This window comes from Falco rusticolus, chromosome 9 (assembly GCF_015220075.1).
Source record: "Falco rusticolus isolate bFalRus1 chromosome 9, bFalRus1.pri, whole genome shotgun sequence".
Classification (NCBI taxonomy): Eukaryota; Metazoa; Chordata; class Aves; order Falconiformes; family Falconidae; genus Falco; species Falco rusticolus.
The window spans coordinates 29,460,055-29,719,638 of NC_051195.1; the positions used below are offsets into that span (position 1 = coordinate 29,460,055).

At 47.2% G+C, this 259,584-nt stretch overlaps 3 protein-coding genes and 1 long non-coding RNA gene across 8 annotated transcripts; 2 read left to right on the forward strand and 2 right to left on the reverse strand.

Annotated features, from left to right (window-relative positions):
• Positions 1–6,460: 6,460 nt before the first annotated feature.
• On the forward strand, positions 6,461–10,924 carry LOC119153826. The gene is made up of 3 exons (XR_005106235.1): positions 6,461–6,635; positions 8,337–8,523; positions 10,699–10,924. It is a non-coding gene; the product is annotated as an uncharacterized LOC119153826 (long non-coding RNA).
• Positions 10,925–17,898: 6,974 nt separating this feature from the next.
• Positions 17,899–25,943, reverse strand: LOC119154166 (solute carrier family 2, facilitated glucose transporter member 9-like). Its single transcript, XM_037401429.1, is given in 13 exon segments — positions 17,899–18,556; positions 18,793–18,920; positions 20,447–20,522; positions 21,091–21,192; positions 22,397–22,507; positions 22,632–22,819; positions 23,183–23,315; positions 23,396–23,541; positions 23,807–23,931; positions 24,016–24,176; positions 24,642–24,740; positions 25,718–25,897; positions 25,899–25,943. Coding segments are annotated over 13 exon segments (1,734 nt in total). The 3' UTR covers positions 17,899–18,316.
• Positions 25,944–30,281: 4,338 nt separating this feature from the next.
• Positions 30,282–154,300, reverse strand: BTRC (beta-transducin repeat containing E3 ubiquitin protein ligase). 5 transcript variants are annotated; one of them, XM_037399554.1, is made up of 17 exons: positions 154,140–154,300; positions 137,841–137,909; positions 126,470–126,577; positions 105,878–105,955; positions 93,297–93,386; positions 61,596–61,827; positions 56,781–56,967; positions 52,270–52,366; positions 51,273–51,410; positions 50,677–50,795; positions 48,069–48,318; positions 47,271–47,389; positions 42,981–43,091; positions 42,304–42,382; positions 38,752–38,945; positions 31,652–37,742; positions 30,282–30,469 (listed from the first exon to the last, which is right to left on the reverse strand). In XM_037399554.1, the coding sequence occupies exons 1-15, from the start codon at positions 154,185–154,187 to the stop codon at positions 38,784–38,786; spliced, it is 1,887 nt and encodes a 628-aa protein (XP_037255451.1). In that variant the 5' UTR covers positions 154,188–154,300; the 3' UTR covers positions 30,282–30,469; positions 31,652–37,742; positions 38,752–38,783. The 5 variants fall into 5 exon arrangements, with proteins under 5 accessions (XP_037255451.1, XP_037255452.1, XP_037255453.1 ...); XM_037399555.1 differs by lacking the exon at positions 137,841–137,909; XM_037399556.1 differs by lacking the exon at positions 126,470–126,577.
• A 98,800-nt stretch (positions 154,301–253,100) lies between these two features.
• LBX1 (ladybird homeobox 1) lies at positions 253,101–254,238 on the forward strand. The gene is made up of 2 exons (XM_037401412.1): positions 253,101–253,425; positions 253,739–254,238. The coding sequence occupies exons 1-2, from the start codon at positions 253,101–253,103 to the stop codon at positions 254,236–254,238; spliced, it is 825 nt and encodes a 274-aa protein (XP_037257309.1).
• Positions 254,239–259,584: the final 5,346 nt, after the last annotated feature.

Below are 259,584 nucleotides of genomic sequence, written 5' to 3' on the forward strand. Positions count from 1 at the left end.
CTCTGTCTCTGACAGGTATTGCAGTGGTTCCTCCTGGCGGAGGTGATGCTCTGCAGCATCGGCTGCCAGGGAACGCCGTGGTGGGTGTTTCTGTGCCAGGGCCCTGGGGCTCGCTCTGGCCATTCTCTGGGCCTGGCCTGGCCTCCCACTCACTTGTCTTGTGGGGGACCAGGCCGCCTCCATTCTGCACTCTGCCGTGTCTTTGTCACTTGCAGTGACAAGATGCGTGTTTGCTGCTGGGGCAGGCACAGGGGCATTAAACCCGGCGGGTTTGCGTAGCTCCCTGCTGCACTGTCAGGCGTGGCTGCTGGGCACCGGCAGTGGGGCTGGGGTGTTTGCTGGGGAGGCCTTGGCTTGCGGAAGTGTCGTTTGTCAGCCCAGCCTTTCTGCTGAACACCTGATGGAAATTTATGTCTTCTGGCATGTCTCAGTGCTTCAAAATGTGAAGTATAATAAATTCCTTCTCTCTTTCTCCTTGGCATCTCTGTCATTTTGCTCTGCCCTGCAACTGTTGGGACTTTTCCCTCTGGCTGACGAGGAGCTCCTCCTGTGTCAGCCCATTTCCCTGTTTTCAGCACAGGCAGGAAGGCGGCTGTGGAGACCTTCCCGCTGTTGGATCACCACTTCTGGTTCTCAGGGCAGGGAGCTGCTGGCCACCATCCTCCCATGGCAGAGCAGGACCTGGCTCTGTCCTGGCATCCAGCTGGCCCTGGGGCTGAGCTGGGGCTGGCCGTGCCCAGAGGAAGGAGCAATTCCCGTGCTCTGAGCCTTGGGCTGAGCTCTTGCTTCAGGTGTGGAGTCAGGGAGGGATTGCTGTCAGCTTTACCATATTCATCAAACAGTAGGGGGTATGGGAGTTGGCTGCTGCTGTCTCCTGTTCTGTGCTGGGACCGCAGCTCAGCGTCCTGAGCATGGAAGTACTTTGGTTGTCTGAGGGGATCTGAACAGCCTGGAGGCCAGGGGAGCACATGGAGATGAGCAGCGAGAACGATTGGCTCAAAAGGGAGATGGAGAAGCCGGAGAAGGACAGAGGTTGCTGGGGCAGAGCCAGTGAGGACTGGGCTGGGTTATCGAGGAGCGAGTGGGAGTGCCAGCCTCAGACCAAGGTCTGGGAGGTCTGGCACGCTCTTGCCAGGAGGGCTGTGCGGCCCAGGGGCCAGCCCCAGAGAGAAGGGGGGTCCTCATCTTTGGGTTGGGTGTGCAGGGCCACAACAGGCCTTGTCCAGGGCTGGGGATAGTTTAGCCCCAGAGGGAGGCTGGGTGGGGGCTCCTTCCTGCAGTGCTGCTAGGATGATCCTGGAGGATTTGTCCTAGCAGAACAGGGCACAGGCCTATTTCTGCCTGGGCTGGGGCAGGGAGTGGAGTGTTGAGCTGCTCACCTTGGCCCCTTGGTGAACACAGGTTTGCCTCCACCTCTAGATGCCGGGCTGAGCTGTTCCTGGAGGGCTGGGCCTGCCTCTGTCACCAGGGCCACGTGCTGGGGACATCGCTGGAGATGTGGGAGATGTGGCACTGCTGGCCCTCAGCTCCTTCTCCTTTGTCACCAGCCCCCCCGCACCCTCCCAGGGTCGCAATTCACACTCTGGCGCCAAACAGGTGCTGCAGCAGCACGTCAAAGCCCTGGCCCTGCTCTTTGTGCTGCTTTTCCCCAAGGCAGAGGCCAGACGTGGGGATGTGTGGGAAATGGCAGGAGGGTGGCCCTAGTGCTTGTCTGCCACGTGGAGGCTGCTGGCTGAGAAGTCCTGCCGGCCCCTTGCTCTGGGGGGGCAGGGGCCTGACGTCTGTCCCCTCTCACCCCGCAGACCCTGCCCAGGAGCTCTGGAGGGGGCAGAGGCCCCTCCTGTGGCCAGCTGCAGCCAAGTGGGCCAAGGATGGATGGGGACCATCCGCCCTGGGTGCAGCTTGCTAAGGTGCGGGAGGTGAAGGAGCACAGTAAGGAGCTCGTCCAGAGCAGCTTGGGGTGACGTTTCTGGGTCCTTAAGGCTCCTGCTTCTCCCTGGTCCTGGCGCAAGGGAGGAAGCATAAAGGGCTAGACCCTGCGGCCTGCCGAGTCAGCCCTGGGCTAGCCCCTGCGTGGGGGGATGGAGCTGCCCCACACGAGTCTCCTCTTCGTGCCCCTAATCCTGCCCTCCATTCTCCCAGTCACTTGCAGACCCCAGCCCAGGGGCTAACCTCCAGCCTGGCATCCCCTGAGGCCACGTGCTCCTCTGAGACCCCTCTTGTGCCCTTGCAGCAAGGCAGGACCTGGCCCCCCCCTTACCCCAGCACACCTTCTGCCTCTTCTAAATCCTGGGGTGCCACACTTGTGAAGGAGGACAAGGGATGGGGCTCCTGGTGGTGCCTGGGAGGAGGGGTGGGTGCTGAGCCCCCAGGATGGGTGCATGCAGGGTGAGCAAAGATGGTTTTAGCCTTCTCTGATGAGGTGTCACCTGGTTCCTGCTTCCCAGGAAGGGGCTTCAGCTATTCCTCCCCCCTAGTGCACCCCCTTCCCGCCCTCCCTGGCTGTGAGTCTGATCATCCTGAAAATTAAAAATAAACCCAAATGCAGCAGCACTTACAGACTGAATGGAAAGTCGGGGAGCCAGGACAGATGCTCAGCTCTTGCCACAGAGCCCTTGGCTCCCACCCCACAATGTCTGCACCCCCAAGATGGGTCCAGATGGGGTCAGGCAGTTTCTGTCCCCCCATCAAGCCTCTCTGGCCCCCAGGGTAAAAGGAAGAAAAAGCCTGGGCCAAGTCACCGCAGCTTTGAGCGTTATGGCAGCTCTTCCCACCCTGCTCCCTACCTTGCAGGGAGAACGCCCATCCTGAGTCACTGTCCTTGTCCTCGTGCAGGGGTAGGAGGGTGCCAGAGCTAGGGAAAAAGGGGTGCAGAGGGGGTGATTTGGCTCCTAACACTGGCGCTTCGTATTCGTGAGTAAATATTTGCTAATGGCAGCACAGCCGGGCGAATGTAAGGGAGCTGCTCCCCCCGCCGGAGCAGGCAGGGAAATGAATATGAATTTATCATGATTAGGTGAACCCAGCAGGGAGAGCAGGAGGGAGAGGGCTAGGCAGGGAGGGGGCGGGTGAAGATGGATCTGTGCAATAAAATTAAATAAGGACACTGAATAGAGTCACTTCTCACGTGCCCGCCCGCCTGCGTGCAGGGCCTCTCCTGCCTCCCGCACTCTTCTGGCTTTGCTGATTTCTCTCTTTCCTCAAATTTATGAGGCCAATTATGAAGATGAGGTTGGAAGTTCTCAGAAGTTCGCTAAATGCAAAGTGCAGTCCCTGCTGGTCTCATCAAATTAATTAACCAAGCACTATTGATGGCCAGGGCGACGTCAGTGCGGCATGGAGTGCAAGTGAAGGGGGTGCTGGGGTGCAGCCGAGGGGGGGCCTGGCTGGGGGCAAGCACCTTGCGGGGCATCCTTAGGGCCAGTGGATACAGAGCGAGAGCCCTGCCTGGCAGTCGGTGGGCAGCAGGAGTGAGGGATGCAGCAGGGGATGCACCAGGTCCCAGCACCGATGCTCTGTATCGTGTCCCTGTTTCCAGCACGGGTGGTCTCTGGCTGGGGGAAGGTCCACCCAGGTGATGGCAGGACTGCCCTGATGGGAACGTGGCATGCATATGTCACAGGGTGCTGTGCCATGTCCTCTAGTGGAGCATGAGCCTGTCTCTGGAGGAGCAAAGCCTGGAGACGGTGCCCTCTCGGGCAACCCAGGATCATCCCCCCGGCTGAGTGGGGCGATGCTGACCCCAATCCCATGGAGGTGGTCTGTGCAGGGGCTTCGTGCTTGGTAGACAAGTGACTTTCCCTCTGCTCTAGCAGTGAGGGTGCAGCCAGGACAGGCCCACTGTCACCTTCCCCTGCTCCCCGAGTCCCAGCAGCCCTTCCCGCCTCAGTTTCCCTACCTGTGCTATAGGAAACAACCTGCCTGCGACTTGCAAGTAAGATCTCATGAGCAGAGTGCCCTGATTCAACACAGTCCCTTGGCCACCCCTAAGCTTTGCAGGGCACAGGGAGAGAGGGTGGGCAACTTCATGGTGGGGGCAGCAACCGCGTGCCTAAAGCACACCAGCTCTGATGGGGCAGCTTCTGTGCCTGGAGTAGCTGTGTGGTATGCCCCCCTCCCAGGGAGAGGCTTTTGGGAGGCGGGGGGTCCAACATGACCCCCATTCTGCCCTGTCCCGTGGTGCTGTGGTGCCTCCTCCATGCTCACTGTGTGTGCAAGCAGCTGGGCTGCTGCTGCGGTGTGTGTGTGGGGGGGGCAAGTCCCGGGCTGCTCAGGTTCATGGCAGACACTGGGCAAATGACCCCTCCTTCACCTGTCTCTGGGCGAAAATTCACTCCAAGCAGTTTGTACGTTGCTCAGGTAAGTCTCACAACACTGGCTGTGCTACAGCGAGGTCTTGAGGCTGTAAAAGTCCAGTACTGAGGCCCTGGCTCAAACCCAGGATGTGCCCACTCGCTACACTGCTGCTCTGTGCCTCAGTTTCCCTCCTTCTTGCGTTTCCAGAGGCTGTTTGCTCCTTGGGCAGGGTCTGGTTTTCACTGGGTGCAAAGAGCACCCCAGCTCTCAAGAAGCCTGGGTAGCATTTAGTAGCTGTGAGATGTGGCCAAATAAAGGCACAGTCCTCGCCCCCAAAGCAGTCTTGTTTCACATGGAATATACGTGCCATGAGGCTCTCTGCTGGTGCCCCCCGGCACAGGGACCTTCCCCTGCGGTGCCGTGGGGTCCTGACTTAAACCCTTTTGCGATCGCTGTCTGAGTCCAAGCAAAGCAGCTTGTCTGAGGGGTGAAAGATGCAGGCTGTGCCCTCGGACCAGGGATCGTCAGAGGGGAAAGGACACAGAGGTGTCCCAGGGAAGGCCAGATCTAAGCATCCCTGCACGTCCCCAGTGCCTGGCATGGCTCCGGCCATGTGCCTCCACCTTTTTGACTCCTGCTTCTCTTCACTGGCTTTACTCCTGTCCCAGTGATCAATGGGCTCTGATCAGGCTGGAAAACAGCACAAACAGAGGCATTTACAAACCTGCTGTCTCTCCAACAGGGCCGTAACTCAGGCTCCCTGTCACCGTGGGCAATGGGAGGCAGGCACTCCTGCTCCGGCGGCGGCAGCAGCGCCGACGTTTCTCCTCTTGTGGTAAATGTGTTACTTGGGGATAATTTACCTGCTTATGTCAACTTTTAAAAAGAAATAGACTGGCTGCTCTGCAGCTCCTGATACTCGCAGGGTGCGTGCACGGACACCTGTGTCTACCCAGAGGAAAAAAAATCACCTCAGCAGAAAGGAGTGGTTTACAAACGCCTGGCCTTCAGAACCGTCCCTGCGTGGAGTCCCCAGTGTCTAGTATGGAGGCTGCACTCTCGCCATGGTCTGGCCCTTCTTGGGGTCTCCAGGCTCTGCAGCCACCCACTTGGCCCTCGCAGGGCTGACCAGCTGCCCGGGGGCTGCCCAGGGCTGGGGTCCCCCATGCCTCCAGCAGCTCCCCCGCCCGCACTCCCTCTCCAGGGCGGTGGACCGGGGGGGTGGGGGTGGGGTGGGGCTGCGGGTGCGGTCGCCCTGTCGCCCGTGGGTGCGCACCTTACCGGGGTCCCTGGGCGGCTGGGGAGCTGCTCCCGGCCGGCCCGGCCCCGACGCGGTGGGCTCGGGCGGCCGCCGCCCTCGCAGGCAGCAGAGGGAGCTGGAGGACCGGGGATGGGCCGCGCTGGGCTGCCAGCCAGCCCCGTGGCGGGGGGACCCCCGTCCACCCAGGTGCCCCCCCGCAGGGCAGCGGGAGGTGGCCCCAGGTTGCCCCCTCAGCCCTCCGACCCGCTGCCCACACGGCCCCCGGTGGCCCCCGGTCCTGCTGCAGGCACCTCGCGGGCGGGTCCCCCAGCCCCTCGCTGGGCTGTGGGGGGCTCAGCCCCGCTGCTTCGTTTTGGGGGGACACGCAACTTCTCTCTGGCTGGACCCCACCGTGTCCCTCGTCCCCCGGGGCGGGTGGCTCGGTGCTTCCATCGCCCCGAGGATCTGCTGAGGGGACAGCAGGGTCCCCTGGGGATGCCGGCTGGATGAGAAGAGGGGGTGAGGCCTCCATGCCTGGGCAGCATCCCAGGGCTGAGGGGGCCTCCTGCAACGCGTGGTGGGCACCTGTCGCTGCCATGCCCCAGCCTCCTCGCCCATAGGGAGCTGATTTATGTTCGGGCCAGCCTGCGCTGACCTCCTGCTTTGGCTCAGGCATTATAACTAATGGCAGGTCAGCAGAGCTACAGCGAAAGTGAAGTGGCTGGTATGGGGCCAAGGAGGGGGGACACAGGGCAGGGGGGCTGCCGAGGCTCCCGGTTGCAATGGCTCAGCTACCCAGAGCCAGGGATAGCAGAGCTGGGGCAGGCATAGCTCCCAGCGTGTCCCCCTCCACCCTGTCCCTGTCCCCCACTCCTGAGGGCTCTTCCTGACCATGCTCTCTTCCCACTTTCACCACAGAGGGTCCTGGGTCAGCAGCAGCAAGCCTGGAGGGGTGGCTTCTTGTTGGAGGTGAATCTGAGGCACCCACGCGCTGATGGCTTCATGAACACTGACAGCAGAGCCAGGGAGGGCACAGGGGTCTGAGCCCAGCCCCCGCCTAGGACTCGCTGGGATGAGGGACCACGAGGACCTGGCACAGGTACAGCAAAATGTGATGCCACAGTGTGGCCTGAAGCATGATCCCCATTGGTGTGTTGCTCCCACCTCCTACTTGATCCATCAGCCCTGGGGTGCAGAAGTCTCCGGGGGGGGTTACACTCCTCCTGCTCCCCCTTTGGGACACATATCTCTCTAGGTCTCTGACCTGCTCCCACTCCAGTGCGTATGGGCCCTGTGTCACTCGGCCCCATTGCAGCGTACTCTCCATGCGTTTCGGCAATAAGCCCTGTTTGTTTTCCCAGCTGGACTGGATAACCAGCCCAGCAACACGGCCAGACTATGGCAGTTGAGCTTTGGGGACAGCCGTATCAGCTGCCGTATCCCTGCCTGCAGCAACTACTGAGGTGGGACCTCAGCATGGCTGTAAACCTTGATATTCCCATACCCACCAAGCAGCTGCTCCCCGTCCTGGGATGATGCCAGCCTGACCAGTCTAGGTGGTCTGAGTGGGTTGAGGGGAGTCCTTGGGGACACTATAAAAAACACCTGCCCTGCTCCTGACCACACACTGAGAGCTCCCCACTGTCCAGCAATAAGGCAGAACATTTTAAAAAGTGATGAGAGCACAAGAAGAACAAGGTTTCTGACTCCTGAAGCTCCACAGGAGCGGTTACGCAGCACAGTGATTCCCTTGCTGTCTTGTGCTTGGGCAGGACCCAGGTGTCCCCCAGGGGCGGCACTACCATGGCTAATGTCATCCGTGTGCCCCGGGCTGGGGTTTCCCTGCTCTGGCAGGAGCACAGCTTTGCCCAGGCAGCGGAGGGGAAACTGGCAACAAACACAGCCACGGTCCTGTTGCTTGGAGGGCTCCCACCCCTCGGCTGCACTGCAGGAGCTCCCTGCTTGCCCAGTCTCCCGATGCTCCTGATTTGGCTTTGTTTTGCCAGGAGCAGCTCTCTCTACAGTGTAGTTTACACACAGAGTGTGCTGGCTCGGCCAAGGACTTACCGACAGGGTGGCACATGTGATCCCAGGGGCAGAGCAGGGTCCTGAGGCTGAGACAGTCCCTGGGGTGAAAACTGCATCCCCCCGAAGTGTCTGCACAAATCTCTCCCTTAAGACCATCTTTGAGACAGGACCAGGGCTGGGTTTTTGGCAATTGTTTGTGCTGCCCTTGGCTGGAGTTACATGGCCCTGGTCTGGCCTAAATTTCAGGTTGATGCTGCATATGTAGCACAGCCTTGCTGACACCCTGCCTGTGCTCTCTGCTGCGGAAGGATGAGAAGGTAGCAAACCGTAGCCATGTAAGACACCAGGACTTTCCCAGAGATAAGCAGTATCTGCCTGCCCGTGGTGGGATGGGCTCTGTCTCGGTGGGCTGTACTGCCAAGGGTTGGGGTGTGCTGGCTGCCACCCCCTCAGCCGGACACGCAGGGCTGCATGGCTCTCCTGGCACTGCCTGGCCGTCCCACAGATGCAATGGGTCTGTTGTGGTCCCACCAGGCTTCCTGCTCCTGTGTGCAAACGGAGGCATCCGCTGGTGTCCAGACTGACACTTCCAACTGACAACACACATTTTTCCTCCCTGTTTCTCAAACAAGGAGCATTAACTTTGCAAGGCTGCGGTGAAAGCTCACACCCTCACAAGCAACTCCTCCCCAACAAGTTTATCGAGTCATTCGTGTGACCCCATTGCAGGTCATTTTGCAACATTATGGTGGTGACCTTTTTTTTTTTTTAGGGCCCTTCTTAGGCTAAGCTGGATTCAGGCAACAGCAGCTTGTGGTTTGCACCATCCTTGAGCATTGACCACTGACAGGTCCAAGTGCAGCATCCAAAGCTCAGCCCAGCTGAAGAAGCACATCCTCTGGTCTGAATCCACAGCAGAAGCGGGAGCTCGATGCATTCCCAGCTGGATCTCAGCAAAGGTGATTTGTTTAAAATAATTTCTATGGCTTCCCCACTTATTTTGGCTGCTGGCTTTGGGAAAGCAGGTTAAATCTATGCTGCTAGACAGCACCGGAGGCTGAGCTTATTTCAGAAGAAGCTGTTGGAGGACGTTGCTCAGCTCTCACTCTGAACAGGCCTAAAATTAGATCTGGGATGTAAAAGTTGATGAGTACAGATAGGTGAGTCTGGCTCCAGATCAGCAGCTTTTACTACAGAGCTGGGATGCTACCACTGAAAACGGTTGCCATTTGGGACCAGTTTTGCTCCAGCAATATTTCAAGTTTATCAAACCCCCTTTGAAGGCCTGAGCAGGTGGAAGGGGCATAGGGAGCAGTAAATAAGTGGGAGCTTAAAAAAAGCTCCCTGAAATGACCAGTTCCCCAGGACATGACAGGAATCACTCACAGATCCCTCCTGAAGAAACCCAGCTCTTCACTAAAAAGAAAAACTACTTTCTAAAGCACAGTCAGAGCAGCGCAACGCAATGCCCAGGCAGGGAGCAGGCTGCATCCAAGCCTCCTTCTCCGTTGCCCAAGGTTGGTGACATCCCCCGGCAGGCCCCTGTGCCATCTGCTCCCCATGCCTTGCTGTGCCCTGCCTAGAGTTGTGGGGATGCACACCACAGAGCAAAAGAACTGGAGTGTCTTAGCCTGCAAACTGCCTGGCCTAAGGTAAATAACACACCTGGGTCTAGCCGTACCCCGCAGCAGGAGATGGCTGCTCCACGCTCTCCTGCAGGGTGCAGAGTGCGTGCAGGGGCTGGCTGCATCCCCTTAGCATCACCCACATCAGGTGTGGCGAGGGCGGGGGCTGCCCAGCCCTTCTGCACATGCAGAGAAGATGGAAAAAGCCCACCAGTGTGGCCTCTCAGCCTGCCTGCAAGGCGCTGACGGGGCCGAAGCGAGCCATGCAGAGGGACCCCAATGACAGCGCAACCGGTCCTCTCTCAGGACCTGGACTGAAGGCGCTGGTGGGGCTATCTATAGCCCACGGAGACACCCTGCCAGTCTGACCACATCTGTGGATGCTCTTCAGGTGTCTGGGGAGAGGATGGGGAATGACCATCACTTGCACATCTTTCCCCCGCACCCCAGTGAAAACACCCAAAGGGGCCGAGGATGTGGGGAGGAAGACTGGACCCACCCCCTTGCTGAAGTGCTGGGAGGGGGCAGGGGGTGTGCAGGCAGTCGGGTGTATGGGGGGACACCCAGCTACAGCAGGTGGGGGGCAGCGGGGAGGTGCAGGCTCTGTCAGGAGAGGTGCCTGCATGCACAGCCTAGGCACTCCATCCCGGGGCTGTGGGGTGTGCATCCTCACTGAGTGCACCGTGGCAGGGGGCTCACAGCTCCCTTCCCCCAGTGGGCGCTGGATGTGGCCCTCTCCCATCCTCCCTGGCAGCTGTGGCTGTCTCCTTGCCACCAAGGGCACTGCACAGTGGGTACCAACAGCCGCATCTCCCAGGGAGGGGTTTGACACCACCCCCCTACCCAACCCCCCCCCCAATCTGCCTTCTCCCACTCCTGTCCCAAAGCAAGATGATGCTTCCCACAAGCGTCCCAGGGACCCCTTACTGTTCAGCCCCTCGGTGGCCACCCCCTGTCTGTGCCCACAGGGCCTGGTGGCCCTGCTCTGCAGCAGCTGAGCCTCTTCCCTGGGTGACGCTGTCCCGGCCCCTCTCCACCACGCAGCGCAACCTCCCCCACTTCACATGCTGCAGCAGATGGTGGAGGTGACATTTGTCTGCAAGTGACGTACTTGACAGTGGCCGTGTCCCCCCTCCTCCCTTCGCCCTGGATGGAGGAGCCTTGAGACCACCCAGCAGAGGCGGGATGGGCAGACACAGTCTGGGGGGTCCCCCCCAGCCCCCACCTCTACCACAAGCCCCCCAGCAGACATCTGCACCTCTTGTCCATCAGCATCCCTCCCAAAACCCCTCTCCCAAGGGGCTGAGGCACGGGGATGGCTGGAGGGGCATCATCCCTGAGGGCGAGCGCCCATCACCACAGGGTGTCTGAGGGGGGAGCTGGGTGGGGGCACAGGGGACTCCTGTTCGTTCTCTGTTTTCTGCCTTAATTAGAACCCGGAGAGACCAGGCAAAATCGCATTAGCGTGGGGCCCCGGTGCGCTGAGCCATCCATCTTTTTTTATTACAGCGTAATGGGGCTGCTCGCGAGGCGCCGTGCGATTTGTCACAGGCCTCGTTCCCTGATAACGGGCATTTGTCATCACTTTCTTCCTGTGTTAATGTCATCATCGGCGAGCTGACAGGCAGACCCGTTGAGGGAGCACTGGCGACAGACCACATCCGTCAACCTAATATTTCCATGGCTGTGGGGATCAGCCAGGCTGCGAACACACATTAAAGTGCTTATGAGGGGAGGAAGAAAAAAAAAAAAGAAGCCGTTGTCATTAATTAAAATGTTAGTGTGAGCCTGTGCGCGGGTGGCGCTGCACGGGGACGGGGGGACAGGGGGCTGCAGCACAGGAGGACGTGGGACAGTGCGGGTGCGATGCAGTGGCCTTTTAACGGAGCGCGCATCAGCTCCTGAAACCCATTTAAAAGATATTTGGGACTGGGGAATCGGCGGCAAGTGCGGTGGAAAGGTCATTGTTAATAAGGGAGAGCGTGCAGGAGCACGCAGGCATGGCCAGCGGAGGATGGCACCCACGGTCACCCCCCTGGAGGGGGGTGGTGTTTGTCCTGCAGGGTGTATTTGAGCCACTCATGTCATGACATGAGTGGCCTCAGACCTACGTGGCAGCAGGACAGGCTGGGGGGGAGGTGACCCCTCAGTGGGTCACCTTTGTGGCTGGGCAAAGGCAGGAGTGGGGCGTGGGGTGAGCTGCAGACAAGGCAGAGGGGGCTGAGCACCCCACAAGTGGTGCTTCAGGATGGGGCTCTGCGGCTGCATGCCAAGCACGTGGGCAGAAGTCCAGAGGGCCAAACCTGGGACCCTCCCCACCACAAGCAGCCAGCGAGGAGACCTGCCCCAGGCCCTGGGGCTGTCTCAGGGCAAGGGGGCTCAGGTCCTCATCCCATAATATTTGGCTGTTGCCGTGGAAACAGGTGATGGGAAGGAGAGTGAGCAGCAGAGGGTGCATGGCACCCTGGTTTTTCATAGTGGGGAGTCTGTTTTCTGTGCTTTCTGGGATTCCTGTGATCATACAGAACAGGAGGCTTTGGGTGGCTTTTTTTACTTATTTTTAAATTAGATTTTGGGGTGTTTGGGAGTTTTTTATGGTGAGTGTCTCAGCCAGCTCTACTCACTGCCCTCCCAGATCCCACAATGTCCTGGAGAAACCCTGGTTTGCACTGCAAAATGTGACTCCAGGAGCCCTGATGTAGCCCAGGGGGGTCCAGAAATGTTTCTTCCTCTGCCCAAATCCAACCCGCAGGTCCCCAGCCTGTGACTGGACACGATGCCGTAATTTCGGGCAATGGGCAGGGAGCCGGCAGCTATGGGCAGCGCTCAGGCAGGCGTGGGCAGTGCTTAAACCCTGCTTGGTGCAGAGGGGAGGCGCGAGGTTTGAAAATGTCGCTGTGCGCAGCACCTTCACCCCCACACCCCCATCCCAGGGGATGGGCAGAGGCAGGCTGTGAAGAAGGCCACATGTGGCCCATGTCCCCGGGAGGCTCCCAGGACTTTCCTTCATTGCTCTTCCTCTCTGTCCTTCCCTGTTCCAGACACAAGCTCCGTGCATGGCAGAGTCAGGTTTGGGGGGACCCGCATGGATATTTTTAAAGACCTGAACCCCCACACAGCCCAAAGTCACTTCTGTTAATGCACCCGAAAGTTTGGGTCCCCGGCCAGCACCTGGGGCTGTCACCCAGGCTGGGGGTTTCTGGCGTGGGGAGAACTGGGACGGGGTTAATTATTTCCAGGTGCTGATGGGGAAAGGGGCGCAGAGCAGGGGCTGACGGTCCTCATCCACGCCGTGGTTGTGGGTCAGCCCACCACCAACAGCACCTGACAAGCCTGCAGACGTTAGGGAAAAGGTGTCCTGGAAATTTTCTCAGGGCTGGCCAGTGGTGGCGGGGCTCCCAGCCCCGTGACATCCCCAACTGGGTCCCCAGTCCCCTGGCTGCAAACCCTGCCACCAAACCCTCCCTGCGCCCCGGCTCTCTGCCATAAATCACTGCCCTCCATTGGCCAAGGACCTTTTAAAAAGGATTTATTAGGGGGGATTTAAGCACAGGCAGCAATACGGTTTCATAAATCGGAAGGCAATAGTGCTCATCATTACCGGTTCATTCGGGGGGTGGGATCCCCACTCCCCTCATCCCCGTGGCCGTGCTAACAGCCTCCTCCCCAGCGCCGCTGCCTCTGCCGCTCCCCTTTGCCTCCCAGTCTGTGGAGACCGCGAGCGTGGAAAATCCCCAGACAGGGAGTGTAAATGCTTGTTCTTTGTAAATGAAGAACATAATTAACATTAAATTAAGGTAATACAAATGAAGACAACACAGAGCCTGACAGGATGAGTGTTTGGGGAGGCAGTAGAGAGAAGTGATTCATATTTTTAATTTACTGTACAAATAGACTAGCAGGGCTGGGGGGAAAAGGGCCATCCAAGTGGAGTGGGGATTTTTTTTTTTTTTTCCCACTGTTGTTTTGCTGTGCTTTAAGCACACAATGACTATTAAAGTCAACTGCCCATATAATAGGACATCTCCTACATGACTGCTCTCCGAGAGGCAGCTTGCTGTAGCAATAAATTCTGGGAGTGCCATCTGCTGGTGCGCACCCTTCTCCGGGCACCCTTGCCTCGGCCACCCCAACACTGGGCACCCTTGCCTCAGCCACCCCGACACCGGGCTCCCGCACCCAGACCAGCCCCAGCACCCAGTGCCTGCTGCAGACACCTGCTCCTGTAGAGCGCTGCCCATGGACCTGCAGGCATTGATAGAGAATTATCTTTTCTATAGGGTAACAAACACTTTTTTTCCCTCCTCAAATATGCCCTTAAATTGTTCTTTTTTTTTTTTTTTTTAAGAGGCTGAGAGGGTCCAGTCAATGCTGAGGAAATATTTTAGGCTTTCAAAAGAAACAAATCACTGTTGTCCACCCCTCCAAACTGCTGGGTTTCAGCTGAGCGCCCTTTTCCCAGAACACCGTAAAAAATCACCTATTTTAGGTTTTTCCCCTGCAAAAAGACTCCTGATCAGAGCCCGTGTGAAACTGCAGGCTTGCCTGGAGCTGGCTTTGCACTTTAAGGAGATGAGAGCTGTGGTCTCAGCCCGGGGAGACCCCACTGCAGGATGACGTTCAGCCAGGAGCAAGCCAGGTTTGTCGTAGCATAAGGGTGTGCACAGGGCTGTGATGCCTGGAACAGGCACGCCCTCAACACTGCGTCCCTGTCCCCACGTCCTTGTCCCCTTCCCTGGTGGACTCCTACCACCACTGTGCAAAACAAAACTAAAAGAAGGTGCCAAGAGGACCCGTTCATGGCTGAAGTCACCCTTCCCAGGCAGAAGATGCCCTGGGATTGTGCTGAGAGCCTCCCACTCTATGCTAAAACCAGAGGGGGTGTTTCGCCATCTGGGGTGATTTCCTAATTTTGGGGGTGCAGCCTTTGCCCTCTGGGTCACTTGTGTCCTGGCAGTTATTACCACGAGTGGTGCTCGGGGGTCCAGGGCTGGCCGGGCTGGCAGTGGGGAGGGGCTGGTCCTAGCTCCTTGTTCCATCATTTGCCATGTCCTGCTCCTTTGCTGCCCTTTCCCCTCCCCTTCCATGCCCATTCCCCAGGGTGCTGGGGAGGGCAGAGGGGCTGTTGCAGGACAAACCCTGTATCTGAAGGGAAGGGGTCCCCGCCACTTTTGCCTTCTCCATGCTTTTACTGAAGGCACGTTTGCACACAAGGCTCTGACTGGGCTTATGTGGAGTGCCCCAGTATGGGCACTGGGAGATGGTGGGGCGGTGGCGGGGGATGGGGGGGGTAGGGGTGGGGAGTGGGGGTCCTGCCCCCACCCCGCAGTCTCAGATCCTCTGTGAGTACTGATGTTGAGCTCTGCCTGTCAGCCTGGGCTGCTCCCCACGGTGTGCTGTGCCAGATGCACCACGTCCTTGCCACCATGCAGCCCTGCAGCCACGTCCCCCCTGCTCCAGAACAGAAACCAGAAAGGGCCAGTGACGAGCCCCACACCACACCAGCTCCTCTGCCAGCTTTGCCCTGCTTTGAACAGCCCTGAGCAGCTGGGGCCTGCGGGGGAGTAAATCATCCCCCAGACGCATCCTGGGTCCAGGCTGCAGACACAGGGGCTGTTTGCAAACCGACCTCCCCTGGGCAATGCCTCCCATGTCCAGCATCATCCTCCCATGGCTGCTGCACTGGAAACACGGACGAGGAAAGCATGCACGAACCTACCTGGGCTGAAGGGGACAACAGTGCCAGCCTGGCCCTGGAGGGGTTGTGCCTGGGGCTCAGCCTTGCACCAAGCTGCTTTGGGGTCACCAGTGCTGGGGCAGGACGCTGCGGTGCAGTCTCGGGTACCATCAAGCTGCAGGCAGCCTTACGGGACTGCTTGGTTCTGGAGCTTCTCCTCTGCTGGTGAGACAAAAGGCAGGGACCAATCCTGCACCCATCTCCGTGGGGCAGTGGAGTGCTGCTCCAGCTCCCTGTTCTCCACATTGGAGGAAGCAGGAGCAGCATTTTCACCCTGCTCAGAGCACGCAGGAACCACACCCCACTCAAAACTGGTCCCTGATGGAGCCTGACGATGATGACTGCAGTCAGGTGAGCTTTTGGGAGAGCCAGGGCACACCCCTGCTGAAGTGACAGGGGCAGTTCACTGTTAGTACACTTAGTGAAGCTAGTACAAGAAAGTTTTAGCCTCAGAGGCTTAGTGGGTCCCCATCATTAGCAGAATCCATCCCCAGGAGCCCACCCCTGCTGGAGCCACAGGGACCATGAGCACTGGCAGGCAGCATTCTGACAAGGAGCATTCACACTGAATGCTCCTGGGCTTGTCCGGCCACAGCCCAGAGATGCTTGCTGCCTCACTGGCCACCAGTACTGGCACAGGGACACCAGGGTGTGTCCAGGAAGCTTTCATCAGCTTCCCAGTAAGGATGTGACCATTCACCTTGAGCCAAGCACCCTCCAGGCAGCTTCCCTGCAGAATCTGGAGATAACAAGTGATGGAACATGATCATTTCCTTGAGGAACCCATTTCAAAGTATCTGGAGAGTGCAAACTGGGGCCTTCTTTCCCATACCAGTTTGGCTGGGGTAAGCTCCAGCTCTCCAAGTGTATACCTTAATGCTTAAACTTACCCACCCTTTAGCATTGCATACAGCATGGGAAGGCACTTGCCCATTTGGAGACAGTCATCCTCATTTCTGCAAACCTTAAAGAGGATCAGGAGCACTTCCAGGCATCAAAGTAATTTCTTGGGTTCTTCTTTGTACCTTCTCCAATCTTTCAGGGTCTGTTTGGACACTATAGAGGATACAGCCTTACCTTCATCAAGCAGAACCAGTGCTTTTGGAGGCCTGAATCCAGAGAACTGCTTTGGATATGGGGAAGCAGCTTTGGACGTGGGGAAGCACTCAGAGCTCACTCAGTCATATCCTTCCTGAGAAGCCCGCAGTGGAGTGGCTGCGAATGCCTCCCCGGGCAGGGCAAGCTCAGGTCCTGCTTTTGCAAGGACTGACAGCCCCAAACAGAGATCCTGCCCCAATATCCTAAAGAAAAAGCTAATGAGAAACTAATGTCCCATGAGCATGGGGCTTCCTTGCTTCTACCCTTCCAGGTCTGGATGGAAGGAGGATGGCTTTAAAAGGGTCCACAGGAGCAAACACACCCAAAAGACACCACAGGATTTTGCCAGTGACTTCCAGTCCTTGGAAAGAGGGGACTTCTGGCTCTGGTGGTGTCTGAAGCCCTAGCAGAAATGGGTCCCAGTCCCATGTTTCCTAGGTCTGCCCCATCTCACCAGCCGGCACAGAGCAGTCCTGGGCCATAAGGCAACACCCTGGCTCCTTGGCTGTGCCAGGACCCTGGGATGGGGGCCTGCTCCCAGGGGGGGCATTGCCTCCCACATGGAGGGCAGGGGGCATCTTCCAAGCCACCCCACATGCTGGGCAGGAGGGATAAATAAATACCAGAATAAATAAATACAAGTGGCAAAGAGGCCTGAAATGATGCTGTCGTTTGCTGGGAATGAGAGACACAAGTGTAATTTAGGTTTTGATATTATGAAGGTCTCGCTGCTCTAAAACAGCAGGGCACTCAGTGCCTCATTAATAAAGGATAAACTTGGAGTCTATTTACAATGCACTTTTTGGGGTTATTTACACTCCATTATACATATGTAATGCTGCACATATTTACCGCTCTGTTCTGCTGCCGAGAGCAGCCGAGTTGGGAGGGAGACGGAGTGGGAAGCAGCTGATGCTGTGGAGCCGTGACCCCTGCTTTGACTCGTGTCCTTTAAATGGCTCAAGATGCAGGAGAGCCCCATGTCAGCTGCTGAGGATGGAGGGGCTGGAACCAGGCACTGGGAACCCAGTATGGCCCAGTCCCTGTCCCCATGGGCCCAGCACCCGCCCACCCCCAGAGGTACCCCGAGGCTTTGCTAAGTGAAGCAGAAAGGGTGAGCTCCTCACCAAGTGACCACGAGCACCAAACGTACAAGCTGTGGGCCCATCGCAGAGCGGGCAACCTGATAAAAGAGGGCTAAATTATTTGCAACTAAATAAATCATGCTTGCATTGGCACTAGGGGGGTTTCACCATGCAGCCCTTCCCACCATCTGGATTTTACCTCTTACCAGAGCAAAATATTGTAGTTCTCCTGCAAACCACAGCTCCCCGAAGGTCTGTCAGCCCGGGAGCCCCCCACCCCACGGTGTTTGTGGGAGCTGCTGCGAGAGTCCTGGCTGATGCAACTGCCATGCCCACGGCAGTCCCAGGAAAGAGGGCAGCCCCCAACACAGCCCCCAGGATTCAGGGCAGAGATGTGGGAGAGGTGGTGACAGAGAGAGGAGAGGCACCTCGGGGTCACAGCAGTTCACGGGGTGCAGCAAAGGGCTGTGGGTGCAGCCAGGACCCCTTTGTCTTCAGCAGAGTTTGGGAGGTGCAGGGGTCCCATGGGAGCACTCTGTGGGGCTAGCACACGAGGCCAGGCAGCAAGAGGCCACTGGCACGCTGGGGGGGGGCATGTTGGCTGGATAGTCACCCCCAGCTCTGAGCTCCATGTCCCTGCTGCAGCACCCTCTGGTTTGCCTGACCAAGCCAGGGTGAGACACAAGAGCCTGGGAGCCACCCTGGCCACCCTTCCTAGGAAATGTTAGGCGATCTTGACCTTTCCAGCCAGGCACAGCAGGGAGGATGACAAGCCCCCCACACCATCCTGCTCCTCACTGGCACTGGGGGAAGCACCCACCCGTGCCAACACACTCCAGCTTGCTGCCATCCCAGACTGGGCTTGCCATACAATGGTTCTGGAGGCAATGTTCTTTATTAAACACCTTGCGCAGGCAGCTCTTGGCAACTCCACACACAGAGGAACAATGTGAAAGAGGAGCGATGTGAATCCCCAGTCCCTAGGAGCTCCCCTCGCTCTGGGAGGTCATTTCCTCCAGTACGGGAGCAATGCACAGTGGTTGATGCAACCCTGGTGCATCATCAGGGCTCATCCCGGCGACAGGCTGCAACATGGTGAGATATCCCGGGAGACCCAGAGCTGATTGAGTCTGAGCAAATTAGCCTCCACTTCCCTCTCCAGCCCGGTGCCTCCTCCACCATCCCCGTCCCCCTCAGCCCACCCAGATCAGGGCAGGCGGGAGCCCGAGTCCTCCAGGGAGCTGCTCTCCAAGGCCCCATAGCCGTCCAGCTTTTTCATCCCGATGAGGTGGGCTGGGATGGAGAGGAAGGAGCGGCGGGTGGCAAAGATGTGGCTGATCTCCATGAAGGTTTTGTTCTTGGTCTCAGGAACAACAAGGTAAACATACAGGGCCACCAGCAGGCAGATGCCACAGAAAACCAGATAGCAAAAGGCGCCAGCTGACATCTGGGGACAATGAGAGAGCAGGGATGGGGCAGAGAGCCAGACACCCCCAACCTGGGCATGGCATGAGGCAGCACCCCCTCCCATCATCTCTCCCTGAGCTGGCTCCAGCCAGCACTGAGCTAAGCCAGGAGCATGGGCATCCCTTGGGTTCAGCCTGGCTTGGCACCCCATCCTGGGGGGGAGCAGCAGGGCTGCATCCATCCCCTCCTCCTCCCACAGCCCCTCCAGACCAGTACCTGCAAGAAGGGGAAGATTAAGCCAATGGTGAAGTTGCAGAGCCAGTTGAGGGATCCCCCCACGATGTAGGCAGCTGGGCGGTGTGACTGGGTGAAGAGCTCTGCTGTCATCAGGAAGGGGACGCCGGCTGCAGAGGGAGGGGACAGATCGAGTGTGAGGAGCAGGCTGCAGGCACCCCGGGGTTGGTAGGTCCTGCCCGTCTCAGTCCTGCAGCCAAAGGGCTGGAGCCCAGTAAGACCCATGGGTCAACATGGTGGTGCTGGGAGGGCTGGAGGAGGTGGGGAGCGTGGGGATGGGTGGACCAGCATCCTGCCCTTGGTCTCCCTTTGGGATCTGTCTTGGCAGGTGGATGGATGTCCCCCAGACATGCTGCAGTTGTGCCTTGCTGGGTGCTAACTCACAAGTTACTTGATAGGAAAGTTTCATACCGAGTCAAAATCAAAGCGAAACATTTCATCTGGATCCTCATTTTGCAATGATTTGCCTAAATGCAGATATATTAAATCTCATATGGAACTCACAGGCATAGAAAGAGAAACATGTTCCTGGCACCCTCCGTAATGCCCTTCCCAGCTTCCCTTGATCAAAATGATTTAGAAAATTTCCTTCTATTGATTAGTTTCTATCGACACCGTGGCTGATTTAGGCAGGAAAGAAGCAACCATATTTCCAAGCACCAGGATTTCCCACAGGACACAGAAACGCCATTTTCCAACCAGCTTTTCCCACCTATGGTGAAAACACCTAGAATGACCAGAAAGGATTTCCCAAGCCAACCTGGCCACTGAAAACTGGATACAGGTTGTGGCTGCTTCTCCTGGAGGGACTCAGCCCCTCCTGCCACGTGTCACTGAGCTGGCAGCCCTAGGTCCCAGGACTATTCCTTTGATGGAGGGCAGGATCTGAGGTCCAGCATACATCCCAGGGCACGTGGGGACCTGGCAGGGGACCGCATTTGACATGGTGACATGCCTGGCATCCCACTGCCTGGGACCAGGTTGACTGGGACTTTTTTATAAAAGATGCTCTAAGGGAGAAGTTGAACCGAAAAAAAAGTGCTAAGAAGTGAGGGAGGAGCGGAGCCCCTGATGAACTCTTACTCACAGCCTGCCCAGAATAGAGATATATATTTTTTTGTTTTAAAACTCCTATTCATCATTGTTTGTGAACAATGAGCCATTAAAATCCTAATTAAAGATGTAATTACAGTGAATGAAGTCTGGGCTGAGGATGAATTATAGATCTGTTAACAGCTCTGCTAATACATCAACTGGGTAAACCAGTCCAGGTTTCACTCCTCGCTGCTCGAGCCCGCGCTCAGTCAGGGGCAGGACGATGCTCACCAGCACTGTGACAGGAGAGGGTAGCACCTCCAGAGAGGCCTGGGGAAGGCTGCCAGGGCTTTCTCCCTGCTTGGCCCAGGAGCACGGATGAGGAGGAGGAGGTGGAGCGTGCCCTGGGGACTTACTGGTCTAGAGGGGCTCGTGGTGGGGTCCTGCTCACATGGCACAGCATGACAAACCAGGACCTGGCCATGGGGGAGGGACCAAGGCACCGGTCCTTCTGCTTGCCTGCAAATACCACTGCTCCCTGCTTTCCTGGGGCCCCCATTCCCACCCCATTGCCTCCTGCTCCTGCCAGCCCCAGACCCACCTGGTCCCATGCAGAAGCCAGCGATGATGCCAACCACACAGGCGACGCTGACATAGCGCATCCAGGGCAGGGTGGTCTGCAAGGGGACACTGGGCTGGAGAATGCTGCGGTATCCCCAGGATGGGGCTCCATACCTGCCCCTCTGCTCAGTGGTGGCCCTTGGGGATGGTGGCCGTGCAGGATGCATGGGGTAGATGCAGCCAAGAAATAGGTAGTCGGGGGCAAAGCTGGTGAGGGTCAACCTTGGCAAAGCTCAGCAAATGGTGATGTTGAGGCAGCCCCAGAGCTGCAGGAGCATCCGCCAGGAGCAGGCAGCAGAGGTAGGACCCTGCAAACCCCTCCACCTCCCATGGCGTTTCATAGATGCCTCCCTGGGGACAAATATTTCTGCAGAAAAGCCACCAGAAGCGGCAGGATTTTTCTCATGTGGATTTGGGTTTTCTTTTTTGTTGTTCTTTGCTTTGAATTTTCCTTCCCTTTAACTTTGATGGGAAAACATTGCTTGGAAGAGCCAGCTCACCTCTTATCCCTCCTCTGGGGTGATACCCCTCTCTTCATCACCCAGCCCTTGTTAATGCACCCAGGGCTCCAGCCCTGGTCAGTGGCCCGGGGCGGGGGTGGTGGTGTTGGTGGCCAGATCGTACCTGCAGCAGCAGGGAGACAGTGATGCCAGCTGAGCAGATGCCCATGGTGCAGAAGCCGGTGATGATGAGGGGCCGCCGGCCCACCTTCTCAATGGTGAAGCACTGCCGAGGGAGAGCAGAGACTGGTGGGGTGGTGGGGAGCTCCCCACCAGGATGGGGGCAACCCCCTGAACCCCAGATCCAGCTGAAGGTGGGAGGATTCTCCCAGTGGCATCTGGGGATCAGGGGTGGCCCCAGCTCAGAGCTCCAGGGTTGGGGCCAGGGCATGGGAAGCGCCAGGACTCTGGGGTCTCAGAGTCAGCATACACTGGGCAGCAGGGGGGTCCCGCAGAGCAGGGTCAGGGCTAGCTGGGGTGGCCCTACGGCTGCATTCACACCGGTGCCAAGCAGAGGTGCTGGGCTGGGCACGGGTTGTTTGTGGGGCAGCGGGCAGAGGAGGCAGGGTGCGGGCAGGCAGCGTGGCAGCGGCTGGAGCAGGCAGGGTATTGACAGCAGAACAAATGCCTGTAATTTTATAACCAATCTCGTCACGTCCATTGGGGGCCATTTGCAGGGCTGCTCCTGAGCAATCTGGCTGCACGCTGGGTGGCTGCCGGGGGGCTGGGGCAGCCCCATGGCCAGGGCAGGGGAGAAGGGGGTACCCTTCAGAAGGGCAGGGGGGTGACCAGAGGGGCCCAGTCTGCCATGGGTTGAGCTGTGGGGAGAGGGGAGCAGCCCCAGCTCAGCCCTGGTTTTCTGGGAGCAGCCACCCCCCATCCATCTCTCTAATTGTCAGGGAGTGGATTTAGTGCCGGGTGGCTTGGGCTGGCCCCGGGTGACGCTCACAGATGGGACAAGGGCCATAAATCTGCCTGGCCCAGTGCTAACTCTCCAGCTAAATGAGCCCTGGCTGGGGGGGCCAGGGCTGCTAGCCTGCGGCCAGGCCAGTGCTTGGCTGGGGGGGCAGATGGGGACATGTGGCTCTGCTAACAGAGTGACATTGAAATCAGGAGCCGGAAGGAACCACTTAGCCCCCTCCATCATCTCCAGCCTGCTCCTTGCCCAGCATCTCCCCCAGCCTCCCTGCTACCCATTACCTCAAAATTCTCCCACCCCCTTTTAGATGTGACCCCTCAAATTGAGCCCCTCTCATCCCACCCCCTCACCCCATTTCCCTGCCAAACTCTCTGTCCCCCAGCAAAAGCACTGTGCTGTGGCACGGGTGGCATTTGGGGTCCGTCCAGCCTCCTCCATTTGATGGTGCTAGGAGCTGACAGCTAGGCTCTGGCACTGAGGAACGGCAACCATCTGTTCGTCCATCACTCACCCCGATCAGCCCTGCAACAACTTCAATGGCACCAGTGCCCACGGTGGTGTAGGGGATCTGGGCTGCAGGGATCCTGGCGTTCTTGAAGATGGTGTTGGTGTAAAACCAGATCTGCCAAGGAGGGGACCTAGAGTGAGCTGGGGGGACGGAGCCATGGGGCACTCGAAGTGAGTTGAAGGTCTCAGCTCAGCCTCCGCAGAGCCAGGTCCAAGGGCAAGGACGCCACAGGGCTTACAGCATCGATCCCTGAGAGCTGCATGCCGGCGTTCACCACCACCACTGAGAGGGTCTGCCAGCGGACAGAGTGGTCCTGCAGCAGCTGCCGTATGGAGACCATCTCCACAGAGGAGAGCGACCGTTGCTCCTCCTTCATCTCCTCGATCACTTCCTGCACGTCAGATGTCCCCAGGAACCGGCACAGCGCTGTGGGGAGAGTGGGGGTCACAGCCACGCATCTCCCCATCACAGGGCGGATGCTCACAGGTATGGCACAGGGCAGGGGCAGGGGCTTGGCTCTGCCCTGGCTCAGCCTCCCCAGGGGACCTCCCTGATCCATGGGGCTGAACATCCATAGGAACTGAGGAGATGCCTCACGCCGTGGTGATGGGCACCATGGAAATGCTACGGCACAACTGGGTGAGACACAAGGGCTGAACAGTAAGGACTATGGTGGGGTGTCAGGTCCGGGTGTGGAAGGATGCTATGAGGATGCACCTTGGCCTCAGGAAACCTTGGACCAGCACCCAGCACCTCCCAGACCCAGTCTTCCCCGGGATGCCCCCTCACCCTTGGTGGCCCGGCAGACATCGTTCCTCTCTATCAGCAGGTACCGTGGGCTCTCAGGGAAGCAGTGCAGCAGCAGGAGCTGTAGGGAGGCGGGAACAACCACCACCGACAGGTAAAGGGGCCAGAACCTGTCCTGAGAGGGGTTGAAACGGGGCATGTCACGAGGAGGGCAGAGCAGGGTCCAGCACACACGGCTGGGTGTATTGTGCTCACCTCACCCAGCAGCTCTGGGAGGCCCAGGACCTGTGCAAAGAAAACGCCCAGGCAGATGAAGATGCTGGGCATGAGACCCAGGAAACCTCGCAGGTTCTTGGGGGCGATTTCACCCAGGTAGAGGGGCACCACGCTGAGACAGATACCTGTGGGGGACAGGAGGGACCGGGATGGGAGAGGCAGTGGGGAGAAGGGTGCCCAGCCAGACACTCAGTGCATCTCCTCCCATGTCCAGCACCATCCACAGTGGGGACCCTGTGGCCAGGGAGGTGGCCCTGCCTGCCCCACGGGGACATCAACCACAGAGCCTGTGGCCATGGGGAATATGAAGCCTTCTCTAGCCCCATGGGAATGGGCTGTAGGGGACCGAGCCATGAAGAAGGGACCGGGCACAGCCCAAGTAGCACCTACCAGAGTGGAGCCCTGTGATGGAGCGGCCGACAATCACCATCTCCGGGGACCCCAGCTCCCGGCTGAAGCCCATGAAGCCGCTGGCCAGGAGGACAAGGAGAGCACTGCGGCTCAGCGCACCGTTCCTAGCAGGGCACAAGCAGCAAGGCAGCCCCTCTGACCTCATCCCATCCCTCAGCCACCCTGTCCCATGCCACCCACCCCCTTACCTGCCATACTGCTCCACCAGCACCCCCACCAGCAAGGAGCCCACCAGCCCACCCAGGGCAAAGATGGAGACAGTCAGAGAGTAGAGGAGGGTCAGGGGGCCGGGGGCCAGCCCGTGCCCATACCGCCGGGACCACGTGGCATTGTAGAAAGCCTTTATGTGCTGTGGGGCAGAGAGAGACACCTGGGTACAAATGCGTTGGGAGAAAGGGGAAAACAAGGGAATACAGGCTCTGCAGGGAAAACGCCGTGGGTTTAACAGCACTGCAGGAGGTGCAGGGCAGGATGTGACTGGGGACTACTGCGATGTGCTGGGCTGGTTGCTCAGCCAGCCTCGAAACTGGAGGGGTTTAAGGACAACCTCAGAGATGCCACTGGCAGAGCTGGAGTTGGAGCAAGGAGGTTGTGGGCAGCTTTCCCCAGCCCCTGCCTTCCAGGGGACCAGTTTGGGGGGCGTGCATGAACATAGGCTCCCACGTCCCTCCCATGCCATTCCTCCCCCTGGACTGCTCTCCATGGGTGACTGCCAGCATTTTGATGTGGGGCTGCTGTGTAGCAGTCCCTCCACCCTCCCAGGGAGGGACACGGAGCCCTTCCCCTGCTCCCGGAGAGGCTGCCCATCCCTTACCGCTGCCGGTGAGTTCACCACGGCCAGGTTGTAGCCATAGAGCATGGAGGAGCCAAAGGACACCAGGAGGGTGACCGACAGCAGGGGGAAAGTGAGGTGCTGGGAGAGAGGAGGAGGGATCAGCAGGGCCCCGGCCCACAGAGCTGGGGGACAAGGTCACACATGGCATTGGGTCACTGCCCCTTTGCTATAGGGATGTCCCCAGCCCAGAGCAAAGATCCCAGCACAACGGAGCCGTGTGCTGAGCGCCGCTTCGTGCCACCACCCAGCACCCAGCCCGGCTGGCTTCCCCGCGGCTGGGCTCCAGGCTGTGGCCGGAGGCTTCACCCTGGCGGTGACCCAGCTCAGGCTGCTTGTCCCTGCCGCCTGTCCCTGTCCCCCCTGGCCCGGGGCTGGGAGGGGGCAGCGAGCAGAAGGGGCAGATGGAGCAGGGACAGACACCCATCCCCTCCTGTGGATGGGGGCACCCAAACGGCACTGCTGCAGCTGCCCCACGCACACCTCCCTGCCTGGGGCGCCCAGCGCCACCGAAGGGTGCAGCTCCCTGCGGCAGGTCCCAGTCCTCCCAAAATGCCACGTGCACCCACCCCGCCACCCGCACCAGCACCTCTGTCACCAGCTCCGGCGGCCGGGGCGACCTCGCTGTGGGGAGCCGATGGCTGCGGGGGGCCACCCTGCAGCCCTGACCCAGCCCGGGGGGGGCGCAGACCAGCCCACCGCGGGCTCGGGGTGCCCCGCAGCACCCAGGAGGCGCTCAGGGCACCCCGCAGCCACAGGGGCACCCCTGGGTGCTGCAGCCGGCTGTCTCCCCTGGAGCGCTGAGCATCCCGCGGCGACAGGGCTGTGGCGGGGTGGCCTGCGTCCCCCGGGAGCAGCCCCGCACCCGGAGCCCGGCCCTCCCCGCAGCCCCCCCGCACGGTAGCCGGATCCGTAGCACCCAGCAGCTCCCGGCTCACGCACAGCAAATCCCCGCTAATCCCATCAGGAATCCCCAGCCGCGAAAGAGGGGTGGGGGGAGCACCGTGGGGCACATGGGGAGGGGGATGGAACAGCCCCCCCCTCCGCAGGGAGCTCACCCCGGTGATGTCCCCGCCGGGCTGCGGGGTCCCTTTCCCGGCCGTCGGGGCGAGGCTGCAGCCGGAGCGGGGGCCGGGAGGAGGAGGCGGGGGGGAGGAAGGCAGCCCCGGTCCTGCGGCCTGGCTCGGCTCTCCCATTTTTAGACGGAAGGAGGAGGAGGAGAGGGAAGGCAGGCAGGCAGGCAGGCAGGGCAGCGCAGGCAGCCTGCGTGCCCCCGGGGCTCATTGGAGGCGCCTGAGCGGCCGGAGGAGGAGTCGCCCCCCCCCCCCCCCCCCCTCGTCGGAGGCAGGGGCAGGCCGACACCCCCGAGGGGCCACGGCCAGGCCTGGGGACAGCGGGACCACTGGTGTGCTCCTCTGCCACCGTCGAGAGCCCCCGTATGTCCCCTCCAAGCGAGGGTGGCGACAGGGCCTGTACTAAGGGCAGCATCCCTGCATCACCCCCGAGGCTGGGGGCGAAGGGGCAGCCCCACATCACCCATCGCCCCCGACCCCTCTCCCACTCGGTCAGCCTCTGAGGCAGACGTGCCCCATCCTTGCGGCTCAGGTAGGAGGGCTGGTACCGCAAGGCCATGGCTCAGGGCAGCTCTCTTCCCCAGACACAGAGGGGCACAGCCCCCAGCCCCAGAGAGGAGAGAGTCGGTTCACGGCAGCTCAGAGGATTCCAATTTTGCTGCGGCCAGGAGCTGCCTCCCCTGCTGCTAATGAAGTGCCTTTAATTAGCAGCCTAATAGCAAGCTCTTAATTTGCCGAGGAGCCAGCTGAAAGGATAGGGACCCCACTAAGCCACGACTGGCAACAGCTCCAGGGGCTTAAAAGGGACAGGCCCCGCTGGCTGGCCCCACCTCGGCAGGGGTCCCGGGCAGGGCTGGGAGACCCCCTCGGGCACCAGCACCTGTGGGCCTGCCGTGCCCAAACACAGCCCGGCTGTCCGGGTCGCATCCTCCCACACAAGGATGCTTCAGCTCCCGTCTCCTCCCTCCACGTGAGCCTCCAGCTCTCCCCACAAGCGCCACCGTGCTCTCTCCCCCAGCCACGAGCCCTTTCCAGCCCACTGCTGTTCAGCTTTTCCCAGGACAGGTACCTGCTCAAGAGCTCCTTACATCTTGCTCAGACTTGGTTTCTCCATGTCTCGATTGGGGCACCACCTTTACCGTGGTGGGCAGCTACAGAGACCTTGGTGACAGGGCCACAGTGGGGGGGGACCCGCAGGGAGGGGATGTCCCATTTTGTTCCCAGAGCAGCAGGATGAAGATCTGTTTATCGGACGGACATGCCCATGGGTGCGATGGCCCAGCAGGAGGAGGACATACAGCCTGAGGGTACCAGCCATGTCCAAAGCACTTGCAGTGCTACAGGGCAGTCCTAAATACCCCCAGGACTCACCTCAAACCCCGTGCTAAAACAGGGCAAAGCAGCAAACCTGGGACCCAATGATGAGCTGGTCCGTGCTCCCACTCCGGTCACCCAGATACATGGCTCATCTCTGGGACCAGCACCTGGAGAGTTAAATGTGCCCTGTCCAGTGGTCCCCACCACAAGGAGAGGAAGAAACAGCAGCAGCCACCTCTCCCCCATCCTGAGCCACCTCAGCAAACACCCACCTAAGAACCCTCCTGGAGCTTCCCAGGCCCTCTGCAGTGAAGCCCTTACCTGTCCCCAAGCCCAGTGCCCAGCCCCACAGCCACAGCCCCCCTCCTGCCACACCGCCTGGTGCTGCAGACCAAGCAGGGACATCCTCAGGATGCTGCTTCAAGCCAGGGGGGCAGCCACTGCCTCGATTTAGGGTGTAAATTTGGGTTACTGCCACTGGTTCCCAGCAGTGGCTGGGATGCTGGGAGCAGAGGTTTAGCAGCAGATGTAAAGGTGAGAAACATGTTCTTGGGAGGAAGGGAGAGGAGGAGAAAAGCCCAGGGTGTCAGTTAAGGGTCACCAGGGAGCTGTGTTAATTGGAGACACTCCTGTGACCCAACCCGGTGATGGTGGCACAAGGTAAGATGGAGGCAAGTGCTGACAAGAAACACCCACTGCTCTGTGCTGCAAGGGAGCTCGTCTCTGCAATTTACAGGTGTCCCTGTTCCTCCCCTGTCCCCACGCAAGGAGTCCCTGGCTAAAACACCCCCCTTGGCTGAGAAAGTGGCTGTGAGCCCAGAAACTACCCTCATCCCCTCCCAGTGTCACTCCTGGGAACTCCCGTCCCACTCTCGCCTTGCTGCTGCCCTGGTCCCCAGACACAGCACTGGGGCTGCTCCCGTTTTAGGCCTAATGGGATGCTCGGGTGCCTCCTCTCCTCCAGGCACCGAACACAGTGCCTGGGGCATGCAAAGAAACCCGGGGAGGACCGGGAGAGGCAGAGCAGCAAGAAGAGCCAGTCGCCTCGGCATGCATCCTACACAGAGTGATGACACTTGCCAAGGCCAGGAGGACAGAGATGCCACTGGGAGCACCATGCTCTCCCGAGTGCTTCCCTGAGATGATGGTGTGGTGCTGTACAGGGTCCCAGCAGAGCCCCGCTGCCCAGTGTGGGCAGAGGCAGGATCCATCCTGCCATGCTGTGGAGAGGAAGGACAGAGCCAGCCCCACTGCAATGGCAGAGCACCTGGTGCCTCCTGCCTCCCTGCCCAGCTCCCCAGGGCCAGGCACTGGCAGCCATGAGCCAGCCATGTGGGACCCCACACTGAAGAATAAAACATTTGAAAAAAAAAAAAAATTATATGAGGATTTCTGCAGGACTGGGGAGCGCAGCAGTGGGGAAGACCCACTAGGAGAGTTCCTCCCCTTTTCCAATATGAGATGGAAATCCCTCGGAGAAGACACAGCCTTCAGTGCTGCCTTTAGTGTCTGCCCAGCACCATCTAGTCCAATCTAGAACAAAGTCCACAAGGAAGTAACAAGCAGCTCAAATAAATGTAGGCAAAAAGATGCATTGCTTAGCAGCCACTGACCCCTTTCCCTGTGCTGGAAGAGAGGGAACTCAGCAGCATGGATGCAGCAGGCAGAGCCACTCACAGACATCCCTGCAGTTTAAAAGGTCAGAGCAGTTTGCTGGCACTGCCCTTTTGGAGTTGACACTGCAGAAACGGAGATGGTCCAGCAGCTTCCCTGCCTCGCTGACCCCTGGGAGGAGACTGCTTCCTTGACTTTGTAAACACCAGCACGGTGCTTTGGGCATGGGATGGGGAGTTTTGGACTCATCAGCTGTGTGATGTTTAACCAAGGGCTTGAGTTTCTGCAAACCACATTGGCCTCCAGAAGAAACTCGGCGGTGTCCCTAGTGAAAGCACTGCTCAAGCTGGCTCTTATTGCACTGGAAAGCTCATCTGACTGTTCTCCAACTGCGGGAAGGCTATTTACCTGTACAGGTGAAACCTTTTCCAGCCCAGGTTTTCCTGGTCATATTCCTTATCCAGCTTCAGTGGTCTGTGGCAGATGAACCCCACACAGCTCAGCCACCTCCCTGCTGGTTTGGAGACTTCAGCTGCTCCTACCACCCAGGTGCATGTCAGCAAAGCACTTTGGAAAAAAAAACTCAGGGTGGGAAGGTTAACGCTGATGAGAAACAAGAGAGTATCCCTTGGGGATATAATGCATGTCTGAGATCTCTTAGGGCAAAGCAAAGTGGCTGGTAGTCACACACACGCACTACTGGAGCCTGCTAGAAAGGCATCACATCCCTGTCTGTCAGATGTCCTCAGCCATACTGGCCAAGGAAGGACCAGCCAGCAAAGGGGACAAGCTGAGACCTCAGATGGCTGCACCCCATTACGTTAGATTTGCATGGGATAGTTCGCACAAGCAGGATCTTATTTTCCTCTCAGTCTTCTCCAGCAGCACAGGTGCTTTCCTGCTGGGACAGGGCGCGTCCCAACACACAGGGCAGTGTGGGTGTTGGCTGTGAAGCAACTTGAGCACTTGCAAGTCTTCTGCAGGCACAGTTACATAGACAAAGCACCGGGCTCTCAAGCCCAGGAGTGGCATCCTATTCCCACCAAACGTTGCATCATTCCCACAACCTCCTGGATGGAGGTGCCATTGCATGGGCTGGGGGAAGCTCTGCCGCACACGGCCTTGGAACAAATGGGCCAGGACGCCACCGAGCCAGGCGCAGCCCATACCCCAGGGGCTGCCAGGACCAGGGGACAGCTTGCCCGCAGAAATCGATGGCAGCGCTAGAGCATGTCTGTCTGCTCAGGGCTTTTGTTTCCCTGGCCATGCTGCCTCCTCTGCTGACAGCTCGCCATCCTAACCCTCTCCAAACCGGTTCAGCACCACCCAACTGCTGAATTCATCCTAAACACTGGTTGTAAGAAATACATTTATTCTCGCCTAGCAGGTCTAAATTGGCCAACTTCCCCTTGCAAAAAACTAGCTTACTATACTCTTGTAAGCATGTATATAATATAATAATAATTTGAAAAAAAACCAAACCCAAACCAACAAAACCAAGATACTTCATTTTAAAGCTGTAGGCTGATCAAATGCTGTTAATTTGAAGCTATGGTAAACATTACTTTCTTCCTTCATTTAAAGTGGAAATAAGGCACACATTTTTAAACAGAAAGGGTAATTAACCACTGAATCTATTTAAGATAAGCTGTCTGGTGTTCATTCTTTTCCAGTGGAAATTTACAATTGAGATTGCTTTTCTTTCTCAAAGACTCTCTTTAGTACTCTAGTTTTCAGATGCCAGAATTCCAGGGAGAAGTTTTCCAGCCCATGCCCTGCAGCACAGCACTGTCCGGTCCTCGAAACCTGGAAAAAAAAGACTCTGATCCTCATCTTTAAATATCAAGGAGAAGAGGGGGAAGGAAGCCAAGGAAGAGCTAGAAACAATCCATGAGGAGAACCTGTTTCTTGTAGGACTGGGTAGTATGTGTGTCGTTTGAGTACTGGGGCTGTGAGTACACAAGGTAAGGGGTCTCATTTGTGTGTGCAGGCAGCCACGTGTGTAAGTCAAGCTGCATCCTGTGTTACAGACCAATCTGAAACGATGGATGAAGCCTGTCACTGCAATTCCTCTTCCGAATCTATTATCGGATGGGAGGAAAGAGCAGGGAGGGAACAGAAAAGGTTAGCAGTGTAAATACATATATATACACACATAAAACCCCCAAACCCTTGCCAAACAAAGCACGCGGCTGCCGGGAACCCTGTCACAGGAGAGATGGGGATTGAAAGTGACAGGAATCCTGCTCTTAGCGCTTCAGAAAAGCGGGAGCCTTTGCAATCTCCAGTCCCCCGCTGGCTCCCAAGAATGGAGCCAGCAGGGAGAGAGATGACGGGAGTGTGGGGGTTTGTTTGTTTTCTGACCACCCCAGGAGCCAGGATCTTAAAACTGCAGCAGCCTTTGTTTTAAAAGGGGCTCTTAAGTAAAATTGCAAGATCCAAGGCTGCTATCCAAGGAGTGTTTTTAAGAGAAAGGTATTCTGAGGGCAAGGGTGCTTGTGTTAAAATTCAGGCGAGCCCTAAGCATGACAGCATCCCCAGCCATGGAGTTGCATGGCGGTGCTGCGATATGTCAATTACTCACTCATTATTGAACAGCAGGATTCTGATTAGCTTATAAAACAAATTTGTGCTTCTCCTACCAGGATCTTGCAACAGTACCCAGAAAAACAAAGTCTTTATAGCCTCTCTCCCCCCACTTTTTTAATGGGCAGGATGGCTCCAGCTCTTCTGTGTCAGTCACATCCGTTCTCTGGCTTACAGCGTGGACCCATTTGCCCCAGCCAGAGGCCATCAGCTATGAATGGAGAGTTTGTTAATTAAAAAGTATGCTGTGGTTTTAGGAATAAGTGTTTTTCCCAACTGCCTGAGCAGTCTTTTATGCTGCACTCATCAATGAGTGGCAGCTCTGAGGTGGGACTGGCTACGGCAGACTCCACGTGTCCTGTGAAGCTGCATCAACCCAGGCCTCGGGGCAAAGCCACCCACCTTACAGCCACAGCACTTCCAGGTGTTCACACCGCAAGTATCATGCACAGTGCACACGCAGCAGAAGCGTGACTCACGTACACGGGGCTCAAGGAAGATACGGGCTTAGGCTTGCTGTTTTGATGGTGTCCTTCACCCCAAAAGGAAAACAGGAGAGATTCACAGCTTAATCTTTGTATTTGTATTTAAGTTATTTTCTGAACAGTTAAAAAAAAAAAAACAAAAACAAACCACACTGTTACCATGATCCTAGCTCAAGTGAACATTAGTACATTAACTACACATCACCGTAACATAATCACGAAATTCAAAGCACTCATTACTTAAGAATCCAGATAACAAATATAGCAGAGTAACAAACAGAAAACTCTGGAGAAACCATGTTCTTTCTCACCTCTCCCACTCCCACACCCACCTCAGCCTGAGCAGGCAGGAGTGATGCAGCATAGGCTGGCCTGGCAGGCATGCAGCTCTCCTAAAGGTAGTGATGTAAAATGACTGGGAGAAATGGGATCTGCTACACTTTGCCGAGGTCCACATTATTTTTCTGCCATGCTAAAACTGTGCCTAGGCTGAGCCCCGCAACGCCTCGCACAAAAAACCAGAAGTAGCCAAAAGCAAAGTTTTATGCTCAAAAGCAGCTCCAGATTTTCACATTGAGTTGCCCAAAAATTCTCACAGCTAGTTCCTTACGAAAGCCACTGCAAACAACCCAGGACAGGCTGTCCTGTCTTCCTCCTGCACATGGAGCTTTGCTTAGATGAAAAGCATGAGTGCCAGCAGATTAAAACACTTTGCCTGTAAAGGCAACTAATTGTTACTCGTCATACAGGTACCAGCAGAGTTGCTCTGTGATGAAGACTTTGTTTTGTGCTGGATTTCTGGCCACAGCTGCACTTGCCTTATGCTTGAGCAGAAATCAGGATATAGTTTACAGTGATAGGGTATTAAAAAAAGGGACCTATTTAGGAATTGGCTATAATATCTAAAGGGCTGATTGTACATCCATTTACATCAGGGTCCCTCCAATTTTGAGAGTATCAGCTTAATATCACTAAGGATTAACCAGTGTTGCCAACTCCCATGGGATATCCGCTGGATAACAAATGTGGAAGCCCACTGGTCTTTGGGAACAAGCACAAAGTGGTGGGAAGAGTTTTCTGACACGACAAAGGACAATTTATTCTGGCAGTGTTCCAAGGTTCACCCTGGGAGAGATGCTTCAGGAATTTGCCAGTAATTTGGCTACATCTCATTTAAAAAAAAAAAAAATAATGGGGTGAGGGGGAAAGGAGGGGAAGCCAAATGCTCAGCAGGCAGCCATTCCTCTCAATCCACTGCTGAGGCTGTGGGGAAGCAACAGGAACTGCTGCTTCTGTGAATCTCTGAATTAGAAGTGGAGACAGAAAGACTGTGCCTCCCTCATGCCAATCACTCCAGTAGCGATTTGCCAGCAGGAGGATGGAGAGATTTCATATGGAGACCTCCTTTGGGGACAGCTGGGGTCGCTTGCTCTTCCCCCCTCCTTCTGGGAAGCTGCTGCTTATTGCTTTGGGGAGAACAGTAGGGCAAGGCTCAGCATGTCAGATGCATCATACATGCCACTTGGAGACCCTGGCAAGGTTCATTCTTCTCTTGGCAAGTGTAGTTTAGACCGTCCCTTTCTCCTCATGCCCCCAGTACAACCGTAAAGGGGCATCAACTGACAAGTTCAACAGTTGGAGGCCTTACTTCATTACCTCCTAATGACTTTTGATGTACTCACAGAAAACCTCTGTTCTTCTGAGTCAACTACACAGCTAAGAGATCTATTTTCAGCATAGTCCCCACTTCTGTAGAGATCCATCTCCATCTCTGCACCTCCTACTAGCTTTCAACCACTTGGGTTGTCTCCTCCTTTTCCTCCCACACTTAAGAGCAAGCCTGCAGTAGGAAGGCTGGCTGCTCCTTCTTGTCTGCTTCTCTAGCTAGGCTCTGTGATTTATCATATATAAATATCCCCACACCAAGCGAATTTAGGCATCATCAGCCACAAAAGGCAGATCTAAAATGGTGTTTAAGGAAACTAACAAAGTTAGGCAAAAAGCCCAACCTGGAGATGTGCTTCCCATTGGAGCTGGGATACCAAAAAACTCAGAACCAAGCCTGGAGCTCTGCTCAGACTGAGAAAGGAACATGTGGCAGGGGCAGGAAACACATACCTGGGAGCGGAGAAATGTGCACAATACTCTCCAGCTTTTTCAGCATTCAAAAAAAATAAGAAAAAGAAAAAAAGGATCCTTTGGAGCAGGAGCAGGTGGCGGGTAGGTAAAGCATGGTCGTCCAAGTCAGCTTCCAGTTTAGAAACAAGTGTAAAGCATTTCAATGTTTCCGATGATCACAGACTTCGCAACTTGTCACCTGAATCCTTCCGTTCCAACAGCGGATGTGTCTGTCCCTGAAAGTTAATGGGGAGCAGAGGGAGCTGCTCCAGAGGAGACAGCCGCAGAAGTTTTCTCGCCGCAAATTCCTTCATGCTATTTCTGTTTGCATATTTTAAAGCAAGCTGTATTCCTCTGAGGATGAGAAATATTTGCAGCAAAACTGCACCCTATTGCAAAGGAGTCACAAGCAGGAGATGGTGTGGCCATAACGGATTGTCCTGCTCTGAATATCCCACACCTCCAGTACTTTCCATCCCGTAGTCCAAGGGGGAAGGCTAGTGTGAGCTTCCTACTTGTGGGAGAAGTGCCAATCTCTATGCAGCAGAGGTATTTAATTTCATTTCAAAGCGATGTGCAACACTTAAAAGCCCATAGACACTTCCAGCCCTTTTTTATCTCCTTTCAGCAGGCAAATTCTAGTTCTTTTCATTATAAACTCTGCAATTACTCCAACCCAGCGGAGGGATTATCCATCCAGTTCATGCTGAAACCTCTCTCACATGCACTCTTGCACACTCACACTCAGACACACACACACACATATCCTAAGGGGGCGGGGGGAAGTTTGAAAAAGCCACTTTCTTCTGACATTGGGAGATCTACTTACCAGATTGTTCCTCCCTGGGTGCACAATAAACACCACCAAACGTCAGGCTGTGGCAGTTTCAAGTTCAAGTTAGATCAGTTAACTTCACTTTCCTTCTTAGCTATCAGAAAATTTGTACAGCTCAGGGAGTGGGGTAGAAATCCTCACCCTTCTGCAGTTCTGTATGAAGTACCCAGACACAGTCCCTCTTGGGGGTAAGATACCGTTCCTACCATGTGCCGAAAATGGATTTCAGCTGTTGCTCACTAAGTGTACCTTAAGCAGCTCTATACAGCAGAGTTCAAACTATGGTACCACTAGAAGACCCAACAGAGCTTAGAAGTTACAGGATAGCAGCACGGAGCAGCAGGGCTATGACAACCAAGGACAATCTGCAGTGGTGTTGTCTCTGTGTTTGGCCAGCCAGTCTTCCGTTTCTCCCAGATTCTCTCAGCTAGCAAAATAAAATGCATCCTCGTAGGTGTTGGCCACAAAGATGCAATTAAAATATTAGGAAGTTCTGCAGCCTTCAGAGGCTGAAGTAACAGATCATTGTTTTCCACAATAACCTAAATGTAAAAGACAGAGGATGACCAAACTGAAGAAATAACTCTTAAATCTGCAGCCAAAGTCTCATAAAACCCTGCTGACACACAACCATGCTGCAGACCTTGTAATAACTGAACTTAGAGGAACAGTGTTCAAATAACAGCAAGATTCAGAACGTCAACTCAGCTAAGTTTGGGATGTAAACTTTGATTCTCTCTGCTCCCTTGCCACTTTGGCTCTGGGACTGCAGTATGCCTGGTATGTAGAGCTGCCTGAAAATCCAAAACAGCCTTCCTAGATTTAAAAGTAGTGCCAAAGTCAGCTGTGGATGAACTTATCATTGTGACTCAGAACTTTTATGACTCTGCAGAGGTAAGTCACACTGTCAGTGTTACCTGAACAGAGCCCAGTTGTTAACCTATTTGACTCTTTTGCAGTCATAGCTCAAACAGAAAATAGGAGTGTCACCACAGGCTCCAAGATGCTCTTTAGAACTCATGTAGTCTCTAGGCTCAATGAAACTACAGGGAGCTGAGCGCTCAACACTGCTGCCCATGTGCTTCAGGCCCCGCACTAGGTACTCCCCAAGCACCAGCCTTCCCTTCCTCCGTAACTCCATCACCTTGTCTGTCTTAGCTGTCACCAAAATGATTTAAGCCTTCTGGAGTAATCTTTGGGGACTCTGGGCCCAGCTCCTTGCAAAATTTCATTGGTGGAAAAAGCACATCTGAAGCAATTAGGAACAACGCAACTGCTTCCCCAGCAAAGTGAAGTTGATGAGTATAGCTTAAAAAAAATTCCCATCTGTCAAGTTCCCAGTTTAGAGGGTGTTAACAGAGCCTCCTCCAGCCCCAGTTAAATCCCTCCAGCCCCGAGATGAAGGACGCCATGTTCCTACTGTGGGACTGGAGTAACTCCCCATTAAGGCAGTGGGGGTTATTCAAGACCTACAGTGGAAGATCTGGGCCCAAACCTGGAATAGCCAGGGACTGATTTACACAGTCTTTCCTGATCGAAATGCAGGCCTGCTGCAATTCCTTCCAGCTCTGTAAAAAGAGCTGTTTTCCCCCAGACCTCTCTGTCTAGTTGAGAGACAGGCAGAATTGTTTCTCATGTCCCTCCTCTAGGGCTATTTTTATCTTCTGAACAATGACAACTTGCAAAAGCTGCTAGAAAGCAAAGATCCAGCTCAGCTACCAGGAAAGGGACTAATCAGCCTGTGTCCCTAAAACACAATACAGCATGCACATAGGTTAGAGGAGCACACTAAAGGCTCTCCTGAAGGCTTTCTAGCAAGGCCAGCCCCAGGAATACTGCAGAACTGGCCTGGAGCCACTGCTAACTGTACTGGCTATACTCATGGCCATACTCGTTTTACCCATCTGCCATCAGCACGGGACTGTGCATTTGCTCATTCGTGTGAGCAAAGTCTTATTGTCATAGCCAGAGTGTTTGTGTAGTGTCTCCACACTAGGGTGGCTTAATCTTGAGAGCTCCCCGAGGTTTTTAGCAGCTCCCTCTTCCAGCACCCAACTACAGCCTCTCTGAGGGGAGAAGGATTGGAAAGATGAGAGCATTCCTCCTCATACCAGCCTCAAACTTCCTCCAGTTTACAGAACGTCTGATAAGCAACACACTGTCCTCAGGGAGAACAGCGGGAGGAAGATGGTATATGACAATCTCTCTGCTAGTGAAATACTGCCCTGGGCCAACGTTTCACCCAGGGCAGGGGTGGACGGGATCTCAACCCCAGCCCATCACGCTTGGAACTTTGGCAGAAGAAAGTTTTAACTTTTCATCGACTAGCATTCCTCAGCCAAGCAGATGTTAAGGGAGACTACAATACACATCCAGCTTCCAAAGAGTTAGCATAGCAGGCAGGAGAGGAAAGAGATGGATTTGGCTCATAATAGTCAAATTTCAAGGGTCCTCTCTCCACAAAAAATAGGTCTGCAGTCAGAACAGCCGAAAGCCACAGGGAAGTTGTGGGAGGGGGGCTGGTGTGGCTGTTAGTGTTTCTTCTGCTCTTCAGAGCTGAATGCTTTCACAAAGGCCTAGCAATGGATACTGATTTCAGTCTGAGTAGCAGCCTCCTCCCCACTCACCCTCCCACCCACCCTGAAGTGACTCTCTCAGCAGGATGCACTGTGGCTATAAGTCTTCTGCTTAACAGCAAAGCAACACATTCCGGCAACATCTTAAATATATTCATAGAACATCTGTGACTGGGTTTGGAGGGGAACCAAACAGGGTAAAGGGAAGAGGAGTGGAACAGGAAGAGGGGGACAAGGGAGGAAGGGGATGGCAAGGTTTAAAAATGTTAACTGTTCATGAAAGATAAAAGTCATCTTCTGATATAGCAGCACTTTAGCAGTCAGCCGCGCTGAGTAGACCCTGTCTGAGATCAACCGCATTCCAACTTTGTTCCAGAAACAAGTCTGAGAGCCTCTCTCTTCAGCAAGTATTGGTTACGTGGATAGTTCTTTTGTCCTGGCATTGGCAGATAATTTAAATACTGCAGCTTAAATGAGTCCTGGGAACAAAAAAACAGAACAAACCAAACAAACCCTGTTTGTACTAAACTTTTTAATGATTTAAAAGAACATCTGATTGACTGGAGTGTTTGAGAAAATCAAGATGGCTGATCTGACAGCTCTGGAGCATCACTGTACATTTGCCAATTAAACAGACAGGATACAAGATGTGCCCTGTGACAGCATTTTCATGGGGAAATGTCACTGTGGACACCCCTTGCAGAAGCCTGTCAGCTCTTCTGCCATTTTTCTCAAGCTATTAACAGTAACTGCACGTACCCACCAAAGTGGGCAATCATGCTATCCCATTCCACTCACGTACATATCAAATTCACTCTACAACTGACCCAAACGTATGAAACATTATGTAATCCCCACACTGCACTGGCCAAGACAAATCAGCCAGGCTCTGATGTGAAGAACTTAACACCTGTCCTACACTAGAGAGAACAAGGGTTAGGCCCTATGAGTAAATGATTTTGCACATTGATGCGTCTCGATTAAATTCACCTGGGCTTGTGCCTCAGTGTCTCCTCCCCCAGCCAAACTGTTCTCTTGAATCAGCTTGCTGCAGAGAGAGAAGAACGGTCACCACTTCAGAGGGAGGGAATAAAGCTGACACTTCTTGGCAAAAGCCTCCTGCCTGGTGACAACTGCCCAGGGTCAGGCCATCTGCATCCCCTTGTTAGGCAGCAGCTGCTCTACTCGCTCTGCAGAAACCCTTCTTCCTTCTGGACAGCAGTGATAGCTGATTTAATTATTGATGATGATGGACAGAGGAGGAGGAGTTCTTCAGGGGAAATCACAGGCGCCACATGCCACAAATCCTAAAATAAAGTCCCTATTCTAAGGTATCAAAAGATTTCTGTCCTTTTACAGGACACTGTAATTACTGTCCAGCCGAGATGAGAAATATTGATAGACGCAGCTAGTTATTCAAGCGGCAGGCTTGCATTAGCACTACATCCAGTGTCACCTCTAAGCCTCATTATATTAATTTCTTTTTACCTGTGCGAGTGTGAGGTACAGTGTAGTGTTATTTATCTTGAGATGTAGGTGTATGTTCTGGACGGGGAACGAGTGGATTCTGCTTGGGCAGCTGGGTCATTCAGAAAATCCCAGATGAGGATGGTGTCATCGTGTGAGCTGCTGACAATCTGGAACTCATCAAACTGGAGTCGAAAGACCCTTCCAGAATGTTCCTAAATGCAAGTGGGAGACACAGCAGTTACTTCACAAACTTGCTGGCACCTGGGATGGAGCAGGGAAGATGATCTTGGCCTTGGATTCTAATGTTACATCCATTTCTCAGTAAACCTCACATACACACTGTGCATCACCATCATACAGCTTAAATTAAAGGCTCTTTCCGTAAAAAGGGTTTGCCATATGCGAGTACTTGGCTGGCAGGAAGTTTACATTACTTTACCCGCTACTCCTTAAAACCCAGTATTAGACATACACTGTGCAGAACAGACCAAACTCCCTCCCACCACACAATTCAGTCTGGTGAGGCCAATAGGAACACTGTCTTCGTTGCTCCATGGCAAAACTCTTTTCTGAAATCACAGCATTCCCAGATGCAGTAGGTTACATGGGGAGAGATGAGAACTCTGCATTCAAGCCTTGGCACCATTGCCACTGCTAAAGAGGAAAGAGCTTAATACTGGAGGACACTAAGAAGCCTGTTGTAAAGTCCAGTGACACAGTAATAATTCCTCTTAAGCAGTTCTAAAAATATGAACTAGAAAGGGCATTCTTTATCGGCAGTTTGCATTCTGCTCTGAGGCTGAGTGGAAATGGCATGACAATTTGGCAAGAGTTCAGACTGTAATTAACAGGAGGTAACGGCAAGATCCTGGATATCGCAGAGCAAATCCGCTATGCTTTCCCTTTCGTGTTGCCTACTTTTTCTTGGTGCTTATGCTGCTGCAGGAGCAGTGGCCTCTTCAGTCAGAAGGGAAGAGAAACCATGCAGCTAGGGTGAGCCCTGTCTCTTCCATTAATACATATTTCTCTTCAGTGCTCACACATTGTGAGGGGCTCAGGGGAAAAAAAACATGTCTTAAAATACTGTAATACTGAAAATACAGGTTTCTCAAACATTTGTACAAAAGAGAATTGTTACCTACTAAATGGGAACCCTCTGCCTTACGGCACAGGACTACAAATATACAGCTCAGTTTGCAAGTGCAACAACTGTTTTGAAGTGAATCTCTGAATCTTTAAATTAAAATTAACTGAAAATACACACACACAAAGCCAGATTCCACTTTTAAAATAAAGTTTTAAAAAGGTCTAATCATTGGAACTTTCCTGATATTCTACCTATAACTTGAATTTGTCTCAAAAACACTTTACTGGTTTCTGCTTTCCACCTATTCTAAAAAGAACTGTTTTTCCAGAGTTTGTGTTGAGGTAGCAAAGTAAAAAATTTCTTTCTAAAAATACCACTACAACAATCAGATCCACTGAGGGATTTCTCACAGAGACACTGACAGAGAGAGGCACTTCCAACAACTGTTTCCAAACCTCCCTTTTTTTCTCCCAGTCACTTTGCTAAATAAGGTTGCCCTAGAAGTTCCACACAGCACCTACCCTTTGCTGTTGCAGTGGCAATAAGCAGAATGCACACCCTAAGCTGAGGCCACAAGGACCTGGACTCTTTAGCTCGTAAGGAAAGCTGAACTGCATGTTTATTCTGTGCCTGGGAAGCTTCTGTCAAATTCATGTGGCTGCTGTTCCAGCTAACGGAAGACAAAACTGGAAGGGACCTGGCATGCAGCGAGCATTTGTTATCTGTGCACTTTCCTCCTACTGTTTGAAAATTGAACACGAGCAGCAGGAGACTCACGATGTTCATTGTGCAGCCAGGTTTAATTTTGGAGGCCGAGGGAAGAATAAGAAAAAAACCCAAACCATGGGTAAGTGGGTATAAGGACACCCTGTTGTCATAAACATGAAAAGTCCTAAAAGTGCCACAACAGCTTCCTCTGTGCCCCCTGCCCCCCTCCCCCCTTTTTGGCCCCCTCCATTGCTATCAAACAGGAATTTATGAGTATCCATGTGTTGAGATTCCTACAGTGTTTCCATCCCACCGCTTCTGATTTATAATATAATTAGCTGGGGCACTTTGGCTGTCCACTGCTGGAAAATGCAGAGGAAATCACACCAGTTAAATTAAGTCTACAGGTTACTAGGCACACATTTGTCTCAGGCTGGAGCAGGAACACTACTAATACCAAGCTGAAGTCTTAGACTCTCAGGAATGTGCTCCTGGGCACAGAGTTGTTCCATAGTTTGGAACTGGGTGGCCAATAACAAAGGGTTTTTCTGGATTTCAGCCATGAAACTATTTGCAGTTCTATTTGGCTAACAAGAAGGTTTTTCAACATAGTACCTGCAGGCATCCAAGGCTCTCTCAGACTCTTACTCCACAGCTTATGGTCCAAATATATGATTGGAAAAGAGTTAGCACAGCTTAATGATTTACTGCCTGTCAGCTTAGTCACAGTAACCCTCACAGTCTGCACCAAATGCAAAGTAAAATCCTTGAGCAAAATCTACACCCATTGCTGTAGCATTTCAGGTGGTCAATGAGTGGGCAGAAGCTCAGCTAGCACAGCTCAGCTGCTGTGAGGTAACCACACATCTATAGAATCAGACCGCCTCTGTATGATCTTGGTTTAAAGCACAGTCTACAGTCACATGCCACAGCAGGAAAAGGTCTAATGTATACCAACCCACACACTGCCCAAACACTTCTTAGCTAAAAATTAAATACATTTAGTATTTCTTTTTCAATGAGAATTTGGTACTGGACTTAAATCTTCCTTTATCCCCAGCAACAGTACAAGGTCTTTGGGGTGAACATGCTGGAGGAATGTACTGGCATTTTTCTCTCAACTTTCCCGCAGTATTGTAAGACCAGCGCAGAGCCACTGTTAAGCATGACTGTGAATGCTGTTAACAGTCACACTATGACATTTTAACCACACCATCATCAAACCTGCACTAAATACCGATGGACAGAATGGATGTAGTAGTTGCTGTTTAAGGATGAGGCAATTTCACTGTTCCAGTCCTTACCTGCTTTTTCCTTAAACACCCAAAAGCCAGTTAAAAGCAATCCCAATGGTGTTTTTGTTCTTGTTCCTCAAATCTGGAATGTGCTACATTTCTTTAAGAAATTTCATATCAACAGTTTAGACAACTTACTACTACATCATCAGGTACACACAGGTTAAAGTAAACCCACTGGCACATGGATTCCAAGAAGGACAAGTATCCAAAACGGATTTAGTTACTAACTTCAAATCACAGAACAAAACTTAAAAAGTGAGTGAAAACCCCACAAGTTCTGACTTGTAATGCTTTATAGTTTGCAACATTAAAAAAAAAAAGAAAAAAAAAAGTCACACACCCAACAAAGCCAAACCCCTAGCAATGATTTCTAGATCCTGTGGACTGGGGCTAAGCTGAATTGAGTTTTCATGGCTCAAGACAGTCCTGATGAAGCACTTTTCTGTCCCCTCCAACATCCCTACCAAAAGCTCTTACCACAAGGGTTCGCAAGCAGAGGGTCCCTGCTGGAGCACGGGGGTCCAAAGCAGCCACAAGATCCCATACTTTAATTTTCCTAGTACCAAAAAAATAGACAAACACCATGGCTCTGTTAAAGAGAAAAGAGCAAGTGCCCACAGAAAAAAATCAACCTGTTAGTACAGCTTAGCTAATACATCAGTTCAAGGAAAATTACAGCAATCTTTCTGCTCTTGAGACCTGGTTCTTGCATTTCCCCTTTGTAAAGCTTACAGAGCTTAATGGGAGGAAAAAATATGCTGTCACAAAGTAAAACACATAAAAAGCATGTGGTAATAACTAACAGAAACACATGGGAGTGTAGACACCTGGTCTGTAATGGCAAATGGTCCAGAAGACATAGCCACAGATGGGAAAGATTGTTCTTACCAGTGGTTCAGCTAGAACACGTTTCAGGTTGAGTCAGATACTCTTACAAACTAAAGAACTGGACCACACAGATCAAATCACACTGACTGATTTCAAAGAAGAAAGGTATACTTTGTAGCACGGTCCTCATCTACAGGCCATGAAAAGGTCTTCTTGGTATGACAGACAAGGAGTCTAATATTTATAAGGAAGATACAGCAAAGTGGGATGTGGGACACTGAGACAGACAGGAAGAAGCAAGGTATTAACTGCACTGACAGCCTCACCCATCATATGCCCCACTGACTATCCTCTTGTTATCAAAGCGTATGCATCTCACCAACTCTTCATGGCCTTCCAGTACTCGTAAACATGCCCCACACTCGATATCCCACAGTCTGTAAGAGAGTACAAAGAAACCCTAAGAATGTCTGAGTATCTGATCATTGCAATGAAACATTTGGTCTTTGCTGGTAGTTAATGGAAACCTGGAAATAAAAGAGTATGCTGAAACAACAAAGACAAAACAAACTACATTCATCACTCCTTTTCCTGCTGTTAAGCTGATGCTTGCTTTTCAGCATGACCGTTATGTTACGGTATCACATGGGAAGTGAGTCAGAGATCCAAAAATTTTAAGACCAGTTGTGTCTAGCATCTACTGCTCTAGTAATAAGAGGATATCGCCCAGTTATCTCCACAGTGAGCCTCATAACTTTATTTTACTGAAGTTGACTTTTTCATAAAGGTAACCTGCCTTGATTTTAAGATGTTAAGAGAGGGAGACTTACCAGCCCCCTTGGCAGCTTGTTCCAATGGGTAAGATCACACTCACAGGGCACGCGCCCCTTTCTGTACCCCTACATGCCTATTTCTGATTTCAAGGCTACCACGAGACAAATTTAAGACAGCAATACAGTGGTGAAAGTGGTGAATTAACAAGCCTTTTTTATTTGTCATTTTTCCCACTGAAGTTATGTTTACTCTATAATCTAGGCACCTTATGCATAAGCTAAAATGGGCACTCTATGTTTATTATTTTGTAATGCATTTTCTTCTTGCTTTCAAATAATTTCTGTGGCTCCCTGCTGTTTCTAATAACCCAATGTTTTAAAAAAGTTCTGACACCATAACAAGTACACAGTATCCCAGTAAGAGACCCAGCAATGCGTTATTCTCTCATGTAAACATCCCAGAGTTTTGGGCTCCATGAATAACATTTAGCACGGAGAATAAATAAAAATACATTATTTTTCAGACTTACACACTACCTTGAAAAATACTTAAGAAACACTTGAAAAAGTTCTCAAGTAAGTCTATTTGCTTTCCAGATTTTTGTCAGCTCTTTGACATAACTCCCAATTACCACAGATAAAGAAAGATTATTTGTCTACAAGAACGGAAATTCTTTGACATGTGTTGTCTAGAGCTGTTCTTTCTCTGGTTGAGACATACTCTGCTCATACAGGAATCTTTTAATAGCAGTATCTTCTGCAGTTCCCTCACATACAGATGAAAGCAAGCAGTCACAAATGTCCATAAATGTTCGTTCAATTAGTGTTCAGACTGACATGAACTTTACAAAAGTGAAAAATATGGGTCGTTCACAGAACTTCTCTGGGTGACACATCTTGAAGCAGCACAGCAGCTGAGGGGTCAGGTCACTTTTCCTTGAGAGAGAGACAAAGAAAGAGATAAACTGTCCCCACACATTTTACTCCTGAGGTCCCCCAGGGAATAATCCAGATCCAGCGGATGTGTGCCCAAGGTTGGTGGATAATGATTGCAGCTGTCCTGCCACAACAAGCTGCTCTCATTTTGGACAAGAGGAATGAATGAACAGAACTCTTTCATCACTGTAAACTGGGAAAGGATTTGTCTGTGCACACATTTGAGGCCAACGAGGAGCACAAGGTGATTCTTCGATTTGTGAAGTTGATCTTTCAGGGATCTGTGATTCACATGAGTACCACCACACCAGTCAAGGTCAGAGTAAGCAACTCCACGGCAAAGCTCAGCCAAAGGCACTCTGGCTGGTCAGATTTTTCGCATGGTCAGTCAAATTAAGCCTCTCAAGGACTGTAAACAGGATGGACAATGCCAGAAATGAACTAGTGCAGAAAGGTTTGAAGAGCAATCTTATGCCAGGAACTTTTATGCCACGTGTTTCCATTCCTTGCCATCAATACTGAGATTGCCAGCAGCTCTGGGAGGCTGCATCACACTAATTCAGGCCTGTAGTTTCAGGTGCCAGTTTGAGGTTTTACCTGAATCTGAATGGAATTAAAAGAGAAGATCATGTCCCTAGCCATGCGGGGAATGGGCCTTCATGCACAAAAGGGATAACTGAATTGGTGCCAAGGGTATCTCCCAGATTTGATAACGTCTCAAATCTCTACCTCTTTAAATAGTCAAAGAACCAAATAGCAAGAGGACTACTCTTAAGGCTTGAGAACTAACTAAAAAAATTAACTATGAAGTGTATGCAGTCAAGAACACTACCACTCTTTCTTCCTATAGATTTGGGAGAAGTTCTGGAAGTAGAGGAGGTCTGCAATTATCTCAGCCTTTAATTCACTTGAAGTCCTGGCAGAGTTGGAAGATGTACAGAAGGCAGGTGAGCCTGAATGCCCATCTCCTAGAGAGAATGCTACTGTCTAAACAGTCCAGTATCAGATTCCCATGTGTGCACACACATGAAAATTAACCACTCATTTAAAAACTAACCCAAGATGATGTAGTCTGATTCTATTTTCTTGCTCCAAATTATTATTTCTTTTCTTCTATACCATGCTTGTCTGTAGCAATTACAAACTTTGATCCTAGAGGCAAAGATACTGAAGTGACTGGATTAAACTTGATGTATCAGTTTCTACCAGATGGAAACTGGCACAATGATAGTGATGCCTATATAGCTGATCCTCTTACACCAGTGAAATTTCTGGCCTAAACCAAAACCTAAATAATTTTTATACATGGAGTCTCTCTAGAAGAAAGATACTGATTTTTCAGCTTGCAAAACTAGAAACCACAGAAGGATTTTTTGGAAAAAGTTTCCCTGCAACTGAGGAAAGACAAACTTCAAATTCTGTATCAAGAGGCAGCCTCTACTAAAGGCCAACTCACAACATCTGGCATTTTACAGTGGATTAAAATCAAACATACCCACAAACATGACTTAGTAACCTGCCCTTTCTCAATCACCCTTCCACTGACTTGCGCCCCCTGCTAATGGTTGACAGAAAACAACGTGACCAGGTGAGTCCTGTGCCTTGCCCACACAGCTGCCACACTTGACTTCCATTAAGATTCACTGCCAACATTCCTGAAATTCTAGCACAATTCATCTGTCAACTAGGGATTTTGTCCAGTGTAAGCATAAAAGCAACTGTATTCCTCTTTAGCGTTATCACTATCCTGACATTTATTTTTATTAGCACTGCAAGTCATATTTTAGATACTTCCCTAATTGCTGTGCTATTTAACCATTTCTTATTCTAATTCTGAGACCAAGTTTCATAGTACAATTGCAGAGCGTTATTTTTTTCCTATTTGCAGTGCAGGAGTTCTCACCATGTATAAGTGGTGCTGCTTTTACATAATGCCTGTAATACTCTTTCCCCTGATGAAGAGACAGAAGTTCCAGCTCTCTCGGTCATGCTCTCAGACAGCCCTATACCAAAATCTGGCACAATGACCTGGCGGTATCAACCAAAGGACCACCATTTTCCCACAGAATGTAAAGCAGGGAGAGGCAGCATGTTGCAATCAAAGCCTGCAGGCAAACAGTAGCATGACCGTTCTCACTGAAGAGGAATTATTACTGACAGGCAAAGCAAAGGGTTTCTGCTTACACTGTCCAGCTTTCAAGTTTTATCAGAACACAGGCATCTAAAGCAATGACAAAGATAAAAGGGAGGTTGCTCTTATTCCTGTTGGCATGGCAGAGCATTTCCCTACATAAACTAATATTCAAGCTTGCTCTGTACACCCCGAGACTAGTGGGACATCCCTCTGCCAGCAGCTGTAGGATGTAGGGAGAAATCCTGGCTCACGATACCAGAAGGAGTTAAATCTCAGATCGCAACTAGGGCAGCTGGAGAAGTGCAAAAGGCAGCAAACTGAACTTCATGCTCTAAACCAGCTGTTCCAAACTTAACCAGGTGCCAAGTACCACAAGAAGAGTTTGGCGAGAGCCCAGGAGGATTTCTGCAGAGGATTAAATGCCTCTTACTGCAAATCTGACCCCTTTAACTAGACACATAGCCCAATTAAAATATCACAAGAGGACATCATAGAAAGTGGTACTTGCCAGCTCCTTCATACACCAGAGTTGTCAGAGCAATGCAACTTGTTGATTAGTATGGGACTCTTGAGATACAGAGAATGAAAGACAACACAGTAAAACAGGCTTCTAATATCTCTTTCCAGTAGTTCCCAATGTTCTATACCAAAGAAAGCATATTTCATAGATGACAAGGGTACACGGCACTTCAGTTGCCTAACCTCTGCGCATCCCAGGGAATCAGAGACAACGTGCTTGTACAGAACTCTGCATTGGGGAGTGTGTCTCTTACCTGATAGTATTATCTGAAGAGCCGCTCACTACTAGCCTGTCTCTGTACTGCAGACATGCAATGCCTCGTTTGTGGCCATTTAAGGTGCGCACAAATTCACAGGTACTAGTGTTCCATACCTGTGATGGGAAGGGGGGAGGGAACCACACAGAGACAAAATTATTAAGAAGAGACTAACAAAAACTGGTATCTGCATGATACATGGCTGCATCCAGAATACTCTTAATTGAAGATGCTATCATTAAGACTGGGAAAATTACCCCTCCAATGACTTGTGATTATAGTCCGCAAGTGTTACCATCTTGGGTCACTGTACACAGAAGATTTTTGCCATACCGTATGAGAATTAGCTTCCAAAATCAGGCTTTAGCACTCTTGGGCTATGATTTAGGATCTTGATTTTCCTCAGTTTTAATGCTGCAGATTGGGATCATAGCAGTAACACTTAAGTGACTCCTATCCACTCACCTTCCCTTTTGCCCCATGCTGCCCTCTGACAGCTGTTCGAATGACCGATGCTGAAACAGATTATGGAAGTGGTCAAGTTGAAAAAGAACACAGAAGAAAAAGTCCTTTTTCAACTGCTTCTCTACCTGGATCTGATTTGCCACATAGCTCTGTAAACAAGTTGTGCAAGCTCAACAGAGGAGGTACGAGTGGAAACGAGCAGCGGGAAGAACACTGCTGCTAAAGGAAGAGCTGTGTAATAACTGCCAAGGACTATCACCATCCCTGTCTGGTCACTGTTCCCAGTTATTAAATACACATGGCTGAAATAAAAAGCCTCAAACACCTCACCTTTATAGTTCTGTCACCTGATGCTGATACAATGTACTTGTCATCAAAGTCCACTACGTTGACAGCAGCTCGGTGCCCTACTAGCACCCTCCTCAGGGTGATGTCTGTTGGTGAAGCCATGTCCCACACAGCAATGGAACGGTCTTTGGAACACGTCACCATCATGCCGTTATTGAAGCGGAGGTGCAATACTGCTTCACAGTGATGAATCAGTGTATTCAGCATCTCGCCTGCATTTACGTCCCACACCCTGCAGTTTCAAATTTCAAACCAGAGAGAAAAGAGTTAAAAAAATGTACAGTGGATTTTCTGCAGAGAGAGGGAGGGATGGGGAGAGGTAATTGACTCTCTAGCAATATTAGAGAAGCAAACACCGCAAGTTATATCTACATTATTAAATAGTTCATTACAAGATGTATTATAAAAACCTGTTGATTATGCATACATCGAGACAGTCCAGCAGCCAAAAATCCTGCAATGCAGTTAACACCATAAAAATAACCCAGCCAGGAAAAACGTGTTCTTTAATTAAGGGAAATTAGTGCTGAGGAAAGGTGTGAGATCGATGGCCTTAAAGACTGATGCTTCCTGGTTGTGTCAGCCTACCACACACTCCATTTCTAGCCAACGAGTCCCTAATCATGACCCGTGGAGAAGCAAGTTCAGTGACAGGTTTAATCTTTGACCTCTCTCACAGGACTATCAACTCGAAGGATAATTTATACAGAAGCAGAAGGCAAGATAATGCTTTTCAAACAAATGTAAGTAATTGCCACAAGATGCACCACGAATTGCATTTACCCTGCAGTGCATCTGGTACACAGCTACATTCCAGGCATGTGCTGAATACCCAAATTAAGACAGAGCATTTATGTCAATTTAATGTTATTGGAACCAACTGCTTCAGCTGAAAGATAATATAAGATGAAAGCTGGACAAAGGCTTCATACAAGACTTCTAGGATTTGAAATGTTTTAAGCCTTAAAAATGTTTCTTTTGGGCTGTTTGTTGGCAAACTTGTTTTACCCTCCATAAAGAGATTTTTTTTGGCACTATCACACCTGTATCCCAGATACACTATGTGAGAGCACAGAGTGGCTGTATCATCAGGCACATCAGACATTACAGAAGTTAAAACTTTCCTCTTCCAATAAGGCGAGCAGTAAGAAAAGGCAAGATGTGAGAAAGCCTTCTAATATCTTATTTTCTAACTTATGGAGGCTGAAGTGCCTCAACTTCTGGACTACAAATGAGAAAGAAAATGACAATCCAATTACAAAATGCAAAGGAGAAAACCCCACAGACTAAAGACCTGAGCCATTAACATACAAGCAGTTTGCAGACAGGGTTGCCAAACTGAGCAGGAGCTGGAGACCTACTGACTTCTTTGGACAAGTGCATCCCTGAGATCTCAGAAGCATTAAGAGCCCATCTGTACCGTCTATTGGATGAAGCCCCTCTTCCTGAGGAGACCCAAGGAAAAAAAGTGATGCATCCTATGTGCCTCTGGGGTCTGCACAAACATTTATAGATACAGTGGGAAACAAAGTATTTCTGGGCAAGTAGCCAGTCTACAATTTGGCCTGCCTGGCCTGATATGGAAGATGATAGTGCTTGTTACAGAAATCAGCCTCTCCTTTTGCAATCTGTTTAGCACAGTGCAGTTCCCACACTGCCTCCAGGCAGGTGGTATTGCCGAATTCTGGATTTCTGCTAATGATAGGACCCCAAAATCTAGCAGCACCACAAGACTGCATGCATCACATGTCAGGAACTAAATTTAATGGTTATTAGCTTAACAGTGGTCATTTACGCACAAGCACGGTGATAACTATGAAGACCTTGCAGCCATAGAAAAACATGCTAATAGCTTCAGAAAAGGCTACTGACACAGCTTTTGGTTGTCTGTAACTTCACCGCATAAGCATTGCTTGTACTCTGACAAGAACAGAATGTGTAACAACATGGAGAAGACAGACTTGCTCTTTCACATCCAAGTTCATATTGCTATTCACTAACGCATACGTGCCTGTGTTTACACTACAGGTCTTAGACATTCTGGGGTTCTGTAAAATGTCTAGTGGACTTCACATCTGCACAACATGCACCGCAAGTGTTGACTTGAGGTGTCCAGCCTTTTTCTGGAGACTGGAAAGAAGCAAGGTTAGAAAGACTGAAAATAAACATGCTGAAATTTTAATAAGTCACAGGAGATGTAGTCATACATCTTTTGTTAAAATTAAGCCACAATGGATGACTAAACCTTCGAACTTGCTTTGAAAGCTTCAGCCAACTTAAAAAGTTATTCTCAGGGAGAATTTAAAACATTCTCAGGGAGTGTCAAAACATGCAAAACCTTGGTGAAATGCCAGATGGCCTTCCTAAGTCATCTTGACCTTGACTGGCCTTTGTTTAGGTTCTCATTTCTCCTTGACCGTCATTTGCATGGACATCTGATAAACAAGGACAGTAGACCACTGAACAAATATGCTGAACTACTTCATGGAAATGACTGAACAGCACACGTTTTAAGAAAAAATTGTTTCTGCAGCTTGCAAGGCTAAAATCTTAAGAGGCAAACCAAAAGCTCCAAATCATGAGCACACACCTGACTGTTGAATCTGAAGATCCTGTAATGATCACCCGTTCATCGTACTGGAGGCACAGGACAGAACCCGTGTGTCCGGTGAGAATTCGCTTGCATTCCAATGTATTCTTATCCCAGATCTAAGACAGCAAACATTCAAAACCAGACAGCTCAGCAAGGTTTTCATCTTTTAGCACTTACTGGTTTAACTGGTCTGGTTTTTATTATAGTACATGATCCATGGTGCAGTTAGAACACCTTTAATAGTATCTGCAGAGTTTTCTACAGGCTCTTTGGTGCAATACATTAACAGCTTTGATATTACTGGCTTTACTATGAATATTGGTTTTATGCTTCTCATCAGGGTACAGGGCACAGTAATTACATAGCCTATAATTACTGATGGACGAAAACTCCGCTAGTGGAATCTGTTTGTAAGAAAGCAGGGTCTCTTTTGCCAGATAAAAGAGGCATACATGCTGTGCAGGTGTGAGGTGGGGGAAGGAGAAGGCTAGGTTATGAACAAGAGATTGGGTAGGTGTCACTGAAATTAGGACACTATTATTTATGGCATAGGTACTACATGCCTTTAGTATGCCATTCTGGAGCATTCTCACCTTGATAGTATTGTCCCGTAGGCCACTTACGATCTTCTGATCATCATACTGTAAACAGTAAACCCCTTTGCTTGTCTCGCTTCGGCAGTGGATCCTCTGTAAACTGTGCCTCCCACACCGCCAGTTTGACTCTATTGTCTTGAGGAGAGCCAGAAGACAAAACAGGAGTAAAAACAAAGCACAGAACTATCTCCCCTTTTCTTGTTTGTTTGAGAAGACAGTTTTCTTCACACTTTTCCTGCAATCAGGCCCGTACAATGATGTAACTGTTTTCCAGAAGAAGTAACACATGTCCAATTAATTGGACAAAAGCCTGGAAACATACCGCAGCTAAACTTGACTGTTATGTGGAATGGTGAGGGAGAAATGACCTGAAAGCTTTTTTCTGCCTTCAACCTTTAACACCCTGTGACTCAACGACTAAACAACTGAGGAGAAAATCTCAGTTGAGCTCTAGCTAAGCGCTTGTACAAACTTGTCACAACAGTGCCTGAGCACCACTTTTGCCATTAGGAAGCTACCAAAACATGACATTTTGTTCACACTAGATACAAGGCAGCCATGCTCAGCTGCTTTCTGTTGCCCTGGCTCCTGGGATTGTAGTCTTTAGCAATGCACTTTCTCCCTGGCTCAGTTCCTGATGTCTCCTTTATTGGGTCTCATTTGCACTGTGTGGAGCAAAGTACCACGGAACAGAGAAAATCAAGACGGTACAGTGCTGCTGTGACATCTGATGTGCAAGCTGTACAGACTCCATCTGCAAACAGCTCACTGAACAATCCAGCTTCTTCTGTGTCTAAAGGAGCAGTGAAGCATGGGACCTTATAAAACTATCCCAGATCTACAAACTTGGTACAAGCACAGACACATCAGATTTAATGAAATATTTCATTAGAACAAAATATTCTCAGAATTTCAGCATCATGAATAAATCAGGGAGATTTAAAAAAAAACAACCACCCACCAAGCACCACCACATCTGGAAGCTGTTTCTTACCTCTATGTCCTGTATAATTTTGGGGTAAAGTGCTCTGTAGAAGGAGTTGGGTGGTGCAGTCCCATCAGGAGGTTTATTTTTAAATAGATATTGTCCCCTGGAAGACATTGAACACAAATCATGCTTCAGCATTTTACAGAAAGGTCTTCCTGGCATTTTACAAATGGGTAACCACTGTTGAAAAGCACAGACAGATTCATATTCAAACTTAATTTAATCAGGAAGATGGGGTGGTTCCTGTTTGTTTCCTGTGCAAATATGTCAGTGTTGCATTTTGACACTGAAACACTCATGAAAGACCTGCGTCTAGTCACTCAGGGAAGGGAAATCTGTTCTCTGTTATGGACATGAGCCCATTCAACTCAATAAGAGGTGAGAATGGCTCATGCCCGCAATACACATACCCATATCAAAGGTCACCTTTAAAATGAAGTGTACAAAAAAAATAATGAAAGAAGCTAAGGAACCCTCAAACTCACTATACATTCACGGCTAGCTTTCATCTGCATTACCATGAACAGTAACAGTTTTGGTACATTGACATTTTACTGCTACTACTATATTTTGATAAGCAACACTTCATCTGTGGTGCCTCCCTCATTTCAACACTGATTTGGAATACTCGTATCCCAAGCTAGATTTTTGCTACAAAAAAAATCCGTAAACGGCAATCACTACCTGCTGTGTAAAAAACTTTAATTCCTCATCCTGAAGTTAAGAAGCCACCAAACACGGTGTGGAAGCTAGTAAAGCCCACCATGGGCGTACTAACTGCTGTTCTGCCTGGCAACATGCCTCACAAAATGGAGAGAGGCACAAATGTCTCCGAGTGTAATCCTGGCATCAGAGGCACAGAGTTTACACTGGGCCAGCTCTTCATTTCTCCCTCTCTTGCTCCATTATAGCAAAATTAATTGTTCAATACTTCCTTGAGCATTTCTTTCTTGTCCTTTCCATGCAGTATACCTTGAAATTCATTTGAGAAACTGTACCTCAGCTGCCCTGATGTACTTCAACTAGGGAAATCACAATGAACCAAAATTTTTAGGTTATGAGGCAGTAGCAAAATACAGGACTGAATAAACAAAATAACAAATGCTCACAAAAAGAACTTTTGAAAATTCTTTAAATAAAGGACTTTAAGTATGATGCGAAAGAAAGGTGCTTTCCACCTTGGATAAAGCAATCATCCGAGTCTTCAAACACCATGACGAGCAGCCACTTATACGCGGACAAACACACACAAAGAAAGGACTCACGGATGCAGGCAAACAATTAACTAGATGGTTGCCTACTTAATGTGATCCAGTCTGGAAATGCATACAAGAAAATTAAAACTATTGGGCCAGGGAAATGAAAAATGCTTTGGAGATACACAGAATACCTAGGACACGTTCTGGAAGACTTGCAGTTGGTCTACGATGATCTGTATACAAGCCTATGTGCCTGAAAACCTGTCTACTGTTTCTAGATTTACTAGCTGAACTAATACAAGATTTTGTTGCTACCTATAGGCCCTGCCTTGCTGCACGTAGGGTCAGTTGTTTACAGCTCAGCTAAAGGATTGCTTGGAATTTTCCGCAGCATCCCAGTGGCCTTGTGCTGTGGTTCTGGGATAAAAGGAACTATTGTTTGTGGGTTTTGATGACTGGCCAATTCAATCAAGTATTCAGATAGACACAATTGTGCCCAGATTTTGGGCTTCTGTTTTATATTACTCTAAATCTGTGTAACCCTTACTGCTCCCAACAAGCTGTCAGTGAAGGTTACCGTGCTGCGGAATTGTTTCTGTTGCAAACCACAAGCTGCAAATGCTGAAATCAGGCAGCCCATGTGCAAAGTGAGGAGCTGTAAGCAAATAACGCCAGTCATTTACCATTCTGAACTGTCCAGCTAGTCGCCTCCTTGTGCCACGCACAGCTTTACCATTGATTACAAGCTATAAAGCTCTATATGGCAGAGATGCAACTACACTGGATATTTCTTGTCTGCCTCTCTTAACTACCCCGCCATGACTGCAGTTGTATCTTCCAGAGCTAATCAAAGGGCAACCTGAAAGACAGGGCACAACTTGCTCCTGTTGTGTCAAAGCAACCTCCAGGACACAGTGTAAGCCCGAGAAAGAGGTGCAGTAACAGGGTGTGACTGTCCTTTGAGATCAGAAGTAGGATTTTACAACTGCTGTTTAGAAATGTCATGTGTTTGTATGACTAGAAATTGGTGTTAATGTTACTTCAAGATCTGGAAGGGAGCAGCTTGAGAACTATCTGCAACAATCCCTGACAAGATGTAAAGAATAGGTAAAGTTCCACAGAACAGGAAAGAGACAAATGTAGCTCTTGCATTTAAAAGAAGGGAAGAAAGTCTGCCAAGGAAATGGTGGACCATCCAACTCAACTTTGACAGCTCAGCAGTTCTAGAGCACGCAGTCAATCAGATGAGTGCCTAGAAGATGACAAGGTGACAACAACAGACAACACTGGTCAATCCAGTCAAACTAACCTCACTTCTCAAGGGCTATTCTCATGACTTAGCAAGAGAAGTATGATCTTGGAAGAGCTCACAGGTGGACACACATGGCTGGAAAACACATTTACTGATGGTGCACTCTCTAACAGGATGGCAATTGGGATCTTGCCTGGAGTCTGTCCTAGATGTATCATTACTGAGCATTTTCATTAATGACAAAGAATGGAACAGGGAGTGCTTTTATTACCTGGCTGGTGATACTAAAGCTTAGAGAAGCTGCAAGAACTTTGGAGGACAGGATTAAACTCATAACACTCCTGACAAAATGGAGAAATACCAAACAATAAATAGAATCTAATTCAGTAAGGACAAGTGCCAAGTTCATCACTGAGTAACAACACAAGCATGCAAGATGAGGAATAACGGCAAAGTAGAACTTCCACAGAAAGGGTAATTAATTTTATAACAGTATTACATACCACTGCTAACGAAAAGAGCACATGTTCTCTGGAAAGCATAAAATGGAATGCCCTCCATACAGCATGCAAAGCAACACTTCCCACACCACCAAACTCTATTAATGCCTCGACAGAAGCAAGACACCCAGCTGATCACATCAGCCTCCAAGAATGGAGTAGAGTAATTGAGGAGGGTCTAAACAGAGAAACCAAGAATAACAAGAGGACAAGACAACACAGGATTCTGGTTGGTTACATTACAAAACGTAGGAAACATAATCATCTTCCAACATGGAAAAGATCACTGCAAAAAGGAGAATGAGAAACTGTCCTGTGTGTCTGTGTAGGCTAAATATAACAGGCTGAACTACAGTTAGGAAGACAGCCTAGATTTTAGGAAAATCTTTCTAACACTGAAGTTTGTGAAACAGTGGAATTCCTTGTGCAGGCAAGGCCTGGGGAATCTCCATCAGTGAAAAAGTTAGACAAACGTCTGAAATGACTGAAGAGAAACCTGGCTCTGCCTCTGGGAAACAGGAGGGACTAAATAACCTCTCAAGGTCCCCTTCAGACTGTGACCTCAACAATACAGAGCAAAAATACAAGTCCTGGAGAGAACAAGGCACTAAAAGGAATACAAAAGTTACCAATGCCACGCTTGTGTTTATTTTATACTCTTTCTAAACATTACACTATTGGAAGCAGATCAAAACAGTATCTATTTTTAAAGGATGTTTCATAATCCTGATATACAGTTTGTCTCCGGAAGTAAAGGCAAGTAAAACAAAATTAACCATAAAACAGGAGTCTTTGTTTGCAACTCTGTATCTTTTTCTTTTTAATAGCAACCAAAATGCCTGAGCTGTCACTTTTATCTTGTTTATGAAATATTCATACCCAGCTTCCTTTCTGCCAACATCCTAGGGACACCCATGGAAAAGAAAATTATGTATTAAAGGACGTACCCCTGAGAGGGAAAGTTCTAATGAAATGTTAACAGAGCAGCTTCAAACTTGAGTGAGACCCACATTGTAGTAAGGCTATTCCAGATGATTATTAACTAATCTATCTGCATTTCCAAAGTCCCCTATTCTCCATGGTACCTACCCTCAGCTTCCAGTTTGAAAATTAAACAGATATCTAATAGTGAAAATCTGCTGAGGAAAACAAACAGACCTATCAGGAAACAACTAATTCATAGCACATGCTGCCCCACTGCCACCCCTAAAAAAGCTCTTCTGTTCTGAACTGCTGACCAGTTTAGTGTTCCCCTGGGGTGTACATAGCTTCTTAATTTGAACCGAATGACAGCTGGGCATAAAAATCTCAGTCTGTATATCTCACTTGTCACAGTGGGAAAAGAACATGATCAAATGAAGAAGGTGAGGAAAAAGCCCCCACATTGCCTGCACAGCCAGATGATGCCCTAACTCCCCAACACCCAAATTTTGATTTAAGCAACTGTCAGGCTAGGAACCAACATGATGTTTCAGGCAGCTAAATAACCCACATTTGATGGTTTGAAACACTCAGCACCTACTGTCCTGAATGGGGTCAAAAGAGGTGAAGATGCAGTTTCCTCACCATCCTCTCCTCTCTGACAACCCCCTCCACAGGGAGTCTGTCCTGACCATTCTCTCGATGAGCTTCTTCCACAGCATACCATCCGACGTCACCCGGTACCACTCCTTGCACACCAGCTCAGCAGCACACAACGATTTGGCATCCAGGTATGACAGAATGTTCTCAGCAATGTGATCCAATCCCCGAGCTGGGGGAGAAGAAAAAAAGAAAGATTTTTTTTTTGGGGGGGAGACACAGAGTTTAAAACAACTCCCCTTGCTAGTACAAAGATACCCTATCTTTCTATCTCTTCTGCATGCAGAGCTGGACCAAATGCACAGAAGAGCATTTGCAGCTAAGTTCAGGAGTGAACAGTGTTCTCCAACTTCCTTTGGATATAACACAACAAGTCATTAAAAATAATAAAGAATCCAAGAAGTCATTCCAATCTATTTCGATGGGTTTTAGCACTAGGGGGATATTCTATGGATGGCATTTCCAACTCAGCAACGCAGCCCCCAAAATCTCTCTATATTAGGACCATTTCTCATCTCACTGCTACAGCTGTTCTCATGTTCCAACGGCTCAAAAGCTGTTTTTGCTAAAGCAGTAGCTTTTAAACGTAATGAAGAAAAAAATATATATTCCCAATGTGTGCCCTGAAGGGTAGTGGTACCTTTAGACATGGGGGAGGGAAAGATATGCAGATGCACAAGGAAGTCGAGAGGGAAGGAGAGGCTGTGTAAGGAGAAAGCGAAGCAGGTTTGCTAGTTTCATTTATTTTAGTGGGTGGAGGGAAAATATGCACCAAAATGCCATAATTTGCAAATATCTTTCAGTGTGAATACCAGAACTGGCTATTTCAACATGGCTGGAGCAAAATGTAACGCAACTGCCTGGTTAGCACCAAGCAGCCTGATCTAACATCTGTGTAGCTGGGGGCCGGGGAAGGTTACACTATGTTAACTGGATGGATGTATTCAGTAAAAATGCACCCTTACCCACTCAAATCACCAGCAAGACTTCAGAAAAATAAGATGCCTTTTAAATAAGATGTTTCATAAATACAACTTCTCTTGGAGGCTGTTTAATTCACGAGTGAGGTGCACCATCAAGAGATTATCTCACTTCACAGGTCACATTTCACAGGCTTTGTGAGAGTTGTGGTTTAGACCCCATCATCCCTCAAGCATAACATTCAGACCAACCAAAAAGGAAGCATGGCAGATTGGCATTACATGCATTTTCCCTCTGGTTCACATCTGGGACAGAGTTAAATACGTCTTTTCTTGCTTTTAAAACAGCAGCCTCAAAGACCAGGCCTGGCTTGTGACAGCGAAAGAAAAAGCAGCCAGTGCATTTTTATAGTCACATGTCTGAACTTCTGCAAACCCAAACTGGGTGCAGTCAGCTGATTCTGATTAGCGTTCATGAGACATTAAAGGTCCAACCTTTGTTTTCGTTAACCAAAAGATGTCAAAATTATCTCCCAATGCATAAAAATGAGAAAATTCAGCATGCCTCTTCTCAGTCCTTTCAAACATCCTAAATGTATAATACACTTTAGGTGAGACATTCTGCCCAGCGTTTTATGCTTCCATTCATACACGAAAAAAGCATGTGAATGATACCATGCACAACCAGAGAGTGCAGAAAGAGGTCTGACATTTCTTATCTTTATAGATGCAAAATTACATGTCAACCTGCAAAATAAAAGCATCAACAGCCTTTATTATGTATTTAATCTGAAAAGATATATACAGCCACTATATAAACTTCTTTAAAAAAAAAAGTGTTTGTAAATTTAGATTGACTATACAGCAATTCATGGAAAAGGAGATACAATGTTTTAGTGAATGTGAGCTGGAATTTGCAGGAATTCCACGATTTGGTAGGGCAGAAATGGCCATCATATCCCCCCTGTTTCCCCACCCTGACACCTGCAGCCCTAAGCTCTCTCTACTGGGTGGAAATAGCATATTTGCTTTCTTTATCTGTGTCACTTCCAATGAGCCCACAGACATCTGCAGACCCCCCAGGACATTTACAAATGCCTGCCTGTGTATTACCCATACTGGTGGCTTTATGTCAGCAGCATCACAGCAATAAATTATTTTATACAGGGAACAATCACTGGCTTTCAGAAGCAGGGGTACACTGCATAAACTGGGCACAGTAATCTTCACCCACAAGTCTGCCTCTGACCCACCTGCCCTTTGTGATTCATCAGTAGTTGCACTTTAGATCTTGCTGCAATGAGGTGTTGTAACTACTTCCATGACTGTAAGTTATCCTTTGATATTGATCCTAGACCCTTCGCAAAGAAGGAATACTAATGTTTTGGCCTCTTGTCCTCACACTTACAATAAGTGGATGGGTAGAGCTATTCTGGCCTGGCTGCAAACTCAACTTTATTATTTTGTTTCTTAGGAACACCACAACTTATACCTAACTTGTACTTACACCTAACAAAGCATCACTTCCTTGAAGAAGAGAAATCTCTGCTCACAAAAGTTTTTGCTAAATCCGTGTGAAACATGATTAGCCCTTCAGTCCTCCATACCAACAAGCATGCTGCAGTTATTTCACACATGAAACCCTTACAAAAATGACTTTCCTCATAAAAAATGTTAAACAGCTTGGAAATGCTAAGCAGAGACCTTATTTTTCAGAAACAGAACAAAGTTCATTAAGTACACAGTTAAGCTGTATTTTTCAAACAACCTCAATTCTGTTCAAAGTACTGGGAAAATAATCTGAGCCAATTTTAGTCTACATTAGTAAAACATGCCCATAATTTAAAACTACCTTTAATTCTGGCCATTCTTGGGGACAGTGCTAGGAGGACAGAGATAAGATGCCTCATGATTTTGAAGTAGCTTTATTGTTTTATTCACTCAAGGGGGAAGAGCATGAAAGAATGAAAGAATAAAAGTGAAATCAGAATACTGAACACTTGAGAATTTCAGAAAGCTAAAAAAACACTCAACGAGTTTAGGGGTTTTTATTTATGTGACAATTTAAAATTTTAGGTTGATCACTCTTTCCTAGGCAGTTCCTTACCTTCCCGTTTCCCATTCCCCTCATTAGAAACCTACCTATACTCAGGACATCCTGCACAGACTGCAGAGTCTGCACCAGTCTAATTCCTTGCCATTAATTTTCTCCTCTAGAGCTATATTCACTAGGACATTAACACTTTGCAAATATGCAAATTGATGCAGATACATTATTTAAGCACACAGTTCCCACAACTATTCAAATACTCACGTATTAGCTGCCCGATTTCTATCTGTTCTGCATTCTGAGACAGTAAAATTAGCTGCTTCCTTGCTAAGTGTGAAAAGACCACTAACAAATAAGGTATGGCTAGGAAACTTTGAATGGCTCTGCAAATATTATAACATTTGCCCAAAAATTTCAGAAAAAGGCTTGTAGGATGAAATTAAGGAAGTGCAGACAAGATGGGCTTGCTTGCTTTGATGGAATTTTGTGGAGAAAGACCTGGAAAAATTGTGTATGCAACTATACGCATACTACCACTTTAAAAGTGGGGGAACCAGTGCACTTTCAAAATACCCTCTCTGTTTTTCTGAAACAGAACAGCTCCACAAGTTATAATGCTGCTCTAAGTACACAAGATTATTGTCATTGGACTACTAAAAACTAACATAAAGCAGGTACTTAGCATAACTAAGATTTTTTTTTAATGCCACAACAGCCATTTGATTATGACCTTAAAAATCCAGTAAGTCTATGTATTTAACTTCATAGCAAAACTCCTGCAGTGCCTTTATGCTTCGCAAAATTCACTATTAAACATGCTTTTTACTGTCTTTTAATCCTAGAAACTTAAATTTCATGTTGAGAAATCCTTTCTGAAGAATGATCAAATGACTGATTGAACAAATTCAGCAGTTCTCCGAAGGTACTCACAGAATATGCCTTTGGCAAGAAAGTCCTCTCTTCAACTAGCTGTTTGAATACCACACCTGTAGTACTTCTTGCTCAGGTCCATCTCAAACTAAGGACCTATGCCATGGGAATGCTAATCTATTAGTTATTTGTCTATCTATCTACAGTGGTATAATCTAATAGTTTGAAAAAAAGACCAAAGAGCCAGGAACTTCTGTCTGGTTCTGAAACTCTACTACTGTATATATGTTATCTCCCACTGTCTCAGTCTTCTCATCTATAAGACAGGGCCAATATAAAACTGCACGTACACTATGTGTGCATTCGGTGAGATACACCCAGTGCCACAACTGAGAACAGCTGGGATAATATTTTCAATGGAAAGCGCTACAGAGGTGCAAAAAAAAGCAATTTCCATCCTTTTTCCATCCTTTCATCTTATGTCCTCCATTCTCTCATATTAGCAATAAACACATAATCAAAGCAATGACTTCAGGAAGGTATTTTACTAGGAAAGACAGACACCAAAAAAAAAAAAAAAAAAAAAAAAAAGCAAAACCTCAGCTGAGCAACCAGAAAGAGCAGTAATTTTAATTTTAAAAACTTTTGTTATTTATGAGTCATTATGGGTACAACTACCTGCCCTGTGGCTTGCAATGACTAGACTTACAATACGTATAGGAGCTATCACTTACTCCTAGCCAAACCATGATGGTAGTAGATCATGCCTTGAGAGACGGTAGGAATACAAAGTAAAACATTGCCACGTTTCACACCAGTATAGAGCATTCCATTCAAAAGCTATTAGCTGTTTTTGCAAACTGACCCTAAGAAGAGACCTCTCCAGCAGGGTAGGCCAGAGTGGAATAGTTTTCTGAAAGACAAGATGGAGAAGCAAGCTCCTTCTGCCTGCAGAAATACCTGGCAGTGCAGTGATGAAGTCCCGCTGTAACATAGGTTTGAGGTATGAGTTTATATGTCCGTGCTGGTAGTGACACATCTGGGAGATGAGGTGCTCCACAAACTCCACCTGGTCAGACTCAGACCACTGTTCAAAATACTTGACGCAGAGTTCCTTCTCCTTCTCATAGCTTGCAGACAGTTTCCTTTGCTTGGGCACAATCATACTGGAAGTGCCATTGGCAAGTTTTGTCTGTAAACAGGAAGGAGAAAAACATCCCAGATCACATATGTGAAAAGAAGCTGAAGTGGTTGTACAATTTTTTTAGGGGGAAGAAAATAGAAGGAAAAAAGCACTCTGATACGTAAAGTTGGCTGAGACCACATATCGCATTTGGTGCTGTCAATTGGAGCACTGGCACCGCGAGCTGTAACCCCTGCAGGACAATGCACTGGCTCATGCCAAAGCTGTACACAAAGGACTCTGGTTCAATGGGAAACCCTGAGTGGCAATTTAACAAACACAATTTTATTTACATTGTGCACACAGTAAAATTCATTTGTATTCCTAGTCTACAGTTACCAGTTACTTCCATGCACCGATAGAAAACAGCATTTGTATTCTGGTTTTATTGCTAAAGAATGGACTGCTGTTAAAATTCATAGGGAATGCATGAAATGGATGAGAAAAAAATTGATAGTACTTTTTCTGAGTATAAAATCATACCTTGAGAGCAAAGCCAGCTAAAACACACCCTGATATTTGGTACATACTTCTTTCACAGAAAAGATTTTCAACTTTCTGAGCACTGTTAATATCTTGTCAGAAAGACTCAGCTCAAAGAAAAGTTTCAAGGAAAAGCAAAACATTGACATTTCAATTTACTACTTGATAGCAAGATAAAATTTCTGTTTTCTAAATGATTTAACAGGAAGAAAAGTGCACATTTTGCATTGCAAGGATATCTTTAGTCCAAGTAAAATTAACTCTGTGGGAAATTATTTTTTCCTATACTGGTCAAACAGTTTCTATTAAATGCTGAAAACACGTGACTATCTCTCTTTCATTCCAATGGTTTAACACCAGACAATAGCATAATAACATTCAATAATTATTACATCCTTTTTATTTACAAAATACATTTAGAGGTTTTCTAAAACTTATAAAATCATTCAAACCAAATTACAGATATCAGAATATATAGAACATTGATGGAGGGATGCTATATTTACGTTCTATGATGATAATTCCAGGCATCAACCTCACCAGGAGACTTTATTAACTTTAAGGGGTAAGGGGTGAAGTAGTACCTAAATCTCTCTGCAAAGATATCTAATTATCTAAAAGAAATGCATGAATTAACTGATTTTACAGGAAAAGGAAAACCACAAAAGACTTTTTTCAGGAAGTGCCAAAAGAGTGGGTTATTTAGAGACCACAAAATCTAGTTACCAAAACTGGGTTTGGAATGCAGGAATTTCTCAGGAGTAAATAATTCCTGTACTTCAATACTCCTCCAACCCTGACAGCAATCCTGACTTTGGAACCCCAAAAATCTTATGATTTTAAAATCTACCCAACTAGTCACTATGTACATTTCATTTTCTAGAGAAAATCCACCTAAATATTCTTTTCAGCATTTCCAGCAGAGCTGCACAGACTTTCCTCTGGTAGAAAAAGCCAGTAATTAGCTGTGATTTTTAACAAGCACTTTCTTCTATTTCTGAATTACGGTTTGACTTTTGAGAGTTCATCAGAACATGGAGATCACACCTTCGGTGCTCATTTCTGCAGCTCAGTGTTTTCAACTTTACTTTTATCCCCACTCCTCCCTGCGAATTTCTGTGGTCAGTAAGATCACGCAAGACAAGGGCTATGGCTGAGCTACACTTTCACTAGTCATCACATTGACAGCACTGACTGCAAGGGGGTCACAGAACCAGTGCTGGGCAGCCGAAAAGAAATACTCTCTCTTGGGCCAACTTTTTAGATACAGAAATCTCTAAAGGGACTGTGGGCATGAAGTCCTATGTGTGAAAGGCTGGACTTTTCCTAGCAACATCCACAGCAGGCAACAGCCTGGCAAAAAATTATTACGAATGGACTGTACTGAACATTGGTCTTAAGGGATTCCGGTCATTTTTGCTGCAGTTAAGCTGCCTACAAAACAGACACCCCTGTAAAAATGCTGGATTAAGACAGCAGAGAGATGCTGTATTCTACAAGCTTGAACTCATTTCATTTCTCATTTCTTTGCTGTGCATCTCACAACAGGCTGTCTCTACAAAGCATTTTTTGAAAACCTATACCTCTGCCTTTTAATTTGAGAGACCATGAAATCTGACTCGTGCTGAGCTGGAGTGGGGCAGACAGCTGATGTGCAAAGACCACAAAAGGGGCAACTCCTTTCATGGGGTGGTACCACGTTCTGGCTTTTCCTTGACTCCTGAGCACCCTTCTCCCAGCAGCCTTCAGCTCCCCATTACCTCTAAAACATCGGTTTGGGGTATCAAACAGAAGTTGCAACATCTGCAAAATCAAGTTACAGCTTATGTGCCTACAGATAGATGGCTTAGATGGGATAAAACAACCCATTCTGCCTGGATCCCAAGTGAATACAGGCCTCTTGGGTGGGAATTGTAAGTAAATTACAGAGTCCATTGACCAACACTTCTAAGAGCTCTAGAAGTCAAACTCCAGGTTTATATAGTGGTTCTGCTAAGAAAAGCACTATACATGTTACAGTGTTTATGTCCGGATTAGCAGGCAGGGGAACACTATTTCTCAGGTTCACGCATTACTTTAGCTGCATTCTGACAATGTCAACTTGAGACCTGGTATGCACCCTTGCCTGCTCTATCTTCCCACCAAAAGGAGTGAGGACAAGCCCAGAGGTAGCTATGGTGTGCCCAGCAGGTCCTGTGGTCTACATAAGCAGGGGACCAGGAGGACAGGGCAAGCCACAAACCCGTCAGTTCTGCAGAGTAGAGACAGGCAAACTCACAGGGCTCCCAAATCACTATACATACTCACATGCCTCTGCCAGAACACCTGCAGCTATGCAGTTTAGAATACAATTCCAGAATTTCAATCTGAAGATTCCTGAAAATCCACTGGAAGTTCAGTGAAAAAGACCTCTTATTAAAAAAAAAAAAAAGCAACACCAAAACAACAACATTAAGAATCTGTATTATTAAAGCACCGGGGGGAGGGCAGTTACTATCAGTAAGAGAATTGATTTGGCTTCCTGAGAAACCCTGATGACTCAACCATTCTGATCAACTGCCTCAAGTTCACGACAAACCACCTCAGAACAGTAAAAGCAACTATTTCCTAGGGCTCACCACCATCTACAGCCTCTTCCCTATCCTCGTACAACAACCAGGCCTCACGTGAAAAAGAAAAAAACTGTCCCACACGCCATCCACAGTGCTAGGATAAATATCCATCCAAATTCACTGTATACAGTCATGCTTTTTATAAGTTTCACCTCCAAAAATGGCAAAGAAGATATAAGCACTGGTAGCCCATCACCTGGGAGGAAGTTTGGGTATAACAGAGCAAACTACTAACTCAGCACAGATAAAGCTTTTCTGACTCCCTTTTGACAACCCCCTGTAAGCAAGGGCTGAGAGGTGCCCCAGCTGGCTCTAGGCACAGCTACTCATCTGCAGGAACAGTAGAGGTGTTCTCCTACAACAGCGTGCCTGAGCGAGTAAGCTGTGCCAGGAAACCCAGGGGATTGAGTGCCTCAGGTTGGTACTAGCTCAGGGATCTACGTACTATGCTCCACTGCAGACCATAATTACAAGACCATTTCTCCAAATGGCTACATTTAACACAAAGCACATTTGTATGCCCAGTGAAGTAGAAGAGGACTAATATATGAAAGGACTTTAATCTAAATAATGGCTTGCAACTATAGGAAGGTGCAATATTTCAACGCAGATAAATAAAGCCTGGATAAATCTACTGCTCTGCATGTAAAACAAAACAGCCATGGTATATAAGAGCTGTAACCTATATATAACAACAAAGGCTACTTTTGGTTTTGTTCAGTACAGGGGACCAAGGAGCCTCATAAAGCACAGAAAAAACAAACACAAGCACAGTTTTCTGATTCTAGCACAGGTATAGTGTTTCCCCAACCATGTGAGTGGTCACAGCTTCTACATACTTTTAAAAAAAACCACCATGTCCTCTAATCATTGCAGAGGACTTTGTTAAGGCACTTCCTACAGGGTGGATGAATTCAGGTTGTATGTTTCTTATGGTAAGAAGACATCTCTTGAAGTCAAAGGAAAAGAGAACCTGTCTCCCAGAATACTGAGAATGGCTTAAATGATCCCAGCAAGGTTTGGGACCTTCTGAACCTTCAAGACATCTTCATGCTGAAGCTCTGAAAAGACTTAGAGCTTAGACCACCACTGCAAATTTCTCAGTTTTTCTCTAGACAAAAGGAAGGGACTTCCCTTCAATCTTGCAGCACCAGCAGGTCATACTGAGCTTCTTTCCTCCTTCACAGACTCACTGGGACTTCAGGCTCTTACACAGAGAGACGTCTCCTACTGCTTATCTGCAACAACAGCATTTCACCTCCAACTGCTTGTGCCACCAGTTGTAGTTGAGTCACTGATCTAGACAGAGCCACCTTAACAGGAATTTTGGATGGGTCTTAGTGAAGGGGAGGAAAAAAGAGGACATAATGTTTAATTATAAGAAATGATTGAAATAGGCACAGACATACCCCGGGTGCCTCTGCACTGCAGCAAGCTCTAAACTTGTTATCGTTAATGGTTTAAATTTCACTGTGCTAATCATTTCAGGACACAAGCCTTTCTTGATAATCTAATGAATTATTCCAACATCCTTCAGCAAAAAAAATCCTTCATGACAGCACTAATTACAAGACGTTTTCCCAGTGCTTATGTAAAATATGACAGAGCAGCAGCTTAGGGAATTGCAGAAAACTGCTTCTAATTTCCACTGAGAAACTGACAAACACCTCTCTTTCATCTCTCCCAGCTCTCAAGTAAGATTTAACTTTCTCATTTAGTTAATTACCGAGTGAGGATCATCATTTTCCCGGATCGGAGCGGCACAGAGCCTTTATCGTGTTAACTTGTGAACTTGATCGATGGCTGCTGCTAAAACTTAATAACTTCACCCCCTGGCAAATTGTAAGATAAATATAATAGGAGAAACTCTGACAGTAAAAACCTGCCAGAAATGAGCGCTGTGTTTATGTTTCTTTGCAGGCAGCAAAAAAACAACCGACAGCTTATTACTGGGTGCGTGTTACTTATATTTAAAAGACTCCAGGCAGTTAACTTTCTGCGTACTGTTCAAACTTTACTCACAAGATAAAAGACACTGGGGGAAAAAAACAAGCAATGGGATGACAAAGAAAGGAACCATGGAGGTGTATGTCCAGAGTAGGGGCAAGATGGGAACTTCACAATGAAAGCAAAGCCACATTTGTCTCTGTATCTTGAATATTCTTCAAGATTAATCACACTAAGAATAAACACAACAGTGAATCCAGACATGAAACTAGTTTCAGCAGCAGCACAAAGCTCAGGAATTTTGGAACATGTTAGAAGCTGTGTGGGAAAAGTAGAGGGATTAAGAAAGTACCAATGTGGCAACAAGATGACTCGGTCTGATGCCTGTAAAGCTGCTCTTAGCCAGAGAACCTCAGCATGGTTGGCTTTTCCAAAGCTACTTGTGTGGCCATGAAACTGCTACAGCCCATGATGCAGTATCAACCACTCAATACCACTCCAATGCAGCAATGTTAACAAAAATGGTGAAACGGAGCTGAGAATGTATGCCAGGCCTCCATGCTAAAGGGCAGAGCTAGTTATTTGAGATTCCTATTGAAAGGGTGTTGTCTGCATGGCCTAAAGGCAGCAGCAGCGTAATTAAGAGGATACAGGTTCAATTTCTATGGCTGTGCTTCCTCTTTTTTAGGCTTGTAATTACCAAATGCTGCAGAACGGATTCCCAGACTGCCAAGGCTAAGTAAAGAGGAAATAAGTCCTTTGCAGCTCGTTACTGGCAGCTTCCTATTAAAGATATCCTTTGCTTTGAGAACTGGGGGGTGGCAAGGGGGTGTTTCATCATGAAGAGCAGGATCTCCTGAGCCTAGCACCTGAAACACATGAGTAGGGTAGTCAGCTCCTCATTTTTCTCATTTGCAGGATGAACCTGTTTTTCCAGTGTTTGACTTGACAGCAAGGCTACAATGCTAGGTCATTAAACAACTCACTCCATTTACTTTTATTTTAAAAGCTCAGTTTAGAATCTACCCATTTCTGTCCGCCTCCATCTCACATAACAGTCTCTGTGAGGTTAACCATGGGTTTAGCACATATATGGACTTACTCGCTCAGTACTGAATTAGTTTCCACGCTGGAAAGCTCACTGAAACATTCTGAAAAACGAATGTAACCCAGAAGCAGATGATCATCAATCACATCTGAGAGTCAAAAAGAAAGCACCATGAAAGAAACCACAGCATCTTTACTATTTATTTTCAAGAGAAAATTCAAAACACACGCTCAATCTGAAATTAACAGTCTCCTGGAATTTTGACTGTCTGGGGCTTTTAGCTGCTTGTCCACATTTGGCTTCTAATCACCTGCAGAAAAACTTTGATAAGAAAGGATACATCTAGATGAAAGATCAGTGAAATTATGCTGGACACAGCAGCCCAACCTGCTGCACTTTCTGAAATCCTGGAGGGCCAATAGTTTTCAGAGGTACCATTCTAAGTACTATGGTGACAGCCTGGAGGGCAAGTGGCTAAGGATATTACCTCAGACACAGAAGAAAGGGAGAAGGCTGGTTTGGTTTAGGGACACAGAAAGCTGCAGACACCAGAGAAGTAATGTGCGGAGTCTCACCAGGGACTGGGGAGCCAGGGCTGAGCCATGGGCACCTGCACAGCAGCTACACAAAGAGCAGCAGTAATACCTTTGCTGGAGAAGATGCTCCCCTCCCACACTGCTACACAGTAAACAGCAACAGGGAGAGGAGATTAAAAAACTATTCTTTTAAGCTAATACTTAATGTTTCAGACAGACTAATAAAGTTTAATTGTCTGGAATCTTGTAGCTCTTACTGTAAACTTTCCTTTGATATAGGTCTCCCATCTAGATTTTAAGTATCGGCAAAAGCCTCCAAAATAAAATTTCTCTGATGCCAGCAGTGGATGTGAACTGGGAGTCCCTCTCCTCCTCCTCCCTTATCTCCAAGTTGTCTTTGCAAATAACAAGCAGTGATGAGAAATCTGCTTGCATCAGCACAGCACTGGCATATGTTACTTTCCCAAACTACGATCCCTGACCAAATGCCTATCTAGACATACGGGGGGGAGGGCAGACGCCATCACTCTTAAAGAGCCAGATTTCAGAGCACACCTTTTATTAGCTGTAAAGTGATCATACACAAATTTCCGAGCAGATCCTCCAGTAACAATAAATCACTTCCAGTGGAAGTCACCAAAGGATATGCTTTCTTCCTTGGTATGGCTACCAGAACCAGAGTTGAACTGCTGGGACCATTACATGTTATTACTGTTAATGGAGAAGGACTATGCACATTATCACTTGGAGAACCAGCCTACTAAAGTCATCGGGTAATGGCCAATAGCAGCAAAGGGCTCATTTATAGCAGGCAAAGGCACAAGGTATGCTCTAAGCAGCAGTTTCATAGTTTTCTGGAACAGTTGCTTCTGTTTTTAAAACGCCCAAGCATGATCTACTGCGTGACTGAAGTTACTCTTTACAGGTGTTATTGTTGATTTTCTTTTTGCTCCAAGTACTCCCTTAATTCAGAGAGAAAAGCACCCAGGAACAGGTAGGTGGACTTGAGTGATCCAAAACATGGCTGAACAGTGAAAACTATATTACAGGGAACAACACCTAAGTAGAAGGGAAGAATGACCCAAAAGACTTGTTAGCTGCTTTCAATAAACTACTGTGATTTTCAAAACACTGTGATTCTATATATGTAAAGTTTTTTCATCAAGAAACACAAGCCCTCCAAGATAGTTTACCCAGTATTATTTTCCATATGTTTCCTCCTTGGAGATGCATTTTGCCACCAACATCAAAGAAGGCACAAGCACACCAAACTACCTGGCAAAGGCAAAGCGATCAATTCAGAACTGGAGGTCATGAAGACACATGCTGGAGATCATACACCATTTCCCAGCTGCAGGAGTTCAACATATTTCCAGGTGTACTGGAGAGACGCAACAAGCAAAAATGCAGCAGCATTCTGAAGAACCGCAAGAATCACGTACATGCTTTGCTCCCACTGCAAATGTACTCCTTAGATCTGCTGGCAGAGTTGGCTACATGAGCACTCCCTAACCTGTTTCAGTCAAAATAAGCTTGTTAGCAAAGACCTGCTATTTAAACTGTCTACGCTAAAACACCTCATCTTAACTGAAAGCGGGTTTACAGTTTTGCTGACAGATCCTGGAGGGCAGCAACCTGCAGCAGCCAGATGAAGGCTGAGTGGTATTCTTTTCCACCAGTACAGCTAGATCTAGAAGAGGACAACTCAGCAGCTCACACTGGCTGATACCAATACTACTGCTGTTAGCGGATACCACAGAGGCAGCTGTGAGAGGAAAAGTTTATTAAATACTCCTGCACAGTGTCAGGTCAAAGCTGGTCAGTGGGCTGCAGCCAAAATCTTGACAGATTTTGCCTTGTAGCCTCCTTTAACCTCTAGAAGATTATCCCGTAAGTCTCACTCACTAATGAGCACTGTCTTCTCGAGATGAGCTGTTCTGCTAACCTGGCAGTCAAACACTACCTTGGTGGCAAACTGGGCTGATTCCCACGGAGGACCGCTAGGATTGCTAGGGGAGCTGTATGCATTTGGCCTGGAGAAGACTGGGGGCTCTCCACTAGCCTTCCACTACCTAAAGGGGTGTTACAGAGGAAAGTGAGACAGAGTCTTCTCAGAAAAGCATCACAACAGGAAGAGGGACAACAGGCACAAGCTGTAGCAAGCAAAATCCAGGTCACTAAGAGGGAGATTTTCAAAATACAATTGGACAAAGTTCCGAGCAAAATGAGCTGGTTGTGGAAGTAATCCTCGTTTGAACAGGCAGCTGGATTGCAGATCTCCAGAAGTCCCATTCTAACTTAAAATTTTCTATGACTTAAAGATTGTGTTCGTCCATTCTTTGCACTGGCATCTGGCAAGAGATTCATGACCTGAGCAACAGACTCCAAAAATACAAGCTAAGGACATTCTCTAATGAACTCTGTATCTTCAGAAATTTCATTAGGTTGGGTTAGGCCAAACACTGTTGGTAAGTGATGTTGATAAGTGATAAGTGGTAAGTTGATAAGATATATGACAGAAGGCAAGAACTTGCACCCTTCACAACAAGTGATCAGCTCTGACCATAACAGCACTTCAGGAAGGCATATTCAGTTTCACAGCTAAGCAGACTTTGTCCCTATCAGCTGATACTCAAACTGCACAATTCAGAAGCCCAAGTCACAGACTATCACAATAGGGATTCCTCCCTGACTCAGTGCTTAGCCACCAGTAATCTTCCAGAAAAAAACCCTCCAACTAAAAGAAGGAGGGAGCCTTCCAGTGTTCTACTCCCTATGGTAGACTCAAACTGGAATTGTTTAAATATAAGCAACATAAAAACCCCAGTAAATTGTGGCAGAACAGGTCCTTCAACATACTGCATTTTCCACATAATATTCTTTCACTATAAGGTATGATTCTACTATTCCTTTTAATGAGACTAATAAACAGTGAAAATAGCATCAATCTACCTGCATTTCCCTTTCTGTAAATACAGGGTAAGTTTTCCTTTCTTCTTTTCATCCCACTTCTGAGAGTTACTTTCCTGTCATATCAAGAATGTTATCAGTGTGGAGCATACAACGTGAGAAATTTCTTCAATCCTCATGCACTGATGCATCCCATTGTAAATCTATCTAACAAAAACCAACCCTTTCTTTAATTTCTACTATAATTGGCTAAACATCTAAGAACAAATTACATGCTGAGTAAAGTAGCTTCTCCTTACAACAGTTTAAAATATATTCTCTTTTAAATATCAGTAGGTCTTCTAATGCGAAAATTGTCCTCCTTTGTGAAAGGAAGGGAATATTAGACTTTAACATTGCATGCTATTTAATAATAAACACCTCTGCAATACCTCTCACTTGTTTCCTTTATTTTCAGTCAGCTCACAATAGCCTGTATCAAGTCTAGTGTTAGTATACTCAAAACCACACTATTTGCATCTTCTCATCTAAGAAGAACAATATGGGATCATGCCTGGAAAAAAAATACGCAACCTCTGATACAAAACAAAATTAAACATTAAGAGAATTCAATGTTTCCTACCACAGACCAAACGAACAGATGCACCATTCATAGCCTGTGCCTTTGATCAAGGGGTTAGAGCTCCCTCTAGCACTCTCGAAACAGAAGAGCCATAGATGCTAAGCTGTGACTATCTGGTCTCATCCAAAGCAGTCTTGGGTAGGGTTGTCCGTAATTTTTATTTGATTTACTTCTTGCTGTCACATGAATAATTAAGAATACATCCACTAGTCTATCTGAAATTCAGGAGAACCAAGTGTCAGGAGAAATTCACTCTATAACTGAATAAAAATACTCAGATTGCTATAATTAACTGATCTCTATTTTAAAATGTAATTTAGGACCAGCTGAAGGATTATCATGTCATCTGTGTGTACAACGTGAAATGTAGCAAGAAACAAAATGAAAAAGTTGTTGAAAATTTTCAGTTTTCACAGCATAAAGAAGTCTTGCCATCTCACCCTCCCTTGCAGCTGACAAACATCCCAAAGCAGCTGACAGGCCGCCTGCAGTTGTGAATTACGTGTTTCTATTTCACCATCAAATATTGAGTAACGCCACTTAAGTAAAACTCAAAAGGTGTAACTCTGCTGAGTTCTGCACAACGCTGAAGACAGAGAAACATCTCGTAACAGAAACAGTGTCAGCCCTTTTCAATCATAGGTTATTATTTATTAATTCTTGATAAACTGAAAGCTGGCAGTACAATGTAAATATGAGAAAGGAAAATGGGAGACAAGTCTTTTGAGTTTTACTTCTAACTCTCCCACTGCCTTCTTGCACTGCCATAGGCAAGTCACTCCATTTCATGAGTCTATCAGTTAAACAGATGTATCCTAACAGACTTAACACAGCTCAATGTAAGCGACAAAACACAGCTCAATGCTGAGAACATCTTTGGAGGCCTCTGCATGAAAGGTGTTTGGTGAAGGCAATGCTACCAGGTGACATTGCACCACGCTCTACACAAGTGCAAACTTCCCCTCAAGTGCCAGTGAACAAATTTGTGACTTAAAAATGAAACAAAACAGACTCATTAAAAAGGCATGGCCTCGACTTCACCAATTAGAAAAAATGCAGCTGTACTAATTGTTTCAGCAGCCTTTCAAAGCAGAATCAAAAGTTGAGTGTGTTAAGAAAAAATCCCACCTTGAGTTTTCTCAGACTGAGACACCGCATCCAGGTACCACTCCTACAATCAATACAAACATGGAAACAACTCACACACCCCTGAAGGTAAGTGCCCTAGGGAGGGTGTGCTTCAGTTCAGTTCCTTTACACATCGAATCAATTTCAACATGTAACCACCAGGGGACTTCTGAACATTGCTTGGGTTTAGAAGTTTGCAATGTTAATGTCAGTATGTGACAGATGAGGAAATACAATAGGATGTGTTAGGCTATCCACAGCTACGTTTTTACGTCTATGACAAGTCCAGTAAGAAAGACCAGAAGTAACTAGACCCAAGTAGATGACAGAAGCACCTGACAAAAACTTCCCAGCATCGCCCGCCGGTGTCCCTCAGTCCCAGCTGACAGCTGTCCTTGACATTCTGAGCCCGAACTCCGTACACAGTCCTGCTGCTGCACCCAAATCCTGAAACACAGACCTTCCCTCCCACGGTACTGATGGCATACAAAGTCCTTCCTTTTATCCCCTTAAGAGGACCTGGAGAAAAGCACTGGCAGTAATTTCTTTCTCCCCACACCTCTCGCATGTGGCAGGAGAGGATTACAGTCCGATACCTGACCTGTCCAGCAACAGCCAAAGGACATCTGAAGTGAAAGCGAGACCTCTGCAGTTGTGGATCGGTTAGTGATGCTGGCAGCCCTCAGCTGCATGCCTCTCTGGGCTGACCCTGCAGCCCACCTGTTCTTGCCTGCACCTTCACATCACCCTGGCTTGCATCCGAACCAGAGACAGGTAAGAGAGACGTTGTACTGACTGAACTGCAGTAAGACACGGCATCAGCAGCACTTCCCCACACACACATACCCAAGTGCTGAAAATTCTGAGATTTCTGATCACTTCTGTATACCAGAAGCAGCGTATCTCTCATCTTCGTTTAGGAAACAGTTTGCAACCACTGCTCTTGTGCCTTTGTTATTTCTGGACTGTGTAACTTAATGAGATCCTTTGTGCTACCATAGGAGATCAAGGGAGGCAGTAGCTAGTGCCAAATGTAGCCTTTATCATGCAAACATACTTCAAGTCTTGGCTTCACTTCTGGTGCAGTGGAAGACTCTGTAAACAGACGTTCTGTGTAAGTAAAACCCGAGAGAAGCAGGTACCTAGCAGCAGAGGTTAACCAGCAATCATGAATTCAACATTGACCCTGCTCTGAGCAAAAGGTTGGACATCCTAAGGTCTCTTCCAACCTAAGTGACTCTGTTTCTAACCTTATAGTCAAAGCTCTTCTACACTTCCCAGGCTTTTGGAGAGAAAAGGAATTTAGATTTTGACTGAAGCTAAGTTATAGTTGTCTGATGTTGAATGTACTTCATTTATTACAAGCAAAATCTGAACCTCTTTTTAAAAAAAATGCTCTGGGCTTCACAAGCCTTTGCTATTGTATCATTCAAGCCTTTGCTATTGCATCGTTCATTCTTTGTAGCAACTGAATACCAGGTTCTTCAACAAAAGGTAAGTTCTTCAAAAAGCAGATACACCTGCCCTCTGGCTTTGCAAGTTGAGAGCATGCAGTATTCAAGGGACCTGTCTGGACATCCAATCTTGACTTTCAATTCCATCCCTCCAACTATCTAAGATTTTTCAAAAATTGCTCATTTTGTTATGCTGCTTGTGTTCTCTAAGAACTGCAGCTAATTCTCTCCACAGATTATTAAATTCCAAACTTACCTTCACTTATGACCTGAACCAGTTTAAAACCTGAGGTCTCAAACAATGAATTAATTGACCGCAATGCCTAATAATCTACAAACTTCTACATGAAATCTAAAAATACTCCCAGCATTACACTCCACCTCTGAACTGTCCAGGATTACAAATTATGATCCAGAACATGGCTGACTATCTAAATTAACATGGCAGGAGAACAACCTGATTCAACTCTGTAGTTCAACCAATTCTGCAAAATCCAGTGACTTGAAAGAAAACAACACATGCACATAAGTGGCATTAATTAAGCAACATTTTTATTACCTACAATCAAAGACTTATAAGGAAGGTTTATTTGTCAGAAAGAGGGCTTTCTTTGCTGAGAAATTACAAGTCTTACTTAATTAACAATCTAATTTTTTTGTAGTATAGTTGTTAACTTAAGTATTTTTCACTTTTATTTTCTTCTAAATGAATGTTAGTCTAAGCACACAAGCTACTGTTTAAATTGACAGAAGTGGGGTCAGAACAAACAATGGTGAAATATTTTAATCGTCATGTATTTTAACTAAATCCTCAGTTTGTGGTCACTTGTTAGAAGGGTTTAATTTTGTGCTGACAAGCCTCAGGAGGATCTCAGACTTTATGGATAGGAGAAGACAGCTAAATCTGAACCTATGCACACGATCAGGACAAACCTATCATATTCAGCGCATCATGGAAGCACGTTTGCCTGTTGGACACAGGACCCAAACAGCCTGGCTCCATACAGTGCCTTCTTCATTCCCTAATTTCAAACTACTCTATGAGCTGAGCAGGTAAGGACTACTTGCCTGTGAAGATTCTATTACGGTAAAATAAGTAATTGCAGCTATTTTGAATACCATTTTCAGGTCTGTGAGGGCAACTACCTCATTGCTTATTTTTAATTTTTCTCTACAATACGGTTCAGCAACGTATACAGTCAGTACTGCTATTTGTCTCCAAGCTGCAGCCTCAACAAAGCCGTCAGTCACATGCAACAAGGGACTACCTGCCTTCTTGAAGTTATCTTAGATATGAGCTTCCACAGGCAAACTAATTCAATCTGTTTTTGTAAATTACAGATTGTGTTAAATATACATGAAGGAAAATATGGAACAGATTCTTTTACTGCACAACATGAGTTATTTCCCATTCTAGGTTCCCTCTAAGAAAACTCAAAATCTTAAAATCTGCCAATTAGTGGCAGTGACTACTGGTAAGACCTAATCCAGTCAAGCAGTAGTATTCACTGTGTACTGCAAAGTGCAGAACAACATTCCAAAAGAATGAAGGGACCAAGATACCTGACAATAAGGAGGAGGAACATGCAGTCATTTGCCCAAGCGTCCTTCTCCTTTCAGAAGAAACGCAGTTTTAACTGCTTTAATGTGACAGTTAAGCCATAAGCTTTGCATCAGCCAGAAGAATTAGATCTTTACATGTATATGAGACTTAATAGCTGCAGTACAGTTTAGGACAACAATTTGACAATTTCTGTGTAAGAGACAGCAATCTGAAAAATAAACATAAATAAATCCCTCCTAGAAAACAAACTCCTCAACCACAAATGCTCAAACATCTTCACTGTTTCTCTTTCCTCATTTCTTAAATTAAGCCACTCCCCAAGGACCATTCAATTATCGTAATAAAATAAAGAGGGTATGACTGGTTTCTAAAAATACACGGGGATAAACACCAGAACAGGAAGAACAACTATTAAAACAAAATAAATAAACAAGCCAAAGAACCAGTGGTACAATCCCTCCATGAACAAGCTGGCTTGGAAACTCAAGAGAGGATTTCCAGTCGTGAGAACAATTGGGTTCTGAAATCATCATCTGATGTAAACAGAATGGAAAATAGACCTCAGACCAAGTTTTAACTGGTTGTAAAATGGAACTCAGTAAGTTCACTAAAGGGACAAAGTAGTTGTCTGCAAGACAAGAGGCTGGAACCAGTGACCTGCAAGGTCCCAGAAGGTAGAACGACACAGACCAGTCAATATCCTGTTCTGCAAGAGAACATTTGTCACCCATAGCTCAGAGTATACCTGAGAAGGCACAGATGCAAACTTGTTGACTGGTAACTGAGCAAACTGACTTTCAATGAGTAGAGAACATTGATGGACTGTAGGTTCCACTCTGTTAAATACACAAAGGTAGGGCTTCATTCCTCTATCACGAATGATGAGCGACTCCTTCACCCACAAAAAGAGCCATCAATTTTCAGCCTGGCATGTGTCCAATGAGCTTGAGCACACACACAATTTATGAAATGTACAACCTACACCTTTCCACTAGGTGAACTGCTGAGTTGCACATGACACAAGAAACACTCTTCTGGTATGGTTTTACCCATCTATCTCAGCTCCAGCAGGTTCATAGGTAGCTTCAGGCTGCCATGACGATATATTCACTGTGTCTGTAGTTGGTTCAACACCATACCTCTCACAGACTCTGATGTAATTGTAACAAACGTAATACACGCGAACAGATAATCTCTTTTCATACCTTCACTGCCTCCAGGTAAACTCTCATAGAATCTCTGGAAAATCTCTAAGCTGTTAATTCACGAGATGTCTGGATGTTAGTAACGTTAGAGTCTAAGTGACCTCAGAGTCCCTGATATGGAGATATTTTGGCTGGAAAAGTTACCTTGAAGTCACTTACCACTGACTGGGAAGATTAGGCTGTGACCTGCTGGGCAGTCAGCTGTTGCAACTATGAACTCAAGCGTCTCCAGGGCCAATTGTCTACTGTCTCCATAATTAGAAGAAAAGATAGCCGATTTCAACATTGTTGCTGTCTTCTGCTAGCATCTACCTTTAACTGACCAGTTATCTGGGTATAGGTTGTAATGGATATCTGCCATTCTTGGGACTGTGAAGACCAAAAACTCAAGACAGGCACCAGCTGCAGCCCAGTACGGCTCCAAATCAATTCTTATGACCAGCAGGATCAAAACTTGTCCTGCCAGTCAACAGTGACCTACTTCAAGAGCCAGAATGATGGAAGCAAGTGTCTGACCTCCACACAGACTGTTTATGTTGAATCACTTGAGGTCCCCACATAAAATGAAGAGTTCCGTAGTTCAGTATCAGGAAACTCTGAAAGTACATGTGTCTCCACCTGACAACAGGATCTGAAGCCTGTTGATCTAGTCTTTCATATTTAGAAGGGATTCTAAGTGTTAGTACTTGATCCAAAGAAGTTGCTATGGTGACAAATGGTCAGAAATGAAAGTAAAGACAATTAGATATTTGGAAGTAAACTGAGGGTAAGACATCAAGTTCTCAATGAGAACTGTTTTAGTCTATTAAACATTATTGTAGGAGATGAGACTGCAGATTCAACAGCGCTCCTTGCATTTCCCAGCTGGTAACTTATCTATGCAACCTATAAATTCACATTTCTCTAACCTTACCTTTGTAGGAACTACAAGATGTATTTTAGGGACTAGTACTTTAATATATCTATTGATTTCATTAGTACAGCTAAGGTTTTATAGTATCTTTAAAGACAAATCACATTCTGTAATAGTTCATAAATAACTGTTTAGCTATTAAAACCTTAATAGGTAAACTTACAAAATTATTTGTCTTTAAATAAATGTTCTCCTTGTGTTTTTATATTATTAAAAAAAATTTAAGGTACTTACATTTTACAGATCAGATACCATGTTTCATTACTTGAGAAACAAAGTTACCATGTATCACATGTTGACTCATACTATGTATGAAAAGGGTACAATTAAAGTCAAGTGAAAACTTCTGAATCTTCCAACTTTCAAAGTGTTTCACCTATAAAAAGATCCTACTGTAATTTTCAAGCAAGGAAGTATTTCTGGGGAATAGTAATACTGATTATACAGCTGGAAAAACCACACAAAACCTTCAGATATATACTTACAATTACTTTTTCAAACACACAAAAACATCTTCTGAGTTAAATTTCGTCTGAAAAATGTGACCCAGTTTAACCTGGGGCGGGGGGGGAGGGGAGAGATTTTAAAGAAAATATTGCTGACGTTCTGTCAACAGCTAGTAGAGATGTTGCTAGCCCTTAAAGACCAAAGACAGAATTTGATAACTGGAATAAGTAAAATATAGAGAGTTTATCTAGAAGTAGGAAAATTCTAACACATAGTAGAAAGAGACTTAGTTTTGGCTTCACGAACAATATTCAGGAAGGCTTTTGGTGTGCTGGACAAAGCATGTATATTCTAGGAAGTGCACGTGATAGGAACCATGGAGTCTAGCACTCTGATTGGGGCCATCACAGGGGAAATGCTTCAGGAACTTTTGTTACTTGAACACGGTCTGGTGTGGCCTTGGTTGCTTAAGCATCTGTTTCTAGCAATGTTCACTGAGGTTGTGGGAGCTCTTTGAAAGCGGGTGAGAAAGAGGGCGAGAAAGAGAGGGTGAGAAAGAAGGAATGGTTCTGGGAAAACTTCTTCCTGTATAAACTCTGATGATGTAATGATTTTCTTTATTAGATCCAAACTAGCCTGGCTTGTCTGTATGACTTGCCTTGCAGCAATATGCCCTGCAGCAGTTTGTACATGGATTCTGGATAGCTTACTTGAAGATGAAAGCCACCCCTCTACAGAGGGAGGAGTCCTGGCTGGGTGAGGATCTCTAGATCGCAGAAGCCAACAGAGCTGTAACCTCCTTAGAGCACACACAACACTGTGTGAGAACCTGGCTGTACATCAGAAGCCTCTGTGGTGGCCTAAGGTCATCACTAGGCTTTACAAAAGTAGGTATATTGCTCTGTGGGGTTCCCTTTTATGTCAGTCCTGATGTCCAGAAAGTTACATTCATACGAGGAGTATTTTAGAGGGAGTTCAATGAAGAGGTGATGGTTAACTTGTGATTAAAATTGGTCGGAGTCCAGAAAGTGAGCAAGTACCTCTGTGAAAGGAGAGATGAACTTGCACTTAAAGCAGAAGACTAGACTGCCAGTATGGCTAGAGGACAACTTTTACTCCTGGCTCTCCACAGGTTTCTGTCTGAGCCTGGTTAAGACACAGCTCTTCTTCTGAGATACTATGCAGCTACCTTGCAGGGTGTTGCAGAATTATGTTAATGCTCCCTAAGCTGACTGAGCCTCAGAGAGAAGACACGAAGTAGTAACACTCTACACACAGATCTGATCCTGAAGGATGGCAGAGGAAAAACTTCAGAGAGATCAGGCAAAAAAGGCAAAGTAAGACACCCCAGACAATGATTTTTCCCCCAGTCTCAAAGCAGCTCTTAAACTGAAGGGGCCTGAACAGGAAGAGCTGTGCATGGGGGTGGGAGAACAGAGGCTGGAAAACTGCAGAGAAAATGCAAAATACAACTTAATTTGAAAAATATGTGAAACCTTTTAAATCAAAGTAACATAAAATAGGATCAAAAAAAACCCCAAAGAACTTCTAGCACTGACAAAATCATCCAGTTGCAAAACCCAACAAGGACCTACAACAGAACTCTTTTACTAGGTTAAAAAATAAAGATTAGCTGTATGTTCATTTTAACATGTATGTAAACATTAACAATCCTTAGGCTGCCTATTAATTCACATGTGGCATATTTACACTATTTATGATATTATACCCCATGCTGGGACATCCCATTACAGAGTCACGGTAGTGGCTCCATGCTTAAGGTGAATTCTGTAACACATCGCCTTCTTTCCTGTTATTCTGCTGCTGTAAGATTACTTTTGGGCAAGAATTTACCACTTGGTTTCAACCCACAAGGGAATCTCTTTGGGAACTGACAAACTGATTTAAGCAGCTGTGGAATAATTTACTGGGTTTATATTTTATTAAAGGAGAACAAAAGGCTTTGAGAGCTTTGTGTGTTTTATGCAACAACAAGAATGTTTGGCTTAGAAAGTGTCCACTTCTTCTTAGACTTTCCCCTTGTCTCCCATAAGGATCATGTTTGATTGCAAATTTGACTGCACCCATTGGCAAGTGCATCTTTCCCAAGATACATGTCTAACACAGCCTTTTAAAAATGCAGACAGACCTGGGGAGAGAGAAAGTGCCACAGGAACAGAGCCCAAATCAGCATTAGGTGTATATAAACAAAAATAATGCTTAAGCTTCAACTGATAACACGTTTCCAAATCCCCAAATGTGTAATAAGGAAATGTTAAGCAGCATTATACCCCTTTACAGATGGAAGAACTGAGATGGAAAAGCAGAACATGACAAAGACAAAAGATGTCTCAAAATCTGAAGCCATAATTTCTAATCTAATATTCCTCCTGTGAGGCCTCATTGCTTACTATAAATAAACTACTTCCTCCCTAGCTTTCAACTGTAACACTAACTTTGGAACTTCACCACAAAAAAAGGATGCTGTGAGTCCAGTCCTCACCCCAAGAAACATCGGAAGGATTAATTAAGGTTTTTGAAGCACACAAACTACAGGGGAAACCCCCAGGAGGAAGTTTGTATTTCCATATTCTGACCAGGGCTTGAAAGGTATGCAATAAATACAGCCCAGGGCACAGAACAAACACCACAAATAAAATAAAATATTGAGCAGCTGTTAGTTAAGTGAATACTGTTCATCCCACACACCAAACTTTATTTCTGCCTCAGGCTGCAGGGAGTGGAAGGGAATCAGACTGAGGCTGAAATAAAATTTTACTTCAAAGGGTTAAATAGTAGCAAAGTCATAAAAATTTCAAACTGTTTCTTATAAAGGAAAACATTAGGTATTTTTTACAGGCAGAACCACAAGCCCCACTCACTATTATATTAGAAATACAAACGATTTAGATAGTACAAAAGGTCTGTGGTTTACCAGGTCAACTTTTTTCCAGAGACACAGTATCTTTCAAGCTACAAAAACTATAGGGATATCACTGAACTCGTACAAAGCCCCATCATTTTTAGAGGGGGAGGGAAAAGGTTACATCACTGCTACAAAGTAAGAAAGTTCAAAATACTATAGTAAGCAAAGATGGTGAGATCTGTCTAGAACTAAAACCCGAAGAAACCAACCTCACCCGCACCTGTTTACTGCTACCTACCTAAAGGTAAGCAATGCAAAGTTGACGGATGGGTGTGAGCTCACAGCGGAGCCACACAAACAGCCTGTACAGTTTGCTGTGTGCAATGCACTGATTTTTGGCTTCTCTTGCAGACTGGTTAAGATTTTACTTGCTTTTCAGTATCAGAAAGTGGGATACCTAGAAGTGAGGAAAGCCCACGTTCTGATTAGAAAAACAAAAGAAAAGCAGCATGGGCACTGTGTGCAGAATGAGGAGCTTCACTCTTCAACCGTTACAACTTCTTTGGGAATTATGGGGAAGGAGGAAAGAAACGCCTGAAAAACACAATGCAGAGAGCAAGGAAGAAAGAACAGGAACCATGTTAATCAGAAGTAGCTGGATTCCCCTGCAGTGCGTACTACTTTGTAGTATTTTTTATTTTCTTTACCAGAAATCACCCCCTAATATCACTCTTTCCCCCACATTATTTTTTCCCCTTTACAAAAACACTGATTTTCCTAAGACTGGTATTCAGATCTGACAGTCATTAATTCCAGTGTCTATTTTTAGAATATACTTGAGAAAACTGCAATTTTATCAAACCACAAGGGAAAGAAAAAAAAAGATCAAGTCAATCTTCTCAGCAATTACAGCAGCCAAATCTTTCAAATTACAATTTCTTGTTGGTAAATGAATAAACTGAAAAATACTACCGCAAAAAAAATGAACAACAACAACAAAAAAACAACCAACAAAAAGGAGCATTAGGAAATCACCGCAGTATTTGATCTCTCTTTTTGCTGCTGAAAGCCACATGGCATGCATGGTATTTTTAACTGAGGAGTCTCATTTCAAATACATGCTGAGGAATCTTATTTCAAACATATACTAAATAAGGAGGGGAGTAATAAAACAGGCAGTCCCTTACTCTAATTTTATCTGTCTCCCTCCTCTCCTTTCCTTCATGCAGTGAAACTTTAAATCTAACATCAAACCAAGTCTCTCTCTCTCTCTCTCTTTTTTTGTAAACAGTGATCAACATTTTCCTAAATGACCCCCGAAAGGACCTACTTTGAAACTACTCATTAGTAACAGCCATGTTTGCAATATTAACCTGGATGTGGCTGTTTATTAAGATCTTTTAAGGGGTTTAGAATGAAGACACACTGCCGGTGTACAGGGAGCACAGAAGGGGTAATTTAAAACCCATGTTTTTCCTCCCCCTCACCGAAAACATGCCCAGCATTGTGCAGCTGTGCTGCCAGCTTCATCACTCCCTCCATCTCCACTCTTGCTAATTAAAAGGTTGATCACAGAACAATGCTCTTCTCATTAATTTCAGCTTTCTGATTGGGCAGGATTCCCGCTCGCTCCGCCTGATCTTTTCCACACTGCTGAAGTTAATGTGACAGGAGCCCGAAGATGGATTACCCGCTGCCATATTGCCCATCACCTCCAATCAGCAGCTATCTGGGTAAACTGATTGTTCTAATTTGCTCTCATTATTTTTACAATATCAGGAGAAAATAACGCACACAGCTCACTGTCAAAGCCGTGAAAATCAGCCATTAGTTAAACCCAGACACTGAGTGGCTTTATTGGAAGCACTGCAATTTATTGATGCAGCTTCGGTAAACTAAGATAATACCTGCCCTCTTTAAACACACTTTTTAAGGTGTATTTATGTTGAAAGAAAATACTTATCAGGATACTTTTGGAAACACACACGATCTCAGGCTGTTACCTTGATACGCTGGCAGACAACAAAGATTAAGAACAATGGAAGCTTGACTTCCACATAAAGAAGGGCAAAATATGCAACATTATCTGCACGGCAGCCAGCCTGAACATCCCAGGTACTGTTTTACACTTTAATAAAAATCATCTCGCTGTTAATATGACAGGTGAATATGTAAAACCACTCCAGAATCACACAAAATATAGTACTATCATAACGGCAAACATGGTACAGGCATAATTGTGTGAGCTGTGTATGTACAAGGTCAACACTTCAGTTTGGGGTTTGGTGGTTTTTTTAGTGGTTTGGTTTTTGGGTGGGTTTTTTTTCCCCCCTAAGCAAAGGAGCCTGTGTAGCCAGGCATCAAAACACCGGGACTGAAAGCAGCAGTTCCAAATGACTCCAAATGATAAGGGAAACTGTTTTGTACAGCTGGGAACTATTTTCTCCCCTGTGAAAAGGCGTTGTGCTGCCACAACTTGGGAATGATTCAGAGCAGAAATGTCAATCCACACCAGAGCCTCACAGCAGCCCACAGCTAAGACATGAATACAGTATTGTTAGTGGTATGAAGTCAGGCATTTTTACACCGCAGTAGAGGTAAGAACTACATTGAAAATCCTGGACTTCTGACAGCCTCTGTGCTGTGTATATAAAGGGACCTACGTGATTTTGCCTGCTGCCTATCTGCATCTTAGCAAAGGGAAATGCTAAATAGAGGGATTAACAGAAATATGATACCTTAAATCTTGCTAAACATAAACCTTAAACTGGTGGCTACAATGCTGTAACTCACAATGTGCTCTAAGAGTGACAGGCAGAGCGCAGCAGACTGATTTTACTTTTAAATAATATCTAAATTAGATTAGTTCTTTGTGTAGATCTGCATGAACCAGAGGGGACATTCATCATTGTGCCAAAAAAGTTAAATTCACTGGGGTACGCTCAAAGTGAATGGTTCTAGACCTATGTTTTATCTCTCAGACACATCATCAAGATGCTGTGCCAATATGCATGAAGCCAGCTAGGAGCTGCAAGAAAGACAACGGGAGAGTAACTGGATACCAGAAAAGGTTTAATTTTTCCCTTTGTAGATTATGAATTGCTTGGGACAGGATCTGTGGTTTCTCTGTCTTGTAAGCACGGTGCATCCCTTTCAATACTTGAGCTTCTTTTTTAATATTTAAACGGCTTAAATATGAGGAAGGGTGTTCTCCTCCCTCCCCCTCCAAAACAGATGTAATTCTAGTTCCCCCTCCTCCCTCTGCTGTAATTTAAAACACTACAATTTTCATTACTGCTTTTTAATATTTTTAAATCCTCATCAGTTGAAGCCTTGCGTTTAGGGGTTGATTTTTTCCTCCCTCCTAAAAAAAGCCACCTCCCAGCTTTGTTTGGTATCTCCTTTGACCCTTGCTAATGGTTTTCTCTTGGAGGGGCGTGCCACGCTTTTCTCCTTAAAATTCCTGCACTGAAAGACTGCACCACACCACACTCCACAAAACGTGCTGATGGCACAAATTACAAGCCCCCAGCCGAACACTCCAGCCCCCACCATTCGGGCAGATTTATGTGGGCTCTTGCTGACGTTATTACAAGTCAGAGTTTATTGGGAAATTGTTACATTATGCGGAGTGTCTAACAAATTGCTTATGCTGCTATAATTGGATTACAACAGCCGCTTGCTCCCACCGGTAAGATTAGGCAAGTAGGACTCCTGCCGATCTCTGAGCGTTAGCAGTAATTTTATTTGCCTTGCCTCTCTCTTTCCTAACAACATGCCTCTTTCCCTGCCAGCTGTCTGCTGAAAAGGCACAGGCTTGTTCCTTGGCCCTAACAATGCAATTACAGCCCTGCAGATCGCACTGTTTGTGCATTAAGTACAGAGCCAAAACGAGGCGAATTGATCGTTTGACTTTTGGAGGAGCCATGTGATCTCTGCGTGCGGGTGATCCGGCATGCATCAGTGGGCAATGCTGCAGTACATGCCTGATGATGAACTCGCTCCACACTATTTCCCCTCCCCTGTCCGCTCCTAACAGCAAAGACACTGGAGCCTACCCCATGTTAACTCCCCCTGGTCTACAAAAAAGGGCTCATTTTTAGCAGCTCTCTGGCTAGGCTGAACTCAGAACTCAGCTCTGCCTTCCGAAATGTGATACTCAGCCACGCTCACAACATCCCTGCAGTGGGCTACACTATGAAATGATCACTCCAGCGTTTCACACCACAACCCTTAGACAAGAATTGGGACATATTTTTCAAACAACTTCTTCAATTCTTGCATTTCAAAAATACTGGAAACATAATGTCATGTTAATGGTATTTGCATTCTGTACCATCTAAGGGTGCCGCCACTGCAGATGGCTATTTAAGAAGCGATGCTTCTCTTCATGTTTGCCACCATTTACCACTAAAGCCACCGATGACTGGGATTCTAAACTGTTTCACATTTTCAGGACAAAAGATCCCAAAATACTTTGTAAGTGCAAATCCAGTTTGTTTCATAACTCTTACCCTGGTGAACACTCCTTAAAAGCTCAATGTGCCAGGACCTGAACAAAGACCTCAAGGCTCTAATCCTTTACACCAAACCAGCAAACACTTGGGGTGGAACTACACAGAATGTGCGTGTGTGTGACACCACACAGAATACAGGCACAGGGGAATTTTGATTAAGGACACCAGGTCAAATTCTAAATTTTAAAAGATTTCTATTACCTCTTCACTGCCTGTATACTGAGGGAAGCCCAGGCTGTTCAGTTTAGGAGGGACCTCAGGAGTTCTCCAGCTCAATCTCCTGCTCAAAGCAGGGTGCATTAGGCGGTCAGACCAGGTAGCTCAGGGCTTCATCTAACCTGGTCTGGAAAACCTCCAAGGGCAGAGGCTGCAGAACCTCCACAAGCAACCTGTTCCAGTTGACTGTCATCACCACGAAAAAGTTTTCCCTTAAAACCAGTCAAACCTGAGGAGGATCTTCTAAGAGCCTTTCCAGTATTTACCGAAATCAACTTCACAGGTAACGGAATTTTGCTTTCTCAAGATTCTGAACCCAGGGCTTCAAAAAGTAGAAACATCTCCATCGAGTTCACTGAACTCTGGAAATTATTCTTCACATTTGTGTTATCACCTGACTGACCATCCTTACTGCAGAACTTTGAGAATTGATCTCCAGAACACACTTAAAAACCCTCAGCTATAAAGCAGTTAATATTACTAATTCTTCAAAGTCTCTTTTGCACTTAAAAAAGCCCAAGTCTCATTCTTTTATATTTTGTGGCTTCATTGACATGCAAAGTATTTTTGGGTGGTAAGAGAAGCAGATGAGACAACCACTCCACAGTGTTTGCTTAACTGAAGACTAAAGAAGCCTGCTTACATGTAGTTTAACACTCAAAAGAAACTCTGAACAGCTGAAATGCCTTATAAATAGCTCAGACCCAGAGGAAGTGCAAACGTCTGCATTGTGAATTGTAGATCTTAATTACAGACAATGGCTGGTACAGCAAGTAGCAAGGAAAAAAAAGTGAAACAGTTGCACTGTTCATGGTTGGCAATAATTCTTCAGGAAAATATTTACTATCAATCAGTTATGAGAAAAGGGACTCTGCGCTCATAAAACAGCACGTTGCTTCTCATACCAGGACCATTTTGCTTCAGCATAATCTGAATTTAAACAGCTTGTTTCCTGCGGATATAATTTTGGAAATAAATAAAACAAGTCTATCAAAATCTGGAGAACGTGTATGGTGGGGTGGGGTGGGGGGAGCAGGAATATCACATTTCTTTCTCAGTCATTTGTGAAGAGGTTATTAGACCGAAGGGAAGCTAAAGCATAAAGGTTGTCTTGACCTAAAAAAAAATTATATATATTATATATATATAAAATGAGAAACTTGCAATTAAGATAAAAGTAGGCATATTACTAAGAAAGGAATATCATCATTAGGTCAAAGCTTTTAGATATACTTCTGATGCTGTTTTTTACCTGTGCTGTCTAAATACTGAGAATTCACAGTTTCAAAGCACCTTTTGAACATTAAGTAATCCCAGCAATGTCCCTGCAACATCCACCATTAACACAAGCCTCTTTTTACACAGAGAATATCCACAACAGAAGGGTGAAATGACATGCTTAAATCTCTATTAGCCAGTAGCTGAGGCAGCATTTATTCCAGTTTGCAACAGCCTCAAAAACTGTCGTCCCAGAGAAAGGTGTATATATATCCAAGCCACAAAAGGGGACACTTCTATTGAGAGGTTTGGAGCTGGAAGCATATCCACTGACAGCCTCTCTGCATCATTACACAGAAGCGTAATACTAAAAATTAAGGTATGGAGGAAAATACTTCCCCATTAAAACAGTGGAAGGAACATCAGGAAATTGAATGTAGCTAGTCAAATACTATTTGTTCATGATTAAATTGCTCTAATTTCAATCTCAAGGACTGGAAAGGCTTCAAAAGCACTGGAAAACTATGCATTATCTGAAGATATACCATCTCAGTGGTATATCACAGCAGAAATCTGAGTTGGTTGTGTTGTTCATGCAAAGTAAATACAGGGACATTCTCAGGAAAGAGAAGCCATCAATCTGTGACATAAAGGGACTTAAGAGTACAAAAGGGACACTCTTCAGATCAATTTGTCCTACTGCCAAACTGGAATATCCAGCCTGGAACCCTAAATGTTTTGTTCATTAAAGAGTACTTGTGGTTTCTCCTTTGAATTCATATAAAAATTCTGAGCTCAATGTTATTATTGTGCAGATTTTTTTTTACTCTAAAAATTCGGAAGTAGCAGTGCAGAAAGAACTGACAAAGAAAGGTAGATTTCAATTACCAGCTACCTCCACTACTCCTCGCTTTAGCTGAATCATCCTTGAATGTAAAATGTGTAGCTATAGCTAAACAATACTAGGCATCTTTGAAAGAAAATTTCACATAGCATACTTGAAGTGCTGAGCCCTGCTCTGTGTTTCCAGAATGGAGCAGAACATAGCTCTGTCCCCCTGTACACTACAAACAGCCTGCCAAGCAGGTAGAACATCACTACATGCTTAAGCAGGACTTTTCATCCAAGGGTCAGAAAAGCATCATCCAGTTAAATTTCACTACATTTCTGCAGGAAGAGTATTTTAATTCAGTTCCAGTTTTGAAGAGAAGCAAGAAAAGCCATCGTGACCACACAGAATAAAATCACAGTGCTAAAAATAAGGGGTATAAACCCCTCTGGATTCCTAGTTCAATACTGTAACCACTGCAGCATGCACATCTAGAAGTATGATGAACAGAATCCATGATTCACTAGAAAACACAACATGCTTAAAAGACCCTGAGAAGTCCCTTGGTTTGCTGGGTCCTTAACAAGCAGGACCAGTTATCACATGTGTGTAGCAAGGTGTGGTCTGAAACAGAAGTTAATTTTTCAAGGGTGGTGTGCATAACCATTTTTCTTCCTCCAATTTCATTTAGATAGACACAGAAAAACACTTGCAGCTGCTGCTGAGTTCAGAACTAAGTAGAAACCTGTGGATGCTGTATGACATTTAGAAGGTGTCTGTGTGCTGTCTCTGGCAGGTATTCCATAGGGTGCCTATCTCTGGCACATGTAGGAAAAAATCTGATGTGCGAAATGAACCTGAGAACACTTCTTTATATAGCAGATACAGACAAACTGGAACTGACTGCAGGAGTTGACAAACAGTAAAGACCTATCTAATGAATGCAGGAAATGTGTAGTGACTGTAGAACTCTATGAGATCAACTGTACACCAGCCTCTTGCTGGGAAAGAAAAGAGCACTTTGAATCAGAGTATTTCCATGATCCAGGGAAATGCAAAACCTAATGTACTCCAAAACAATCTAATGAACAGTAAAACTCAAACCCTAATACAGCCCACATTATGAAAGCGTGAAAAGGTAAGACCTCCGTTTGAAAACAGAAACATATATAATCCACCCAAGTGAAGGCTCAGCCAAGGAGACTGGAGACACACCAGAGCATCCCTGACAGCACCGGAAATAGAAAGTGTGAAGGTCACCACAGAAAGTAAGTGGTCCCGGGTGCAGAACAGAATAGAAACTTGTTTGCACACCCAGGAGCATCACAAGAATCCTAGTGACATACCAGATGCCAGGGGATTTTTAACTGTGCCCCTCTCTAATTGAGGATGAAGCACACACCAACACCATTATCTGGCCTGAAGATACTGGCTTACAAAATATGGAACAAACAATAGGAACAGATGCTCATTTGGCCAGATTTCAATAAGCCTCATTAAAACCAAACACCCTGTCCTTGGAGCTCAGGTTCATGCTATATTTCTACTTTATTTAAGCACCTAGCACCAATTCCTGAGAAAGTTGTCCACTTTGTGGTTGCACACCAGTATTATCATAAAAAGAAGTCCCCTTGTGGACATTTTTTGGTTTCTGAAGAGACAAACAGGAGGAGTTTATATGTATGTGTGTGTGTATGCACACATCTAAAAACACAGTTAGAGACTGCATTTCCTTTTAAAATACATCAGGTTAAATATACATCAGACTTGTTGGTCACTCAAAGACAACTGGCAAAAAGATGCCAAGAGATTACAGGAAAAAATTCTGAGGACAGAAGAGTACTGATGATACAAGATCACAGAGGTGACACCTTTGCATGACAACATATAATATTTAAGATCCCACCTCTTCAGTCAAAACATGCACACCCCATTGAAATAATTTCTACTGCTCTTACTTGCTTCCGCCTAAATGTGCCCAAGTCCCACCAATGGAGTTTCAGAGGACAAATATCAGAAAAGCCAGCCCAAGAACAATATGCAAAGATTAAACAGAGCACAATATTCTACTTTTATTTTTAAATGTCTGAATAAAACTAGATAATCCATTGGTTTGCAAAAGCCACTGAGCACCTGACTGTACCGGCAATGTGACACTGTATAGAAAACCTGACAGACAAGGTTTCCTAAAAACCACAGACTTCCTTGAGTGGTCAAAAAGACAGTGGCCCCATGCTACTTTCTGTACTTAAAAATGCTTATCTGTTTATTATAAACTTCTTTTCCCTCCATTTTAGAAAGAATGCCAGTTGTTAGGTTGGTAATTTACACCTGGATGTCCCGTACAGAAGCACTTGTTCACAAGAGAGTTTGATGGATGGACAGTGCTTCAGTCTGAAAAAAGATGTACACTGCCTCAAAGGAAACTGCATGTCATTTTGTGAAGAATCTTTAGAAACATCAGGCACACAATCAGTAAATGGCATTAATACAGTCTTAACAGAGCACAATTTTCTTTTTTGCAAGTAGGTGCAGAACCAGAAATTCTGTTTTCAGAAAAAGAGAAAGATGCTTCTCTTGCAGACTGACTGACATGTCTGACAAGTATGTGATAATGCTGACTGTGGTTCCCAGTCAGAGCTGATACTGCACTGCAGAATCATAAAAGGTAAATCACGATCTCCAAAGCAATCCATTTTATCTTTCACTGCCAGTTTAAAATAAAAAATATAAATACAAAATATTGAAAACCCTACAACACTTTTGGAAAAGTGCTGCAGATGAAGAAACCCACAGCTATACTTTCCAGTACTCACCCTCTTGACAAAACATTTTAAAGTCCAAGGCTGTAAGACACATCAATCATGGAGGATAAAACTCGCCATATGTACAAGACTAGGAGAAGGCCTCTGAACTCCTTAAATCCCATTTAAGCCCTTCACCTAGGGAACATTTAACAGTTGTGCCATTCGCCTATGCCATCACTGAGCCATCTGCATTTAGCTAACTGGATTTATAAATGCTTCAACACTTCTGGAATTTGAAAGACAAGCTTTCTTAGAACTGATCTCATTTTGGTTTATAGCTAGGAAGGCAAAAGAAAGGAGTACAACAGCCAGGCAAGCTAGCACTAGAGGAATTATACTGCCAGAAAAGTCCTTATGTTTTCATACACACACACAAAAATATACATGTATGTGTGTGTACATATATGCATGTATACACGTTTTTTCATATATATATTTGCGATGGCAAATTGTCTTAGAGCATGCATATATATTGTCTTACAGCATATAGAGACACAATACTTAAAAAACCGTATGATTTATCTCCAGGGTGATGGTTCAAATTCATCCTCAACAACATGAAACAAGACTTGCTGTTCCTGTCTTCAGGCCTACTGACACCTTTTACCACAAACCCACTGAAAACATAATTTTAGGAGACCTTACCATTTAAGACATTAGGATGTTAAAAGGTATGTCATTTAAGAGAGGCATCACTTAAATTAGCCGTAGTTCTTGCACATCCTTGCTCCTTAGTAAGACGATCAGGTCAAACAAGATGCTAAAAAGCAGATGGGGTTGAATGGGTTTATTCTAGTTAGCTTGCTGCGAGCTGCTTCATGGCATCGGAATAATGCTGTACGACGATATCATTAAGTCAGACCTGCTCTGGTGCCTTCCCTAAAGAGCTTCACCTACTTTGTTTCATAAAGCACCTTAGGAAGCAGTGCGCAATAACCAGTCATCTAAGTTAAGAATGGAGGTGTTGCTATTAAATACTAGCACTTCATACCAAGATTAGTAGCTTCTCTCAGAAGTGCTTCTCCAGCAGAAAGTAACCTGGCACGTCAAGCACAGTTTATGACCGCTAAGCCACTTGCAAGCACCATGACAAAACTTTTATGATGGCCAATTCCCTGACAGGAATCAAAAGTAATGGGACATCCAAATTTCACCAGCAAAATCCCAGCAAAGATTTAGCTGGAAAATTATCTTAAAAGTCAATACAAAAGTGGCCCCCGAAGGGACAAGGCACCTTTAACAACCATTCAAAGTATGAAAACAAACAGAACAAACACCCACAAAAAAACCCAAAAAACTTCAAGATAGATCAAGGAATAAATAACTGAAAGAGAAAACAGGCTTTTGAGTGGTCAGGTTTGTGGTGAGAGAAGAGCAACAAAATGCCAGCTGGTTTCAGTAACAGATGGCTGCACACACTGATCTGTCCTGCATGCCCATTCTGAACTTCCTTTCAGTGGAAATACGAAGCTTACACAAGGCTAAACGCATCCTTCACACAGCCTTTCTATACATACTGCATCACGGTTCAAATGTTTTCATTCACAAACAGCCCTGCATGTATATTGTTTTACTCCGGTTAGGTTGAATTTTAAGAAAAGAAGGTGGCTAATGGCACCTCATCTTTTCCAATCACATTTACTACAATTCTCCAGGAATGACTTTTCTCTGATTGGCTAATATATCCATTTTTTTACCATTCTGACTGCAGTATCTCCCTCCTCCTCTTCCCTTAAATTCAAAGTATTTTAATGAAAGGTGTTTCTTTTTGCACCTCCCCTCTGGTAGCTAGGAAAGGGAACCATGACACAAAGAGCTCTCATGCAGTATTTTAGCATGTATCTGGACATTTATCATTTGAAGTTGGCACAGCTAATTACATGGCAGGCAGAGGTTATCCCACTGGAAAAGCCTATTACTTGTGTAGCAGAACGAACCCTTCAATCCTAGATAGCTCAGGACTCAAGTAATCATTTCAAACAGAGAAAAACAGCAAGTCTGAAATCTCTACACTGAAGGACAGAAAAGTCTACCCAAAATACTTGCCGATTAATTTATTTTTTTCCTAACTGTAATTTTTAACAAGAACTTTTCTTTGATTAACAAAGAACAATCTGCTAAAAAACCCTCAAAACCAAAGCCATTCTCTTACTTACTTTGGCCACACAATTTTCAGTCTTCATAGCAGTGCTTCCTAGACATACTGTTTCCTGGTTTAAGCACAGTCTGGCACAGCTGTTGTAGGTCTGCAGAAAGATTAAAACGGTTATGAATAGAAGAACACAATTTTCTTTCAGGCACCGCATTTTTGGCACAGGAACCCACGACAACTCTTCTACATTTCCTTTTTCCTAAGGTGTAAACGTTTCAAACCAAAATAAACTATTTTACAGCAAAAGCCTATGTTCAGGGCATGCACATCCTCTGAGAAGAGATGTACAATTTTATAGTTCTGAGATACAAATTAAAAGAAAGATTTTTTCTCTTGTTTTCCATTGAAAAAGGAAAAAATATCCGATCTCAGTTGTTCAGTCTTTCACAAAACGCTGTATACCTGAACAACTACAGCGAGGCAATTTCTACACACTAGTTATCATAGCATAAGTCAAACGTTAATAAGCGTCCCCTGTCTTTATCAGGTAAAAATACATGGGGACAGTATGAAGTTTACACTCAGAAAGAAACAAAGGCAGACCACATCTCACTTGTTGTATTTGGAACATTTTTGAAAGCTTTTTCTTTTAAAGTAAAATGCCTTTTTTTTCTTTAACTCATACACTGCCCTGCCCAGGGGACCCTCAGCTGGGGCTGCACACTTTGGAGTCTTTACAGAACCCATTACTCAGTCTCTCACTTTTTGAAGGGCAGCATATGAACTGTACTTACAAAGTGTGCTTAAAGTGACACTTTGGTTGATTTGACTATTTAAACTAAGATGCCTGAAGAACTCATGAGTTTCTAACAGAGGATCCACACACACACTTTCAACGCCTTTTTAATTACTACTTGATTAAGCTCACATTTGCTAGTAGTAGTTGTATAGTAGCACCTAAGAACTCCAATATTGGATTAACACCCCAGCACCTGTCACTGTTTACAGAAAACTGCTCCCAAGCAAAAGTGGCAGCCCAACAGTAAGCACAAACTTGGTTTTTTTAAGAGTAGTAAATGGACCACCGAGAAGATGGTGCTGCCTCAAATAGTTGTATGGGGAAAACCCAAGAAGCATGTTGAAAGAGAATGAAATTAAACTTGCTACAAAGACATTTCCAAGAGCACTAAGTAAAACGTACTAACATTCAAGATATTTTTAAGATTGCCTCAAGGGGAGGACGCAGAAAGATTTGCAACGAACTGCCTGTCAGTTCTCTTTGTAATATTTGCTGGCAATCTCCGAAGATTCTTTCAGAGCTTGCTACGGATTTCTATTTGTTTGATTTGAAATTAATTCAACCCAAAACCTGCCATAGGTTACAAAACCTGCAGGCAACGCTGGCATGCTAAGGGCTCTTAAACCTCTCCCTCTGCTCCAAAGCTACGTCATCAAAGCCAGATTCCCTCAGCACCAATAAATGATCTCCCTTTTTTGCCCTCTTGCCATAGGCCTGACTCTGCACAAGATATATATAGTCAGTAGCAATGCACAAACCAGCAGAGGAACATACTGCAAAGGATATCAGAGGCAAGAATGCAAAGAGATTAAAAGGGGGTTTTGCTGAGCAATAGGAAATACATCCACAAATCCAGTGTTCCTAACAGTCTCCAGCTCAGGAGTAAGACAGTAAGCACCAACTGTTGGGAACTGAGTGTTCACAATCGGTTTACAACATTATTTACCTAAGTTCTGATCCTCATTAAACACTCTTTACTGCCCACCACACCAAATCAATATACTAGCTCAGCTGTATCTGTACTGGTCCAGCATAGTACAGAACCTCTTGGGGAAATTCAGGAAATCACAGTCCTTTCCACCTTACTTCTTTACAGACCTCCTTTAAAGTTCACCATGAAATAGAAACAAAGTGAAGCACAGAAGCCCTATCTTCATCGCTTTAGTAGTTCATGTTTTATTTCTCAGTGAGCTCTAACCAGTGACAGACAGGAATGCAGAATATCCTGGCTCCAGCAGATCTCCTTACAGGTCATAATGCTGATATCTGCTGTGACTAGCAGCCAGCTAGCAATTTCTGACTCTGGATCCAGAAGGAGAAACTGAAAAAATCAAACACATGAATCCTTTCAAAGCGTTGTGCAAATGAACAGAGTGCATCTTTCAGCAGGGGAGGTTCAGATTCAAACTGGGATTAGGCCACAAGCAAACAGAAGTCTGATGGACTCAATTTAGTCTCCTGCAAATATTTGCCAACATCATAAAACCATCATTCTGGTATGCACAGAACTTTCTCCTCAGAAAAAGATCAGAATGACATAAAATACTATAAATTGTGGCTTAGTGGCAGCCCAACTGGTGGACAGAAAGCTGACACCATCTGCTTTGCACTGACATTCAGACAACACCATGCAACCTTCAATTTATAAGCATCGTGTTAGTTAAATTCAAGCAGATTCCAAAGGTGAAAAAACATGAAGAGTTGATAAGATTCTTTATTCAGTATTTGTATAATCTAACCCATTTATCATAAACCTGTGATTTCTTTCATTTGCATTTCCTAAAATTCCACTAGCAGTATTTCTGCACAACTGTAAATTTTATGAGGAGCTCTTGAAGAAAGCCACTGCTAACTCCACTTTGCAGATGAAAAGCTCAGCCACAAAAACATTTACTGAAAGTAACAAGGAAGCCTGTGGCTCCATGAACTGAACTCATATCTAGTTAGCCTTTCTCCTCCCAAGACAGGTATGCACACACCTGGGTAGCAAGCCAGCGCTTTAAAAGCTGGGCTTACTACAGGCTTTCCTCTCACATTTACAAATGGGAAAGAGCAGGCAATCAAAACACAATGTGAAATACTAAATGCTACATCTAAAACCCCTACAACTTTCTGAGAAGGAAGGAAGCTCACTAAGCAACTGTTCAAAAGTTGTGCACATGTCAGAATGTATATACAAAAAAATTATTCCAATGTATTGCTTAATTTTTATTACTTTCATCCACACATTACATCTAAGTGTGAACAGCATCAACTGAACTTCCAACATAACTTGTTCATCAAATCCCATGATACTAGGGACTAGTGACACTTGATGGAACTAGTATATAAATAAATTTAAAGCAGATAAAATGAAACACTTCTTCACACAGCAGGCAGTGAAATTCTGGAGCTTGCTGTACCAGGACACTGTGGAGAGAAACAACATCACCAAGTGCAAAAAGGGATTACACAAACCCATGGACAGCATGTCCACAGAGTACTCAGCAGAGGTATCCACAAGACAGCCCTAGTGTAAAAACAGGAGATGATGCAGAAGGAGGAAACAAAGCACAGAGAGAGGCCAGACCCAGTCGCTCTCATTCAACAGCATCTTCCACTGACAGTGCTGGGGTCGACACTGGATGAGCAGGCGCTGGGTCTGACTGACCTGGGCATTCCCGCACTATCAGTACCTGTCTGCCCTTTGAAAACGTGCCAATTCAAATTCCTCCTTCCCAAACCTTTCAGCCACGGGAAGGAGAGAAGAACATGCTTTTACTGTGAGTATCAACATCTCCACAGTAATTTTATTACTTAAAGATCTGCATAAGAGCCAGATTACCAAACAACCATTTAGTCCTTCAGCAGCAATTTGTTTCTCAATAGTATTAGTTACACATACTCTCAAAAGGAGTACGTATAACTGATTCAAATAAGGATGCAGATTTGAGAATAAAATGTATAGTGATCTTCAGTTCAACATCCATTACTACATTTGCAATGTTACAAACTTCTTATTTTCATATTCTTACAGAAGAACACATCATAAGCCTTGTGGGATGAATAAAAAGGGTAAAGAAAATTCATGTGCATGTTCTACAGTACCTTTTTAAAAGGTTTAAAGCAAAAATGCAGAAGACAGACTTTTTCTCCCTAGAAGTTTAAGGGGAAAAAACGGTTCATGTCACTCTACTTAATAGGTCTCAATGGAAACGTATTGATAATGTTGCAAAGAAGCTGCATCTGGCTCATGAAATCAAGTCATAAGAAGCTGGGAGAATATATTGTGAAGGTAGTACTGTATGGTTGCCTTCTCATGTTTCTCTGTGGGCAGCAGTTACTGGCTACTATGAGACACGAGTTACCTACCACTGGACATGGATATTTGATTCCATCTGATATTGTCATATTTGTGTTCGTACAGTAACAGTTACTAGTGAATAGACCTAACTGAAAGCAGAATTAATATCGTATCAAGTAATAATAATGCAGAGCCCTACATTTTAGGTGAAACATTCAATGGTGTCCCATGTTACACTGCAATATCAAGAGTACGTCCTTTCATTTGCTCCAGTGCCTATGGGAACACTGACTAACCTGGAAGAAAACCAAGAAAATGAAAACCAGAACCAAGCATCAGAAAAGCAAATTTCTCAAGCTCACCTTTAAAGCTCAACCCTTTTGATCTGCACCAAAACTGTTCTAGTTTCTCCTCACCTTTCATCAAAACAAAAGGTTTCTTCACCAAGGAAAAGCAGTCTGAAATGGTAGCCTGGTTCAATGCCACAAGCAGATAGCTTTACGTTGGAGTGCTTTAATATGTTTTTATATGGCATGTAAAGCATGCAAACATAAGCCAGTTTGTTGGAAACTACCCTCTTTGTGGAAGCTGGCTGTAATTCTGAACAAGTTTTCAATTTTCGCACTGCTGCTAGGGTAAAACATTTTAAAGAGTTTAATTTTTACGGTGGCTTCAATGACACGAGATTATCTAACAAAGTAATGGTTAATCAATAGAGGGTTTAGTTGTCAGGTGAAACATATAACACACTAAAAGGGATTGATTGCAAGGCTCCTCCTTATTTACTGGGAGGTATATATTTAAAATGACACAAACTTGTTACCAAGCTGCATTCCTTTAACCTTGCAAAAGCCGTTTGAGAACAGTGTTAAGCAGCCCTATAGCAAAACAAGCTCTAATGAAAAAAAAAAAAATAGAAACCTACAAATATATGGGAACACCAAATCATGTCAGAATCAGGGGAACCACAAAGCTGTATTCACTCTCAGCCAAAGGCTTAAAATGCCACAGAGACGCTAGACTATGGTTCACTAAAGATAGAGCTGTATCTGATCTCATTCCGTAAGTGTCTTTGGTTATGTTTTTAAAGAAAGTATGATCCTGCTTTTTGATACAAACACATGAGCATTTCTGCTCTTGTCTGCACAGCTCTGGACAAACACTGAACACCAACCTGAAGCCTCAAACCCCAGGCAGAAGGGTGTGAGTGTGAGTGTGTGCACAGCTTTCATACCAACTGAAATCTATTTCTTGGCCGTTTATTCCAAGAATCCCCAGTCTCTGCACAATACTCCACAATAGAAGCTGCAACCCAGGAGTTCAATAAGATTTCCCCCCCAATAGTTAATAATTACATGATTTATCAGAGAAAGATAACCCTAATAAAAACACAGCAAAAAGACAAAACCCATACCCTCCCTTCAAGTCATTTTCAGCGAAAAGATTATTAAACTGTTCTTTTTGAACAAGGGCTTTTGTAGCTAAGCACAAATTGCCAAACGGTTAGAAAAAAAAAAGTTATTAGACTCAGAAGAATTCAGCAGAAGTGGGAAGTTATATAAACAAATCACTCCAGCAGATTTGGAAAGATCGCTTTCATCTTACTTAGAGTCTTACGAGACTTGCGTTAATTACCCTTCAAAGGTCTTTCACATGGACTATTTAAAATAAATGCAATTTATTTATTTATTTCAAATGAGGTGCTTCTTCCGAAAGAATTAAGTAATCTCAACAAATTTAAAAACGTTTTTATAAACAGGTAATTAAAAAGAAGACTAGAATTAAGTCAAGCTGTAAGACATTACCCAGGATTCGCCACGATTATTTTCCTAAGACAAAATTTTTGCTACCCCTAGCCCAGCACTGGGAAAGGTAGTCTCCATGGAAAGCTGTAAGACAAAATAAAGACTAGCCAAACAAAAAACTAGATCATTTACAGGATTTTCCCTAAAGCACAGTTTGTCATATTGCAATTACACCTTGCCGACTGTGAAAGCCAGAGTCCTTAATATTGCCACTAGAGGGAAGACGTGTCTCAACACATGGCAATGGTAGTTGGGGAGTGGGTTTTCTTGAGCAATTACCATAACAAAGCTCCCTTGGCTGTGTGTACCTTCTAATTACTCAGTACAATTAAAATGACTTACCTAAAACAAACAGGGGGGGAAAAAAAAGGCCTCTAAAACAAAAAACCTCAAGACAATACAAACAAAAAGCCTTACTCCAATCTGCCTGTTATCTGAAATTACATTAAAGCTGAAGATCTTTTTTCCTCATCCATCAATGCACAAGGGAGAAAACAAAAAACCCAAAACAAAACAATGGGGAAAAAAAGAGTATGCCACAATGCCTAAACACCATGGGGTTCAGCAATGTAAAAGCATTAAAACAAACAAAAACAAAGAGCAAGAAGAACTAGATCTCTTGTTAAAGAAAAAAAAAAAAAAAAGGAAAAGGAAATGTCGTGGTATTTAGCCATCTGGTAGCTGCTTGAAAACAAATTGTCCTCAAAAGAGCAGAAATACAGTATGTCTTCTCTCAGTTCACTGGCTTATGAATCAGGCGACTTTTTTTTTTCTTCTTTTTTTTTCCTCTTTTTTTAATACAACATGTCAATGTTAGACTTCTGTGCTGTTGCTGCTGCTTTCACTTCCCTCTTGCCCCACTGTGCAAACATAACCATGGTCATCCCAACCAGATCTGGTTATTCCAACTTGGATGCATTATTTGCAGTCTTTCAGGATACATCTTGTTGGACCCATTGTTCAAAATCCCTCAGGATTTTTTTTTTTTTCCTGACAGCTACTTGCTGATTTTTAAACCCTTAAATCTTTCATTTTATAAGGCACGTCATTAAGGGAAGATGGCAGCCAAGTGATTTTTCTTTCCATTGACAATTTGTGACATTTTTCCAGCAGCGCGCAAGGTGTTGAAAACCTGGCAGCTGTTACCTCCCGGGATGAAGATCCTTTTTTATCCTCCCTTGACAGTTTAACTCAATGGGTCAGCACCTTTAAAGACTGCAAAGTACCACTGAAGTGGATGGAGGCTTGAATTACTGCTCCCTCCCTAATCAATGTAAACCCTCACTGCAGGTGAAACTCTTCATCTATAGAGGTGCACGGGGGAGGAAAATGTAATGCCCTGAGCCAGATGGTTTTCATCTTGTTTTTTAAAGAAGAAAGGAACAAGCTAACAAGGGGACAGCTACTTTTGTTAGCTTCTTGGCCTCTCTCATGGCTTTGGATCCCCAGGGTTCCAGCCACACAAGAGAAAGAATACAGAAAAACATAAACACTTAAAGAAATATAACTAGGGGGCTGGCAACATGCTGCTTTCAAAGAGTTGAGAGCCCTGTTCAGCGCTTTATTTATCACTGCCCACGTTCTTCGGATGGTAAGTGGACATGGACACAAAGGGCAGGGGGAGCAGACAACACTTGCAATTTACTCAATTACAGAGGAATGCAGCAATGCGGCGGGGTGACAGATTCTTATTAGCACTAATGCTGAAAGAGCCCAGTGGCCTTTCCGCCACAAGGCAGCATTCCCATTGTAACTTCGGCTTCAGCACAACACGCCTTGGCTACCTTTTTAACATGCATTAAGTGTCACAGAGGAATGGAAAATATTTTTTGTGGTTGCCTGAGAATAAATAAAACAACATTAAACAGAAAGAATAATCTCTAAGGATATACTTCTAGAAATTTCAGGCTTTTCAACCAGCAACTCCTTACTAGCAAGCGTTAATAGCATGAAAGGTAAGGTAACCAGGATAACTTTATACACCAGGTACGTCCTGGGTACGTCCTGCCTCAGCCAGCTCTCTAACAGAAGGCAAATTTGAACTGCAGCATCTTCCCCGGAGGGAGGGAGGGAGCTGAAGGATCCTCACTCACAGCCCACTGTGTAATCTTGCTCACTAGCTAAAAAGAGGGCTTCAACTCTGTACAGCAGAGATACTTCTGGAGAAGAAAAATATACCTGGAAAGGAGCCCTAAGCAGAGGGATGAGGCTACCAGCTGGAAGTAAACAGCTGAAAGTTGCTACCTTTTGTCTTTCCTTAGCTCTACCTTCTTTAGTTGCTTTCTGCTTCTTAGCGCTTGCTTGAGTATCGGCCTTAAACTCTTAAGATCAGACTGTGCCTATTTTAACTCTGAAATAGCTCTGAGAGCATGTTTTAGGTGCTACACGTAATTTCACAAAATGATCTCAAATTTCTAAGAGTGAATTGAGATAATATTCTGTGCCAAAACAGTAAGAGGAAAAATTCTTGAAAATGCTAAGGGGCCTGTTTGAATGGGGTAACAGACAGGGATTTTTCTCCCCCCGGACTTCCATCTGGAAGCTTTGAGAAAGACAGCAGAGTCCAACGTAAGGTTTGCAGGAGGTACAGTGTGGCAGCCTTGCTGCTGCCAGCATTTCCCCACAAGGCACCTTCACCCACAGACAAACCACAGCAGCAAAAGGCACTTTCATTATTGCTGCACCAAAGAGAAGAGAGGGAGGGTTTTGAACAACCTGCATTGTGCCCATCTTCTTTAAAAAACCAGCGGGGTAATCAAGTTCAGGGCAGCCCTGGACAGCTGCCCTGTGACCTATTCATGTTGACCCCCACTATTCATCACTTTCCTTAGGACTATGAGGGCAAGCTCCCAGGGAGTGACCACCACAATAGACAGATACGAGCCAACAATAATACGGTTCCTGCAAAAAAACCAGATGGCACTGCAATAAATTTACAAATCTGCATTCATGGCTCTGTTAAAAACACCCAGGAGCTAAAAGGCTGGAGGGGCCCCCAGAGAGCTTCCCCTTTCCAGTTTCTAAAGGCCAGCTCTCTCCCCAAGACTATTGAGCTCATGTTCTTCATAAATGAAGAATGGAGACATAGCCCTTAAAATAACAAATGTCTGACCTAATCAATCTAGTGTTTGGGTCTAACGCTAAATGATAGGCACTGAAAACTAATTATGCTTTTTGGCAAGGAAGTTGAATTAAAATGGAAACACACAGGTTAAAAAGGCACTGAAGCATTTGCGAGTCCCTTTGAAAGGGCGGCACACACACACAGACACACACACACAGGGCTTGAAACAGGAACCTGATTCAATAACTCATGCATTTATTTTTAAAATGAATCAGATTAGTCCCATGTGTGACCTGCCGGTCCATCTGTATGAGCTGGACTTAATGGGCACTCTTCTCACGCTTACTTCAGTTTGAAGTATGAGAGAGATAAATTTAGTTTAATTTTCAACAGATCAAGCTATCCATTTTCCAAATGGACCATCTGGATCAGCCTATTAAAATTAATTTATAACTTTGCAGTGTGAAAATTCGTTTGTTAGCTTAAATAAAGTTGCCAAAAACTTTTGCCACTTGTCATTGTTTTTTTCTGAAGTCTGTTTTCATACTACGATTTTCAGTTTACCCCTTCAAAATTTAATTTTGTCAGATCAAGCACTCAACAAGAATGCCTGCATCCTTTGAAGCTATGATAGCTTAGATCTTTTCACTGTTCCAACTAATAGTGTCAAGTTCATTGCCTTTTTGCCTTTCCTTTCCCAGTGCTAATCTCATCTCTGACTTGCTGAGATGCTGACATATCCCTTCTGCCTTGCTGCCCCTCATGCACCTAAGAGTGGCCGTGCCTCTCACTTCCAGCACGCCAAGGACACAGCTCCACTTGTTAGGACTTTGGAAGACACCCTTCCCCGAAACCCATTTTAATCAATAGAAGAATGATATTTCTCCTATTAAGAGGTCCCTAGCACTGAGCAATGGGTGTCATCAGCCCCTGCTTACAACTTCAGATGTTTAAGTAATCATTACACCTCCTTACTGCCTTCCACTTTCTGGTATGTCTGCTCCACATACCCACCTGAGAAAATATGTATGGCTAAGGCTGCATATCAGCACAGCACACAAGGCAAGAAAAGGTAATGCACCTTTACTTAAACTTGTTAGCAACTAAACGTGTCAAGACATCATATTTCCCCTGGTCTGATACATCTCATTAATTTTCTTAAACTAATCAAAAAGTACTAAATATGTGGACACCTTCACTGGAAAAACCATTTAAGTAAACAGACTTCTCCCCTACCACATACACACATTCAATTCCTCTATGCACGTAGGTCATTGTTCCCCAATAATGACATTTTAACACTGATGTCTTCAGGGAGGGACAGAAAATACAAAACTGTCCACTCAGTATTTATCAAATTGCATCTTTCCACTAAGGCAGAAAGCACTTTTTGTGTATTATTGCTTTGACAGCATTTGCAGGTCAGATCTTTTTGGGTTTACAAAGTATGTATAGACGTAAGACAGGATAGCCATTGTGCATACCTCCTGTAGGAGATGCCAATCTTTCAAGTAAGTATCACTCTATTCATTGAGTGTATAAGCACATGACTGCAAATGTGTCTGATTTCTGCAACTAGAGTTGGAAATATCCCCACTGCTTCTTGCCCATCCCTAATAGTGAACAGGAGCAAACTGAGGTTCCAAAATGCTTAGACAGCTTTATTTATGCCTATGTAAAGAACCAAAATACCTTTATAATAGGCACTAAATCACAGTCAACCACCTCCTATGATCTAGACAAGAGCACTTGCTTTAAGACTAAGACTACATCTTGAACTTATCCAGAAACATTGTTCTCAATGCAAAAGGCCCCAAAATAACAATCAGAAGACGCAAGGATTTTGTCCTGCACCTGTCACTGTAAGGACTGAACACAAAGATGGAGTCTGATACAAAATCTCAACAATATCCTGAAACACAGCTAACCATCTTCAACATAAACAATGTCCGTGTTCCAATATGAAATGTTTGGTCAAGACAAGTGGGTTTTTACATGTATTCTTGATATACAGTCATTTTGGTTGTGATGAATTGTGGGCCTGTGGGAAAGACAGCTTTTCCCTGGCCACAGTTTAGAAACTGTAGCTTCTTCATCTGTACAACACTGCTTGTTTCATAATCATGAGGAGGACTCAGTGCAATGAGAAGGCACATAAACCAGGTAACTCCTGTTCATTTTGACTTAGTATCTCCTACTATGAACGTTTTCTTGGAGAAAAGACATACACCTTTTCTTCTTGAACTTGAAGGCTTGCCATCAATAACTCTTAAGATGAAGAAAAAAGTTTTCTGGTGTGCTGGGGACCTTGCTGGCTATCCTGAAGATACACGGTACACACCTCATAGCTTTGCCCTCTTCCTCTAGCTCTTCTTGTTGGTTGCTGAATGACAGAAACATTTAAAGTTTGATGTAACATATTTAACCAATTCTACAAGGCAATCTTCCTCAGCAATATCTGGGACCTCACTCGTTATCCTAGCATATTGCTTCTTGTCTGAAAGACTTACATGGACTACCCCTGTTAGATGGACCTGGTCTTAGACATATGTAGTCCTTCACATGACACCTACTTCCACAAAATCAAACATGTCTAACATAATACCGTATTAAAAAAAAAACCACCAAAACAACAAAAACCAAACACACAGAACACCCCCGCTGCCCCACCACCCCTAAAATAACAACTCTGAGCACCCAAACCCAAAATGTCCCAAAGACATTTCTTCCTTTACTATGGTTCTGACCAACAATTTCTCTGGGAAATAAGGCAATGGGGCAGTGTAGTATCACCCTATTCCTCTGCCTGAGATGCAGAAGGAAGTGTGCCAATTCTTTAGCTGTTGCAACGTGTGGCGTGGGATATTCACTTTCATCAAGGTTTTGATGAAAGTTCATCAAAAGTCACATTCATCAAGGTTTTACTCTAATACACCAAGCTGCAACCTTGGGCAGCTGAGGTCAATATGTATTTTTGCTTCTGCTGCCTGAAGGTTGCAGTGGGGAGAAAGAGCAAGGTGAAAAAGGATCTGAAGTTACTAAAACCAACTTAAATCCCCCAGAAATCACAAGCCAGACTCCCTTTGTTAAGCATGGGGATTTAAAAAAGTGATTCTTTTAAACTGTTACAAAATTTGCCTTACTGTATATAAAAGGCAAAGGGATTATGTTTTATCAGACCACCCTTTCTCCTTTCTACCCATTAGTATTTTGTAAGAGTGTAGAAGAAACAAGAACAGGTCATTTTTCAGGTTATTAACCTAGACATCACCTCCAAGAAAATTTACCTTCAAAGGCAATAAAAAGCTTAATTGTTGTAGAACACTCTGAGACTTGATCTGCAGCAAGGCAAAATATACTACAAACAAGACAAGAACAATTACAGAAGGAAAGGCTGAAGAGGTCTTGTTGAACACCAGCTGGAGAAAGGTAAAACTAGAGAAAGGTAAAACTAGAGAGTCACAGTTGACTGCAATAAACAGAAGTCTAGATTTCTTTAGAAAGAGTCCTTAAACTCTCCTGAAAGCTACATCTCTGTGCCTGATTTTCACAGGTACAATTTGACTTGTTCAGACTTCAAAGGAGAAAAGAAAGGATTTCCACGAGCACAAAGCAGACTTCAGCTTCCAGAATCATTTAAGGATTCAAATAGCTAGAAAGTTTTATTGCATTTTTAAAGAGACTGATCACATACCTGTCTAAGTGAATTCTTCTCTGGAATGATCTTCCTAGGGGGCTCATCATTATTACAGTCTTCTCTCTCAGAGGAATTCTGTGAAAGAAAGTAAGCTTTAATTCAGTTCTTATCCCTAGTATTACTCTACGAGGAGAAAAGAAACAAAATATTTGTACTACACAGGCTGTAGTATTTCACACATACATATACTGGAGGCTAACTTGTACTTTTAAGCCAAACAGCTTGTTATGGCAGAGAAAGAATTTCTCCTCCTCAACATAACAATGCACCACTGTGCAGGTATCTATTGAAAAAGCCTGTGCTTTTGGGGATTTATTCTGAAACTACCAATAATGGTCACTTTGAAATGCTGAAATGGTGGCTGGATCAGCATGGCAACACCAGTGCTCCTGAACACCCCAGAATAACTATTTAAAACGGTGAAACCTGTTGAAAATAAAGAGTTGTTAATGGGTATAACTGTTGTTCTCTGCATCCCCATGCTTTTAGTCTAACAACTATTAATTGCACTAAGGCTGCCTGGTTGCCAAAAATCATTGAGAAATTATGATAGAACTAAAGTCTGGTGAAAGAGGTTGTCAGGAGATCCTTAAATAACAATTGTGGAAGTAGTGTATGGTATTATGGCTATGCTTTTCACTTCTGCCCTCTGACTCTACATACATGTACAATTTCTAGAAAGACTGATGTTCTAAAACTTAAGCTGCCACCTCCAAGAAGAGAGCATCGGTAAGATAAGAGAAGGTGGACAAGAAGAAATATGAGGGCTTTTCAAGCGTGACTAAGAAAGACCACCAGAAGACTTTTGTCCTGTTAACCTCATGATTAAAACCAATTATTACTTGCTTTAAAGACCTGCTACAGTAATCTCAAGACACGCACAGTCTGTAAGCAAACATTTGGTTAAAAACTGCTGGGCATGTGGGGAGAATCCTGTCCTCTCCGCCAAAGTCAGCTACTCTGGAAGACAGCATTCCTTTGTACTAGTTCAGCCACTGTGTTGACAGAGTAATGACAGCCAGCTTTGGGGGAATCCCACACACACATCTAAAATCGGTTTGATCACCACAGTATTCATAGCCTGAGGCCACATTCCCACGCATTCAGTAGCGAGCAACTAAACAGGTTTTAAAGAGATACAGAAAAATTGCTTAGGGAGGGCTCTGCCAGGAAAAGGGGTGGTTTTCCAGTTCCTTACAGACGAGCTCAGGAGTGTGTATATTAAAGGCAGAAGTTTGCGTTCTGTACCTCTCCCGCCTCGTCCAGCAAATAACCTGTCCTTCGCTGAACACTGCTCTGCCTGGCTTCTCACAGAGCCAGCTTCCAGCCCAACACCTCAGGAGACAGAAGTGGCATCTGTTGGCAGAGGAGGACCTGGGCCCTACAAACAGCCAGCGTGGCACAGCAAGGCTAGCAGAAAGCAAACAGGCTGTGGGAAGCCATCAGAAGAGTAGCGGGCTCGCGTGCCTACTGCAGTGCTGCGTGATCAGGCACCATCTAGGCAGCTCAGGTTTGCTGGTCTGGTGAAGGGGAAGAAAAGGTACTGCCAGGACGTAGGGCAGAGTTAGAAGCTGTTTGCTGAGAAACAGCGCACAACAGGCAGGGGGGAACAAAACAACAAAATATCCCACTTGGGATATCATAAACTCGTCAGGAGGACTCTGTGTAAATCAAGGCTTGCAGACCAACCAGTGATTTTGGATTTTTGGTTTTTTAAACAAGGTATAAAACTTGCAAAGAACCATGACATCTGGGATGCCGTAACCAGGGTTTTGTAATGGAAATCAATCCTAAACAGGCCTGATAAATTGCTGTAAGAAGCCAGCTTTTAAAAGTTTTCACATGAGGTCTCAGCCAGGACCAAGTTATTACATTAAATCCAGCTTAGAAAGGACTGTGATCGTAAACACGTACAAGCTAGAATCACCTATCTCCAAAAAGAAAGGTCAGACATTAAAGCTGCTCTTTTCTGCTCATGAAATACGGTTCAGTAAGTAGTTAATTCAAGTAAGGATTTAATTTCTGTGCTTTGGAGACAAAGATCAAGTGCAAGAAATGTAATAATCTGAGGTGAGTTACTATACTCTTCCAGGAAATGCATTTTTGGGGGGGGGCTGAGTGGTGAGGAGGTTGTTTACTGTTTCTGGATGCTTTTTCAGCATCCACCCCCTTCTCTACAATAAGTGCCAAAACAATTTCCCCTTCCAAATAATCTTTCCACGCCAGTGAAATCTTGCATTCTTCTCACTTTTCAAAGCCATTAAGGATCCCCCCCTCAAAACACATCCCAAAAGCAGGAAAATCAGTGCTGCTGGTGAACTGTCAGCCTTTATTTTGAAATTTCTAGTTACTGTAAAGCATCAAGTTATCTACTTTTTTCTTTAAGCTAAGCATCTAATTTTAAGAGCAAGCAGAGGACCATTTTGCATTCATTATCTTTATAGGTGGCAAGGCTAAGAGGTTGGCTGAACAAAGACCAGACAAAGACTGCCAAGTGCATATGGTGGTTCACAGCTTGGCGTCTCACCATTCTACAGCACCAACACAGCAGCTCCGATAGCAGACTATTAAAGAGGAGCGCTGCTCATGCACTTTTGTCGGCAAGTAAGTTACGCTTGGTGAAGACAGAATGACTGGAAAGCATTACACTTAAGAAAAAGCACAGATGTTTATAACTCCCGCTCATTTCTCAGGAATAGGAAACCTATCAATCCAGGTGCAGGTACAAGACCCTGTGTATTTCAGGACTAACTGTAGCTGCATGGAAGTGAATTTCACTTGATAGGGCAACACTTAGCCACGGCCATGGGAAGAGCATAATGTAATCGACTGAAACGGTACATCTATATATTTCTCCTTGCTGAACAAGGTGGGAGGAGGGATAAACATGTGCGAGGTCAGAATAAGGTTTGCTTCAGCAGGACTTCAGTCATGCTCTCCGCCACAAGAGAGGCAGACAAAGGGAGGAACCGCTCTGAGCACCCTCTCGTGGTTACTGAAACACACGTCTTGGGCACGGACCTGGAAAGAAGCATTTGGTATCCAGACGGTAAGTTGGGTGTACTCACTGGGAATATTAAAAGATCTGCAGCGACTGTACTTGATGTGTAGTAGAGGAACGAAGGAATTCGTTAGGGTGAAAGAAGCGAAGAAAACCAGTGCATACAGAAAGCTGAAAAGCCATACAAACTCCCTTCCATCAGGGAACATTTTTAAATCCTATAAATCTTCCTTCATAGACTAAAGCCAGACTAGCCAAAAGTGTTTGCGCAGGGGTCTCTCCTACTGAACAAGTACAAGCAAAACAAGAGGAGAAGCGCTGAAGTCTCCAAAGCACAATTTGATCAATGTTGGTGAGAGAAATACTCCCCCGCCCCGGCCTTTCCACAGACAGGTAAAATACATTTTTTTATTCGCCCAAGGTCACACAATGACAGTGGAAGTGTTGGGAAGAGAAGCCTGGAAACCCAAGCTCACAGTTCTTGTAACCTTCATGATTTCTCTCTAGCAGGGGGTTCCTGTAAAGGGGCTCTGCCCTCCATAGCCCACTCCTCCTAAAATGGCTACTGTCTGTAATGAAATCCTTTCAAATCTGATTTGCATGTAAAACTTCAGCCTGTAATTAAGAGAATATAACTCCATGGCAGGATGTCTTAAAGACCCACTATGAAATTATTACTACTTAACTCTCCCCATGAAGCCTACTCCACCACTAAACACAACATGCTACAAAGCAGATGAAATCCCTAGACTGAAGCGTTTGACAGGCGATGACATGCAGTATTTTGTGTACACAGCCCAGCAAAACACTGCTGGGAATGAGAGATAATACACAGAGAAATACACTCCCAGGGACTACCAATTGGGCAGAGCTACCTTTAGTACCGCCTTGCTCATCGTGGTGGAAATCAAAGCCCTGCCAACTGGGGGACGCTTTCTTCGGTGCTGTTCTGCCCTGCACTAATTATAAAAAGAGTACAGGCACAGCCTTTTTCCAAGTGTGGAGAGGTGGGGGTGGGGGAGAAGCGTGCGTCTATGTGAAGAGCACAAGTATTTTTTATGCTTTCAAATTCTTAATCCTGTTTGGAGCTGTCAGTGGGGGTTAATGGAAGCCTTGGATAGGAGAATTCCAATCTGGTTGGCAGATGGATAGGTTGGTTATAGCTGCATAACTATGTCTTGCCTGCAGGCACAATTCAGAACACTGTTAAAGCAATATAAAGTCTCTGTCAAGCTGAACCATTTGGATCAGTAGCAAGGAGAAATAATAATAAAAAAAGGAGTTCATTTCTGGGCCTTGCACATTTATGCTAGTATGCAGAAACTGATTAATTGTCATCATGTGCTGGTCTGCTATACCTCAGATTTCTACTTCTGGAGTAGATTTTGCATGCTAATATAATCATTCTCCCTCTTGAGACATTAGCAAATAATCAAATGAAAAACAGGATCATAATTTACTGAGATTCGGGCAATTCTCTATGCAAATTTGACTTGTTATTGCTGCTGCCTCGTTAATCTGAATGCCTTTGACAAACTCCTTTGATTTATGAACTCATGACAACTCCAATGTGTATATATTTTGCTAGATTGACATTATCATTAAGAGTGGGTGGACTGAGCTCACATGAATGGCTGATTTTATTCGCTGGTGTCTGCTGCTCAACAGCTGAGCATCTCCTTCTCACAAAGCCCCTGAGCGCCAGGCTCTTCCCATCTACCCATCCATTCATCATCTCGATGTTAATTGGCCCAGGCTTTAAGCAAATTTTCAACACGATTTAAAGGCACGATGACACTGATTACTGACCCTCTGCCATACGGTGCCTATTGATTAACCTGACAGAGATGATGAGCTTGAGGGAGGCTAGGTGTGTGCGGACCTCAGGGGGGGTAAAAAAAATAATATATTGTTTATGCAGGCAAAACACTTGTCACTATCCCAAAGGCCAGAATTTGTGCTGCACTGGCCCTTAAAACACACTATTCCTTTAAACACCTGCATCCAATACAGAAAATGCTTGCTTGCTGTGGAAAAATGATTACAAATTTGGTGTCATGTGCAGTCTGTATTTTAATCGAGTTCCCTGATAAATAGACCCCCTCAAGCCAATCAAGTCTTGCTCTAGCCATTGCATGCGTATACATCAGTTTGAACACAAGCCTGGGCAGGGTGTGTTTTTAGTGGTATCAGCAGATCCAACCACACGTAGGAAATCTACTTGGGTATTTCAGGTCTCTAAGCAAATAATACAGTGGGAACACAGTGTCCAAACAGTTACAGTAGAGTAAATGTTTCAAGGGCAAACTGGATGCCAGATGTAGCTGTCTCAGTATTTCTGTTGCCACATTAAAATAGATGCTTTAGCACATTATTTCAGCGCATTTCCCCTTTCCCAGTGCAAACTGTTGATACGACCTGACCCTCAAGCTTCTAGGTGTACTCAGTGAATGCAGCATTTTATCAGAGCTTGAAAATAACTGACATCCTCTTTCTTGTTTCTTGAAGTGTCCCTGTGCTGCGTTTGGTCCTCCTCACCAAGGGCAGAGGGGTACTGCCTCAACCAAGAGGGAGCCGCTGAATAAAGTAGGTACATCAGCATTCTGCCTGCAGACTGGTGCTATATGAAAAAGAAGCAGAAGGCCTGTTTAACCCCTGCCCAGCCCCAGGTTAAGTCTGTCAGTCAATGCACACTGTTTGTCATTCCCAATTCAAGCCAGCAGCCTGCGCAGCAATCAGGACACCTCCCTGGTTTAGAGAAGGGGATTTAGGAGGGAGGAGGTATTGCCCTAAAATGCTACAAAGTTAGTTGTCTTCTAGTTTGCATCAATTTCTTGCAGAAAACCGGACAAGGAATCATTGCGTAAAGGTATGGAGAAATTAGCTGCAATTCTCTAATGTCCATGTCAGCCAGAATGGACTGAAAAGGGGAGGGGGGTGGAGGAAGAAGGAAAAAAAAAAAAGAGAGAGAGAGATGTGTGGAAATAAGTGCCAGTCTAAGACTAGAGGCACATATAAGCCTTACGCTCCCTTTCCAATAACCTTTGTAAGTGATAGATGAGTCCAAGCCCATTGTTACCGTTAAGGGACTGTCAGCATCCTGATTTTATAAATGCTGTCTGTCAGTTTATAAATATCTCAGCCATTTCAAACAGTGCTAGGATGAATCCTGGCATAGCCAATGTCAGCAGTATTACCGTTTAAAATAAAAAATGGGTCTAACACCAAGTAAAAACATTTAAGGATAGTGTCTCCTTTTTCTCCTATTTTGAGGCCTGAAACATTCAAATTCATGCTTATTTGGCCAGTCACTACAACATATAAAAGCTGTCCTTAACATCAGTAATGTTCTTTAAGAAAAACAAGTATGAAAGCTGCAAGTTTGAAGTCAATTCTCTGCCTGTTTGGTAGATAAAACAAAAATGACAGCTGTAACACACAGGGAGATCCACAGCAATGAAAATGCAGAGATAAGTATCAGACCCCATTCCTGGTTGGCATTTGCTGCTCTGAACATTCACCAAGATTAGATCCTTTTAGAGAACACCATAAATTGCAATGTGTAGGCACAAGGGGGTGACTTCAGCCCAGAATGAAGGCACAGACAAGTTTCCCAGCTCTTACAAGTTTGAAGTTAAATGGTACTTTTGCAAGGGGTTTATGGCTAAGCATCAGAATGACGGACAGACAGGGGAAAGAAACTGCAGCTTGTCTTCCAATGACTGATACTGGAAAAGGAAAGGGAATAAACTAAACTGGTCTTCCAGTTCAGTGCCTGCTTTGCAGACCGGTATGCACATATGCATCATGTTTACATAACTATTATTTTGGTAGCTGCACAGAATCCTGGCTTTTTTTCCTCTGTTTATAAATTCCCCATGATAGAGACCTCTCTATCCCCACCCTGAACGTTTGTGAGGTGACTAAAGAAATGAAGTTCAAGTTCATGCCTGAGCAGCTCATATACCTAGTGTAACCTAAATTCTTAAAACTGAAGCTCTGACAAGCAGTGAAAATGGAGAAGTACAGCACCGCCCCTCCAACCAGATGCACACATGCATGTTCACACAAGTCCTAGTTTGGTCTGCATCTATGTTAACACATGATCACCATAACAAAAGTTTCAACCTTTTTTGCAGCTGAAAACCAGGACAAGATTCTGGTTTTTACACCTGTAGAATGGATCCTCTGTATTTTTCCTTATTTTTCATTCAAAGCGATCATTAGAAAAATACACACTTTTCAAAGCAATGCAACTTGACAATGCAACTTCACGACATCGAGAAGAGTTATCAAGTTATTTAACTTATTAAAGGGTAATTTAAGGGTGTGGGGAGTCTCAACATTACTAGAAGAACAGTAAATTCAATTTAATGTTAAAATACCAAAAGCCAGCACAAATATCAAAGATCTGATGAACAGTCACATTTTGAAAAGCATGAGTCTAGTTTTAGTTAAAAAATAAACAGAAATCCAGATCCTGGGAACAAGCCATTTAGGGAGATTTTTAAAAGCTAGCTTCACTTCATACACATTTCTCAAATGAGAGTGGGAGAGAGATGGGGGGGGGGGGGGGGGGGGGTGGGGGAAGAGGGGAGGGAAAGAGAGAGAATATGGCTAATGAGAGCAGTCTTTCCACATTCCCTGGGAAGCAGGCCTGCTTAACATTTCTGTTCTGTGAATTTAAGAGAGTCAGCAGTGGTAAATTTGTTTTTAATATTCAAGCTTTCAAGCCTTGCAAGCTAGTTGGCCAATGGCCCTTTCTATTCCAGTGTTTGTTGGTGCCTTATTTACACAAGCATTACATCCGGAGAGCCTTTGAATATAATTTCACGTGGATTAAGGGAAGAACATTTGCTTCTGCTAATCAGGACATCTGGTTATTTTTGTAACTCACAGACATCTGCATTAGGCAGTTCGACTTCCCCATTCCTCATAATAAGGTTAGAGCTTAAGAAGCCTCAAGGACCTCTAGCTGAATTTTATTATTTGCATTTTTTCACAGCCAGGTCTGTTTCAGAATTTCTTTTCCTAAATAGCACAAATTGATCAGCACCTTCACAGGTATACATATGCTTTTATAGCTAGCACTTTCTATGCATGATTTTATGGCGTACATCTTGTACTTCAAGATTTTATAGTAGTTCAAAGCTATCTACATCTTTTTAAGGAACAGAAAGCACATATTCCCCAAAAGCATGGATGAAAACACCCAATTAACCTTATAATACACCTAATATGAGCATACTTCCAAATATCCAACCAGGCCATTTATATAAGACTGGTGTCAGGACTCTTTCTGAATCTCCTTATCGCTGTGCTTTGGTTTGTCTCTTACTAGTGACTGATCCTGCATATCTGCTCACCTTTCTATTCTTCAGGACAACTTTAATGATTTCTCCAATCTTTTAAATTCATGCTCAAATTCTTTTTTAACCAGTTTCAGCTGAGCTAAATTTCTCTGCCAGACTGCAGAACTGTAAAATTGTAGAATACTTCAGGAAGAGGGATTTCACATGCAACAGAAGTCTTTTAGAGAGAAACAGAATCAATCAAGGCTTGGCTCTCAATTCTTTGTTGCTTTCATTTTGCTACATTCCTTCCACAAAAATGCATTTTCAACACTCATCCCAGAGTGTTAAAGTACTAAAGTTTGAAACTATTCACTAATTCACATTTTGCAGGATTCTTCCCTCCCCCACCCACGAATCTTTGCTTTTATCAGAGCTGTTATATGCTTGAATAAGATGGGTTTTTTCCCCAGGGGGACGGAGGGAAGCACAAAGTCAGCTTTTACAGGCTCTGAACATAAGCTAACATCCAAAAAAGATGTCAAAAACGTATTTCTAGCACTAACAAAGAATTAGCAAGAGCCAGCGGATCCAGGGAGTTTTTAAAAACTTTTTATTTATTAAAATTCTCTAGATACAGATTAAGTTTCTTTGTATAATATTTATTACAGCTTCATCTGCATAGGAGCTGTAAGTGCTCTGAGAAATGGGTTGTAAAATTGGCTAGTTTTGCTATAGATTTCATGTCCTTGAAGCATTTTCTAACTTTCTGTAACTACTTTCCTCAAAGGACCAATGCCATCTCACTGGTCTCACTATAAAACTCCGTCCCTTCCCATCCCTACACTTATTATTTTGACTTTATTTTTTCCAAAAAACCCTCTCATTCCAAGCTTTCCTGTCAAGCAGACAAAAAGACCTCCACTTCTCGTCACACCCCTTCCTTAGAGCCCATGGCTTTCTCATTCCCGAACACCTACTTCAACCACACTGTCCTCATCTCACTGTACTTTTCTGCTTTCCTTGTATTTTCCTTCCTGTTTTTCACTGCAGGATAAGGGAGAAGGAGATACAAAACAAAGGCATGAAGCAGAAGTTGCCTGCCTAAAGTCAAAGTGACAGCATGGGGGAAGAAACCCCAAATTCTATCCCCCACACTGTGTTAACTGTTTAGGCATGGTTCCTCCTCAAAACAGCAAATGAAAGCAGGCCGCTTGTTTAAAGAAATGGCCACTCTGTGATCTCACTGCAGCGTTAGATTGGTGTGAATTCACAGCACGTTTTCTACAACACAGTACGTAGAGGCACCAGTATCTTTATGTCTCAGACAATGTAAGCCAGGTGATCCTGCAGCCCAGGCAACTTGGTTTTCAATCTAAAACAGGTTCAAAGTACCTACAGAGTTACCATATGTTTGGGTGACACAGCTCCACCTCCCCAATGTTCCTCACAGTAGTAATCTGTCCACACAGGCAGGCCTCAGAGCTTTTTCCAGCTTTCCTTACAGGAAGCATCATCTACCGCTGGACTATGGGACAAATTTAGTTCATTTCCAATATATGTTGTGTTTACTTCCATACAGTGCTATTGAAAAACCTCATTGCAGATACCAAAAAAAAAAAAAAAAAAGAGTGCGAATCTAAACATGTCGCAACCTTCCATGACATCAAACAAAAAAAATTTTAGGATCTTCTAATAAAAGAATGGAAAAATCACAAATTAGGCACCACACATTATAACATTCAGCTAGCAAGCACCGCAGACTTTTAACAGCTGCCTCCCAAGAAACAAATGCCTGGGTCCCCCTGATTTGGCTAGACAACATTTGAACATGGTAACACAACAGCCCCTCCTGTAACATTTCAATTTAAAAGCTCACTATTAGGTTCTGCTATTACAAAATAATTCCAAGTCCAAAACACCATTTTCTTGAACTAGAGCAAGGAGTTACAAAATGTTATTGCACATCTCATTCTGCCGGGTAAGGAAGAAGACTTGTACCTGCTATGGAGACCATCAAATGGGGTGGGTAGTCAAGCAATCAAAGAAGGGAAGATAAAGGCATATATAGTCTCTTGCCTTCAGATACCTTGGGGCTAAACAAACATTTTTGTTCCTATAGAAAATTATACAGCTCTAGATCACTGCCTATTGAGATCCACTATTTGCAGCTTTTTGCTACAACATAAATGGCTTATTAAACCTACAACATATCTGTTTTAGTTAACTTCTTGGTGAAGAGGGGCCAGGAAAACAAAATGTACTTAAATGCTTTTTTTTTTTTTTCCAGGCTGAATGCCTTTCATCCAATAAGACATTCAAAGCAGTGACCCAGCAAATGGATTGAAAAAGCAATCTTCCGTCTCAGTGCCACATTATCATTCCTATTCAGTATTCTCGGTGAGATATCTCAATCAGCTGGATGTGTGTGTAAGTGACAGCGCAGCCCATTGCTGGGTTAATTAAACATTTGACTTTAACACCCTCCCCGTCATTAAGCAAATAAAAACAGATAATTCAAACTGCACTTCATCCACAGGGTACACAACATACATGTCAAAATTAAGAGAGTCCAAGGCCCTCAGGGAGTTCTACTCGGGGAGGTAATCAGTTTAAATCTTATCTGGTTTATCAATTATTCTATTGATTAAAGCAGGGTGATTATACAAAACTCCCTCTTGCCACATGGGATACATGTCAGCAGAGCAGGACAACACAGGGAGGCTCAAAAACAATTTAAAGAAAATACAGACAGATGAGTAACAGTCTATTAGTACATGCCAGCAATCCATAGATGGAAAGCCTGATTCTTCTTCGTAAGCAAGTGAATTTAAGTCCTTCCAAATTAGAGTGCCAATGTCATTCCTCATCTGCTTTAAATCAGATCTGTATGTTGAAAGGGCAACATTTCTTAGTTTTAAGCAGATGATTTCTTGCCCAGTATCTGAAACATGTTTTATTGATACTGGTCTTGGAACATAACAAAGACACCAAACACAAGAAATCCCAGACTTTTAAAAGGCTTTGTACTTACCTATCAATGACTATCAAAAAGTGGATGGAAAGGGCATTCTTGGTACTTGAACTCTCCCATATACATACATGACATAGCCATAAGTAAAGTGTTGCATTTTAACGATTAAAGTGTGACAGCCCATCTCAGACATAAAAAGATTGTGCTTTGGAGTTTTGGAGATTTTGTTGTTTTCAAGCCCTGCAAAGTGAGGCATTAGCAGCTGTGGGAGCTGCCACCACCACATTCTCCTAATTTTCGACAACCCCTTACACAAAATCCCACTGTAGCACTTCTTACCACCATCTTTTCTCTTTAACTTAGTTTTCTCTCTAAACTTTTCTCTTGCATACAGCCACAGAACACAAAGCAATTCCAGTCCAGTAACATTTTGTTTCAAGTTTTATTGCCATATCCTAAACCGGCCTGTACAAGTCTTTGCCATACACATAAACATCAAGGACCTTTTAAAATTGAAACACTGCAGTCCAGGAAAAAAACAATTCAGATTTATTTCTAAAAGTTCCATCAAAACAAACAATTAGCAGCAGAAGAAAGATCAGTTTTGAACCAGGGACACTTTCTCTCTTCCCTGCCCCCCCCCCCCCAGCTCCTACAAACTGTTTCATAACAGTCAGACTGGTAGCACAAACTATTTATTAGTCAACTCACCACATCTCAGTTTTTAACCAGGGCAGAGGGAATGAACCACAGTGGTCAAAATGCCAAAAACCAGAGAGCCCCGATGGCCCACTGGCCAGTGCTGCTGGAACTACAATCACAGAAATTTCAAGAAACAAGGACAGCTAAAAAGCAGGCCTGAGGTATGTTCTTGCCCTTCACCTTCAGAAAGCGATTATATGCCACTCCATATTGGCACTGCGTGTGCATCCAACCATACTTCAGCCTCTTCTTCATAGATCTCTTGTCTTCTTTGGAAGCAAACTAGAAGCCTGCATTAGCATGCTGTATTTTACTTTCACCACTAGAAATACTGAGGGTGCTATTTGTAATTGTATTCTTTTAAGAGGTTTGTTCTCTGCAGCTGTTTTCTGCTTGCAGTGTATTTTGTGTAATCAGCACATCATCATAAATACATTGGCTGTTCCCCCGAGGGAAGCTGTCACTGTTTAATTTACAGAACAACCTGGCCAATGTGAATTCTAACACTACAGCACTATGGCAAGAAGTTACCACACTCAGAAAAACAGGTTTCTATGAATTTTTATATCAAGAGCTGGTCCCAGGACAATTTAGGTTCTAGAAATAGATTGTTTTTAAAAGCACTTTATACACTGGATAGAATGGATTCTTTCCCACTTACAGCTTATTAAGGCAGCACAGAACTCACCCTCACGTTATTTTAAAGGTGATAACGCCAATCCCCCCAACATGACCATCTTCACTTCTGACTTCTACCAAAAGAAGGCACTGTATGTAGGTGTCCTATGCTACACGCCAATTATTATTATTTTTTTTAATTAAGAACATCACAAAACATCAATGTTTTAGTTGTCTTCATTTGCACAAGGGAGCATACTCTCTTGCAAGGTCAAATGTTATTACCTACATCAAAAGGTTGCTGCACAGCTTATTACTCTGAGTATGTGATAGAAGAGCAAGGCATATTCCTGAAAGAGTAAAAATGTATGCAGCTTTATTGGCTGAACGAAGAGTTGCTTCCTTTGTTTGCTGGATATATGGTTGTATTTTGAGAGAATAAATCACAATGATTTTTGTAGAAGATTGGCAAAAAGCGGATGGTTGATCTTACGATATACAGGCACAATTTAGAAAATTCCACAATGGTACCAAATTATATTCAGTCAGTTAAGAACTAAACATGAACCCCAAATTAACATTTGGGCAAAACCAATGAGTTACTTGGATATTTCATTAGCAATGGCTGCTAGAAGCAGTCTACCGGACTACTAGGAAAGGGAGTCAAGAAGGCTGACAATCTGATGTTATTGTTTTTAATACTTTATTTATATAAAAATATAAATATAAATATGCAAAAGAGAAAAAAACTACAAAAGTAAGTAAAATCAAAACAAATTTAATGGATAAATTTGTTTGGGAATTCTCCTCTAAAAGCAACACAAATCTATTTCATACATTTTAAAAAAAAAATCTGCATTCTATTTTTGGGGCAGCAGGTTGTTAAACAAATTTCAATGAAACTGAAAATTCCCAAGTTCTGTGTATAGCAGCACTTTGCTAATTCTCAGTGCCAATTAGAAGCCCTGTTTAACATCACCAGACACAGGGCAAGTCTACAAACATAATAAAAAAGAATCACGCACATCATGGAGTACTGGTTATGTATTTTGACAAGCATAGTTTAATTTTACTTAGTTTGCAGAGCATTCTAGTAAATTATTTTCATCTATTTGAAAAGTAGCAAAACCAAAGGAAAAACCACTGAAGCAAAATAAATACCATCTTATCTCTGATACAGTTTATGAGGATGATCTACCAAACATACAGAAAGCTGAGTGGAAATGGCTGGAATTGTATGGAAAACTGAGTCATTTCACTGCCTACAGAAGAAAGAATACAGGATAGAGAATATCTGACTATTTTTGTGCACTATATGATTAGTAGCCAATAGAAAGCAGAGGAAATAAAAAGAAATCCACCTGACAGTACAGCAAAGTATCTCTTCAAGCTATGAATTTCAAGATTTAGCAAGTGCATTTCTACTCTGAGTGTTTGGGGTTGGTCTTCCTGAAATTTGCACGTGGTCACACAAATCTGATTTCAAAGAAGAAATAATTCATTTTGTTCTCCATATCCATGTATGCCTTTAAAGTTATTCCGAACTACCTCCACATGTTATATTTGCCAGGAGTCACTGAATTCTAATGTTGGCTTACATGCTGGATGATAAAGTACTTCACGACTTCTCCAAATCTGTGGTAAAATTCCATATTTTAATTTTCAAATTAATGTGGTATTAGCTCTTTACCAGTTCTGCAGAAACAGGCAAACCTGATCTTGTGCAACTGGCTCCCTCAGAAACACTGCCCACCTAGCCACCACACTCAAAGCGATAACCCAGTCAAGTGATTTATAGCGGACTACGCCGGTGCGCGGCACACAAACATTTATAACTGCTGCAAGGGGACCGCAGCGAGGTATGCCCGATGCCTCCTTTCTCCATATAAAGCAAAAACGATTAAGATTAGACTTCGGAAGCCCAGGGAAAAGTCACAGAAGTGCCATTAGGAAACGCAAGGCATGCAGCAAGGGGCGGCAGCCGGCCCGCAGTACCGGCCGCGGCCGTCGGAGGGCAGCACAGTACGCGGGATGCCCGCGCCCGCCGCCCCGCCCCGCCCCCGCGCACGTGCGCGCTGAGCGCGTGCGCGCACCCGCACTGCCTGATTCTAATTCAATTAGCACAGCCTGCAACTCCAGAAAAAGAGTAATTCAATTAGTGCGTTGTGGAGCTCTACAATACCTCCAAGCAGATGTTCACAATCCTGAGGAACTGGAGCTAGCTTTAAAAATACCTGTACGCCTTCGGTGTGGCGCTGCATATGCCATTTGTCACTACGGCTTGATACACCTTTCTGACTTCTAACAAGGGAGGAAAGAAAACTCGGATGAGTTTTGTATATTTTTTTTTAAACTAACCAGCCAAACTAATGCCAGTGTGCTAAAGACCTTGCCCTCTCCTTACCAGGAAGAGCACATTTCATAGTAATGAGATCATTAATGCAGAGGCTAAGGGGGGGGGGGGGGGAGGGCTTTTAGCTAGAATGCAGTTTAAATTAATCATCATGCAGGGCATAGTGGGGTGGTGTTTCTCAGTGACAGATGCTGTCATACTTCTTGATACTCAGACTGAAGAACTAATAAAAAGCATGTGCAACTTCTGACGATCAGTACAGGTGCAGAATAAACACCAAATTTAAATCATTCTACCAAAAAAACCCCAAACCATCTCCACTGATCCACAGAGAAGGACTTCTTTGCCACCTGAAAGGAAGGAAGCATCTTACCTGAGAGCTGTGATTATTACAGCACAAGCTGGGGACTCTCAGAGTACAGTGGGCTTCCCAGCATCACCAAGCAACAGCACAGGTTATGCCACCAGCCAGAAAAGGCCATTAGATTTAAAGGGGGATAAACACTAAATATGCCTAACAAAGCTGTTCTGTAGTCACTGGGCATTTACTTTATTTAAAAAAAAAAATAAATCCCCAGCTAGGATAACCCTCATGGTCATCCTACAGCATAGCTCCCAAAAGTCTGAACCACAGACAGGGACTGGAGTCAAGTGCAAAATTTATACAATTAATTTGGCTTCATTTCTGCTCCTTCTCATGTCCCCTCTCATGCCTTTATAATTGCTCCTGCCAGGTGGTAAGATGAGGAGAAACAGGAGCAACTGCTGCCGAACACCTCCAACAAGAAACTTTGCTTAAAAAACCAGGTGTCACATTGTGGCAGTTCAATATTTCATAGCCAATACAAGGAATGTGCAACAACACTGCAACTTTAAATCTTTGCCTCCCGTGTCAGTCTCTCTCCTCTCATTGTAATGCCAAAGGGAACAGCAATCAGAGTGGAGATGTTCAACGTGATAGAGGTCAGGACACCAGTGGATCAACGTACCAGAAACACGACCTTGTTTATTTTTTTCCCCAGTATTATTGTTTACAGGGTGCTTTGCTCATGTACCTTGTGGTTCTTAGCTAAAAGATGAAATTACAGCCCAGGATGAAGCGCTCAGGCACACATCCAATTTGTGTTTCCATCTCAGAAAACAAAAAGCTTCTGAGGCCCTCGGGCTGCCATTCAAACTTGGAGAGGCTGACATTTTTAACAGCATGAACCAGAGACTGGCAGAGGGAATGATCTAATGCATTTCTGACTTGTCAATCAAAGATCTCACCTCTGCTGTCTTGTAAACAGTTGGGGGCCACCTAACGACATTCATAACCAGGGGAGAGCCTGCCACCAGCCGGGGGGTGCTGCAGCCACATGCTCTGGCTATTAGTCACCAAAATTATGATTCCATTTGAGGCGCACCATAAACAGCCCACAGGCAGATTTCACATGGCCACTGGCAGAGCATGAGCGGGGAATACAACCCAGGCTTGGTCGAGGACAGCCACATCTCCACACCAACGGAGTTTGTTGACTGGACACCCCATCTCTCTCCCAGTTAGAGACAGCACTACGCACACCAGCAAGCATTGGCTCCAAAGCCAAACAATTTCCTACAAATGCATTTCTGAGCATGCAGTTTGCCCACCCTGAGACTTTAGCTTTAACCTCCTGTATAACCATAAATAACATACTACTAGTCACATTAACACTGTATTTCCTGACAATAAAATGCCGACTTTTAAGGCAAAAATGTAAGAACAGGTTGAAGGAATTTTTCTAACAATTTACTGACAATGCTACTTCAACAAAGCTTCCACTTCCTATCACAAAAATATGAACAAAAAAAAATTTGAGAATTTAGTTTGTCTCTTCCTTACGGGTGCAACAGGCTTCCATGACTACACAGCCCATTTACAACTTTCATGCTCTCACCTGTTTCCAAAAGCAATCTCAGTCCAAAGAAAGGGGAGGCGTACATCATATCCACACTGCACAACACCAGGGGTGCTCCTGTTCACTTCCATTTGCCTAGCACAGCATGCCCATGCTTTTCTCAAGCAGGACACAGCTTTCTGTCCAGACTAAAGATGACACCCCTTGCTTCTGCAAAACCAAGCAGAAGTTAGTCCCCCTCATCTGACAAACCCTGACATGTAGTTCTTTATAATCAAGACCTTCTTCACTTCAAGTAAAGCAAAATGTGAATTTCTGGCATTCCTGAGAGATATCTCTGTATTCAACAAGATGCTGCTACCTCTGCCACAAAAGTTAATCCTCCTCTGACTACTAGAGTCTTTTACAGAAGTAGAGATTCAGCTCTGGCAAAATAAAGCTGACAAGACAATTCTTTCCTTTTTTACTTGTGCCTACAGTCCAGACAAAGTAGTAAAAGCATGACTCTCGTCCCATAAAGTTTACAATCTAAACTGGAGCTGGTATTTGTGATGGGTGTCAATTAGGTAAAAAAGAAGAGCTGGACTGTTCTCTGTGATTACGCTGGTACATAACCTTTAGCAAGATTTTTAAATTGCTCCTTAAGTCTCCTTGTTTATACAGTAGCTTACAGAAATAAATTAAATACTATGGTCTTCTGCAAACCTGGAAGGATTAATACAATCATCTCCTTGGCATATTTGATAGGTGTAATTGTAAATCAGAATTTTCAAAGAACTGCAACTACTAAAAGCAACATAAATAAAGCTTTGTGAGCCTGCACGGAAAAATATTCTAAAAGGCTAAGTATATTCAAATAAAAAATGTCATGAAAGCAGACACCTGTTGGCCACATCTGGAAAGTTCCAAAGCAGGTATTTCTAACAAAAATAATATATTCTGCATAAATTTGTTTTTTTTATTATTAAGAGAATCTACATGCAACCTAGTTTTCAGTTGCTTTGTAGAACAGTAAAATTTGGCACCCAAGCCACTGAAAATGGAATGGCTGGCCGCCTTCTCTTGTCAAAATACCCTCTTTGACCCCTTCCCACAGTGCCTTAATAGGAGTTCATGTTCCAATTTGCTGTCATCCTCCAACATGACCTCTATGAAATTCAGTTACACAATAGACTATCAGTTGCAAAGCTGTTTGAGATAAAAGTTGTTAAGAACCACCGTTTCTAGCTCTTTATTCACTCATTCAGGGGTTTAGCCCTAAAACCTTTCCCACTGTGGGAGGACTGCCAAACAGAGCTGATGAACCAGAAGATCCTGTTTTCACACAAGTATCTCCAATAATAAAAACACACAAAGAAGAAAAATTAAGTTATTGGACATATTAACAGAATCACCTCTAAATCAAATATCTGCCAATGTTTCCCATGAGGAGTCAGCAGGGATTTAACCGAGCTATTCAAAAAGAGCCTCTTTCCACATTTCTGCCTGAGCATCTGAAGGTAAGCATGTAAATAACTAAACAAATTCAGCAGTGACTAAGTAGCCTTCCAGATGGCATCTTCTCTTTTGCCACAAGCAAAGAACATTGATATGCTTCTCCAGTTACTTCAAGCTTGCTACAGAAAAAAGAAAATAATATGAGAAAATTTGCTGGGCTGCAAGGAAGTCTTCAATGCTTTCCTGAAGATTTGATACCAAAAAAAAGCATTAAAGAACGATGAAATATTGCAACATCACAGCTTCAAGCAGGCTCCAAACCACTCCGCATGCAGACTTCTGCAATGGAAAATGCAGAAGCCATGCCTCAGAGAGGGGAAATTTCTTCAAACCATTCAAGTTAATGGGGATCAAAGCCCATTGACAAAAATGGACTGAAATATGGATGACTCGCTGCTGCAGAAGCTGTTGCTGGCAGTTTAGTTTCTCTCTCAATTGGCACTAAATGCATTCTTCAACATAGCAGACAGTGAAGAGTACCAGTATCCCATTTTAGATGGCAAATGGGGCAGACTTCCCCAATTCCCATGGTCACTAAACACACATGGAAATGTCCCAAAATCTGCAGGAATGTAAACATCAAAAGTCCTACTACTCTCCCAAGAAGGCAGTACACACTGAATGGTTGTGCAGCTGATTCATTTGACCCCAGACATCAATGCACTGCATTAGCAGAAAAGTTATTGTTCATGTCTATCATTGGCAAGAACACACTGAGCTAAAAGAGGCTAATTTCCCTTCCCCTTTGTAATATATGCTTATTCAGAGTAATCAAAAATATTTCAAGTAAAAAAAAAAGGAGTCCCAGTTTGAGTTTAAAAACTGTTTTCCTGCTAAGGTTTTCTAAAACCTGAGCTTAAAGAGCGCTGAGATTTATTCAACAGCTGAAAGCCCAAAAAATGAGGCCCATCCGATTTAGTCAAATTATGCAAATCAGGATTAGAAGTAGGAGTCTAAACTCTGCCTGTTGTCTCCAGAGTCCTCTTAGACTAATAAAAAATCGTCTTCCTCCTCCCCCACAGAAAGCTCCACTAAAAGCTTGCTTCAGCAAAGGAGGCCTGGCAGGACACCTTCCAGAGCCCATCAGCGCTACTGCTGGGTCAGCAAAAAGAGTTGCAGCAAAATGATGCAAGACACTTAAACCTCCCAAGACTGATAGGATTATTTCCACAGTACTCTCCTAGCCCTCGAAGCAGGAAGTCAAATTCAAAATAATCTTTGCATGCTGTCCTTTAGAGGCAGATAATTAACTTTAACCAAACTGACTGAAAATTTCAGAAAGATTATAGCTTATTCATTACATCTGGTTTTGCAAGATGCTGGTGAACAAAACTCTCTGCCACAGGTTTGGTCAGCAGTAGCGTAATCCAGCAGCATAAACCTTGAAGTAAACGTTCATGCTACCATGAGCCCCAATAAACACACTCTATAGAGACACTCCTAAGGTTCCTCAGTCACTTAAGCTCACACATCTCAGAGAGAGTATCCAATATAAAAATAACATCTCTGCTGCCCGGTCTCTGCTGTTTACATGCACATGTCATCGTAAAATGCTTGCAATGATCTTCAGAGCCTTGTCTAGGTTTCTAGATGCTCACCCAATAGCTGCCTCTCTCTCTCTCTCCCCACAGAAGAGTGTGTGCATTTTGTAAGACTCCCTGGCCACCCGAAGCACCTGAACAGTCTGTTTGGCAGAAACCTGTCTCACGACAGAGCAAAGCTTAGATCTAACAAATTCAGAGACCAAAGAAAAAAATAAGTTTCCTTTATTTGCCTTTTGATTGACAGCTTACTCGTACAATAATTTTCTGTGATCAAGATGTCCAGACTACTGCTAACAAACCTGAAGTAAACAAATGCTGGCATCAGTTATCACTATGGCAATGAACCCACCCCCTCAGTCCTCTAAGTGGCAGACAAAATTTAGATAGAAGGGGAATCACTGCATGAATAGCCAGATTGGAGACTGTGTGATGGATACTGTTTGCCAAATACAATTAAGTGGTATATTTTTGACACAATTGAAAGCCAATGGAAAAGATGATGGTACCAAGCCAATTTTGACAAAATAATTATATTATATTGAGGTAATGTAAATGCCCCAGCACTGAGCTGCCCTGAATCTACACAAGATGGGTTTAAATACCAGAGATCTGCATGACATAGGCGAGGCAGGATGAAGTAGAATAAATGGAGGTCAAGCAAGCAAGTAAAGAAGGAGATGTACACATACACAGATGGAAAGAAAAGGAGCGGAGAGAGACAGAAAGTACCTGGAAAGCTGGGAGTGCGCCAGTCCCTGGGTTATACAGGCATCGCAGTGAGGGCATGCTGTCCGCCAGGCTGGAGCAGCCCAGCCACAGAGATCTGGGCATAGAGCACTGCAGAGAAAGGACAACTATGAGATGGGACTGTATGAGACAGGATGGCACAGATTACAGGAACTTTCAAGGCTTAGCCAAATGGCATCAACACAACTGCACCTGGCCTTAAAGACTGAGACATCTTTAAGAGAACACAAACTAGTGATGAGTCTATTCCCTGACAGAAGCTTTACAGATGTCACAGTAGCAAGAAAAAGGCACTATGGATCAAGAAAGTAAATTTCTGATCCACACACCAATGTGCAAGCTTTTCCAGTAACAAAAAGTTTCTTTCCAATTAATCAGACCTCTTCTTCATGCACAGCCGTGCTCCAGGCACAACACAAAGCAAGCAATTTTGCAAGGAAAGCAGAAAAGGAAATGACAACTTTAAATTTAATACTGGCAGGGAAAGAAAAGGTTTGGGTTTTGTCTGTAAAGGGGATAAAAGGAAAACCTGCAAGCCAAGGTGAACAGGAACTTGGTGACACTTTATAGGAGTTCCATGTTTCTGCTTGCCTTGTTATTTGTTAAATAAAATACAATTATTATAACAAATTGATTCTGTTCCTCCAAACAGAAACACAAAAGAGGAGCCAAAGCAGCCAATCAAGGAAAATACTAGCCATTTTGATAATTAAAGCCATTACCCCTGAAACATAGTGAGTTGCTTGTTAATTTTACACCACTACTATTAAATTTAGGGATATATTATGATAGAAATTGCTCTATGGGCCACAGAGGTTTTGATGCCATAAGCACTGCCGCATTTGTCTAATTACTGGCAAGGCAGGAAAAAACAAGTATATTTTAAACTGGCAGATAGCTAAGAAAACTGTAGGATATGACAGATTAAACATTAGAGATTTCAAACAGTCATACTCTTTTTTGCAATCCTATCTCTCCCCCCCCTCCCCCTTTTTTTAAAGGGGGATGGGAGGAAATCTGAGTGGAAAGGGCAGCTGGAATGGGTATGAAATGACAGCTGCCTTTTGAGCCACTGTTTCTTGCTGCTCTTAAGAGGGCTAGAAAACCTCATACAATCTAGCACTAAATTAGTATGTAAGAGGTATATAACCCATCCTTGAATGAGCAGAAAGGTGATCACCAACATCCATAACCTAGTACTGTACAGACAGGCACTGAGAGATTAACCCTGTCTGTCACCACATTCTTTGCTGTACTTTGTTGCAATTTACACTGCTGTTCCAGAAACACTATTACAAATTGCTGGGGAACATAACCTATACAAATGTGTTCATTAGAAGTTTATGATACCTCAAAATAAATTCCTCACCTCACTTTTGGTGTTTTGGTTTTTTTTAAAAAAAAGTCTTGACTTCACAAAAGTACCAAAACTCAAGAACTTGAGTACTTCATATCACATGCATTTGTAAATAATGCCCCTCCCAAAGACAAAAAAAAAATAAAATATCACAGCCGTAGTATAATGAGCCACAAAAATCTGAGCCATAATTCTGTCTGCCATCCTAACCTCCTATAAAAACACTCCCACATACAAAAACCTTCCAAATGCCAGCAATCTTTTCTTTGTAATACAATATGTATCACTGCAGCTATTAAAAGCTGTTGTGACAATCGGCCTTGAAAAAAACACATATACATGAAGTGGACATCTATAGTCAAGCATTTCACCAATTTAATAATACAATTACTTAAATCAAAGTTGTTTATTACTCTCCAAGAACATCACAGTAACAAGGGAGATTAACTACAGGATGGTACCTTTGATGATGCAGAGCAAATTCACAAGGTAAGCATCAGCTGCTTACCATTACCCACCCCATGATTCATAATATAATACAAAATAAATACAGGGTAATTTTTTTTTCCCCCCATACAGACTTATCAAAGTCTTACCCCAATCATTTATTCCCTCTTCTCAAGCCTTCCCATCCCTTGTGCTGGCTCAAGTTTTCATACTGTGATAATGAACTCAAAGAACTAATTACCATTAAAATTGATTGACAACATAAAAGAAGTTACTTTAAATACTTGTACTGACCGAAGCATGGAAAGACACAGAGGCAGGAAAAATTAGGACCACTCTTATCAGTGGAAAAGCAAGCTTACGTTGCTTTAAAGTTTATGTGAGATTATGGCTCAAGTCAGAGTCACCACAAACTGCAGGTAGGGCACTCCATTGTGCCAGGGTACTTACAACATAATGAAATGTCTTCCTCTAAAACTGCCACGATAGCAAAGGAAAACATTGGAGATCTATTCTGCAGAACTCTCTGTACCTCCAACAGATATCATTACTCACCCATGCATTCCCACTGCTTAGTATTATTCCAGAATTAGGAAGTATGTGGTAAAAAATTACCAACACCTTAAGTAACTTCCGAATCTGCCTCAGTATATAATAAAATTTGTATCACTGATACAGTTCTGTTACCAATTTTAAAAAATAAGTGTGAAGTTCCACACAGAGTGGGAGAAAATCTCATTCCTGTACTTGCCTTTTACCTATTGAAGGAAGCAGAGACGCTAAATTACTGGTGGTGACTGAAAGAGGCTTATTCACAAGCATGAACAAAAGGCCCCAGGTGCTTCAATAGAAACAGCTTGTGTGTAAATCAGATGAGTGACCCAACAGAACAACTTCATTTACAGCCTGATCTCTGAAAAATCTCAACAGCCTCTATCCCCATCCACTGAGCAAGCCACGCATCAAACACTCACTTTTGTACTGTCAGCTCCACAAACAAGGGACTGGCCTCAGTGTTCACTACTTGAAAGCTGACTGACAAAATCCTCTCCTGGACTCAAGTCAATCTACATTGATTCTTCAAAACAAAGACAGAGAGGCACGGTGGTTGGACCACAGCCAAATGGGAATGCTGATATTGCTTGCTAAGTGCTGGGCCAGGATGCAGCAGACTCTCTACCTTCCTGACTCCCGATTGCATTAATACTTGAGACATCTGCACAACTTTCAGACTCAGAGACAAAAAGCTTTTCACTTACAAAAGCATCTTTAGTACACATTGAGTGGCCTAAGATAGGGAATTATTTGACAAAAACACAAAAATCAGTTGGAAAAAGGAACTGTAAGACCCACCCCTTGAACTCTGAAATATAGGGAAATATATCTTCCCACTGCAGAAATATAGGGAACAGTTTCAAACAAGACCAGCATCCTCCTCCTGACAGGGGCTGGTACCAGCTGCTCCACTGGTGATTAAAATGGGCTTGCCCGATTTTGAATTAAAACAGGCTAGAAGCATTCACAGTCACTGGCTGAGCCGAGTGGGCAGTAACCACAAGCTGAAGGGAAGCCGTATTTTAAGCTATTCAATTATTCTTGTAACTATATTACAAGAACATTTTTGACTACATCAGATGTTCTGCCTCTAATAGCCTACCCTCTCTTCCAATTACCTGATGTCCTAAAGACAAATCTCAATACACACTCAATGACTAAATTTTTGCCAGTACTAAATATTGGTTATTTACTTTATTTGCTATTGCATTACTAGATTATACATTACCATTTCAGACTGTTGGGGGGGGTGGGGGGGTGGTGTTGGATTGTTTTTATCAAATTTGTTCTCTTCTAGTCCTTCAGCAAATACAATATACTAAGGGTAACTAACACAGTTTTAGTAAATTGTGTTACAGGTCAGAAATATATCACCTTGTCCTGTAAAATTAAGTGGGCTCTACATGGTGAAAAAAACCAAAACTTTTTGAACTACTACAATTTACAGCTATAGTCCACAGGTATGAAAACTCAAGCACACTGTACTGAACTCACTGTAGAACAAGAACAACAACAAAAAAAACCCCAAACAATTGTCTAAGGACATTTTCTTTACAAACACTTCAGAGAAATTAATTAGACAGTAGTACAGAACAACTGTCTTTAATTGTGGTGCATTTTAACATGATAAAGTATAATAACCTATTATCCCTGTCTGAACCCTCCCCTCAACTTTATGATAACCCCTGTGCCTAGAACACCTTTGATTTACAGGCAACCTGACTTATTTTTGCACATCTTCACAAGTTAGTGGCAAAGCCAAGAAGGAAACCACATTTTTTTCCAAGGGCTGATTTTTGGTCAACCATACATAATACTATTTCAAAGCTTTCCTAGTTCAGATTTACATCCCTTTTAGTACAGTGTCCACTGCATTATGCAGTTGAACTCTAAAGATAAACCAATAACAATTCTTATTCTCTTGGGACATGGGAATTAAGATCCTGTTCACCCAACATTCTATTTATGCTCCTTAATGAATACATGATACATGTTGACGAGCTGAAGAGTTTAAAAGCTGAGAGAAATGGGACTTCTTCTGGTTGGTCCAGTTGATCATAAGCCAGGGAACTGGCTAAGATTGTACAAAGCAAAACAGAAACACAAGTCGTAGTTATTACAAACAACAGAAGAGGGGAAAAAAATGCTAGAAATTCTACTACCCAAACTGGAGCAGATAAAACGTAAAGGATGCTCTGAAGAGTGTTAGAACTAAACACACCAGACCTAAGCTCGATATGAGGAGACAGATCTTTCCCCACCTCCTCTTTTCATCACTTTAGAAAGTGAATATGGGATGTTCACATTTTAATCCTTCATAATGTTTTATTAAACACACACTCAGATGTTACTAGAATTCTTAATATTCACAATTATTTTTATCAGATAACACAATAAATGGGAGAACAAACCCCAATACTTTTCAATCCCACTCAGATCCGCTTTTGGCCACATATTTAACTAAGCCCATGCCAAAAATATCACACACATCGCTTCCACATTGTGTCCAATGTGCACTATTCCTGTCACCACAGCATGGAATACATTGTATGAAACATATCAGATAAGGCAGCTGCTATTTACATTACAAATGTTGGTATCATGAAACTTAATAACAATTCCAGAAATTTACTCCTGGCTAAAAAGTGGTTTTGGTTCCTTTCTTTGGTACACTTTTCATCCTTTTGACCTCTCACATATATATATAAAAATGAAAAGGTATCTCTTATTTTTCCCTCTACAGTTCAGAGAGGTGTTCTCTTTGATTAAATATACATGATATAGGTAGAAAAAAAAAGAAAATAAATTCCTAGTGCATCTTGTGTACTTTCACAATTAAAAAACCCTGCCATACATACTTCGTTTTTTAGCTTGGGTAGCACTTGATCATATAGGCTTTTTATCTGAGAAAAAGGTATATGATATGGCTTCAAAAAACCCTGCAAAAATGGAATGAAATTTTTTGTTGTTTGTTTTAATATTAGTAGGTTTTTTTGGTGGGGCTTTGTTTTTTCTTTTCTCTTCCCCCCTATCCCAACAGTGGATACAAGGCATACTAAATACATAATTACATGAGAGAGCCACCCAGCTTTCCAAGGAGCCATTCCAGTGAATTGTGTAAATAATACGCCTTTAAAATCCCTAACATATGAATACAGATTTACCAGTTATGGAGCAGTTATATACCTGAGAGACAAGAATAGCCATTTTAAAAAAAAAAAAAATCCTGCCTAATTATGAACTTACCAAAGAGACTAGCATGGCTCAGAGCAAATTAATACTTTTATGACTTTCTTCAAAAGTTTTTTTGCCTGTTTTCATTTGAAAATAAGAAAAATGTTAAAACCTGTAAGTCTTAATTAAGCCAAAAACAATGGCCAAAATTCATACAGTTAAAATTTACACCTTACAGCCCCGACCACCATTCCCTGCACTTTAAACAGGATAATTCTTCTTTTGTCACTGGTAGTCTTTTTCTTTAAAGTCCTTCCACGGTAAGAAAAGGAATTCATAAAATAAAGAGGCAACTACAATACTCCTTGGAGTGCTACCATGAGAAGGATGAACTCCCAGGGTTCAACTAGCCCACAAACTGCCAGCTCTTCTAGCTGGCACATCGCGCACCAGAATTGTGAAGGGCAACATGCAGCTGCTGTCATAACCAGTGCTTTTCACAATTTCTCAGCTTCTACTGCATTCAGACATTTTGGTTGCATTGCCCCAAGCATGTATGGAAGACTATTAAAAGTGGCTTGTGCTCTTCTTTTGCAATAAAAGTAATAGAGCTATCTTATTAAAGACTCTTGAAGCATTTTCACAAACTGCAAATCAAGCACCCCAATATCTATCTCACTTAGGGAAAGCTGAGAATATGTTCCTGGGATGACTGTAGGATCCATCTTCAGAACAATTAGGTTTCACAAATCAGAGGCTGAAACATGCTACCAGGGTTCAATTGTAACATACTTCCTAGATTCCAAACATAGGAAATACCGGACTTCTTACACTGGTACAGATCACAGACTTCAGTGCAGCAGTTTTTCCCTTCAGCCTATGGCTCAGGGAGTTACTACATTCTGCAAGCTTTACTGTGCACATGCAGCTCAAACTGCTGTAAATCATTCCTTTTCCTTCAGCCTCCCACTTTTCATGTAATTGGTCAGTAAATTTTCCTTAACATACAAATTATGCAAACTCTTCTCTAATCTGGTAACTTCCTAGCTTACAGTAACTTTTTACAAGAGACTCCACCAACTACTCTTCAATATCAAAACCAAGGGACATAGAAAAGGGGTTACATATTCAGATTATCCAAATAATTTCTTACCTGAGTGGGGTCCAGGAGAATCAAATCACACCTTTTAGGTAAATGTTTGTGAGGAAATGTTTTCCCCAAAGAGTAGTAACTGGAGTTCAACCCCCAGGATTCCAGATCAACAGAAATCACACACCCCAGAAAGGTGCCAACTTCCCATCCATAAGGTGTACAAGATCCTCGGTTGCCAAGTGCTTGAGGGATTTTGTATAGATCGTATCTGAACTAGACAATACTAATGTTCTCATAATTACAGCTCTTTAATCCATGAAGCTGATAAATCTAAACCTGTGCACTTGCAGAGCTTTAAGATTCAGATGCCATAGCCTTCTTTAAGAAGTGTAACATGCAGAGACATGTGTGTGCTGCTTTAAGAAACACCAAAGATAGTGTTGTTAAAAGCAAGCCCTACCCAAACTTACAAAAGCAATCTCACCAAGGTCTAAAGCATGAAACTATCTGAAGGCTTAAAATAGAGACCTTATAAGAGCAAGAGCATTAGGCTCTTTCGTAAGCAAGAAAACACAGTTGCTATTAACCTTCATCATGTCCAAAGCCCAACTTCACAGCAATTCCAAGCAATTTAAAATCTTACCATGCCATAAAACTTAAATCCAATCCTTTGACACAAGCATTCTGCATGAATTTGGGCAGAGTAGCACCGCATTTCAGCTCCACATCTGCAGAGCAAGGACAACTGAACTACCCTGCCTAAGAGAGGTGTCAGAGACTGCATGTGGCCTTAATTATGAAGCTCTGACATATAAACAGCAAAAACTGAAACAACAGGGAGCCAATAAGAAGAGAATAGCGAATCATCTTTCTGAGAAAAAGCAAAAAGAGTAATATACCAACTGCTTAACCATCACTGAGCCTGAACAGCTATGAGGCTTTAAAAAATGCCCAACCCTACTCCAAGATATGGGTTGAAACCTCCTCAGCTTGGGACACTTCTACAACTTTGGTCCAGATTTTCATCACACAAACTGCAGAGAACAAACCTGTATTAGCGGAGAGATGAAATGGAGGTTTCATTAGATTTTCCCTCATCTCTAGTTTTATTTATTTCCATAAAATCTCTCAGGATTATTGTTATGTTATGCACCTACCACACAAAAGTGTTTCAAGGATAACTAATATGTCTGCATAGCACTTTGCATTCTCAAGCAACTATAAGAGTGTCAAGTATTAATAATGAACTGCAGAAAGAAAGTTTATTTCTACTTTCCACCCAAGGAATTAGTATCTAAATTTTTAAAAGCATATGTATCCACTGAAAATAGAATATATGTTTTAGAAGTTAAGGAGGAGATGCTAAATGACAAAATTAGAAAACCAGAGTATTTCCAGAATCATTGCATTTTTCTCCTAGGAAGTGCAATTCTAGTGGGAGAATCCTGTTATCACCACAGTCCTGGTTTTTACACTCTTTTTCCAGCTGACTTGACTGAAGTGCAGACCATTAATATCTGAAGTGCCTTGTTTTGATTATACTGGCCTTTGCTGGTACCAATCTAGTTAAGGTAGCACCAAGAATTTCCAGCATAAAACACATTTACAGGTTTATAACTTTGCTCTAAAAATTCTACTCCAAAAGACAGTGGGAGGCAGAAAGACTCAGATGAGTACATTATATTACATACCCTATGTGATGCATACTTGCTCACAATGGTATGCAAAGGGGAGGAATTAGCTTTAACTTTGAATTACCATGTTTCACAAACCACTTAAAATGATACTTCTAATTTCCCCGTTTATGTAATCAGAATAATGTTTTGTAAGTGTTTCAGCTAATTAAGAGCTTAATTTGCCCAATTTCCGTTCGGCTTAAATCATAGAAAACGTCAATATAATATAGGAATTGGAATGTCATGCCTATTGATCATATTTATACAGAAACATTCCCCCCTTCCTCCCCTTAGAAGTCAATTGCAGCTTGTCTTCAAAGGGTCAACATCTAGGTGATGAGATGTTACAGACTGCTAGCAGCACAACTCTGCCGTTCAAAGAAAGGCTTGAATGAAGATCGAGGCTGAATAAATTACCTGTAGGTGTTTGCCTTTTTGTAAAAGACAAACTCACAGGAAACAGCTGAAGACAGCTTTGCAAGTTACTTAAAATGCTATTCTTAAAGCAACATGCATTCCTGGCCATTGGTATTGTATTTCCTCCAGCCCACATGGGACACAATACAGCTCTCCACTGCAGCACAGCAACATTAAATATAAAAACCTGCCATTAAAGGGCAGAGGGTAATGACATCAGTGTGGGCGACCCATGCTCAGGTAGTGTTCAACTATTATCCCCAGTTTAAGTAGGCTGAAAATACGCAAATCCAGCCAGCACAATTTTTAGATAAAATTGTCAGTTTTATTGTTATTTATAGTATGTGTCCAGTCTTGCAGAACTCCATCTTCCTCCAGCTCATCTGTAATATAACCTGCTTTTAGCTCACATTAATACAATGTGTTACTGGGATTCTTCTCACATTCTGTGTAAGTCTGGCTGCAGATCAATACTCAGCTATGCTGACGGGGGGGGGAAATAATAATAAAAAATCATTATGTTAGGACCCTGTTAAAAACAGACACCAGGAGGATAAACCTGATGCACAGCCACCATTCCATCTGGATGCATACATGATTACTGCTTTTAAATACATCAAAGGTGGCTTTCTTTCCAATATACAGTTTTGAAGAATCTAGAAGTAAGACCTTGGGTATGTATCCCACACCAAACTGGTCTCACCTCAAAAAAAAATTAACCTCTCTGCTTCTCATGAGTACTCTTGACCAAAAGTTTCCACCCTTTGTATCAGCCCCCTTACCCAGATACTTCCTATAGTGAAATCACAGCACTTAAATTGGAATAGCAAAGCTCTCTCCATGACAGCATCTGCTGATGACAAGCTCAGGTTTATAACTTTTCCTTGGATCAAGGAGGAGTAAGAGGATTTAAAATAAAGGCTTCAGAACCAATAACAGAAAACCTACAATCAAAAAGAAAGCAGCCATACAGAAAAATATTTTTTAAAAAGTAAGGTTTTCTATTATTTGAGGTTGCCTAGTATGAAAGTCTCCTTGGAATAACTAAGCATTTTGAGGTTATTTTTTTTTCTCCTCCCAGTATTTTCAGAATCAAAAAAGCACATATCCCACCTGCATCAGAGCACTGGTAATATAACACAACAAGAACAAATGCTGTTTGCCTCGGAAGTAAAAGAAAAACAGAACAGCCACACAATCCTCTTCCTATTGTCCTCCCGACCTACCACATAAGTAACAGAAACTGATGCCATGCCCCATAGGTCAACAAACTTGAGCTCTGTGAGACGATAATTGCAGAGTTGAGATTCCTCTGAGACACCTTGCCTCCAGCTCAGCAAAGTTTAAATCAAGAAAACATCAGCTTCAATGTCCCAGCTGACCTTCACTAGTGTGGACTTGGGGCAGGGGGGAGCGGAGAGAGAGAAATGGTCTCTCTGAGAGAAATCCAAAGTACGCTTCACCTTTGCAACACATCACTCACCCAAAGAAATGGTTTGCAAATTAATACAGGACTCAATGCCCATCTCTTCACAGGTGTTCAAGCTCTTCTCAGTTTCACAGAAGTCAATGTAAGTTGACAGCTGTAAGCAACTTGCACAAATAAGTTACTTACTACTTGTAAGATACTGAGACAAGACTGGAGAGAATCAATGCCATCCTGTTAGCACCTGCAATGAAAACTCTTGTGTTTTAAGGGGTTTCGCAGCTGTAGTTTTTCACTCTCTCCCACTCCGTTCAAGTGACTTTGCTCTTTGTTTCTGTTGGGGTCACAGTACTATAGAACCCTTCACCACCCCATTTCGTCATTTCATAACTCCAGTTGCCACGACAACAGGATGCAGCTTATCCGTGCTGTTTTCATATTTTCAGTTTTCGTTGCCATAACACCACAATCATTTTGGCTTTCTACAAAAACAGCAACTTTAAGCTACGTATTCTCAAGGATGCAGGATTCATCAGATGTGTATCTTCATGAGAGAAGGGGTTTGTACAGGCAATTTGTAAATTAAGCTATTTTTTCTGAAAGGGGATTTTTCACTCACAAAAGTGAAAAGCTGACAGCAATTGCTAGAGGCAGACTGCTGAGACATCTAAAGCCTGGCCTTTAATAATAGCCAGAGTAATATAGCACTAAGCCACTTCCAAGTGGGGAGTCCCCATAGTGTCAGATTGTGTCAAACTGCACAATTGTTATGTGATGTAAGTGTCCATACTTGTTTCACCCAGGCAGATCTGAATTAGACGCTAGATGCAATTCTCTTGAGTTTTAACCCAGTGGCCTCCCCATTATTACCAGCACCACCACCATGCAGCTTTGTGTTTTAAGGCCCATTTTAATTCTGTAATTCGAGCTGTTGTTGCCGATTTGTTTTCAGACTCTGACCCTTTTCACTTTCAGATGACTGCATTTTGAACTTTTATTTACAGGAAGTGCACATTCATAAGACTGGTGAGATAATGTTATACAAACACAGCATGCATAAACACAAAACAGTGATGGCTATGAGGGGTATCAGCTAACATGGCACCATAACTTCATTACACCCTCATTTATGTACTTCACTAATGAGACAAGCACAGGTATCCAACACGGTCCCTCACATGAGATGAATAACAATAATACAGTCCAACCTGCTTTAGCCATGCTTGGTATCCAGAAGATATAAGTTGGAATCCATCTTTTGGCATGTGTATTCGGGGCTAGGAGAGAATAGACATAAAGAGAGACCTCCTTTTACACTGGGACCTAGCTAACCTAGATCTAAGTTCTGGAGCATTTTAAACGATGCAGATTTTTTTTTAAGCCACATATGAAGGTTTAGTCCCCACATTAGTTCTTGTTTACTCCTCTGGTATCAGCTGCTTCAAGAACACTTCTCTAATACAGCCACCACCATTTTTACAATTTCCACCATTTCACATTTCTCATTGTATATACATATATATAAAAATAGGTTTTTCTTTAAAATTTCCACACAAACGCACTTGGATAAGCACAGCCTCTGTGGTGGGTGCAGTAGCAAAGACTAATGGTCATTAATGCTTTTGCCACTACATAAAGCTAAATGGTGTCAAAACAACAGTGGTCAAGCTATGAGAGTATTTTTACTGCCACCATCCTCAACATGGTCAGACCAGACATTGGACAACACGAAAAAATTAAGGAAAATCCCCAAAGAGGTGCAGCCTTAATACAGGGGTAACAGGAAACTATATGCACACACAGCCATAAATTATGCCTCAAACTGGTAAAACAAATATAACATTCTCCTCATTTATTGTTTTCATGATTTATCAGGTTAAGGAAAGAGCAAGACATCCAATTGTTCTGGAAGCACAAAACATATAGCATAACTTACAGCTAGAAAAAAGAACGTAACAAAGAAATGAAACATTGCCTGTCACGATATATTTGCAGTTTGACGGTATTTTCACAATCAAGTGGATCCAATTGTACTCCCCCCTCTTCCCAAAAAAAGAAGATACTCAGAAACCAAAATCACATCTAAGCAACAGGACGAGACTGGACATTTGCAGACACCAAGTCCAGAGATCTTTCTTGCTCCTAGAAACTACTTCACAATCCCTTTCTTAATTCACTGTACTTCCCTTCCAAACTAGTAGATAAGTGCCCCTACTGCTACTTCTGGAAGGCTGGAAAAATCTTTCTAATTTTCAAAATGGCTCTATTCAAGGTGAGTTTATTCCCACTTGTTCTTGTGTCAACAAAATGTTTGGTTTGTACAAACTGTGTCCATCTTGGTACTTGCAACGCTAAAAATACAATTGGTTGGAGAGGAAAAATGTTTCACCACTGAATGCCAGACCTCCACATCTATCGTGGGGAGGTAGTCCAGCCTTGGAATTTGAAATCAAAACAAGAACAAACTAAAATCTTGTCTTTAAAGAGAAGTACACATACAGGATTTTACAATATACATTGAACATTAGTTATTTTTGCTTCTTTCCAGTTTAAGTTTAAATCCTCCTGCAAAGCAGCAGTAAGATTACGCCCTTGTGTCCTAGCCAGTAATCTCAGTTAAACATGAAATTTAATAACCACCATTGTGCTGATTAATTAAAGTCAAGTATATCTGGTTACTGCAATCACCTGCTGAGTTTGGACTTGCAATGCTTAATACATTAACAAACTATGTTTTAGGGGACTTCTCACACAGCTAGAAGCATCATGCTCTTAGACTCTAATCCTTACTTCAGCACTAACTTCATGGGTGGTTAGTCTCTCTACCACTGTAAAATGAGGACAACACTCATTTAACCCACCTCACAGGTTTGCTGAGAGGAACTGCTGACATTTCTACATGCTTTGAAAATGGAAGAAACTATATGAAGTGCTATGTATCTAGCAAGAACACTACAGAAACACACATTTTACTTCCGGCTCAAGTGCTACAGTTGCTTTTTCAAAGTAGCACAGCACAGTATACCTGCCAATGCAGGGGCGGGGAAAGCCTTTATGAACAAGCAAAAATAATGATCTTTTGAAACCACAGTGACAGAAGTAGAGCCCCCCCAAATACTGGTCTTTAATTTACCTAGGTTCACACACCACATTGTGAAAAATTACTTCATTTCTTTGTTTGTCACCTAACCTACAAATTCAAGGATAACATTCAAGCTTTCTCTTAGGACTGACAGGCTCCTTAACATCGGTAAAGCCCATCGGTCCAGAATAGTTTGAATTTAAGCCATTTAATTTGGAGACCCTGGTCCTGCAGATATGTATTAACAGATCTATTGCCATCAACAGGATTACTCTCATGCAGAAGTGTCTCCAATATCAAAGATAACACTGTATTTCTATTTAATAACTCTTACCAACACAAGTTCTTTGTGATTTCAACACAAAGTTGCTCGAGTAATAGCAATAAAAGTAATCAGGACTTTCAGCAGATTAGCAGCTACTGTAAATTCTATTTCTTAAGGCTGACAAGTTAAATATACAAATAGGAGAAACTAAGACCCATCACTCATCCCTCAACGCTGTACTTGCAAAATCTTTGTACATCTCCTTTATATTTGATGAACCTACTACCCTCATCTAAGAGGAAAATAAACTATATAGAAGCAAATTATACCGGTATGAGGTATGTCACTACCCACATACTTTTGATTATGCCATTAAAGTGGGATATTTGCACCAGCCCCTATTCACATGAAATACAAACACTGATCGAAAAGCGTAATTTAATTACAATCTCACAGAATCACCACTGGCTAAACATTTACAACTGATCTCCTAAATTCTGAAGCTCTGTGGTTCTCCTAGGCACATTGTGAATGGCCCCTAGGAATGCATTCTTCAGCCAGACAGGCACTTAAATAAGTATATCTGATTTAAACATTCTCAACTTCAGTATCCAAATAAGAGCAGACAACTACAGAATGACAGAAGAGGAACCCATATATGCTTGAGAGTTTAAAAAATAAAATAAAATTGCCCCTTTTCCCCCAGCCTTTAAAAGATGTGGGACACAGAACTGCCTTGTTCGAAAACTGTACTATTTTATCAATCAACACTAAAATCTTCCACAATTATGATCTATTCAAGGCAATTCTATCAACAATACAATTAATTGCCCAGCAAGATGCACTCATTTTTGTATCTTCATGAGCACACGCCGTTTATGCTCATGGTTCAATATCATTCATAAGCACAGTATTTTCTCTTAGCATCTCCCGCAGCATTTACCATGACTAGAAGTCAGGCTGCTAGGGTAATTTTATTTTCTAATTCAGTAGCCACAACAGAGTTTGGTTTCCTCAAAAAGTGACTCTGGAAGCACTCTAACTGCTAATTTCTATCATGCTATTTTGTGAATATTTCACATTTTTATCTAGGTGAGTGACTAATTTGTACTTTCTTTTCCAAGACATTCACATTTATTATTGATGACTGACTTTAAAAATGAGCCTTCCACCACTGCAGATGGTTTATTCCACAACCATCAGCAACTTACTATTCTGAAATGCAATTTTACTCTGTGTGAAATGAATGCCTACTTTCTCTTTAGTCTTTTTGGTGGCCACAGAACTTGTCATCTATATACTACCCACATACTAAAATTATTATATATATTGCAATTGCCTATAAACCTGTGAGCCTGAATAGCTTGCTTTGCTCATCTTTTTTTCTGCAACTCCTGACTTTGTTTCCTTTAGTAATCTACTCTTCCATTTTTTATCCATTTGATTTCTGCAGTCCCTAGCAAGGCCCAGAACAACAGAATGATTTCTGAGAACAAGTCAGTAATTTAAAATTCAGTGGTACCCTCTTCCCTTTCCTACAAAGGCTGATTTTTAGAGGACATTTAATTACAGGCCTGAGTTCCTATTTTCTAAGCCTAAACACAACCCCTGAAGGCTTACAATATTTGAGTCACAGCTGGAGCTGTGGTTACTATACAGTTTAAATATCAGCCTCTTTACTGTGCAATTTGTTTTGAAAATCAAATCAGATGCCGTGTCATAAACAAGTGCTAATTAAGTACTGAGCGGAAATTGGGCTTTTTTGTGCAAGAAGGGTTCTTAAATATCTGCATCTTCACTTCCATAAGAAAAGATAAATAAGTTAAGAATGATAACTATAAAAGGAAATCTACTACAGTACTTGCAAGGCAGTACTGCTGCTTCTCCATTTCATCTACTTCCATGTAGGAAAAAAAAAGGGGGGGGAGACCTCTATGAAATATATATGTACTAAGGATCTTATGAATCTGATCATATAACCCATAATGCTTCCTTTTCCCTCAGAGAGGACATTCACTCTCTGTTTCCATCACATACGATTTAAACAGGCAAGCTAAACCCATCTCTCTCTGTCACTGCAAAGCAACAGTGAAGCTACTTATATTTTCATTCCTTTTAAGTTATGATCTACACACAGTATTTATTTGACGATAACATTGCATTCATTAGATATAACACCCTGTTTGATAAATATCAAGTGACGAACAGGAATAATGCATTTTAATACTCTGAAGGTTGCCTCTGAGTAACAATATTCACGACTCCATTAACTAACAGGCACTCGGCTACAAAGACAGAATTAAATCTGTCAGTCACTGACGTGAGAGGGCATGGCCAGTTGCACTGAAGATTGTCCAGTTGAGATGACTTCACAGCAAAAGAAAATATCCCCTGTGGCCTAGAACTCGTTAAAGAGTTTGTATGCATTACAGCAATAAATTGAATTCCTACTACAAAATACACAACTTCACGGCCCAAACAGATACCTTACTCCACTGCCCAAAGCAGTATTCAAAATACGGCACACTTAGATCTGTGGACTCTCAACAAAACCAAAGACAGGATTTCAAAATCATTCATTATTACTAGAGAAAACCATGGTATCTCTGATTCTAAAACAGTAAGCTGCCAATATTTAAGTGTGCCCTTTGTGATATTTTGTAGAAGGAACAAACAAACACTGTCAGGTGACTCGGATCTCAGTTTGATACAAACTCCATCAGAAGGACACAGCACCGTCAAACAGTAGGCTCCGACTGTCTGCAAACTTAATGAGTTCACCACACACGGTGAACATGGCTACCCCAGTTCTTAGTGAATCTGTTCAGAGTGTGTCAACAGAGATCAGCTCTAAACCAACTCAGGCTGGAGAATGTCTATTTATATTCCTTGACAGATAAAAAGATACAAGTTTTTACATCCTTCAACAGCAGCAGATACCAGGAAAACTACCTGTGTAACATGAAACACCTGGATAGCTTCTTAAGGGCTCACAAGAGTACTAAACTACAGTATTCAAACCCAAATGGAAACCTGTGACAGCACTCCATTAATCTTTGGACAAAGTAACAGCAAGTTCTGCAAACACGCTTTCTATATAGCAATGTAAAGAGATCCTCTTCATGCCCATAAGTAAAAGCATGGCTGATTTTAAGTCTGAAATTCAAGTCCTATATTCAGCCTCCTTCAAGACTGCAAGCTCTGTGGTGAAGAGAAGCTACATTTCTCTCTCCCTCTACCATCTGAACTTGTGCCAGGTAAGCATCCAACAAGAACACTGGCATTCACAGTGCAAGTGTTATGTATAAAACAAAAGCTGGAAGCTTGTCTCCAGATCAATAAAACGTTTCTTTTTTTAAGTCCATGGAAAAGTCAGAAAGCTCACCTGGATTCTGATTTTTTTTTACTGAGATTTAGATCATCAGGTAGAGAATTTTCTATACTTGAAGAAAAAATACAGCCAAGGTGAACAAAATCAAGAAGTCTGGAAAACTATGATCTCCATAATCAGCAGAGGAACATACAGGACTAACTTTCACTTTTCTGATTGCCCCTGCTGAATTTTAGGTAGTGGACAAAAAAGGCATGCAGAAGAGACAGGTTACAGGTCTGTGCCCAGCTATCCTGGAAGGAAATCTGCAGTTCACAAATGAAGCTGACAGATTTGTAAGAGGAATATGTTAAATCTCCCTTCCTGATCTAAACGCCCTGTACCAAGCTCAGCTCTACGACAGTTCTCAACTCTTTGGGACTGGCACAAGATGTAAATGTTCCTTTGCTTGGCTTAACCAGAGGAAACTCCTCCTTAAAACACAAAGAAGCCTGTTGTCTTGTAGGACTGGGATACAAGAATGAACCGGGGCAACAGAAGTAGCTGAAGACACCTAATGGGCAGCCTCCGGTAGCATCCCCATGCAGAACAACTATCTATAAGACGACTAACCAGAACAAGTCTAAAATGTTGCAGAAGTGACTGACCAACCCTTAAAAAGCTAAAACACCAAAACACAAACAGACAAACAGTATGTCCTGCCTCCCAAGAAAGATAATCTACTGAGACTGCGTACCGGTAACTATTGCCAAAATGAAGCAATCACCATGGGAGACGCAAGTAAATCTACTCCCAATTTAGAACAAATTAGAATTAGTGCTAGACTAACCCAATCTTCTTCTTTAAGAAGATCACTGAAGTCCAGACAAATTAGAAGTAGTTAAGCATTTGAAAGATGTCATGTAGGAAGTTACTAGTTAAAATGGAGAGGATTAGGATTAATACCAGAGTGTAAGGAGGATAAGAAACTAAAAAGGGTAGAGGATCACAGGTTATTCTGAAAAAGGAATCATCAAGCTGTACAGAGATTGATCCTTGTTGAAATTCATTATTAATCTTGAAATTAATGATAAAATATTCTCACTAATGGCTAAAAAAACCTGGAATTGCCAACGTGCTAATGAAATTGGCTGAAGACAAAGTTAAGAGACATCACAAATACACAGGACACAGCATCTTGAAGATCTGGGTAACAGAACCAACACAAGATGTACACAAATTAAAAAGTAACATTACTTCCATCATAAACTAGGGACTCAGTAACTGAGAAGAGGGGAAAATGCTCCGGGATATGTTACTCATTAGATAATGATGGTTCACCAATAGAATACAGCCATGAAGATGGCAAATACTACTATAGGACACTGTATAAAGTGAAAAATTCCCAGAAGAGCGAAATCAGGATTACTTCTTTTATACAAGGAACCAGTAAAACTTTTCCTGAAACATTCTGTCTAGATCTGGTCATTCATGTTCCAGAGAGATTAGCCAAATCCTACAGCTGTTTAAAGAGGTATGCTAAGATGATCAAAAGTTATAGGAAATGTCTTATGACACAAAGAAAAAAAAATAATGCTGGTTTAGCTTGACCAGATCCAGCTCAGAGGAGGATGTGATTATTTTCCACAAATACATGCAAATGAACACAGGGGAGCAAGAAGAGCTGTTTCAGCTCAAGGACAATATTGGCACAAGAACAGATGAGAATGAATTAGCCATGAATGAAGTTAAGCTGGAAAACAAGAATGAGGATTCTAGCTTTCAAAGTAGTCACATTTTGAATAGTTCCACAACGGCATAGCAAAGAAAATTCCACTCAAGAACTGCTTTGAGTAGCTTGCAAAGGGGACTAGAGAGTACACCGTCGGCCAATACCAGACTTGAACCTTTGCTCCACAAGACCTGTTCCAATCCTGTGCAGAGATTTTTTCTCTCACTGATGGGCCCTGTATTGTTCTGCCTCTGCATAAAGTCTTATTTTAACGTCAGTGAGATACAAATATACATCTTCTTGCCAGTTTAAAAAACAAAAAAAAGCAACACAACAAAACTTTCAGGACATCTATGGTTGCTTGGAAACAACAGCTGTGACAAAGTACAAGAGCAACACACTTCACTGGAGTCATCCCAGTCAAAAGAAGAAAAAAATATGAAAAAAGTTACAAAAAGAAAATAAACAGGGAATGTAGAGTTTTGTTCTTTTGAATGTATTAGAAACAGAAAACACCTTCCGTCACATTTGAAGAGGATGTTAATGTTGTTTGGCTTTCATCAGAAAACTGCTGAGATGCTTCCAAGACCTATCCTCTAAAACAAGATTGATCCATCGTTTCTTGAGACTACACCCACTTTCCATTGTTCCAATTTCCAGATGAATGACAGCTGGCTGCATTTTTCAATCCCATTGAGAGTTTGGCATATAAAACAGAAGGGCATTGAGCAGACCCAATGAACAACCCTTCTGGAGAATTGCCAGTATCTTCCTAACAGACAGAATTTGAGGCCAAATATCCATAAACTAAAAGCAACTCCCACATAAACACTGCTCCATTCTGCATCACTCACAATAAATTACAAACGATGTGTGTAGAGAGGGAGAGTGACTATATTGCATGATGGACTTCCATGCTAGACTATTCTTCTCCGAAACAACTAGAGACTGTTTTGGTTGCTGTATGGGCAAGCCTGGAAATGTTATGATTCTCTTTTCTAGTCAGACTACAGTCTAGCCCTGCTTTGTATCCGAGCAAAGACAGCCATCACCTTTGTCCTCCATCCTCCTATATTTGAAATAATACCTTACAATCTGCAAGAATAACTGTGTCCTTAGCTGGAAACATCAAGAGAGGACTCCTCAAAACAAACTGGGAGAATCCACATGTAGGCACAAAGCCAGCTTATGGAAAAATGACACCAGAGTTCTTCGCTGGCTGGTATCTCTCCCTTTCTACAATCTTCTTCAGATCTATTTTGCTCCAGGTGCTTCTAAAGATGGGCCATCTAGACTATAGCTGGAAGTACAATTATTACTGTTCAGCTAACATACGACTGCACTTACAAACTTCTTAATTCGATCATAGTAAGTCCCTGCAACTTTTCCCTTCTTATCATGGGATGAAGGAAATTAAACCAGCACTAAGGCTCTTTGCTTCTGCTAGTCCAAACTGGTTACTCCGGTGGATTCTGCCCAGAAGTTGCATGGCTCCTGCTCACAGACTGCAAACACTTCTGTCCTTCCCTCAAGACAACTGCCAAGACCCCTTGCCAAGCTTTCCCATTCTCCCTCATTCTCTCCTTCCTGCTGCTCTCATCATGATGATGCACAGACCCCATTTCAGCAGTGGGGGGAGGGAAAATTAAATCAGATATTTCTCAGTTCTTAAGACAGACGAAGACTAGAAGCAGCTAGAGAGCGCAAAATTATGATCAATCATTTGTTTCCAAGCAATCACTTTAGTAAGTGAAAGAATTTAAAAGTGAAAGTCTTCATTGCTGCTTCTCAAACCTTCTGCCATCACAGCTAATAGCTGTCTGAGCACCCATTGGTTAATGGAACCACCAAACTTGCAGATGAAAAAGAAAAAATGAATTTTAATGCAGTTTTTAGAAATACTTGTCATTGTTTCAGCACCGCCATTTAGTGAATGGGACCGATTTCTCTCTCAGTAGGGGATGATATTTTAATGATGTAACAATGTACTTCCCAGAAGAAAGACAAGCCTCATGAGGCAGATTAAAAATAAGAATATTCAGATCCCATTAAAATAAGACAGTTTCAAGCCATTTTTAAAATTAATTTTGTTTAATGATAAAATGTGTTATCTTAACAGGTGGCTAGCCAATTGTAAAATTAACCAAAACATGGTCAGAAGCAAAAGGTTAGCTAATAGAAGAGAGTAAAAAGAAACCTGTTCTTCTATTATCAGTGTACCAGACAACCCCAGACCAAAAAGTACCCAGTCCATGACCCCAGGCAAATTTCTGAGCTTCAGCTTTCTCTTCCTGCAAAGCAGGTGTAATATTTATCCAACACCAGAGTTCCTCAAGACCTCAAATAAAGAGACATTAGAAACATTGTTGTTTAATAAGCAGGACATTTAATGCAACTCCTAAGATGTTTATTTTCAACAGTTTCTGTAGGAGCAAGAACTTTTTCGCAACACTAATCAGCATCCTGTCAAGAAAACAGCTTCATGTTTGATTGCTTATTAACTGTGTTTTGATCACTTACTATTTAGCTGCAGCCAACAGACTCTGCGAGGCTACAACTCATTTTCAGTTTCCACAGCCACACACACACTGCATTCAGCCCTTCTGTGCAAAATCACTTAAAATATATATAATAATACGCCTTGTTGAGCATCTCCTGAATTGTAGGAAGGAGGAAATGAGGAAGGCTGAAGAAAATACTGAGTATTAGAAACACTAGTTAAGTTTGCCACTGAGAATGGTTAAATATTACACAAATCTCACCAGCTCACATGGAGGCTAGAGACAGCACAATGTAAGCAAACAAGGATGTGAAAAAACAGCTTATTTCACCTGCATTGTTGAATTTAACATGAAATTTTTTTATACAACAAAATCAAGCTGCTAGGCTTGCTGATTTTGCTGGTCTTACATGTGATCTGATCATTTATACCCTAAATACTGCTGCAGCAATCACTGAGAAAATGAGTATGACAAGAAATGTATCTATAAAGGAAAAAAAAAAAAAAAATCAGTGGAATCCCTCCACTCAATTCTTAATAAAAATTCATAATTTCCAGGTATGGAATGAAATGACTCTCCTTGTCATAGAAAACAAGTATTTTTCATTAACAAATTTTATGATACAAAAACTACCAGCACAGTAAAACCCAAAGAAAACAAACCAGTGGATGAACATATTCACTTGACAAGTGTATCCAGTCAACATTTGTACATCAGGAAATACCTTCTGATCCCCACTTCAATTGTTTTTAGAGCAGGAAGTGAATTTTGAACGAGCCCAGACCACGAACTTTCCTCTGCCACTTAACTTCTAGTCTCAAGTCATTCTTTCCACTACCTCAGTAGCTGCTAACATTGAAAATAAACAAGACAACAATGTAACTTCGTATTTTTATCTCATTTACTGCCCAGAGATCAGAGCTTGGTTGGCCAATTGGAAATACTCCAAAGAACACCATTTCATTTTTTCTTCATTAGGTACCTCTTAAAAGAGGCATTCTCTGAACACTGTACATTCCTACCTTACCTCTAGAGATAATACACATCTACAGAATAATTTTGTTTTCTTCCTCTGAAATCTTCATTAGCTCTTTCTGTATCACAATCCACTACAGAATATTGAGAATGTTGAGGCCACTGTGCATGTCTTGTATCTTCCAAGGATTATTTAGAAAACCCTTTGCCTAACCAAACTTTGTGGTTAGAACAGTCTGCTTTATCTCACTAATGAGAATGATAATTTAGTACCAAATACTCATGAGGAATTATAGCTCTGCTGACTGGCAAATAATTTGCCAAGGCAGATTAGTTTAGCTGCATAAAATAAATATCCACCTGCACATACTAGCACTAATCAGGGCGTGAAATTAAACTTTTTATTCAGTGGGAAATAACTGCTGCAAGGCGGCGATTTAGTCTGGAAAGCAAATATTAAGGTCAGCCTATTCTCTCTGATGTTTATGGTATATATTACAGTGCGGAGAGCACAGTGCAACAAATTCTGCTTTTTAAGTCTATGAAACTAAATACTTCAGTGATGCGATAGCAAATTTGCCATTTGCTTTTCTAATTGCATATATTTAATGGAGCAAAGTGGCTGAAATGAAACATTACCAGAGAAGTAAGGGTGAAGTTACTGAAGTACCAAAGGCCTGCACCAAGTGCAGAAAAAGCTACAGCACAAAGTTTGGGATAGAAGAAAATAAATCAACATTTTCTTTACAAAATAGTAGTCCCAACAAATCCTGAAACTAAGAGGATGTTATTTCAGTCCTATTGGAAAAAATTACTAAGCATTTGTTTAATGTTCAAGCAGGATTTGGAACCCCGCATTTAGGAGGCAACTCGCTGGTATCCCAGCCACTTTACAAAATTGTTAGCATTGCTTTCATGCCACCCTTGCTTTGGATACCCAAGATTCTCTGCCACAATGACCACAACACAGATATGTTATTAGGAAGACTGTAAGATTCTGAAAATCTGCTTTGAGAACAATAGCTAACAAGTCCTAGGTCTCAAAAATCCCAGTCCTACTGACACCATAAATCATACAGGTTCACTGCAAACAGAACCTCTTTTAAAGTATAAGCCTTTGTCCATCTGTTACACACACAGAGAAGGCGGTGGGGAAAAGAAAAGATTGCAAGTCTATTACCATTCAGCTTCAAATTACACTGACTATTCCTTACTATATTACCTACCAGTTATATGGAAGCTCCTACAAACATGAGAATATAAAAATTAAGGAACTTCAGGGTTTTCTCTCACAGAAACAAAGAAAAAAACCCCAAAAACATCCACAGATGGTTGTCTTAAAAGACAATCAGAAGGTTTTGTTTCTGCTATGAATCTGGAAGGCCATTAGGACCTACTAGAATCATGGCACCCAGAAAGAAAAGGATAAATGATAATTTGGAGATGACATGGAAAAAACACACTCATGAGAAACGCTAGTATCAACATCTTCCTATTCACAAGCCAGGAAATTAAGTACTACAAATTGATTCATTCAGAAAAACTGAGAAAGTAAAACTTCATTAACTACCAAGCTATTGCCTCCCAAACCATGCTAGACAGGATCCCAAACTGGTCAGGTACAGCTCCAAGCACTGCTAATTAAACACAACTGAAGTTGTCACTAGTCCATTCAAGAAAACAGATGTTGCTTCACAGAGCTTTGATATTTTTCTTAAATACCTTTCAAAATGAGGAACAAAAAATATGAACTCTTATAAAAAGGGCTTTATTGTATTTTTATAGCATATTACATACCTTGTAACAATCATTCTGTTAAGTGTGAATGTCAGTTTTATTTTCTGTCCCTTTTTTCCTGGCTATTTACAAGCTTTGTAAGAATCGTTCCTTAATTAAGTCTAAACATAGTTTTATATAAATGGATTCCTGGAATTAAAAACGTTCAGACTTAAGAAATGATTGTTACAGAGACTGTAACAGGCCGTAAAAAAGAATGCCACTTTAAACAAAGATTTCTCATTTTAATTAAAAAGATAATCATCAGAACATTCGTATACTTAACAGAACCATTTGAAGCTACTTTGAAAAAATATCTACTATTCTATGCAGGCATATGTAGTTTATATGACATTTAATCAAAGTCTCAGTTGAGCCTATCGCACTCATACTTTAAATACTGTATCTACAGTTTTAAACACTTTATTCAAATATGAAAGTTACTTATTGAGCACCTCAATTCTAGTACTTCTGTAAATGGTTATGACAACAGAAATCCCATATTCTTGAAGGCATAAAACCAGAGTTCTCTAAAGCAAAAGGTTTTGGGAGTGGGTTTTGTGGTGGTGGTTTTTTTTAAGCTAATGGGCACATTCACCTCTCCTTTTAGCTTATGCATCAGTCTCTTGCACACTATGCTTCATGAAGAGCGTAGTTTTATCTGTAGTACTGTAGAAGCATGAAAAGGGGCTGACGTGAACTGAGACAGATTCCACTCTGGTAAAACCCTTGGTGTGACTGCAGAACACTGGACTATGTCATTTACAAGACCATATTTTAAATCTGTAAACTGGCTTTCATTCACAAAGAAACTCCGAAGGATGACATGTGGAATACACAATAGAAAACACTCACTCACCAGCAAAAACAGTCTTCCCTGGTAAGCAGTTGCTTGGTACTGCATAATGCTAATACATAGCAATTAAATATCAGAAATCAGGCCTTCTTAAAATGTAGAGGTAAATTGAGTAGGCAAATGAAGTTAAATAAATTACTTAAAGTACCGGGTTATACATACCGTAGCTGACCACAGATAACTAGGAAACTCATAGCAGATACTAGCTAAATGTAATACTTTTATTTATTTATTTATTTTATTTTATGTTTTATTGGCAAGTAATCAAGCCAATACCAGTCAGTAAGACAGCGGCCTTCTTTTACTCCCATCAAAAAGTTGCACAGACATGAGCACACAGGAAAAACAAACAGAATCCAGTTTGTCTTTCAAAGCATCAATATAGATACTTTAAAGCAAAATAATTCGTAGTATTAGCTTTGGATGAAGTCTTCACATGATGATTTTCTATTAGACATTAAAATAAAAACCAAATCTCCTTGTCCATCTTGCCTGATACCTTGTGACTCAAGACAGCTGCTCAAAGTCAATGCCAAAAACTAGATACTGACATTTTTAAGTGGAAAAAGCATGATTTTCTAGAGAAGCACAAAAATACTACCACCAACAGGGCTGCTTTTCCACATTAAATGAAACCTATCACAAACCCATATCAAAACCAAAACTATCAAAAGCTAGAGAGATAATAGGTCTCATGCCTCCAAAAGATATTTGAGTATTTACCTATTATGACACTCAGGAACCTCTCAGGGAAAATCAATAATTAATAGCAGAGCCCACCTCAACCCAAACTGTGAGCCACTTAATAAGGAATGAAGCACATCACACACTCAGATGAACAACATAATACACTATGAATGATTCAGCATTAGTTGAGAGGATGCACGAGCTGATCTACTACTTCCATGTAGATAATTGTACCAGTGCCATTACTGCAGTACCTAAGCACTTTCTGAATGCTAAAAGGTAGAAACAACAAGATGCTTCCTAGCAGAGCCAAGCTGATACTTGCAACTGATACCTCAGGTATCAAAACAACCTACCTGTGCCACACCTTCACAAACACCAAAAGACCCCACCAAATCTGATAAAAACTTTACCTCATCAGCATAATTAAAGTAAGAGCCATGTTATAGACAGACATGAGCTAAAGCAAAAGCCTGAGATGTGTTAAACAAAAGTTTTTCTCACTCCCCTCTCAACCTGTGAGCAAAAATACCCTAAAGAGTTCAGAGCGGACAGAGGGAAGCCACGTCTTTCCACTGCATTTTTGAAAAGGATTTTGCATACAAGAGGCATTTTAATAAAACATTGAGGAACTTGGTTTAGCTTTTAGTTCTCAGTGCAGCCTGACCTTGATAATGCCTCCCTTTATCTGGTGCTCTTGACAGATCCATCTCCTGTGAGAGCAGCTCTCTCATGCTTAGGTCTCTCCCTAGTGTCAGGGAGCTTTATTGTTCAAGTAGAACACAGCCAGCTGCGAGATGGACAGGGATTCCCTCAGGTCCCAGGCCCAACCTCATTGAAGATCTCAAACGTCTGGACTAACCCATTGGATGGGAATCTTAGCACAGGGGGCAAAAAAAGCAGCATATGAGAAGTCAGCGTAGCATGTTCACAATGCTGTTTGTCAGAAGACAAAAGTGTTTCAGCAGAAACTTTGCAGGATATGAAACTCACTATCCAGAGGCAGGTTGTAATTACCAAGCTTGGCCAAACACAAGTGCAACAGGATCTGGGACACCGCACTGGCCAATCACACACCAAAGAGTTTATGATTACTAATTGCTACCCTGCCTATTTAGGTATCCATAGCATTTTCCCACTTCACTGAGCTGAGACTCTATAAATCTGACAAACTTGGAGACTACTAGCAAAAGGGTCAAAAAGCCTCAAGAGGAACAAGTCCTACAAGATTAAAAAACAGAAGCCAAACAAGTGTTTCAAACCTCCATTAAAAATTAAAATTTGCAACTAGCGTTTCCTCAATTTCATTTTGGGCATATGTTCTGGAGGTTTAATAGAATTGCTTCTTCTTGATGAGCTTAGATGTAATTCTGTACCACTGTAAGCACTAATCCAAAACAAACTTTTAGCAAGCATTGCCAGTCATTTAAATTATATCCTTAGGGAAAGAACAGTTTTGGGCACCCAATATTTACATTCAATTCAGTTGGCAACAGTTTGTTTTCATTTCTAAATCTTATGTTTCTGGCCAAAACACTTAGAAATATCAACAAATGAAGAAAGAGAGAAAGAAACTACAGTTTAAGTGCATCACGCCTCAAACCTAAGTAAACTGCCCACTTTTGAAGAGCATCTTGGATGCAAGTATCCCCAGGGCCATTTTCCACGCCAAAGGCCAACCTGCACACCTCTAACAGTGGAAGTGCTCCTCACGTTCACTATCAGTGATGTGCTGCTGCAGCAGCAGGTGAAAGATTTAAGTGTCAATATTTACAGCTTTCACGGCAGAATGGAAGGAAAAACGAAATAAAACTGCAGAGAGATGGTATGCAGTACAGAACGATAGTCTAAGGCATATAAATAAAGAGAAAATCCCAGGAATTGCACACGCAACCCCTCCCGGTGCCAGTGGGCCCCTCTGCCAGCTCCTGCCACACTCGAGTTTAACTTCTGCTCCCAGGTGACACCTGCAGCCCCCTACCCCCTACCTGCCCGCCCCCCCCCCCCCCCCCCGACACTTTTCCAGGGATGTGAGGGTCCCGCTCCCTGTATGCAGCCCCCTCCCCGCACCCCACGGCGCCTCTGGCGCCCTGCTCAGCACCCTCCCCCGCCCGCCCAGCGCACCTCAGGGGCCCGGCCTCCCCCTGGGTCCCCCCGCCCCTCGCCCCCAGCCCCATCTCCCTCCTCCTCCTCCTCCGCCCCTCCTCACCCCTCGCCCCTCCCCCCGGCTGCCCCTCCACACACACACACAGACACATACAGACACACGCACAGACACACGCACAGGTGCCCATCCCCGCCACCAACCGCCGCGGCCCCTCACCATGAACTTGAGGGCCTTCTCCTGCAGCACGGCCTCGGCCGGGTCCATAGTCCTGCGCCGGGGCCGGGGCCGGGGCCGCGGCCGCCCCTCCTCTCAGTGCCAGGCCGCAGCCAGCGCAGACAGGAACCTGCGCTGCCCCGCGTCCCCCTCCTCGCCCCGCTGCCCGCACCGCGCATGCGCCGCCCGCAGGCCCGCGGGAAATGGAGTCCCCGGCCGCGCTGCCGGCGAGGGCCCGCTGCCGCCGCCGCGACTACGAGGCCCAGGAGGCCTTGGGGCCCGGGGCACGCCGGGAGCGGGCGAGCGCACGCGCCGTGCGCGGGAGAGGGGCGGGCGGGAGCTGTAGTGCTGCGGGCGGTGACGGTGCGACCGGCGGGCAGGGTCGGCGGGCGCCCCCCTCCGCAGGGGCTGTTTGCCGCCCCGAGCTGCCCCGGCGCGGTGTGAGGCCGCCTCTCGAGGCACGGCACCTCACGGGTGGCAGCGGCGGCAGGTTCCCCGGGCGGGGCGCTTCGCCCGAGGCCCACGCCGCCCGCCACGGCCTGGCTGCACCGGGTCCTGTGCCAGCTGCACACCGTGCTTGCACACGGTCGGTTTTGAAGTCATTTGTTAGCGGCACGCCATGTAAAGTCGATGCCGTTCGGTGGTGTACCCCACGTTACCTGGAGCCTTTGGTCCAGAGGGAACGCCAGGCCAAAGGGGCCATCACTGCTCCTCAGCAGGGGGTACGAGGCGAGGAAACCTGCATCGCTGGGATGGATCAAGGAGACTTACACAATTCTTAAGGGATATTTGCTCAGTTCTGTCACATAAACAGCCTTCCATGGTGCTTCAGTGCCCTTACACTCTGCCTTTCCTCTAATAACGTTTCTAAATCAATTTGTGTGAAAATCGGGCCAAGTTCTCTTTGCTGTACCAAGCAGCCAACAAAAACAAATTGACCAGGCTTCCCTTAATAGCAGTTGCACAGACTGGAGGGTATTTACCACATCACCCTGCTCCAACACCCCATCCCTCTTTAATCTTCTCTGTTGCACACCAGATCAGACCAGCTCGCTCTTTGGCAGCCATCGCTTCTAATCCTCTTGGGTTTGTTAAATTGTATAATCTCTCTCCAGTTTTCCTACATTTTTCACAGTGTGCCCAAAAGCTGAAGCCACCTCACATGGAGCAACAGAGAAGAGTTACCTCCTGCATCTTTAGTGCTAATTATAAGACCCCAGTAAGTTTTTCTTTTCTCCATAGCAAACACAACACTGATTCCCATGCAGTTTGTCATCCAGTGAAGCACTCAGATTCTTTTCCTTGCTGCATTTACATATTTGACTCTGCATCTTAAGCAAGGTACCCTGAATTTCTTCCTGCTTAGATGCAAAGGAGCCAGACACAAACATCAGCACTTGCTTGCCAACATGCAGCTTAAACCCATTCTTTTTGTTCCTGTGTTTGACCTGTAAAGTGAAGCTTCAAGTTACAGGTATGAAACCAGCTTCTCCTGTGCTCCAGCCCCTTCCCTCATTTTCCCTAAATGCCCCATCTCCTCCAGATTTCTAAACAAGATAATCAGAGAGAAAGCAATGCAGAGAATATGCCCAGCAGAGACATATGATGACCCAGGTGGTGCCTTGTGACCCAGTGCCAGGAGTGTCTCTTCCAGCCAATGACCCAGCAGAGGTGACACGGAATGTCAGCCCATGGAGGGTGTGACACTATGGGATGAGCTATGCTCCCAGAGCAGTAGCTTGAGACAGGGAGGCAGGGATAAACTTATGTCATCCCTCTACAATCCCAAAGCATAGAAATCTTCCAAAGAAAGCTTTCAGGTCACCAGGACATGGCCTGCTACCCTTGGACTGGCCCAGCCATGCTCTTGGTCATCATACTTTAAGGCCAGACTCGTAGCACTGAAACGCCTGAAATGCTTGGCTGTAATAGGGCTGGGCATTTTCCAGACAGCTGACAGTACTGAAAACACTTACTACAATTATATAAATAACAGTAATTATAATGAGGGAGTCCTATAATTACAAAGGGATGGCTCCTGTAACAGTACTGCAGGCAACCAGGGGGTACTGGCACTTGAGGTATGGCTCTTCATGCGTCTCTTCCCTCTGGGCATCCTGCAGTTGGCTGGGATGTAAATGGATCCTCTTCCTAGCAGCGTGACAGGCTCAAGGCCTTGATTGCATGGTTTATTTGTCAATAATACCTGATGCTGCCCTAATTGTAGGAAAATTGAAAAGTGTAATGCTTCAGTACTAGACGCCACTGTCCCAAAGCCCTCTAGGCTGATTGATGTGTCTGGACTGTAACTTTACCGGGGATTAACGTCTCTGGGTCATAAAAAGAATGAACAAAGTGGAGCAAAAGCTAATGAGTGTTTAGGTGCTGGACTTAACCTTGGTGGAGGAAGAGAATGGCTGAGTTATTCTGCTATACTGCCATTGGGACCCCACAATGCAGAACAACTGCAGAGGGGCAGGGCAAGAGTTTCCACCACAGCACAGACAGGACTCAGAGAGGCAGCACTTGGCCTGGCAGCATGAGCATGGAGGTAACCATGTGAACCTCTCCTGGATGCCTGCATCTGCAGCTCAGCCTTATGGTCTCTTCCGGCCACAAGATGCTTGCTGCAGCGGGATGGCCAGCTCTACACTCACCAGCTTGTACCAATGTACAATGTACACAGATGTCCACTGCATCCCAGAGGAGGAGAACTGCCAGCACACTTTGCTGTGACACCCACCAGATCCTTGCTATGGTCCCGTGCCATTGGAGTGTCACATCACACAGCAGGAGGAGAGGCATTGGAGAGGTCTGTGGTGTATAAGGCAGAGGGAAGGCACACTGAGTTCAGCAGATTTACAACCAATTAAATCATGATTTGTTTGGATTGCAGGAGCCAAACATGTAGTTGATGCTGTCTCTGCCACAGGAGAGCTGCCCTGACCAGCTCCTCTTTACTTTCCCCTTGAAACAGCAATCACATACCCCTTTCCTGCCCTCCACACCCTCACTGCAGAGCATGTTGCATGAAGCAAGCCATATAGCGCACAGGGAGCTCACCATCCTTCCAGATGAAGGATGCTACCTAACAGTAAAGATATTACTGTGATTATTTTTGCAATAGCATATTGCTCTGTGCATTCTGGACTCTGCGGACCACATCCATGCCTGGTGTAACGCCATGTTAATTTGCTGTGGCAATCATTAATTGGGTAAGGAACAGCTGGTGCTTTGCTTTAAGTGAAGCTGATTGGGTCAGTAAGTAACTGTTTGGTTAAGCGATCTACAGCAGGTATAGCCCTACCTCTGTCTGTGCTCCAGAGGGATTTCACTTCTTGTCCCAGTGACCCTTGGTGGAAGCAGCAAGATTTGGCCATGAAACATTAGGGAGCTTTAATCAGTGCAGTTCCTTTGGGCATTATTGCCTGAATTTCAATATTTTGAATAATAAAGAATGATTTTAAATTAAATTTGTGGGCTCACCATCTGTGTGTGCTTGGACTTGTTTTCCTCTGCTTTGGCAGTCCCTTGACTTCATTCTTTCCAAGTCACAGCAAAAAGGAAGGGAAGAGAAAAGAGGGGAGAGCACCAGTGGAGGAACCTTTTGTTATTCCCTTTGTCCTGCAGGATCTTGGCAGCAGCAGCAGCCTTTATGGCAGGTGTGTTTCACAGTGCTGAGCCCACAGACAGTGCTTGATAGCATGAGAGCTCATGAGAGGGGGACAGGGACCCCTGCACCCAGAACTGTCCCAGTGGTTCAGCTCAGCCTCTCCATCCCCAGCTCATCCGTGGTGGTGGTGTGTTTTGCACAGGGCGCAGGCATCTCAGCTAAGGGGTTTTGGTGCACAGTAGCCTGGGGGATCCAGTGGTAGAATGGCTCCCTGCAGCTTGTGGGCAAAGGAGTTTTTTAGGACAAAGGGACGTTGCCACAGAGTCATGCAAGAGCAAAAGAAGAGTCCAAGACTACACAGTATGAATTATGTTCACATTATGGAACAGGACTAGAACTAGTACTCATTACCTCGGTACTAAGGAGATGTGCAAGGCTGCACATGTGGAGGTGATGACCAGAAAGAGGCCTGTCTGCAGAGAATCCAGAACAGTCAGGCTACAGACAGACATTGCAGGTTGAGCCGAATTTATCATTGTGCTGCTGAAAAGGGGAGCTGCATCCCCTCTCCTATCTCTGCCAGCCACGTTTCCCCCTCACCTTGTGCCAGCTCTGACGCTTGCTTGCTAGCACAGTAAACTGTTTTAATTCACTATAGTAGCAGAAAAATTATAATCAGGAAATATAAACTAAGCGCTTCTGTTGGCAAGTCAAACTGGCTTTTCTTGTGATCAGACAAATGGCAGCACCACTGTGAGGGCAGGTGGGAACTGCGCTCCAGGGTTGGGAAGGAAAGGATGAGACTGGTCCCTCTCAGTGAAGGGGAGCTGCTAATTCAGCAGATACCAGGTGAAAAGCCTCTTGTCTTCACACTGTCAGGGTTTCTTGACCCTCCTGGAGGCTGAGCCCTCCCTGCTCACACAGCATCATCACTGCCACTAGAGGCTGTAGATGGCCAAGGCAGAGAGTGGGGGAATATCTTGGGAAGGCCAGATCCTGGGAGTTTGGGATCTTCACAGGGATCCTGAGCAGGTAACCCTCAGCTCATTTCCCAGTTTCCTATCTTACTCCTGGGGCTGCATGGTGCTGGTCCCCCCCTGGATTTGCTTGGCCACTGGGAAGCAGGAGATGCTGAAGTCATGGTCCCAGTCCTGTCCATGGACTCTGTAGGTACTTTGTTTAAAATACAGATTAAAAGAAATCAGGGTGACAGCAATGTTCTTGGACAGGGGCTTTAGCCATTGTCAGAAGCCTTCCCAGTTTCCCCCACAGTCTTGCCAGAGGCCCCGGTGCTGAGCACTGGGCTGCCCTGCAAGGCCATGCACATACAGAAACACGCACCCCGACTCACAGCCGGTTGGGTGCCCCCAGCTCACATCTGGAAGCGCTTCTTTACCCCCAAAAGCAGTTTCTTCACTCTCTGAGGCATGGCCATCTCCCACACACCCCTCACGCTTCTAGAATATGTCTCTGGTGTTTGCAGCAAGTTCTGTCAGCCCATCCTTGAGATGGCAGCAATGACAAATTCATTGGTCCTTCGGCAAACACGAAAGCCCAGAGGACCATCACTGGGAGCCCAGCGTTGCTGCCTGGAGGGTGGCAAAGGGGGAAGAAAGATTTCTTCTTATGAGAATGAAAAACAAACCCAAACCACCAAACCTGACCCGACAGAACAAAAACAACCCCAACAAGTACCTCGTAGTCAGAACAGCCTTTTAAAGCCTCATGAATATTTAGCTTGTCCTCATGTAAAATATATGACTTTGTGTAAGGATCAGGCAAAGGAGGTGCATGATTTTTTTCTGATTTATGGGCCCAGCAACGGATTATTCATAGCAGAGCAGCTGTGTGGAAAGATTCATCCACTGCAAAATGTGATTGTACATCAGGCAGTGTGAGGGAACAGAGCTATGACTAATGGCTACTTTACATATAAATGAGAAGGTTTGCGCTAGGAACTGTAAAAAAAAATACAATCGTTCAGCTGATGGGCCTGGCCTCTTTATCGCAAGCGCTGCACAGGGGCCAGGGAAAGACAGGAACAAGCCTGCCTGAAGGCTCTGCCTTCCCTCACATCCTCCAACATGCAATAAATAAGGCAACAGCAGTCCAGGCTTCCAAGGGCCAAATTTGCTGCTGGTGTCAGTCTGCACGCTGCAGTGGAGGAATGCAGATGTGGCTTCTCCTGGCTCAGATGGCCCTGTAAGTCCCTCCTGGCCAGGGTGGAGTAGACGCCACTTTGAGCATCATGCTCAAAAGCAGAGGGGCAACACGAGCCAGGGTGCTCAGCACAGCCCCAGCATAAGCCCTTTGCTTCCCCTCCCTGCTGCGATCACAGCCTCCCCCATGCTCACGCTCCTAGCCGAGACGAGTTGTCTAGACATTGCAGATGTGGACAGATGTTGGGGCTGTAATTTATAACAATGGCCTCCAGAAGGCAATTCCAATTTGTTTCGCTAAAGCTTTAAGTTACAGGCAGCAAGATCTCCTGTAAATACTCTTGACTTACTATGTAAGTACATAAGAGAGTTTCCCTGGCAAAAGCCGGCTTGCTGCAGCAATTATAGCTTTCCCTGTGTCTTGGAGGGACATAACAATTCATAGGTCCAAAAGCAATTGCCCTCTGCCATGGACCCAACGAGTCTAAGAATGACCTGAGCTCCAGGTGCTAACACACATGCGGTTCAGAGGTCGCTTCTCCAGCACCATTCACCTGCTCAGGGAAAGAGGCTGAGATCTCGCTTGCAGAGCCGGCCCCCGTACCCTGCGTGCTGCCTTCCTCACAAGGCACATCCCTGCCATTTGGTGCGTGAAGGACAACTCAGAAAAGGAAGTTTTCCCAGCCCTTTAAAAGGTTCCCTTCCCCAGGAAGCCTCTCCTGAAAGCAAAAAGACCCTCACAGGAGAGGTTTCCCTCTAGGGAAACCTTTTAAACCCCAAGGGAAATTGAGCACACAGCCTTGCCTCAGCCCAGGCTCCTGCCAGCCTGGTTCAGAGCAACACAGAGTAGACATCATAAGGCCTTGGCCCTCCGTCAGACACCACCCAATATCCCAAACGCACTCTTCTTGTTTCTCTAACCATCCTGTTAGACAACTATGGTCCCAGCTTTGCAAACCTGGGGCAGATACCACCACAAGCGAAGGACATACTAACAGCGGTCAGCCTGCAGCCGTAGAAGGAGAAGAGGGCATCAGGAAGGATACTGTCATGACCAACTAGTTTGTGCACTTCTGCCATTGAAAGTCTGCTGGCTGGGGTCCTTCTGGCAAGGGGGAGAGTATTTTTCCAGCACCATTTCATACGACCTACAGTTCTTCCACTTATCCTCAACCTTAAGCTTGGGTTTTCTTGCAAAGTCTGAGGGGAAAGAATAGGACCCCTTAGCAATTATTTACTTCTGCAACAGCGTCTGTGGACGTTGTTCCTAAATTGAGCAGCACTGACTTTTTCACTCCATCTTAAAGACACCCAGCACTAAGGTGCCATGCAGCGACTGAATCAATGCACGAGTAGCTAGGGAGGCATGTGCTGAACTGGAAGCCACTTCAGCAGTCCCTGATAGAGTACAAAAGTTGGTACTAACATGCAGCGGCCGGCCAGGCCTCAGAGATCTCCCCCCGCAACAGGTTCAGTCCTGCTAGGTGCAGTGCAAAGCAGATCACTGCCCAGAGAACTAGAAAACTCATTCATTTCAGTCTATATAGATTTCCACCTGTGCAAGGCTGGCTGTCCCATTCAGCTCTGTGGCTTGGCCATGTGCTTGTGAGAACCTGTAGTAAAGCTCCACACGGGTAAGACCACAAGAAAACAGAGACACAAGGTTACATCTCACATTGTCAGAGGCAAAGGTCACATCTGGAGACTGGGGTATGACATATGGCTGAAATCCCACCTTCAAGAGTCCCAGAATAGGTCATCAACCAAGAAGAAGTTGAAAAGAAAAGTATATAAAAACAAAAGAGCACACAGCGTGCTATACACGAAGTAGGACAAGGTTGGGAAGAGTTGTGCCTTGGAAACTCCCAGTTTTCATTTCAGAGGGGGAAGCTGGAACACAGCCAGCCACTATGGCAATTTCACCCATGAAGCAAGGTTGTGGAGAAACAAGACTTTGCAAAGCCTAAGAGCTGCAAAGTGCTTCAGTTAAAGCACTTTCCTGTGAGGTTTCGTTGGGATAAGAGACATGCTCGCTTTGGATTTGCAGCTGAAAGTCTGCAGCCATGTGCCACCCTGGAGAGTCTGAAAGAGAAATTTGCTGGTCTCCCAGAGGGATGGGAGCAGAGACCAAACCAGCACAACTGTGCTTTGTGAAATTTCTGTCACTTTTGTTCCAGAGTTTGCAATTAAAGCAATGCAAAATGGCAGTTTTCAGGTTTTCAGCCAAATTAAAAAGTCTTCCTTTCCCCAGCCCCCAAAAGTTTAATCTTGGTTTTAATGAAACATTTAATTTGAAGCAATATATCTTAATTTGTGGGGAAGCAATTTTTTAAATTCAACTAAATAATTTATTACTTTATTTATTGTTCTTTAATTTGGAATTTTTCAGCAGAGCAATCCACTGTATTCAAGGTGAAACAAAAGCCTGAGCCCCCATTTACCTTCATCAGCAAAAAGAGTATTTGATGCCTCTTTCAACTCAGTATGGGACAGGAGAAAGTCTTGCAGGAGAAGCTTTTCTGGGAGGGGATCGAGCTTTTGGCACTCAGCTCATTTTGCAACCACAAAGGCACAATTCCATATTGCTTTGCATACCTAGAAGTGTCAGTGTTGTGGAGGCACAAAGGTGCTGCAGCTCATTCTGCTGGCAGCGTCCAGCCCAGCCCAAGGCAGGTGGTGGTTTCATCCATGGGAATCTGACTTGGAGACTTTTCTGTACCCTGAAGAATGGTGTGGGGATTGGGATCTAAAATGGATTCACTCTGCTTGCTTTAAAATGGGAAAGCAGAACAGGTTTCTCAAGTTTAGGTTACTCTCCCAAAACATATCCCCGTTGCAAATTACGTACCTGATACCTGCACACCATCCAGCCGCTGTCGAGTCCCAGCTTGGAGCTGTGCTGTCCCTGCCTATGGGGAAACCCTGGATTTTCACGGGAGCAGACTAGGTCAGCACAGGAAGGACAGGGCCCAAGTCTCATTTGCACGCCTTGTGCCCTGAAACTGCTTCCAAAGTAAAATGCAGACTCAAATACTGCCTTTTCCCAGCTGCTTCAGAGCTGCACCCCTCCTGACCCAGCATTTCCAGAGCCCATGTGGGATTCTACCTACTGATGGAATAGGAAGCCAGGATTGAGGTGCACAGATGACCCCAAGGAAGCAAACAAACCAGACCCTGCAGCTTCCCCAGCAGACAAGGAGATGAGGTGGCTTCAGAGCAGCCAGACCCATGGGCATGGAGCCTGGGGACAGCACTGCTGTTTCCAGGGGGCTGGACTGGACGGCTCCCTCTCCTGCTTGCTCAAGCACTTCCAATTAAACCCAGTGGAATTCAATCTCTTACTCTTAATAAACTTCCCTGTTTCCTTGCCAACTCCCCTCCGGACACCAATACGCTATTACTCCAAACACAACAGGAAAGGGCTATTTTTTTCTGCAAACTTTCTGACTGAAAAGACAAGCATGATCCCCCCTAGCAGGATCCAAGCCATTAGGATCCATGAAAATTAACTGCAAATAAACATTTGGGGAAGGGAGGAGAGGCGGGGGAATGGGGCTGCCAAGCCACAGCAGAAGGGTTATGCACACTTGCACACACTTCTGGAGACAAACACCCGCGGTTGCTGACCGGTGTGTACCTGCCCATGGGACCCAGCATGGAAACTGGGAACTTGTGTTCTGCTGTGAGCACATGGATCTCCAGGGATGCTGCCCCTTATTTCCACACCACCACAGGTCCCTTCTCATGCATCCCAGGCACGCAGTTCTGGGGGGGGGGGGGGGAGATCTAACAGCCCCTTTCCTATCGCTGGCACCACTCAGTACAGCGTGCACACACAAGGGAGCTGTACAGCCCCCCTCCTCCAGCCTCGAGTCCTCATCCCCACACGCTGCATCTCCATTGCACAGACCCAGAAGATTAATGCAGCCATCTCCCCTTTCCTAAAGCCCTGGTCGCAGCTTTGCAAGGCAGGAGCCTCCTTCTCCGCTCTCCTCTCCCTGACAGATGCCTCAGAGCCCGGGGCCGCAGTTAAGGTGACAAGATTCAGCAATTCTTTATGAACATTTCATTCCCGCTCGCTACACGACGTAAATTAGATGGTGTGTTACATTCGGGCAAGAAGCACGATATGTCACTGTGGCGCCGGCCCATTGGATGGAGAGGCTAATCCTGCCGTGAATTTCATTACTGCTTTTATGCCATCGGAATTAGCTTGGTGACAGTGAGCCTGATTGTCTTTCACTAGGGGTTTGCCAGGGTGTGGGAAGGCTTCCTCCCTGATGGGAGCACGACAGAGTGACCCCGCTCTGCGGCCTCATGTCATGCCTTCGCCAAGGCAGGGAGGGAGCAGTGTCCAGCTCATGGGGAGCTCCCATATTCCTCCTCCCCAGTGCTCGAATAAATAAGATTGAAGGAGCCCCTTGCATGGCTGGGTGGCCAGGATGGTGGTAACCCCCATCCCTCTAACAGGAGAGCATTGTATCTCACCCTCGGAACTTCAAATGCACGTAGGCAATTATTCTGGGGATGCTTTTCTTGCTATGGTGGATTACTCCTTTCTCCCAGCACACACTACGCCAGGTACCAGCACTTGAAAACCTGGAGCCTGAGAGCCAGGGACGCAAGCTGCGATCCATGCTGCAGCTGGGCCAAGTTCAGTCCTCATATCAGTGTCCGCGCTTGGGGTTTCATGCCCTTGGATGTGTAAAAGGAGATGAACGAGATGCACAGAGCCATGCTTCCACCACTGCCCACAGGCTCTTTATGCACTGATGCCCAGGCTCGGTTTGGCTGACCTGCCTCCTGAAGCATCCTCATGGAGAATACCAGGAGTCTGGGTGACTTGGAGCAGGTATTGACTTTAGTGAGTGAAGCTGGATGAGGATAAACCCGTCCTGCGTCTATGTCTACACCTCTCGTGTTTCAGAGCTACTGATAATCAGGGAGCAAAGCCAGGAACACAAAAAACTTCCTCAACAGCCAGCATTTATCTAACTGAGATTGCCGAGAGGTCAGATGCCAAAAGGGTGGCTCCGAGCAAGAAATGGCAGGGAGAAATCTGGGACCTGGAGAGCCCAAGTGAAACACAAATGTGGGGCTGAGTGCATGCACGTATTGTGTCCACTTAGCAAGTTGCTCTGTCCCTGGTAAAACAAGGATTCTCAGAAATATGCCATAAGCTGTCCCCTGATGCCACTTCCAGAACCCCCTGTCAGGAGTCCCCTGAACCTGGCCACCACAATTTCATAGACACTATGACTTTGCTTCTCCAAACCTAGCTTCCAGAAAACCTTTCTCGTGCAGGCTGTGTGCTGTGGCCATGACAGCCCCAGTTCACTCCTCTCCACTTTTATGTCCTCTCCCATCCTCTCTGTCCACCCACAGTTTGCACCCTCATTGAGCTCCCTTTGCTACTGCTCTCCCAAGTTTAGGTGTCCCCATCCACTTAACCAGCAAACACATGTGCAAACCCACGCTTGCACACATCTTACTGAAGCACTTGGCTTTTCTCCTGGTGCCACACAGCACTGCTGCCCTTTACAGGGTTTAAAATGTCAGTGTGATGCCCTCCAGGGGTCCAGAGGATTGAGCTGCAAAATACTTAAGGTTGCAAATGACTGTTGGTGATGGCTGTCAGGGTGATCCAATTGATTCCGTACCCTAACACAGGGTCAGAAACAAGTTGTCTCTCTATCCCTGATCCTGCAAACTGATCATCACTGTGTCATCCCAGTGTGTCCCCAAAGCTCAGGCTGTGTGGTTCTGCATGGCTCCAGCCTCCAGCCCTCCAGTTCTGAATGCAGTCCCTGGGAAATGCTCAGGAGGCTTTAAAGCCAAAGTACCAGCAGGAAAAATCTCCCATGACATTCCTGGGAGGAAAGTGTGGGTACTGCAGCTCTTGAAGTGCTCTACCACAGACAAACCCCTCTGCTTTCCTTCTGGCTGTCCCAATATCTTGTCCCAGGGCAGCTTTGGGTGATCCAATGCTCAAAGCACCTGTGCAGGCCCTTCACTTTAGAGCAGCCCCCAGGGGACAAAAGGAGTCCTCCTGCACTAGGTGCTGTACAAACATGGCATGGGAAAAAAGCCCTCCTTCCCCCAAGCCAGAAAGCTCGTATCTAGCTGGCAAAGGACCATGTTGCATCTACTGGAAGTCAAATCCACCTGCCTGGGGTGTCACCAAAGGGCAAGCTACATCTGAAACCCATCCCTGAGGGTGCATATGAGTGCAGTAATAGTCCAACTATACAGCACGGTCTGGAAATCTGGAGAGAGACAGTGATACCAAAACCTGCAGCTCTGCTCTGGGCTCTCGGCCCCCTCCTCCCACTCTCAGGACAATGAGGATGCACAGCCTTAATGCACATCTATTAGTCAAAGTGCTCTCCCCTTAGGTAAGCACTTTGGGAAGCTTGCCTAGTCCCTCACAGTAATACTCCATTAGTCCTTCACTCTAAATCTAATTAGGAGGAGGAGGAGGAGTGGGAGGGGATGGGGAAGAGGGGGAGGAAGTTAACAAACCCATTTGGGATGATAAACTACATAAGAGGTTTGTCAAAGACAGAAAAAAATAAAGAGCAGCCAAATCTCAGATATTTGCAGAAGTGCCTGAAAGGTACATAGGAACAAGGTGTAGCAGAAAAGGGCTCCTGAGCTCCCCCAAGGAGGCAGCAAGATGCAGCCTTTCCCCTCGCCTTTGGGGCGGCGAGGCAGGCAGCATCCAGAGCTCGACGGGGATGGCCGCCCATTGCCAGCAGTTCCAGGGGTCTGCATTGTTGGTTTCAAGTGGGATGAAAAGAAAACAAAAATAAATTAAAATGAGGACAGAAACTGATATTGCGCCCATGGCCTTCTTGCCAGAGATTTCCTCTCTTCCACCACCAAGTCAGATACAAACATGCTCAGAACGACAGGGCCTGGGCGGGGGAGATCTGTGCCCAGAGGAAACCAGAATGGCTTTGTGGCACGTCATGAGAGGTAACACTTGAACCCCAGAGGGCAAAAGGGGCCCTTTTTCTGGTGATCACTGGGGTCCAGGCATCACGGTCAGAGAGATGTCAGTCACTGCTTTTCCCATCTTGGGAGTCCTCCCTGAACCTGGAAGTACCCAAACCCGAATAGGGGATGGGCCCTAGGTGGGTCCAGCAGGACTGAGTCACTGGAGAAAACAACTGTTTGTTTGGACACCCACAGCACATGACGCTCCCTCAGCCCAGCTCTGTCCCCCCCCCCTTCCCAAGTGCCCCAACAGCAGCAGTGAGGGCAGGAGAGCCGGGTCACACCCAGCTCAAGACCAGGGCCAGCCCCACCAGCACTCCAGGCATCACTTCCCTCCCTTCCAAACCTCTCCTCTCTCGCTGTGCCTGTCACCCAGGCTTTGGGCAGAGCCTGTTTCGCAGAGACAGGTCTCCCAGCAGCCATGAGCAGTCTCGGCTGGATTTGCCCCCAGATGCAAGGAAGCTTTGGACAGATCATTCATCGTGCAGCCCAACACAGCCAAGACAAGGCCAGGAGCTGTGCAGAGCAAAAATAAAAAAGTCACTGGGACTCCCCGTATTATATATATCAGCCAGCAATGGCTCCGTCGGGAACAAAGGTATTCAAGCATTGGAAAGAGAGTGCTTAGCAGTAAAATAGGTCCTGGAAGCCCTCGGGCACTATTTACTGGGGAATGAATCTACCTTGGTGACTGATTGCAGCCTTTTAACCTGGATAAATCAGATGACAGATAAGAGTGTCTCCCAGGTAGCCCTGCCGGCAGGTACCTCCATTACAGCCCCATCCATTTCAGCCAGCTCTGTCACCCACCGAGGGACATGTCCCCTGCTGTGTGGGGTGAGCCCTGTGGGGGGATCAACGGGCAAAGGTGCCTGCTAGCTTTTGGAGCACCTCTGCTCTTCTGTTTAAGGCAGGGAAGGCAAGGGAGCCATTCCCAACTGGAGAAGGAGCCAAAGCAGATGCAATGCTGAGGACTCATTCCTGCCTGGCTCTGAAACCCCAAAGCATCCGACATTCCAGACCAGAGCACTGCTGGGGGCTGGGGAAAAGACAGGTGACAGACCCCAGCACAGGTTTCTGGAGTACACCAGCCCAGCACACTTTTCTCATCTGCAGAGAGCACTTTCCAGGCTACTTGCAACAGGACCCATTGAATTTCTGGATCAGCCCGTCTCACACCAGAGAGACAGTGGAGATAGAGTCACCCCCAAAGCCACCTAGACTGCAGGGACAGCCACCAGCTAGGAAAGAAGCTTGATATATGAGGACACTTAGAAAGTGTGAGCGCTCACAGGCAGGAGGGAACAGGCAGCTTGTCCCAGTCTCATTTTGAGATGCCCTGTCTGCCAACCTATGGTACACCCTACCAGGAGGGTTTGGTGCCAGCTTTTGCTGCAAGGTTCTGTAATATGCAGCTTCCTGGCTCATCCTATCCCAGAGACAGGCTGCAGGGACAGAGTCTCCGGTCTCCCTTGTGCAGCTCTCCAGCAAAGCAATCAGGAGCAATGACAATGCTGCACAGCAGCTCTGTGACATGGCAGACCCTGGCTTTATGTTTTCAGGCTGAGAGTACTCAGGGCATTCTTTGCATGCACCCATCCTGCCAGCTCAGCCATGGCAGTAAAGCATTGGCACAGGTTAGCAACAGCAGAGTCTGCCCCATGCAGTCCATCACCCTTCATGCACAGTAAAAGAACTGTAGCACAATTTAGGATGTCACCTCTCCTTTCTGTTTTCCTGACTGTTTTTCCCCTTTGGGCATTCAAAAACTTGCAAGTGAGCAAGACAACTCATTTGGTGTTCACAATTTCAGCCACAACACCCACACCTGCCCTCCACAAAGTCTAGGCACCATCCCGTCCCATTTCTGGTCCTAATTCCTTGCAATGCTGCTTCAGACACCCTTCGGAGGACCCTAGTAGCTCAACACTCATCCTGCAGCAATCCTGACACGGCAAGGTGCACTGGTCAGGAACACGGGCATTTCAACAGCCACTTGAGCAATTAGTGCTTGATGCATCCCTGTACCTTGCAAAAAGGAGAGCCAGTCCCTTCCACGCCGCAGCTTGCACACAGGCACCTACCTGGAACAGAGCAGGGACTTTGCCTCCTTACCTCTCTCACTTTGTAGATCTTAGGGAGAAAACAAAAGGCACAAGCAGGTGTTCTTGCATTTTATAACCTAGTCCTGTGCTTTGCCAGCTCTCCCCAGCACAGCTCCCACCCAGGGTCAGCTGCTGATGTTCAAGGGAATCAATTGCCCACCCCAAGGTAATAACCCTATCCAAAGCATTGAGTGCAGAGGAGTTAAAGGAACAGTGCTTGGCTCTGGTATGGAGCCCGGGGTTAGAGAACTTCACAGTTCTCTAAGACACCAGCTGTCCCCAGACAACACACTTCTACTGAAAACTTTGGTGGCAGAGAACAAATTGGGGGAGGATGTCAGTGAATTGAGCTTTGGCTTTGCACATTGGATCAGCATGGCCTCAAATGGGCAAAACTGCTCCTGGTTTTTTGTTCCTTGGCATGGCATTTTCTGAAGGGAGAATGGGAAACAAAATCAAACTGACACATCTTGCTTGAGTTCCTGCATATGCGGGGGGCTCTGCTCCATGCCACCCCCATGCCAGCTGGGTGCCAGCTCTGGCCAGGGGTGTGCAGAGCAGGCATAGGACATTTGCTGGGGCTGGATGCAGAGCAGGACATGTAATACTGGGCACAGTGGCGACCTGGTTACACCAGAACATGCATCATGACCCTCAGTCTGTTGGAAAACACCAGAGTCAGTCAGGAGCCCTTTCTGGCAGGTGGAAGCTTATCTGGAGCTGTTGGAGTGAACAGGAACCCCTGGTCAGGGTTATTCCCTAAAAGACTGCAAAAGGGGTTTCTCCTTTTCTCCTCTGCAGTAGCCCTTAATGACATTGGCAGCGCGCTGGGACCCAGAAGAGGATGGGTTTGATCCAGCAAGTTGCTTTTCAGAGGGGAAATCCAGGCAATTCCCTGGGACAGCCCTGCTTTGTGTAGTGGGTTGGATCAGGGACATGATCCCCGTGGGAATTACTTTTTTTTTTTTTTGGTGATAGGGTTTTTTTCAGCCGGATTGCTTCCCTGACCTGGCCTCTGTGAGTCCTCAGGGACAGCAGACCTGAACGGGGTTAGACAAACAGCTTGGCTGAGCAGCAGGGGTGCGCTGCTGAGGGTGCCCCGGGGCAGGATTAATCCCGGCTTGACATATTTCCCACACACCAGAGCCTCAGAGCAGAGATGGAGGATGCTCCCGGGAGCTGGGCAGGGGCTGGGGGGTTTCTGGAATGAAGACCCCCTCCTTCACCCGGCCACAAAAGCTGCAGTGTGTCCCTGCCCCACTCCAGGTGCGTGATGCAGATGGGGCAAGAAGGCAGCGATGGCCTGTCTGTCCAGCTAGGTCTGTCTGTCCAGTCGGGTTCCACATAACCAGGAGGGTAAAAGAGGGATGAAGGCTTGCATGTGAGGACTGGAGAGCACCAGGGATCCACCCAGAGCCTGACCTTCCCCCTCCATCAGAGATCACACCCTGGAAGCCATATTCAGCCATCATTAGTATGCAAAGACTGTGATCCGAGAGAGGGGGAGAGAGAAAGAGAGAGGGAGGGAGGGGGGAGAGAGGGAAGGGAGAGAGAAAGAGAGAAAAAGCCAGTTGTTTTATTCATGGCTGGTGATATTATAGACTGAGTGAAAATCACATTATCGTAATGGGAAAGTTAGAGTTGCCGTGATGATGCCCTGAAGCTTGTGTGCTGATTGGGGTGTGATTGCTATCTGTATTTATATGTAGAAAGCAAAGTTCACTGCCAGTTCAAGATGGTGGAGCCTGCTTCTTCATGCTACATAATTCTTCAGTAGGGAGAAACTCCAAGCAGCCGGGGCGGCTGAGCAGGCGTGGGGGGCTCCTGGAGCGCGGGGGCGCGGGCAGAGGCTGTGTGTGCTGCCCACCGGGCTCCTGGCACGGTGTGGGCTGCTGTCCTGCTGGGAGCGGGGTGGGGGGCAAGGGGGGTGAGCACCCCGGTGTGTTTGCTTGCCAGTCAGTCTCACAACCCTGGTTGTTGGTGATGCCAGGGGAACTGAGCCGCAGCTTCAGTTTTGGGAGTGCAGCGTGATGGTGGGTGTGGAGCAGTGAGAGGGAGGGAGTGCTGTGAATGTCATGGTGCTGTTTGCAGGCTGCGGTGGGCTCTGGGGACATGGATTAATGATCCCTGCTGTTTTTTTCTGTGAGAATCAGTGTGACAACCTGTGGGCCCTGCATGTCCCGTCGTCATCCAACTTTCCCCCCTTGGCCCTCAAACACATCCTTGGGGGAAGAGCAGCCTTGAGCCCTCCTGCTCCAAACTCCAGCTTCTGCTGCTGCACCTGGGATGGTGCTGGGTTTCTGTTCAGCAGCAGGTAGCGGGGACGCAGGTAAATCCTTATGGCATAAATCCACCCACAGAAAATAATGCTCAAGGAGCTCTTAAACCTCAAAGCACACTCCTCCTCTGCCACCCCTGGCGCTTATGTAGTCTGTCCCCAAACCTGCCCAGGTGCCCCAAAAAGCCTGTCCAGTCCAGGAGCTGCTATCCCTCACACAGCAGCACTTGGGAAACATCCTCCCATGGAACGAGGACATACTGTGTCACTGGCTCCCCCAGGCACTCACACAGAGGAGATCCAGGGGTGGAAAGTCACTGCTCTGCTTGGGACTCAAGCAAGAGCCTTGATGCTGCAGCACAAGGGGACTTCCATTCACCAGTTTGAGTTTTTAGATCCCAAAGTGACACACATTAAAAAGACAAACCGTTAACTGTGCATCTGTCAGCAGTAACACTGAGGTTATACCAGCATCCGGGTGTCCCTGCTGCCTCTTCCCAAGGACACATCTTCCAGCAGCTCCTGCATCTGCAGAGATGTGTTGGCATCCAAGGGGTGCATTTACCTTCTGTTTCTGGGGTCCATTTGAGACAATAACAAAAATCCAAGTTTGAGGGAAACAGAGGGCTAGTTACTAAACCATAGGAGAGGGAAACAAAAATAGCCAGTGTTGCACAGGGAAAGTGAGGCAGCTATTGGAGAAGTGGGAAGAGGAGCGGAATAAGCTAAATCCTCTTCTTTCTTTACAGAGTTTCAATAGGGTTTATGGTAAGCCACTAAACATGCTCCACTGCCACTAGAGCCTTCTCCTTAGCTTGGTCATGTGCATCCCATCTTGCCGTTGCATTTCCCTTTCAGCCCCTCGTGTGCTTTGTTGGGGATTTCTTGTGCATCTCCAGACTCTTCACCCTTCAGTATGATGTACAGTCATTTGCAAACACACCTCAGGTGTATGAAATGCTCTTCCAAGGTGATGCTGTGATGCCCACATTTTACACTGATGCAAGTAACGGCACAAGGTGCAGAGCCCAACGCACTGTCCCCCAGATCTACTGTTACATAGCCTGGGAAGAGACAGGCAGAGGCCAGCCTGCGCACAGCCTGCGTGGAGAGCTGTTGCAGAGCAGAGGGACTGAGGGATGCGGTGTGCCCCACAGGGACCACTTAGCCCCAAGGTCAGATGGAAGGACAAGTTTCTCTCTCCAGGCAGAGCTCAGGTCTGACCCTTCCAAGGACACGTGGTGGCAGAGCCAGCTCCTGGGTGCCAAACCCCCTGTGCCCTCAGCACACCAGATGGATGCTTGTGTTCCTAAAAGAGCAGCCGTTACCTTGCCCGCCTCCCTCCCACTGAGGGAGTCAAATGTGGCTCTGAACTGTGCCATGCTGCAGAGCAGAGACTGCCTCTGACCCCACCTGTCCCCTCCACCAGTCAGCACAGCACGGCTGCCAGCCTGGACACCCCGTGTATCAGACACGGGATAAGCTGGGACCGAAGGACAATGAGCTGAGTTGGGCAGGAGGCAGCAAGGGGCTGCCTGGATATACTCAGAAATGGGAAAGCACAAAAGCTGCTAGCTGGGGCTGAAGGCAGGAGAAGAGGTGGCAACAGGGCACCATGAAAACTGGAGGCAGGGACAGCAGAGGCAGAGTAAAGGTCAGGCCACAGGCACAGGCAGCTGGGGAGCATCCCTGGGGGAAAAGGCAGCCCCGGGGACCTTGTGACTGCCCGTGCTGACAGCTAGTGGGAACTGCCGAAATAGCTGCTCGTGAGCTGCAGCATCAGGCCCCCGTGTCCTGGCTCTCTATCCCTGGGCATGGTAGTGCTGCCGGCCGTGACAGCCAGCCATGCCTGGGGCCAGCCCCGGGCTGACCCCTCTCCCCTTCCCCAAACAGGGCAGGCTGTGCCAGGGGCACAAGGGGAGAGAGGCTGCTCTGAGCTGGCTGTGCCATGCAGGCTGTGCCATGGCCAACAGCCAGAGACCATAGCCCACCCACCTCCTTCCTCAGGAGCTTGTGTGCAGGCATTTGGCTGAGTGCATGTATAGATGTGGGACACACACGCTCCCTGCACACATGTGCCTGTCAGCGGGGTGAACACGCACACACACGTGCATGCAAAAGGAAGGAGCCCAAGCTCCAAAAACCTCATTTCCCAGCCCTGACTTCCCCCAGTGCTTAAGATGCAGCATCCCCACTCATTTCTGTTGCTGGTGCATGCAAACAAATAAAGAAAAAAAATCTCACAGATACAGACCTCAGCAAACACCTACATGGACTCAAGTTTTCCTCCTGCCAAACACCCACACAGGGCTCTGCCACACAAAGCAACACACTGTTGTCCCAACACATCCACATGGGATCGTTGCAGCCTGCACTGACTGCTACACAAACATCTCAGCTCAAACCTACGTGGGGTTTGCTCTGTGTACAAAGACATCACCCACGTGCACAGGCGCTGTTGACCCATGTGTGAACCAAGTAGCAGGAGCACAGCAGACCCAGGCTGTGCACCCTACGTTGATCAAAGAGGTATAAAGGTCTGGATGTTCCCATAAGCACATGGATGTATGCACACACACACACACGCACAGACATTTTGTTACCACAGATGCCTGGGCCAGGATGCCCATGGCTCCCCTCTTGCCATGACACTGCCTCTCTCCTCTCCCTAACTAATCTGTTTTTCACAGTTTAACCAGAATCAGCAACTTCTGTCACCTGAAGCTACCTGGCGCGTCCCTTCCCGCGCTGGCTAAATCTGTTTGAACCCACAGATGTGTGATTAAACACGGCGAGCGTTAGTGGCGAAGTACCGCTGCGTGCGCCCCGTATGGCTGATGAGCATGCAGCTGGAGCAAAGCTCCCTGGGGTACCCTGCTGCTCGCTCAACACGCGCCAGGTCGGGGGGAGGAAGGTGTCAACATGGTGGGGAGGGTATTTAAGCATTAAGCCATTTCTTTTCCCTACAAGGATCCTGAAACTGCAGCTTTTCCTGCCTGGATGTCTGGCTGAACCTCTGACAGGGAGACTGGGAAAACTTCCCTTCGTAGGAGAGCAGGAGAGGACAGGGAAGGGGTGAATGTGAAGGGAGAGGAGAAAACTGTGTACAAAATAGCAGAGGGAGCTGTTGTGTCTTCTCCCAGCCTTGCAACACAAAATTCAAGGGGCTTCCAGGGGAACCAAAGAGCAGAGCACATGGGGGTGACACAAGGAACTTGACTCTGTGCCTTGCTGCCACATGATGATGCTGATACCAGACAAGAACATACCAACCTATATGTTTCCAAAGGGGATGAAAACCTCATAGCAGGTAGGCCACCCTCTAGCTCCCCTCAGCATATGTTCCCTGGATCCTGGGGGTTAGAGGTCCAGAATACTTCCCCGGTTTATGTAGCCTATCACCCAGGAGCAGCCAGGCTGGCTCCGGTGTGACCTGTGCTGCTGAGGAAAGAGAGAGGTGAAGGGAAAGGTGCCTTGATCCAAAGTTCTAAAGTGTGTGCCCAGAGCAAATCATGAGCTCAGAGCAGAGCACCTGGGTCCCTTTTCCAGGTACACCAGTGCGAAACATTTTGGATCAGGTTTAAGAGGCATCAAGAGGCATCTGAAGATAGATCCCAGCAAAGGGGCAGAGATATTTCACATTTACCTCAAATAAACAAATAAACTCTCAGGTTTCTTGCAAGGCTGGTCCAAGGTGCAGAAACACAGGGACACACATGGGTAATGCAATAAAAACCTTGTCTTACAGCACAGGACTGATCTGCTCTCTCCTCACTGGCCCCTGCCATGGTCCCTGCCACCAGACCCTACCCAGCTTCTCCACTGCCCTCCCAAACTGGACACGGCATCGGGGCAGCCTCCCAGTGCTGCAGGGACAGGATAACCACCTGGGCCAGGATGCTGTCTGCCTCATTTCTGATGGGAGTGACACATGGCTCACCTTCAGTACGCCAGCCACTGTTGCCCACAGCGGCTCCAGGGATGCAAACAGGGATTTACTATGGACATGACTTTGGAACATGCTGTCTTGCCATTTTCCTGCTGAAACCCCAGGGTTTGCCCTGGAGAGGGGAGACAGCTGGAAAAACACTGACAGTGCTGCGGAGCAGTGTGGGACAGAGCAGCCCGCCAGGCTAGGGAGCCAGCAGAGCTGCTCACCTCGGGGGAACATGGAGGCCGGGTCTTGCTGCCTCTCTTATTACCTCTCACAGCTCCTTTTTCCTTGGGGGACCCTTTCAAGACACCCCTGCACAGCATGAGCCCATCTGCTCCCACCACTGCAGCTTCTGACTCTTTGCTCCTCTCCCTCGTGCCTATTTTCCTGCCAACACCCCTTATTTCTCCTGTCCTCACCTCTCCCCACCGGGTATCTCCTATCAGACTGCATCCAACCCTCCCTGCTTCCCTCTCTGCTCTGTTTGCTCCAGGTCTCACTGGCCTCACCGCCAGCCTCCTTGCTTTCCTGTGTCCTGATTTAACAGGGAGCAAATTGCCTGCAATTGTCCTATCTGAGCAGGCCCTGCACTGTGGAAATGCTGGGATGGCTGTTCTGCTACATGCAAATGGTTAACGTGTAAAGGGCAACTAGAAAGCCTGTAAGACCATGAAGCATCATTCCTGGGGAATTAGTACCGATACAAATTGACATTGTGCTCTGCAGCTGGTTTCCCCTGTGCGATGCCTTGTGCCAACAATTACTACAGGCAGGAAGAGGAAGATAAACGGATAAATGGGTGGTTCACAGAAGATCCATGGATGGAGGGATGGATGAAGGGCAGCCCAGATGGATGGTGGGTCCAGTCAAGGTTCCGGTGTAAATTCCCAAATTCCTCATATTAATTTATTTTCCCATCTGCTGTAGTGAAACCTAACACCCCAAACTTTTCCTTATTCCACAGTTTTCCCACTTTCTGACAACAATACGATGCCATTCTGCTGGCGCCTTGCCTGCTGATCCCTTTCAGCATGGCATGAAATGCTGTACCAAAGTAGCCGGGATTAACATCCTTCCCACAAGCACATTGTCCCCTCAGAGCCAGATACAGGATACTCCTGAGTCTGTATTTTTCGCTGTCCCGTTTGTGACATTGTGTAGCCTGATCAGCCACCAAGACCTTTGCACTGATCTGCACCCTGAAACAGGCATGAACTTGGGGAAGCAGAGAAGGTTGCTAGTCCCTGTCTTCCCCAAACACTCTGTGATTCGCACACTATCAAAAAAAGACTATAGACCTCTGCGGTGTGAAGTTAATTTTCCTTCGCTGGTCTGCAGTGTGGCTGGAGTTACCCAGGGACACAGATCACGGGCACAAGGCAGCAGCAGTCCCCCACTTTGCTAGATTTCAGCCCCTTGGCTCTCCTCATCTCGCATCTGCTGCCTGCTGTGGGAGCCAAGCTGGTCAGAGGGCATGCAGAGATCCTGGAAGGGCGGTGCTTTGCATGCCATGAGTGGTTTTGGGCAAGCAACAAGGTGTTATTTGGATGGAGTCAGTGGAGTCATAGCCTTATTTTCCTTGTGAGATGAGAGACAACAGAGCTGGTGACACTGATGAGTTAGCAGGGAAGGGCAAAAGGTAGCGCTGCTCATGAGCTCTGCACATCTGCAGCGAATGCTGATGAAACTGGGTGACATTTTGGATAAAACATTTCTTAAAGCAAACCAAACCCTTTGCGGAAACTTTTCACTTCAGTAGAAACCCTCTTGTTATTTATTTATAAATTGGCAACGCCCTTGTGTCCAATTTAGGTCTCAGTAAGGCAAAATAAACAAGAAATGACAATCGGGGGGTTGTTCTGATTTTTGGAAAGCCCAGCACATTTAACAAAATCTGGCTTTGAAAGCTGATTTTGGGAGAGAGTGAGGATGAGTTTCTTCCAGCCATCCATAGGAAAAAAAAGGAGAAAAAGTGAAGCCATTGGCAGTTGAACACAAACTCAGAGAGGCAGAAGGAAAATGTCAATGCCATGTCACAGCTCTAGCTGGTACAAGACAGCTCTTAGACAGAGATGTGAAAGGGCTGTTTGGGATCATGTACCCTCTGTTCCATAAATTGTGAGTGAATTGAGGGGAGTAAAGCAAAGCTGGGCTGGTAGGCAGTTTGGGGAGGAGGTCCCAGCCGGTTCCTATTTCATCCAAAGTGTGTCACCTGCCCCGGCTCCTGTTCCCTCTTGCTTTCAACCTTGGCTTCCTCTAGTGAAAGCCTTGGGGCAGTGGTTGGCCCCTTGCCATGGCACTTTCGTTCTGCTTAAAACCAATTTTATCTCACCCCCTTGTCTTTCTGAGCCCTTCCTCCCCAGGAGCCATTTGTGGAGCGGGCAGAGCCAAAGGGATGGAGCCAGCCACCCCCTTTGCCCCGCACCACTCGGGGTCCCACGCGTTGAAGCCTTGTGAGCCGAACAAGCGCTGGCACCATGCAGCCAGGCAGGCCATCCTGCAGGCTGTAAATCATGCCTGCACATTCCTCTGGTGGCATCTTGCTCAGGACACATTCCCCCTTCAAAAAGTACAGCAAGCCTGCATGCCCCCACCGCCCCCCCACTCCTGCCCAGCCAAGCTCCAGCAGCCCGCACCCCAGGGACCGATGCTCAGCCCCTTCTTGTAATTTTTGAGCACGAACAAGCATTAAATTGTAATCCACCTCCTTGGCACTCTTTCTCCGTCCCTCCTTCTTCTTCTCCATCCCCAGTCTCCTCATCCTTCTGGGCCCATAAATCTTAATTGTGTCTGTGACTAGGGTTTTCGTTTCCTCTCTCTCTTGCTCTCTTTCTGTCTTGCTCTTTCATTTTTTTTACAATGTTAATTAATCATGTTTAGGCCTGGTCCCAGCTGTTACTACAAGGAGAGTCCTTTGCCAGCCCCCTCTCCCCGCCCCCAGCCCAGATGCACTTCACTTTTGGATAAATCCAACCAGTTGGAGGAATTCTTTGATTGTCCAGCAGCAGAGACACCAGGTGATTCATCACGCTTTCCCTGCCACCTCTGCAACAAGCCGCTTGCAGGTCTGCTCCCCTCGGCTGTGCCCACCCTGTCCCCACCTCTGAGGGGTTACTGTCCCAGGGGCTGGAAGGGTCTCTCTGTTCAGAGAGATGCTGAGGGGCCTTTTGCGAAGAGGATCTGACAGCCCAGCTGTACGTGGATGGGAGCAAGATGTGACCAAGGGGCTCCTGTCTCCAGGGACTCATCCCTGCCTGGGAGAGATGCAGAGAGGGGAGTCAGCCTCTCTTCTTGGGAAACCATATGGTGGGCAACCTTGGCAGAGCTTCTGGGAGGTCCAAATGTAAGGTCAGATCCTGCAATCAGCCTTTCACTATTCTCCCATCCCCTCCCTTCTCTGCGCCTGGCACTGCTCCCTTGGGAGCAGGAGCAGTGTTTGCATCAGCTGATGGGGCTGGCACAGCTCTGTGCCATGTGGCACTCCATCTCCAGAGGTGACCTTATATCTGGCACTGCTAGGAGGCATAGGGACATGCAGGGTGGTGGCTGGAGGGTGCTTGCCCTCCCCAAGAGCCTGCTGCCAATGCATATTCAGTATCACAAAAAGTGGAAAGGTCCCTGTGCATGCTACCTAGGATGACTGGGAATCCTCGTCTTGGAAAGACAGAGGGCTGGAATAGCAGAGGTGGGAAAGGTCAGGCCCACCATGGCATGGAGGATGTGCAGAGATTCCCTAGCAGGGGCTGGGAGGAAAGGTGGGAGGCAAGGAGAGCCCAGGGGTACGATGAAAGCAAAGGGACCTTGAGCCTGGTGTCTGAGCCTGAGCAGCAACAGCAGAGCTGGCACTGTGGAGCTCTGGGAGAGATGCATAAGACATGGCAGGCACCAGAAAAGGGGCAGGACTGGCCTGGACTGTGCACCCCAACTGATGTGTGAGTGCAACTAAGGCACGGATTTATCTGGCTTCCAGCCATGCCCAGCTGGTGCTGGACCCCAGCACTTCCACAAATGCTTGCCTCTTGTGCCTGGTGTTTTATTGCTCCTCAGCAGTGTGCCAGCCCATCGCACCAGGAATCACATGGGCCAGCAATCTGAAAAGCTTGTGAGCTGGCCTCACTCTGGCCCCTCACTCCAGGTGTGCTCCCCAGCACACATCCCATCTCCTTGTTCAGGCTGTTTATGGCTCCCAGGCTGTGTCCTGCCATTGCCTGAATGAGTACCTCCCATTTCCTAGTGCTCCTGGCTCTCTGGAAGCTTTCTCAAAACTCCTTCTCTATTTTGCCTGCCTTCCCTGCCGCCTGTCCCTCTAAATTATACCCTTTCATCCCCCCAAGGCTGGCTCCTAGTGTTAATACCCCTCAGATATTTGCAAGCTATCATCTCGTCCTCAGTGAGTCATCATTAGGCTAAGCTCTTGCAGTTAGCTCCTTTAATCTTTCGGCATAAATCTTTTCCTTTGCACCTCTGCTTGTTTTCATAGCTTTTCCTGAACGTCTTCCAATCATGCCACTGGCTTTTGGGTCATAGGCCTGGAAATGACCCTTGTAACTCTACTTGGATCATAGGCAGAGCTGCTCAGGTGTTCCCAGGCTAATCCTTCCCTCTGCACATCTGTGTTCAGTCCCAAATCATATCAGCATCTTTCCCATGGCAAGCTTCTTTCTACTGGCTACTCATGGCTGTGCCCAAGCATGATGTTCCCCCACTCCAACACCAGCTGAACCAACATGAACTGAAAAAAACATGATAAAATTTCATTCTTTCTATTCCCTTTTGATAAAGCCAGCCTGTTTTCCTTTAAGCTGACAAGGAAAGTGGTGGCAACTCACATGAAAAGTGAAGCAGGTGAAAATGGATCAGGATTCTTTCCCCCCATGACAAGCCAAGCCACCGCTGGGTATTTTGGGTTGGGAGCTGGAATGAAGCTGACGGGTCCCATCTGTTACTTTCCCTTTTGCAGATCAGCTGTGTTTTCCCAAGCTGACCTTCATCTGCTATTTCAAACCCCAGGTCAGCGTTCCCATGGGCTCTGTCCAGCTCCCACTGGAAACGAAACCGGGTGCTAAATATTTTGGTGTCATTTCACTGTCTGTTCCTGCCTTTACTACCACCTACAGGCTTCAGGAATGAAACAACCTCTTCCCAGATCATTAACAGGGAGCTTAATTAAAAGCTGTCATAACACCAGGCATCAGTGCTGGAAAATGGTAGTCCACTTTGCAGCTGGGTGACAGGGTCACACCGTTCTCATTTCCCTGTTGAGAACACACTTGCTTTATCGCTGACTCCAGGACTCATGGTGGCTCCAAATCTTTTTTTAACAGCTTGCCCCTCCTGCAACCTTTTCTGCCCTTCTTAAAATTCTGGCCAATTTTTTAAATGGAAAATGCCCCTTTGAAATGAAGAATGCAGGACTGGCAAAACAATTTGTTTCAGGTTGTTTCTGTCCCATCTCTGTCTCCTCTGGAGGATTTACCACAGTGAGATATTTTGGGATTTTAAAGCACTATCTCCATTAGAGGGTTTGGGGATGGGATGAAGTGATTTCCCAATATCCACAAAAAAACTTCCTTAGAATTAGGTGGCAGGCAGCCAGCAATGCCAGGCACAGCCAGGCCAGAAAGCTCCATATGTTTTGTAAAAAAATGGCTCAAAGTATGCTTTGGAACAAAAGTTGTTGATGGGGCCCTATGCAAGATGTTTTGGGTTTCGCCTGGTTGATGTACCTTCCCTGCACTGTGCTAGCCCCCCTTCTGCGGGTTTCCATACCCCATTTCTCTGTGATTTTGTTGTCTGTGAGTGCAGCCATGACCCTGCCCCACACTGGCACAAAGAGACAAGCCCAAATGTACCCTAATCCTACCCAGCCCTGCACCCGTAAGTGGGTAAGAGTCATCACAGAGAGCAGGTGCTGTCCTGCCCCTTGCTGCTTTCAAATCTAAGCCCCGCTGGGACCCCAATTCATGCAAATATTGAAGCACACACTCAAACTGTGAGCACATGAGCTCTGCCACTGCTCCCAGAGGACTTCAAAGGGTCGGGCCCACGTGCTTAAAACTGAACAGGTGTTACATAAGCTGCCGGATCAGGGCATCAGTCATCTGCAAGGCAGGGGGCACTGGATATATCTTGTGATAATAGACCACTTTGCTACATTTGCACAGGCCTTTGCAACAGCCAATAAATCAGGCAAAACAGCTGCTGCTAAACTATGCAGAGGCTTTGCCCTTCGACGCAAATTTTCTGAGAAGATCAGCCGTGATCTGGGCTGGGGGAATTTGAAGCTGGGCTCCTGCACACCGTGATGCCAGACTAGGGATGGTCAGGGCAGCCTGGCCCGCAGTGCCGAAGCACAGATTAAAGAGCAGCTGGTGAACAGAACCAATGGACCCATGCCCCCAGACAGCTGGACTGAGCACCATGCCACTTGCAGCATGGGAAGCCCAGTCCAGCCATTGCTCTAAGAGCACCAAGCCATCCAACAACTAAAGCACTTGCATAGCTGGGGGGGTTATACACCCAGCTCTGCTATCCAGGCTCCTCTGATCTGTGCGGCTCTGTTAAACCAGGCAGCATCGCCAAACTTGTCTGTAAAACATTTTGGGATCTGTTGAGCAAGGAGAGACAGCAGGAATTTGGGGCATGGGTCCTCAGTCTGACTCCATCGGCTGCTCACCAACAGTCCTGTGATTTGAGCCACTCACTTCCCTGCTTTGTTAAATGATCCTCCCCAATTCAACCAGCAATTTACTGGGCACAGTTCCCCAGGGTATGCTCTCTTTGGACTTTATCACCTGCTGCTATGAAGCAAAACAGAAAGGAAGCCCCAGCAGCCAGTGAGACCCCAGGGACATGCTGTTCAAGAGACAGCAAGAAACAGCTGCTGGTGCAGGTAGCAACGGATGAAGAAGGAGAGTAGAAAAGCCTAAGTACTGCCTGAATACAAAGAGGAAAAGAGGAGAAAGACCCCATTTGAGAGGAAACCCCACATAAGGCAAGTCTACAAGCTCCTCAGATCCCACCATGGGGAGAAGGGCTAATGTTGCTCTCCATCAGCATTTTGCTCTTGACCCCAGAGGCTTATTTCTGCTAATGGAGAGCAATTCACATTGCCCAGGATCCCCAGGTGACGGCAGCTCCCATCTTGCTTCTACATGCACCAGACATTTCAAGCCATTGCAAGACTGGAATCCATACGTTGGGGCTCAGCTGTCACCAAGGGGGAGCTGACAAAGCACAGCTGCTGGACCAAAAATGTCCCATGGTGGTTGGTGCTAGCACATTATATTTCAAGAAAATCTCTGCTAGGTTTTCCAAATCTGGAAACAGCTACCACTTCAGAGCTGCCAAAATACTTGTTTGTAACAGGAATGGGGAAAGGGAGTTTCTCTGCAGGACAGGAAGTATCAGTTCCCTGCGTAGTTCCTTAGGGGAAACTTAGCCCAGGGTTCTCGGATTTGAGGGACAATCTTCACTCTGTAAAAGACCCAGTAGCTAATATGTGAAACAAAGCCACCAGCAGTGAGATAACACTCTGCACTATATCAGCCTGTCAGGCAACAAGTTTGTGCTGTGCTGGACTCACTGTTTTCAACCTGAGCAAATATATCCAAGCAGGAGAGGGCAGCTGTGAGAAGCTCATTTGTGCCTCTTGTGATCTCAAGTCAGGGACACAGATTGATTCTCAGAAAGTTCCTTCTGACTTTTGTCTTCTTCCTCCTGCTTTTGTGCCTCCATGCTCCCTTCAAAAAAGAAAAAAACCCAGAAATCTCCGAATCACTCCTGCTCCTCCAGCAGCCGCAAAAAGAGTACAGCAAGAGGATTTTTCTCCACTGCTCGCCCATTTTTTTCACAACCATGGGTTAGCACAAGGCTTTGCTCATGAAGATGAAAGTCATGATGCTATGGTGGGGTCTGGTTGGGGATAGAGTGCTGTAGGTTTGGTGCTGTTTGTTAAAGGGCATAGCTGGGCAAGCTACAAATTGTTATTATCTCGCTGTGCATGACTCCACAGTCAATGCACAAACACTGGGGCTTGTCCATAATCCAGGCAAAGTGGCAGGAGCACCACTATACCTAAGGCCAGTGTTTTCCATTTGTCTGCACTGAGCTCACAGTTTATGCAGAACAAAGCCAAACCTGGAGGTGCAATTGGGCCAAGACGACCAGGTAATGGGCTGCCAAGAGGAGGGAAGGGCACTGACTGGCCATGCTGTATACTAAAGGGCTTGTTTGTCTAACATTTACAGCTGATCACATCCAACATACTCATTTCAGTGTGAGATCCTAGAAAACTATTCAGGAACGCAGCATCTGCCTGCATTTTGGATAAACTCTGACCCTTATTTTTCTATGTCTCAGGTAGCCCGATACATCTGTCCTCCATTTTTAGATGTGTTCCTGCCAAAACACCTAGTCCCATCTCTCCTTCTTTCCAGTCATCCATCCATGAGCACCCAAGTGTCACCCCTTTACCTGTCCATCTTCACACAGTATCTCCGTCTCCCAAGTCACAGGTTCATCCTTATCTACCTGTCTGTCTCTTTGTCCTCCAAGGGAATAAAGCACAGTGCATTTCGTCAGTATGGCATCAGCTGGCAAAACCCAATGGCACCCTGTCCTGCTGCCCATCCTTACAGAAGGAAAGGCAGTGACATAGGATTAGCAGGAAGCAGAAAGTCCCGTGAGACAGTTTGGAAACAAAACCAAGTAGGACCAAAATTTGGGAAGATAAAAAGTGATAAATGTCTGCTTCTTCACCAAACTTTTCCTCTTAGCCTCTTGCTGAACCCAATTACCCTAACTAAAATGAATGTGCTGTAATATGACAGACTTTTCTCTTTGATTAAGGACTTCCAGGCCTCTTGCAGGTGATGCACTCTATAACTCATTGTAAAGATGGCTGCATTTTATAACCAATGAGTTGTGTGGAGTTTAGGGGTTTTTTTTCCCTTTCTCCCCCCTCTTCCCTGTTTCCTTGCTCTCCAGTTCAGACCGAACTGGGTTTAACTAGGCCTGAATAATTTAATAGAGTCATTATGCTCCTGTGTTTTTCCCTTACTGTCAACTGTAAAATCCATACAGTAGCTTCGGGAAATGGGGCTAATTTGAATTGATAATAGGAGACTCTGGAAAAAGTCATCTATTGCCGTGCAATGGTGGAGCAGATGCATGCTAAATCTTGTATAATGAAAGAATATGCTGGTGTCAATTATGTAAGAAAACGACTTTACAGTGGTTTGAGGCAATGGGTTAGCATTCTGCTTGATATTATCACATAAAGAAACACCCATCAAAACTTCTCATAAATATGGAACGGCAAGTAAGATTACATTATAAATTTGAATGTTATGAATGTGTATGAGAGAGACAGATCGAAGCAGGATACCCACCTCTCATAACTGGAAATAAGAAAGAGCTATATTTCAACATTTACACAACACCATCGTAGGGAGAGCGGACCAGGAAAGGGGCCGAGGCTGTGTCCCTCCCCTGCCTGCCCCAGAGTCACCGTCGTGGTGTTTGCTGGGGAAAGCACCACCACCGGGCACTGGTCTCTTAGTTGTGAGCCTGCATGAAACACTGGTTTGTCATTGGACAAGGTGGCCAGGAAGGTGATGATGATGATGCAGGTGTAGAGGTGGCTGTCACTTCAATATTTGCACAAGGATCTAAACTTTATGGCAGGCATCGAGCTCAGGGGAAGTGCCAGTGTCAGCTTTTGGGGTCAGGGTGTGCTGCTGCCTGGGAACTTGTTGTTTGGAGAGGGGTGCTATGGATGCCAATTATGGTTCCAATTGCCATCAGCCAAAACCAGTACCAGCAGCTGGTTAGGAGAGGACAACACATTGCTGAGCATGTGTTTGACTGCAGAAGGCTGCAGCAGCTCCTGTTAAGCAGGTCGCTGAGGAAGAGTCTGTGCCCCTGAGGGGAGAGCAGTATCAGCTCGGGGCACAGTGGGATGGAGTGAGACAGAAAGGATTAATGGATATCAAAGGGGATTTGCTTCGGAGCAGATTCCCAGCACGTGCTGGAGGGAGGAGGTGCTTGAGGCAAGGGAATTCCAGGGCACAGAGTCAATGAACCACATAACTAAATTCAATTCCTCATAAAACACGAGCTGCTCTGGGCATAGAGGAGAAAAGGGACGTCTGGCCCAAGCCGATATGGGGACCAGGGGAGCTACGTGGCCAGTCCCACAGCTCACATCTAGCCTGGGCAACACAGGCCACCCAGTACAAACCTGCTGAGCTTGCGCTGCCCACTCCAAATCCCCATGAGATCCAAACAACCACCCAAGCCACTTACATCACAGGGCCACCAGCAGAGCTGTTGGTTAGCCCAGCTCCAGGGCTGGACAGAAACTGGACCGGATCCAGGCTCCTTGTGCCCAGCTGATGGCTGAAACCTGTCAGTTTGCTCTCCCCAGGCTCCAGCTGGCTGGCTGCAGCCCGAACCCGTCAGGCTCTGTCAGCATGGTGCACTCGAGCTCCCGACACAAATGGGAGGCATGTGTGATACATCAATTCACAGCCATTCCCTCATGCTCTCCCAGATGTTGCTGCCCTCCGCAGCCGGGACAGCTGAACACATCATGCATCCAGCCCAGAGCCACCCCGACCTGCCACAAGCCTTTAGCCACCATTGCATCGGCACAGAGGGAAATCAGCAGGCAGTGTTGATGCTGGATTTTAAGCTGTGTCACTTCAGGAGCAAATATACAGCCATCCAGCTGCTGCCATACAGAGGGACAGCTTTGGGGCTGGGACCAGTCAGACAGTGAGGGGTACAGCACGTCTGCCATCTGACCTTGGCCTGCAGCATTAGAGTTGTCCCTTGCTCTCCCTTGCCAGCTGCCCTGCCCTTCTGCTGGATGTTGCTACTCTGCAGAAACAGCAGAAGGGAACATGGCCTTCACCACTGCCACCCCAATGATCAGTCTACAAATTCATCTTCAGCATTGGGTTATGCTGTTAGTGCCTTCTACTGACTACCCCAGGGCTGGTCCCTCCAGCAGAGGCAGGGTATGCAGCCGGATAACGTTGCTGTGGCTTGATTCACCCAAGCTTAAGTGTATCAAATGATACCTCAGCATGCTCCTGCTAGCAGGGAATGGGTACAGCTTATGTCATGTCTTAGATGGGTTGGACCTGGTGTGGAAAGCTGAACATCCAGCTGCCCGTTGGGGCCTCGGAGCTGGAGCACACCCCAGCAGAGAAGCTAGTCCACCTGGTTGAGAAAGGGGGGCTCCCAGTGCCAGCAGCTCCACTGAGAGACACAAGGAAAAGTGTCTTTCACCAGCAATGCCTGACTTGCATAGAAAACATTACTGGGGCTGGGGACTATAGCTCCGAATGCATCTAGCACAGCAGCCCCTTCACAGACTGAGCAGGCTCTGTCTTACACAAGCATTGACTTTGGCCTGCTCTGACCCTGTGGGATGCCTATTCCAGCCTTTCTTTGCTCTGATGGTTACAAATCTGCTGCTAATTTCCAGCCTACATTTCCTTCCTTCTGCTTTAGCCCTGTTTGCTCCAGTGCCAATGTCCTCTTTTAGCTTCAGCAGCTCTTCCCTGCTGTTAGCCCTGTTGATGTATTTATGGACAGCAATCAGATCCCCTCTCAGTGGGTGTCGTGCTGGGCTAAACAAGCCGAGCTCGTTCAGCCTCCTCTCTCCAGAAGTGATAAGGACATCCTGCACTGAGGCACTGCAGCTGCTTTGCTTCTGCAGCCAGGTGGGAGCACATCTGGGCCAGATTCATACCACCCCAGCCCCCATGCCTTGCTTGTTGCATGGCCTTGCTAGGAGTGGGGGTAGATGCTGTGGCTCAACTGTTCCCTCCAGAACACAGTTCAGGAGTCACCTAAGCAAGACAGGAGCTACCAGGGTCATCTCTAGGGGCAGCCTAAAGCCTTGCTTTCTCCTGGAGAAGCTCAGTAGGGACATAGGGAACACCTGGACAAGCTGGTGTCTTTCCACCCAACAGGTGTGAGGAGGGTCCCTCCTCTAGCTTTGTGGAGGGGCTTCTTGTGGTGCTTTCCTTTCATACCTTCCCTGCTCCTCACTTTGGCCTTTCAAAGAAAGTCAGGCAACATCCTGGTCTAGGAGAAGGGCAGAGTGGTGGGGGTTCCATTTCCCCCACAGCAGTAGGCAAGGAAAACATCATCTGAAGATGAGGCTGGAGGAGGATATATTCCCAAACCTATTTGCAGGAAGACTGGGGTGGCTGGTCCATGCAACCTGATAGAGTGCAACAATATCAGCAGGTAAGGAGGAACATCCCCTCTCCAGTTGCTTCACCCTGTGGTTCCCCTCTAACAAAGATACCGGCTTTTAAATGTAGCTAACTTAAGAGAATGACAGCTCTCCTGTCAAGCTAACATAGAGCCCTCTGTGCTGGCTCTTGCCAGCAGCACAACACCAGATAATTTAATATTCTATTGGGATTTGAGTGGCCCTTCAAACTAGCAGAGTAACATCTCTGCTAACTGGTACACAGGAAGGGAAAATGAGGTGCTGGAAAAACAGAGAATGCATCAGACCTTGACGAGGGATTCACTACACCCCAACATTTGCTTTGGTACCCCAGCACCTGCAGTTTATTGCCTGGAGAGATACAGTATGTTTGTAGGATTAGTCATGGGCTGCATGGGAAGGTGGTGGTGAGGAAGGTGGTACAGCAATCCAACCATCAAGGTCTAATCACTAGTAGAGGTCAATCCTTTGTGGTCTGCAAAGATGCCCCAACTCTGGCTGGTTGGATCCACAGCTAGTGTAACCTGCCCAAAGGCCTGCTAGCTGCATTACTGACCTAGGCTGTCGTCTTCAGGGGAGCAACCTTGAGTTTAGATGCAGTGGGGTCAGGGTGTGGCCGAGTGAAGCCACAGATAATGAAGTACAGATAATAAGTACAGATAATAAAGACACTGAGTGGAATTTAGGTCCAGCTCTGTAGATTCAACTGGTAAATCACATCCGGATCCCAACACAGCTGTGTAATCAGGCTCCAAAGAAATCCACTGCCTGATGGTGGTTCTCCTTCTCTTGCACTCATCTTTTGAATTTGTAAGTCCACACCCACAATATGGAAAGACCTCAGTCCCCACCAAGCTTCTTGCCACACCCTCCAGACCCCCGAGTCACAGCACCGTTCCTTCTGGGTGTTTCTGGGACTGGGTATTGGCTTTTGTGGGCAGAGATGCTGATCTGGCCAAGGTTCTCTCTCCTCTTCATTATATTCACTTCTAGACTACAGTTGTCAGACAGTGATACTCTGTCAGTTTTAGAAGTCATGCAGCCTGTTCCACCATCACCACATAGGCATATTCATCACCTTTTGTTTTTCACATGGACACTTCCACGTGTACACGTACCCTGACCAGTATTGCTTTTCTCTTACTGGCTTTTGTGCAGTGTTTGCATCTCATTTCTGGTTTGGATTTCTGATTTCCTGTCATCCCTGCCCATCTCCTTTTTTTCTACCCAGTAGAGAGCACAGTGTTTATTACCTGTTTTAAATCCTACCAAAAATATTTCCACCCTAACCTACCTGAAAGACCTCATTTTCACCCATATTCACCTGGCTTGTGGTGCCCATGGCTCCAGGCAGCAATCCAGCTTCTCTCAACTTTGGTGGCAATGCAACAACTTGATGCCTTTGCTTATGAGAGATCAGTGTGCCAGGGTGTCTCTGGTAAGATCTGTTCATACCAAACACACCACCGCCAGCTTCCATCTTCCCCTGTGACATAGCTCAGAAGGGCCCAAAAAATCAGCCCTGCAGCAAGATGGCTGAAAGTATTTCTGCTGGACAACATTTGATCAGAATGGACCATTCTTCCAACATTGTAAAGGTTTGCCTCATGTTACCAGGATTTTGGTTTGGAAGAAAACCCAGAGGAAAAGTTTGGTCAATGTTTAATGATTTCACTTCTGTATTTTCAAAAATTACTATGCTTGCTCTTTAGACACGACTATTTTTGTTTTAACATTTAAAAACTATGATGCTCTTAAACCTTGACATTAAAATGAAATTAATTAATCTGATCTGAAATGAGTGTTCCTTGAGGACTTTCCTTTGCAGACAGTTTTGAAATCAGTGAAAGCAGAGAGTGAAGGAGATGGACATTTCTAATTTCCTCTCTGTATTTTGCAAACTTCTGCACTTTGCAGAGCTCTGGCCAGCTCCTTACTGCACTTGATGCTATGTAAGTATTTAAAAATGGTAATCCCAATGCCAGTCCAAATCCAAGAGCTTCAGTTCTTATGTAGCCAAATGTTTTTCATTTATAAGCACGGATTTGTTCCTAGAAAGCTGTTTCATGTTATCTCTTTGTGCAGCATCCACTGCACTTTAGCCTGCCACCCCATAGTTTCCTCCAAACACCCCCCTGCTCTGCCACAGACCTCTTGCATGATCCACCAACTCCTTGATTGTAAAATAGAGACAACGTGCCTAAGCAGAATAGTGCTTTATTAATTTTATCTCTTGATTTGCTGAAGTGAAATTATTCAGTGGGCTGGTTTAGACATATTTCCATATAAACATTTTAAAACCATTTACATGCTTAAATGATCTGCAATGAAAAAGTAGTTGTTATCTGCTTAAAATGAGCTTTTTCTTGCAAATTGTAAAATAGTTTGTTGAAAGGTTGAAAACTGAAACCCAGTGGTTCAAAGTGGTATATACAAAAGTATTAATCCGGTTTTCTGACCAAATAGTTCTGGGGATGGGAAGGGGGCTGCTGTGACTTTTGGTGGTTTTATCCTGATTTGGGATGGGACACTTCTGCAATTCTTAAAAAAAGTGAGACTTTCTAATCTTAATTCCAACCATATTTCAAGGCCTCAGACTGTAAAACTCATTAAGATATAGATCTTTATCCCAGCTTTGTCCCTGTCCCAGCTGGACAAGCCAAACCTAAAACCCTGGAGTGAGAACACCCGGCCAGCTGGTTTCCTTGCAGTCTTTTGCCTCTTTTGCCTTGGCTTTCAAGCTAAGAACAGGGAAACAACCTCCCTAGCAGGCTGGAAGGCTCTCCCAGGGGTTTGATGGCAGAGCCTGGTGTGCGGACAGGATGGATTCCACGCTGCCTGCGGTCCCTGGGAGCCTTGCCCACATGCTGTTCTCATGTATGGGGGTTATTTATAGCTGCCAATGCCAGGAATTCAGCAGGGATATTGCTGGGGAGGATAACAAGTTTCTCTTTAGGAGGAAAGTTCCACCCCAACCAGAGGAGCAAAGAACAGTAAAAGATGACTGATTTCCTCACGGCCGCCCTGGATCATGGTGCTGTACCCACGCCAAGCATCCGAGTGTGCAGGACTCCCTTTCTCTAGCTGATGTGTGCCATGTCCAGCCACAGGATAACACCAATAGGCAGTCAGGGACTGCAGCCTGGTATCTGTGTTCGCTCCCCAGGCCGGGCATCTCACATCGCCTTCGCCTGAGATGAGTGAGAAGGGGAGGAAGGGGAGGGAGGGTTTATAAGACCGTCTTTCTGGGCCTTCAGGCATTTTCTATTTACATTCTTTGGAGTAAATTACCAAGCCTTAGAAATTTACAGGGAAATCGCTTTGATTCTTAAACTATATGAATGAAGCTGCAGATGGAGAGAGTAATGGCTTAAATTTATTAGTGTGCATAAAATTGTTGATGCTAATTTTCAGCTGTACACTCAGCAAACAGTCGATGGGATTAAACTGGATCCCTTATTTAAACAAATTCGCAAAATGTAATTTACATCTAGTTATTGTTTCCGACTCTTTCCAGACCCCTTCCCAAAGCTCCCTCTAATGTTGCCAGGTCTGTATTGCACCCGCTCCCTCTCGCTCCTCCATCACCTCTGGCCCGACAGCAATGCGGCCGCTGCGGGACCTTCATAGAGATACAGATATAGATATACTCAGCAGAGCAGCACCCTGAGCTTTCTTCTCCGTATGAACTGGCCTGGATTTCTTGCATTAGAGATGCAGATTTTCCACTAGAGATGCCATTTAAACATGCCTTTTTTCCCCCTGCTGATGCTTATCATGAATATTTTCACCCCTTTTAGTTTAAGCCTTCACCCATGGGTTCTCACAGTGAAGGGAAACCTCTGTTACAGGGCAGCACCAAGCTGTCAAGCCTCAAGGATTAAGTATGTAGCCTTGTCTCCTGCCCTGCAGCCAGTCTGGATATCACTTGTTCACAGCACCAAACGTTTTCCCTGCTTCTTGACCCCTGCTACTGATGCAGCCATACTTGGCACACAGAATCCTGGATCGGGAGGGAGACTAGGGGCGATATAGCAGCAAACAAAGCTCATGGGGACCACAGGAGATGGTCTCCATGCCACAAGCAGCCTTGTGCCTTACTCCTTCCTCCACCATCTGACCTGACATCACCCGCATCTTGATGTTTGCTGTCTTCTGCCCTGGAAAGGGGAAAGCTCAACAGCTGCTCCTGAGCCAGCAGAGAAGACTGGACAATCAAAAATGTTTCTTCTGTCTGTAAAACTCTGCAGGTCTAGTGAAGATTCACCCATCAGATGCAGAGTGTCTGACCTCAGTGAGGTTCATAGGTGCTGCAGGGACGTGAACTAATAAGATGGAAAAAATCTGGCCAGTCTCAGCCCTGACCGGTCATTATGAACTAATCTCATAAATTTATTCCCTGCCCTCTGGTGTCTCTCTATGAGAGGAATCTGTGTTACGGAAAGTCTGGGTGTCGCTGGAGGGTGGGAAGGCTGCACAGGAATAACAAGGCTGGCAGAGCATGCGAAAATACAAGGATACCACAGGAGCTGCTAATCCTGCTCCCTATGGCTGTTAGGGCTCTGCCAGCAAGACCCATGTGCTGCCATCCTATGTCTGCCAGCAGCAGTGGGGGTACAAGCGTTGGTCCAGTGCAGAGCACAGGAGCCATACAGAAATGCCTGCCAAGGGGACTGGCTGAGAGCAGGATAATAGAGCAGTGCAGACGGAGGAGGGATTGCAGAGACATGCTGGAGCCACTTGTGCTTGCAGAAAAAGCTCTGTGTGATACAGTTCCCACCATGTTTGTGTGTACCATACGAGGGGGAAATAACCGTGGTAGAACTGACCCAAGGTAAGGAAGAGGTTATCAAAATCAGCAATGCTCACACTTTCAGCACAGGGCTACATTCAGAGATTTCCCTCCCTAATGGCCAGGCAATGGCAATCCTCAAGCCCCTGGGAAGCTCTCCTCGTGCTGCGGAGTGCAATGCTTAATCTGCTCAGTGTGAGCTGAGCTGGTTGGGATAAATCTGGCTCCTGTGTCCCTGCAGTAGGGAAGACACAGGAGGGATGAAAGCAGGAGCAGTTTTGTGCTGCAGATCATTCATTCCTCTTCTGAGCAAAGCTGAAGCATTGTCACAGGGCTGCAAGGACAGAAAGGAGATGGGAATGGCAGAGGGACTTCAGTTCTTTCCATCAAATGGACACATCTGTGCTTGAACAGTGTCTAGTTGCCTCCATACATCCTCCTCACCTTCAGCTCCTGGCGGCAGCCCACTGGGAGTGTCACTGCTTGGGACACAGAGAAGAGGCTGGAGGGACAAATCCTGCCCTCCTTGAGGAAGAAAGACATAGAGGTAAAGCTTGAAAGGCAGGTGGCTGGTATAGGAGCTGCTGTTCCTCCAGTTCCAGGGAGGACAGCCTTCTGGGCTTGGATAACAACTGGACAGGAGACCAAGGACAGAGATGGAAAGCCACTTCAGCATCTCCCCTCCCACCATGCCACTGAGAGCTGATCAACCCCGTGTCACCTTACAAGCCACTTAATCCCTTCCGTCATGCTTCTCAAGGAAGGGGGTGTGCGGGCCAAGGTTTAGCTGCCACCAGCTGCCCCAAAGTCATATGCCGAGCATCCACAGGAGCATGTGCAGGGGGACATGACTGACACCTCGCCAGTCCCCTGCACCTGGGAATCGCCCAGCCCTGCAACCCCAGACCCAGCTGGCCCTTTGATCTCCACAGGAGCTGAAGCCAATTCCCCCCCACTCCAGCTTTGGAGAGGATCATTCTGATTTTGTCTGGACATCTCACATCCTGGCAGGTGTCAGTCTTGGCTTCCAAAACACCTTGGAGAGGGAGGTGGGAAAAGGGAGGATTGTAAAAATAAATAAAGCCTTGGAAACCCACATCTGTGCCCACCCTTCCTCTCAGTCCATGTGTTCGGGCCTTGTTCAATCTAAGGAGTGGCCCTCTCCACCCTACCAATGCCACCAGCCTCCATAAGAGCAGCTACACGCTTTCTCCCAGAGGAAACATCACCCTCAGTATGTTTGAGCACCCTGGAAGTGGAGATGTGGGTAGCTGCATGACCTGGAGACAGCCTGTGCCCTGGCTGAGCACTGGAAAGAGTCGTCCATGATCTCTACTGAGGAAAGAATTAAAAAGACCACCAAGCACACATAGGGCTGGAGGGCAGAGCAAATTACTCATCTGCCCTGCTCTAGGTCCCACTAGTTGCTGCTTACACCAGCTGAGCTGTGTCATAAGTCAGTCTGCACTGTTCCCTGGAAGGAGCTGCTGTAGAATTACACCGTTTACAAGCCAGGGCCCTCTAAAGCCTTGAGTGTCCTCCACTTGCAGCAGGCATCTTCCAGTCCATGCCAGGAGGACTGTAACACCAGGAGGGGTCTCCTGCTCTTGAGTACTCCAGCCCCAGGCTTGGTAACAGTGAGAAAGGATGAGAGTTGCCTCCAAAGTTAGGCTTTTTGTGTCTATCCATGCTTAAATTACAAACACAAAAGCCATGGCTGCCGACAGCTTCAGCCCGGCTCAGATGGGCCAAGACACCGCTTTGCTTCCAAGATGGTTGACCTTTGCTCCAGACAGTAAGTTGATCTCACACCTGGCTGAGATGGGGTGTGTGAAATCTTACTATAAATTGCCTTAAGTCCAGGGGCAGAGACATGAAGAAAGCTGTGGCCACACAAGGCTGCAAGGCAGGCCACCTTACCCCCGTCCCAGTGTCCCATATTAGCTCAGCATGCACTTTTAGCTGAGTAATGTTTTTAAAATCACAGTTTATTATGCTAGACAGCACACCCCTAAACGGGACCAAGTTTGGTCAGTCCTCGTGAATTTCTACAAGACACACTGATGCCTTCTTTCTCTTCCTTTCTTCATGTTTCTCAGGTATCTTCTCTCTTTAGCTATTGAGAGACCCTAGGTGACTGAGTCAGCATAAGTGCCTTGCTGACCGCTAATGCTGAACCCGTTTTTTATCAGGCCTGTTGCTCACTAAAGCAAACAGTGTTCTGGGATGCTCAACAGAGGCGCAGTGTAAGCTAGAATAGAAGGCCTGATCTGATTGGGTCAGATCTAAGGTCCACACAGCCCTGCATTGTGTCTGAGAGGATGACTAATGTGTAAAAAGAGGGTCGATGTGCCATGTTGTTTCTCCAGAATAGCTTCCTGGTCTTCAGCAATCTTTGATGGGCAACTTCCTCAGCCAAACATTGTGGCTTTGTATTTAACAGCAGCTTATGTGGATTTTTTCCCATGCATTTTTTTGAGTTCCTTTTTGAACCCCTTCAAACAACTAGCATCCACATATCCCAAGGCACAGAGTCTCTCAGGTTAGCTGTACCACAGCACAAAGAATTTATCTTTCCATTTGTTCTCTTGTTGTTTTCACTTCGTAGCTCTGATTCTTGTATTGAAAGAAACAGTGGACAGTCATTCCTTATTTACCTGTTCCAATAACATTCACCTCTGTCACCTACCTGCCTCTAGTCTTTCACCAGCTGAAGAGTCTCACCTCATGCTTGGTAGTGTTAATCCTCTGACCATCCTTGTAACGCTTTTCTCTTTCTCATTAAGTTCTGCTAAGTGCTCTTTGAGTGGGGAGACCAGAAGTGTGCTCTGGAGCTGACTATCCCTTTTTACTCACAGCAGGTGGGACATCCAGAGGGCTGCACACCATTCTTGGCATCACGCTGTAATAAAGATAAATGTTTTGGAAAATCCGGCCTTGCAAGGAAAATTGAAGGAACAGGATTTATTTTGTCCAAAAAGGAAAGGACCAGAAAGCAGCAAATAAAAAATAATTTCATTTATAAGGTTTTTATACAAGGATGGATTGTTCTCCATATTCAGCATGGAGACAAGACAGGGAGAGTGAGGCTCCATTTGCAGCAGAGATGATTTAGGTCAGATGTTAGGAAATTCCTTCAACTCTGAGCACACACAAACCCTGGAACAAGCTGTCATGAAGGGATGGAGCCTCTTTCACTGGCAGTATTTACAAGCAGGTTGGACACCCATCTGTTGGGAGAGTTTGGGGAGAGCTGTCTTGCAAGACTATCTGTCAGGGTCCCTCCAGCCTCACATTCTCCCTTCATGTTCCCTCTGTCGAACCATTCGGCTAGGACAGACCGTACCATCCAGGGGCTGGAGACACTCTGCCAAAGACCCTGAGGGGATGAACAGCACTAAGAGGAAATCTGTGCAAATCTATTATCTGTACTCTCTGCTGAAGGCAAGAAGGGTCTCAATATCACGGCACATCCCCAGTGGAAAATGCCTTCTCACCTCCCTCTGCTCCTCCAAAATGTCACTGCTCTAATTACAGAGGAAACCACAAAGGAAAACTTGCCAGGGGCAATGTGGATTTTGGTCATTTGCAGCCCCACTGGCTTTTCTTTCTCACTTTTCAGTGACATTTTGGGACCCCACAGACCACAGACTGGAAGTTGTTGGTGACAATTACATGTCAAGGGCTCATGGTCCTTCCAGGGTCACAGCATCTGGGGCCAAGCTGGGAGATCCTATCCTCAGCTACATCGAGGCAGAGGTACCTGCTCTCAGCTCTGAGCCAGGCCACGTGAAGATGCCTCTAGCTTTGCCGCTTCTCAGAGCAGTGCTGCTGTTAAGGCCCCCTTCCCTCAACTTCCCAGGGAAGATGGGGTGGACAAGCAATGAACCTCCCATCTTCCCAACAGATCTCATTGAGGACATTATTTGAAATCTGAGGCACGTATTTTAAAGAGTTTACACCAAAGGAGGCTGCTGCTGGTTGTTTCTTTCTCTGTGAGAGCAGGGTGAGATTGCTGCCCACGTGTGCTATGGTGCAGTGGTGGTGAAGAGGTGGATTAGCTAGGCTAGATGTGTACAGGCCACCCAGACAGTGGGTGACCCAGACAGTCACTTCCACTCTGTGTCCCTGAGGACAGTCACATTCTGGATGAAGGCACTACTGAACCACTGTCTACACTGCATTCATTATGGGAACCTTCATAAGTGATTTGGCTTAATTAATATGTCTTGTGTGGGCTGTCAGAGGATGAGTTAATGGTGGAGGATCATTCAGGTTGCAGTAGTGATCCAGAGATGATGCTTAGCTCCATCGGCACCTGCTGATGCTCAGCTTCCTCTCCAGACCTGTCTGCATGGTTGATGCTGCACCATCACTGTTGTGCGCTCTCCCTTCCCTCTCTCCTAGCTCATACAAGGCATGGCCACAAAGCAACCCATCTTTTTGCACTTGTAAACGCATTTTACAGAGTTGTAAATGCTCTTATTGATTCCTCAGCCTTATTATCCTCACTGCTCAGCCAAGAATTAACTTCCATTTGAGGATAAATTATTAATCAGCCTTCTCCAGGTCTATTTCATAATCATTTCCACCATCCTGGCTGTCACATAAGAAGGATTTGCATATTTATTCTGCCACTTTTCCCCAGAACACTACGTGGCAGCTCATGTTTACCTGTAGTCTCTTAAATCACTTTCCCTACCTTATAAAAGCATTGCTTTTAGACGGAGCAGGCCCAGCACAGCGCGGTCCATGTCCTTCTGACTCATTTACTTTGTGGCATATTTTTGCAGGCAAATACTTTTCCTTTTCACTTCTCTGCTTTTTCATTGCTTATTTATGATACCCTGTAGGGTAAAACTGTGTGGTTTGTTCAACAACCCATAACAAAAATACACAAGCTTCCAGCCTGGTACCGACTGTCTTTGGTCCCCAGCCCAGCTTGCACAGGAGAGCATGTTGAGCTGGTATTTTGGCTTTCGGCACCGTTTTCTTCCCCAGACACTCAGAGATGAGCAGCCCACATGCCCTGCTCAAGGCATGGCTGTGTTTCTGTTGCAGGGGAGTGCTGCTCGATGGGAAGTGTTTTGGGAACAGTGGGGAGGAGCAGAGATGGGAGCATGGTGAAGATAATGGTACCTGTCTAGGAAGGGACAATGTTCACCATCACAGCAAGTCAAATGGAGGGGACTGAGCAACACCAAGAGCTGGTGTTTTAAGTAGTGGCAAGGAAACTGAGGTACAGCCTAAATCAGTGCCTTGCACGAGACTGTGGAGCAGGGTGGTGTCGAAGCCAAGGGAGCCCTCAGGAACTGAAGCCTTCAAACAACACGCAGGAGGCCACACGCTAGGAGAGAGCACCGGGTGTCCCAGTCCCCTCCAGTGCAGGGTGGGAAGGCAGCGAGGCTGGCTCACCCTAGCACTGCCCTCGTCCTCCTGCTTCGCCGTTATGGCTCCCAACAGGGTTTCCGTGTGGCGGGCAAGCGCACAGGCTGATTCCTTCCAGCAGATGGTAGCAGGAGTATACGAGGGGATGGGCATCCACACCGGGACCCCAGGCTGGACACGGCGATGCTGCTGCTCCTCACGGCAAGGCCGATGTCCAGGGGAACGGCTGCTGAGCAAGCAGCGCCTGGAGCCGAGGCACCCTGGGGTGCTACAGCCCTGGACATGGACAGCGCGAGTCTGATGAAGGACTTGCCAGTCCCACAGTCAATTCAGATATGAAATGGCAGGGAGATGTGCTCGTAGACACAGTGGCCAGCTGGGGTGGGTGAGCCAAGATGGCTGCCATGGCACAGACCAAGATGGCGGCAGTGGCACAGGTCAAGATGGCGGCAGTGGCACAGGCCAAGACAGCTGCCACAGCACTGGGCAGGAACTGACTTACAGCCCTGTTGTCCCCAGGTTGCATTTAGAGTGTAGTACTCCCACCTCAAATCTCACACCACTGTTCCCTCAGGATGTGACGTAATAGCAGGTCTCATCTCTTCCCTCAGCTCCTTAGATTTACTCCCGTTCCTCTCCCCGTTTCCTCCCTTTGTTCTTCCTCCTCCCCTGTGTATATCCACCCAGCTCTCCTGATTTATCACCCACAGTGATGACTTTCTGCACATGTTCAAGTCCTGAATTCTTAGCACCAGGACACTACAGAGAAATTTCTGTGACTTTTTGGTGGGGTTTTTTTGGCAAAGCATGAAAATGTGATGTGAGTGCAACAGGAAGAACAGAGACCAATCTACAGAAATCAAAAGGAACCATTAAACAAACATTTGAACAGAAGGATCTGAATGGTTGAGGTGTGTATGGTGTGTATAACTGTTTCTCAAGAAGGGACGAAAAAGATCCTTTGAGCAACCTGAGATGAGAGCACAGTGGGGAAACTCGCCAGGAGGGTGGGCGGCAGGACAGGAAGGGAGCTACCAAAGCTAAAGGGCATGGTCGGCAGCTGAGCAGAGCGAAGACCAGCAGTATCCATCTGGGTGTGTTAATGAGCAGGGCTGCACTGGGTGTGATTGCCCAACAAGCCACTTAGTACACAGGTTAGCATGCTATGGCATCCACAAGCCCACCGCGTCATGGTGTGGCAAGCAAGAGTCAGGTGCAGCAAGGAGGGCAGATCAACAGCAAGAGCATCAGCTGCATCTTCTTTTCTAAGGAAATCTTTTATTCTGCTGCATAGTAAGAAGGCTACACTACCATTTTGGCAAGCACGTGGAGAGGGTTCCTTCAAGAAGCTTTGCTGGGAATAGCCAGGCTTAATATGCTTTTACATATACAGTACATATAGAGAGGTGTGGCCATCTGCCAGAGGGTTTGGTAGGAGGCCTGTCCCACTGATTAGCAATACATCTCATTCCTCCAAACCCAATGCCTTTGTTCGCAGCCAAGGTGTCTGTAACTTATGGTTGCTACCCAAAGGGCTGCAGTTTTGAGCCCTAGCTTGGCATTTCCTATGGAAGCAAGCTTTGGTCCCCCTGTTTGCATCTATGCCTGTCTCCTCCTCAGTGACTTCTGAAACTGTTGGACGCTTTCAGGTATTTTTGACAGAAGGAAGGAGGCCTCAAAGATGTTAAGTTATGGCAGTCTTTAGGAAGGTAAGTGCTTGGGAAGAAGAGAACCCAAATTAACACCTTCACTGAGAGGAGGAGCTCAAGCTTTGAAAGACCATTATCCCCTTGCTGCCTTTCTTTGCACTGCTCAATGTAGCTAGTTGTCTCTTGAGCAGACAGTTTGGCTGCTCTGCTGCAAAGTTAAGCCCAGGTTTGTCTGGGGGATGATGCAGTGCAATGAAGACATGGCTATAGCACATCTAGCAGTGAAGCCAAGAGATGTTTTCTCCAGCAACCAGTGTGTTCAGGCTCCTGGAGAGCTTGTGTGCTTATTTGCAAAGCCGTGTTGCTATATCCTGGTTGCAGCTTCCCACCTCCAAGAAGTCTGGCTCCCATTATTCTGCCCACTCTCCCAAGACCCCTGCATGGGACTGGATGATGGGGCTGCTCTTTTCATGAAGGTTTGGTGTTTACATATCTCAGGTGCTGGAGGATGGCGAGATTGGGGCATAGCACTGGGAAGGGGAGAGCCTCTTCCTGCTGTGGAGGGAGCCATGGGGTGAGTGTTGCCATGTGTGACATTTGACAGGTCTGCAACATATGCTGCATCCCACTGCAGGCCAGGGCTGCCCTCCAAATCAGCTTCCAGCCTGTCTCAACGTGAGGTTAAATCCTTGCTCAGGAGCAGGAAAGCAGAGTAGCAGCAGATGGAACCAATCAATTCGCCATCCGAAAACAGATCAATTTGGGGGGACCCCTCCCCAGCCAACAGCAGGGTGGGAACAGGGTCTAGCCACTGCATGCATGCAGGAAAGATCAGTGGGCAGCCCATAATAAACCCTGAATGTATTTCCAGCCATAAAATGCTTGACACGCCTTCAGAGAGGCTGTTGAAATCCCTGATTTGCAGCTGGCACTCATTTTCCATCACAGGTAGTAAAAAGACTCAGCCAGAGTGCTCAAATATTTCATCGTTGGGGTCCATTGCCATCCCCCAGCCCGACGATCACCAAGACTTGCACACCTCCTCCTCTTCCTTCTCAGGGCTCTCCTTTCCCTTCAAAGGGCCATCCGGACTGGTGAAGGTGATGGGAGGGTGAGATAATGAGCAGGAGTGGCAATTTCAGGAAGTAGTTGGGACTTGTAAATCCTCACAGGGGCTTCCTCTGTCAGAGGAGCCTTCCGACGAGCAGGGCATGTGTGGACTAAAGTCATGCCTGTTAGGGAGGTATTTGTTCTTCTGGCCCCCGCGGCCCAGGCGGGTTGTCGTAACATCCCTCGAGCCAGGATCTGGTTGCAGCAATAAAGTTGGGCGGGTTGGGTTCCTGGCTGGGTAGGAAAGAGTTATTGATCAATGCCATGAATCCTTCCCACCTTCCTCCCACCCCCAGGGCGCATACCAAGAGAGGTGAGAGGGAAAGCAAAGCTGGAAAGATGCTCCGGTTGGGAACAGAGGGTGGCATGGCCAGGGCAAGGACATGGAGAGAGGTTAAACACAAACTGAGCAAAGTGCAGGACCTTTTACATGTCTCCAGAGCTGCAGGTGGAGGTGGTTCACTCTGCGGCTGAGCAAATGCATCTGCAAATATAGGCCAAAGTAATGGGGGGTAATGTTTCTCCATCCATTTGTTCAGAGGACATGCTAGAGCCCTGATGTCTCCCTCACATCCCCCAGGGTGCCTGGGCTGCAGCAGCTCCATGCCTCATGTGGGTCTTAGTGATCAGTGCTGGGCACAGTTGCCGATGGGAGTGCTCAGCCATTCCCTGTCACGCTGAACAAGCTCACTGTGTCTGTAAGCACATTTGGCTGGGAGCAATTTGGAGGCAGTTCTTTATGCTCTGGGGCTGCAGAAACAGAGGGGACCCTGATCCACAGTGGAGGTCTTACCACAGTAGGATGATACCGGGGAAAACTAACTCCAAAGGAATAACATGCTAGTGTCTTGTGTTGTACAGGATCTCCAAGGCTTATTTCCTCTGCTGCAGTGCGGCTGGGATCATTGGTGGCCTATCGCTACGTGCCCACTGGGGAAACCTTTTTGTCATGTGGCTGGAGACCCAGCATCTCAGCCAGCTAGTCAAGCTGTATCATTTTTGATTCTGACCAGATATTATGACTATAACAAGATTGATATTAGTAATACCACTAACAATTGTGGTAATGTTAATAAAATAATATTGTACTACTCCATCCAAGGAGCTTGAAGCTTTTAAAGGAGATTAAGTCTCATGGCATCCATCCCACTTCAGGAAAGCTTATTTAGACAGCGGCAAAGCCTTCTCGCCACCTTTGTGGAGTACAGTCTCCTCCAAGGTGGAACACAGCAGCTATTTATGAGTATGCAATAATAGTCCACAGCAATCTAGGCCAAGCAATGAAAGCAAATACCATATTCAGAGCAATTACAGGGGTTATAGAGAAGACAGTGTACCAGGACACTTAGCTCAAACACTAGGCTTTTAGATGTATTAAGGGACTTTTTGTGGTGTTCAGAACCTACTGTGGTCCATGGCAAAGATCTTCAGCTGTGGCAGCAGTGTGGTTTCTCACCAGATGCTGGGCACCCATCTGCTCCTGATTTGGAACACAGGGAAGACAGGAGTCTTGCCGTCTCCCCTGTGTTATTCCGCATACCCTAACTCCTGCCCTGGAGCTCTGCAAGAGGCATTTCTTCATGCACTAACTTGGGGTTGTCCACTTGACACCAGCAGCTTGGAGATGGAAAGCTCTCTGACTTTTGAAAATCATGTTCCCCTTCCAGAGCTGTGTTGGTACAAGCCTGTCAGGAGCAAGCAATCCCCAGGAGTAAAACAAGAGCAGGTTCTTGATGACTATGAAGCCTCTTCAAGCCACCACCTTTTCTTCTGTGGCCTTGAAGTCACAAACACCACTAGTCCAGCCGGAACATCTCCAGTGGAAGCTGCTCTGGGACTTAGACCCACGAGGCCCTGGTAGAGAAAAAAAACCCAACATTTCTGCTCATCAGCACACAGTACGCTGCCCTCCGCTCCTGCAGGCTTTGATGAACGCAGAACTAGTTAGCAGCACTGGTGTGAGTGGGTCCGAGAGGTCATGCTGAAAAATGGCACTTTGTCAAAAATGTCATTTCAGCAGCATTTCATTGCCTTTTTCTTTAAATGAAAAATTTCAGAAGGAAATGAAGCCAATGTGTTAGTTCACTGTGATTTGAAATTTTTTGCTGCTGTTTTTTTAAAACTTCTTCCTCATGCCTGGACTCCTCACCCTCTTTCAGACCATCATATGCAGCTCAAAAAGCAGATTTTTGTCATTCTTCAGAGAATGTGCTTTTTGGTCACATTATAGAAACTCAGTATTTCCTTTACTTGAAAAAGATGTGCAAAAGCAAGATGCAAATTTTAACTCCACAGGCTTGATCCTATGTGTGCTTTTTTCTTTTCTTTTTTTTTTAATTGAGCCATTTTCAGAGAGCTCGGCCATCTCTTTCTACTGAACCTATATGACTGTGCTTTGGGACCCTGATGCAAGAGGTCAGACCTTTTCTTGTGGCCACCAGGGGAAGCCCAGGGCTGATGCAGGAGAGCAATCACAAAGGTCATCTCTTTTGCTTGAAAACATGGCCTTTGTTGCTCATTCAAAGCCTTCTGGCCTCATCTCCAGCCCTGCATTCACTGCCAGAATAGGCAATAGGCTGGGGGGGCCCTCTGGCTTCCAGTATCACGGGGAGAAGAGGTGTGAGGGGTGGGGGAGCCTGTCCTAGCCCTCCTCACCGCCCTCCCCCATCTTTGCCTTCTTACTACCTGGGGAAGAGAGAGCAGGACCTCACACAGGACCCTGGGGACAGACTTTCAGCAAAGAAGAGGCTGCCGCTGTGCATGTCAGGAATGATTTGATCAGCAAGAGAGATGAGCACCTCTAGCACTGACATCAGGGGACAGGCAGAGGAGAGTGCGAAAAAGCTAGTGATGGACAGCAGGACTGCAGTGCATGGCGGGGTGCAGAGACCCAGGGCTGAGGAGGAACACCCATGGACTGGGCATGGGTCTCTGCTGGGGGCAGTAGATGGGCCGATGAGACTGTCTGATGCTGTGCTGAATTTCTTCTTCTGCAAAACCAGCCCCACTGCTTCCATCTGGGATAACAGTTTAGGAGCTGATAGCGCAAAGCTGTGTCCCTATGCATTGGCTGGGAGTCAAACCAACTGGATGGTGCAAGGGCACTTTGATCTTACCCAAATCCATGAGTATTTACCCACACGTGAAAACACCCCACACAGTGTATATTGCCTATTAAAAGATGGATGAATTCCCCAAGTGGGGAATCAGCTTTGCCCAAACTCTTCCTGGAAGACCTTACCTTAGTCTGCCTATCTCTGGAAAGCAGTCCATGACCAGGCACATCTGCTAAGCCTTTCCGTGGGCCACCCCACCGCCTTCCCCTATGCTCACTGAGCAGCGGTAGGAAAAGGCTGTGTAACCCAGACTCCTCCAGACAAAGCTCTCAGAAGCAAGGTTTTCAAAACCACTGAGAGAAACCCTTTCCAATTTTTTCTCTTTAAAATTTCATTTAGAAGTGAACTCAGTGCCAACGAAAGGTGCTGTACTGACAGCCCAGGACAGCGACAGATCGTATTTATCCATGAAGAATTTTAAGAGTCCTACAGCAGTAACAATAATACCCTGTTGTTTGCAAGACCAGATTTCCAGCAAGAGAAATCCCATGAAGTTTTCTAAACAGAGGTCAAGTGCAATGTACACCACACATACATGCATCTACATGTGTGCTCCAAACCATGCGGTACTCTGTCTCTTCCTGCCACACCAAACTGTCAAGGCTACCAAAACCTTCAAGGTCCTTCTTTGGCCTCCCCCACTCAGCAGTTTCTGAGGATGAGGATACCAGCTGCAAATTGCTTTTAAGGGCTGGATTCCTACCAAGCACAAACCAAAGCCTGGTATTACAGTGTGTCCTAAAGAACCATGGGTATATTTTTGCCTCTTACATAGCCAGGCACTTCAAGGCCTAACCCTCTTCAAAGATGCTCATGGGGAATAGGTCTTTGGGTAACATTCCCTCCCCGCAATCAGTTCCCCTCCTTTAAAAGCCAGTTTCCAGAGCACTTTTAATACATCTCGCTCTCCTCTGCCCTCTCATCTTCAGAGCATTTTGCCATCTGTTTGCATTTATTTCCTTTGGGAACAGCTCCCTTTTATTTTTAGATTCCAGGGGCAAAACATAGCCAGGTGGCTGTGGATGGGGGTAGCTTTTTTTAGCCTCCACCTCAAAAAAAACCCCCAAAAACCTAAAACATGGAAAAAACCCAACAGCAACCTCAAAAAAAATCAAGATCAGAAATTCTGCAGAGGGCCATGGCATGGTATTACCACCACATCTACATCCAAGCCCCCCTGTCAAAACACCACTCTACCCCTCTGCATGTGGTTCTCAGCCATACAGTCTGCTGGTGTCTCCTTGCCTCTATTTATACTAAAGCCCTTGCAGAATAAAACATCCATGTAAAATCCAATTTCCTCTGAATCTCTCTCAGAGAAGAGGCCTCGAGATTGAGTAGATAACCTCTGCAGTAATTGCCTGAACCACTCCTGTTTGCTGGAAAGGTGAGATCCATTTTTCAATTATCTATCTGCAGTGACAGCAGCGAGCAACGGAGCTAAGAGGAAGGGGGGAGAGAGAGAGAGAGAGAGAGAGGAAATCCAGCCAACAAGAGCCGTCTGTGTCAATCCTGGCAAACGGGAGGTACGATAGATGTGGTCACAGTTCCTGCCATCAATATCCTCTAATATAAATGTCAGCGATGCCATTTTACCCACAGTCATTTCCCACAATGCTGATTACATTATCGTATAATAGAGGGGCGCCAGCCGCACCGCTTTCTCTCCTAACCCTCCTTGCGGTAATGTGTCAATAGCCTGCCTCCATGAAACAAGTCAATTTTCTGCAGGCTTGGCAGCGGAATAAATCTGCCGACTGTCTAGAGAGCTGGAGATATTTATACACACCGCGTCCTCTCTCTCTCTCTCTCTCTCTTTCTCTCTCTTTCTTTCACCCTCCCCCCTCCTGCCTTCCCTCCCTGTGTGTGCAAGCATAGATGTGTGTCCTCAGCAGAATTGAGTGATTTTCAGCCCAGACTCAATAAGAAGAGAATTTAGGGCAGTCCTACAGCTTGGCTTCCAGTAACAGCCCTACATGTTTATTTTCTTTAGCTTAACAGGAAAGAGAGAATTATGTTTAGATTTATATGACAAGGGCAGTTCTACCAAAACGCTTGCGATAAGCACTGTGGAAGGTGGAGGAAGGTGTGTGCATGTGTGGCAAAAACCAGGCAGGCCAGTGGCAGAGAGGGATTGCAACACCTTGCAGGTCACATCAGGGGGGTCCTCTGGGAGCTGGAAAAGCAGCTCTTATTTTAACCGACAGCTCCTTTTTTAGTGTAAGTCTGAATTGAATGCCAGTGGAAGAAGGCGGAGGGAGGCCATGGGCTCCTCCATCCATGCTGACAGATGAGGGTGGAGGGGTTTGGCTCTGCTATCTTGACTCTCGCAGGCAAAGAGCTTGGCAAGGACAAGATGCTCTGGCTACCTCAGGGGTGCTTGTTCTCCCAGGGATGTCCGCAGGACACCCTGTGGCCCACCACCCCACACACCCCTGCTGTGATTTCTGCCTTTCCCCAGCTCTGAGGGGATTCAGCCTCCCTGAAAGCCCCAGTGGCTCCCTCTGCCAGCCAGCATGGGCTGCTCAGACCATCCTGAGCTCTCAGAGCACAGGCTAAAATGGCAGATGCTGCTGACACTTACAAAGGCAAGGCTTTGCCATCTTACTGAGAAACAGCAGCAACTCAGTGCTCAAGAGAGCCTCTGCTCCTTCTGGGTGCTGGCCAGAGAGAGATGGACTCTCAGCAAGTGATCTCTGATCCCTCTTGGCCTGAGTCAATGAAATGGGAAGAGTTTCTTCTTCCTCTCAGCTCTGCGCAACACAGAAGACTTGATATTTAACCCTCAGTGGGAAAATTTTTTGGTGATGGAAAATGTCATCAACTATTTTTTGCCAAGAGGGGGAAAAAAAAGCCTGAAAAGACTAACAGCAAATACAAAATTTCTTCAAATTTCTGGGCTTTGTTTTATTAATAAAAACCCACAAATGTTCCATCTGTTTTCATCAAAATTTTGTGGAAGTGGCAAATAATGCTTGTATCATTGCTTTTGGCTTGATTCTCCATCCTCCTGCTCCAGAACATAGCACTTTCTAGGCAGGGAGCTGGAGTGTGTCCTCCACTAGCCCCGGGAGGAACAAGCCCACCACCTCCCACAGTGACGGGGAAGGCTTTACCCTACAAAACATCAAAGACACACAGCTTGCAGTAAAAGGTTGTCCTGCCAGCTCCATACAATTACCCTTGGCAGCTTTCAGAAGGAAGATCTGGGAGAGGACAGTGACTTGCTACCATGCTAAAAGGACCCCAGAGGCTTTGTTCAGTCCCTGGCCCTGAGCAGAGCTCTGCCCATGTACTCCCAGCCTTGGTGAATATCATGCACTTCCTTGCCTAGCTCCACTGTGACTTTGCAAAAGGTCATTTGTAACCCACACCAACACTGCAAAGTTAATCTCAAACACAATTTCCCTCTGGGCCAGGGCAGGCCCAGAGGATGCGGAGCATCATCAGCACAGTAGGGTTACTTGCCACAAAGGGAAAGCCAGGCAGCAGGGACATCTTAGCATTGTCCTGGGCTTGGGTTCTGGTTCCTCTCCGCAGAGGCAAGACATCCAACTCCCCACCCGCTGCTCTGCTTCTGTACACACCTTCACAATGATGCCAGCAGCTTTTTTTTTGCCCTGGCAGCTGTGTCATAGATTGACAAGAGCTTTACAAAATTGGGAGGGAAGTGAGGCTCAGTGTCGTGAAAGCTTTATTTAGAAATCAATGAAACCCACAGTTCCATCACACAATCTCCAGCCCTCCTACCCTTTTCAGCTCTGTCTGCCTGGGCTGCAAGTCATCAGCACCTGTCAGAAAGAGAGGCACGTGCTGGAAGTACGTAAGAAAAAACAGGTACCACGTGGTCTTGTACCAGGAGGAACCTTCAATTCCTTCCATGTTATCCAGAAAAGACCCATTGTCTGGGAAAAGGCTTGTGTTAAGTCTTTGCTGGGAAAGGCTCTCCCCACATCTGGAAGGGACAAATCTGACCACAGATGGAGGTTGGAGATAGTTGGAGCTGCCTGGTCCAAGAGCCATCAAAGCCAGCAGGAGCCTTCCTATTGACATCATCGGCCTTCAGACGAGTCCAAAATATGGAGACATGCCCTAGATCACAACCTTCAGGGGTATTGGGGCTCTTCCATTGCCAAGCCCCAAGACAAACTGCAAGGACAGGATTATGAAAGGAAGGATACTGCATTAAGGTACATTTCTCCAAAGTGAGGAAGTAGGGACCGACTCCAAAGCTCTGATTCAGATCCTTGTCTGCATATGTGGTATGTCATTAAGGGAAAAAAGCTGGCAGCAAGCTTCAGTCACTACTGCACTGGCAGGAAAGACAAATGCAGAGCATAAGATAAATGAGGCACTTCCAAGTGCGAGAAAGTCAATACTATAGAGACCTTCAAACTGGAGTCTGGGGAACAGCTTACAATTCAGCTCACTGGCACAGACAGGAAGACATCTCTGTGTGCTGAGAGCTTATCAGCACGTCAAACTGGTATATCCCAGTGGGATGACAAGAAAGGCAGCCACAAGGGACTGGACTTGGGCACAAGTCCGTGCAGAGGCCCACTGGGAGGGATTGCTCATGCACCATCTGTGTTATGGGAGCTCTTGAAGGAAATCAAATCCTTGTTATGCATCATAATATTCCAGTAAAAAAACCCTGAATCCTAGTGCAAGACAGTCTCCAGTGTGACCAGGCAAAGAGCAAGAGGAAACAGAAAGGACACTTGCCCAAAATCTCATTAAAAAGCCAGGCTGATCTCCCTGAAGCTGCTCTTCAAGACACCCAGAGTCACCCAGAAACACTGGGCACCCAAAAGGTTCTGCCATATGTCAGACCTCATCCTGTATCATTCCCTCTTCCCTGCTGTGATGCATGGAGGGGATGCACCTTCTCCACAGCCCTGCAAGAGCCACCAGCCGTGCTGGGCACCAGCTTGCTCTGCTGTGCAGCATCGCAGCGTGACTGTGTGCGAGACTGGATTAAACATGGCTCTGAGTGCATGTGCACGTGCTCAGTCCGACAGCTGAAGGAAATGCAAACTGATCCACCCGAGGAAAGAAAAGAGATGCTGCCCTCCTTTTTTCAATTATATCCAGGTCCAAGGTCGGTGACCTCTTCTCTCCTGCACTGCAGTATCTTGTCACACAAAACCCAGAGAGAAAGGGAATGTGATAAAGATGAAAGTGATGTGGCAGGCTCGTATGTGAAAACAATCACCCTTCAATTAAGTGTGATTGATTTCCCAAATCAGAGATGCATTCAGCTTCCAACAGATAGATATGAGTGAAGGCCAGATGCTGGGGAATTCAGCACACGTGCTTGGGCTAGGACATCACAAGGAAACAAAATGGAGATGCTATAAAGTACCAGGTGCTTTGAGATGAGTCTGAGACAGGCATAAAGCTGAGCCAGGAAAAATTTCCTCCTTAAAGCAAAGCTCAGGGCTGAGAAACAAGATGCAGAGAAAGAAGGCATTTTTCCATGCAGTGAAACTACAGCTTGTAGAAGACTTTTTGTATGGGAACAGCAGTTGGAGACAGCCTTAAAGACAGTGGGGATTTTGTGGATTTATAGAAGAGATTCACTGGCGTAAAGCTGTTTCTGTACAGGACAGACAAGGGACACAGCCTGTCTTACAGGGGAGCTGGAAGCAGAGTGGGGCAAGACACCTTAGTGACATCTCACAGTGTTGCTCTAAAGCCTTTGTCAAATGACTGCAAGGTCCAGAAACTCCGTTTGGTTCTTCTAACATCAGCTGTGTCCCCTTTCACATTCAGATGCACATGGTATCCTTCCAGCTGTTTTACAGACCCCTGATGCTTTGTGAACCAAACCTGCCCACCCATCACGTCCACACTGCTGCTGCTGGGAAGAAACACCTTGGGGTGTTTCACAGCAGGTGGCCAGTGGAAAAGAGGAGGGCATAAGAGAAGCCACTTTGCCCAAAGGGGCTGCTGTAAATATCTGCAGCAAGGCCCACTCTTCACTGAAGCACTGCAGCATGGCGAAAGAACAGCATCCAGATAACCAGCCTCCATTGACTGCAAGTGACCTGAGCCCTGTGCAGCTCAGTGCACAGAGCCCACACACATCAGGGCTTACCAAAATATATGCTGTGCTTTTGCGGAAGATTGGGTATTCCCACGCTGGTCGCCAAAGCTGCTCTAGCTAGCACCTTTCATCAGCACTCTTTTAACCATGAAAGGGGAGCTTGCCACCCTCTCAGAAATTTGCCTCCTCAGCTCTTATATGAGCATCCATCACTGTGACATCCAGTCAGACCATTTTTCCGAGTCCCACATGCTCCTCCTGCATTTATCAGTAATAGGCAAGGGCAAACCTGGCAGTACCAGGGAGGTGTTTGAACAGGGAGAAGGGAAGGCAGCAATGCAGATTTAGCACAGTTCATGGCAGGAGAGCAGCTTCCGTAGGTTAGTCTGGGCTGTTGTCCCATTTTCCATATTGTGATCAGCCTCATCCATCTCCCCCTTTCTCCCCCTTGTCCCTTTCAGGGATTTCAAATAAAAGGTCTGCACTTGACCCCCCTTCTCCCTGCAGAGAAAGGGGAAGGCCATGAATAGAAAGACCCTCATGTTTGCAGAAGTGATTTTCACATTAATGGCAGCATATGTTTGCATTGATTCCAACCTGCGGGGCTGCGTGCGAGCGCGTGTGTGCACCCGGGCACACGCTGCGGGCTGGGGGGCGGCCGGCAGCTCTGCGTGTGGGGGCACCAGGTGCTCGCGGTCAGGCTGAACAAAAAGAAGTGTCAGCACTCTGCACCGGGAGGCTGCACTGGCAGCTCCCCCCTGCCTTCAGCCCTGCACTCAGAGCATCCTGCCTCTGACTCACAGCAGCATCCTCATGCGTCAGCTCCTGAGCTCTCCTCCCCTTCTTCTCTCCCCAAATTGCGTGGCACAGCATGCCCTGACCCCGGACTGTCTGCCACCACCCATTCCAGCTCCCCAAAGGCTCAGATGGTGACTTTGGATGGACAGTGACTGTGCAGCCTCCTTCTGCTGGAGCATTCTCTGGAGTCTGCTCTGACCTCCTGCCAGACTGGTGCATCTCACAGCCCATGTAGAGCCCTGCTGACCCAAAAACAGATCAGCAAGGTCACTTGCTGAATTCACATCTCCAGCTCATGGCTGGCTGCAGCCTGCTGCCTCCTTTCATGCCTTCTCCCAGTGCTGAGACACCACAGGGCTGGCACCCCAACAAGCTGTCCTGGCTGGCCTCCCCATGCTCTCTGGAGAAGAGGAGCTGCCCTGTCCCCAGCTCCCCATCTTCAGCGTGAGTGGCACTCACGCCACCTGCATGGGGCTGGACACACTCTACCCAGCACCAGCAAACCCTCAGCCTTGCCCTCCCCAGGGCAGCAGGGAAGCCAGGGCTGCAGATTAAGAACAGCAGGAACCAAAAGCAGTTTGCACATCTGGGTGCCCTCCCAGGGTGTACTGCAACCAGGTATTTCCCCATGACGATGAAGCCAGGCATTGCAAAGGGAAAGGCCTGACCCTGCTGGCTGGTTCGCTCACACCCAGGGAATTTGCCAATTCATGGATGCACTCAAACTTTCTGGGGGAGACCAGGCCTTAATCTTTTTTTCTGCTCCATTTCTTCTGCCTCTGATATGGGAGTCACTGTGTTTCTTTTTGCTGCACTGTGCATCCATCTTGTCTGCTTAGATCCTGACCTGTCTGGTGCCCTGGAGATACACAACAGCTCCAGCAGTAGGACCAGCATCTCCCTGGGGGGTCTCCAGGCATTCCTGTAATCACAGTAAACTCATGAAGAATAAGAATTAAGCATGATCCTATGTGAACTACAAGGACCCTCAGAGGCTTGACTGGAGTGAATGGAAAGAGCAAGCATGTAGGCGGTGCTGCTGCTCAGGACATGGTGCTGAGAAGTCTCTTCTCTTCCCAGGTGAGCTGAGGCCTGTGTCCTGTGTGCCTTGTGCCCCGAGGAGAGCTCAGCTGCTGAAGGATCCCATCCTGAGAACAGCAGAAATGACTCATCTTCCTGGGTAAGCCCACCTGATCTCAAGTGTGGATGTTGCAGACTTTACAGCCTGTGCCACCCATTTTACCCCTTGATGAACAGTATATTTGTTCCATCCGTTGTTTTTCATCTCTATCACAGGTAAGGACTGGTGTGAGTGGTGACACTTGTAGGGTTCCTAGTCTGGAAATTGCTTATCTTCTACAGGAAAGCTTTGTGCCATTGCTATGAGCCGTTCTGCAAGCAGAGATCCCAGGGAGAGCTGTTGTGGTACCTCCACACACTCGCAGAGCTCACTTGGGACAGACTCAGGGCCCTCCAGGCAGCCAGCACCAAGAATTCAACATTCATACGCCGTCCCCAAACCAGGACATTTGGCCTGGATCTTAACGCTCCATTTCTTTACCCTCTGGCTCTTCAGCCTGGCAGGGCAGGACAAGGAATTGAAACTTTCGCTTGCCAGAAAGCTTGGTGTTTTCAAGTCATTCTCTGTGGTTAATCAGAAGGGAAAGCTGGAATGTCAGAAAGCAAAAGAAAACAGTCTCCAAACTGCAGATTGCAGCTAAACCATGAATCTGAAAAGTGAAAACACCAGAAAGCAAAATCTCTGTTTTGCCACTGGAAGTGTAACTTGGGAAGGGGAATGTTCTTGCCATATTTTAAAATTAAGACTGCTGCTCAACCTGGGAATTTCAAGCTGAAATGATTTGTATTGTTGCTTTGATTCTCCTGATCAGAAAATAAAAACCTTGTTGTACCAAAGTATTTTACTTAGAAGAATCTTGAAGTCGGAATAACCACATTTTTCTCCATAAGAAATTCTTAATCATAAATTTTTCTTTCTGCCACCTGAGCTATTAACAGGTTTGTTTTTCTCAGAAAAAAATTAGAGCTGCCCATGTAATCACAGAATCCGGGAGCCAGGGCTTTTATGAAAACGCCAGATAGCACAAAGGGGCCAACGCTATACATAGCCCAGACGCTACACTGCTATAGACCGGAAGACGGGGAAGAATTTGGTGGGTGCAATAGCTCGACACCTTATTTATAGCATGAAGCTGTGGAGCAGCGGTGGGCTGAGCTCTAGTTGCCATTTCCCTTGCTTGTGTTTGCACCCATCAAAATAAAAATATGTGACACAGGCAAAGCTGGTGTCATCCACTCTCAGAAGGACACCTCCAAGGCAGGCTATTTTAATCTGCCTGGACATAACCACCATCCTTCTTTGCTTGTGCTTTACATACAGACACTCAGTGGAGATTTATGATCTTCTGTTGTATGTGCAAGCCCATATGAGGTTTTTTTCTGTATTTTCTCTCTTACTCTGATGGGAAGGGTTGCAACACTGTTCTTGATGTACAAGGGATCTGCCCAGGAAAGCTTTGTAGAACTGCAACGGAAGTGCCCAGGCTAGATCTTGTTAGTGATCAAAAGTTGTTTGCCCTCTCTCAGACAGTGGACGTGTTGACTGCAAGAGAAGCACAGGATGCAGGTGGCTTAAGCATTAGCAGCATTGAGTACAGCAGCGTTTAAAGTCTTGAAGACTTCACGAGTACCCAGCAAGCAGATGATCCACCAGTGCTGCATTTAGCGGATAGACTTCCACCAAGCCAGGACGTGGGAATTGGGCAGGTGGCCTCATGGCGTGGGGGGTTTCCTTTGCTGGTTTTGTGGGTTAGGAATGATGGGAAAAGAAGCTAAAAGCATTACATTGTTTTTCCTGTGCAGCAAGATTGGCCATTCATGGAAATGAAGGGTCTCACACAATTTCAAACATTAAAAACTCAGATGGGGCTAGAGGCCCATCAAAAATGTCCCCACAGCTACTGTCGTCTGAGACCACACTGCAACATCCAGTGCTCCCTTTCTGCAGGATAAGCAAGCAGTGGGAATCACGGGCTGCTGAGCAGAGCAGGGCTGCTGTCACGTTCACAGCAGGGCCCAGCAAAGGGAAGCCCCATGCCTGCAGGGGATAGAAATCCCTTTGGCTTTTGAAAACTATGTTCTCCTTTTAAGATCTCAAAGCAGCCAGCAGCCCCAATGCACAGCCACTCTGCAAGGTGCAGAGGTGCACCTCAGCAGAGGTGCAAGGGTGTCACACAAGGGCACAGCCAACTTTAACCCCACAATGCCAAACGTGTACGTAAAATTCTCTTTCAGACCACCTTCTCCAGTATTCCTGTGTTGCAGTCGTGACAGGATCACACCCTCCCAGTACACCCTTCCTGCAATAGCAGGGCTTCAGGGATGGAGCCTGATGTGAGGGCTTAATTAATCAGTTAATTAATCCCAAACATTTTAACCCTCCAAATCCCTGCTGCACTCTAGTTTGGCAATTTGTTCATTAGTGGAAGATTTTCATTTGTGTTTCAACCTGGATATTTTGATTTTTCCCCCAAGATAGAAGTGAAATATAATCATGTTATTAGGAGAGCGAGTGTATTTGCCTGTGTGTGTGTGCATGTGTGTACGTACCACTGTCTCACGTTGGAGCAAGCTCTGCTCAGGATTTTTCTGTGCTCTCTCTAACCTCTCCTTGGATCCTCCTTTGCACTGGACATTGCAAGGCTAAAGTCAGGCTGTGCAGGGGCAGTAAAGCTCCCTTCCCTCTCTGCACTAGTCAAGCCACCCCAAACGCTTGGGCTGTACTGATACAGACACTTTTGGGTCTTTCTTGGGAAATGGTCTTGGTGGGGGTCATACCCTCATTCAGTAGGAGGGAAGCACTGACTTTCCTCCTCAGGAGCATCAGGGCCGCCGCACAGAGCAGAGGTGTGGAAAAACAACCCTCAGCTTGCTGGAGGAGCAGCAGCAAAATGCATAGTCTCTGGCTATCACACGAAATAGAAACCTGCCCTGCTGGGATCCTGCACTGCTTGTTTTGTGGTAATGTTATGTCTAAAGCATCAAGACACCCTGTCCTATCCCCTGGTAGGTTGGAACACCTGAATATATTTTACAGAGCTTCAAACCCTTCTTCCACCCTTTGCCCTACTTCCATCCCTGTCCCTGACCGAGCTAGAGAACTGCCTGCCTTACCCAGACCGTTACCCACACCTTGTTGCAGCCACTGTTCTCAGCCCTTCATTTCTTTCCTGTCCTCTGCTCCCCTGAGTACACACACTCACTACCCCTTGCTGAATCTCCAGGCTCTCACCTTAAGACAAGCTCAGCAGCTGTACTCAGGTGTCCAAACTCCAGCCAGCACCACCCAGAAGAAGGACCTGTGGGCAAGTGAGAGGATTTACCACTCCAGATCCTAAACACCACATCAGTGCTGTTATTCTGCTGGTGCACATTCCTGTTCCCTGGGTTTTTACAGCACATCTTTGTGCCACTTGGCTACAGTAATGAGGCCCCACCTAATTGCCATTCAATAAACTCCAGTTAAATTAACAGCTCCATCCAATGATCACCAACATCTGCTGTTCATCAGGCAGCCTTCCCTCCCCTCCTGCTCCCTACACCTCCTTAAATCCCAGTGCCCCAAAATTCAGCCTGTTGGGTCTCTACTGAAGGGGTTGTGGAAGTCTTGTATGGCTAGGGGATTTTTATAGAGTGTGTGGAGGGATTTGTGTGAGAGAGAGCAGCGGGGAAGGTTGTGGGTGTGCAAGCAGAGAGAGGATATGAGAAAGAAAGTGTGTGTTTAAAAGGGGAAAGGCCAAGAAATTTTGCAGTGCCCCAGGGCCTGGAAGGTGCACGAGACAGGCAGCAGGCAAAGGAGGGCAGTGTGATGAAGAGCAGCTGGAGACCCCAAGTGCCCAGTTGAGCCTCAGGAAAGAGGCTATGTCAGGCAGGGCAGGTGGATGGGCTGGGTGGATGCACACACATGCTTGCAGCCTGTGGGAGGAGGCATCCCTTTGTGTCCATGGGGTACATTCACCCTATGGTGAATAGGGTGAATGCACCCCTTGGATCCATGGTGCAGCTGTGCATGCAGAAGTCTGTCTGATTGTGGTGCGGCTATCTTATCTCTGTGTTAACACCCAGTATGTTTGTGATGGGCATGAGCTAGGTGTGACTCAGACATGCTGTCTCTGCTCTTAGTTGTGTTTGGCCAGTATATGAACCCACTCACACGTGTGGGAGCACATGCTTAGCTGCAATGATGGGACTAGGTGAGCTGGACCAAGACATAACCACAAAAGCACACAAGCATCCCTGTGCCTTTGTCCCACAAATACCCACTATCTTGATCTCTGGACCTTTTGTCACACTGGTGATTTATTTTCCCCACATTGCATATGGAAGAACTGGTGAAAATGGGACATGACTCATGCAGCTGACACCAGCAGGGACACTGACTTCACAGGAGCTTCACGCTCCTTTGACTCACCATTTCTGCCTGAAAATTTTGTTCTGCATCAGCCCAGCTCTAACTGAAAATCAGATCCTAAATCAGACTTCTATAGGTAGGTTCAGTCTATTTGTACACAGTCGTGTAAAGCCTGTGTGTGCATCACCATCTCCAACAGCTCCACAGCAGCTGGGGAGAGGGAAGGTCACCTCTCCGATTCAGAGGTTAACAGGGTCATGCTTCACTTGTGGAAAAAACTCTTGCCTAAAATTAAGCCTCAGCCTTGCATAAAGGTAGGCCAGACAAGCCATTAAAAAAGGTCAAAGATATTATGAGCTCCTAATCCAATTAGATACTTATTATCTGTGAATTCAGCACAGCCTCACTGTTAGAAATATGCTTAGGAAAATGAGCATCTTCAAAAAAAACAGTTGGATATCGAGGGTGCTCTGAGAGCCGAGGCAGCCTTGTGAGAGATTATGCCACTGCCTGGGGAGTACTGGCTGCAGCAAGAGCCACATTGGGCTTTCATTACTACCTTTCTTCGTTGACGTCACCTGGTGGGTGGCATTACATTGCTGGTGAAGGAGGCAGACAGATCTGTAAGCATCCCTTCTTCTGAATATAAGTTTAAGAACAAAGGGAAACAAGAATTTCTATATTTGATTAAAATCAGTGATGCAGCAGCCTGACTTGTTGGGAATTCTCCAGCAAAACATTTTTAATGGAAAATATCATTCTGGCAAAACCAACAGTTTCCATGGGGAAATAACAGTCTTACCGTTTACTTCTTGTGGTTGTTTTTTTTTATTTTTGGTCATTCCAGCAAAAAGAACATTTTAAGCATGTTTCCTACTAGTCATGTTCTGGAAAAAAACTTTCAGTGGGGTAGAAATCTAACTGTTTATAATCTGGAATTTGATTGCTTTATTAAGGAATTTATATGGTAACAGTCCTGAGATACTAGGGGAATAGATTTTCTCCCCTGGCAGGCAGTGTGACTTCAAGAAAAGAGTGTTTGTGTGTTGAATACTGGCTGAAAAAGTTATGGAAATTACCCCCCCTGATTTAATCCCCTTTGTCTCCAGACAAGGTCTTTGATTTATTTTCTTGGTGATAATAGACTGAACCATGGCTGGTTTCTCTCCCTAAATGGAGCACCTTGCACACCTTGCTGTGGCAAACTTCCATGTAGGTGGGAATGGCTTTGGGTAGTTTCTTGTGTGAAAACAGACAGACGTGCTTTGGCCAGGGCAAATATTGTTGCGCCAAGGCCTGGATTTCTTTTTAAGTGCTGGCTGAGGCAAAGGATGGGTGTGGGGAATGCCTCTCTCTGCCTTTTGCAGCTCTCCCCTCTTGAAGGCAGCATCAGTTTGGTTTCTTATTTATAAAAGGCAACTGATTTAAATCTCTTCCCCTGTATTTTACAATCTCCCATGCCTGGCTGAGCAGAGCCAGACAGCTTTGCAATAACTAGCTGAGCAGCAATATGGATTTCCAGTGCTGCTGTTTGGCTGCAGTCACACTTCGGTTGTAGCTTCTGCCTTAGGAAAGTGATACTCTTAAAAGCAAACCTGCCCATCAACAGAGCCACCCCTGGGCAGGAGCTTGAAGATGCTGGCAGGTGGAGATCAGACCAGGAAGGCAGCACTCCTGATGGAGCCGGGACTTAGGTACCACTTCCTAACCTCCAGGAAAAAAAAAAAAAAACTATCGCAGGCTGGACCTGCTGAGGGTGTTCAGCACTGCAGGAGTTGAAGTGATCTGGAGCTGAGTGCCAACAGTGATTCTTGCTTCTGACACGGATTTGCTGCTCAGCCTTACGAAGATGGAGTTTCCATATTTTAGCTGTGAGAGCAGCTCTTTGGCCAGGCAATAGCACTCAGAGTCTGTGCTTTGGGTTTACATCTGCTGAACATCTGGGCTTGAGGGTTTAGCTACACAGAAATGGTCACCAGCATGCACTTGTAAAGGGCATCTATTACGCTGCATTAACCCCACGTGGGCACGTGCGGGCAGGATTAAGAGGTTGTAATCACATTTAGCTTGGTGGGCTTTTGAAAGAGAAATCAAATGAAGCCTGTGAACAAGGACGTCCCTGCAGGGGCTTAACGCAATTTGTCTAATCCACTTGGCGTGTAAATGGTTTGTTCAACTTCATCTTTCCTGCCAGTGTGTATAGACAAGGTGGGAGTGCGTGCACATGGGCTTGAGACCCTCAGGTAAGCTGAGTCAACTTTGGTGGGGTGGGGTCTGGCTCTGGGCTTCTCCTCCTGTACCCCTTAGAACGGGGCCCTTCCCTGGAAGTCTGAAACAAATGGAGGGAAAGCGTGATAGACACAGCTGAGGGTAGGAAGCTGAGGGTAGGTTTCCCCTGCTAAGTGAAAGACAGAGGAGGAGATGTCAGTAAATAGGCTATTAACACCCAATGTCACTCCATTAATTTCGTGGAATAAATCTATCCTCTTTTCTTCTTCCCATCTCCCATGGCCTGAGCTGGAGGCTGTTTGCTGGGCTGGAATGGAGGACCAAGATGAAAACAGGGCTGTTCTTGGCTCAGTCCCCACCCTTGGAAACTCAGCCAGCTTTGGCACCAGCACTGTCCCTTTGATTTTACAAAGGGGACTAGCAGTGGCAAATGCACCTTCCATGCCAAGAAAGCAGGAATTTGGTGGTATTTGCTATATTCTCTCCCCTAGAAAGGCAAGATGTCTCCCAGACAGCATCCATACAGCTGTGCCCATCCTGTCAAGAAGGTACCTCTCCCTCCACATCTGCACTTCCCCAGCAAGAAGAAAGCCCACAGAGGATGGGAAGAGCTGCTGGCTCTGTCTATGGGCCAGGGTCTTTACTAACAGGAAGCCAAGACTCAAGGCAGAAGGGTGAAAAGGCTCCCTGGGCTGAGCTGCAAGGCCATGGCCAGAGGAATAGCTGCAGCCAGTCCCTAACTGGAACAGCTTGTCTTGGTCCCAGTGCCTGCAGCACCAGATGCTGCCACCTGGTTAAAGAAGCAGCTCCACTGGGACATAAATTAGGGGATTTTGCTCTCTACGTGCTGCTCTCAGAGCTGCAGCATGAACTATACCGCAAGACTGTTATCCATGTAGGAGACACTGGTGAGGTACTCACAGCCCGTGGCTGTTCACGTCCCATCCACCCACTGCCACTGCAATAGTTCATGCTATCAGTAGCTACAAAGGCCATCAGGACCTGTGCTGTTTGTGCTGGGCATTTCTCTGGCAATCACTACAACCAAAGCAAAAGGAGTGAGCACTAGATGGAGGAGAGGCAAAAGGTGGTAACGGGACCACAGCTGTGCTGCAGGAGTGTTCAGGCTTAAGGACATTGAGCATCTCCCCTCTGCAAAAGTGGCAATGGATCTGTCCATGTCTGTATCTTATTGACCTGCCTGCATGGTAGCTGTAATTAATTCATACCTGTAAAGTACTACTTAAATATCCTCACAAGCTAGTAACATAGACATGGAACAGAGTGTGACTAACCTACATGCTTTCACTGCAATCCCAGACCCAGACTCAAGCCTTCCCAGACCACATGCAATCACATCCAGCCCTTACTGCCATGGATCAGTGGAGGTTTTGGTTGCCAGGTAGAGATCTCATTGATTTTTATAGGGTTTTTTAATTGATGTTGCTATGGCAGGAGAGAGTTTTGCCCTATCAGAGACCACATGGTTGCAGGTAAAGACCGCTACGGTTTGTGGGAGGCTTAATTAGAGAAGCTGATTTGAGTGACCTGCCTCGGCACTAAAAAAGCCTTACTAGGACCAGCCTTGCCTCAGGAAGATGGGGTAGTTTGGTAAGTGCTGTCAGGAGGGAACTCCCCGGCTCTAACCAGCCTAACTAACCAAAGTCCACAGCAACTTCCCCTCCAGTGTGAGAAGGCTCATGACTCAGTTTTTAAAAGCCTGCTGTGATAAATAACTTTCCCCATCCCTTTGTCAATGCAGCCAGCACAGTCCCGGATGCTTGGTGGTACTGCTGCCTTCACATGCCACAGGCCACCCCACGGGTCCTGCTGAGGGTCAGGTGGGGTGGGTGGGGATGACTGAGATGGAGGGGAGAGGCAACAGGAGGTGCTTTGGTTTCAGTCATGCCTAGTGCCGTGGGAAGCCAGGGAGAAGGTGAGAAGAGACCCTGCTCTGGCATGCATCCCTCACATCCCCCTTCCCACTGACTCTTGGGCAGCTGCAAAATTCACCACTTTCCCAGCACTCACCCAGGAGGGAATAACGATAATAAAAACAAAATTAGAACGACTCCCTTCCCCAGACGGGGGGGAGTGGGAAGGGAACAAGCTCTTGAGAACGGCTTGGATTTCACAGCCTTTCCTGGCAAACGTGACTTTTCAGAGAGAAAGTCGCCACCACCGGCTTGTCCTTTGTGTCTGCAGAAATGGGGTCCTCTCTCAGCCTTTCCCTTGTCATTGGATCTGGTTGGAGCGGCTGCGGTGCTGGCACTTCCCCCATGCAAAAGAAGCAAATTTGTGATCCCTGCTGTGGGCTCTGTGTTCCCAGCCTCTCTTGCCTCATTTAAAGAAAACCCCCAGACCCCAACAATGTAGAGCTTGAAATCTTTTCTTCCTACTTGATACTTCATTATTGTGATTGCTTTTTATTGATTGACAGAGCTGCATTTGCAAACACCCAGGACCCTTGGAGAATTGCAAGTGGCTGTTATGGTCCTGCTTTCACACACGTGTGCACTGTCTCCCACTGAGCGTGGTGGAGCCACATCTTCCCCTGCTTCTGAAACTCAGCTTCCTTGGAGGGATGGTGGGGAGATCAGGAGCTGGTTTCTCTGCCAGGCAGGGTAACACAGAGCTGGTCCATCTGGGAGGCACAGCTGGATGCAGGGCTGCTACCAAGACCTTCATTAATAATGGCCAAAATGGTCTTTCTCTGTGCACCAAGGGCAGGCTGTGGCTCTTGGGAGCCACAGGTGCATGTCATGCACAGAGACATGTCACTACATCAGTGATACGTAGGTCCTGGAAAGATCTTTGGTTTCCTTCTGAACTTGAAAATCTCTGTTTCCTCCAAACCCATGCCACAGCTCCCCACTGGCCTCATGTGAAGGGACACTGTGGTTTTCCAGCCACGTTCACAGGGGTGTCATCTAGTCACCTCAGCCAGAGACCAATCTCTCGTCCCAGCCTTCAGAACCTCCTGTGCCCTGCAAGCAGGTACAGAGCAGCCAGTGCCCACTGAGCCATCTCACTGTGGAGACCCAGCCCCAAATACCTGTGAGCAGACTTCAGCTCCTGCCTCTTCTGGGAACGCATGGATGGATGGATGGATGAGCAACCTTAGCTGTGGGGAAGATCCTGCCCTTGTTTCTGCCTTGTGACACTGTGCATGGGTGCGCTTGCAGGGTCTAGACTGGCTGCAAAATCTGCAAGGTCCCAGCCTGTTTCCGGGGCTGGGAGACCTTGCCTTCTTATGTGAGACAGACCCAGCTTGCTGAGGCACCCCCACCCTGTGGTGGGACGGGCATCTCAGCTCTGCTTGTGCTTGTGGGATTTAAGCCCCAGGAATATGGTCGGGGTGGTCAGAGCAGCCTGCTGAGGACTTCCCAACAGCAAACCCTTTTTCCCGCTCTGGACTTCTTGCTAAACCCAATTAAGCACAGTGCAATCAATGGTCAGGGCTTGTTAATATTAGGGCTTGGCTAGTTTCATTCCTGGCTGCCAGCAGGTGGGAACCAGGGTGAAGGAACAGACAAGGCAGCAAAACCACACAGCACAGCAAAGCTCTGGCAGCTTTCCTGCTCTCTCCTGATAGGATTTAGGAGGACAACAACTCCCAGCAGCCAGATCTCCTGAGGTGGTCTGGAGGATGTGTCTGCCTGCCCTGGGTATTCAATCAAACCTGAGGATACTTTTGTCTCCTGACTTTCTGAGGGCACATTGCTTGGAAGATAAGAGACAAAATGCAACTGTCAGAATACAGATCTTGACTGTGATGTACGGGGCAGTGAGATGGGCTGCTGCTTGTTATCCCCTGCCCTGTTGCAGCAACAGACAAGGGGACGACATAGAGAGTTGCTGCCAGCCAGCAGGCAGATCACAGGGAGCCCAGCCATAAGGAAAAAGATGGCCTGAAAGGATCACTTGTAAAGGTGAGGAGAGCACTAGCTATTAACCTGCTGCAGACACTGATTAAAGAGACACTATCCTATAGATTACATTCAAGCCACACTAGGAATAGCAATAATTCCTAACCTGGGGGCTTCCAGTGCTGTTTCCAAGTGTTCTGAATTTTAAAGCAGACCTTTTCTCTCCTTCCTGCAGGCAGGAAGCTATTGGGCTGCCCCAGCAGTACTAACCCAGCCCTCACTTCCATTAGACCAGCATTTCGGCACCACTCAGTGAGATGGCTTAGCACAAGCACAGGCTGGGGTTGCCTTGCCTTGCCTGAGCAAAGCACTTACAGAACCAACCGTATAAAAGCTGGGGATGCAAGCTGAGCTGGCTCGCAAGGCAGCCTGCCCTCACCTGCCCCAACATGTCAGGGATGTTTTTTCTTTCTTCCAGCTCAGTGGCACTGAGCAGCAGGTGGGATCCCTTCCCAATGGCAGACACTGGCAGCAGGGGAGCAGGTCCAGTGCTCACACGACCACCGCTCTGGCCACTGGCTGCCTCCCTTCCCACCCCATCCTCTCTGCAGCAGTTTCCAAGCCAGGGCCATAAAGCCACCTCAGAAGTCCCTGAGATGGACTTTAAAGCAGCTGCCAGCTGACTTCCCTGGGCCAGTACACCACGGCTGGCCACTTGGAGGGATGACTAGCAGAAAAATGTAATGCTCTGTGCAGATGCAGAAGGAGGACACCTGGGCTTGTCTGTTTCCTAAATGGTGGCACTTTAGGATCATGGCAATCCTCACACCTCCCCAGGGTCCAGGAAGAGGAAGATCAGAAGCAGGGGACTGACAACTGACAGCATTGCAGGCACTTTACACCCTCCCCAGGATGCCTTTATTTGCCTGAGTGGTGGGTGGCAGCACCCACAGGCAAGAGAACTATGTCCATTTTTCCCCATATCCTTGGCAGAGACCTCGTGACAGCCCAGATAGGAAGGTCTCCAGCTCTCTCCTTGCAGCCCAGGGGTCTGTGCTGGCAGGGAAGAACCAGGGCAGCTTTGCAAGCAAGCACCACTTCCCTCTGCCTGCCCCAGCCCCTTACCCGGATCACCAGCTTAGACCTTCCCAGACAACTAATCTGGGGTATTTGCATCTCAGAACAGATTATCCTGAGAGCTGAGCCACCTCCCTCCCTGGGATCATGGTGCCTCCAAGGGTCAGCCCTGAGCCCAGCAGCCCTGAGGAAGTAAAGGAGCAAACAGAGCCCCATCCCCTTACAACCACAGTTTCACAACTGCTCTGCGTCCACAAAGACACTGAAAAAGGCAGGCTGAATGACATGGCCATGCTCCTACCCTTCATGGTGTTTCTGAAGCAGGTTATCTTTTTGCTGGGATCATTTTTGGGCACAACCAGCAAGTCTTTCCAAGGGGGAAACGGCTGCAGTGTGGGTGCTTGGTGCCAGCATACAGCCCTCCATCCCCAGACCTGCTTTGCCATGGGACCTCTCTGGGCCTCCCTGGTACCTCCCAGCAGAGGGAAGCACCGGCATAAAGACATGACCAGATTATAGCAATACTTTATGTGACGCCACTGATGGACATTAGCACCCTGCTTCCCTCCTGGGAGTCCGGGTGCTCCTCGGCCCCATCTGGGTGCACAGGGGAGCCCCAGGCACAGAGCGCCCGTGCAAGGGGATGGAGCAGCTGCCAGACCTTCGTGTCTGGGGTGCCCGGCAGCTTTGCATCCAGGAAGCTCTTCCCTGCAGTGAGGGCAGCTTTAAGCAGTGCCCCGAAGCCCTGGCATCTTGGAAGGGTTATTCCCTTTGTCTCATTTTCCTTTTTTCCAGATCTGACTTAAAACAGAGATCAAGATGACTCTCAGCGAGCAAAGATCCCATGACTGTTTCCCCAAGAGCCAGGATATTAGTCCTTGTATCCTGGCCATATTCCAGCTCGGGAAATTACCTTCTGCCTCCCTAAATCCCCCCTGCGGTTTCAATTGGATACAGGCTTCTTCGCTCTCTCGCTGAAACTGCTGCGCAGGGTTGCTGTGCGCGGTTAAGCAGCTGCTGCCGGAGGTGGGCGGCAGGATGGATCCGGGGGTGCCGGGGCCGGAGCGCAGCGAGGGCGGGGAGCGCCGCCTGCCGAAGCGCCAGCGCAGCGGCCGCTCCCCGGGGCTGTGCTCGGCGGGCAGGGCTCGGGCTGCTCTGCCAGGGCTGCCCCGGTGGGCTCGTTGCCCAAGCACAGCTCCCTCTTTTGCCCCCTTCACATCGCCGAACGACGACGAGCACGCACCGAGGTGGATTTTGCTTCGTTTTGCAGCAGCTCGGCTGCCTGGCTGGACAGCAGGTGCTGGAGGATCGATTTGCTCACGCACCTGGAAAACACGTGCTCTTCGCACAGGCACATTTAGGTACAAAATCCCTCTCCCTCTGGCTGGCTCTCACATTTTGCAGAATAACCGTGGACTTCCAGCCATTCCAGGACTTGTCACTCTGGGAGCAGCTGTGGGGGCCCCATGTGGGATGCTGCGCCTGCAGTATGGGGTCCTGAGCAGAAAGGGGCCATGGCACAGTGTGGGACCCTGCCCAGAGGAAGGGCTCTGCTCTGCCCTAAACCCAGGTCACAGCCTGCACACCCTTTCACAAGCCCTTGTGCTGGGGAAGGTGCCAGCACAGTCCCGTCTACAGAGTCACCCAACACTGGAGCAAAGCCCAGGAGCCAACAACCCTGGAGCAGGAATCCCAGAGGTCTCCAGACTGAAGTTGTTCAACCTCGAGTTAAAAATGCAATACTGTTGAGCAACCAGATTTTGCGTTGTTCTTGTTGCCAGAATCTATACAAGCAAATTACTTTGCTGTCAGGAATACAACAGGAGACAGAGAGAGAAATCCCCTGCCTGGGCACTCTGGAGACATACCCACAATATTCTGAGTAATGCAGCCATCTCGCTGACATCCCCTGACATCTGGGGAATATAAAAAAAACCCAACAGAAAACCTTTAAAGTCATTTAGTAGATGTGATTTGTGGATGAAATATAATACACAGTGAAAGGTGGGGACAACAATGGCCTTTAATGAAGTGTCATGGAGGAATCTTGTATGTTTGTGCATGGTGTGTCAAGGGGAGGTGTTTATGAATATACATAAATACATGTATACACACACATACCTGTTAAACATTCTTCCTATGTGTTCTGTGTGTGTATATAAATATATACGTCTGTGTATGTGTCTGAGCTGCCAAAAGCAGTAAAATTTCAATCCAGCATGCAGAAAGTTGTGGGTGTGGGGCCCGCGGACAGGAGCTCAGCCCTCTCTTTTCCCCATGAATCACAGCTCAGGGATCAGTGCAGACGTCAACACTGGTGCCAACTCTTCTTCCCTGGCTCCTCCAGGCTGAATTCCCTCCCCTCCCCGCCCCCCTCCCCCCCATCCCCCCTCTTTCCTACCCTCCTCCTTCCTTTCCCAGCAGGATGACATTCATCCATCATCAGCATTTTAAGTGCTGGCATGTCATTGAGGCTGTCAGCCACCCTCTTTTGCTCAGTGCAAGGTGCTCCGCTTGGTGGCTTGTGCGACCATTTCCATTTGGAGTCTGTAATCCTCCTATTCGGGTTAGTTCCACTCGGTTTCACGAAGTGCAGAATGAAGGGAACCCAATGGGATAGCAGTAAATTATATCAAATAATAAAGAGAGGGCTTGCTCTAGTAACTCCAACCATGGGATACACAGATGCATTGCCAGGGGTCAAGTGCTGCAACCTGCCAAAGTAAATCCCCTATAGCCTGCCCTTACTCCCTTCACCCCTAAAGCCAGAAAGTCTCTGGGTCCTACCTCAGTGCCACTGGGTGTAAATCTGGAATTAACTCCCCTGACTTTAGTGGAACTACTCCAGATTTATGGCTGTGAAACTGAGCTTGGGATCTGGCCCCAGCTCAGATCCAGTGGGTGTAAACTGAGCTCCAGCAGCCTGGCCCCATAGCTGAAAAATGGTTCGACATAAGGAGAAGGGGGCTGGAGACAGGGTTACTTAGGAAAGTCAGCACAAGGTGCCAGGGAAAAGTCTCTTCGCAATCTCTTGCCCAGAGGGCTGGCATTCCTCGGAGGTCTGCCTGTATTTCATCTCATCAAATGAACACGTCCTGATGTCAAACAACCGTGTCCTGATGTCAAACGTGCTCTTCAGAAAAGACGGGCTGTCCAGCAGTGGGTACCACTGGGAGGAACATCCGGTCCCACACCCCACCACCCTGCTCCCTCTCCCAGCAGATCCTCAGTCCCCTTTGAAGCCCACACAGCCCTAACCCACAGGCTCCCTCACCCCAGCCACTCCAGGTGCTGTTGCAGCAAAAGGCAGTCAGAGAGATGGCACAGCTGCCATCCCAACCCCGCTATGTCATGCTCGACTACTCAGGTTTAAACTGGGAGTTAGAGGAGATGCTTATTTTAGAAGCAAGTTGTTTTTGCAGCATGCTTAGTCAAAGCAAAATTGGGAGGGGAGGCAGGAGGATTATTTAAAGGGAAACCCCCTGAGCATGCACCCAAGCAGTGGGCTAATTTTAGAAGCCAGAATATCCTGGAGTCGTGACAAGGGACTCAACAGGACTTTAAGATGTGGGCAACACACCAGAAGAAAGCAAGGACCAGGGCTGGCTGTGTATGGACTGGTGCTGAAAGCCCCAGTAGATGCACTGAATCAGTCACTTTGGCTGCAGCAAGCAGCTTATTGCTCTGTGCATGTTTCCCCATCCCTACATTGGGATACTGCTTTCAGGTGAAATTGCCAAAAGGGTCACAAGCCAGGGTCTGCAGATGGCAACCAGAAAAGAACAGTTTCTTTCAATCTCTGAGGAAAGGTAAAAGGGAATCTAAGGACTGGCTTGTGTTTTGGGTTTTTCATGCACTTTTTGGCAAAGCTGTTAGGACAAAGATCCACAGCAGCTCCCTGACAGAAGTGTGAGCGTTTGCAGGAAGGATGCAAGCCACAAGGTCAGGGCAGTATGGAGCCAGCTGATGGGTTTTCATGCCACATCTGCAGACTTAAGATTAGGGTATAACATCACTTCTGCTACTCCTGCAGCCTTGCCCCGCTGCTCTAAATACTGCACAACCCAGGAGTAAGCATTCGCCTGCCCACGATGCCTGCGTACAGTGGCACTTTGCAGGGCAGCAGTCCCAGGCGTGCAGAGCCCTGGCTCACCCTCCTCTTCTTGCTGGGCATCAACAGAGCAGCACGCTGGGGGATGTGCGTGCGTGCATGTCTGCCTGTGCTCCTTCCCTGCAACCTGCCAGCCTGCTGATCTATAAGCTAATCCTACCCCAAGCTGATCTATAACTAATTCACTTACAACACAATTGCAATATCGATTCCCAAACTGCTTTGCAGACAGTGCTAAAATGTGTGTGTGTGTGGCAGGGACAAGGGAGCCAGCTGACAAAAAGCCAGAGCGCAGGGAGGGCTCCGCTTTTCACAGGGGAGATCAGAGCATGTTGCAGAGGCAGCTTTGTGTGCACCCTTTGAGTCCTTCCCTTTGTCTTGGTTGCCACCAAGGGCTGTGACTGGGTGTGTAGAGATCTGAACATGCCTTTCTGCCCAGGCACCCTATGATCCTATACATCCACCACCTTTGCGTCTGATGAGCAAGGTCTGTGTGTCACCATGGGAAGGATGGGATGCTTTTTGCCCGTCCCCACCATTTCAGGAGAGCAAGCCCTGTCCTGCACTCTCCCATTGCTATGGGAGTCATAGCTGCACAGGTAGGCGTGGGCTCTGGGTGCTGATGTTTGGAGGAGAAGCACACAAGCAAAGAGCAACTTCTCCAAGATCACACCTAATGGCAAGTGAGAAAGGCATTGTGTTCCCTGCCTGCTCTAGCCCTCTCCGGGGGTGGGTTGGAGCAAGAATTGTGCTTATCTGCAGAGGTAAACACCTCCACAGCTTCTGGTCCATGTCCAGAGGACAGGGTAACTCATCCCAGCACAGCGATTGCCTTCTCACCACCACACTGGGAGCCCCTGCCCTGTAGCAGCACTTTGAGGGCTGGCCTGAGCCCAGTGTCTTTGCACCTGACCTTGCTCACACCGAGCTGGCTTGGGATCAGTCTGAGGCTACAAAATCCAGCACATCCCAGGACCAGTGGTCTCGGTTGCTTCCCAACCCTGACGCACACACAAGCTATTCCAGCATATTACCTCCTCATGGAGCAGTGCAGCAGAGCACACAGGGGCAATGGGAAGCTTAAACCTGTCCCAGCTCCTGCAAGAGGCACCTTATTTCCATGCTTTTTTCCTAAAGTTTACACCATTTACACCAGCAGAGTGTAAGAACACTGAAGCCACCAAGAAAAGCCCTCGTTTTGGTCAGTGGTCTCCAAGAGCGACTCTTTATTCCAGGAGCCACTTTTGAAAGGTTGATTTATGCAGCACAAAGTAAAGAAGACATATTTAATGACGAATGGAAATGTCATATTGATCCTATGGACAGGCTGTGAAATACTGTCGTACATGGACTGTCGCTGAATCCACCAAGCGGGTGGAGGCATTCAACAGCAGGGCAGTCAATATGGGGAGCACAGCACCCACCGCATGTCTGCCTGCATCACCAAACCAGGCTGGAAACCGGGAGAAAGCTCCTAAGCTGCAATAGAGAGAGAACGCTGAAGAACTTTCCCATCCATCCAACAGTACCTTTAGTATTTCACGGGTGTTTGCAGGCATGAACGTGCAGGATGGCAGGGCGGCCATCAGATCACACGCAGCACAGCAGGGCACTGACTGAGGCCACGGCAGTTCCAGCATTAAACAATATTGGCAAGAGGCAGGGCCATGCATGGTGGAAGGACAGAGGTATGTGGCCATCACCAAATACAGCTCAGTGATGGGCCTCCCACGCAGTCTGTAGCAGGAAGAGCACTACCCATGTGCATCCCACGCCTGCAATTCTCTCCCCATGGGAAAGGCGATGTACCCAGCGCTGCCAGCACTCAGGCAAAATGCCTCAGATTGGAAAATTGAGGGGCAACGCTGCTGTTGAGTCTAAGGAGGGTCTGTAGTAGCTTTGAAAAAGGCACCCCACAACCACACTGCCGTGCAGGGTGACCCAAAAGGGACTTTGGTGGCTACCCTTCATACCCCTGCCCTGCTCACACTGCAGCCATGAGGATCCATTGCATTGCTGTAGCAAAGACTCAGCTCAGCTGGAGGAAAGTTCCACCTGGACAGAGCACAGCAGAGGAGAAAAGTGATCTTAAACTGGCAAAAATAGAGCATCGGCCTCATATAATTTCTCTGAAAACAAGATTTATTGAAGTTCTGTCTGTGGAAATCACTGTAGTGTGGAACACTCAACGTATAGATTCGATCACTGACTCGTACCCTACTACATTTTTCATTAGGAAAAATATCGGCTGGGAAAGTTTGACCTCATAATCTCTGCATTTTAAACAATAACCAAGGAAAACAAAAGTGACGGGCTAAGGAAATCTCTTCCACTTCAGCACTCCCCTAGGCAGGAGTCAGGAGGTGAAAATCACTGCTCTGGACCAGAGCTACCTGCTATGACCCTTTGTGTCCAGATCCCTCCAGATCTGATGGTCTTTGGCCACATCTACCCAAGAGGTCTCCACAGTGGGCACAATGCACATCAGTACCTGCTGGAGGACCAAGCCAGGCCAGCTGTGTGCTCATAGGGCAACATTTCATAAAACTGGACTCTCTTCTCATCGTAATTTGGGGGCCTGATGTGCCCAAGTAGGGACAGTCTCCACTGCAGGGCAAATCAAAGATAACCCTCATATGAGACTCAGCTTCGCACCTTTCTGTAATAACATCTCCCCAGCCCAAAGACAGCAGAGGGCTGAGAGAGGAGACAAGCAGACAGAGAGATTCCCAGTCAGTAGAGCTGTGATCTCCATCTTAATTTTGACCAACACATCCCTGTCGCCCCGCCAGCACCACACAAAGGATGGCTGGAGTCTCAGCTGCTGCTCCACCACAGCCCCTTTCAAATTAATTCCTGTTTTACGGTCTAAATAAATTAACCTCCATCGATTAAAGGTTCCCGGTGCTTTTAATGTCAGTGTCATAATCAGATACCAGAATGGATTTGCCTTTCTAAATCATAGCTCCAAAAGGCTTTCAATCTGAAGCTCTATTTTATGTGTGATCCAATTAGAGACCACAAGGCTTTGGGCCCCAGTTGCTCACTGATAGTTTGCATTACAGATACTGCTTGTTGGTGGCCTTCATGACTGAAAGGACACCTCACCCCACACCCCAACTCTTGGTGCTTCCCACCACCTGCACTCCTCGGTTCTCATCTTCCGACAGCCAGAGGCACCCCCCCACCCTGCAGCAAAAGCCAAACTAAAGAAAGCCCGAAGCAGGCTCTCTCCTTGATTCCTGCACCAGATCTACATGGGAAGGGGTTTCCAAGCCATTTATGAAGATGAACTCGTCTTGAGAGACAGCACTGGAGCTCCATCAAAACAATCTGTTCCTTCTGGGAGTCTCTGCCAACCCAAAGCCAAAATTCAAAGGATCTGGTTATCTGTGGGGTCAGTCTCTTCTCCCTAGTAGCGAGTGATAGGAGAAGAGGAAACAGCCTCAAGTTGTGCCAGCAGAGGTTTAGATTGCATATTAGGAAAAATTTCTCCACTGAAAGGGTTGTCAAGCACTAGAACAGGCTGCCCAGGGAAGTGGTTGAGCCACCATCCCTGGAGGTATTTAAAAATGTGTAGATGTGGCACTTAGGGACATGGTTCAGTGGTGGATTTGGTAGCATTAGGTCTACTGCTGGATTCAATGATCTTAAGGGTCTTTTCCAACCAAAATGATTCTATGATTCTACAATCTTAAGCAGTGTGTTGGGCAAAGAGCTGAAGTGGAAATCTTGGAGGACTTTGGTCCCAAATGTGACCGAACACAACCTTTTGCCTGTAGGGAGAGGAAGGGGTACATCACAGGCAGCCTAATTGGCTTGGATCAATGAGAATAGCCACCAGCTTTCTAGGGAGGTTTTCTGTCTTCCCCTTTATCACTGCGGATCTTGGGGCCCTTTCTGAGCATCTATCTGATACCAGGGAGGGAATTCCTCTCCACCCCCTCTCCCGTGTTCATCATCTCCCTTGCAACTTCTTCCAAGATCCTTCGGTTTGATTTCCAAGTTCTGACATAGCCATTAGTTACAAAGAGCGATTAGTTTGGTTGTTGTCATTAAGTCATTTTTTAAATGGCTCCAGGCGGCATCAGAGAACAAAGAAACAAAATACCCGTGAAAAGAGTTAATCACAAATTACTAATTATTTCCCCCCCTCCCTCTGTGCTCTTTCCTCCCCAAATCATGAAATATTATCCCCATGAAGAAAGGAAAAAGTCTGTCCGTTCGTGAGCCCTTCATGGATTTTATACACCTAATTCATCAAACGAGAAACACTTCCTGATCGTCCGGGATTATTTTGAGAGGTGAGCTCATGACCCCCCCGACCCCGCTGCCGAGAGCTATGGCGAAGGGCAAAGGCTCTGATTTACGTGTCCCAAGATGCAGCCCCCAGCTACAAGGTGGGGAACAGTGGAGCCTCGCTGGCTCAAGGAACAAGCCCTGGTACCCCGGTGAGGGGCAGTCGCTGAGCTGAGCCCTTCATGCGGAGAGATCTCGTGACTCCAAGTGTTTCTGAACCCATTCGGATTTTATGGGGCTGCTGATTTCAAACAGGCCGAGCGCTTTGAACAAGGCGCTGTGCATGCCATTTGGGGTTTTGTATTTATTTACAGCAAGGTCTTTTATTCCTCTTTCCATCCGGAATGTACATGCCACAAAACAGGTATTTAGCTCTAAAGAGTGCAATCAGAAGGAAAATCTGGAAGGCATGGGAGTCTGGACTTCCACAAATTTTACCTCAAAAGGAAAATTTGGCGTTGATGAGAGCTGAGCAGTCCAAGCCACAGAGACACCCAGGTCTAGATCCACTGAGACCTGCTTGTTAAATGACCCCAGTTTGCTCAGAGTAGAGGTGGTAACCTGGGGAAAGTGCTATTGAAAACAATTACTCTTGCAGATGCCCAGTTCCCTGCTTGCCCCATTCTCCCAGTCCTATAGTACTGAGCATCTACGGTTCCACCAGAGACAGGTCTTTGGCTGTGCCAGAGCAGAAACTGCTGGTGAGGAATCTGGATGCATAAAACCTCTGCTTCAGGTGCCCGTGCCTCTCTGCCACCCTTCCTCCTTGGCCATCAGCAAAACAAATTTGTTTGTACGACCAACCCCATACCACAGCATCTCTCTGAGCCTTGGAGATGCTCAGCATTCAGCTGCAGATCCATCTAAATACCAACAGTGTCCTTATAAACAGGCAAAAGTAAAATCAAACATCTCCAAGAGATTTGACTTCCAAATCTGTACCAGCAGGCAATGCAAAGCAGAAGGCAGCAGAAACGCTGGTACCCCTCTGCAGTGGAAGGTTTGAACATACCTGTGGGTTGGCAGGTATGTAAATCTCCACTTCCCAGCATTTTTGCAGCCTTTAGGGATGGCTCTCTGAACTGCACCAGCATCAGCATCACTTCAACAGGCTCAGATTTTGCCCTTTGCATGGTGAAAACCCTTTGACCTTTTCTGTATGCATTCAGAAGCACATCCTATTTTGCGTGAAAATGAAGTTATTTGTCTAACCAAGATAAATAAATAAACCCCGGTCTCCTAGACCTGGGAGGGGAGTTTAGGAGAAGCATGCTCCTGGGCTAACTGTGCTTTTCCCAGAACAGAAAAAGCCCACCCTGTTTGCCTAAAAGCTGAAAGTGATGCAAAAGGAGACCATAAGGGAGTATGAAAATGCCTTTGAATCAATAGGATAAACTTAACAGGATCAGGAATAAATAGAATGAATGAAATAGGATAAAAATGCCAGAGGAGACACTAGACTCAACATCGCCTCAGGGATCACTGCTGAAAGAGCAGAAGGACCAAGTTCATCCTGGGTGTAATTCCCTTGGCCATTTCCTCCTGGTGTTTTAAAGCTTGGTGGATTTAGAAGCTTTGGGTGGGATTTTTTTTCTCCCTGTCAATGATGTCTCAATTCAAATAATGTGTGAGATTCTTGGGTTTGCTCCACACCCGCCTGGCACGGCTTAGGGTCTGGCTTCTATAAATGGCGGCTTCCTATGACCCAGCAGTTCCGCTCTGGTTACGAGGATATCCATAAGGGTGCCTACATGTGAATTTGGGTGATGAATTTAAAGCAGTCATGTTTGCAAACCAGTTTTTATGTTTATGTAACAGATTCCATCCCGATTCAACAAGCATGCTGACAGCCAGGCTTCACTCCAAGCATGTGTTTAGATCTCTTTGGCTTTCAAGGAGTTTATGCTTATGCTTTAAGTTAAGCAGGTGTTTTGTGTATTGAGTCTGTATCCTTTTAACAGATGCACCATCTTCGCTTGATCCTTCAAAGACAAGAAGAGATTTTAGAAAAGATACTCCTCGGGTATTTGCTGGTTGCTGTTCCCAACAGCTCTCTGCTGTGCAGCACAGCAGGGCAGCCCAGCAGCTCCCAATGTGTCTAGCTCCCACACAGCCCTCATTACACCACAGAAAATATAAAAAGAACGAAAATTAAAGTATGTTGAAAACGCGTCTTTTCTCTGTACTAGTTCCCAAGGCACCTCATGAGCAGGTGTGAGTTCTGTGTCTCAGCAAAACTGTGGACCTGATTAATTTTGTTTTATCAAAGGACAAAGGTGCCCCTTCAGAAACCAGAAGTCCTATGTAAGCCACATTCATCGGTGGCTGAGCACAGGGTCCTGGGCACCCCAGCTCCTGGAGCGTCTCCCCCAGCTGCCTGCTGGGATCACCACACTAGGACATGACACTGCAGTTCATGTTCCTGTCCTCGCAAAAGCAGCCAGAGAAGTCTCCAGCAGCAAAACTTCATCAAACCGTTTGTTTGAAAGGTGACCCCCACAGAGGAGGCAGTGCCCTATAGCCCCACTTCTGGACACCCTGCTAATTCACGGCACTGCTCAGGGACCAGATCTTCATCCCACCACCTTGGCTTTCCAACACAACTCCTGATCCAAGGATGAATTTTGCGTAGCTTAGGAGAGTTGATGAGTGCACCACCGCCCCCAGCAAGATGGCTGCAGGCCATCAGCTAAAATAGCTGCTTGTCATCATCTCCTTTGTCCAGGCTGTGGGCTGGCATAACCTGTCTCCACTCCTTATGAGATCCTTTTACACCCGCCTTTGAAGGGCTGACTGACAGCAGGACCTTGATCTTTCCTTTTGTCCTGTTCCCCCTGCTTCTCTGCCTTTCCTTTGCCATCTGCTCTGGTTATTTTCCCCCTGTGCCTTTTGGGGGTCTTTTTCTCCCTTCTTTATTGTCCCCTTTCCCCCTTCATGGATCCTCTCCCTACCATCCTGGGTGGCGTGTAGACTCCCAGAACAGCCCTGATGTGAGTTAGGGTGCTCACCCAAACCAGCATTATGTTCACATGCTCTGGCGTGGTGGGGTGTACTAGTGAGCATCGATCTCAGCACAGGGAACCAAGTCAGGACCATGTCACACCCTGGAAGTAGCTAGCTTGGAGGGTGCTTTGCTCCAGCATCATCACCCAGAAGTGCCCATCTCTCATGGGGCAGGTGGATCATGTGGATCTCACAAGTATCATGTGGACCTCATGGGTATTGTGTGGACTTTGCAAGTATCATGTGGCCTCATCGGCGGGGGATGATCAAAGAATTCCCTCCTCCCTGGCACCAGGCTGTGCCATGGGCTCCCTCTGCGGCAGATTGCCCCCACAGTCGGGTGGCCCGTGCAGCCCGGAGCACTCTGCCAGCACAAGCAATTCCTCCCAGGTCAAGGACCTGGCACAGTGAGGGGTGTCACTTACACCCAGACATGGATGGCACAAGCTGATAGGGGTTAACTCACCTCAGTGGGCTGGACCCCTTCCAGGGGAGCAGACACCCTGAGCTCAGCCAGCAGCTGGGAGCAGAGGTGGAGGAACACAGTGAGGCAACAAACAGCCCAGCACTGACTGTGCCCTGATGCCTGATGCCCCAGGCTGTGGCACAGGCAGAGCCAGGATGCCAGGGCTGTCCACCACAGCGCTTGGGAGATAGTCCTCCTGCTAGGGAGGTGTCAAGCTTGCAGGAGGGAAATGCCTTTCCTGAAACAGTTACTTTGATGCTGCCTGCATTTGTAAAACCGAGACTCCATCCTGCGAGGAGTGCCTGCCGGATTTGAATCAAGTGCTGCTGGTATGCAAGGGGGGCTCATACCAGGGCATCGTGCACAGTAGTGGCCTCGGCAGATGGGTGACCAGTGCCCCACAGCAAGGACAGCACCCAGCCTTTGCCTTGCTACCTCTAAGCAGGCCTGACACACACCCTGATGTCTTGCCACAGTGCATCTCACAGCAGAGAAGCCCTCTGGCCTTAAGGAGTTTCTTTTCCAAATGAAGCAGAGCTCAGGCGTGCACGCTCTTACATGTGCGAGAGACCCGGGGCTGGAGGGCAGGCTGGGATCCAGCCCCCACCGTAGCAGGGTCTTGCCTCAGCCCCCTCCAGCCGGGCTGGCTCTGACCCCAGGCACATGGCCTGAGCCCCTCTGGTGTGGATAGTTTGAAAGAGGGAGATGCCACTTCCTAGAGCTCTTGAAGGAGGTGGATGGCAAAACTGTGCCCACCCATCTGCACCGCACTGCTGACCCCTCAAAGCTCAGCATGCATAAACACGTCCTAGGCAGGTCTGGATGTGCCGGCACTCCGGAGAGTCTGGAAGGGAATTCAGGCACAGTGATCTGTGATCACACATCAAGGATAAACAAAGCTCAAGGCTTGTGCTGTTGTCTTCTCCCATGGCAGGGAGATGGACATCAGCAGACCCTAGGGGTGTCATCAGATTGCTCTCTTTCCAGTTAGAAAGTGAGTTTTCACACTGAAAATAATTGCCCCTTAATGCCAGCTGCAGGGACCAGAGCATGCATTGCCACAAGGTTATGCTCCTTCCAATCCATCTGCTGTCCCTGTGTCGAGCTCAAATGTCTCTCCTTCTCCCCCAGCCCCCAGCTCTCCTCTCAGCTTTCAGAGCCACCCTGGCTCCCAGGATATGCGTTTAGCCTTCCCCTTCTCCCACCACCTCCACTGCTCCACAAAGATGAACAAGGTCAGGGATGGGTGATACATCACCACCAGTCCCTCTGTAATCCAGGAGAGACCTGGGAGAAGGCTTGGCTACCCAATATCCATCAGCTCCTGGGGACATCACTTGTGCTAATGTCACAAAGGGGACGTTCTTCTAGCTTCATCTGAGCTACGGCTCCAGCGAAAGCACCAAGAGACCAACGTTTCCAGAGAGAGTAGCTGACAGTGATGGGAAAATGCTGCTGCACTTTGAGAGTCCTTGTCACATGCTGCACCCCATTTGTGAGCCTTGACAGGCTGGGAGATTTGGGTTCTTTCTGTCCTAATTCTTTCCGAAAGGAGCTACTCCATTCAAGTAATTCAGTCATGTAGTTTGGTGAAGGTGAACAGCCAAGCAAAGAGTACATTTATACAGTGATACAAATGGGCTAGAGGAACGTCATTCCTTTCCTTGCCTCTGATCTGCTCATTGGCCTTGGCAGGGTTGTTTCCCACCCCTGTGCCTCTATTTCTTCTCTGCCTCCCTGCCTTGTGCATGCAGCCCACAGCCTCCATGGAGAGAAGGAAGAATATCAGGGACTGGTTTGGGCTGGGATATCTGGTGCCTCATGAAAAGCAATAACCTGCACACCCAGGCTTTGCCCAAGCCTGCAGGTGCTGGAGCTCTCCCTGCCCACCCACGTCCACCCAATGTAGGTTGGATGCTGTGCCCGTTCAGGGCCTCAGTCAGAGGCTTCTAAGTGCTTTTGTGGATCTCTGAGCGTGAACTTGGTGGTGGACATGGAAAGCCACAGAAGGGAGGTGGAGACAGGATGGGCAGATTACAAGCAGCTGCTGCTGGGGTGCAGCGTGGCAAACAGCCATCTCCCCCAGCAGTGTCTGCGAAGCATTCAGGGAAGGGGAGTCACAAAGCTGGGGAAGAGTGGGAGCTGGGAGGCAATAGTGCAGAAGCCAGAATTCATCTGCCTATGGAAATCTCCTTATAGCCGTGGCAGGGTCTTGCTGTGCTCAGTGCTTTCAGGGGCAGGGAGGGACTTAGCTGTGTTTTCCCCCGCTGCCCTGCCTTTCCCTGGCTGCCGCGTGGGGAGGTTTCGGCAGCAAATGAGCAGCACTAGGCCGGTCTGGCAGCGTGGGGCGGTGAGCGGGCAGGGGTGAGGTCCAGCCTTCGCAGGTGCAGGGCCACGCGGGTGATGCATCTGCCACACTCGCCTCCACACTCCCACCCTCCAGGCTCTCTCTCATATGCTGCTCCCATCTTTCCGCGTCTCTGCTGCCTTTTTATCCTCGGTGCCTTCGCTCGATGGGAACATCTGACTGAGATGCAGCGATGCACTGCCATCTCCACCAGCATCAGTGGCACAGCAGGCATGGGGCAGCCTGGCTGCCAGCACAGGGAGGGCTTCAGCCCACTGGGGAGGGGGTGGCAGGAGCAGATCCCCCAGGGTTTAGCCTGGGGCACAGCACACTGCAAAATCGACAGCGGCCGGCTGCAGCAAAAAAAGGAAAGACTGATTTATGCCCCCACTGTCTCCGCGCTGCTTGGTTCCAGCAGAGCTAAAGTGCCGGTTTTGCCTGTACTGGGCCCATCGCGGTGCAAGATCCTGCCAAAGCGTGAGAGGGATGTGCGGTGGAAAGCGTATCAGGGGTGGTATTGTCTACACGCAAATGCTCAACTTTATGTACTTTTAACTAGAGGTGTAACAGATGGTTGCATTTCAGTCCAAGCAGTGGAGAGCCATGCCCATTCCGGCTGGAGCCAATCAATCCCGCCACTCTGGGGAAAACGGCAAGCTGGGTTTGGAAGCACGGCTGCCAGCAATCCAGAGGAAGGCTTTGCACAGGCAAACGTGGGCTGCTGCCATGTGAAACCAGGGAAACAGGATTAAAAAGCCATCGAGGCAGACAGCAGAGCACGGCGCCGCAACCCATCCCCGGAGCAAATGGTGGGAGAGACAGCGAGCAGCCGGGGCTCAGCAAACTTGCATCGGCCCAAACGGCTGTTCCCAGGCGCTGGCACAGGGAGGGGAAGGGAAGGAGGTTCACTGTGGGGGGAGAGAAGTTTTGCGGGAATGGGAGGAGGCTGTTCCCACTCGGTAGTGCAGCAGGAAGGCACTGTCTGTGATGCTCTGCCTGCTCATGGTGTTCTGCCCGATCCCCTCATCTGTCTCCACACCCCACAGTGTTATTTCTGCGTGGGGTGGGGACTGTCCCCCACTGCCACGGTTCCTGCTCTTCATGGCCCCGCAGACAGTGCAACATCCCTCCTCTGAGCCCAGGTACCCGTGGGGCCTGGGCACATGGGCCCTACTCCATGGGGGACCCCAAGGCACCACAGCTGGGGGTCCAAGGGAAGGAAGAGCCTTACAGTGGGAAGATGGCCTCTCCCAGTACAGCCCACACCAGGAGACAAGTATGGACAGGGCTGAGGCAGCTCCCACCCCAGGCCTCACAAGGGAGATTTGCCTCTGGTTTCTGGGCAGCTTTTGGGCTGATGGAAGGGAATATGGTAGTGTAGAGATGGCTGAGTTGGGCTAACTCAGGGTTGTGGTTTAAGATCTGGGGTACGAGGAGGTGGGTCATGGAGAAAGATTATCCAGTGTGGGTCATGGGAAAATGAGCTGAGAGATTACAGCCAGGAGGAGCTTTTAACATAAGAGCCTTCAAGACAACCAAGAGCAGGGGAAAGAGCACAAGAGGGAAAGCAGCATTGTTACCTCTCTGCTTCTCAGGCTCCTCACCATCTGAAGCAATTGCAGATCACTGCTCGCTTGCTGGGGAAGGTACTGTTTCTCACAAATCCCAATAGGACCGATTTATCCTTACTGGGTGAAGGGCTGGATAAGCACATGGGTTCCACTAGCTCTTCCAGATCCAGACTGGGGTGACATAGTTGCACCACACCTTCCCTAAGCATCTCTCCAAACCACATGGGCATTTCTGCCTCCAGGGCACCAAGATTTGCTCCCACCATAGTTCACTCTTCAGCAACAAGGAGCACTTGAAATACAGCTTCGTCCTTCTTTCTCAAATACGGGTTTATATTGAGAGAGAAGGATAGACAGACCATCAGAGATGAAATTTCCCTGTGCCACTCACCTCCTGCCAGTGAACCTGCAAGGCTGAAGAACCGTGGGAGCAGATACAGCCGGAGGCAGTTGACAGCTGAGCCTATGGTTCATTTTCGAGGTTCTCAGCATACACCCGAGATTTGGGAGGTGCCCCTCAGGATACAGCCTCGAGGGTTGCGCATTACAGCAGTGCAGATCATCAGATCAGGAACTGTAATGGGAGGTTGCAGGGAAGAAAGTGATTTTGTTTAATGGCTTCTGGAGGCTGAGGGATTTTGGAAAATCACTAGAATTGTGGATCCTGGCAGGAAACCCATGCTCCATTTCAGTGCTGTCAACACCAAGCAGCCAAAAAAACTGGGAAGCAGGTTCATGAGAGAATGCTTAAACAAATAAAAAAAAAAAAAAAAAAAAGTCTGTTTTATCCTTGTCTCTTGCCCTGGGTGGTTTGTCCACCACAACATCTGCTCATCTTCAAAGGTACCTCTGTCACCACAAAGCTCAGGTGAGAAAACTCCAATATGCAAGCTGAACTGCCCTCAAGGTTTTGAGTGAAACATTAAAAATTTGCAAAAATCCAGTGACTCAATAAGACTGGATGACCCAAGGAGTCTGCCCAGACAGGCAATGGGCAGCCCTAAGGTTTAAGTGCTCGAGGACTGTTTAGAGTGATACATCTGCATCAAGGATATTTCAGCCCCTGCATATCACTGGCACCATTCACCAGTCCACAAGTTGCAAACATATGACTGAGACAGAAACGCATCCCAGCGAGGCGGCAGGGAGACTGCAGGCAGCCTTCTGCAATTAAAATGAAGTATTTCAAGTAAATCTGGCTTTTTCCTCACTCTTACCACATTGAAAAAGCCTCAGGAAGTCTCTCCAGGGGCTTCCACCCCAGCCTGGCAGGGTTGGTGTTCCCCACAGTGCCATCAAGCCTTTCACATCACCCCCACAGGGCTGGGGGGTTGAACCTGTTTCAAAGACCTGTTCTCCCTCTCCACTGCACCTCCTCATTCTCTCTCATAGTCACGTTCCCAGGTACCTCTCAGCAGATGTTTACAGTGCTTTTGTAAAACATTTCCACTTTCCGGAGCTTACCGAGCTCTCTCTGTCTCACAGGTGCTCTTGTCTGGAGAATGCAATGTCATGAAATGACTGCTGTGACAGCAGGCATATCCTCCCCCAGCTCCTCTCGCTATGCGACAGACAGGGTGCCTTGTTTAGAGAGACCAAGAAAAACCCTGTGGAGGCTGAGGATGCTTGTCCTTACAGTTCTGCTACAACCCTTACCATTCCCAAGGGAGGACGGTTTCATAGCAGGGCCCAAAAGTCCCTTGGATGTTTCATCTGCATCCAAATTCCTTGGATGTTTCCTTTCACATCTGCAAAGCCCTCCTGGCCCTGAGAATGTGGGCTATGCAAAGACACAAAAAATCTGGGTGGGCAAAGGAGCAAACCCAGACGATTGCAGCGCATGACGGGGCCAGACTAAGGACGGTCTATTATGCTGGCAACGCTGCCCAGGGTGCTGCCAGTGGATGCTCTCCACCTTTGTTCAATGCATCGATGCCTGACTTAGGTCCATCCCAAGAAAGTATGTGCGAGCCTCAAGTTCCTGGCCTACTTTACCCTCAGGAAACTTTGGAGCTTTTGGCGAGCTGGGATGAGCTCCCTGCCCCACTGTTTCTGTTCCACCACTGCAGCCCCAGTAGCCAACCTTTCATGTTCACAGCCATCTTTCCTCATACACCAGCCAACCACATGCACCAGCCAGGCATCTTCCCTAGTTCATCCTGGTGACCCAACACCTTCCCCAGGTGTTTGCCCAACCTGGGACACCACAGACCTCCCCACTGTCCATGAATGCCATTCTCTCTCTGAGGTGCATCTTGGTTTTCCTTGGTCTTCTCCATCAGCTGCCCAGTCCTGGATGATAAGAGAGGCACCTCTTCCACAGTCAGCTCCGTGTTTCCAGGCTGACAGGCTTTACCAAGGACTACGGATGTCTGTGCTGTCAGACAGGCTGAGGAGTGGGTGAGCAGGGATTAACTGTGCGTTGCCTCTTCCTGAACAAGTGCAAGCGGACATGGAGTTATCAGGTGACAGATTCATAACAAATGAAAGGAAGATCTTATCTACATAGCTTGTAGATCAGCCATGAAACTTATTGCCCCGGGATATCGCAGATGCCAAAAGATTATATGGGTTGAACAAGTGGTTAGACACGTTCATGGAAGAGCAATCTATCTGGGGCTATAAAACACAAAGGTATCACTCCTAGCTCAGGACTCTGAACCACAAACTTCCAGGGGCTGGGAAAGTATCCCAGGGAAACATGCCATATACTTGCTAATGTTTGTATTATAATAATACAGTGCAACACTATAGTGATAATAACATACTACATAATTGGGTCTTTGCACTCTCAGGACATCCATCACCAGCCAGCAGCAGAGTCAGGATCCAGGTTTAGGCAGACCTTTGTTAGACATGATATGGCCTTCCTCAGCCTCTTGTATAGGGTGACAGTATAGATCAGTGCCAGGCTGACTGCCATTAGCGCTCCTGCAAACATGTAGCGCTCACGTCACTGAACTGCCTCGTTGCTCTTCAAAGGAGACAGGCAGGGATAAAGCCTCTGGTTCTGAGAGGGTTCGTGAACCTAGATCTGCATGCCATACCCCTGCCTGCGCCAGGGCAAAGCATGGTGTTAAGCTGTGTGTTTGACTGAGCTCTGGGTCTAAAACCAAACGCATCAGCAGCTCTGGGTCAGTGTTGTGTTGGGCGTGGAAGTCTGTGTCTTTCCTGGAAAGTTATCAATTAGGGAAAGACCTTCATCTGAAAATATCTTTTTGTTTCTCAGGAATAGATTCTTTCCATCATTCATCTCCTCTCACCTGATGCAATAATGTTGACTTTTCACCACTGCTCCCCTCAGAAACCCCAGAAGCAACACCATCTCCTGTGCTCCTGGTCCATGGAGAACCACTCCCATTCGTGGCACAGCCAGGTGCCCGTGGCATGCAGGTCTCAGATGCTGCCCTGCTCCATCTCCATGAGCAAGTATAAACTCGCTACCCCCATCCACAAGCTTGTTAAGCGGAACAAGCCCAGCTTACCTCATGCAGGCATTTTTGGGACTGAATCAGCAGCTTTGGGGCAAGAGAGCATCATGGACTTGACACTAGCAAGTCCTGGTTCAGACAGAAATTGTGACTGCATTCCTATCAGTTTCTTGCCCCAATCACCTTTGTATCTACCTCTACTGAAACTCCCACCTGGGAAAGACACTTGGGGATGGGGGCCAGATTTGATCCCTCCAATACCAAGGGAAAGTTTTGGGGAGAAAATGCAAAACTTATTTTCCATTCAAATATAACTAATAATAAAACCGGGGAGGAACAATGCTGGAAATATGCTAAGTAAGCAGAAATCTGGCTAAACAGAAGTTTTCCACGAGGCATCAGGAAATCTCTGAATTGCCATGAGTGCCTTATTTAGTGGTGCGTATGCTTTTTGTCCACACAAGTTCCAGTCACTGCAGCCATCAAACATTTTTTAATAGGAGCATTAACTTAAGAATAGCTAACAGTAATATTCCTAGCTGTGTGGAAACAGCATTTTATTAAATGCTTCACACAGATTTTGTATAATAAAGATGAATATATTATATCCTCTGCCTCCCCCAGAGTGAAACAATAATAGGAAAATAAAAAAAAAAAACCAATAAAGTGAAACATAAATAGAACATAATGGGACTAGTAGCGAACTGAACTGACTATATAACATCTGCTATTGTTTGCCTGGCAAACGCAAACAAGGGGAGAAACCAAGAAAGATTTGAACAGCCCTAACCTCTTTCCCCTTTGCTGCAAGAAAGCAGCACTGATATCCCAAGCAGATCTGTTTCAGGGCTGACAAAACGGTGCAAGGCACAACTTGCAAATTTGTCCTTAAATGTGTCAGACTCCGCCAGCTTCTGTGCACAGAGCAATTTGCACAAGTCTTCCGATGCCAGCCCAGTTTATGTGTGAAAACATCCACAGATCTGGCAAGTTCCCAATGTGAAAAATTCATTAGTTTCAAATCTCAGGTTTTGCCATGTGTTTGCCCCTCGCTATTCTCCGGTTTCTGAAGTCCAGTCACCCTGTCAGCTGAGCCGACACAAAACCATGGGAGCCGGGCAACAAACCCTGCCAACCGAGGAGGCAGAGAAAAAGCTGACATCTATGGGCAAGACCTCAGCTGGCTTCTGTATGTCGTAACCAGGGAGCACTTGCCTGTATCAAGGACCTTTGGAGAAATCAGGATAACTAAGGGATCACACTGTGAGCAGAGGGAAGGATTTTTGCCAGGCAGCTCCTCTGCAGGTAACAATCTAGCCAGCTCACAGGTGCTGTGAACCCAGGGCTTCGCATCTGCAAAATCCAGCCTGGGTTTGTGACCGAGCTTAAATCACAGCCATCCTGACTGATAACAGAACTGGCTGGAAGCAGGGGGAAGGAAAAAAAGAGCTAAATGCCTATAAAAGTCATTTTCTCTTTTATTTGTTATCTTGCTTGTAATGATCACACCATGTTTCCTATCTATTTTTACAGTAAGTTGTACGCTGGTCTCAAGAGGCCCCTGGATGACTTATTATTAACGATGTCTTCTTATTATGGATGGTGATTTATTATCAGAGTGATTCTATTTGTACTGGGTATGTTGTTCTGCTGCCAGCACAAAGCTCTTGCCATCTCCAGAGCAAAAGGTCATGTTCCTGCAGCACTACGTGCCCAGCTCCGCAATGCTGAGCCAGTGGGTCCGCAGATTGCACACATGCACAGGGCAAAAGGGCAAAGAGCAGAGCAGCCGTGCACCCGCGGCATTGCAACTGCTCTGTAGCCACAGGGTGCGTGGGTGCTCCTTCTCCCACTGATGGACTTCGCTCCTCTTTACCCTCTGCCTGCATCCCCTGTATGTAATGAGGTCACCATTTACGGATCTGTATACATCTCAAAAAACCATACCTTTCATCATTTTTGCCTTGCCTTACCAGTTAACGAGTCTTTAACCTTGGGAAACTGGAATCGCTTTTCTACCCTGTCCTGGAGCCCATGTACTCCGAGGCTCTTGGACGCTCGGTAGCTATAATAAGGGACCATCTGGAGTTTGGCGGGAGGTTTGCAGGGCACAGGAGACTTTTAACACCGTTTCTTTGCTGAGACTACAAGCAGCTGCAGGAACAGGTACACAGCTTTCCAAGCAGAAAATCACAGGTTTTAAAGCGCAGGCGAGGGGCCCCTCCTGCAAAGTTATCCTGTGGCTTGGCTCAGGCCGAACTAGCCCCTCCACAGCTGCTGTCCCCCGTCGGGGAGCAGTGAGCCCCGGGGTCCCCTCGCCCGGAGCGCGGCGGGGCAGCGGCTGCGCGGCCGGCGCGTTCGGCGCCCTCCCCCTAGCGGCCATGCCCGGGACCCCCGGGGACCCCCCTGCCGCTCCTACCTGGCCCGCAAGGCTGGCATCCTGGCTCGCCGCCGGCCTGCCCAGCCAGCCGCAGCCTTTCCCGAGGGCGAGGGATGCCCGCTCCGGCCGGCCCCTTTGCACGCCCCAGGCCGCATTACTGCTGCTGCTGTTTGTGGCGTTGATACTCCCCTTTCCAGGCCTTGCTCACCCCTTACCCAGGAACGCTGGTAGGTTCTTATTAAGTTTTAACACTGCTGATGGCAGATGCAGAGAACCTGACTGGTTTTGTCATGTGCGAGCAGAATCCAGACCCACGTGTTGCTGCTTACTTGGCATTAGCAAAGACCCGCTTTCCACACCTGTAAAAAGCAGCAGAACTAAATAGACCCCGAGGAGATTTCAAGCAGAAAAATGGGAGAAACCTTGAGGCTGTTCACTACACATGCTTTACTCAGTGCCCAGGAAAAAGGCCCAGGCAGGAGAGTTCCACCATCACAAGCGATCATACATCAGCTGGAAAAGAGCCCTGGGTGCCAGGCAAGAGAACGTGGGAATTTGGCATCACAAGATGTCAGAAACAAAACAAAACAGAGAAGGGAGGTGGACCAGGATGCTCAGAGGTGGAATCACTAAAGATACGGCATTTTTGTCCTGATATTTAACCTCAGAGTCTGAATCATTTCCTGAAGAGAGGGAATTAGGGAAATGCCTAACAGGAAAGATTTTTTTTCACCCCAGCCTCCTGTAGGAAGCTCTTCTCTCTCTCTCCATCGTACTGCCATGCAGTGCTGGAGACAGGGAGACAGCCTGATCCGACAGCGATCGGTACAGAAATGCTGTAAGCTGACAGCAGCTATTACGCAGGAAGGGAAATGCCAGCCACCATTACAGGATGCTAAAAAGTACCCATAAAAAGAGCCATGCCTGATCCAAGACCATCCAAGGAATGTGTCTAAGGTTCCTGGGGCAGAAAGCAGAATAAAATAAACAGAGGTGTCTGCTGGCCATGGCCAAGCTGTTAGGGAAAGGTCACTTTTCAAGGCAGGTCTGAGACAGGCCCCAGGCAGGATGCAAAGAGCAGCTTGGCACTGGAGAGCGGTGCAGGGGAGCCCTGTGTCCAGCAGCAGGGTCTGGGAGAGGTTTGAGAATCATCTTGTGAACGCCTGCCATGGATGGAGGCCACAAGCGTGCAAGAGTATAGCCTGGACTTTGGTGAGAGAAACAGGAATAGAGAAGAGGAAAGCTGCAATACCCTGGCTTGGTCTGGGAGGATGTGTCTGCTGCTAAGTGATGCTGTAGTTTGGAAGGAAAAGAACAAGAGGCATCTAGCACCTTGCAAACTCACCTCACCTGTGAGTTGAAAGGCAAGTGAACTGCTGTTTGACCCTACGTCTAGCTGCTGCCCCTTCATAACAGGACCTGAGAGGGACAAGAGGAACAAACACAGCAAGCCTTAACATGAAGGGATGGATTTTAAGGGCATCTTTCTTTCCAGCAGCGCTTCTCTGAGCTTGAGAGATCCCGCAAGGTCAGATGGGGTAGGATGCAAAACTGAAGGGATGGAAGAACAGGGGTACTGAAAGAAAGAAGTGAGAGGTAGGAAGAAGCAGCCTCACAGCACTCAAAGTTGAAAGAGATCACAGTCAGACTCTGGTTTCGCATCTCAGTGCTGCTTTTGCAAAGGGTGGAAATATTAGTTTTTAATTAATTTTCTTACTGCAGTTGTTGGAAGGGGAGGAGGGAGGGGAATCACCTTCAGAAAAGAAATACAAATAACTGCTTTAACAGGAAACTTTTGCTGCTGTAATTTATTGGAAGGCAAAATGAGCTCCGATTACATTATCCACCCGCACTGTGCCGGCAACACGTACTTCGGATATTGTGCTATAATCCAATGACTGCTCCTGAATTATTAACACCAAGTTGTTATTAGAAGAAGTTGCCTGGCTTATTTCCGCCATTCTCCCCCCCACTCCCTTTATTAAGTTTCAATTGATTCCCCACACCTCCTCCTGCCCCCCAAAAATGAGCCCTCGCCTCCCTGGCTCCTTCATAGCTGCCACAAACGTTACTTGCATTTGGCAGCCTGGTGAATTATTCACGCGTGCCGGGAGCGGCAAAGATATTACAGGTCTCGGAGGAGCCAGCGCTGCTCGGCTGTCACAGCCCTGGGTGACTGTAGCGTCGCCCACCCCCAGCCCCCGCCCCGTCCAACAAAGTTTTGTCGAGCCTCGAGCCCAGAGTAGAGTGTCGGGGCAGGGGGGCGTCCCGCGGGCAGCCCCGCCTCGCTTCTCTCCTCGGGGAACCGAGAGAGCCCCTGGGCCTGGGCCGAGGTGGGCATCACCCAGGCACTCGACACCCCCCGCCCAGCCCCGCGGGGCCCGGAGGTGACAGTGCAAACCAGCGCTGCGCGCTATTTCCAGCCGCCTGCGGGCGCAGCTGCGCGGACTGGGTGCTGCCTGCCCCCGCCTGCCCTGCGCCCATCCGCTGGTCTCGGGGCGAGCTCCGCGCCTGCGGAGCACCGGTTCCCCCCTCCAGCCTCCTCCCTTGAGCCAAGGGGGACTGGAGAGAGAAGGCTGTGGCTGCGCTCCATCCCAAAACGAACGTGACCCAGGGAGCAGCCAAGGGGTGCGCAGAGGGTCGGGGCTGCGCTGAGCGCCTCTGCCGGCCCTGCCCGCCTGCCTCGGCTCTCCCGGGCTGGGACGGGGCAGGGACGGCCCGAGAGCTGCTAAATCTCTGCCGCCCACAGAGCCTGGCAAGGCCGGGAGGCCTGAAATGCCCTCGGCCGGCTCCGACCCACCTCCCTGCCCTGCAGATTGCATTTATCAAAGTATTTAATTTTTTTTAATAATAATAATAGTAGTAGTAGTAAAAATCAGGTTGTCGCCTTGCCTGGAGCCGGGACGAGCACTTCCCGGCTGTTCTTCCCGGGGAGCCTGCATCCAACTGGGTTTCTTGGACTAGAAATTAAAAGAATAAAAATACGTTCAAATGTTCGTATGCGCCTTTCTCACTCAGGAACCCCTGCGACGGCTGCAGGAGGACCCTGTCCCACCCCCCGGGGGGAAACCGGGGGTCTGGCTGGGGGGCCCGCAGCGCAAAGCAGCTCTCCAGCCCCCCCCAAATCCCGGGGCAACGCCAAAAGCCCACCAGACGTGACGGTTCGGAGGGACCCCGACCGTGCTGAGGAGGAGAGGGTATGTGCCGGCCCCCAACATTTGGTATTAGGGGCACCCCCGTGGTTGTCCCCCGCCGTGGGAAGCGCTCCACGCGGCCCCGCTCAAGGCGATGAGGCGGCCGGAGGAGTCAATCCACCCGGGGAGTTACTTTTAATTTGTGCTTTACAAGGGTTGCGGCGGAGGCGGGCTCCCCTATTTTCCTTGCACCCCGCCCGGAGCATCCCGGCTTACAGCGGCACGGGGGTTCGCTCCCGTTTGGGTTCATCCCTCGCTCCGCGCCCTGCGGCAGGGCGGCGGGGGGCGGCCCGGGCACCGCCGTGCCCAACCCCGCTCCCCGAGGGCTTTTGCAGGGGAAACCAGCCGGCCCCGGGTGCGGCCAGGGGTTTCCCGCACACTGCAGCTCCGCCGGCCCCGACGCCGCTGGGTCGCCCCGGGAGTTCGTTTGCAAACGAAAAAGCCCCGGGGAAAGGCGGAGAGGCGGGCGCTGCCCGGCCCGCCCGCCCGAGGGGCAGCGCTCCCCGTACCCCGCTTCGGGCAGGGCTTCTGGAGTGGCCGATTCCGTCCCTGCCCGGCCCCGCGCAAGTCCCATCCCCGCAGCGGAGACCCCCGAGGGAGCGGCGGCTTCTCCGCGTTTCTCCGCCGGGAAAGGCCGGGGCTTGGCGGGGCCGGTGCGCTCCAGCCGGGCCGGGCCGGGCGCGCTGCCCCTGGCCTCAGCTCCCCGGCCGGGTGCGGGCACTTGGATCAGGTTTATTTTTGGTGCAACGGAGCTTTTTCCCCCGCAGGGAGCTGGTTGCGAGGGGAGGAAGAAGCGGGGAATCGCGGAAAAACGACCTCCAGAGATGGGCTCGGTCGGGGAGCTTCCCTCCGGCTCCGCTGTGCCCCCCGGCCCCCCGACGCCCCCTCCCCAGCAAAGCCGGGAGCTGGCGGGCGCCCAGCCGGGGGCGGTTGTTTTCCAAGGGGAGCGACGACGAGCAGTGCCCGGCGGGGACAAGGGACACCTGTGGGTATATTTTACCGGCAGTTTTGCAAGAGAGAGCTGGGACAGGGACCGCGGCGGGCTCCCTCCTCCGGGCTCCACGGCGGGTCCCACCGGGCTCTCTCCGCCTCTCGGCCCTCGCAGCCCCAAACTTGGGGGGTGCTTAAAGACAAAAATAATAGTTATTTCCCAGGTTCCCGACTCGCCCCCCCGGCCCCGTGCGGGATGCTGTGCCAGGACCTCTCGCTATCAGCTAGAGAGCACGGGGGTTTGCTCCTCTCCGCGCTGCTAACAGGGAGCGGTAACGCGTTTAGACCACTTAAACTAGGCAGTCATAACTGGGAGCCATGCACGGCTCAGCTATGCTGGGAAAGGAGGTGTCATTTGTACGCAGTTACTTTGGTGATCAACACTTGAATGATTTATGCCGCCTGCTTTAATTATATTCCTGTGACATTTTCCTGGACAAAAGTGGGCCGCGCACAGCCAAAGCGGGCAGCCCCGGCGCGCCCTGCCTGCCTGCCGTGCCGGACGGCTCCCGGGGAGGGGGCAGCCACGCCGGCACCCCCGAACACGGCGAGGGGGGCGGCAAGGGGAGACGCCTCCAAAGATGCTACTCGTAGCCAGAGGGATTTTTTGTTACCCCCTGAGTAGTTTCAGATTCAGCGGTAGTTTTCTGCTTCGTGGAGGAGGAAAGGCCGCTGCTTCCCTTGCTTTTCTTCCCCGGTGAAGGGCAAGGGCGCGGAGCGACACTTCCCTGACGGCTCGGGGGGGGGCCTCATCCATCCCCGGGTACAGCCGGGGCCGCCGGTCCCTCCAGCGCTGCTCCCCTACCTGCCTCTCGGCCGGGGACCCGACCCAAACTTTTCCTGCCTGCACCAGGAGGGGATCAGTGCCAGGTCCCCGCTCAGAACGGGGGGGGGCGCGGTTGAAGCGCTGCGGATGAGGGTGTTTTTCCCCAAACGACCCCAAAACCGGGAGTCACGACCCGCAGCTGCCTCCCGGCGTGACGGGCAAGAGAGTCCGGTGGGATGCGAAGTTCCGTGGCAGAGGCCAGACGAGGCACCCGGCTGTCCCCGGGGCCCCCTTGCTCCCCGGAACCCTCCGAGGACCAGGAGATGCGATGGGACCTGCCGCGGGACACAGAGGGTCCCTAATTCGGGGCTGGGTGCCAAGCGGGCTGCCAAAAACAAACGAACAAAAAAACCCAAAACCCAAAATAATTAAATTTCGAAGGGTGCTGAAGGGGGATGCTGAGCTCTTCCCCTCAGTCGGGGCGGGGGCAACCCAGCCTGCCCCTCCTCTGGTTTTTGGCCACCCCCGGAGGGCAGAGAGGGAGTCGTTTGCGAGGGGCGAGTTGCAGCCGTTGCAAAGGCAAAGTGAGCGCAGGGAAAACAAAACCAAACCCACGACAGGCGCCACCGAGCAGCCGGGAGCACCGCGGAGAGGGGTCGGTCGGACCCCGCCGGGACAGCCAGAGAGCGCCGGGGGGGTCAGGGAGGGGGGTCGGAACCTGTTCCCTTCCCTCTCAGCCACCCCTTCTCTCAATGAGGTGCTTATTTGGGGGGGGACACTGGGCACAAGGGCAGGCGGCAGGCCTGGAGCCACCGGGCTGAGCTACTCATGCAGAGCATGAACCCGGCTATCCCCTGCCAGCAGCGGCCGAGGCAAACGAATAAGGGTCCCCCCGTGGCGAGGAGCCCGTCCTGAGGCTGCTGCCCGCCCCCGCGGGCTCTGCCCCGACAAGGGAGCCAAAAAAAAGCGGGGTGCTAAAGCCCTGTCCCCCCGCGCAGGCAGGGCAGGGGAGATGCGGGCCGGAGGGACAGCCGGGGATCCGGAACGGTTTGAGGGGCTTCAATATGTCTAGCGCAGGCAGGTCTGCCCCTGCCCTGAGCGGAGCGGGCTGCGCTCGGGGTGCGGGCGCAAGTTGCACCCCAGGTCTCCGCTGCGCGGGGGAGACGGGCCGGGCTGCAGCCTGGAGCCGGCGGCGCCTCGGCACATCCCTAACGTCGCCAGCCCGCCCGAACTCTCACCCAGGAACGAGACTATTTTTCTTTCTCTCTCCCCCGCCCTTTTTTTTTTCTTTTCTTTTTTTTTTTTTTTAATCTTATTTCTGTAATTATAACACCAGCATCCCCGGCTGAGTTCTCAATAAAACCCGGATCCTGACATAAAACGCCACGCTGGAAAATAATGCGAGGGGACACAAGGGAGAGGAGGAAAGTCTCTAATTGGTTAAAATATGTTTAAATCACTTCATAAAACCCAAGCAAAGCGAAGCAAATAATCCACCTAGCAAAGCAAAGAAGCTGGGCGATTTAGAATCAGTGTAATTCGCTCCCCCCGACCAGCTCCCCCCCAGCTCCTCGCAGTATTTGATATGATGAATAACCCAATATAGGCCTTTAAAAATAGGTCACTGCATAAAGAGACTCCCAGAGAGCTATAAAAAATGGGAAGAGGGCGCTTTAAGGAGAGGAGCCATTTGCTTCTTTTGTGCTTGTTTGGTACCTAGCGGCCTGGGAGCTGCCAGCCGCCCTCCTCCTGCCCGTCAAGGTGAGGAGGAAAAGTTAGAGCCGGATCCGGCCCCGGCCTCTCCTCCCGCCCCGCTGCCCCGCGATGCGCCCGGCGGCCGCCGCCCGCCCCGTCCAGCCCCGGCCCGGGTCCGCGGCCCCGCGCCCCGCGGGGCGCTCCCCGCCCAGAGAGGGGGCCAGGCGCTTACCCCCGGCCCCAGGCTTTGTCTCCGGCGCTGCGGAGCGGCGAGGCAGAAGCGGGCGGGCGGCCCGAGTGAAAATAATAATAAGGAGCAGTTTTGGCTCCCACGGACAGCCGCGCCGGGCCAGGCCAGTTGTCTCCCGAGGGCGGGGGGCACAGCAAGCCCCGCCGCCGCTGCTCCCCTCCCTCAGAGCCGTCCGTAGGCTCGCAGCAAAAGGCCTCGGGCTGGAAACCGGCCCTCCCCGGCCCCGACACAGCGCTGTGCGGGGCGGCGGAGCGCGGCCGCAGCCTGCCCCTTCTCCTCGCGCTGCCCCCGGCCAGCATCACCCGCCGCCCCCGGCGCCTACGAAGGCGAAGAAGCCGCCGACATCCCGGCAGCGATCCCGGCCCGCGCCCCGCCGCACAGCCCCTCCGCGGGCTCTCCCGGTACCGGCACCCTCCCGGGGGGGTCCTGCCCGGCCGCCGGGCTGCCCCCGCCCCGGCCCCCGCAGCCCGCTCCGGCCCAGGGCGCTGGGAAAGAGGAGCACGACAAATTCGGCGGAAACCATCGTATTTTATTGGAAAGGAAAGGTCTGCCTTACCTGGAACCAGGCTCTCACCTTCTTCCCCTCATTAAAAAAATCAAACGGCTCTGGATAAAGCCGGAGAGAGACATTTTAAATAAACTAGTAGCCGAAATTAACAGGAGGGAGAAATAGAAGAAAAAAAAATCTCGGGGGGAAGGAAGAATAAAAAAGATACCGCCGGATATTTTTCGGTTTGTTTTGTTTTCGCTTATTATTATTTTTCACTATACTGTATTATCCTGATGCAATAAAGGCTGGTTTGTAATGTAATTTAAAAATATATATGTCCAAACAAATAGCAGGGCCAGAATATGACAAGTGCATTCAGCATTATAATTCAACTGGGCTCCACCTCCATACCGCCTCCTAATTAATGGGTCTCCGAACTTGCAAAAGCCTGCATTGGACAGAGAGAGAGAGAGCGAGAGAGAGAGAGAGAGAGGGCGAAAAGTGTCATTGAAGATAATTGATTACCTCCCAATCAACAATAACTTGTTAGCAATAGTCAATTACCCCGTCTCTTCTCGCCTCTTTCCCCCTGGTCCGAGGTCTCGGTGCGAGGGCTGCTCTCCCCCTCTCCGAAGTCTGCTTTTTAAATTTTTTCTTTTTTCCTTCTTTTTTTTTATTATTTTTTGGGGGAGTATTCGCTTGGGGGGGGGGAGGGTAGGAAAAGTGCTGCGATTTGGGGTGTTTCTTAAAATAGCAGCTGGGAAGAGGAAGAGAGGAGAGAGCGAGCGAACGGAGACTGAGGAGGAAGAGAGAGAAGGGGGGGGAAAATCCCCGACCCAAAACCCTGGGACAAGAGGTGCAGCAGGACCACCTCCCGGCGAGGGACCGACGGCAGCTCCGCTCCCGGCCTCAGCCCGCCGCCCTGCCCGCCCTGCCCGCCGCCCGACGTGGCTTTCCCCGGGAGGACCCGGGGCTCCTCCGCCGGAGTTGGAGGTGGGCTTCAACTTTTGCTCGCTGTCTCCGCCGCCGTCACCTCGCGGTCCCGCCGGGGGCTTCTCCCCGCGGCAGCGCATCCCCGTCGCGGGTGGGGAAGGCAGCCCCGCGCGGCCCGGCCCCACCATGACTTCCAAAGAAGAACCCAAGCCCTCCTCGGGGGAAGAACGGCGGCGGAGCCCCTTGGATCACCTCCCACCGCCGGCCAACTCCAACAAGCCCCTCACCCCCTTCAGCATCGAGGACATCCTCAACAAGCCTTCGGTGCGGAGGAGTTACACCCTCTGCGGAACGGCCCACCTCCTCTCCGCCGCCGAGAAGCACCCCCCGGCCGGGCTGCCCCTCTCCGGCCGGGCGCTGCTCTCCCAGACCTCGCCCCTCTGCGCCCTGGAAGAGCTGGCCAGCAAGACCTTCAAGGGGCTGGAAGTCAGCGTGCTGCAGGCGGCCGAAGGTAAGCCCCTCGCAGAGTGGGGGGATCCTCCCGCGGGTGGGTGCCCCGCTCCTCCCCACGGCCTTGTTTTCCTGCCCCCCCCCCTCCCCGCCCCCCCCCCATCTCCCGGGGTGCCGCACGGGGTGGGATGGGGGGGTCCCTGGGCGGCCGGTACCCGGCGGCATCCTCCCCCCGCGGCCCTCGGGGTGCAGGAGCAGCGGCTCTGCCCCGCTCTCCCCCGACACCGACGAGGCAGGGGCGGGGGGGCTGGGGGCTGGGGCGTGGGGACGGGGGACGTGGGGAAAGCGGCGACAATCTGGCGGCTCGTCGGCAGGCAGGGACGGGATGACGATCTTCGGGCAGCGGCAAACGCCGAAGAAGCGTCGAAAGTCGCGGACGGCCTTCACCAACCACCAGATCTACGAGCTGGAGAAGCGGTTCCTCTACCAAAAATACCTGTCACCGGCGGACCGGGACCAGATCGCCCAGCAGCTGGGGCTCACCAACGCCCAGGTCATCACCTGGTTCCAGAACCGCCGCGCCAAGCTCAAGCGAGACCTGGAGGAGATGAAGGCCGACGTGGAATCGGCCAAAAAGCTGGGCCCCAACCCCGCCGTGGACATCGTGGCCTTGGCCGAGCTGGAGCCCAGCGCCGAGGGAAGGGGCAAGGCGCGGCCCGGGTCCTCGCCGCCGCCCCCCGCCGCCGCCCGGGAGCCCGGCGCCCCGCCGCCGCCCCGCCCCGCCTCGCCCCCCACGGAGCGGCCCCGCAGCCGCCGGGACAGCGAGGAGGAGGAGGAGGAGGAGGAGGACGTGGAGATCGACGTGGATGACTGAGGGGCGGCCGGCGGCCCCCCACCCCCTCCCCGTCCCTCTCCCCCACCCCCCACCCCGACAGCTCCAAACCGGTACCCCCGGCCCCCATCCCGGCCCCGGCAGCGCGGCGAGGCGGCTGCTGCCCCTCGCTCGGAGCAATAAGCAATAGAAACCCACCACACACACACACACACAAAAAATTAATTTAGGGTAGACTCGATATCCCTCCGCCTGTCACATCTTCGGAATGGTGCAATTACGGACGGCTTCTGTATAAATATTTAAACGTATATATTGGATTTTTTTTCCTTCCCCCTTCTTTTTGAGGTTTTGATTATTTTTTTTAATAGCTATCAATGACGGTTATTTTATCTATGAGGGAGACGCGTAACCTTGGAATAAACTCGGCTTCCAACAGATGTTTGGGTAGGCAGTTGTTTTCAAAGACTTCCGAAACGAACCACTTTAGAGAAGATTTAAGTTAGACTTAAAAGGGCAACAGCAAAAATTAGCCACTTTCCTTTCCTTGCATGTTTCAGATGTGCACGAAGTATTTTTTTTTCCTTTTAAAAATATTTTTTTTCTTTCGCAATCTTGGGAACTTGGGGATGGGTTATAATGCAAGTTGAAAAATATATACTTTCTTTTTTTCCTAGAGCATAGAGGTTTGTCTCCAATGCAATTTCTGCCTCATTTTACCAATTAAAAGCTATTTTTACCATTTTCTGCTATTGTTGTGCTTTTATTGAAAAGCTGCCTTTCGTATTTTTGATATGAAGGTGGTAACAAAAAAAAAGAAAATAAAAAAAATCCTAGAATTATTTTTTACTCTTTTTAGAATTTTTGCATGCTACGGAAATAAAAAAGGACAAATCCCAAGATCAAAGCATTTAAATATTACACTATAAATTAAAAGAAATGTACAGATTTAAGACCTGTTTTTGTTTGAATTGTACAAATTTTAAAAGGCCTGCTATTTAAGTTCCGATAGGGACAATGTCGCTTTATTTACTGTCTCTTAGAATTGTACAGATAGCTCTTTTTTCCGATACAATAAAATCTTTACCATTTTAATATACTTTTAACGTCCTTCTTTGTGAACGAAAAAACGCTCTGCTGGTCCGAGGCTACGACAGGCTTCCCCCGCACCCGGGATCTCCCATCCCAGTTGCATTTAAAGTTACTTTAACCGCAGGATCTGTGAGGAAAGTGACAGGGAAGGAGCACACAAGCAAGAACTTTATTTAGGTTGGGTGTTTTTTTTTTAAAAAAAAAAAGGTTAATGCCAGGTGGACGTTCGCAGGGGGAGAGCCCGGCGGATCGCGAAGGCGGGCGGCGCGGGAGCGCTGCCCGAGCGCGGGGGGTGCGCGGTAGCGGCGGGAGCGGGGCCACCGGCACCCCCCACCCGCACCACCGCTCCCGCCTCCAGCGGGGCACTTCCAGCCCGGAATTAGAGAGGAAAGGCGGGGGTGGGATGGGTGAGGGGGAGTAAAAGAAAGAAAATACAGATCCAAGCAGAGGAGAAGGAGTTATCACCGCCTCGGACAAAAGGAGCGGGATGTGGGAGCGGGGGGGAGCTGCCCTCCGCCCGGCGGGCCAGACCTCCCGCTCCCGGGCAAAAGCGCTGCTGTGGCGATACGAGGATGCAAAATGTTTCATTTCCTCCCTTTCCTTTTTTTCTCTCACCCCCTCCTTTTCTTCCTTTTTTTTTTTTTTCCTTCTTTTTTTCTCCGCCAAAATTAAGGCTCTGCTGAATGTGTTTTCTCTTGGCAGCGTGACCTGCCTTTGGAGTCGAGCAACGTGTGTTTCTCTCTATTCTTTGCAAAATTTATGTGAGAAAGACAAATCTGGTATACAGTGGCAGAGATCGGCGGAAAAGTGTCCACATAAGACAGGGTTGGTTTGTGGGTTGGATTTTTTTTTTTTTGGTCCAGTTTCTCCGAGGCTAAATAAATCTTTCTCCTCTTTGAGAATGGATGGGGTTGTAATTTTTAGCGTAAAGCATGAAAACTGGGGACAAATGAGCCCTCTTCTCTGAAGTGACAAGCGACAATGGAGCATATACAGCCTCCTGCGGTTCGCCATGCTGAAACAAGCGTGCCCCTCCGCAGCAGAGAGAAGGCGAGCGCTTGGAGACCATATGGTTTTTGAATTTTCTTCACAATTTCCAGACAATTTGATGGATTAGGTTAACCCTCCCTTCCACTGTTTAACTCCACAACAATGGGAGCAGAGCTGTTCTCCCTTCGTCGGGGCATCTGTGCGCTTCTATTCTTCTCTCTTTCTCTCTTGGTATTTGGAACAAGCCTATGAATTACAATGAAATTCACTTTTCTTTAGCATTATTTGGAAGAGCACTTGTTTTCCTCCACCTCCAGCCCCCACCCCGCCATCCTCTCTTTTTTTTAGTTGTTTGTTTTGGGGTTTTGTTTGTTTTGCTTTTTTTACCTCCGAGTGATAGCTTTGACTTCTGTCCAGATCTCTCGGAAAGCCTTCAATCTTGTCCTTAAGTGTTTTTATGCTAAACAGGCAAATCGTAAATGCTGAGAAACTGTGACATTTATGTGAAGATCTAGTTAAAGGGCTTTATTTGTTTTCTTTATCTGTTCTTCCCCCCCCCCCATTCCCTCTCCTCTTCCCCCTCCTCTCCTGTCCCCTCCCTCCCCCCAGTCTTTTATTCTTTTGTCTTGGAATGGATTTAATGAGGCTGCAAACACCACAATTCAATATAACCAAGAAATTAAAAAAAAAAAAAAGGTGTCTGGGTGTATGGAAAATAGGCTGGGAGTTAATTTGGATTTCTGATCTATTGACTTCTGTGTGCAAAGAGGAGAGATGCCGGGCCGCCTTGCACCCGCAGAAGTTTACCACACGTGGCTGGGGCGGGTTAGTAAATAAAGCCTCCTCTCGAAGATTTGCAGCGTGTTAATTTGGCTCGCCCTCATTTCCAAATAGCTGGGATTTTGGTTATTTAATTTGCATATTGAAAAACAAAAGGGTTTCATTATTTAATTTTTTTAGCTTAAAAATGAAGCGCCGGCTTGTGCCCCTCCAATGCCATGCATTTTGAAACGCGCCGTTTCCTGGGATTACCTAGCTGGGTAGATTTATTGCTCGGGGTTTGCTCTCCCTCGAATTTTAGATACAGTCCGGAACTGGCTTTTTGTCACCCTTATTTTTAATTGCTCTTCTCTCTCTCTGTTTTGTTTCGTTGTGTTTTTTCCCCCCCCGCAGCAGAAGCAGGGACGCGGTGACAGCGCTGAATCGGGCCCTTCGGGGCTGACCCAGCCGCAGCCTTGGCCCCGCCGGCTCGGCGCGCTGCTGCGGGGCCGCGCTGCGGGCGGCGGGCAGGGCCCGCACCGGACTCCCCCCTGCCCGCCCCACACCCCTACATTGCCCTGGTCCTCTAAACCAGCCCGCCCTGGGGGCGGGAGTTCTGCCCCGCCGGCCTGGCCGCCGTCGGCCGCTCCGCTCCGGGGTCAGCGCTGCCCCAGAGAAGCGGGGAGCTGGGCCGGCACCCCCGGGACTTGCTGGCCGGGGGCACCCGGGTCAGCGGCCCCCTTGCCTGGCCTTCTCCGTGCCCCAGGTGCTTCCTGCGTGGATTCGCAGGGGAGACAGAGGCAGAGACAGTCCCGTTTTCCCACCCTCGGGCAAACCCGGAGTGTTTCCGAACTCCTCACCCCAGGCCCGGTGCTCCGTGCCCCGGGGACCGGCTCCCCGCGATTGCCCCCGTGGAGAGGTGGGTAGGGGGCAGGAGAGACCGGCCTTTCCCAAACGGATAAAACTGAAAAGGATCCGGATTCAAGCGATGAAGACGGGATTCCCGACGGGAAAAATAAAGGCATAAACCCGGGCAAGGAGGGCTGCGAAATCCCCCTCAGCTCCTGGCTCGGGGAGGTTTTCACCCGCAATTTGGCAAAAGGGTGTGCAGGAACATGGCGAGGGGTTCGCGGGAGCAGGCTGGAGGCCCTGAAGTCCCCCTGTCGCCCGCCCCGTCGGGGTCTGTGGTGCTCCGGATCCCCCCCCGTCGGGGCGGGCGTGGGCGCTGGGCACGGGCAGGTGCGGGACGGCGCAGCGCGGTGGTTGCGTTCGTGCCTCGGGCATGGCGACCCCCGGGGGGTCTCGGTCCAGCCCGCACCCTGGCCCACGCTGTTCCATCCCGGCAGAAACCCCATTTCTCAAACGCCGGAGCCTGCGCGCCCCCCCACATCCTCATCCCCATCCTTCATCCCCAAACCTGACACTGCCTTGGATTTCGTTTGGAGGTGGGAGGGAAGGGTAGAGGAGGTGGTGGTGGTGGTGGGGTATTGTCTGCTTGGAAATGCTACCCTTTGGGGTTTGGGGCTTTTTTAATATTTTTTTTTTTCTTTTTCCTGGAGGGGGGCATGGAAGAGATCCATATTTGATCTTGTTCACTTCACACAAAGCTCCCAGACGGAGAATAAAGCCCCCTCCTGAATTATCCAACAGGGCTAAAGCAGGTTGAGTCAGTGAAATTCAGTTCCTTATTTTATGAGGTGTCAGGGCTGATGTCGAATATGGCAACGATAACTAATACTACAGTCTGAGGGACCAGAACGTGGTAATTAATCCCTAAGACTTAAGTGTATTTTAGTTCAGGAGAAAAAAAATCACTAATTCAATCGTCCGGAAAATTGAAGTTTGATGCATGAGTCTCTGCTGAAAGGAAAGGCTTTTTCTTCCCTATTCTGGGGTTGGGGCAGGAATCGCAGGCTTTCTCCTCCGCTCCCCGGAAAGGCCCCGGTACCGGGCCGGTACCCGCCCGCCCCCGACCCAGGCGCACCGGGGGTTGGCACACGGCGGACGGGCACGCTCGGACCCGGGGGGACACAGGGCACTCCACCCTTCCCTCCGCACCCCGCACCGCCCTTCTCGCCCTCCTCCTGCAGCAGGCACGACATATTCGCGGCCATGTCGCGACTGTCCCTTCATGTCGCGACAGGCGGAAATGCTGTCGGGCAGAGCCGCGCGCCCCGGTCGCGTTGGAGGCCGCCCAGCCCGGGCCCTTCCAGCCGCCCTGAGCCGCGGAGGCTCCGCTCTGGCCACCCTCTGCCCCCATACCTCCGGCGGCGGGGCCGGTGGGGCCTTCAGCGTCTGGCCTGCCGCTTCCCCGGCCCCGGGACAGGGCCCGTGTTTGCTCTCGGCTCTGCGGCAGCCGGGCGGGCACCGGTGGGCCCGACCCCCGGCCCCTCGATCTGTGCGCCGCGGGAGCAGCCCGGGCAGGGGCCAGGGAAGGGAAGGCTCCCGGCGCTGCGCTACTGACGGGGCCGCACTCGCTACGGTCATCCCCACCGGCCCGAGCATCCGTCTCCGCGCCGCCCGGCCCCAGGCATCCTTCAGCCTTTT

Excerpts from the sequence above, each read along its gene's own strand:
- BTRC (XM_037399554.1), bottom strand. The coding sequence starts at position 154,187 with ATGGACCCGGCCGAGGCCGTGCTGCAGGAGAAGGCCCTCAAGTTCATG. Across the intron at positions 61,828-93,296 it reads CTGAAAATTGTGTGGCCAAA|ACAAAACTTGCCAATGGCAC; the intron begins GTAAGTAAGAGA and ends TCCTGTTTACAG. Across the intron at positions 48,319-50,676 it reads TCTTCAGATTCAACAGTCAG|GGTGTGGGACGTAAATGCAG; the intron begins GTGTGTGCTCAT and ends TTGAAACTGCAG.
- LBX1 (XM_037401412.1), top strand. The coding sequence starts at position 253,101 with ATGACTTCCAAAGAAGAACCCAAGCCCTCCTCGGGGGAAGAACGGCGG. Across the intron at positions 253,426-253,738 it reads CGTGCTGCAGGCGGCCGAAG|GCAGGGACGGGATGACGATC; the intron begins GTAAGCCCCTCG and ends GCTCGTCGGCAG.